The sequence below is a fragment of the Rhodamnia argentea genome, chromosome 9 (genome assembly GCF_020921035.1).
Source record: "Rhodamnia argentea isolate NSW1041297 chromosome 9, ASM2092103v1, whole genome shotgun sequence".
NCBI classification, from domain to species: Eukaryota; Viridiplantae; Streptophyta; class Magnoliopsida; order Myrtales; family Myrtaceae; genus Rhodamnia; species Rhodamnia argentea.
In genome coordinates, this window is record NC_063158.1 from 15,024,980 (window position 1) to 15,313,337 (window position 288,358).

Sequence of the window (288,358 nt, forward strand, 5' to 3'; positions counted from 1 at the left end):
CCGAAGCACTCGGGGTCCGTTCGAAGCTCCTTCGCCGGCATCGTCACTGGCGACACTTCCATGACTTCCTATTTCTAGTCCAATCACAGTTCGTGACCGGCAATCGCACTTTACCTTCATATGCTCTTCTCTCAGCTATTCTTCGAGGAATAAAAAAAAGGCGGAGAAGTCTAATTAAGATTTATGTGAAATCGTCTCTGATTAATGATTTACTAATGATCTGTACTCATTTTGACGCTGTTGTTATAGCTTGGATTGGAATAGATGCTTCAATGTGTCAGTTGGATCTCTTGTCTGAATTGATCACCCCATGTTTGATGAAATGCCTGAATCGGATCAGCATGAATATAGCTTCGAATCTGACTGAGTTCATCTTATCTGCTTGAGTGATTCACTGTACTAGTTGTGTAGGTTGCATAAATCTAATTGATATGAACCTTTGATTCTTTACCGATAACCTTGGCCTTGATACTGTTTTCAATCTGCGAAGTTAGCTGATACTGTTGATGTACTAAATTAAAAGAACTTGTTGATTGCTGCTGACTCATTTATTAGGAGTAGATTGAGGTGAGCAATTATTTCCTTTGCGTGAAAGAATGAATTCTTGTGATTAGCGAGAATGATAGCGCACGCCATTTTACCGTGTTCTGTAATTTGTGTGTATCCATGGCGGTCGGGGAGTGGACTCCAAAAGATGAAAAAGAAAAGAAAAAAAAAATGGATTTGCTGGAGTTGACACTCTCGGCTTTCTGGAGCTTTTCCTCATGAAACCGATGGAAAACAAAGATGGAATGGTGGCAGATTGCTTACAATCTAATTGCAGTCATGAGCCAAATCGTGGATCGAATTTTTGTTGTGCAGTGGTGTTTCTCTGTTAAAACCACTTGAAAACTAACCTACCTGAATGCTCACGCGCTAGTCAATGTTAATATGGACGTCATCCCTCAAGGGGACACCAAAGATCAGCTTGGACAAGCACGAATGGACAAGGAGTGGACTGATTGCACGCTGTTCAGACCGAAGAGCGGTCAGGAGAACCTGACCAGGGATCTGGACTCCACGCCGCGGGCGTTCGATAACCTGACTTCCTATTTCTAGTCCAATCACAGTTCGTGACTGGCAATCGCGCTTTACCTTCATATGCTCTGCTCTCAGCTATTCTTGGAGGAACAAAAAAAAAAAAAGGTGGAGAAGTCTAATTAAGACTTATGTGCTGATTAATGATTTACTGATGCTCTGAACTCATTTTGACGCTGTTGTGATAGCTTGGATTGGAATAGATGCTTCAATGTTGCAGTTAGATCTCTTCTCTGAATTGATCGCCCCATGTTTGATGAAATGCCTGGATCGGATCAGCATGAACATAGCTTCGAATCTGACTGAGTTCATCTTGTCTGCTTAAATGGTTCACTGTACTAGTTGTGTTGGTTGCACAAATCTAATTGATATGAACCTTTGAGTCATTACCGATAACCACGGCCTTGATACGGTTTTCAACGCTTTATGTAATCATCTCGATTCTGCGAAGTTAGGTGAAAGTGTTGATGTACTCGATTAAAAGACTTGTTGATTGCTGCTGACTCATTCATTAGGAGTATATTGAAGCGAGAATGATAGCGCACGCCAGTTTACCGTGTTCTGTACTTTGTGTGTATCCATGGTGGCCAGGGAGTGGACTCCGAAAGATGAAAAAGAAAAAAAAAAAAAACTGGATTTGCTGGAGTTGACACTCTCGTTGGAAAACAAAGATGGAATGGTGGCAGATTGCTTTTTCACGATTGATCTTAAGAATTGTCAATTTGCGGCTTGTGAAATGTTGAATGGCAGCTCATTTCCTTTATTCTGATCATGCAGGTCATGGTTTTTCTTTTTCGAAAGTGCGGTCACAGTCATTATCCCACACTAGGGCACAGCATAAACTGCGCGGACATCGCTCCGATTCGGCAAACTTCAAAATTAGGTGGAATCTCTTTAAAGAGAAGAAAGGTATCTTGTTCCTTTATTGCAAACCCTGTGAACATCCCTTGTTTAAACCTAGCTGGACCTGCGAATGTCTATTCAACGAACCTGTCGGTGATCATCCCTAATATTGGGACAAGGCATGTAAAAAAAAGCGAAGGGAATAAAGATGATGTTACTTGTTTTGAAATGAAGAAAAAAGAGAGAGCACACCCGCGGTATAAGGAGTAAATGCCAGGTAAAAGTAAAAGGGTTCGTAAAAGCAAAATAAAGCAATAAAGTACATTGTATTTTTCCCTCCACCTCGAGTGTCTGCCATTTGAAACGGTTAAAAATAACCGAATAGTGACATCCGTAATAAATATGATAGATGATCACCGATCTTAACCTGAGCATGTGAGTCCTTCTTTGAGTCTACTTTGATCTTTAGAGGAAGATCCCCGTTTCAAAAAGAACCAAGCCTAGCCGCCATCAACAATTTTTGGCAAGACCAGTTTTATCCAGGATGATTTGAGCGTTGTCCTCAATAAATGGCAGAAACTTTGACTCTTGACTTGTAGCATGAAAACCCACGGGGACCCCGTTTATTTCTCTCCTAAACTAACCCCACATTACAACCTTGAGACAAAGACCCCTCCAAGGAATTTTTCCTAAATTGAGCAATTATTGTAAAACGAGTTATTCTTTTATTTTTAGAGTTTTTTTTTTCGACATTCACGGATTTTTTCGGAGGGCACTGGCTGAGTTCATGAAGGAGGAGATACACGGAGAGACGTCACAAGGAAGATTCAAGGCAAATGAGAGAAAAATCATATAAATTTCTCTAGGAAAACCTTGGTCTCCAATTGTCTTCATCTATATCAATCGTTACGTAACCGTCGTCATTGCTGTTCTCATATGTGTCCACATCCACGACTTAAGCTCTGTGTTTCCTCCATTGCCGCGAGGTGAAGGCATTTTCGAAATTATGAAAGCTTAGTGAGGACAAAGTTAGAATGAAAAATATGGGGAAAAGTACACTTTTAGTATCAAAAGTTGTGTACATAGATCACTTTGAACCAAAAATTTCAATTGGATCACTTTAGTGCCAAGTCGGAGACAAAAAGATCACTTTGGTGCCTTAGGTGAAATTTTTTGACCAAAATTGCCACGAGTTATTAGTAATTAATTTTTTAATATAAAATAACAATTAAAAATAATAATAAGTCCACGCGGGCTGCCACGTGGACTTTTACACTTCAAAATAAATTAAAATAAATCAAATTCAAATTTAAAAATTAACTAATTTTAATAAGTTTAAAATTTAACAAAAAAACCTTTTAAAAAAAAAAGAGGACAAACCATAGCATGTGGCGAGCCGCCGCCCCTGCCATCCGAATAGATCACCCATTGTTTGATGAAATGCCCGAATCGGATCAGCATGAATATAGCTTCGAATTTGACCGAGTTCATCTTGTCCGCTTGAATGATTCACTGTACTAGCTGTGTGGGTTGCATGAATCTAATTGATATGAACATTTGAGTCATTACCGATAACCTCGGCCTTGACACGATTTTCAATGCTTTATGTAATAATCTCGAGTCTGCGAAGTTAGCTGAAAGTGCCGATGTACTGAATTAAAAGTAAGTGTTCATAGCTGCTGGCGCGTTCATTAGGAGTAGATTGAGGTGAAGAAATATGTGTTTTGTGCATAAGAATGAATTATTGGGATGGCAGAGAATGATAGTAGCTCGTGTATTCGGGATCAATAGGGCAGTTAGATTCTTAGGATCAATAGTAGCTCCTCTCTCTCTCTCTCTCTCTCTCTCTCTCTCTCTCTCTCTCTCTCTCTCTCTCTCTCTCTCTCTCTCTCTCTCTCTCCAGCCGGCCACCAAGCCCGGCGAAGCTCGCTCCCGGCGAAGCCAACCTCACCTTTGGCCGATCACCGGGCTCTGCGGCCTCTTGAAGGAGGAAGAAGAAAAAGAGAAAGAAAAGAAAAAAAAAGAATAATTAATTAATTAATTAAAAAGTTAGAAGAAAATAATTAGTTTTGTTCCTAACATGGGGTGACGCGGTACGACAAGTAAGCCAAAACTATTCGTCAACGAATTTCTCAAGATGGGACTACCAAAAAAGAAACTATATTAACCGTGAAGGAACCATTGTTGCTGCTGTTCAAGATTAGAAAATCTTCACCACTCCAATCGGAGAGTGGAAACATTGAGCAAATCCTCATCAATATGCATTGGGGTAGGATACCTATTAGGTTTGCAAGGTTCCATTGGTTGTTGCAACGAAACCACGAACAATGCAGTCGAGGTCTTGAGTTGTAGTAGATGGAAGAGTCTAGCGGATCGGTGGACCAACCTCATCACCCTAATTAACCACTACTCAGTGAACCAACCTCATCAATATGGATTGGGGTACGATAGCTATTTGGTTTGCAAAGTGTTAACACCAAAATAATAACAAGTACCGAATGGATGTCATTGTCAATATGTCCTGAAGTCGGTAAATCAAAAGCAACAAATGACTTTCCGAAATTTGGTAGGTTGGTCGTAATATGCCGAAAGTTGCAAGAACCCGATATTCGGGCAAGTGGGCAGCAAGGTCATCAAGTCCAAGATTCGGTAAGTGGTCATGATTCGGTAACTTCCCGAAAATCGCAGAAGGTCAATGATGGAGGGTTGCAGGCATAAAGAGGGCCATGGAATAGCTAGGTTAGCCACGTCAATGGGAAGTTATAAGTAGGAAACGAAAGTAATGGGCACAAACAGATCATGCGAGATTATTCAAAAAAATTGTTATGTCGACCAGAATTCGCCTTACACCTATGGAAGCAGTAGGTCAGAGATCCGATATCGATTACCAACAATAGCAAGATTTTTTTAGAGAACAATTTTGCGAGAAAAAGACGACAGGAGCTTTGAATGGAGAAAGAGAGATGGACATGAAAATGTTTATCGTTCATTCATTTTTTCAAGCAATATAAGCGGTCGCTTTAAGAAAAATATTTTTCAAATCATTCATTTATTAAACGGAGCCTCAAGCTACAATGAGATGGCACAAAGGATAACAAACTAGCAACAGATCTTATGGTAATGCTATTGCCCTTTTCATAGTTTCACTTGGTTTATCAATGCCTTCCTAAGCTTCCCATCCCAAAAATTTGCCAAGCTAACTAGACATACTTGTAAGTTCAAATTTGAAGTGAAGCGACCACAATCTGTTTGGCATATGAATTTCGAGCACCAAGACAATGGTGTACTAGTCAAGTTGTTTTAGGCCAAACTTACACGAAATATGATATTTTAATTTGATAACTAAAACAATACGAGGTAGAATTCTATTATGTCCCAAAATTCTACCCGTGATTAACTCCAAAATCAAATAACAATCATCTTATCCGATTAACTATTAATTTTTGAATTTGATCGGGTCGACTCGGCATGAACGTCCCGAACATAATCCGAACTTCATCATTAGAGGTAATGTCATGCAAATCCCCTTTATTTTCTTTCTGCTCATGATTGATCAGAAAACCTCCTCCGAACCACAAATCTTCAATTGATTCCATAAATCAAAATGATCAGTTGGAGGCGTGAAATGGGGCAATGTCCAACCAACGCAACCTCCCGAGTGCTGCATTTGCGGCTAAGTCGACCACTTCGAACTATACTAAAAACTTATTGCCTTTCTTTTTCATTTTAATTTCATATGCAAAGAAAACGCAGCCGTACCAATATTTTTGTGATCTCCTTACCATTAGATTGAGTGAAAATGAATTAAGGACGTAAGAAAAGGAATGTAGATTGAAAGATAGAAAATAATTAGAAAGAACAGTAGTTTTAAAATACACCAAAAGGAAATCAATTTGACTATTACTCTCTACTTACTTCATGATAAATAAATGAATTTAAAAATGGTTTTCTATAAATAAAAGCTTTTTTTTTTGCTTTAAGTTATTACCTAATAAAAATATTTCAGTATAAAAAAATTTATGTGTAAATATTTTCGCGAACGGTAGAAATAATTTCATTCATTTATTTTTATAATCGATATAATCGACTAATTGAAAAATTAAATTATTTATTTTCCACAAAAGAAAGGAAGTATTAATCTCGTAACTAGAGGCTTCTAGCCTCCACCACAACACCAGGATGGGCACCAAAAGGTCTTCTTCTTAATAGACAAATCTGTAAAAAACTATTTGGAACTCGCGCTTTGCGAAAAAAATTCCTTTGAGATATGCGCTCTTGAATGAAAATTCTGAGAGGAATTGTATAACGCGGTGACTCTCTACATTCCTTGTTTTCTAGAATACGCAATCTTTTTACCAACTAAATGTTTCTGTAGATTTCGATTTTGTTCTGGTGAGAGAAAGAAAATTGCAGATGCTACCTATCAATTTCTTCCAAAGAGAACATGTACTTTTGATCGGGAAACATTGTCTAAAAAATCTTAAATCAAATGAGTCTAAATCTTCCAATCGTGGTAATTCATTCCTAAATATTTTGAGATTTTTCCAATTTTGGTCATGTTGAGACCTGATTTTGGCCTTCCGAAATCAATATTTTCTTATAAAATATAAAAGCCTCGAAGTAGCGTGGGCGACAAAAAAAATAGAAAAAGTCAATAAATATGCAATGTATTTGAATATTATTATTAATTTACAAGTGTTGTTGTTATTATTATTGTTATTAGTATAAAAAATCTTATTACTAAAAAAAACAAATAAATAGATAATATAAAGAAGGTTGAAAAAAAAAACAAGGTATTCGGACGGGATCTGTTTTGCGCCCATCCCACGCGAGCCACGGGATCTGTTTCCCTTTCTTCCTTTTTCTTCTTCCACGCACGGCCCAGCCATCTCTCCCCTCAAACGCACGAGCACGACCGGAAACAGATCGCATTACTGTTGATATACATTTGTAAGGGAGAAAAACAAGTGGATAAATGATAAGAAACATCTGATAAATTAACCTAAATTACATAATGTCAATGAGCAACTCAAAACGAGAGTGAAAGATAAATACTAGTTGGTAAGTTAATCGGAATAAGGTCGGTACATCATTAAAATAAATATATCTTTGAAGAAGCGGAGCGCTTCAAGGCATGTGAGGATTTCGGTCTGCTCAGCAGATGCCTCGCGGATCTCCTCAGCAAAACCAGCAACCACTCTCCCGGCATCCCCCTGCGATACTTCCTGTGGCCGAGCCATCGAGGTTAATTTTTAGCCCTCCTTTGCTCGGCGGTTTCATTTTATTTGATGAACATAAAATGGACCAGATTTGCGTTAGCCAATGTCCTCCGGACCGGCGACAATCTCTCATTGATCCCTGTCCTCCTAACACGTGGCGACTCATCGCCGGCCAACCTCCTTATGACATCCGCCCATCAGGTCTGTCTTAACGGCCGCTTCGAGGTCGCACGACCCCTGCCTTTGCGCGGACAAGCGGTTATCACCACCTGCCCATCTTTCTCAATTTTAATGCACATTCGGACTGTATGTGAAACAAGGGCGAGTCATGGAAGAGGATTTAGTTGAGAGGGGCAGAATGGCAAAATAGGAACCCCCTTTCGTGGGGCAGATTGCCTTTCGAAACTGCCAGATTGCAAGTTTGGATCCTAAAATTTCTCTAAAAACTCTTTGCTAAGTTGCGTTTATTTAACCAAAATGAATGATTTACAAAAATATTTTCTTAAAAATAATTGCTTGGAATATTTTTATAAAACTATTTTCACTGCCGACAATAATTTACTTTGAACTATCAAGTTCAGAAAATAATTCTTCTGAGCATGCATATTAATAATCATTTCGAGAGTAAATATCATATTTGCTTTTAAAATTCTAAAACGGCATCCTGATAAAATTTTTATAAGGACTAAAATGAAATTAACATGTCACATGAGTAGAGAATGGAGGTGAAACAGAAGACATATTCTACACATGTTATGCCTAGATAATGGAGGCAAAGAAAAAGGACATATTATCTGATTACTAGAGAATAGAGGTAAATGTGTTCGAAAGGTTGCTATGTGGTGGGCAGATTAATCACGACATAAAAAAGATAATTGAGGTACGTTATGAAGAAAATGTTACAAGCTTTATCTATCAATGATTATAATTATCCATGCTTTCAAATCCATCATGCGTAAGACTGTTGTATAAGTTTATCTTTTCTTTTTCTTGTTTTTTTACACTGGCGATTTGTGATATAATAACCGTAAAAAGCCGTGAATTTCATGTTTTCTTGAAAGGACTAACGTGAATTAAATTGATTTTTGCCCTGTAGGTAACTTGATTGACCAAAAATTGGCTAGAAGCGAGTCGCTCATCAAAGAGCATTGTTATTCGCAGGTTACGATATATTCTTAAGATCCCTCCCTCCATAGCCATCTTATTGAACTTCCCCAAGACAATTGATCCGAATTTGCGAACGGCTCCATCCGCAACGCCATAACCGGATCATAAAAGGGCCACACGGACCACACCCCTGGTGCATATGATCTCTGCTAGAGAGCTTCACATGGACATATGTTATGTGCAAATGCTCCATCAAGGAGTAGTCTTCGTTTTGGCGGGACGACGCGGGCGGGATTCCCGGGAAGCCGGAATGAAGGCTGGAATGGAAATTGAGGAAGAGGAGCCGGGAAGGATGGCAAAGGGGTTAATAGTCCGGGAATCTGCGGAGGAGGGATCGCCTGCTCTGGTGATGGCTGGAGTGGGTTCGGCGGCGGGACGGGGTCCGGCCGAAACGGGTTGGCTGCCAAATTAGGAGGAACAAAGAGCTCCGGTTGACTCGTCTCTTTATCAAGTGGTGGGATGGGTTTTGAACTGCCGTCGCCCCGTTCTTCTTTTTTTGTTTTTTTGGAAGGTGTCCCGAAAACAGGGGGCAGATTTGGGAGCCCAGGAAAAGGAGAGAGTTGCCGTAGGAGTGGAAGCAGGGGATGCAGCGGGATCGAAGACACCCGGTTGGTCACCGGTGGACCACAAATTCTTGAAGAAATGGATCTCTCGATAATTTATAATTATGTGTTATTTGATTTTTATAACTCTCAATATGTTGTCAATCCCACCATAAATAAAAAGTTGTCACATAAGTATATTCCTTTTTTGGCGATTAGGTCCGCATTATTTGTGCCACATTATTTGACAGTACTAAGTTCCTTGTACCATTATACTTTGTTATAAATTAGAATTAAATCTTAGAGAATCGCTACACGTGTCTCATTTTTTTTTTTTTTGGTTTATTTTGACTTGTGGTAACGCCATTACTGCCTAGGATTCCTGGGAGTGGGATGTGAACTAAGTTTCAAGATCGTTTAATCAAGTCTTTGATTGCTATTTCAATAAGCTATCGCATCCTCGAGAAGAAGAAAAAAAATCTCGAAAACAACGTATGATTCAGACTTAAGCTCGGTTTGTTTCACGAAAAAAATAAATGATTTGAAAAATATTTTCCTAAAATTAATTGATTATATTGCTTAAAATAGTTAGTCGATGAGAATGTTTTCATCGCCGACAAAAGCTTATGTCTAAACGTCCTCATGGGTGCTAAAAATATTATTCGTTTAGTCAATGTTATAACCAATACAAACAATTATTTTTAAAAAAATACTTTTCAAATCATTCATTTTTCGCGAAACAAACAAAACCTTAACTGTGCTCTACTCTCCAGGCGTCTATACTAGAGACAGATGCTATACTGTAAAATTAAGTTCATAGCATATAGGAACATACCAAATAATATCTAACAAATGGAATCAGCTTTCCCATTCTTTCACTCTACGTGAACAGATCATGATGCACGTACCCTACAGAGAAAACGCAGCTTCAAAGACATAAAAGCCCAAGGAACACATTCAACCATATGTCGAGGGAACCGTCGGAAGAGAAACTCTCATGTGAAGAAAAAAATGATGCTTGGATTCTATTATGCAAATGCCAAAAGTGCACAGACAGACCTTGAGCAAACAATCAAACAAATGTGGGTTCTCTTATGTACATTTTGTTCAAGAAACATCTCCATAGAGCTCACAAAATGCCTCCAGAAGATGAAAAAAAGACCGACTCGGGGGGTGCCTACTGATCCTATGCCAACACCTTCAGCACCTCGTTAACAGGTGAGAAAAACGCCTACTGATCCTATACTAAGATCTTCAGTTAGAGGTTTAAGGGGGTAAAAGAAAAAATGGTGAACTAGATCTTCCACCAGTGAGGACTATTTCAAGCTGTTACTGATCTAAATGTGCTGAGGCCTGTCAAGAATCATTGTGATGCATCATTGCATTGACATCAGTGTGCGAACTCTCTTTTGGCGCTCTGCTTTTTTAGCGCCTGATGTCTTCTTAAGCCTCCTTAGGTCATTTATTACGAGTCTCTTGACCGTGTTGATCTCATTCAGAAGCTTCCTCGGGGGTGGGAGGAACTCTGACTCGCCAAGACGAGACTGGTTGATAATGTCGCGCAATATCTTCGGCACTTTGCCTACAGAATCCGGGCCAGGTTTTTCTGCAACTGCTGGACCAGGGTTTTATAGAGAAACGCCATGCTCGAGTGGAGCACGCGTGCGTGGATCAGAAGATTCATTGATGCTCAGTTCAGTGGTTGCCAGACTATCTGCTTGATGTCCTTCAGTTTCTAAGAGTCGAGCCCTTCTCCTTTCATGTGCCTGAATTTAAGAGAAGATATTAGACCAGCACCCACATAATGTACATAACTGTGCAGGATATGCATCCACAGAGCAGTCAAGCAAAAGTCCTGAAGTGGTATCAATTGCATAATGAAGTATAAACTGTGAAATCATGATCCAAAACGACGAGAAAGGACGCCATTGAAGAGAAAGAAAAGGACGATAAATTAGTGCAAACAGATGTAGAGTTGTGACTATGATATGCAGAGTTTAATTACTTCAAGCAACTGCAGAGAAAGAAGGGAACAAAGCCATGACATTGGTAATGAGCAGATCCCAAAAGTTTACCACGCTGATTGGTAATGGAAACCAAATAAACATTACCAAACACTTCACAGTTCTCATCAATCTTGCAACTCAACACAAGTGCTGCAACATTGAATTACGAGTGGCAAAGACGCTCATAGACGTATACGACGGCATTTCATTGCCAATTAGCCTAGATTCGCATAATGCTCTGCAGACATGGAGATAAATCGTCCAGAGTTTACATCAGACAGAGCCAAATTTATATGCTAATCCTATACAGAATGGAAGCAATAATCCCCTCAACTAGCTTGCTGACCGAATCAGTGATTAGTCTATCAATAGAACGAAACTAGACATGAAAAATTGAAGTGTAAAGCGCCACTCAACACCGGAAAACATGCAGGAGCCGTACTTAATTCTAGAAACTTTAATCAAAACCAGACACATTGATTTAGCAACTACTACTCTGAAGAGCATCGTTACCCTCCAAACAGATGTAATATCTGTCCTCGGGTACCAAGAAGGCAAAACACTGTTGTCTTGACGCCCCCCCGGCCTCTCCTCGTGTTACTGGCCAAGGGCGTATTCTCTATTCCCACCAACGGAGCCGCAAACATACTCCTACCAGGGGCGCTCGCATTTCTTGGAGTCCCCAAAACGCCCCTCCCAACTGCACCGCCACTGCCCAATCCCACCGGCGCCCGTGCTACCTCGACTCCAGCCGTTCGCGACGCCACCGTGGGTTCGAAGAGATTCGAACTCCACTCCGGTTCGTCTAAAAACACTCCGAGCATGCCCGCCACATCGACCGCTCTCACAAGCCTGCCTCTCGATGTCGGCGACATCACAAAGCTCCTTCTTTCGAGAGAACGAAACCCACACTATTAGAAGACAACCATTACATACAGAAATCCAATCTTAACGAAAAGCGAAAACCCAGTTTGGGTCGTCACATACCTTGAGAGAGATGGAACTTGAGAGGGGTCGAGGATGGCATTCGAGGAGGGTGGGGTTTTCGCTGAAGTGGGTGTCGATTCTGGAAAGTGAAATCAGAAGAAAGTTTCAGTCTTTTTCCAGTTTGAAGCTCCATCTAAATTGTCTTCGTTTCTGGGAATTAAAATTGAAAGTTCAAAATTTCGAGCCGTTTGCGAGCTTCTTCGAACTATAAAGAAGAAGAAGAAGAAGAAGAAGAAGTGGTTTCGAGTCTTGAAAAAGTTGCCACGACATCGCTCCGAAGACTCGTGCCCCGCGTGCTAACCCTGGAGGCATCGAACGAATTTGGTTCCCCAAATGACATGGCTCAATTTTCCTGTCCTTTCCTTCCACAAGAAATCGCCAAAAAAAAAAAAGCTAAATTTCGCATAGGGGTAATTAAGAGAAAAGGACATAACGGTCTTTTGGCGTTGGTCGATCGAGAACTTAAAAGAGTAATGTTTTAAATGGATTCGTTCGTATGTGATAATTCGGCACATGAAATACGACTTTTTTTTTTTCGCATAGAATATTTGGTCATTTGTCAAAAAGTTATTTTCAATTTTTGAACTGTCCCTACCGCCAGCTTGAGATCCGATTGGAGATTCAATTCCGTGTTGGGCCTATCCAAATTGACGATTACGACACAGTTGCTTCACATGGACCGGATGTTTGAAAAAAAAAGGAAAAAAAAAAAAACCGCTCCATCGCCGTTATTCTTCTCATTTTGCTTCCTCTATGGACAGTGAGGGTGAAATTGTGTTCTCCATGCATTCTCTCTCGCCTTCTCATTCTTCTTCTTCTTCTTCTTCTTCAATTTCGTCAAGATCTATCTATATCTCCTATCCTCCCAAAAGAAAATGCAGTTCTCCGGAACTTGCTACAATTCTTGAATGAGCTTCCTAGGGCTTCAAATCAATGTTAATTTTTGTTAGGCACTTGAGTATAGAAGTCGAACTTCTAGTATTACAAAAAAATCAAGTTCATTTGTGAGTATGGTCATTCTTTTGTCAAGATTCGATATTTAGTCTTTGGTCAATGAATTTCTAGTAATGTACAGCAACTAAGATATATATAAAAGCAGTTTTTTTTTGGGTCGACATGTATATAAACAGTGATTGTTTGTCACGCCTAGCTACGTAATATAAGCTGGTGAAGGAGTCAACAAGGCTCGAGCGTTCCACTTCATGAAAGTTTGCTAGTTAGGGTTTTTGTTTCCCTTTTGTCGATTGTGGTTCAACTCTCAAATTCCCCCCTTCCTAATACTGAATGCTTCCCCGACCGGGAGAATTGATGAACTCGGGGCTCGTTCGCTTGAGGATTGGCTGGATTGGGCGAACTCGCTTCTAGGCACAAAGTCGTTTGTCGTACTACATTTTAGAAGCAATGTTGATCATGTGCCTCCCATGGGTTAATTATTTTATATTAAGACACTAATGAGACTGAATCTATAAAATGATTGAATGCACGAGTGGACTTAAAGTTACGTTGAGAAAGTCCACGCTTGCCGGAGAGAAATTCGATACTTTATGGTATGACAAAACTATGACAAGAACATTGTTAATATTGACCACAATTCGTCTTACACCTATGGAAGCAGTAGGTCAAGGATCTGATATCGGTCAGCAACAGCAGCAAGATTATTTGAGAAGACAATTTTGCGGGAAAAAGACGATAGGAGCTTTGGATGGAGAAAGGGAGACTGGACATGAAAATTTTTGTCGTTTATCCAATTTTTGCAAGCGATATAAGCGGTAAGCTTTAAGAAAAAAATGTTCTTCAGATTATTCATTTTTCGAACGGAGCCTCAAGTTGCATTGGGATGGCACAAAGAATGACAAACCGGTAATGCATAAGAACAGGTACTTTTTATTGGGGAAACATTGTCTAAAAAATCTTAAACCTATTATACGGCGGCCAATTTAGTTTAAATCTTTCACTTATGGCAATTTAATTCTAAATATTTTGATGTTTTTTTAATTTACTCATGTTGAGACCTGGTTTTGGTCATTCGAAATCGATATTTTCTTATAAAATATAGAAGGCTCAAAGTAGCGCATGCAACAAAAAAAAAAGACAAAATCGATAAACATGCAATTTATATGAATAAATTAAGTTACAAGTTTTGTTGGTATTATTATTATTTTTTAGTATAAAAAATTTTATTATTAAAAAATAAATAAATAGATAATATAAAAAGTTCGAAAAAAAAAGTCGGACGGGATCGGTTTGCGCTCAGCCCACGCGAACCGGCCGGCCCTTTTCTGTTTTTCTTCCCTGGCCTTTTCTCTTCCTGTCCTTTCTCGGCCCAGCCAGTTTCCCTTTCCTCCTTCTTTTCTTTTGTGCACAGCCCGGCCCAATCGGCCATCTCTCCCTCTCTCCCTCACAAGCACGAGCATGACCGGAAACAGATCGCATAACTGTTGATATACATTTGTAAGGGAGAAAAACAAGTGGATAAATGATAAGAAACATCCGATAAATTAATATAAATTACATAATGTCAATAAGTAACTCAAAACGAGAGTGAAAAACAAATATCAGTTGGTAAGTTAATCGGAATAAGTCGGTACTTCATTAAAATAAATATATCTTTGCATTAATTTATTTTCCATCCTTACCGACACTTTAGATTACGTTAGCTACATTTCGGTGAGGGCGTGGAGGCCCTCACTCAGACGAGATGAGGGCGCGGAGGTCCTTGCCAACTAGGATTTTTTATATATATATATATATATATATATATATATATATATATATATATAAACAAAGAAGAAAATGAAAAAGATATAAAAAATTAAAAAAATTAAAATATTATTAAAAATGTTCCTTGATCATGCCATATAGGATGGCCAGCATCCGTATCAGCGATTTCCTGTCGAAATTGGTCGGATAAAATTAATTGGCACAAATGCAAAAAGTTTAGAACTCAATAGGCAAAAATGAAATGGTTATGACCGAACCGGCATAACCGTATCATGTTTAGGACTGTTTTGGTAACTTTCTAGAATGGCGATGGACGACTCATTGGGGTAAATTTTAGTTTAACGTGAGTTGCAATATTGGGAATGTGCAGTTTTATTTCTTATAATTGGTTAAGCAAAATGTACTAGCAAAAGAATAAATACGTGTCTTTCAAATATGGCAACCAAACAAAAGAAAAGTATCCACATATTCTTCATTTCCTTTGTACTAAACTTGGCCTTAGGGCAATCCTTGAACTGATGTGTGAAGCATTGAGGAATCTGTGTCCGATAGGACTAGCAGTGTCTTATTATGACATTTCTTGCATACAAAGCTAGGCATAAAGGGAGTAAAAGAAGGACATCAAAGTTAAGAGAGGGAGTTTCGAACAACTTTACGTTACTTTTTTTTTTTTTGTCTTGTCTTACTTTTGTCGGCCATTTAGCCTGAGATCTTTCTCATTTTGGGTGAGTATTACACACAGCAAGTTGCTTCAGGACGGCGATTTAGCAGAGATGTTTTCTTCTTCTTTTTTTGCTTTTCTCAAGAAGATTTTTTTTTTTGTTTCCTTTTTTATCAACAAAGCAGAAACTGAAAGGAGAAGAAAGAAATACAATAATGACTTCAAAAATCGAATTTTCTCTAATAATCGTCTAGTAATACCTGTCATCAGAAGTAGGCAAGCACCTAAATGATATAATCCGTACATGCGACTTTCATCGAATACGGCTTTTTCACGTAATTTTACATGTGTCTATCGGATGGAGTATGAAATTCCATTTATGCACTTGAAATCGATTATCATTTTTCCTTCCTTCCCTTTCTCGGATTGAAAATCCTGTATTCTATATATCCATGCGATTAAGTTATTAGATTTAGGAAATAGTGTAAAATAGGAAAAAAAAGTGCTTGGAATTAATGTTATTTGATTGGACCGGTTTTATAAAAAAGTGAAGGCATTTCAGCTTATCTGAATTTATGTTGACAAGATAAACAAAAGGAAAAAGGAAGAAAAAGATAAAACTATTCTAACTATAGGAAAGGTGAGTGGGAAGGGAACATAATCAATTGTACCTTTATGAAAGGTGGTCGGAGGCTCCACTGGAGATCCTATGATCTCCCTGCATTATGATGAGATGACTCTCTGTGCAAAACGGGGACCTATTTACCTTCCAATTTCTTAATTTTCATTCATACTTATCTCAGTTTTATTCCCTCTAATTCGTTTATAGTCCATGCATAGTAAAAGTATGGAAAAAGTCGATTCTTTACGTACTGGTGAATTAAAGACTATCGATATTCTTTACGCGATTTCCTTGAAAGTATGTGTTGATGTTGACGAGGCCACATTCTCCATTGAAAACATCGGGTCAGTCTTAGTAGCGGCAAAGGCCTAACGAAGGATCTCATGCCATCTTCAGGCGCACCCTCCACACACACAGAAGGAGAGAGAGAGAGAGAGATCTGTTCAGTAGAACAAATTTATGCTATGGCGAGCTCAGATGCAAGCACGTCGTCGGGAAGCGAGTACCAAGTGTTCCTAAGCTTTAGAAGACCCGACACTGGCGTCGGATTCACCGACTTTCTCTTCCACAGCTTGATCGACGCTGGAGTACATGTCTTTCGAGACGATGAAGAGCTCCGTGTTGGTGAAAGGATCGATGGATCGCTCCAACGAGCGATCGACAACTCCAAGATCTACATACCCGTCTTCTCTCGGACATATGCTTCGAGCCAATGGTGCCTTCGTGAGCTCGCGCAGATCGTGGCAAATACTTCCAAATCGGAAGGTAAAAAAGAGATCCTACCCATTTTCTTCGACGTGGAACCTGACGATGTTAAGCTGAAAACCCTTTTGTATCGCGATGCCATACTCAATTTGGAACGCGAGAAGAAGTTGAGCAATGAGCAAGTAGATGCATGGAGAGAGGCTCTCATGGAGGTTGATGCTATAAAGGGGTGGGAAGTGAAGAAGTACAAAGGGTAAGCTAATTACTTTCCAGATTGTTTCCTCATTTTTCCTTTTAACACTGGATCATAGAAATAAAGAATTCCAGTATGGTATAATAGCTATGCTACTATAGTATTACCAAATTGAAAAAAACTATGCTACATTAGTAGAAAAAAATGGGAAACTGCTTAGCGAGGTCATCCTGTGTAGTGGGTGAATGATGATATAATGGCTAGGTAGCTAAAATAGTATTAGATTGTGGACAGTGGGAGGAAAAAGAATGGGATAATGAAATGACATGTGCATTCCCATCTAATTATTTAATTTTGCAATACGTTAAACATTTCTCCTCTTGAGTACTCCATCTCCAACTTTTGTAATTGTCGGTCTAGCATAAATCCGGAAATATCAATTCCAACTGCATAAGTACTTATACATCTATTTTTCGCAAACGTTATCAATGTTATTCCAAGATTGCTAATCTCATGTTGGAACCAAGTCATACTCCGGGTGATGACATGGTGCACCCATTGTTAAATTGCATAAAAGTATGTTTGGTGTGACGTTAATGTCCAATATGCACTTTTGGAAGATCACTTCCAGATTAAAGGTCCCATTAGTTGTCCGAATATTTTGTAGCTTATCTGGTCTTTGAATAACATCATTTTTTTCCCTCGTTAAAATGGTTTTCCATTGTGGCAGCTACGGTGACGTGATTAAATTGATCGTTGAGGAGGTCGTGCAAAAGCTGAAGACAAAACATAGATCTGTGACTGAACATTTAGTTGGAATTGATGATCGAGTTGCAGCACTAACCGAATTGTTAGACGTCGGCTCTGACGGTGTGCGGCTCATTGGAATTCATGGCATGGGGGGTATCGGTAAAACGACTCTTGCCAAAGTTGTATTTAACCAGCTTTCTTCTAATTTTGGAAAGTGTTGTTGTTTCATGGAAGACGTTCGAGCGAAGTCATTAAGAACCGATGGCTTAATTGAGTTACAAAAGAAGTTATTGTCCCAAATCGGTCATCCTACGGAAACAAGAAGCATTGACGAAATTGATTATGGAACAAAGAGGATTGAAGAAGTACTTAGCAATAAAAAAGTCCTCATTGCACTCGATGATGTTGCTAACTTGGAGCAAGTAGAGAAATTAGTTGGAAGGAGTACTTTGAATTCAGGATCTAGAATATTGATTACAACTAGAAATAAAGATATTTTGCGGATCAATAGACCAAACTACCAAATCTCAGAATATGAAATGGAGGTGATGAGTAGTGATCATGCGCTCGAGCTTTTCAGTAGGCATGCATTTAATAGTGACTCCCAATCAGATGATTACAAGGATCTTTCGGGGAAAATCGTAGCTGCGATCGGGAGACTTCCATTGGCTCTTGAAGTAATTGGTTCGTTCCTCCGTGGTAAAGGGCAAGACATATGGAGAGAGACATCGGAGAAGTTAAGCAAAGCACCTCACGATGATGTTTTTGAAAAGTTGAAGATCAGCTATGATGCCTTAAGTTACCAGCAACAACAAATTTTCCTCGATATTGCATGCTTTTTCATTGGTGAGCCTACGACATATGCAATCTACATGTGGAAAGATTGTGATTTTTTCCCGGATGCTGGAGTTGGCGTCCTCATTAGCATGTCATTGGTAAAGATCGTGGAAAATACGTTTTGGATGCACGATCAACTCGGAGATCTTGGAAGAGAAATCGTTCATCGTCAAAATCCAATAAATCCTGAAGAGCGGAGTAGGATATGGATTGACAAGGAGGTCCTCGAAGCAATAAGAACAAAGGAGGTAACGTTCCTAAGAGAAAACTAATAGTTTCTCTTACCAAAAAATCCTCTATGCTGCACTAGGATACTGTTGTCTCTTTCTTCGTTTTCCTATTGTTACCATTTTCCTCTAAAACAAAATACTGGATATCCCTCATTTATTGCTCTCATTTGCAGATGAAGAACAACGTCCAAGCATTGACTCTTGACTTACGCAAAAGTGATAATAAGACAATCACAAGTGAGGAGATAGGAAGGTTTCAACATCTACGGTACCTCGGATTGAGTGGGGGAACCTTTCGCGGTAACTTAGCAATGAGCCTTACCAATATGAGCTGGATTTTTTGGAGTAGTCCTCCTCGTCGGTTGTTTTTCAAGCCAACCAATATGCGCTTAAATAATGTGGTAGTTCTTGAATTTTCACGCAATGCCTTCATAGATGATTCGAAACTACAGAGCTTAACCAAGGTGAGTAATTTGCTTCTTACTATTCTACTTTCTTTGAATGTAATATCTGACTATTCATCCATTGAATATCGTATTTATTTTGACAGAGGGCAAGAAAATTGAAAGTTCTTTCTCTTGAATATTGCCACAACATAAAGAGAATGCCGGACTTCTCCGGATGCCCGAATTTAGAGAGGCTTAATTTCAATGGATGTTCCAATTTAAGGAAACTTGATGGCTCTATTGGGACGTTGAATTCCTTGATTGAACCGAAGATTAGGTCGTGCTATTCTCTTGAAGATTTGCCCGAAGAAATCGGGAACCTAGTGAATCTGAAGCACTTCTCGGTCGAGGAGTGTCCAATGAAGAAACTACCAGATTCCATATGGAAGTTGAAATCATTATGTGAGTTGCACTTTCACAACCACGATACTAGAGTACGTTCGGCAAATTCATGGGAGATACCTAGTGCAGTAACGCTTGAGAATCTAGAAGTGCTTCGAATCCATAGTCACAATTTAAAAGGTCGACTTCCTTCGGCAATCGGAAATTTGCCCTTTCTAAGAGTCTTACGCTTGTTACGCACTTGCATCAATGAAGTTCCAGAGACAGTTAGTATGCTTCCTTGTCTGCAAACGCTCGAGCTAATAGATTGTGATGAGATTCAAGAGCTGCCGACGCTTCCTCCAAGTTTAAACAATCTACGAGTGTCATCTAAATCATTGCTGGTAGTCCCGCACCTCTCGAATCCGACTAATTTGGTTATGTTGGACCTTGATGGTGGCTCTTGTTGGAAACAGGGAGGTAAAATTTGCAATGGTGATTTAGTGGGAATGGGGAAGTTATCCAAACCGAACAAGTTGAAATTGCAACATCTCAATGTCCCTGCTCCGGCTGAGTTGGCTTCCCTTTCTCAGTTAAAGGAACTTTGTTTGTTTGGTTTGGACCTGCGAACGCTCACGCAACTTCCATCGTCTCTGTTAGAGTTACAGCTGTATAAACTCAATTCAACCGTCTCACTCTCATCCGGATTAGAAAACTTGTCAAGTTTACAGCTCATATCGTCTCAAGTGCAAGAAATTCAACTCAGCGGGCATCAACTTCACAACTTAACAGAGTTGATTTTGAGTGGCGGTTATTATCATACCTTGGAGAGACTCGGGCTATCAAACTTGAGGAAGCTCAAAATCGTCTGGGTATCAAATTGCCCAAAGCTTGTTGAGATCAAATTTGTTGGAGCGTTTGAATCATTAGACGATTTAAGTATCCAGGATTGTGAGTCCTTGGGAAGGTTAGGGTACGCGGGTGAAGCAGAGTCCATTGATGAATTGACTATGGAGGAAGGGAGACTAATTCTTCTGTCGAGGGTATTATGTAAGTTGAGAAGGTTCGAGCTTGCTTGTTGCCCAAAGATACTCCAAATTCAAGTACTCGGCACGTCAGAATTGTGGAAAGAATTTTGGGTAAGGGGTTGTCGTTCTTTGCAAAGTGTACGGGGTTTATCAAACTCAAAGAAGCTTGAGAAGTTACACATCTGGAACTGCGATGGTTTACGAGTTGTCGAGGGCCTTGACGAGTTAGAGGCTTTGAATGACTTGTTCATTCAGAATCGCCCATCATTGGAAAGGTGGATTGATGTATCAAATACCAAATTGCCAAATGATTGCCGCATCGAGATCCCCGACGTCAGCCACCGTAGATCTAAGACATATTTCGAAGGCACCGTTCAATCTTACAAGCGTTATAAGGTGAGTTAGAACCTTCTCCTTTCTTTATTTCTATGTCCCTTTTTCTCTCTCGATGGATGCGGCAACGATGGCCTAATTCTCCCCCCGTCCGCTTAGTCCCACCTCTATATCAACAATTTTTGTATAATTATCAATGTTTGATATTTCCGTGAAATTATCAGCCTAAATTAAAGTGAAGGGAACATTTTTAGGGAAAATCGAGGCTCTTGACACAAAAGGTCTACCTCTGTATGTAGATAAGTCGAAAGGCCAATTCACAATCTATGGACGAATGGGCGAGACGGAAATGGGTTTCCTTCTACTGCATGCCATTGTGGTCGCTCCATCATGAATGTTGAGTGCTTTCTTAAACTGCCCAATATTGAGATAAGATTGGTGATATGTAGGACTTCGGGTGAATACACACTAAAAGAATCGATGACTTACTAACACAGGTCATAAACATTTTCCTACGAGAGGCAGGCATTCCTGTAACAAAGTTTTACTTACGGTAGTAGATAAATTGGAATATTTTGCTTAAGTTTATTTTGATGGTAACTTTGGCACAAATGTTGGCATGAAACAGATGACATAATACAAAGAAGAGCAAACAATATTCGTCAGTTTTAGGAGATGTATCCATTAAAATTCGATCCGACTCCATAAGGAACATCTTTGCTTGCAAGTTATTTTCTGGAATCAAACCCATTTCTCGTTCTTGTGGAAGATTTGCACTTTGATTTCGTATGTTTATTTTTCTTTTTTTCTTTTTTTATTTCTTTAGCTGTTTATCATCGCAATAATGATAGGTGTCAAGAGGAAACATGAATCTGTCCATTTTTCGGGATCTCATTGCCTACAAAAAATTTGCATGTTGAATCTTCTTTATTTGTTATAGAATGGATGTAACTGGTGCTAAACTATTCTAATAGGAGTTGCATTGCCTCCTATTTGTCTGAATATGGCGATTATGATGTTGCTTGTCTTATTGTACATGGCATGAAGTTTGTATCTTAGGTACTTAATGCTGGGCATTAACATCATTGATCAAGTAGTATTCAAATCAAAACCAGGTCGATTGCCAGTCGTGAATTGTTTGCATTTGGTAGCACGAGAAATTGAACTCGTGTTGTACATAATCCGCATGCACGAATGTGTTCCTTAATCTTTAAGCACGCTCCGTGGAGTTTATACGGCTATCCAATATGACATTGCTTCGATTTGTTGATGTGGATTCTTTTTCGTACTTCGACCACAACTTCTTATACAATGTACCCTAACTCAGTATATCCTTTCTTGGAATCGAATATGTTTCTAATTTTAACAGGTTACTCATTTCTTGAATTTTTCTCGATATTGCTCGTGATTTTTTTCAGGAGTCACGCTTTCCTCGGACGTGTACGTGTTTTAGAAGCCTATAAGGTTTTGAAGACAGCTCATGTCACATGTAAGCATGCGCGGGAGTTCACCAAGTTTTGAAACCGGGATCAGTGACAGATTTCTTACTCCGCTCTGTGTGGCGATTCACATAAATCGTCTCTCAATCCACAAATTCCAGAAGCTTCTCTACCACTGGTGGACGCCGGAATCCACCATCTCCGATCACGAGCATTTACCGTCATTTGCCACCGGAGTTGCAGATCCACAGAACTGAGAACCATCCACACGGAACAGAAGCTGGAAGCTGGAACCATTCACCGGAGTTGCTGACTAATTTTCTGAGGCCAGTCCCGAGCAACCACCGTGACATCGCCAGTTGACCATTTCGAAGTCGCGCCCCGCCAATAACAGCTCGTGACAGAAGCACTCAGGGTCCGTTCGAAGCTCCTTCGCCGGTGAGTCGCGCCCCACCAATCAATTCGCTCTGTTTTCGGCTGATATTTCCGAAGCACTTGGGGTCCGTTCGAAGCTCCTTCGCCGGCATCGTCACTGGCGACACTTCCATGATTTCCTATTTCTAGTCCAATCACAGTTCGTGACTGGCAATTGCGCTTTACCTTCATATGCTCTGCTCTCAGCTATTCTTGGAGGAACAAAAAAAAAAGGCGGAGAAGTGTAATTAAGACTTATGTGAAATCGTCTCTGATTAATGATTTACTGATGCTCTGAACTCATTTTGACGCTGTTGTGATAGCTTGGATTGGAATAGACGCTTCAATGTTGCAGTTAGATCTCTTGTCTGAATTGATCACCCTATGTTTGATGAAATGCCTGGATCGGATCAGCATCAATATAGCTTCGAATCTGACTGAGTTCATCTTGTCTGCTTAAATGGTTCACTGTACTAGTTGTGTTGGTAGCGCAAATCTAATTGATATGAACCTTTGAGTCATTACCGATAACCACGGCCTTGATACGGTTTTCAACGCTTTATGTAATCATCTCGATTCTGCGAAGTTAGGTGAAAGTGTTGATGTACTCAATTAAAAGACTTGTTGATTGCTGCTGACTCATTCATTAGGAGTATATTGAGGCGAGAATGATAGCGCACGCCAGTTTACCGTGTTCTGTACTTTGTGTGTATCCATGGTGGCCAGGGAGTGGACTCCGAAAGATGAAAAAGAAAAAAAAAAAAACTGGATTTGCTGGAGTTGACACTCTCGTTGGAAAACAAAGATGGAATGGTGGCAGATTGCTTTTTCACGATTGATCTTAAGAATTGGTAATTTGCAGAAGCTTCTCTACCACTGAGTTGGCTTCCCTTTCTCAGTTAAAGGAACTTTGTTTGTCTGGTTTGGACTTGCGAACACTGGTGCAGCTTCCATCGTCTCTATTAAAGTTACAGGTGGCTAAGTTCAATTCAGCCGTGTCACTCTCATCCAGATTAGAAAACTTGTCAAGTTTAGAGCTCACATCGTCTCAAGTGCAAGAAATTCAACTCAGCGGTCTTCAACTTCACAATTTAACAGAGCTGATTCTAAGAGGCGGTGATTGTGAAACCTTGGAGAGACTCAAGCTATCAAACTTGACGAAGCTCAAAACCGTCGACGTGGCATATTGTGCAAAGCTATCAAATTTCACAATTCCTTTTTCTCTCTCGATGGATGCGGCAACGATGGCCTAATTATCGCCATGTCTGCTTAGTCCCATCTCTATATCAACAAATTTTGTATAATTATCAATGTTTGATATTTCCGCGAAATTATCAACCTAAGTTAAAGTGAAGGGAACATTTTTAGGGAAAATCGACACTCTTGACGCAAAGGTCTACCTCTATATGTAGATAAGTCGAAAGGCCAATTCACGATCTATGGACGAATGGGAGAGACGGAAATGGGTTTCCTTCTACTGCATGCCATTGTGGTCGCTCCATCATGAATGTTGAGTGCTTTCTTAAACTGCCCAATATTGAGATAAGATTGGTGATATGTAGGACTTTGGGTGAATACACACTAAAAGAATCAATGACTTACTAACACAGGTCGTAAACATTTTCCTACGAGAGGCGTTCCTATAACAAAGTTTTACTTACGGTAGTAAATAAATTGGAATATTTTGCTTCAGTTTATTTTGATGGTAACTTTGGCACAAATGTTGGTATGAAACAAATGACATAATACAAAGAAAAAGAAAAAAATATTCATTAGTTTTAGGAGATGTATCCATTAAAATTCGATCCGACTCCATAAGTAACATCTTTCCTTGCAGCTTATTTTCTGGAATCAAACCCATTTCTCGTTCTTGTGGAAGATTTGCACTTTGATTTCGTATGTTTATTTTTCATTTTTTTTAATTTCTTTAGCTGTTTATCATCGCAATAATGATAGGTGTCAAGAGGAAACATGAATCTGTCCATTTTTCGGGATCTCATTGCCTACAAAAAATTTGCACGTTGAATCTTCTTTATTTGTTATAGAATGGATGTAACTGGTGCTAAACTATTCTAATAGGAGTTGCACTGCCTCCTATTTGTCTGAATATGGCGATTATGCTATTGCTTGTCTTATTGTACATGGCAAGAAATTGAACTCGTCTTATTGCTGGGCATTAACATCATCGATCAAGTAGTATTCGAATCGAAACCAGGTCGGTTGCCGGTCGTGAATTATCTGCATTTGGTAGGATGAGAAATTGAACTCGTGTTGTACATAATCCGCATGCACGAATGTGTTCCTTAATCTTTAAGCACGCTTCGTGGAGTTTGTACGGCTATCCAATATGATATTGCTTCGGTTTTTTGATGTGGATTCTTTTTCGTACTTCGATCACAACTTCTTGCACTATGTACCCTATCTTAGTATATCATTGCTTCGGTGAGTCGCGCCCCACCGATCAATTCGCTCTGTTTTTGGCTGATATTTCCGAAGCACTCGGGGTCCGTTCGAAGCTCCTTCGCCGGCATCGTCACTGGCGACACTTCCATGACTTCCTATTTCTAGTCCAATCACAGTTCGTGACCGGCAATCGCACTTTACCTTCATATGCTCCTCTCAGCTATTCTTCGAGGAATAAAAAAAAGGCGGAGAAGTCTAATTAAGATTTATGTGAAATCGTCTCTGATTAATGATTTACTGATGATCTGTACTCATTTTGACGCCGTTGTTATAGCTTGGATTGGAATAGATGCTTCAATGTGTCAGTTGGATCTCTTGTCTGAATTGATCACCCCATGTTTGATGAAATGCCTGAATCGGATCAGCATGAATATAGCGTCGAATCTGACTGAGTTCATCTTATCTGCTTGAGTGATTCGCTGTACTAGTTGTGTAGGTTGCATAAATCTAATTGATATGAACCTTTGATTCTTTACCGATAACCTTGGCCTTGATACTGTTTTCAATCTGCGAAGTTAGCTGATACTGTTGATGTACTAAATTAAAAGAACTTGTTGATTGCTGCTGACTCATAGATTGAGGTGAGCAATTATTTCCTTTGCGTGAAAGAATGAATTCTTGTGATTAGCGAGAATGATAGCGCACGCCATTTTACCGTGTTCTGTAATTTGTGTGTATCCATGGCGGTTGGGGAGTGGACTCCCAAAGATGAAAAAGAAAAGAAAAGAAAAATGGATTTGCTGGAGTTGACACTCTCGGCTTTCTGGAGCTTTTCCTCGTGAAACCGATGGAAAACAAAGATGGAATGGTGGCAGATTGGTTTTTCAAGATTGATCTTAAGAATTGGTAATTTGCGGCTTGTGAAATGTTGAATGGCAGCTCATTTCCTTTATTCTGATCATGCAGGTCATGGTTTTTCTTTTTCGAAAGCGCGGTCACAATCATTATCCCCCATTAGGGCACAGCAGAAACTGTGCGGACATCGCTCTGATTCGGCAAACTTCAAAATTAGGTGGAATCTCTTTAAAGAGAAGAAAGGTATCTTGTTCCTCTATTGCAAACCCTGTGAACATCCATTGTTTAAACCTAGCTGGACCTGCGAATGTCTGTTCAATGAACTTGTCAGTGATCATCCCTAATATTGGGACAAGGCAAAAAAAAAAAAAAGCGAAGGGAATAAAGATGATGTTACTTGTTTTGAAAAGGAAGAAAAAAGAGAGAGCACACCCGTGGTATAAGGAGTAAATGCCAGGTAAAAGTAAAAGGGTCCGTAAAAGCAAAACAAAGCAACAAAGTACATTGTATTTTTCCCTCCACCTCGAGTGTCTGCCATTTGAAACGGTTAAAAATAACCGAATAGTGACATCCGTAATAAATATGATAGATGATCACCGATCTTAACCCGAGCATGTGAGTCCTTCTTTGAGTCTACTTTGATCTTTAGAGGAAGATCCCCGTTTCAAAAGAACCAAGGCTAGCCACCATCAACATTTTTTGGCAAGACCAGTTTTATCTAGGATGATTTGAGCGTTGTCCTCAATGAATGGCAGAAACTTCGACTCTTGACTTGTGGCATGAAAAACCCACGGTCTCCTAAACTAACCCGACGTTACAACCTTGAGACAAAGATCCCTTGAAGGGATTTTTCCTAAATTGAGCAATTACTGGGAAACAAGTGATTCTTGATTCGCACGAATTTAAGGAAGTTGAGGAGGGGTTTCTCCGAGAGCGAAATCTGTTTGAGCACTTTTGGTGCTCTCATTTTCCCTTTTGACGGTAGGGGTTCGACTAGGTTCACGAAGAACGAAATCTTTTATTTTTGGAGTTTTTTTTTTAAACATTCACGGACGTTTTCAGAGGGGCACTGACTAGATTCACGAAGGAGGAGATGCACATAGAGATGTCACAAAGAAGATTCAAGGCAAACGAGAGAGAAACCATATAAATTTCTCTAGGAAAATCTCGGTCTCCAATTGTCTTCATCTATATTGTTGTTCTAATATGCCTCCACATCCACGACTTAAGCTTTGTGTTTCCTCTATTCGCGTGAGATGAAGGCATCATCGAAATTATGAAAGTCTAGCGAGAACAAAGTTAGAAGGAAAAATATGTATTAGCATTCTGAAAATATTAAAGCCCATAGATAGTCCGGACCTGCTTTGGTCTAACAAACTTTAGATGACTTGGAAATTACAAAAAATTTTCCCAAAGATCACCCAAAAAAAAAAAAAATTTTCGCTTTACTTTTGTCGGCCATTTAGCCTGAGATTTTTCTCGTTGCCTTGCGATCTTAGAGGAGCAAGTACTGGGGGAGTGCTACACATACCAAGCTGCATCACGACGGCCTTTCAGCCAGAGAATTTTTTTCTTTTTTTTTTTTGCTGTTAATCATCATATGAATAAGTTTGCTAAGCTAATGCTAAGTGTGCACTGAAGTAAACGACTTAAAATAAGCTAAAAAAAGTACCATTCCCTTCCAAATATCGCTTATGACCGAAAAAATAGTACAATTATTACCTTAAAGTTTCGGTTTTCTCATAATAACCGTCTAAAAATCCCAGTCATCGGAAGTGGGCGAGCAGCTAAATCATATGATTGAATAATAGCTTGCGAGGATTAAAAAGTGAGAACGAAGAAAATGACCAAATTATTTATTTTCCGAGAGACTGGGAAGGAAATATAATCAATTCCGCTGGAGATCATATAATCTCACCGCACGGATGATGGCCTCTTTAAGTGGGAGAAACGAAATGGCTCGCTCTATGCAAAATTGGGACCATTTTATTATTCCTCAGGACTTACATCCTTTCAATTTGTATGCATAGGATGAATGAGTGACTGTACACATAGTCCTTGTTTTTCGATTAAAAAAAAAACATGGTGACTGAAATATTGATTTTCCCACCAACTCCTTAATTTTGGTTCGTGTCTTCCTTAATTTTATTCCCTTTAATTTGATTGCGGTTCATACTTACCAAAGTACCAAAAACATGTGGCAGTCCAGCTATACCTATTTCTTTTTCTTAATTTTATTACCTTTAATTCGATTGAAGTTCATACTAACCAAACTACTAAAATCATGTGGCAATCCAGCTATACCTAATATAAGCAATAGAAATTACAATTAATAGAAAACAGAGGAGGTGAGGCGAGCGAGACTAGATTTTTTTAATAGTAGCTCAAAATCGATTCCAAAATCGGTCTGGTTCACAAGTGCGTCTTCACTTGGAACTAGGAATCAGCCCTATTCCAATCAGTTCCTGAACTAGTTTGAATAGAAACTAGTTCCCGGACCTACCTTTTGATAGTCCGATCTAGTTTCTGGATAAATGGTCTCTCTCCCCACCCCACCCAACTCCCCCGCGGTGATGGGAACGGAAGTATGGACCTTCTCAAGCGGATTCAATTGGAGCATGTCGAGGTTCGGGTTCGGGTTAGGCTTTTCCAGACTTTCTAGATTTGAGTCCACCGAATGTTTTGATCGGACACTTCTTTATCGCATTTGTCTTGGACTTGAGTCCATTGTCATCGGGTTTATCATGACTGTCAATCATCCGGGCGAGCATGCATAGGGATCAGCAGCCACGATATGTTCGGATGCGCGCAAGACTTATCCATAGGAAGGGAAAAGTACACTAGAAGTGTCATAACTTTTGTACGGCGTTCACTTGAGTGTCATAACTTTCAAAACGTTCACTTAAGTGCCATAACTTTAAAAAATCGTTCACTTGAGTGCCATGTTGCTGTGGACGCCGAAAAAGCTGACGTGGCTCACCGGAAAGATGACGTGATATGCCGGAAAGCTGACGTGGCGCGCCGGAAAAGTTGCTGTAGCACTCAAGTAAACGATTTTGCTCCGACGTGGCACTCAAGAATCGTCCGCGGATATGAGAAACATTTCGAAGGCACCGTCCAATCTTACAAGCGTTATAAGGTGAGTTAGAACCTTCTCCTTTCTTTATTTCTATGTCCCTTTTTCTCTCTCGATGGATGCGGCAATGATGGCCTAATTCTCGCCTTGTCTGCTTAGTCCCACCTCCATATCATTAATAACATAGGAAAAATTTGATGCGTTAATATGATCTAGTATCGCTTGTCTACACAGCTTAGATCTGCCTTATGTATACATGTGGGCTTCCTTCATCTAGCTACTTATTCTAACTTGGTGAACTACAAAGACAGACTCGGTATCTTGTCGGACCAAAATGAAATGATCGGAAAGGACATCGATGGACATGAACTCAACTTATGAGGAAGATCATATACCACAAATTGCAGAAATTAAAAAGTCAACATGTGGCGGAACTGACTCCATAAGAAAATTACTAACACAGGTAGTAAACATTTTCCTACGAGAGGCGCTCCTGTAGTAAAGTTTACTTTCGGTGGTAAATAAATCGGAATATTTTGCTTAAGTTTATTTCGATGTTAACTTTGGCTTAAATGTTGGTATGAAACATATGACATAATACAAAGAAAAAACAAACAATATTCGTCCTTTTTAGGAGATGTATCCATTAAAATTCAACCTGGCTCCATAAGAAACATCTTGGCTCACGGCTTATTTTCTGGAATCAACCCATTTTTCGTTCTTGTGGAAGGTTTGCACTTTGATTTCGTATGTTTCTTTTCCTTTTTTTTTATTTCTTTTGCTGTTTATCATTGCCATAATGATAGGTGTTAAGAGGAAATAGCAATTTGTCCATTTCTCGGGATCTCATTGCCTGCAAAAAAAATGTGTTATGGGGTCAGATATCGAGCTTTGAATCTTCTTTTTTGTTAGGGAATGGATGTGGCGGGTGCTAAACTGATGTTGCATTGCCTCTCATTTGTCTGAATATGTATATATGATAGTGTACATGGCAATAAGTTTGTATCTTAGGTAGTTAATGCTGGGCATTAACATCACTGATCGATTAGTATTCAAATCGTGACCAGGTCGCTTGCCGGTCATGAATTGTCTGCATTTGGCACCACGATAAATTGAACTCGTGTTATACATAATCCGAATGTACAAATGTATTCCTTAATCTTTTAAGCATGTCCCATGGAGTTTATACAATGTACCCTATCTTAGTATATCCTTTCTAGGAATTGCATATGTTTTTAATTTTAACAGGTTATTCCTTTCTCGAATTTTTCTCGATATTGCTCGTGATTTTTTTCAGGAGTCACGCTCTCCTCGGACTTGTACGTGTTTTAGAAGCCTATAAAGTTTTGAAGACAGCTCATGTCACACGTTAGAATGCACGGGAGTTCACCAAGTTTTGAAAGCAGGATCAGTAACAGATTTGTTACTCTGCTCTGTGTGGCGATTCACATAGAGCAGAGTAAGAAATCGTCTCTCAATCCAAAAATTCCAGAAGCTTCTCTACTATCACTGATCGACGCCGGAATCCATCATCTCTGATGACGAGCATTTACCGTCACTTGCCATTGGAGTTGCAGATCCACAGAACCGAGAACCATCCACACAGAACACAAGCGGGAAGCTGGAACCATTCACCGGAGTTGCTGACTAATTTTCTGAGGCCGGTCCCGAGCAATCACCGAGACATCGCCAGTTCACTGCTTCGAAGTCACGCCCCACCAATCACAGCTCGGGACGGAAGCACTCAGGGTCCGTTTGAAGCTCCTTCGCCGGTGAGTCGAGCCCCACCAATCAATTCACTCTGTTTTTTGGCTGATAATTCCAACGCACTCGGGGTCCGTTCTAAGCTCCTTCACGTCATCGTCACTGGCGACACTTCCATGACTTCCTATTTCTAGTCCAATCACAGTTCGTGACTGGCAATCGCACTTTACCTTCATATGCTCTGCTCTCAACTATTCTTGGAGGAAAAAAAAAGGCGGAGTAAGTCTAATTAAGACTTATGTGAAATCGTCTCTGATTAATGATTTACTGATGATGTGAACTCATTTTGATGCTGTTGTGATAGCTTGGATTGGAATAGATGCTTCAATGTTGCAGTTAGATCTCTTGTCTGAATCAATCACCCCATGTTTGATGAAATGCCTAAATCGGATCAGAATTAATATAGCTTCGAATCTGACTTGAGTCCTTCTTGTCTGCTTAAATGGTTCACTGCACTAGTTGTGTTGGTTGCATAAATCTAATTGATATGAACCTTTGAGTCATTACCAATAACCACGGCCTTGATACAGTTTTCAACGCTCTATGTAATAATCTCGATTCTGCGAAGTTAGGTGAAAGTGCTGCTGTACTAAATTAAAAGACTTGTTGATTGCCGCTGACTCATTCATTAGGAGTAGATTGAGGTGAGGAATCATTTCCTTTGTGTGAAAGAATGAATTCTGGTGATTAGCGAGAATGATAGCGCACGCCAGTTTACCGTGTTCTGTACTTTCTGTGTATCCATGGTGGTCGGGGAGTGGACTCCGAAAGATGAAAAAGAACAAAAAAAAAAAAAAAAATGGATTTGCTGGAGTTGACGCTCTCGGCTATCTGGAGCTTTACCTCGTGAGACCAATGGAAAACAAAGATGGAATGGTGGCAGATTGGTTTTTCAAGATTGATCTTAAGAATTGGTAATTTGCAGCTTGTGAAATGTTGAATGGCAGCTCATTTCCTTTATTCTGATCATGCAAGTCACGGTTTTCTTTCTCGAAAGCGCGGTCACAGTCATTATACCACACTAGGGCACAGCAGAAACGTCACGGACATCGCTTTGATCCTGAAAACTTCAAAATTAGGTGGAATCTCTTTAAAGCGAAGAAAGTTATCTTGTTCATCTATTGCAAACCCTGTGAACATCCCTTGCTTAAGCCTAATTGGGCCTGCAAATGTCTATTCAACGTACCAGTCGATGATCATCCCTTTTACTAGGACAAGGTGTGTCAAAACAAGCGGAGGGAATAAAGATGATGTTACTTATTTTGAAAAGGAGGAAGAAAAGAGAGAGAAACCCGCGGTATAAAGAGTAAATGCTAGGTAAAAGTAAAAAGTTCCGTAAGAGCTAGGCTAAGCAATAAAGTACATTGTATTTTTCCATCCGCCTCCAGTGTCTGCCATTTGAAATAATTAAAAATCACCGAATAGTGATCTCCATTGGTTAATACGATAGATGATCACCGATCTTAACTCCTGTACGTGAGTTTCTGAGTCTACTTTGATCTTTAGAGGAAGATCCCCGTTTCAAAAAGAACCAAGCCTAGCCAAAATCAACACCTTTGGCAAGAGCAGTTTTATCTGGGATGATTTGAGCGCTGTCCTCATTAAATGGCAGACACTTTGACTCTTGACTTGTAGCATGAAAAGCCACATTACAACATTGAGACAAAGACCCCTCGAAGGAGTTTTTCCTAAATTGAGCAATGCTTGTGAAACAAGTGATTCTTGATTCGCACGAATCTAAGGAAGTTGAGGAGGGGTTTCTCCGAGAACGAAATCTGTTTGAGCACTTTTAGTGCTCTCATTTTCCCTTTTGGCCGAGGGGGTTCGAGGTACAATAGACAGGAAAAAAAAAAGGGGGGCCTCTCTTTTATTTTTGGAGTTGTTTTTTTTAAAACATTCACGGACATTTCCGGAGGGGCAATGACTGAGTTCAAGGGGAGACATCACAAGGACGATTCAAGGCAAACGAGAGAAAAATCATATGAATTTCCCTAGGAAAACCTCGGTCTTCAATTGTCTTCATCTATATATCAGTCGCTGCGTAATCGTTATCATTGCTGTTCTAATATGCATCCAAATCCACAACTTGAGCTCTGTGCTTCCTCCATTCGCGCGAGGTGAATGCATTTTCGATATTATGAAAGTTTATCGAGGACAAAGTTGAAAGGAAAAATATGTATTAACATTCCGAAAATATTAAAGCCCAAAGATATTCCGGACCTGCAATAAATGTGAAATACAATAAATTTTCCCAAAGATCTAAAAAAAGAAAAAAGAAAAAAATTTGTCAAATGGTGTGATTTTTGCTCAAAGTCTTTTGGAGACCCAAAGGTCTTTAATAAAGCGGTTGCAAAATACAGCCAAAGCGAGACATCAAAGTTAGTGGGAGTTTTCACCAACTTTACTTTTTTGCTGTACTTTTGTCGGCCATTTAGCCCAAGATTTTTCTCATTGCCTCATGATCTTAGACAAACCAAGCTGCATCGGGACAGCCATTTAGCCTGAGATTTTTCGTTCTTTCCTCTCTCTATTTCCCCCTCTTTTAATAATCATATGAATAAGTTTGCTAAGCCAATGCTAAGTGTGCACTTAAGTCTAAAGTAAATGACTTAAAATAAGCTCAAAAGTACATTCCCATCAAAATATCTCTCATGACTGAAAAAATAGTACAATTATTACCTTAAAGTTTCAATTTTCTCATAATAATTGTTAATAATCCCGGTCATCGGAAGTGGGCGAGCATCTAATATGCGCTTAAATAATGTGGATTGTTTGGAGTAATCCTCCTCGTCGGTTGTCTTTTAAGCCAGCCAATATGGGCTTAAATAATGTGGTGGTTCTTGAATTTTCAGACAATGCCTTCATAGATAATTCGAAACTACAGAGCTTAATCAAGGTGAGTAATTTGCTTCTTACTATTTTGTTTTCTTTGAATGTGATATTTGACTGTTCATCCATTGAATATTGTATTTATTTTGACAGATGGCAAGAAAATTGAAAGTTCTTTCTCTTGAATATTGCAACAACATAAAGAGAACGCCGAACTTCTCCGAATGCCAAAATTTAGAGAGGCTTAATTTCAGTGAATGTTCCAATTTAAGGAAACTTGATGGCTCTATTGGGAAGTTGAAGTCTTTGATTGACTTCAAGATTAGGTCTTGTCGTTCTCTTAAAAATTTGCCCTAAGAAATTGGGAACCTAGTGAATCTGAAGCACTTCTTGGTCGAGGAGTGTCTACTGAAGAAACTACCAGATTCCATATGGAAGTTGAAATCATTATGTGAGTTGCACTTTGACAATGGCAATATTAGAGTATGTTCGGCAAATTCATGGGAGATACCTAGTGCAGTAATGCTTGAGAATCTAGAAGAACTTTGAATCTATAGTCGCAATTTGAAAGGTCGACTTCCTCCGGCAATCGGAAGGTTCCCTTTCTAAGAGTCCTACGCTTGTCATCGACTCGCATCGGTGAAGTTCCGGAGACAGTTAGTATGCTTCCTCACCTGCAAACGCTTGAGTTAATAAATTGTGATGAGATTCAAGAGCTGCCGACGCTTCCCACAAGTTTAAACAATCTACGAGTGTCATCTAAATCATTGTGGGTCGTCCCGGATCTCTCGAATCTAACTAATTTAGTTCTATTTGACCTTGATGATGGCTCCGGTTGGAAATAGGGAGGTAAAATTTGCACTGGTGATTTAGTGGGAATGGGGAAGTTATCCAAATTGAACAAGTTGAAATTGGAACTTCTCGGTGTCCTTGCTCCGACCGAGTTGGCTTCCCTTTCTCAATAAAAGGAACTTTATTTGTCTGGTTTGGATCTGCGAACACTCATGCAACTTCCATCGTCACTGTTAAAGTTACGGGTGGATAAGTTCAATTCAACCGTCTCACTCTCATCCGGATTAGAAAACTTGTCAAGTTTAGTGCTCACATCGTCTCAAGGGCAAGAAATTAACCTCAACGGCCTTCAACTTCAAAATTTAGAAGAGTTAATTTTGGAAGGCAGTGAACCCCTCGAGAGACTCGGGCTATCAAAACTTGAGGAAGCTTAAAACCGTCAGTGCAGCAGCTTGCCCAAAGCTTGTTGAGATTCAATTTCCCAGTGCGTTTGAATCATTGGAAGGATTTTGCATCAGGCGGTGCAAGTCCTTGGGAAGGTTAGGGTACGCGGGTGCAGCAGAGTCTTCTAATGAGTTGATTATGGAGGAAGGGAGACTAATTCTTCTGTCCAGGGTATTATGTAAGTTGAGAATGTTCGAGCTTGGTCGTTGCCCAAAGATACTCCAAATTCAAGTACTCGGTACATCAGAATTGCAGAAAGACTTTTTGGCATTGGATTGTCGTTCTTTGCAAAGTGTTTGGGGTTTATCAAACTTACAGAAGCTTGAGAAGTTATACATCCGGGACTGCCATAGGCGACACGTTGTTGAGGGCCTTGACGAGTTAGAGGCTTTGAATCATTGGAAAGGTTGATTGATGTATCCAATACCAAATTGCCAAATGATTGCCGCATCAAGATCCCTCGGATCCCTCACCTGAGATCTAAGACATATTTCCGTGGCACCGTCCAATCTTACAAGCGTTACAAGGTGAGTTAGAACCTTCTACTTTCTTTTTTGCTATGTCCCTTTCTCTCTCGATGGATGCGGCAACGATGGCCTAATTCTCCCCCCGTCTGCTTAGTCCCACCTCTATATCAACAATTTTTGTATAATTATCAATGTTTAATATTTCCGTGAAATTATCAACCTAAATTAAAGTGAAGGGAACATTTTTAGTGAAAGTCGACGCTCTTGACACAAAGGTCTAGCTCTGTATGTAGATAAGTCAAAAGGCTAATTCGCGATCTATGGACGAATGGGCGAGACAGAAATGGGTTTCCTTCTACTGCATGCCATTGTGGTCGCTCAGTCACGAATAATAGTTTAGTTAGTCATTTTCTCGATCCATTTTGATATCGAGTGCTTTTGTAAATTGCCCAATATTGAGATAAGATTGGTGATATGGAGGACTTTGGGTGAATATATGTTAAATGATTCGATGACTTACCGACACAGGTCGTAAACATTATGCATTCTTGTAACAAAGTTTACTCACGGTGGTAAATAAATTGGAATATTTTGCTTAAGTTTATTGTGATGGTAACTTTGGCTCAAATGTTGGTAGGAAACATATGACAAAATACAAAGAAAAGCACACAATATTCGTCAGTTTTAGGAGTTGCATACATTAAAGTTCGATCTGACCCCGTAAGAAACGTCTTGGCTCGCAACTTATTTTCTGTAACCAAACCCATTTTCGTTCTTGTGGAAGATTTGCACTTTGATTTCTTATGTCTCCTTTTCTTTTTGGTTTCTTTAGCTGTTTATCATTACGATAACAATAGGTGTCAAGAGGAAATAGGAATTTGTCCATTTTTTGGGTTCTCATCGCCCGCAAAAAAAATGTGTTACGGGGTCAGATATCGAGCTTTGAATTTTCTTTATTTGTTAGGGAATGGATGGGGCGGATGCTAAACTATTCCATTATGGTGTTGCACTGCCTCCCATTTGTCTGAATATGTATATATGATATTGTGCATGGCAAGAAGTTTGTATCTTTGGAAGTTAATGCTGGCCATTAACATCACTGATCAAGTAGTGTTCGAATCGAAACCAGGTCGATATTGATTTTCTTTCAGGAGTCACGCTCTCATCGGACGCGGAGGTGTACGTGCTTTTAGAAGCCTATAAGGTTTTGAATACAGCTCATGTCACTTGTAAGCATGCACGGGAGTTCACCAAGTTTTTAAAGCCGGATCAGTAACGGATTTCTTACTCTGCTCTGTGTGGCGATTCACATGGAGCAGAGTAACGAATCGTCTCTCAATCCACAAATTCCAGAAGCTTGTCTACCACTGGTCGACGCCGGAATCCACCATCTCTGATCACGAGCATTTGCCAGTCACTTGCCACCGGAGATGCAGATCCACAGAACCGGGAACCATCCACACAGAACACAAGCTGGAAGCTGGAACCATTCACCGGAGTTGCTGACTAATTTTCTGAGGCCGGTCCCGAGCAACCACCGTGACATCGCCAGTTGACCGTTTCGAAGTCGCGCCCCACTAATCACAGCTCCTCATGGGAAAAAAAAATTAGAGCGAGCATTTCAGATAATAACGAAAAGAAAAAGGAAGAAAAGAACAAAATTCTTCTAGCTTTATCAAAAGAGGAGTCGGAAGGGAACACGATCAATTGTGACTTTATGAAAGGTGGTCGGGGGCTCCGCTGGGGATCCTAAAATCTCACTGCGTTATGATGAAATGACTCACTCTATGCCCAAAGGGGGACCAATTTTTCATTCCTCAATTCACAGGACCGGTGAATTAAAGAATACTAGCATTCCTTACGCAATTTCTTTGAAAGAGCGTGTCGACGTTGACGTTGACGTTGACGTTGACGCGGCCACATCCACCATTGAAAACATCGCTGAGTCTCAGTAATGGTCAAGGCCTGAAGGATCACACCCCATCTTTTGGCTCACCCAGACACCTCCACACACAGAGGGAGAGAGAGATCCGTTAAGCAGAACAAACTTATGCTATGGCGAGCTCAGATCCAAGTACGTCATCGGGAAGCGAGTACCAAGTGTTCCTAAGCTTCAGAGGACCCGACACTCGCGTCGGATTCACCGACTTCCTCTTCCACAGCTTGACCGATGCTGGAATATGCGTCTTTCGAGATGATGAAGAGCTCCATGTTGGTGAAAGGATCGATGGATCGCTCCAGCGAGCGATCAACAATTCCAGGATCTACATACCTATCTTCTCTCGGACCTACGCTTCGAGCCAATGGTGTCTCCGCGAGCTTGCGCAGATTGTGGCAAACACTTCCAAATCGGAAGGTAAAAAAGAGATCCTTCCTATTTTCTTCGATGTGGAGCCTGACGATGTTAAGCTAAAAACTCCATTGTATCGCGATGCCATATTCAATTTGGAACGCGAGAAGAAGTTGAGCAATGGGCAAGTAGATGCATGGAGAGAGGCTCTCATGGAGGTTGATGCTATAAAAGGGTGGGAAGTGAAGAAGTACAAAGGGTAAGCTCGCTGCTTTTCAAATGCCTGTTTCTCCAATTTTTCTTTACGCTTTATCATAGATGTAAAAACTTCCAGTATGATTGAGGTGGGACGTTTACCATTAGAGTTACTAAATGAATATAGCTATGCTTCATTAGTCAAAATATGTGAAACTGCTTCACAATGTCACCGTACATGATGGGCGAATAATGATACAGTAGCTAGGTAGCTTAACTATCTTGATTGCGGGCAGTGGGAAGTAAAAAAATGGGTTCATGAAATGCCATGCACATTTCTATCTTATTATTTAATATTGCAATAAGTTAAACACATCTCCTCTTGAATACATCCATTTTTTGGCAAACGTCCTTAACCTAATTCCAAGATTGCTAATCTCGTGTTGGAATCAAGTCATATTTCGGGTAACGAAATCGCGCACACATTGCCAAGTGCTTTAAAAATATTTTCCCATTAGTTGTCCGAATATTTTGTAGCTTATCTAGTGCTTGAATAACAGCCTCGCTTAAATGGTTTTCCATTATCGCAGCTACACCGATGTGATTAACTTAGTAGTTGAGGAGGTCGTGCAAAAGCTGAAGACAAAACATAGATTGGTTACTGGACATTTAGTTGGAATTGGTGACCGAGTTGCCGCAGTAACCGAATTGTTAGACGTCGACTCTTACAGTGTGCGGCTCATTGGAATTCATGGCATGGGGGGTATCGGTAAAACGACTCTCGCCAAAATCGTCTTCAACCAACTCTCTTCTCATTATGGAAAGTGTTGCTGTTTCCTTGAAGATGTTGGAGCGAATTCATTAAGAGCTGATGGTTTAGTTGAGTTGCAAAAAAAGTTATTATCCGAAATCGGTCATCCTAGAGTAGCAAGAAGCATTGACGGAATTGATTATGGGACAAAGAGAATTGGAGAAGTACTTAGCAATAAGAAAGTTCTCATTGTATTTGATGATGTTGCTAATAGTGATCAAGTGCTGAAATTAGTTGGAGGGAGTACTCTGCACCCAGGATCTCGAATATTGATTACAACTAGAAATAAAGATGTTATGCGAATCAATGGACCAAACTATCGAATCTTGGAATATGAAATGGACGTGATGAGTAGTGATCATGCGCTGGAGCTTTTCAGTAGTCATGCATTTAACGGAGACTCCCCGTTAGATGATTACAAGAATCTTTCAAGGAAAATCGTAGCTGCTACTGGGAGACTTCCGTTGGCCCTTGAAGTAATAGGTTCATTCCTCTTTGGCAAAAGGCAACAAATATGGAGAGAGACATTAGAGCAGTTAAGCAAAACACCTCCCGATGATGTTTTTGAAAAGTTGAAGATTAGCTATGATGCATTGAGTTATAAGCAACAACAAATTTTCCTCGATATTGCATGCTTTTTCATTGGTCAGCATACTATGCATGCAATTTACATGTGGAAAAATTGTGATTTTTTCCCAGATATTGGAGTTGATGTCCTTATTAGCATGTCATTGGTAAAGATTGTGGAAAATAAGTTTTGGATGCACGACCAACTTAGAGATTTTGGAAGAGAAATAGTTCGTCGTGAAAAACCAGGAAATCCTGGAGAGTGGAGTAGGATATGGACTGATGATGACGTCTTCAAAGCAATGAGAACAAAGGAGGTAATATACCTCAGGAGAAAACTAATAGTTTCTCTTACCAAAAAATCCTCTATGCTGCACAAGGATACTGTTCTCTTTCTTCGTTTTCCTCTAAAACAAAATACTGGATATCCCTCATTTATTGCTCTCATTTGCAGATGAAGAACAACGTCCAAGCATTGACTCTTGACTTACGCAAAAGTGATAATAAGACAATCACAAGTGAGGAGATAGGAAGGTTTCAACATCTACGGTACCTCGGATTGAGTGGGGGAACCTTTCGTGGTAACTTAGCAATGAGCCTTACCAATATGAGCTGGATTTTTTGGAGTAATCCTCCTCGTCGGTTGTTTTTCAAGCCAACCAATATGCGCTTAAATAATGTGGTAGTTCTTGAATTTTCACGCAATGCCTTCATAGATAATTCGAAACTACAGAGCTTAATCAAGGTGAGTAATTTGCTTCTTACTATTTTATTTTCTTTGAATGTAATATTTGACTGTTCATCCATTGAATATTGTATTTATTTTGACAGATGGCAAGAAAATTGAAAGTTCTTTCTCTTAATGGATGTCATGGCATAAAGAGAACGCCGGACTTCTCCGGATGCCCAAATTTAGAGAGGCTTAATTTTGAAGGATGTTCCAATTTAAGGAAACTTGATGGCTCTATTGGGATGTTGAAGTCTTTGATTGACTTGAAGATTAGAGCTTGCTGTTCTCTTGGAAATTTGCCTGAAGAAATCGGGAACCTAGTGAATCCGAAGCACTTCTTGGTCAAGGATTGTCCGGTGGAGAAACTACCAGATTCCATATGGAAGTTGAAATCATTATGTGAGTTGCACTTTGACAATGGCAATACTAGAGTACGTTCGGCAAATTCTTGGGAGTTACCTAGTGCAGTAATGCTTGAGAAACTAGAAGTGCTTCGAATCCGTAGTCACAATTTAAAAGGTCGACTTCCTTCGGCAATCGGAAATTTGCTCTTTCTAAGAGTCCTACGGTTGTTACACACTTGCATCGGTGAAGTTCCAGAGACAGTTAGTATGCTTCCTTGCCTGCAAACGCTTGAGCTAATAGATTGTGACGAGATTCAAGAGCTGCCGATGCTTCCCACAAGTTTAAACAATCTACGAGTGTCATCTAAATCATTGCGAGTAGTCCCGCACCTCTCGAATCTGACTAATTTGGTTATGTTGGACCTTGATGATGGCTCCCGTCGGAAACGGGGAGGTAAAATTTGCAATGGTGATTTAGTGGGAATGGGGAAGTTATCCAAACTGAACAAGTTGAAATTGGAACTTCTCAATGTCCTTGCTTCGGCTGAGTTAGCTTCCCTTTCTCAGTTAAACGAACTTTATTTGTCTGGTTTGGATATGCGAACGCTCACGCAACTTCCATCGTCTCTGTTAAAGTTACAGCTGGATAAGTTCAATTCAACCGTCTCACTCTCATCCAGATTAGAAAACTTGTCAAGTTTAGAGCTCACATCGTCTCAAGTGCAAGAAATTAACCTCAACGGCCTTCAACTTCAAAATTTAGAAGAGTTGATTTTGGAAGGCAGCGAACCCCTCGAGAGACTCGAGCTATCAAACTTGAGGAAGCTCAAAACCGTGAGAGTATCATATTGCCCAAAGCTTGTTGAGATCCAATTTGTTGGGGCGTTTGAATCATTGGAGAAATTTTCTATCTGGATGTGCAAGTCCTTGGGAAGATTAGGGTACGCAGGTGAAGCAGAGTCTGCTGATGAGTTGACTATAGAGGAAGGGAGACTAATTCTTCCGTCGAGGGTATTTTGTAAGTTGAGAATGTTCGAGCTTGGTGGTTGCCCAAAGATACTCCAAATTCAAGTACTCGGTACATCAGAATTGTGGAAAGAATTTTGGGTAGCGGATTGTCGTCTCTTGCATAGTGTTCAGGGTTTATCAAACTTAAAGAAGCTTAAGCGGTTAGACATCTGGGACTGCGATGGTCTACAGATTGTCGAGGGCCTTGACGAGTTAGAGGCTTTGAATCACTTGAACATTAATGACTGCTCATCATTGGAAACGTGGATTGATGTATCAACTACCAAATTGCCAAATGATTGCTGCATCGAGATCCCTCACATCCCTCACCGTAGATCTAAGACATATTTCGAAGGCTCCGTCCAATCTTACAAGCATTATAAGGTGAGTTAGAACCTTCTCCTTTCTTTATTTCTATGTCCCTTTTTCTCTCTCGATGGATGCGGCAACGATGGCCTAATTCTCGCCTTGTCTGCTTAGTCCCACCTCCATATCATTAATAACATAGGAAAAATTTGATGCGTTAATATGATCTAGTATCGCTTGTCTACACAGCTTAGATCTGCCTTATGTATACATGTGGGCTTCCTTCATCTAGCTACTTATTCTAACTTGGTGAACTACAAAGACAGACTCGGTATCTTTTCAGACCAAAATGAAATGATCGGAAAGGACATCGATGGACATGAACTCAACTTATGAGGAAGATCATATACCGCAAATTGCGGAAATTAAAAAGTCAACATGTGGTGGAACTGACTCCATAAGAAAATTACTAACACAGGTAGTAAACATTTTCCTACGAGAGGCACTCCTGTAATAAAGTTTACTTAAAAGTGTACTTATGGTGGTAAATAAATCAGAATATTTTGCTTAAGTTTATTTCGATGTTAACTTTGGCTCAAATGTTGGTATGAAACATATGACATAATACAAAGAAAAGCAAACAATATTCGTCAGTTTTAGGAGATGTATCCATTAAAATTCGATCTGACTCCATAAGGAACATCTTTGCTTGCAACTTATTTTCTGGAATCAAACCCATTTCTCGTTCTTGTGGAAGATTTGCACTTTGATTTCGTATGTTTATTTTTCATTTTTTTTATTTCTTTAGCTGTTTATCATCACAATAATGATTGGTGTCAAGAGGAAACATGAATCTGTCCATTTTTCGAGATCTCATTGCCTACAAAAAATTTGCACGTTGAATCTTCTTTATTTGTTATAGAATGGATGTAACTGGTGCTAAACTATTCTAATAGGAGTTGCATTGCCTCCTATTTGTCTGAATATGGCGATTATGATATTGCTTGTCTTATTGTACATGGCAAGAAGTCTGTATCTTAGGTACTTAATGCTGGGCATTAACATCATCGATCAAGTAGTATTCGAATCAAAACCAGGTCGATTGTCGGTCGTGAATTGTCTGCATTTGGTGGCACGAGAAATTGAACTCGTGTTGTACATAATCCGCATGCACGAATGTGTTCCTTAATCTTTAAGCACACTCCGTGGAGTTTATACGGCTATCCAATATGACATTGCTTCGGTTTGTTGATGTGGATTCTTTTTCGTACTTCGACTGCAACTTCTTATACAATGTACCCTATCTCAGTATATCCTTTCTTGGAATCGAATATGTTTCTAATTTTAACAGGTTACTCCTTTCTCGAATGTTTCTCGATATTTCTTGTGATTTTTTTTCAGGAGTCGCACTCTCATCGGACGTGGAGGTGTACGTGTTTTTAGAAGCCTATAAGGTTTCGAAGACAGCTCATGTCACATGTAAGCATGCACGGGAGTTCACCAAGTTTTGAAACCAGGATCAGTAGGAAATCGTCTCTCAATCCACAAATTCCAGAAGCTTCTCTACCACTGGTCGACGCCGGAATCCACCATCTCCGATCAGGAGCATTTACCAGTCACTTGCCACCGGAGATGCAGATTCACAGAACCGAGAACCATCCACACGGAACAAAAGCTGGAAGCTGGAACCATTCACCTGAGTTGCTGACTAATTTTCTGAGGCCGGTCCCAAGCAACCACCATGACATCGCCAGTTGACCATTTCGAAGTCGCGCCCCACCAATAACAGCTCGTGACGGAAGCACTCTTGGTCCGTTCGAAGCTCCTTCGCCAGCGTCGTCACTGGCGACACATCCATGACTTCCTATTTCTTGTCTAATCACAGTTTGTGACCGGCGATCGCACTTTACCTTCATATGCTCTGCTCTCAGCTATCCTTGGAGGAAAAAAAAGGCGGCGAAGTCTAATTAAGACTTATGTGAAATCGTCTCTGATTAATGATTTACTGATGATCTGAACTGATATTGATGCTGTTGTGGTAGCTTGGATTGGAATAGATGCTTCAATGTTGCAGTTGGATCTCTTGTCCGAATTGATCACCCCATGTTTGACGAAATGCCTGAATCGGATCAGCATGAATATAGCTTCGAATCTGACTGAGTTCATCCTGTCCGCTTGAATGATTCACTGTACTAGCTGTGTAGGTTGCATAAATCTAATTGATATGAACATTTGAGTCATTACCGGTAACCTCGGCCTTGACACGAGTTTCAATGCTTTATGTAATAATCTCGATTCTGCAAAGTTAGATGATACTGTTGATGTACTAAACTAAAAGAACTTGTTGATTGCTGCTGACTCATTTATTAGGAGTAGATTGAGGTGAGCAATTATCTCCTTTGCGTGAAAGAATGAATTCTTGTGATTAGCAAGAATGATAGCGCAGGCCATTTTACCGTGTTCTGTACTTTGTGTGTATCCATGGTGGTCGGGGAGTGGCTCCGAAAGACGGAAAAAAAAAAAAAAACTGGATTCGCTGGAGTTGACACTCTCGGCCATCTAATTTCAATGTTAAGATGGAAGTCATCCCTCAAGGGGGCACCAAAGATCCGCTTTGACAAGCACAAATGGAGAAGGAGTAGACTGATTGCACCCTGTTCAGACCGAAGAACGGTCAGGACAGTTAGTATTCAACGCCCATCCTGGTTTTGGTAATCTCCTGAAATATGCGTCGACCACCCTACAACCACAATGTAGCACCTCAGATTTTGCAAACCAGAGTGGCTCGATAGCGAATTAAAGAGAGGACTCCGCTAGAGGAATGGAGAAAAACAGAGGCAATCTGCCATGCGCAATGAGGGCTACCGGAGCCAAATCTAACCGAAGAAAAATAGATTGCTTCTAGTCCTTTTTTCATTTATCGAGTCTGCTTTAGCCATCCAAAAGAGAACTTTTAGGGCTTATTATAAGAAAGTTAAAAATTACCAAAACAGTCATAAACCTTTTGCAATGGTGTCAAGTTAGTCCTAAACTATCTTGTTTTTCAATTGAGTTCTAAGCCCTTTACATTTCTGTCATTTCAGTCCTAAATACCGGGATGCCGTACTATGACATTGTCCATGCGGCATTCATGTAATTTTGGGTTGAAGATTAAAGTTTGTTTATAAGCCTTGTGTTTCGATTCGTGCTACCTCAAACGTTGCTCACGCCAAGAAAATTGGTTTTTCAGGATTGATCTTAAGAATTGGTAATTTGCGGCTTGTGAAATGCTGAATGGCAGCTCATTTCCTTTATTCTGATCATGCAAGTCATGGTTTTCTTTTTTCGAAAGCGCGGTCATGGTCATTATCCCACACTAGGGCACAGCAAAAAATGCGCGGACATCGCTCCGATTCGGCGAACTTCAAAATTAGGTGGAATCTCTTTAAAGCGAAGAAAGGTATCTCGTTCCTTCATTGCAAACCCTGTGAACATCCGTTGTTTAAGCCTAATTGGGCCTGCGAATGTTTATTCAGCGAACCAGCCAGTGATCATCCCTATTACTAGGACAAGGCATGTCAAAACAAGCGAATGGAATAAAGATGATGTTACTTGTTTTGAAAAGGAGTAAAAAAAAAAAGAGAAAGAGAAACCCGTGGTCTATGGAGTAAATGCCAGGTAAAAGTAAAAGTTTCCGTAAAAGCCAAACTAAGCAAAGTAACATTTATTTTTCCCTCCGTCTCGGGTGTCTGTCATTTGAAATGATTTAAAATAGTGATATCCACTAGTTAATACGATAGATGATCACCAATATTAACTCGGGTGAGTTCTGACCTTGCTTTGTTTCTCTCCTAGACTAACCCCACATTACGACGGAATTTTTCCTAAATTGAGCAATTATTGTGAAACAAGTGATGCCCGATTCTCACGAATTTAGGGAAGATTCGAGGCCAAACGAAAGAAAAACCATATGAATTTCTCTAGGAAAACCTCGGTGTTCAATTGTCTACATCTATATATTAGTCGCTACGTAATCGTCATCATTGCTGTTCTAATATGCATCCACATCCACGACTTAAGCTCTGAGTTTCCTCTATTTGCGAGAGGTGAAGGCATTTTCGAAATTATGAAAGTTCAGCGAGGACAAAGTTAGAAGGAAAAATATGTATTAGCATTTCGGAAATATTAAAGCCCACGGATAGTCGGGACCTGCCTTGGTCTAAGAAACTTTAGATGACTTTGAAATTACAATTGATTTTCCCAAAGATCTCAAAGAAAAAAATAAATTTGTCAAATGGTATGAATTTGGCTCAAAAGTCTTTTAGAGACTTATGTTGCACGGACACGACATATGATACGCGACACGACACGACACGACAAGACATGACACGACACGCAAACACGTAATTTCTTAAAAAATAGAGAATTCTGATACGTTGAGACACACTGCATATTAAATATATATTTTTGTAATTTTTATGATTTCACAAGTAAATAAATAATAAAAAGGGCCTAGAATGAATTTACTCTGAAAATAATGATCCACCATTTATATCACAATGACAAATCCCATTTCCCTTCAATATAGAAATTAATAAAAATAATAATAAATACACTAAAAGAAGCCAAAATGTTATCCTTTCTTTTCTGCCCCCCAACCCCCTCCTTTCAGCTCACGATGGTCCTCCGGCCGAGTCCCTCTCAGTGGGCTTATTTTTATTGCTATCTTCATTTTTATAGATTCCATTTGTTTCATGGAAAATGTTATAATTATCAGAAAATATATTCCAAACATTTATTTTTGAGGAAAATAGCAATAATTGTCGGTGTTTGGCTGAAATATGAAAAAGATTAGGAAAATATTTTATGTTGTTTGGAGACAAATTTGATTTGATTTTCCTAAACGTGCATATATTATACGGACACTAGTGACTTGGCTATGAGCAACCGGGTCCCAGCCTCTACCTCAATAGACCCAACTCATGGGTCGAGGGATCTGGACAGGGGCACTAGGGACCTAAGCCAGCGCGACTTGAGCCCGGTGATCCTACTTCATAAATTTTTTTATATATGTTAATTAAATAGATATTGCAAACTTGCCCGAGGTGAACAGTAATCTAATTATATTGTCCGAGGCGACTGATCAGACAATTGTCTTCATTTATATTTTCGTTGGAGACCGAGGCATCCTGTCCAAAATATTTAACCAAGTCTTCTAATACTCCTGAAACAGCCCCCCCGCCCCCCCCTCCCAAAAAATAATAAATAATAAATAAATAAATAAATAAATAAAAGCAATCTCTTTTATTACTCTAAAATTAGACAAAACAGAAAAAAGATCGATGCTGAATCTGAATCCAGTAAGACTATGGCAAAAATTAAAAATTCTGGCTAATGATATAAAGGACTGTATAGGAATATTAGGGAGAGAATTCATGGGCCTTTCACTTGGCTAAAGGAGCTTTATTTGTCTGGTTTGGACCTGCGAACACTCGTGCAACTTCCATCGTCTCTGTGAAAGTTACAGCTGGATAAGTTCAATTCAACCATATCACTCTCATCCAGGTTAGAAAACTTGTCAAGTTTAGAGCTTACATGGCCTCAAGTGCAAGAAATTCAACTCAGTGGGCTTCAACTTCAAAATTTAACAGAGTTGATTCTGGGAGGCGGTGATTGTGAAACCCTGGAGAGACTCGAGCTATCAAACTTGAGGAAGCTCAAAACCGTCGAAGTAGGAGATTGCCCAAAGCTTGTTGAGATCCAATTTGTTGGGTCGTTTGAATCATTGGAGAAATTTTCTATCAGGGGTTGCGAGTCCTTGGGAAGGTTAGTGTACACGGGTGAAGCAGAGTCTGCTAATGAGTTGATTATGGGGGAAGGGAGACTAATTCTTCTGTCCAGTGTATTATGTAAGTTGAGAACATTCGAGCTTTCTCGTTGCCCAAAGATACTCCAAATTCAAGTACTCGGGACATCAGAATTGTGGAAAGAATTTTTGGTATGGCGTTGTCGTTCTTTGCAAAGTGTTCGGGGTTTATCAAACTTAAAGAAGCTTAAGCAGTTATACATCTGGGGCTGCGATGGTCTACAGGTTGTCGAGGGCCTTGACGAGTTAGAGGCTTTGAATGACTTGTACATTCGTAACTGCCCATCATTGGAAAGGTGGATTGATGTATCAATTACCAAATTGCCAAATGATTGCCGCGTCATCATCTACCGCGGATATAAGAAACATTTCGAAGGCACCGTCCAATCTTACAAGCGTTATAAGGTGAGTTAGAACCTTCTCCTTTCTTTATTTCTATGTCCCTTTTTCTCTCTCGATGGATGCGGCAACGATGGCCTAATTCTCCCCCTGTCTGCTTGTTCCCACCTCTATATCAACAATTTTTGTATAATTATCAATGTTTAATATTTCCGTGAAATTATCAACCTAAATTAAAGTGAAGGGAACATTTTTAGGGAAAATCGAGGCTCTTGACACAAGAGGTCTACCTCTGTATGTAGATAAGTCGAAAGGCCAATTCACAATCTATGGACGAATGTTTACAACTTGTGTTTAGTTAGTCATTTTCTTAATCCATTTTAATCCGCATGCACGAATGTGTTCCTTAATCTTTAAGCACGCCCCGTGGAGTTTATACGGCTATCCAATATGACATTGCTTCGGTTTTTTCATGTAGATTCTTTTTCGTACTTCAACCGCAACTTCTTATACAATGTGGGAATCAAATATGTTTCTAATTTTAACAGGTTACTCCTTTCTCGAATTTTTCTCGATATTGCTTGTGATTTTTTTCAGGAGTCACGCTCTCATCGGACGTGGACAAGTGCGTTTTTTTAGAAGCCTGTAAGGTTTTGAAGACAGCTCATGTCACATGTAAGCATGCACGGGAGTTCACCAAGTTTTGAAAGCAGGATCAGTAACAGATTTCTTACTCTGCTCTATGTGGCCATTCACATAGAGCAGAGTTAGAAATCGTCTCTCAATCCACAAATTCCAGAAGCTTCTCTACCACTGATCGACGCCGGAATCCACCATCTCCGATCGCAAGCATTTACTGTCACTTGCCACCGGAGTTGCAGATCCACAGAACCCAGAACCATCCACACAGAACACAAGCTGGAAGCTGGAACCGCTCACCGGAGTTGCTGACTAATTTTCTGAGGCCGGTCCCCGAGCAACCACCGTGACATTGCCAGTTCACCGTTTCAAAGTCGTGCCCCAACAATCACTGCTCGTGAATGAAGCACTCAGGGTCCGTTCGAAGCTCCTTCGCTGGTGAGTTGCGCCCCACCAATCAATTCACTCTGTTTTTTGGCTGATATTTCCGAAGCACTCAGGGTCCATTCGAAGCTCCTTCGCCGGCATCGTCACTGGCGACACTTCCATGACTTTCTATTTCTAGTCCAATCACAGTTCGTGACCGGCAAGCGCACTTGACCTTAATATGCTCTGCCCTCAACTATTCTTGGAGGGAAAAAAAAGGCGGAGAAGTCTAGTTAAGACTTCTGTGAAATCGTCTCTGATTAATGATTTACTGATGATTTGAACTCATTTTGATGCTGTTGTGATAGCTTGGATTGGAATAGATGCTTCAATGTTGCAGTTGGATCTCTTGTCTGAATTGATCACCCCATGTTTGATGAAATGCCTGAATCGGATCAGCATGAATATAGCTTCGAATCTGACAGAGTTCATCTTATCTGCTTGAGTGATTCACTGCACCAGTTGTGTAGGCTGCATAAATCTAATTGATATGAACATTTGAGTCATTACCGATAACCTTGGCCTTGATACTGTTTTCAATGCTTTATGTAATAATCTCGATTCTGCAAAGTTAACTGATACTGTTGACGTACTAAATTAAAAGAACTTGTTGATTGCTGCTGACTCATTTATTAGGAGTAGATTGAGGTGAGCAATTAATTCCTTTGCATGAAAGAATGAATTCTTGTGATTAGCGAGAAAGACAGCGCGCGCCATTTACCGAGTTCTGTAGTGTGTATCCATGGTGGTCGGGGAGTGGACTCCGAAAGATGAAAAATAAAAGAAAAAAAGAAAAGACTGGATTTGCTGGGGTTGACACTATCGGCTATCATGAGCCAAATCGTGGATCGAATTTTTGTTGTGCAGTGGTGTTTCTATGTTAAAACCCTTGAAAACTAACCTACCTGAATGCTCACGCGCTATTCAATGTCAATGTGGACGTCATCCCTCAAGGGGACACCAAAGATCAGCTTGGACAAGCACGAATGGACAAGAAGTGGACTGATTGCACACTGTTCAGACCGACGAGCAGTCAGGACAGTTAGTATTCAACGTCCATCCGGGTTTGGTAATCTCCTGAAAGATGCGTCGATCACCCTAGAACAAACACAACGTAGCACCTCATTTTCAGCAAACCAGAGTAGCTAGCTGGCGAATTAAATATTTAGCTAAAATGAGTCCTGTCTCATCCCTTCTTTTCCTCCTCCTACAGACGGCCATAGCCGTGGAGCTCCGGCCCAGTTACTACGCTGAGACGCGCCTGAGAGCCGAAGCCATGGTGAGGGAGGTGATGAAGAAGGCCCTGATCAGAGAGCCCCGGAGCGTCGCCTTCGTCATGCGCTTACAGTTCCACGACTGCTTCGTCAACGTAAGCAGCGAACCATGGATCTCTTTGCTTCTGAATCGTCTCATCTTCTCACACTTTTGTGAAGGTTGAATCTGAATTGGTGTCGTATTCTGAATTTTTTTTTTTTTGGGTTACCAAAAGGGCTGTGATGGGTCTCTGCTTCTGGACGACACGCCCACCATGGTCGGAGAGAAAGTGGCTCTGTCCAACATCAACTCGCTGCGGTCGTTCGAGGTCATCAACAAGCCAAGGATGGGTTAGAGAAGGCCTGCCCCGGCGCCGTCTCCTGCGCCGACGTCGTCGTCATGGCCGCTCAAGACGCGGTCGCCCTGGTCAGTGAATCTGTTGGGATTTTGGTCTCCAAATCCCATAAGAAGATAAATGAGAAATGAAGGATGGAGCAAAATCCGAACAAACATGTTTGTCTAATTTTTTCTTTGAATAAACATGTTCTTTTGGAAGATGTCTATCCGATTTCGTGACTCTTCATTCTATTGGAAGATGTCTATTCGATTTCTTGATTTCTTGACTCTTCATTCTGTTGGAAGATGTCTATTCGATTTCTTGACTCTTCATTCTATTGGAAGATGTTCATTCGGTTTTGTAACTCTTCATTTGTTTGAAAGAGAACTGTTAGGATTAGTGACTCTTCATTCTTAACCTCTATTTCGTGACTCTTCGCACCGTTGTCTATAAATAAAGCATTGACCGTCGCATTAGATACTACTGTCATTTTTGTCATTCATACTTCATTATTCATCAATTGTGCGATTATTCTACAAAGTGCGTTCGAAGGTTTTTTCTGAAGAAGTATCGCTTTAGAGGAAAAGGCGATCTGTTCTGTCCTGGGAAGCAATTGTCCAAGAACCTTGGGTACCGATTGAAGGGACAAATTTGTCTTAAGGACACAACGTCATTTTGTTGGGCTCGGATCACTCCTCTAAGTTCAGATTACTCATTTGTGTTTGGATTCAGGTTTGTCGACTAACATTATTCTACATATACGAACACTTATAAGCGACAACAATCATAAGACAAATTTTGATTTTCTGTGCTTGGTTTGTATAGTTTTTTTTTTTTGTAGCCATTCTGTTCTGGCGATTATTAATTAGGTTGAACTCCAATTTCGTTGCTTGGTTCCAGCTTTGGTCTCGTTAAGATTTTGAAAGCCTCCACCTTTCCCTGCACAATTGAGCCATTTTGGGGTTTTAGGTTGCATCGGATGCATTTGGAGAATTAAGAAACTATTCCTCGTTTTGTTCTTTGGCAATATTAGTTTAACACATTTGGAAATAGAGGATTTAGAGTTTATGCGCTAGAGCATGGGTATAAGCAATGAAGCAAGCGTCGATCGGTTCTCGATTAGCCCTTCAACGATCATGGGGTGAATGATTGCTTTTAGGATTCTATTCTATAAATCCTTGTCCCATCTACAACATAAAACCTTGCTTGTACTTTTGGCTAACTTCTATAGGTTGAGAGCCTTGGTGGCTCATGTGTTTTCTTAGTTGCATCCAAGAAATCCGCAAGGGACCCTAGCGATGGTGACTATAGTTGCTTTCTTGTTGAGACGGTACACCAACGTAAAACCAAGAACCGAAATGGTCTACCGGTGGTGGCAGAGCGCGACGATCACTGGGGAAATTTACTGTTCATATCAATTTTATATGTTTTATTTTGGGTGAAATTTTAAAATAATCACATAACCAGAAAGGGCTCATCGATACGAGCATTTAGACTAGTCGTTGATCGTAATAGGTAGCCTGACGGAGGCTCATGCGCCCCCACCGGCCGGTGGGACGACACGCGTGGGCCTCACGTACCTTTAAGGTGAAACTATGCAACGACGATTGACTTCAACAAGTCAAGTTCAAGAACTTCAAGTGATCATGCATGAAATTCATGCTAAAGGTATGGTTCTAAGTGAATCACTTTAAATGGTTGCTTTCATTGAAAAGTTACCAATGTCTTGAAAAGATTTCAAGAATTATCCGAAAGTGTTGGGGGGGAGGAATATTATGTATAACGGTAAGTCTCAACATATACGTCGAAGACGCGATACTGTAAGATAACTACTCTATAGTGGAATTATCACAATTGACAATGTGAAGTCAAAAGATAATGTTGCGGATCCAATAACAAAAGGCCTAACTAGAGAGATGGTTGTGAAAACATCAAGAGGAATGGGTTTAAGGCCTAAAATATAAGTCGTCATAGCGGAAACCCTACCTAGTTGATTGGAGATCCCAAGATCTAGGTTCAAAGGGACAACCAAGTTATGCAGGCGGTATAGAGTACTGTTAACTCTTACTCATTCCCTTATGAAGACAGTACTAATATATGGAGGTTAAGCGTAAGCTTTTAATGATTCTAAATCGGGTATGTGATATACCACATATTTAGAAATCACCTATGTGAGTGTGAAGTGAGGGCTGCTTCTGTGAGAATTTGAAAGACCGAATTCTCTAAAGCACTTATGAAACCAGGCGGTGTTCATGGCCAAAACGAACACAACAGTGAGAACCAACTTTGTTCGAGAGATAATTGTGTGATTTCTATTGTCTAGGCTTACACCAAAGGTCAACAGTTCAAGGATATCAAGTCTACTGATTGACCGAGTAAGTTCGATAGGTCTCACTAGGGAAAGTTCAAAGTCTCAAATTACTTATCCCGATGCAATCGTCTCTCATTGAATAATCGCACACTGCATCTCATGCATTTACGAAGAGTCATGATAACTGAACTTCTCATTCCTGTGGGGAATTGTTGGGACTTTGGTCTCCAAATCCTATAAGAAGATAAATGAGAAGTGAAGGATGGAGCAAAATCCGAACAAACATGTTTGTCTAATTTTTTCTTTGAATAAACATGTTCTTTTGGAAGATGTCTATTCGATTTTGTGACTCTTCATTCTATTGGAAGATGCCTATTCGATTTCGTGACTTTTCATTCTATTGGAATATGTCCATTCGGTTTCATAACTCTTCATTCATTTAAAAGAGAACTGTTCGGATTAGTGACTCTTCGTTCTTAACCTCTATTTCGTGACTCTTCGCATCGTTGTCTATAAATAAAGGATTGACCGTCGCATTAGATACTACTGCCATTTTCGTCATTCATACTTCATTATTTATCAATTGTGCGATTATTCTACAAAGTGCGTTCGAAGGTTTCCTCTAAAGAAGTACCTCTTTAGAGGAAAAGGCGATCCATTCTATCCTAGGAGGTAATTGTCCAAGAACCTTGGATACCGATTGAGGGGACAAATTTGTCTTAAGGACACAACGTCATTTCGTTGAGCTCGGATCATTCTTCTACATTCAGATTACTCATTTGTGTTTGGATTCAGGTTTGTCGATTAACATTATTCTACATATATGAACACTTATAGGCGACAACAGAATCTCTTCCCCTTTTTTCCAAACTCTGAATTTAAGTGGACACGAAAAAGATATTATAATGTGAGATGAAAGGGAAATGACATTGGCGAGATTAAATTATTCATTCTTTTTGATTTAGTGAAAATGGGGTCGGCGCTTTATTAACTGGACATGGAAAAAGATAGAATTTTTTCTGTAATTGGTGAAACTGTAGAATAATATTTTTGTGCAGTCTGGGCGATTGTGGCCACCAGATTTAGCAAAATGGTCCCTTCTTCTTTGCTCGGGTCCCGATTCCTGAGCAGGCATGCGATGGCCGGCCCCTCTGTTTCAGCCTTGCAAATATGACAACAATCAATTTCGTCGATTTAGTCCTAAGGGAGGACCTGGGGAAAAAGGGAACATTTAAAGCACTGTTCTTAGCTTAGGAACGGACAATTGAACTTTGATTCGAGTTGTAATGTAATGAGAAGCGTGATTTTAGACTGGCGGGCCGGATTGGGAAGTGAAGTTGGGGAGGAAGGACAGCCTGACAGCCATCTAGGAGGGCTCGGACAACATAATGCCAAGCCCGAGGGCCAATGCGAGCTCCCTCGTCAATCTATTTGCCAAGTACAATCTCTCCGTCAAGGACCTGGTGGCCCTTTCCTAGTCTCACTCTATCGAGCAGGGCCGGTGCTTCTTGATCATGTTCCGGCTCTACAATCAATTCAGGGACCGGCGGGTCAGACCCCGTGCTCGACCCGGGGTTCCGAGACAAGCTTTGCCCACGTGGCGGTGACGAGAACGTGACCGGGGATCTGGACTCCATGCCGCGGGGGTTCCATAACCTATACTTCAAAGGTCTTGGTGGCAGGTAGGGGGTTCCTGAATTCGGACAAGACGTTGTTCATGTTCCCGTGGACGAGGGCATACATGCGGAAGGTCAGCAGAGACCTGGACGAGTTCTTCAGAGCTTTCGTCGAGGGGGTGATAAAGATGGGGGATCTGGTGTCGGATTGGCCCAGCGAGATCAAGAGGAATTGTCGGGTGGTGAATAGCCGTCGGCTTGTGGAGGTCTTATTGGAATCTTGAGGTTTGATTATGCAAAGTTCATTACAATGACGAGAACATACTGTATAAAGATTTTAGCAGGGGATTAAGGAAATAGTTTGGCAAGCGTGGTCATGATCATTATCCCACACTTAGGCACAACAGAAACAGCGCAGACATCGCTCCAATTCGGCAAACTTCAAAATTAGGTGGAATCTATTTAAAGCGAAGAAAGATATCTCGTTCCTCTATTGCAAACCCTGCGAACATCCCTTGTTTAAAGCCTAATTGGGGGAAAAAGTACACTAGACGTGATATAACTTTTGTACGACGTTCACTTGAGTGTCATAACTTTCAAAACGTTCACTTAAGTGCTATAACTTTTAAAAATCGTTCACTTGAGTGCCATGTTGACTGGAGTCGGAAAAGCTGACATGGCACGCCACAAAAGTTACTGCAGCACGCAGGAAAAGTTACTGTAGCACGTTGGAAAGCCGACGTAGCATGCCGGACAAGTTACTGTAGCACTCAAGTGAACGATTTTGCTCTGACGTAGCACTCAAGTGAACGATTTTTGAAAGTTATGGCATTTAAGTGAACGTTTTGAAAGTTATGGCACTCAAATGAACGCCGTACACAAGTTATACCACTTCTAATGTACTTTTCCCCCTAATTGGGCCTGCGAAGTCTATTCAACAAACCAGTCGGTGATTATCCCTAATACTGGGACAAGGCATGTCAAAACAGGCGAAGGGAACGAAGACGATGTTACTTGTTTCGAAAAGGAGTAAAAAAAGAGAAAGGGAAACCTCGTGGTATAAGGAGTAACTGCCAGGTAAAAGTAAAAGGTTCCATAAAAGCTAGACTAAGCAATAAAGTACATTGTATTTTTCCTTCCGCCTCGGGTGTCTGCCATTTGAAACGATTAAAAATCACTGAATAATGATATCCATTAGTTAATACGATAGATAATCACCGACCTTAACTCGGGTATGTGAGTCTTTGAGTCTACTTTGATCTTTAGAGGAAGATCCCCATTTCAAAAGAACCAAGCCTAGCCAACATCAACAATTTTTGGCAAGACCAGTTTTATCCAGGATGATTTTTGCGTTGTCCTCAATAAATGGCAGAAACTTTGACTCTTGACTTGTAGGATGAAAACCCACGGGAGTTACAACCTTGAGACAAAGACCCCTCCAAGGAATTTTTCCTAAATTGAGCAATTATTGTAAAACAAGTTATTCTTTTATTTTTGGAGTTACTTTTTTTTTTTTTTTTACATTCACGGATGTTTTTAGACGGGCACTGACTGAGTTCATGAAGGAGGAGATACACAGAGAGACGTCACAAGGAAGATTCAACATGAGACAAAAATCATATAAATTTCTCTAGGAAAACCTAAGTCTCCAATTGTCTTCATCTATATTAATCGCTACGTAATCGTCGCCATTGCTGTTCTCATATGTGTCCACATCCACGACTTAAGCTCTGTGTTTCCTCTGTTTGCACAAGGTGAAGGCATTTTCGAAATTATGAAAGCTCAGCGAGGATAGAATTAGAATGAAAAATATGGAGAAAAGTACACTTTTAGTATCAAAAGTTATGTACGGAGATCACTTTGGTACCAAAAGTTTCAATCGGATCACTTTAATGCCAAGTCGTAGACAAAAAGGATCACTTTGGTGCCTCTAGCGAAATTTTTCAGCCAAAATTGCCACGTGTTATTAATAATTAATTTTTTAATATAAAATAACAATTAAAAATAATAATAAGTCAACGCGGGCTGCCACGTGGACTTTTACACTTCAAAATAAATCAAATTCAAATTTAAAAATTAACTAATTTTAATAAGTTTAAAATATAACAAAAAAAACCTTTAAAAAAAAGAGAGGACAAACCAAATCGGGTGGCGGGGGCTCGCCAATGCCGTCCCTACCATCGCCGGCAATGATTGGCAATGGAGGGGCACGGCCGGTGGGGGTCGTCGAGCCCCGGCTAGGGGCCGGCGACCCCCGTCTCGCGTAGGCGAGGGTCCGCGGGCCTTTGCCCAAATTTGGGTGAGGGTCGGCCGCCGGTGCTAGTGGCGGCACTAGGCCGGACCTTGGCAAGCGCCGACGACCTCGTCGGATCCGGGTAAGGGCTGGGACCCTCTCCCCGATTTGGGTGAGGGCTCGCTGGCCTCGCTTCTTGTCGGCGGGGGTCGCCGGCCCCCGGCTTGGTCTTGATGACCCTAGCTGGCCATACCCCACCCTCGCTGGCCATTACCGGCGACGGTGAGACGACGGCGACGGCGAGGGCTTGCAACCCTTGAGCTTCTCTGCAACTTCTTTTTTTTTTTTTTTTTGAGTTTTTTACTTTATTTTGTTAATTTTTTAATCAAAATTTTAAGTTTATTTTAAATAAAATTTGTATTTTTGATTTTTTTTCCAAATTTTAGATTTATTTATTTTTGTAAACTAATTATTTTTATTTTAAATAATTTTTTTTAAATTTTTCCTTTTTTAATTGCTGATTGGATTTCACCGGAGCCACGTCAGCATGAAATATTAGTAAAATAATACCACATTAGATTTTTGACAGATCAAATTGGACTTGGCACTAAAATGATTTTTTTTTCAAAAATTTGGCACTTAAATAATTCGAATGAAAAATTTGACACTAAAGTGATTTTCGTACATAACTTTTGGTACTAAAAGTGTACTTTTCCCAAAAATATGTATTAGCATTACGAAAATATTAAAAGCCCACAGATAGTTTGAACCTGCCTCGGTCTACTTTAGATGACTTTGAAATTACAATAAATTTTCTCAAAGATTTCCCAAAAAAAAAATTGCCAAAGCCAGGCATCAAGAGAGTAAAGAAGGACAACAAAGTTAGTGGGAATTTTGACCAACTTCACTTTCTTGCTTTACTTTTGTCGGCCATTTAGCCTAAAGATTTTTCCCATTGCCTTTTGATCTTTAGAGGAGCAAGTATAGGGTGAGTGTTACACATACCAAGCTGCATCAGGACGGCCATTTAGCCAGAGATCTTTTTTTTTTTTTTTTGCTGTTAATCATCATATGAATAAGTTTGCTAAGCTAATGCCAAGTGTGCGCTTAAATAGATGACTTAAAATAAGCTCAAAAGTACCATTCCCATCAAAATATCGCTTATGACCGAAAAAATAGTACAATTATTACCTTAAAGTTTCAATTTTCTCATAATAATTGTCTAATAATCCCAGTCATCGGAAGTGGGCAGGCACATAAATCATATGATTGAGTAATAGCTTGAGAGGATTAAAAGGGAAAAAAGGAAGGAAATGACCAACTTCTTCATTTTTTCGGAGAGTGGGAAGGGAATATAATCAATTCCGCTGGAGATCATATAATCTCACTAGTGAATGATGGCCTCTTTGAACGGGGGAAACGAAACTGCTCGTTCTGTGCAAAATTGGGACCAGTTTATTACCCCTCGGGACTTACATCCTTTCAATTTTTATGCAAAGGATGAATGAGTGATAGTCATTGTTTTTCGATTGAAAAAAACATGGTGACTCAAATATTGATTTTCCCTCCAACTCCTTAATTTTCGTTTGTGTTTTCCTTACTTTTATTACCTTTAAGTCAATTGCAGTTCATACTAACGAAAGTACTAAAATCATGTGGCAGTCCAGTGATACCTATTTCTTTTTCTTAATTTTATTACTTTTAATTCGATTGCAATTCATAATAACCAAAATACTAAAATCATGTGGTAGTCCAGTTATACCTAATATGAGTAATATAAATTACAATCCACCAAAAATAGAAGAGATGAGGCCAGCGAGACTAGATTTTTTTTTTTTTATAGTAGCTAAAAATCAGCTCCAAAATCAATGTTGTTCCGGGATGGGTCTTCACTTTGAACTAGGAATTGGCCCTATTCCAATTGGTTCCCGAAGTGGTTTGAATAGGAATCTCACTTGGAACTGGGAATTGGCTCGGTTCCAATCGGTTCTCGACCTGGTTTGAACGGGAATGGCTCCCGGACGTAATATTTGGTGGTTCGGTTTAGCTTTCGGGTAAATCCGATTCGGTTGCACACCCTCAAGGTGCGTTGGGCTTTTAAGCCCCCCACTGATGGGAACGGAAATATGGACCTTCTCAAGCAGATTCAATGGGAGCATCTCGTGGTTTGGGTTACGCTTTTCCTTACTTTTCCATTTGTGTAGATTGGAGTCCACCGGATGTTTTGATCGGGCACTCCTTTATCGCATTTATGTAGATTTGAGTCCACCGGCATCGGGTCTATCATGATCGTCAATCATACGGGCGAGCATGCGTAGGGATCAACAGCCACGATATGTTCGGATGCGAGCAAGACTTATCCATAGGCAAGAAAATTCTTTAGTTGGCCAGGACCAACGCAAGCCGTGTCCTAGATCGTCAATTGTGGAATTTAAGCCACTCCAATTTGTATCAGTCGTCACCCATAAATGTCCCAGGACTTTTCTATTTTGGTGAACCCCACTTAACTAAAAGGGAAAGAGGCTCGTGCGACTTTCCCTAGCATTTTCACAAGCACCTGTCTCCCACCAAAAGGACGAGGAACAGCACGCTGATGTCGGTCGACGCAGAGTAATAATTCTATAGTGTAAAGTAATTTCGGCACAAGGAATGATCGTATACTGTAACGGATTTCTCTTATTGGAACATCTAACTAAATCATTCGTGAAGAAAAGAAAAAAGATTGCTTCTTTAGGTTCCGTTTGTTTCACAAAAAATAAGTAATTTGAAAAATATTTTTCAAAAAATTTTATTTATTCATTTTTTAAGGGACATAAGTAATTATTTTTTAGAAAATATTTTTCAAATTGCTCATTTTCTGTGAAATAAATGGAGCCTTAGTTTCTTAGAGGAGGGATGCTTCTTTACATTTCCATGCAATTAAGTTATTAGATTTCCGAAGTAATGTAAAATTGGAAAAAAAAAAAGAGCGAGTATTTCAGATTATTTCAATATATGTTGAGAAGAATAACGAAAAGAAAAAGGAAGAAAAGGACAAAATTCTTCCAACTTTATCAAAAGAGGAGTCGGAAGGGAACACAATCAATTGTGACTTCATGAAAGGTCGTCGGGGGCTCCACTGGAGATCCTAAAATCTCACTGCATTACGATGAAATGACTCCCTCTATGCCAAAGGGGGATCGATTTTTCATTCCTCAATTCACAGGACCGGTGAATTAAAGAATACTAGCATTCCTTACGCAATTTCTTTGAAAGAACGTGTTGACGTTGACGTTGACGTTGACGATGACGTTCACGTTGACGCGGCCACATTCTCCATTGAAAACATCGGGTCAGTCTTTAGTAGTGGCGAAGGCCTAACAAAGGATCACATACCATCTTCAGGCGCACCCCAGACACACACACACACACAGGGAGAGAGAGATCCGTTAAGCAGAACAAATTTATGCTATGGCGAGCTCAGATGCAAGTACGTCGTCCGGAAGTGAGTACCAAGTGTTCCTAAGCTTTAGAGGACCCGACACTCGCGTCGGATTCACCGACTTCCTCTTCCATAGCTTGATCGACGCTGGAATATGCGTCTTTCGAGACGATGAAGAGCTCCGTGTCGGTGAAAGGATCGATGGATCGCTTCAGCGAGCGATCGAAAACTCCAAAATCTACATACCAGTCTTCTCTCAAAAATATGCTTCGAGCCAATGGTGCCTCCGTGAGCTCGTGCAAATCATGGAAAATACTTCCAAATCGGAAGGTAAAAAAGAGATCCTACCCATTTTCTTCGATGTGGAACCTGACGATGTTAAGCTGAAAACCCCTTTGTATCGCGAAACCATACTCAATTTGGAACGCGAGAAGAAGTTGAGCAATGAGCAAGTAGATGCATGGAGAGAGGCTCTCATGGAGGTTGATGCGATAAAAGGGTGGGAAGTGAAGAAGTACAAAGGGTAAGCTAATTACTTTCCAGATTGTTTCCTCATTTTTCCTTTTAACACTGGATCATAGATATAAAGAATTCCAGTATGGTATAATAGCTATGCTACTATAGTATTACCAAACTGAAAAAAACTATGCTACATTAGTAGAAAAAAATGGGAAACTGCTTAGCAAGGTCATCCTGTGTGGTGGGTGAATGATGATATAATGGCTAGGTAGCTAAAATCGTATTAGATTGTGGACAGTGGGAGGAAAAAGAATGGGATAATGAAATGACATGTGCATTCCCATCTAATTATTTAATCTTGCAATACGTTAAACATTTCTCCTCTTGAATACACCATCTCCAACTTATGTAATTGTCGGTCTAGCATAAATCCTGAAATATCAATTCCAACTGCATAAGTACTTATACATCTATTTTTCGCAAACGTTATCAATGTTATTCCAAGACTGCTAATCTCATGTTGGAATCAAGTCATACTCCGGGTTATGACATGGTGCACCCATTGTTAAATTGCATAAAAGTATGTTTGGTGTGACGTTAATGTCCAATATGCACTTTTGGATGATCACTTCCAGATTAAAGGTCCCATTAGTTGTCCGAATATTTTGTAGCTTATCTGGTGCTTGAATAACATCATTTTTTTCCCTCGTTAAAATGGTTTTCCATTGTGGCAGCTACGGTGACGTGATTAAATTGATCGTTGAGGAGGTCGTGCAAAAGCTGAAGACAAAACATAGATGCGTGACTGAACATTTAGTTGGAATTGATGATCGAGTTGCAGCACTAACCGAATTGTTAGACGTCGGCTCTGACGGTGTGCGGCTCATTGGAATTCATGGCATGGGGGGTATTGGTAAAACAACTCTAGCCAAAGTCGTATTTAACCAACTCTCTTCTAATTTTGGAAAGTATTGTTGTTTCATGGAAGATGTTCGAGCGAAGTCATTGAGAACCGATGGCTTAATTGAGTTACAAAAAAAGTTATTATCCCAAATCGGTCATCCTACGGAAACAAGAAGCATTGACGAAATTGATTATGGAACAAAGAGGATTGAAGACGTACTTAGCAACAAAAAAGTCCTCATTGTACTGGATGATGTTGCTAATTGTGAGCAAGTAGAGAAATTAGTTGGAAGGAGTACTTTGTATTCAGGATCTAGAATATTGATTACAACAAGAAATAAAGACGTTCTGCGAATCAGTAGACCAAACTACCAAATCTTGGAATATGAAATGGAGGTGATGAGTAGTGATCATGCGCTGGAGCTTTTCAATAGTCATGCATTTAACAGAGATTCCCCGTCAGATGATTACAAGAATCTTTCACGGAAAATCGTAGCTGCTACTGGGAGACTTCCGTTGGCCCTTGAAGTAATTGGTTCATTCCTCTTTGACAAAAGGCAACAAATATGGAGAGAGACACTAGAGCAGTTAAGCAAAACACCTCCCGATGATGTTTTTGAGAAGTTGAAGATTAGCTATGATGCATTGAGTTATGAGCAACAACAAATTTTCCTCGATATTGCATGCTTTTTCATTCGTCAGCATACTATGCATGCAATTTACATGTGGAAAGATTGTGATTTTTTCCCAGATATTGGAGTTGATGTCCTTATTAGCATGTCATTGGTAAAGATTGTGGAAAATAAGTTTTGGATGCACGACCAACTTAGAGATCTTGGAAGAGAAATAGTTCGTCGTGAAAAACCAGGAAATCCTGGAGAGTGGAGTAGGATATGGACTGATGATGACGTCTTCAAAGCAATGAGAACAAAGGAGGTAATATACCTCAGGAGAAAACCAAGAGTTTCACTTACTGGAAAATCCTCTATGCTGTACTAGGCTACTATTTTCTCTTTTTTCTTTTTCTTATTGTTACAATTTTCCTCTAAAACAAAATACTGAATATCCCTCATTTGTTGCTCTCATTTGCAGATGAAGAACAACGTCCAAGCACTGAATCTCGACTTACACAGAAGTGATCATAAGACTATCACAAGTGAAGAGATGGGAAGGTTTCAACATCTACGGTACCTCGGATTGAATAGGGGAACCTTCAGTGGTAACTTGGCGAAGAGCTTTACCAATTTAAGCTGGATTTTTTGGAGTGCTCCTCCTCGTCGGTTGTTTTTCAAGCCAACCAATATGCGCTTAAATAATGTGGGGGTTCTTGAATTTTCAGACAATGCCTTCATAGATAATTCGAAACTACAGAGTTTAATCAAGGTGAGTAACTTGGTTCTTACTATTTTATTTTCTTTGAATGTAATATCTGACTGTTCATCCATTGAATATTGTATTTATTTTGACAGATGGCAAAAAAATTGAAAGTTCTTTCTCTTAAAGGATGTCATGGCATAAATAGAATGCCGGACTTCTCCGGATGCCCAAATTTAGAGAGGCTTCATTTCGAAGAATGTTCCAATTTAAGGAAACTTGATGGCTCTATTGGGATGCTGAAGTCTTTGATTGACCTGAAGATTAGGTCTTGCCATTCTCTTGGAAATTTGCCCGAAGAAATCGGGAACCTAGTGAATCCGAAGCACTTCTCGGTCGAGGAGTGTCCAATGGAGAAACTACCGGATTCCCTATGGAAGTTGAAATCATTATGTGAGTTGCACTTTGACAATGGCAATACTAGAGTACGTTCGGCAAATTCATGGGAGATACCTAGTGCTATAGTGCTTGAGAATCTAGAAGTGCTTCAAATCCATAGTCCCAATTTAAAAGGTCGACTTCCTTCGGCAATCGGAAATTTTCCCTTTCTAAGAGTCCTACACTTGTTACGTACTTGCATCGGTGAAGTTCCACAGACAGTTAATATGCTTCCTCGCTTGCAAATGCTCGAGTTAATAGATTGTAATCAGATTCAAGAGCTGCCGACGCTTCCCACAAGTTTAAACTATCTACGAGTGTCATCTAAATCATTGCGGGTAGTCCCAGACCTCTTGAATCTGACTAATTTGGTTATGTTGGACCTTGATGATGGCTCTCGTCGGAAACAGGGAGATAAAATTTGCATCGGTGATTTAGGTGGAATGGGGAAGTTATCCAAACTAAACAAGTTGAAATTGGGACTTCTCAATGTCCCTGCTCCGGCTGAGTTGGCTTTCCTTTCTCGGTTAAAGGAACTTGATTTGTCTGGTTTGGATCTGCGAACACTCACGCAACTTCCATCATCTCTGTTAAAGTTACAGCTGGATAAGTTCAATTCAGCTGTGTCACTCTCATCCAGATTAGAAAACTTGTCAAATTTAGAGCTCACATCGTCTCAAGTGCAAGAAATTAACCTCAACGGCCTTCAACTTCAAAATTTAGAAGAGTTGATTTTGGAAGGTAGTGAACCCCTCGAGAGACTCGGGCTATCAAACTTGAGGAAGCTCAAAACCGTCGGGATATCAGCTTGCCCAAAGCTTGTTGAGATCCAATTTGTTGGAGCGTTTGAATCATTAGAGGAATTAAGTATCCAGGATTGCGAGTCCTTGGGAGGGATAGGCTACGCGGGTGAAGCGTAGTCTGCTGATAAGTTGACCATGGAGGAAGGGAGACTAATTCTTCCGTCGAGGGTATTATGTAAGTTGAGAAGGTTCAAGCTTGCTTGTTGCCCAAAGATACTCCAAATTCAAGTATTCGGTATATCAGAATTGTGGAAAGAATTTTCGGTATGGCGTTGTTGTTCTTTGCAAAGTGTTCGGGGTTTATCAAACTTAAAGAAGCTTGAGGTGTTACGCGTTGAGCACTGCGATGGTCTACAGGTTGTCGAGGGCCTTGACGAGTTAGAGGCTTTGAAAGGCTTGTGCATTGATGACAAATCATTAGAAAGGTGTATTGATGTATCAACTACCAAATTGCCAAATGATTGCGGCGTCATCATCCACCGCGGAAATTGGGCATATCTCTTTGGCAGCGTCCAATCTTACAAGCGTTATAAGGTGAGTTAGAACCTTCTCCTTTCTTTATTTCTATGTCCCTTTTTCTCTCTCGATGGATGCGGCAACGATGGCCTACTTCTCCCCCTGTCTGCTTAGTCCCACCTCTATATAATTAATAACATAGGGAAAATTTGATGCGTTAATAATATGGTCTAGTATCTCTTGTCTACGAAGCTTAGATCTGCCTTATGCGTACATGTAGGCTTCAGCTTCCTTCATCTAGCTACTTATTCTAACATGGTGAACTAGAAAGAGAGACTTGGGTATCTTATCGGACCAAAATGAAATGATCGAAAAGGCCATCAACTTTTGAGGTAGATCATATACCTCAAATTGTGGAAATTAAAAAGAAAACAGCGGTGGAACTGCTGGTAAAAAATTGAAAGACTTGTAACTTCTTCTAGCCAAAAAAAAAAGAGAGAGAGGAGAGAAGACTTTATCGTCAAGTGACTTATTGTAAATCAACAATTTTTTTTTCGGGGTCCATATGGGGCAAATAGTTTAGTTAATCATTTTCTTGATCCATTTTAATATCGAGTGCGTCCTTAAACTGCCCATTATTGAGATAAGATTGGAAATATGTAGGATTTTGAGTGAATATACACTAGAAGAATCGATGGCTTACTACCACAGGTCGTAAACATTTTCCTACGAGAGGCGTTCCTGTAACAAAGTTTACTTACAATGGTAAATAAATTGAAATATTTTGCTTAAGTTTATTTTGATGGTAACTTTGGCTCAAATGTTGGTATGAAACAAATGACATAATACAAAGAAAAAGAAAAAAATATTCGTCGGTTTTAGGAGATGTATCCATTAAAATTTGATCTAACTCCCTACAAAACTTCTTGGCTTGCGGCTTATTTTCTGGAATCAAACCCATTTCTCGTTCTTGTGAAAGATTTGCACTTTGATTTCGTATGTTTATTTTCCTTTTTCCTTTTTTATTTCTTTAGCTGTTTATCATCACAATAATGATAGGTGTCAAGAGGAAACATGAATCTGTCCATTTTTCGGGATCTCATTGCCTACAAAAAATTTGCACTTTGAATCTTCCTTATTTGTTATAGAATGGATGTGACTTGTGCTAAACTATTCTAATAGGAGTTGCATTGCCTCCTATTTGTCTGAATATGGCGATTGTGATGTTGCTTGTCTTATTGTACATGGCAAGAAGTTTGTATCTTAGGTACTTAATGCTGGGCATTAACATCATCGATCAAGTAGTATTCGAATTGAAACCAGGTCGGTTGCCGGTCGTGAATTGTCTGCATTTGGTAGCACGAGAAATTGAACTCGTGTTGTACATAATCCACATGCACGAATGTGTTCCTTAATCTTTAAGCACGCTCTGTAGAGTTTATACGGCTATCCAATATGACATTGCTTCAGTTTTTTTATATAGATTCTTTTTCGTACTTCGACTGCAACTTCTTATGCAATGTACACTATCTTAGTATATCTTTTCTAGGAATCGAATATGTTTCAGGAGTCACGCTCTCCTCGGACGTGTACGTGTTTTAGAAGCCTGTTAAGGTTTTGAAGACAGCTCATGTCACATGTAAGCATGCGCGGGAGTTCACCAAGTTTTGAAACCGGGATCAGTGACAGATTTCTTACTCCGCTCTGTGTGGCGATTCACATAGAGCAGAGTAAGAAATCGTCTCTCAATCCACAAATTCCAGAAGCTTCTCTACCACTGGTCGACGCCGGAATCCACCATCTCCGATCACGAGCATTTACCAGTCACTTGCCACCGGAGATGCAGATTCACAGAACCGAGAACCATCCACACGGAACACAAGCTGGAAGCGGGAACCATTCACCTGAGTTGCTGACTAATTTTCTGAGGCCGGTCCCGAGCAACCACCATGACATCGCCAGTTCACCATTTCGAAGTCGCGCCCCACCAATAACAGCTCGTGATGGAAGCACTCTTGGTCCGTTCTAAGCTCCTTCGCCGGCATTGTCACCGACGACACTTCCATGACTTTCTATTTCTAGTCCAATCACAGTTCGTGACCGGCAATCGCACTTTACCTTCATATGATCTGCCCTCAACTATTCTTGGAGGAAAAAAAAAAAGGCGGAGAAGTCTAGTTAAGACTTATGTGAAATCGTCTCTGATTAATGATATACTGATGATCTGAACTCATTTTGATGCTGTTGTGATAGCTTGGATTGGAATAGGTGCGTCAATGTTGCAGTTGGATCTCTTGTCTGGATTGATCACCCCATGTTTGATGAAATGCCTGAATGGGATCAGCATGAATATAGCTTCGAATCTGACCGAGTTCATCTTATCTGCTTGAGTGATTCACTGCACTAGTTGTGTAGGTTGCATAAATCTAATTGATATGAACATTTGAGTCATTACCGATAACCTTGACCTTGATACTGTTTTCAATGCCTTATGTAATAATCTCGATTCTGCAAAGTTAGCTGATACTGTTGATGTACTAAACTAAAAGAACTTGTTGTTGATTGCTGGTGACTCATTCATTAGGAGTAGATTGAGGTGGGGAATTATTTCCTTTGTGTGAAAGAATGAATTCTTTTGAAAAAGAAAAGAAAAGAAAAAAAGCTGGATTTGCTGGAGTTGACACTCTCCGCTATCTGGAGCTTTTCCTCGTGAAACCGATGGAAAACAAGGATGCAATTAGATTGCTTACAATCTAATTGCAGTCATGACCCAAATCGTGGATCGAATTTTTGCTGTGCAGTGTCATTTCTTGGTTAAAACCACTTGAAAACGAACCTACTTGAATGCTCACGCACTATGCAATGTTAAGATGGACGTCATCCCTCAAGGGTGTACCAAAGATCGGCTTGGAACATTGCTCCCTTGTTTAAGCCTAATTGGAACTGTGAATGTCTATTCAACGAACCAGTCAGTGATCATCCCTAATTTTGGAACAAGGCATGTCAAAAGAAGTGAGGGGAATTAAGATGATGTTACTTGTTTTTAAAAGGAGGAAAAAAGAGAGAGCAAACCCGTGGTATAAGGAGTAAATGCCAGGTAAAAGTAAAAGGGTCCGTAAAAGCAAAACAAAGCAATAAAGTACATTGTTTTTTTCCCTCCACCTCGAGTGTCTGCCATTTGAAACGATTAAAAATAACCGAATAGTGACATCCGTAATAAATATGATAGATGATCACCGATCTTAACCCGAGCATGTGAGTTTTTCTTTGAGTCTACTTTGATCTTTAGAGGAAGATCCCCGTTTCAAAAAGAACCAAGCCTAGCCACCATCAACAATTTTTTGGCAAGACCAGTTTAGTCATACTTCGGGTTATGACATGGTGCACAAAAGTATGTTTGGTGTGACGTTTATGTCGGATATGCACTCTTGGAAGATCAATTCCAGATTAAAGGTCCCATTAGTTGTCCGAAAATTTTGTAGCTTAGCTGGTGCTTGAATAACATCATTTTTTTCCTCGTTAAAATGGTTTTCCATTGTGGCAGCTACGGTGACGTGATTAAATTGATCGTTGAGGAGGTCGTGCAAAAGCTGAAGACAAAATATAGATTCGTGACTGAACATTTAGTTGGAATTGATGATCGAGTTGCAGCACTAACTGAACTGTTAGACATCGGCTCTAACAATGTGCGGCTCATTGGAATTCATGGCATGGGGGGTATCGGTAAAACAACTCTAGCCAAAGTGGTATTTAACCAACTCTCTTCTAATTTTGGAAAGATTTGTTGTTTCATGGAAGAAGTTCGAGCGAAGTCATTAAGAACTGATGGCTTAATTGAGTTACAAAAGAAGTTATTATCCAAAATCGGTCATCCTATGGAAACAAGAAGCATTGACGAAATTGATTATGGAACAAAGAGGGTTGAAGAAGTACTTACGAACAAAAAAGTCCTCATTGTACTTGATGATGTTGCTAATTATGAGCAAGTAGAGAAATTAGTTGGAAGGAGTACTTTGTATTCAAGATCTAGAATATTGATTACAACAAGAAATAAAGATATTCTGCGAATCAATAGACCAAACTACCAAATTTTAGAAAATGAAATGGAGGTGATGAGTAGTGATCATGCGCTAGAGCTTTTCAGTAGGCATGCATTTAATAGAGACTCTCAATCAAATGATTACAAGGATCTTTCGGGGAAAATCGTAGCTGCTCTTGGGAGACTTCCATTGGCTCTTGAAGTCATTGGTTCATTCCTCTTTGACAAAGGGGAACAAATGTGGAGAGAGACATTGGAGAAGTTAAGCAAAGCACCTCACGATGATGTTTTCGAAAAGCTGAAGATCGGTTATGATGCCTTAAGTTACTAGCAACAGCAAATTTTCCTCGATATTGCATGCTTTTTCATTGGTGAGCATATGATGTATGCAATCTACATGTGGAAAGATTGTGACTTTTTCCCCGATACAGGAGTTGATTTCCTCATTAGCATGTCGTTGGTAAAGATCGTGGAAAATGCGTTTTGGATGCACGATCAACTAAGAGATCTTGGAAGGGAAATCATTTGTCGAGAAAATCCAATAAGTCCTGGAGAGCGAAGTAGGATATGGATTGACAAGGAGGTCGTCATTGCAATGAAGACAAAGGAGGTAATATATCTCAGGAAAAAATTAATAGTTTGCCCATTAGAAAATCCTCTATCTTAGTATCTACACTGCACTAGGATACTGTTTTCCCTTTCCTCTTTTTCCATTTTAATCCTTTTCCTCCGAAAAATACTGAATGTCAGAAATTTCTTTGTCTCATTCGCAGGTGAAGAAGAACGTTCAAGCACTGAATGTTGACCTATACAAAAGTGATCTTAAGACTATTAGAAGTGAAGAGATTGAGAGGTTTGAACATTTAAGGTACCTCAAATTAAATTGGGGAACCTTCCATGGTAACTTAGCGAATAGTCTTACCAATTTAAGATGGATTTTCTGGAGTAATCCTCCTCATCGGTTGTTTTTTAAGCCAACCAATATGTGCTTAAATAATGTGGTAGTTATTGAATTTTCAGACAATGCGTTCATAGATAATTCGAAACTACAAAGCTTAATCAAGGTGACTAATTTGCTTCTTGCTATTCTATTTTCTTTGAATGAAATATTTGACTGTTTATCCATTGAATATTGTATTTATTTTGATAGATGGCAGGGAAATTGAAAGTTCTTTCTCTTAAAAGGTGTCATGGCATAAACAAAACGCCGGACTTCTCCGGATGCCCAAATTTAGAGAGGCTTAATTTCGAAAGATGTTCCAATTTAAGGAAACTTGATGGCTCTATTGGGATGTTCAAGTCTTTGATTGACCTGAAGATTAGAGCTTGCCGTTCTCTTGGAAATTTGCCCAATGAAATCGGGAACCTAGTGAATCTGAAGCACTTCTCGGTCGAGGAGTGTCCAGTGAAGAACCTACCGGATTCCATATGGAAGTTGAAATCATTATGTGAGTTGCACTTTGACAATGACTATATTACAGCACATTACGCAAATTCTTGGGAGTTACCTAGTGCTATAATGCTTCAGAAGAACCTAGAAGTGCTTCGAATCCGTAGTCCCAATTTAAAAGGTGGACTTCCTTCGGCAATTGGAAATTTGTCCTTTCTAAGAGTCCTATGCTTGTTATGCACTTGCATAAGTGAACTTCCAAAGACAGTTAGAATGCTTTCTCGCCCGCAAACGCTCGAGTTACTGAATTGTGATGAGATTCAAGAGCTGCCGACGCTTCCTCCAAGTTTAAACAATCTACGAGTGTCATCCGAATCATTGCAAGTAGTCCCAGCACCTCTCGAATCGACTAATTTGGTTCTGTTGGACCTTGATGATGGCTCTAGTTGGAAACAGGAAGGTAAAATTTGCAATGGTGATTTAGTGGGAATGGGGAAGTTATCCAAACTGAACAAGTTGAAATTGGAACTTCTCAATGTCCCCGCTTCGGCTGAGTTGGCTTCCCTTTCTCAGTTAAAGGAACTTTGTTTGTCTAGTTTGGACTTGCGAACACCGGTGCAGCTTCCATCGTCTCTATTAAAGTTACAGGTGGCTAAGTTCAATTCAGCCGTGTCACTCTCATCCAGATTAGAAAACTTGTCAAGTTTAGAGCTCACATCGTCCCAAGTGCAAGAAATTCAACTCAGCGGTCTTCAACTTCACAATTTAACGGAGCTGATTCTGAGAGGCGGTGATTGTGAAACCTTGGAGAGACTCAAGCTATCAAACTTGATGAAGCTCAAAACCGTCGACGTGGCATATTGTGCAAAGCTTGTTGAGATCCAATTTGTTGGGGCGTTTGAATCATTGGAGTTATTAAGTATCAAGAAGTGTGAGTCCTTTGGAGGGTTAGGGTACGCGGGTGAAGCAGAGTCTGCTGATGAGTTGACTATGGAGGAAGGGAGACTAATTCTTCCGTCAATGGTATTATGTAAGTTGCGATGGTTCCGTCTTGATCATTGCCCTAAGATACTCCAAATTCAAGTACTCGGTACATCGAATTGTGGAAAGAATTTTTTCGTAATGGATTGTCGTCTCTTGCAAAGTGTTCGGGGTTTATCAAACTTAAAGAAGCTTAAGCAGTTATACATCCGGGACTACGATGGTCTACAGGTTGTCGAGGGCCTTGACGAGTTAGAGGTACATTGATGACAGCTCATCATTGGAAAGGTGGATTGATGTATCAACTACCAAATTGCCAAATGATTGCCGCGTCATCGTCTACCGCGGATATAAGAAACATTTACATGGCACCATCCAATCTTGCAAGCGTTATAAGGTGAGTTAGAACCTTCTCCTTTCTTTATTTCTATGTCCCTTTTTCTCTCTTGATGGATGCGGCAACGATGGCCTAATTCTCCCCCCGTGCGCTTAGTCCCACCTCTATATCAACAAATTTTGTATAATTATCAATGTTTGATATTTCCGCGAAATTACCAACCTAAGTTAAAGTGAAGGGAACATTTTTAGGGAAAATCGACACTCTTGACGCAAAGGTCTACCTCTATATGTAGATAAGTCGAAAGTGAAGGGATTTATCGAAACCGAATCGGACGATCACATAGAGAATCAAGAAAAATTGAAAGACGCACGAGATTACCCAGGTTCACCCCAAGATTAGGGCTACGTCTTGCGAAGAGATTTCACTATGTTTTTCGGTTTACAGCCAAATCAACCCCTTAAAATAATAAAACCGAGCAAAATATATATGCTCCAAAAACGGGCTAAAAAACATAAAATCTCTTAATTCCACCATACGGGCCAACTTAAATAAAAGCCCAAACCCGTAGAGGTTTGGAACCCCCGTCGGGAGGCGCCGCCTCCGAACCCCCCCCCCAGGGACCGACCGGGCGGTGGGACACCCGTGTCGTGGGCGCTGGCCCCGAACCCCTGCATCCCGCACGTAGGGGTCACATGTCGTTGGGTAACACTTCGGTTTCCCTAAGCTCACATGGGCGTACCCGATGTGAGAAACAAGGGTCCCCGAAGTATTCGCCAACTCCAACAGAAAGGCCAATTCACGATCTATGGACGAATGGGAGAGACGGAAATGGGTTTCCTTCTACCGCATGCCATTGCGGTCGCTCCATCATGAATGTTGAGTGCTTTCTTAAACCGCCCAATATTGAGATAAGATTGGTGATATGTAGGACTTTGGGTGAATAAACACTAAAAGAATCAATGACTTACTAACATAGGTCGTAAACATTTTCCTACGAGAGGCGTTCCTGTAACAAAGTTTTACTTACGGTAGTAAATAAATTGGAATATTTTGCTTAAGTTTATTTTGATGGTAACTTTGGAACAAATATTGGTATGAAACATATGACATAATACAAAGAAAAAGCAAAAAATATTCGTTAGTTTTAGGAGATGTATCCATTAAAATTCGATCCGACTCCATAAGGAACATCTTTGGTTGCAGCTTATTTTCTGGAATCAAACCCATTTCTCGTTCTTGTGGAAGATTTGCACTTTGATTTCGTATGTTTATTTTTCATTTTTTTTTTATTTCTTTAGCTGTTTATCATCACAATAATGATAGGTGTCAAGAGGAAACATGAATCTGTCCATTTTTCAGGATCTCATTGCCTACAAAAAATTTGCACTTTGAATCTTCTTTATTTGTTATAGAATGGATGTGACTGGTGCTAAACTATTCTAATAGGAGTTGCATTGCCTCCTATTTGTCTGAATATGGCGATTATGATATTGCTTGTCGTATTGTACATGGCAAGAAGTTTGTATCTTAGGTACTTAATGCTGGGCATTAACACCATCGATCAAGTAGTATTCGAATCGAAACCAGGTCGGTTGTTGGTCGTGAATTGTCTTTTTCGTACTTCGACCGCAACTTCTTATACAATGTACCTATCTTAGTATATCATTTCTTGGAATCGAATATGTTTCTAATTTTAACAGGTTACTCGTTTCTCGAATTTTTCTCGATATGTCTTGTGATTTTTTTCAGGAGTCGCGCTCTCATCGGACGTGGAGGTATACGTGTTTTTAGAAGCCTATAAGGTTTCGAAGACAGCTCATGTCACATCTAAGCATGCACGGGAGTTCACCAAGTTTTGAAAGCAGGATCAGTAACAGATTTCTTACTCTGCTCTATGTGGCGATTCACATAGAGCAGAGTAAGAAATCGTCTCTCAATCCACAAATTCCAGAAGCTTCTCTACCACTGGTCGACGCCGGAATCCACCATCTCCGATCACGAGCATTTACCGTCATTTGCCACCGGAGTTGCAGATCCACAGAACCGAGAACCATCCACACGGAACAAAAGCTGGAAGCTGGAACCATTCACCGGAGTTGCTGACTAATTTTCTGAGGCCGGTCCCGAGCAACCACCATGAAATCGCCAGTTCACCATTTCGAAGTCGCGCCCCACCAATAACAGCTCGTGACGGAAGCACTCTTGGTCCGTTCGAAGCTCCTTCGCCAGCGTCGTCACTGGCGACACATCCATGACTTCCTATTTCTTGTCCAATCACAGTTTGTGACCGCGATCGTACTTTACCTTCATATGCTCTGCTCTCAGCTATCCTTGGAGGAAAAAAAAGGCGGAGAAGTCTAATTAAGACTTATGTGAAATCGTCTCTGATTAATGATTTACTGATGATCTGAACTCATATTGATGCTGTTGTGGTAGCTTGGATTGGAATAGATGCTTCAATGTTGCAGTTGGATCTCTTGTCCGAATTGATCACCCCATGTTTGACGAAATGCCTGAATCGGATCAGCATGAATATAGCTTCGAATCTGACTGAGTTCATCTTGTCCGCTTGAATGATTCACTGTACTAGTTGTGTTGGTTGCATAAATCTAATCGATATGAACATTTGAGTCATTACCGATAACCTCGGCCTTGACACGATTTTCAATGCTTTATGTAATAATCTCGATTCTGCAAAGGTAGCTGATACTGGTGATGTACTAAACTAAAAGAACTTGTTGTTGATTGCTGCGGACTCATTCATTAGGAGTAGATTGATGTGAGGAATCATTTCCTTTGTGTGAAAGAATGAATTCTGGTGATTACCGAGAATGATAGCGCACGCCAGTTTACCGTGTTCTGTACTTTGTGTGTATCCATGGTGGTCGGGGAGTGGCTCCGAAAGATGAAAAAAAAAAAAAAAAAAAAAACTGGATTCGCTGGAGTTGACACTGTCGGCCATCTAATTTCAATGTTAAGATGGAAGTCATCCCTCAAGGGGGCACCAAAGATCCGCTTTGACAAGCACGAATGGAGAAGGAGTAGACTGACTGCACCCTGTTCAGACCGAAGAACGGTCAGGACAGTTAGTATTCAACGCCCATCCTGGTTTTGGTAATCTCCTGAAATATGCGTCGACCACCGTACAACAACCACAATGTAGCACCTCAGATTTTGCAAACCAGAGTAGCTCGACAGCGAATTAAAGAGAGGACTCCGCTAGTGGAATGGAGAAAAACAGAGGCAATCTGCCATGGGCAATGAGGGCTACCGGAGGCAAATCTAACCGAAGAAAATTGGTTTTTCAAGATTGATCTTAAGAATTGGTAATTTGCGGCTTGTGAAATGTTGAATGGCGGCTCATTTCCTTTATTCTGATCATGCAAGCCATGGTTTTCTTTTTTCGAAAGCGCGGTCATGGTCATTAACTCATTATCCCACACTAGGGCACAGCAAAAAATGCGCGGACATCGCTCCGATTCGGCGAACTTGAAAATTAATGGTCATTAACTCATTATCTTGTTCCTTTATTGCAAACCCTGTGAACATCCCTTGTTTAAGCCTAATTGGGCCTGCGAATGTTTATTCAATGAACCAGTCTGTGATCATCCCTATTACTAGGACAAGGCATGTCAAAACAAGCAAATGGAATAAAGATGATGTTACTTGTTTTGAAAAGGAGTAAAAAAAAATAGAAAGAGAAACCCCGTGGTCTAAGGAGTAAACGCCAGGTAAAAGTAAAAGTTTCCGTAAAAGCCGGACTAAGCAATAAAAAACTTTTTATTTTTCCCTCCGCCTCGGGTGTTTGTCATTTGAAATGATTTAAAATAGTGATATCTACTAGTTAATACGACGGATGATCACCGATATTAACTCGGGTGAGTTCTGACCTTGCTTTGTTTCTCTCCTAGACTAACCCCACATTACGACGGAATTTTTCCTAAATTGAGCAATTATTGTGAAACAAGTGATGCCCGATTCTCACGAATTTAGGGCAGATTCGAGGCCAAACGAAAGAAAAACCATATGAATTTCTCTAGGAAAACCTCGGTGTTCAATTGTCTACATCTATATATTAGTCGCTACGTAATCGTCATCATTGCTGTTCTAATATGCATCCACATCCACGACTTAAGCTTTGTGTTTCCTCTAGTCGTGAGAGGTGAAGGCATTTTCGAAATTATGAAAGTTCAGCGAGGACAAAGTTAGAAGGAAAAATATGTATTAGCATTTCGGAAATATTTAAAGCCCACAGATAGTCCAGACCTGCCTTGGTCTAAGAAACTTTAGATGACTTTGAAATTACAATTGATTTTCCCAAAGATCTCAAAGAAAAAAATAAATTTGTCAAACGGTATGAATTTGGCTCAAAAGTCTTTTAGAGACTTATATTGCACGGACACGACATATGATACGCGACACGACACGACAAGACATGACACAACACGCAAACACGTAATTTCTTAAAAAATAGAGAATTCCGACACGTTGGGACACGCTGCATATTAAATATATATTTTTGTAATTTTTATGATTTCACAAGTAAATAAATAATAAAAAGGGCCTAGAATGAATTTACTCTGAAAATAATGATCCACCATTTATATCACAATGAAAAATCCCATTTCCCTTCAATATAGAAATTAATAATAAATAATAATAAATACACTAAAAGAAGCCAAAATGTTATCCTTTCTTTTCTGCCCCCCAACCCCCTCCTTTCAGCTCGCGATGGTCCTCCGGCCGAGTCCCTCGAGCTCGAGCTCGCCCACCTGCTGGACAATTGCCCCCACATCGAGACTCGAGCTCCGCGCCATGTTCGCCACCCTCCTGTGCAAACTCCTTGCGGCGACCACTCCTACATCTACCCCTGCCTCATCCCGCAGACCCAATCCTCCCTCACCAAGAAGCTCGGCAACGCAGTAAGCCTTTGCCTCTAAAAGAATGGAACTTTCCCAAATTACCGTCGCGCGTTGCTTTTATTGATCGCGTGTTGGAAGCGCGGATCGAGTGTCCGACCGTGTCCCAACGTGTCCATGTGTCGAACACCGACACGTGTCCGACACACGAAAAATGCCTTCTCGTGCGTCTCCGTGCAACATAGTTAGAGACCCAAAGGTCTTTAATAAAGTAGTTGCAAAATACGGCCAAAGCTAGGCATCGGTAAAGGACATCAAAAAGGTTCTTTACTTTTTTGCTTTACTTTTGTCGGTCATTTAGCCTGGGATTTTTCTGATTGCCTTGCGATCTTAGAGGAGCAATTATTGGGTGAGTGTTAAACATGCCAAGCTGCATCAGGACGACCATAGCCAGAGGTTTTTTTTTTTTTTTTTACCGTTAATCATCGTATGAATAAGTATGCTAAGCTAATGACAAGTGTGCACTTAAGTAAACGACTTAAAATAAGCTCAAAAAAATACCATTCCCATCCAAATATCGCTTATGACAAAAAAAATAGTACGATTATTACCTTAAAGTTTCAATTTTCTCATAATAATTGTCTAATAATCCCGATCATCGGAAGTGGGCGGGCACCTAAATCATATGATTGAGTAATAGCTTGAGAGGATTAAAAGGGAAAAAAGGAAGAAAATGACCAACTTCTTCATTTTCTGGGAGAGTGGGAAGGGAATATAATCAATTCCGCTGGAGATCATATAATCTCACTACATGGATGATGGCCTCTTTGAACGGAAGAAACGAAACCGCACGTTCTGTGCAAAATTGGGACTAGTTTATTATTCCTCAGGACTTACATCCTTTCAATTTTTATGCAAAGGATGAATGAGTGACTGTACACGGTCATTGTTTTTCGATTAAAAAAAAACATGGTGACTCAAATATTGATTTTCCCTCCAACTCCTTAATTTTTGTTCGTGTTTTCCTTAATTTTATTACCTTTAATTCAATTGAAGTTCATACTAACGAAAGTACTAAAATCATGTGGCGGTCCAACGATACCTATTTCTTTTTCTTAATTTTATTACCTTTACTTTGATTACAGTTCATACTAACCAAAATACTAAAATCATGTGGTAGTCCAGCTATACCTAATATGAGCAATATAAATTACAATCCACCAAAAATAGAGGAGGTGAGGCCAGCGAGACTAGGATTTTTTTTTCTTTTATAGTAGCTAAAAATTGGCTCCAGAATCGATGCAGATTCGGGATGGGCCTCCACTTGGAACTAAGAATTGGCCCTATTCCAATTGGTTCCCAAAGTGGTTTGAATAGGAATCTCACTTGGAACTGGGAATTGGCTCAATTCCAATCGGTTCCCGGACTGGTTTGAACGGGAATCGATTCCCGGATGTAATTTTTGGTGGTTCGGTTTAGCTTTTGGGTAAATCCGATTCGGTTGCACACCCTTAAGGCGCCCTGGGCTTTTAAGTGCCCCACCGATGGGAACGGAAATATGGACCTTCTCAAGCGGATTCAATGGGAGCATCTCGTGGTTTGGATTAGGCTTTTCCAAACTTTTCAATTTGTCTAGATTTGAGTCCACCGGATGTTTTGATCGGGCACTTCTTTATTGCATTTGTTTAGATTTGAGTCCACCGTCATCGGGTCTATCATGATCGTCAATCATACAGGCGAGCATGCGTAGGGATCAACAGCCACGATATGTTTGGATGCGAGCAAGACTTATCGATAGGCAAGAAAATTCTTCAGTTGGCCAGGGCCGACGCAAGCCGTGTCCTGGATCGTCAATTGTGGAATTTAAGCCACTCCAATTTGTCTCGGTCGTCACCCGTAAATGACGCAGGACTTTTCTATTTTGGTGAACCCCACTGAACTAAAAGGGAAAGAGGCTCGTGCGACTTTGCCTAGCATTTTCACAAGCACCTGTCTCCCACCAAAAGGACGAGGAACAGCACGCTGATGTCGGTCGACGCAGAGTAATAATTCTATAGTGTAAAGTAATTTTGGCACAAGGAATGATTGTATACTGTAACGGATTTCTCTTATTGGAACATCTAACTAAATCATTCGTGAAGAAAGGAAAAAAGATTGCTTCTTTAGGTTCCGTTTGTTTCACAAAAAATAAGTAATTTGAAAAATATTTTTCAAAAAATTTTATTTATTCATTTTTTAAGGGACATAAGTAATTATTTTTTAGAAAATATTTTTCAAATTGCTCATTTTCTGTGAAATAAATGGAGCCTTAGTTTCTTAGAGGAGGGATGCTTCTTTACATTTCCATGCAATTAAGTTATTAGATTTCCGAAGTAATGTAAAATTGGAAAAAAAAAAAAAAAGAGCGAGCATTTCAGATTATTTCAATATATGTTGAGAAGAATAACGAAAAGAAAAAGGCAGAAAAGGACAAAATTCTTCTAACTTTATCAAAAGAGGAGTCGGAAGGGAACACAATCAATTGTGACTTCATGAAAGGTCGTCGGGGGCTCCACTGGAGATCCTAAAATCTCACTGCATTACGATGAAATGACTCCCTCCATGCCAAAGGGGGATCGATTTTTCATTCCTCAATTCACGGGACCGGTGAATTAAAGAATACTAGCATTCCTTACCCAATTTCTTTGAAAGAACGTGTTGACGTTGACGTTGACGGTGACGCGGCCACATTCACCATTGAAAACACCGGTCAGTCTCAGTAATGGCTAAGGCCTGACGAAGGATCACATCCCAATCTTTGGCTCACCCAGACACCCCCACGCACAGAGGGAGAGAGAGATCCGTCAAGCTGAACAAATTTATGCTATGGCGAGCTCAGATGCAAGCACATCGTCGGAAAGCGAGTACCAAGTGTTCCTAAGCTTCAGAGGACCCGACACTCGCGTCGGATTCACCGACTTCCTCTTCCATAGCTTGACCGATGCTGGAATACGCGTCTTTCGAGACGATGAAGAGCTCCGTGTCGGTGAAAGGATCGATGGATCGCTCCAGCGAGCGATCGACAACTCCAAAATCTACCTACCGGTCTTCTCTCAAACATATGCTTCGAGCCAATGGTGCCTCCGTGAGCTTGTGCAAATCATGGAAAATACTTCCAAATCGGAAGGTAAAAAAGAGATCCTACCCATTTTCTTCGATGTGGAACCTGACGATGTTAAGCTGAAAACCCCTTTGTATCGCGAAACCATACTCAATTTGGAACGCGAGAAGAAGTTGAGCAATGAGCAAGTAGATGCATGGAGAGAGGCTCTCATGGAGGTTGATGCGATAAAAGGTTGGGAAGTGAAGAAGTACAAAGGGTAAGCTAATTGCTTTCCAGATTGTTTCCCCAGTTTTCCTTTTAACACTGGATCATAGATATAAAGAATTCCAGTATGGTATAATAGCTATGCTACTATAGTGTTACCAAACTGAAAAAAACTATGCAACATTAGTAGAAAAAAATGGGAAACTGCTTAGCAAGGTCATCCTGTGTGGTGGGTGAATGATGATATAATGGCTAGGTAGCTAAAATAGTATTAGATTGTGGACAGTGGGAGGAAGAAGAATGGGATAATGAAATGACATGTGCATTCCCATCTAATTGTTCAATCTTGCAATACGTTAAACATTTCTCCTCTTGAATACACCATCTCCAACTTATGTAATTGTCGGTCTAGCATAAATCCTGAAATATCAATTCCAACTGCATAAGTACTTATACATCTATTTTTCGCAAACGTTATCAATGTTATTCCAAGACTGCTAATCTCATGTTGGAATCAAGTCATACTCCGGGTTATGACATGGTGCACCCATTGTTAAATTGCATAAAAGTATGTTTGGTGTGACGTTAATGTCCAATATGCACTTTTGGATGATCACTTCCAGATTAAAGGTCCCATAAGTTGTCCGAATATTTTGTAGCTTATCTGGTGCTTGAATAACATCAATTTTTTCCCTCGTTAAAATGGTTTTCCATTGTGGCAGCTACGGTGACATGATTAAATTGATCGTTGAGGAGGTCGTGCAAAAGCTGAAGACAAAACATAGATGCGTGACTGAACATTTAGTTGGAATTGATGATCGAGTTGCAGCACTAACCGAATTGTTAGACGTCGGCTCTGACGGTGTGCAGCTCATTGGAATTCATGGCATGGGGGGTATCGGTAAAACAACTCTAGCCAAAGTCGTATTTAACCAACTCTCTTCTAATTTTGGAAAGTTTTGTTGTTTCATGGAAGATGTTCGAGCGAAGTCATTGAGAACCGATGGCTTAATTGAGTTACAAAAAAAGTTATTATCCCAAATCGGTCATCCTACGGAAACAAGAAGCATTGACGAAATTGATTATGGAACAAAGAGGATTGAAGACGTACTTAGCAACAAAAAAGTCCTCATTGTACTAGATGATGTTGCTAATTGTGAGCAAGTAGAGAAATTAGTTGGAAGGAGTACTTTGTATTCAGGATCTAGAATATTGATTACAACAAGAAATAAAGACGTTCTGCGAATCAGTAGACCAAACTACCAAATCTTGGAATATGAAATGGAGGTGATGAGTAGTGATCATGCGCTGGAGCTTTTCAATAGTCATGCATTTAACAGAGATTCCCTGTCAGATGATTACAAGAATCTTTCACGGAAAATCGTAGCTGCTACTGGGAGACTTCCGTTGGCCCTTGAAGTAATTGGTTCATTCCTCTTTGACAAAAGGCAACAAATATGGAGAGAGACACTAGAGCAGTTAAGCAAAACACCTCCCGATGATGTTTTTGAGAAGTTGAAGATTAGCTATGATGCATTGAGTTATGAACAACGACAAATTTTCCTCGATTTTGCATGCTTTTTCATTCGTCAGCATACTATGCATGCAATTTACATGTGGAAAGATTGTGATTTTTTCCCGGATATTGGAGTTGATGTCCTTATTAGCATGTCATTGGTAAAGATTGTGGAAAATAAGTTTTGGATGCACGACCAACTTAGAGATCTTGGAAGAGAAATAGTTCGTCGTGAAAAACCAGGAAATCCTGGAGAGTGGAGTAGGATATGGACTGATGATGACTGTCTTCAAAGCAATGAGAACAAAGGAGGTAATATACCTCAGGAGAAAACCAAGAGTTTCACTTACTGGAAAATCCTCTATGCTGCATTAGGCTACTATTTTCTCTTTCTTCTTTTTCTTATTGTTACAATTTTCCTCTAAAACAAAATACTGAATATCCCTCATTTGTTGCTTTCATTTGCAGATGAAGAACAACGTCCAAGCATTGAATCTCGACTTACGCAGAAGTGATCATAAGACTATCACTAGTGAAGAGATGGGAAGGTTTCAACATCTACGGTACCTCGGATTGAGTGGGGGAACCTTTCGTGGTAACTTAGCAATGAGCCTTACCAATATGAGCTGGATTTTTTGGAGTAATCCTCCTCGTCAATTGTTTTTCAAGCCAACCAATATGCGCTTAAATAATGTGGTGGTTCTTGAATTTTCAGACAATGCCTTCATAGATAATTCGAAACTACAGAGCTTAATCAAGGTGAGTAATTTGCTTCTTACTATTTTATTTTCTTTGAACGAAATATTTGACTGTTCATCCATTGAATATTGTATTTATTTTGACAGATGGCAAGAAAATTGAAAGTTCTTTCTCTTAAACGATGTCATGGCATAAACAGAACGCCGGACTTCTCCAAATGCCCAAATTTAGAGAGGCTTAATTTCGAAGAATGTTCCAATTTAAGGAAACTTGATGGCTCTATTGGGATGTTGAAGTCCTTGATTGAACTGAAGATTAGGTCTTGCCGTTCTCTTGGAAATTTGCCTGAAGAAATCGGGAACCTAGTGAATCTGAAGCACTTCTTAGTCGATGATTGTCCAGTGAAGAAACTACCAGATTCCATATGGAAGTTGAAATCATTATGTGAGTTGCACTTTGACAACGCCTATACTAGAGTACGTTCGGCAAATTCATGGGAGATACCTAGTGCTATAATGCTTCGGAATCTAGTAGTGCTTCGAATCCGTGATCGCAATTTAAAAGGTCGACTTCCTCCGGCAATCGGAAATTTGCCCTTTCTAAGAGTCCTATGCTTGTTATGTACTTGCATCGGTGAAGTTCCAGAGACAGTTAGTATGCTTCCTCGCCTGCAAAGGCTTGAGTTAATAAATTGTGATGAGATTCAAAAGCTGCCGACGCTTCCCACAAGTTTAAACAATCTACGAGTGTCATCTAAATCATTGCGGGTAGTCTCGGACCTCTCGAATCTGACTAATTTGGTTCTGTTGGACCTTGATGATGGCTCTCGTCGGAAACAGGGAGATAAAATTTGCACCGGTGATTTAGGGGGAATGGGGAAGTTATGCAAACTGAATGTGTTGAAATTGGGACTTCTCAATGTCCCTGCTCCGGCTGAGTTGGCTTCCCTTTCTCAGTTAAAGGAACTTGATTTGTTTGGTTTGGATCTGCGAACACTCACGCAACTTCCATCATCTCTGTTAAAGTTACAGCTGGATAAGTTCAATTCAGCCGTGTCACTCTCATCCGGATTAGAAAACTTGTCAAATTTAGAGCTCACATCGTCTCAAGTGCAAGAAATTAACCTCAACGGCCTTCAACTTCAAAATTTAGAAGAGTTGATTTTGGAAGGTAGTGAACCCCTCGAGAGACTCGGGCTATCAAACTTGAGGAAGCTCAAAACCGTCAGGGTATCGGCTTGCCCAAAGCTTGTTGAGATCCAATTTGTTGGGGCGTTTGAATCATTGGAGGTATTAAGTATCCAGGACTGCGAGTCCTTGGGAGGGTTAGGGTACGCGGGTGAAGAAGCAGAGTCTCGCGATGAGTTGACCATGGAGGAAGGGAGACTAATTCTTCCGTCGAGGGTATTATGTAAGTTGAGAAGGTTCAAGCTTGCTTGTTGCCCAAAGATACTCCAAATTCAAGTACTCGGTATATCGGAATTGTGGAAAGAATTTTGGGTATGGCGTTGTCGTTCTTTGCAAAGTGTTCGGGGTTTATCAAACTTAAAGAAGCTTGAGGTGTTACGCGTTGTGTCTTGCGATGGTCTACAGGTTGTCGAGGGCCTTGACGAGTTAGAGGCTTTGAAAGGCTTGTACATTGATGACAAATCATTAGAAAGGTGGATTGATGTATCAACTACCAAATTGCCAAATGATCGCCCCGTCATCATCCACCGCGGAAATTGGACATATTTCTTTGGCAGCGTCCAATCTTACAAGCGTTATAAGGTGAGTTAGAACCTTCTCCTTTCTTTATTTCTATGTCCCTTTTTCTCTCTCGATGGATGCGGCAACGATGGCCTACTTCTCCCCCTGTCCGCTTAGTCCCACCTCTATATAATTAATAACATAGGGAAAATTTGATGCGTTAATAATATGGTCTAGTATCGCTTGTCTACGAAGCTTAGATCTGCCTTATGCGCACATGTAGGCTTCAGCTTCCTTCATCTAGCTACTTATTCTAACATGGTGAACTAGAAAGAGAGACTTGGGTATCTTATCGGACCAAAATGAAATGATTGGAAAGGCCATCGACTTTTGAGGTAGATCATATACCTCAAATTGTGGAAATTAAAAAGAAAACAGCGGTGGAACTGCTGGTAAAAAATTGAAAGACTTGTAACTTCTTCTAGCCAAGAGAGAGAGAGAGAGAGAGAGAGAGAGAGAGAGAGAGAGAGAGAGAGAGAGAGAGAGAGAGGAGAGAAGACTTTATCATCAAGTGACTTATTGTAAATCAACAATTTTTTTTTCGGGGTCCATATGGGGCAAATAGTTTAGTTAATCATTTTCTTGATCCATTTTAATATCGAGTGTGTCGCGACCTAAAATTTAGGCTAACGGATTATCGGGTCAATTAAATCAACCAACCTAATTTGGACCCTCCCAAGTCCTACCGAATCGCAACTTAGGTTTATTCATGAAAAAATATTCAATTGGAGCCGCCACTAATCATTTACGGAAGGCTGATTAGAAACCTTAATAAAATAGAGGGAGAACTATTTTATTTCTGCGCACCAGAGAAAAATGGGTCGGGGGACTTGGTTACGCTAATTGAAAAATTAACGCCCTTTCGGTACCAATTTCATGAAAAAGCCTTTCCGATTGATTGATGTGAATTTGATGATTAATTGAAAAAATGTGACATGATGACCATATATTATGCGCACAGATGATGATTTTTTTTTGGTATTTTCGGTAATAAAAGAAAACATTCAAAAGCAATCAAAAATCTGAACAAAAATAAACAAAAATGCCCATAATATACCTTTTAGTTTCCGATTTTTTGAAAATCCTCTCATTCCCAAAGATCCGGGTTAGAGCGAGATTTTATCCGCTACATCCTCGAGGATTCGAACCAGTATGCGGATATGTGTATAGAAAAACAACATCCCTTCTCGCCAAAGGGCAGAACACGAATTTCTATACTAAATCACATCCCATTCCACGAGATCGTGGCTAAGGCGTGTGATTTATTTTTTCCGACGGGTCTAGGCAATAGGGGAGCATATATTATGGGCATGTTTGTTTAAAATTGTGCAAATTTTATAACAAGTCAAAAACAAACAGCACGACAAAAATAAAATGAAAATGAGTCAATTTGTTTTGGAATTTCGAAAATATGAGAGGGGTTGCCGAAAATATTCAAGTGGGGTCCACCTTTCCTCGTCCAAAATCCAAGTTTCAATTTGAGAAAATTATCTTTAAGATTTGAAAATTGATTTTAGATAATTCCCAAAAAAAAATGGATATATATCCAAACCCAATCAGACATTATCTATAAATCAAACATTATCAGGAAATCCACAAGATAAGTCCATTCGATCGGATAGAGTAAGTCAACCAACTCAATGATAACGATATAACAATTCAAAGCAAATATTATCCAAGACAGAGATCAGATATTATCTAATTCAGTTAATCCTCAAAAATTCGAATAATTAGCTTATTCAAGTAAACCTCATCCATGGCACTGAATATCCACAAGAGATAAAATCATCCAACCAACTTCACGTATTAGAGATAATCATCGAGATCAAGAAGCCTATCCCTCGGGGTTAGATATTATCCAATTAAGAAGCTCTCAAATTAGATATTATCTAACTTAGCTCAATTATTATCCATAACATGCGAGTATTAATGGGAAATCTTAGGATAATGCAATTCAACCAATTCAAGAGCAAGATCAAAGGAGGCTCATCCATTAGCATATCAAACTCCGCCAAGAGAGCATGTGAGCTGAAAATCCAAATGATTTATTACCCTAAGAAAAGATACTTCCCAATCAAAATAAATCAATTCTTAAGGATGCATGTGAGATTCAACCAATTCATGAACAAGCTAAATTTCTTAGGGAAAAATCGGGACTTTGTATAACAAACGGGTGATTTTCAGTTTAGCCATTATTTGATAAGAAAAGGTTTGAACTTTTCAGTTTAATTGCTAAATCAATGTGTTCAAAGAGATCTAAGAACAACCATGCAAGTTACCAAATTAACAAGCACAGATTAGCAATTAAAAGTTGAGAACTTTTACCTTTTCCAAGCTAAAAATTCTGCACATGCGCACTTGCTGGAATTTTCGTCCAAAACTGTGCCGTTTGAGCTTGATTTACCACGAGGATATACCTGAATAATCTTAAAAAGTGCAGAAAAATTCTGCACTGAATTGTAGACAAACTCGGGGTGGACAGCAGCTAGCTCAGGGAACTGCTCTTGCGGATTGGTGGCTGTTCGGGGATGCCAATAGTGCTTGGAAGTGGTCGGCAATTTGCCGAGGTTACGCTAGAATTTCACATGCAAGAACTGGAACAATGTGGTTGATGTTGGTGGATCGGCAACGATGGGTTAGTGGACCGATGCATCCGGCAAGGCTGCAAAATATGAAACTTTTAGTAAAAGCAAATAACTAAATTGATGAGAGCCTTGAGCATGTCCACGGTGCTTAAAAAATTTGTCAAATCTCAATCAATTGCAGCTTGCATTAGCCTCCAAATATCACCGCATGGAGTCCCTTGAGAACTTGCCAAAGTATGATTATGTAGGACTCTTCCCCAACGGGTTCTTTTCTAAAAAGACGCCACTGTTTGTCTTCTTCCTCTTGACGTTTCCTGCACATTGAACCCTCGAGGAAAACGTGAAAAGAAACAAACAAATAAAAAGATCAAAGAGCAAGATGTTGATGAATGATTCCCTTTTCTTCCTCTTGTTAGAGTGCCTTTTGTGGACCGATTATATGCTCCCGGGGAAGGATCCTTTTGGCCGTTTCGCCATCGATCAGCATGGTGCTTCGCCGAGATTGATTGTTTGTGATAGACCATGGGCTGCGTCGCCATCAACGAGGGTGTTCGGAGCGATGTTCCACTAAGACTTGCTCCTAGGATTGTCGGACAAGGCTCAAGTAACCTGCAAAACAGAGAGCTTGGATATGCAAGGCTGCTACAGAGACGATTGATGGTGAAAATCTCGGACCATGGCTCCTTGTTGAAGCGGTGGCGATAAAACCTTCTGTGCAATGAGATTTTCAATTCTGCAAGTACAGATCTCCTCCCTCTCTCTCTCCCACCTTTGGACGTATTTTACAATTGATTGGCCTCTCAATATGCCGTGTACTTCAATTGAATTCCCCCCTTTCATTGACATTACATAATAAAGATCAAAAGAAAAACCTTTCTGAGAGGGTTTGCACAATTAATAATCAAAGTACAAGAAAACAAACGAAGAAAGGAAAACTTCTCCTCATGTGTGCCTTTCTTGGGCGTTTCTGCATGGACTCTTCTTTTGTCTCCATGTGATTTTTTTTAATCCCAGCTCCCACTTCCTTTGTTCTTTCAATGAATCTTCTCCTTTGGCCTTGTTTCCTTCTCTGAGCATCAGGGAATTCTTCACGAGTTGTCCTGTGAGAAAATTCCCCAGTGGCCGTGAATCCTCGATCTCCTCTGATCTCCCTTTTGTGCCATGTGGTGAGTTTTTTCATATGGCCTCAACGTGAAACTCTTTGAATGGTGATCTGTGTGGATGAACAAAAAGGAATCTCAAACTGTGAGTGGTAGTGGGATTTAACAAACATGAAGGTATAATAACACAGAAAGAGAAATCTGAGACAAGAGCACTCCCTTTTGATCCTCAATCTCCACGACCTCCACTTTCTTTTCTTGAAGAATGTTTATGGTCTCCTCAATGTGGCCCTGCATACGCGAACCGGAAGAAGAAGATGACTCTTTTTCTCTCCACCCTTCTCACGTTGCTTTCCATCTGAAGAATCCCCACAAGTGGCCTTGTATTGAAATTTTGTGGCCCCTTCAACCCTAAGCCATAACGAGGTATTTATAAACTAATATGACTCGTTAATGACCGTAGGATTAAATTTCTGATCTTCAAGAGTCCGATCCCATTAAAATTCCTCACAAACTGGACTATCATGGGCCATTCGAATTTCATCCTCTTGCGGGCTTGATCGCACACTCTCGGACCCAAATTGGGCTTTATGAATAATAGACATTAAATTAAAAGCCTTTACAAACTAAATGGACTTGAACAAATTAAATTGAGCTTGAAGTGGGCCCAAATAGCTCACAAAAATTCTGCACACCCAATTGTGAGTTTAGACGAAAATCTTAGACTCGGTTCGGTCCGGCCGCCTGTTGAAATTAAGCTCAATAACTTACCTCTGACATGATTGACAAAAAATAAATATGCAATGCATGAGAAATTATTTTTTGTGAGAACTATAACTAATTCTTATTTTATGCTTAAATAAATGATCTACTAAAAATCAAAATTTAGGTGTCAACAGAGTGCGTACTTAAACCGCCCATTATTGAGATAAGATTGGAAATATGTAGGATTTTGAGTGAATATACACTAGAAGAATCGATGGCTTACTACCACAGGTCGTAGACATTTTCCTACGAGAGGCGTTCCTGTAACAAAGTTTACTTACAATGGTAAATAAATTGAAATATTTTGCTTAAGTTTATTTTGATGGTAACTTTGGCTCAAATGTTGGTATGAAACAAATGACATAATACAAAGAAAAAGAAAAAAATATTCGTCAATTTTAGGAGATGTATCCATTAAAATTTGATTTGACTCCCTAAGAAACTTCTTGGCTTGCGGCTTATTTTTCGGAATCAAACCCATTTCTCGTTCTTGTGAAAGATTTGTACTTTGATTTCGTATGTTTATTTTCCTTTTTCCTTTTTTATTTCTTTAGCTGTTTATCATCACAATAATGATAGGTGTCAAGAGGAAACGGGAATCTGTCCATTTTTCGGGATCTCATTGCCTACAAAAAATTTGCACTTTGAATCTTCCTTATTTGTTATAGAATGGATGTAACTTGTGATAAACTATTCGAATAGGAGTTGCATTGCCTCCTATTTGTCTGAATATGGCGATTATGATGTTGCTTGTCTTATTGTACATGGCAAGAAGTTTGTATCTTAGGTACTTAATGCTGGGCATTAACATCATTGATCAAGTAGTATTCGAATTGAAACCAGGTCGGTTGCCGGTCGTGAATTGTCTGCATTTGGTAGCACGAGAAATTGAACTCGTGTTGTACATAATCTGCATGCACGAATGTGTTCCTTAATCTTTAAGCACGCTCCGTGGAGTTTATACGGCTATCCAATATGACATTGCATCAGTTTTTTTTATATAGATTCTTTTTCGTACTTCGATCGCAACTTCTTATGCAATGTACACTATCTTAGTTTATCTTTTCTAGGAATCGAATATGTTTCAGGAGTCACGCTCCCCTCGGACGTGTACGTGTTTTAGAAGCCTATAAGGTTTTGAAGACAGCTCATGTCACATGTAAGCATGCGCGGGTGTTCACCAAGTTTTGAAACCGGGATCAGTGACAGATTTCTTACTCCGCTCTGTGTGGCGATTCACATAGACCAGAGTAAGAAATCGTCTCTCAATCCACAAATTCCAGAAGCTTCTCTACCACTGGTCGACGCCGGAATCCACCATCTCCGATCACGAGCATTTACCGTCATTTGCCACCGGAGTTGCAGATCCACAGAACTGAGAACCATCCACACGGAGTTGCTGACTAATTTTCTGAGGCCCGTCCCGAGCAACCACCGTGACATCGCCAGTGGACCGTTTCGAAGTCGCGCCCTACCAATAACAGCTCGTGACAGAAGCACTCAGGGTCCGTTCGAAGCTCCTTCGCCGGCATCGTCACTGGCGACACTTCCATGACTTCCTATTTCTAGTCCAATCACAGTTCGTGACCGGCAATCGCACTTTACCTTCATATGCTCTTCTCTCAGCTATTCTTCTAGGAAAAAAAAAGGCGGAGAAGTCTAATTAAGATTTATGTGAAATCGTCTCTGATTAATGATTTACTGATGATCTGTACTCATTTTGACGCTGTTGTTATAGCTTGGATTGGAATAGATGCTTCAATGTGTCAGTTGGATCTCTTGTCTGAATTGATCACCCCATGTTTGATGAAATGCCTGAATCGGATCAGCATGAATATAGCATCGAATCTGACTGAGTTCATCTTATCTGCTTGAGTGATTCACTGTACTAGTTGTGTAGGTTGCATAAATCTAATTGATATGAACCTTTGATTCTTTACCGATAACCTTGGCCTTGATACTGTTTTCAATCTGCGAAGTTAGCTGATACTGTTGATGTACTAAATTAAAAGAACTTGTTGATTGCTGCTGACTCATAGATTGAGGTGAGCAATTATTTCCTTTGCGTGAAAGAATGAATTCTTGTGATTAGCGAGAATGATAGCGCACGCCATTTTACCGTGTTCTGTAATTTGTGTGTATCCATGGCGGTCGGGGAGTGGACTCCAAAAGATGAAAAAGAAAAGAAAAGAAAAATGGATTTGCTGGAGTTGACACTCTCGGCTTTCTGGAGCTTTTCCTCGTGAAACCGATGGAAAACAAAGATGGAATTTTTGCACCGTCCAATCTTACAAGCGTTATAAGGTGAGTTAGAACCTTCTCCTTTCTTTATTTCTATGTCCCTTTTTCTCTCTCGATGGATGCGGTAACGATGGCCTAATTCTCGCCTTGTCTGCTTAGTCCCACCTCCATATCATTAATAACATAGGAAAAATTTGATGCGTTAATATGATCTAGTATCGCTTGTCTACACAGCTTAGATCTGCCTTATGTATACATGTGGGCTTCCTTCATCTAGCTACTTATTCTAACTTGGTGAACTACAAAGACAGACTCGGTATCTTGTCGGACCAAAATGCAATGATCGGAAAGGACATCGATGGACATGAACTCAACTTATGAGGAAGATCATATACCACAAATTGCAGAAATTAAAAAGTCAACATGTGGCGGAACTGACTCCATAAGAAAATTACTAACACAGGTAGTAAACATTTTCCTACGAGAGGCGCTCCTGTAGTAAAGTTTACTTTCGGTGGTAAATAAATCGGAATATTTTGCTTAAGTTTATTTCGATGTTAACTTTGGCTTAAATGTTGGTATGAAACATATGACATAATACAAAGAAAAAGCAAACAATATTCGTCCTTTTTAGGAGATGTATCCATTAACATTCGACCTGACTCCATAAGAAACATTTTGGCTCACGGCTTATTTTCTGGAATCAACCCATTTTTCGTTCTTGTGGAAGGTTTGCACTTTGATTTCGTATGTTTCTTTTCCCTTTTTTTTTATTTCTTTTGCTGTTTATCATTGCCATAATGATAGGTGTTAAGAGGAAATAGCAATTTGTCCATTTCTCGGGATCTCATTGCCTGCAAAAAAATGTGTTATGGGGTCAGATATCGATCTTTGAATCTTCTTTTTTGTTAGGGAATGGATGTGGCGGGTGCTAAACTGATGTTGCATTGCCTCTCATTTGTCTGAATATGTATATATGATACTGTACATGGCAATAAGTTTTTATCTTAGGTAGTTAATGCTGGGCATTAACATCACTGATTGATTAGTATTCAAATCGTAACCAGGTCACTTGCCGGTCGTGAATTGTCTGCATTTGGCACCACGAGAAATTGAACTCGTGTTATACATAATCCGAATGTACAAATGTATTCCTTAATCTTTTAAGCATGTCCCGTGGAGTTTATACAATGTACCCTATCTTAGTATATCCTTTCTAGGAATTGCATATGTTTTTAATTTTAACAGGTTACTCCTTTCTTGAATTTTTCTCGATATTGCTCGTGATTTTTTTCAGGAGTCACGCTGCCCTCGGACTTGTACGTGTTTTAGAAGCCTGTAAGGTTTTGAAGACAGCTCATGTCACATGTTAGAATGCACAGGAGTTCACCAAGTTTTGAAAGCAGGATCAGTAACAGATTTGTTACTCTGCTCTGTGTGGCGATTCACATAGAGCAGAGTAAGAAATCGTCTCTCAATCCAAAAATTCCGGAAGCTTCTCTACTACCACTGATCGACGCTGGAATCCACCATCTCTGATGACGAGCATTTATCGTCACTTGCCACCGGAGTTGCAGATCCACAGAACCCAGAACCATCCACACAGAACACAAGCGGGAAGCTGGAACCATTCACCGGAGTTGCTGACTTATTTTCTGAGGCCGGTCCCGAGCAATCACCGAGACATCGCCAGTTCACTGCTTCGAAGTCACGCCCCACCAATCACAGCTCGTGACGGAAGCACTCAGGGTCCGTTTGAAGCTCCTTCGCCAGTGAGTCGAGCCCCACCAACCAATTCACTCTGTTTTTTGGCTGATAATCCAACGCACTCGGGGTCCGTTCTAAGCTCCTTCACTGGCATCGCCACTGGCGGCACTTCCATGACTTCCTATTTCTAGTCCAATCACGGTTCGTGACTGGCAATCGCACTTTACCTTCATATGCTCTGCTCTCAACTATTCTTGGATGAAAAAAAAAAGGCGGAGTAAGTCTAATTAAGACTTATGTGAAATCGTGTCTGATTAATGATTTACTGACGATCTGAGCTCATTTTGATGCTGTTGTGATAGCTTGGATTGGAATAGATGCTTCAATGTTGCAGTTAGATCTCTTGTCTGAATCAATCACCCCATGTTTGATGAAATGCCTAAATCGGATCAGAATTAATACAGCTTCGAATCTGACTGAGTCCTTCTTGTCTGCTTAAATGGTTCACTGCACTAGTTGTGTTGGTTGCATAAATCTAATTGATATGAACCTTTGAGTCATTACCGATAACCACGGCCTTGATACGGTTTTCAATGCTCTATGTAATAATCTCGATTCTGCGAAGTTAGGTGAAAGTGCTGATGTACTAAATTAAAAGACTTGTTGATTGCTGCTGACTCATTCATTAGGAGTAGATTGAGGTGAGGAATCATTTCCTTTGTGTGAAAGAATGAATTCTTGCGCTTAGCGAGAATGATAGCGCACGCCAGTTTACCATGTTCTGTACTTTGCGTGTATCCATGGTGGTCGGGGAGTGGACTCCGAAAGATGGAAAAAATAAATAAATAAATAAATAACTGGATTTGCTGGAGTTGACACTCTCGGCTATCTGGAGCTTTTCCTCGTGAGACCAATGGAAAACAAAGATGGAATGGTGGCAGATTGGTTTTTCAAGATTGATCTTAAGAATTGGTAATTTGCGGCTTGTGAAATGTTTAATGGCAGCTCATTTCCTTTATTCTGATCATGCAAGTCACGGTTTTCTTTCTCGAAAGCGCGGTCACAGTCATTATCCCACAATAGGGCACAGCAGAAAACTTCAAAATTAGGTGGAATCTCTTTAAAGCGAAGAAAGTTATCTTGTTCATCTATTGCAAACCCTGGGAACATCCCTTGCTTAAGCCTAATTGGGCCTGCAAATGTCTATTCAACGTACCAGTCGATGACTGAGTTCACAGAGAGATGTCACAAGGACGATTCAAGGCAAACGAGAGAAAAACCATATAAATTTCCCTAGGAAAACCTCGCTCTTCAATTGTCTTCATCTATATGCTACGTAATCGTTATCATTGCTGTTCTAATATGCATCCAAATCCACAACTTGAGCTCTGTGTTTCCTCCATTCACGCAAGGCGAAGGCATTTTCGATATTATGAAAGTTTATCGAGGACAAAGTTGAAAGGAAAAATATGTATTAGCATTCCAAAAATATTAAAGCCCAAAGATATTCCGGACTTGCATTAAATGTGAAATTACAATAAATTTTCCCAATGATCTAAAAAAAAGAAAGAAAAAAACTTGTCAAATGGTGTGATTTTTGCTCAAAGTCTTTTGGAGACCCGAAGGTCTTTAATAAAGCGGTTGCAAAATACAGCCAAAGCGAGACATCAAAGTTAGTGGGAGTTTTCACCAACCTTACTTTTTTTGTTTTACTTTTGTCGGCCATTTAGCCCAAAATTTTTCTCATTGCCTCATGAACTTAGACAAACCAAGCTGCATCGGGACAGCCATTTAGCCTGAGATTTTTCGTTCTTTCCTCTCTCTTTTTCCCCCTCTTTTAATAATCATATGAATAAGTTTGCTAAGCTAATGCTAAGTGTGCACTTAAGTCTTAAGTAAATGACTTAAAATAAGCTCAAAAGTACATTCCCATCAAAATATCTCTCATGACTGAAAAAATAGTACAAGTATTACCTTAAAGTTTCAATTTTCTCATAATAATTGTTAATAATCCTGGTCATCGGAAGTGGGCGGGCATCTAAAATGCGCTTAAATAATGTGGATTGTTTGGAGTAATCCTCCTCGTCGGTTGTTTTTTAAGCCAGCCAATATGCGCTTAAATAATGTGGTGGTTCTTGAATTTTTAGACAATGCCTTCATAGATAATTCGAAACTACATAGCTTAATCAAGGTGAGTAATTTGCTTCTTACTATTTTATTTTCTTTGAATGTGATATTTGACTATTCATCCATTGAATATTGTATTTATTTTGACAAATGGCATGAAAATTGAAAGTTCTTTCTCTTGAATATTGCAACAACATAAAGAGAACGCCGGACTTCTCTGAATGCCAAAATTTAGAGAGGCTTAATTTCAGTGAATGTTCCAATTTAAGGAAACTTGATGGCTCTATTGGGAAGTTGAAGTCTTTGATTGACTTGAAGATTAGGTCTTGCCATTCTCTTAAAAATTTACCCGAAGAAATTGGGAACCTAGTGAATCTGAAGCACTTCTTGGTCGAGGAGTGTCCAGTGAAGAAACTACCAGATTTCATATGGAAGTTGAAATCATTATGTGAGTTGCACTTTGACACTGGCAATATTAGAGTACGTTCGGCAAATTCTTGGGAGTTACCTAGTGCTATAATGCTTCGGAATATAGAAGTGCTTTGAATTTGTAGTCCCAATTTAAAAGGTCGACTTCCTTCGGCAATCGGAAATTTGCCCTTTCTAAGAGTCCTACGATTGTCAAGCACTTGCATCAGTGAAGTTCCAGAGAGAGTTAGTATGCTTCCTTGCCCGTGCAAACGCTTGAGTTAACAGATTGTGATGAGATTCAAAAGCTGCCGACGCTTCCCACAAGTTTAAACAATCTACGAATGTCATCTAAATCATTGTGGGTCGTCCCAAATCTCTCGAATCTGACTAATTTAGTTCTATTGGACCTTGATGATGGCTCTAGTTGGAAACGGGGAGGTAAAATTTGCACTAGTGATTTAGTGGGAATGGGGAAGTTATCCAAACTGAACAAGTTGAGATTGGAACTTCTCAATGTCCTTGCTCCGACCGAGTTGGCTTCCCTTTCTTAGTTAAAGGAACTTTATTTGTCTGGTTTGGATCTGCGAACACTCATGCAACTTCCATCGTCACCGTTATAGTTACAGGTGGATAAGTTCAATTCATCCGTCTCACTCTCATCCAGATTAGAAAACATGTCAAGTTTAGAGCTCACATCATCTCAAGTGCAAGAAATTCAACTTAGCGGGCTTCAACTTCAAAATTTAACAGAGTTGATTCCGGAAGGCGGTGATTGTGATACCCTGGAGAGACTCGGGCTATCGAACTTGAGGAAGCTCAAAACCGTCGAAGTATCATATTGCCCAAAGCTTGTTGAGATCCAATTTGTCGGGTCGTTTGAATCATTGGAGGTATTAAATATCCAGGAGTGCTAGTCCTTGGGAAGGTTAGGGTATGCGGGTGCAGCAGAGTCTTCTAATGAGTTGATTATGGAGGAAGGGAGACTAATTCTTCTGTCCACGGTATTATGTCAGTTGAGAATGTTCGAGCTTGGTCGTTGCCCAAAGATACTCCAAATTCAAGTACTCGGTACGTCAGAATTGCAGAAAGACTTTTTGGTGTTGCATTGCCGTTCTTTCAAAGTGTTTGGGGTTTATTAAACTTACAGAAGCTTGAGAAGTTATACATCGGGGAGTGCCATAGGCGACAGGTTGTTGAGGGCCTTGACGAGTTAGAGGCTTTGAATCATTGGAAAGGTTGATTGACGTATCCAATACTAAATTGCCAAATGATTGCCGCATCAAAATCCCTTACAACCTTCTCCTTTCTTTTTTGTTATGTCCCTTTTTCCCTCCCCTTTTTCTCTCTCGATGGATGCGGCAACGATGGCCTAATTCTCCCCCCGTCCGCTTAGTCCCACCTCTATATCAACAATTTTTGTATAATTATCAACGTTTAATATTTCCGTGAAATTATCAACCTAAATTAAAGTGAAGGGAACATTTTTAGGGAAAATTGACTCTTTTGACACAAAGGTCTACCTCTGTATGTAGATAAGTCGAAAGGCTAATTCGCGATCTATGGACGAATGGGTGAGACGGAAATGGGTTTCACTTCTACTGCATGCCATTGCGGTCACTCCCGTCATGAATAATAGTTTAGTTAGTCATTTTCTCGATCCATTTTGATATCGAGTGCTTTCTTAAATTGCCCAATATTGAGATAAGATTGGTGATATGTAGGACCTTGGGTCAATATACATTCAAAGAATCGATGACTTACTAACACCGGTCGTAAACATTTTTCTACGAGAGGCAGTCCTGTAACAAATATCGAGTTTTGAATCTTCTTTATTTGTTAGGGAATCGATGGGGCGGATGCTAAACTATTCCATTATGGTGTTGCACTGTCTCCCATTTGTCTGAATATGTATATATGATATTGTACAATGGCAAGAAGTTTGTATCTTAGGAAGTTAATGCTGGGCATTAACATCACTGATCAAGTAGTGTTCGAATTGAAACTAGGTCGATATTGATTTTTTTTCAGGAGTCACGCTATCATCGGACGCGGAGGTGTGTGTGCTTTTAGAAGCCTATAAGGTTTTGAAGACAGCTCATGTCACTTGTAAGCATGCACGGGAGTTCACCAAGTTTTCAAAGCCGGATCAGTGAAGGGTTTCTTACTCTGATCAAGTAGTGTTCGAATCGAAACTTGGTCGATATTGATTTTTTTTCAGGAGTCACGCTATCATCGGACGCGGAGGTGTGTGTGCTTTTAGAAGCCTATAAGGTTTTGAAGACAGCTCATGTCACTTGTAAGCATGCACGGGAGCTCACCAAGTTTTCAAAGCCGGATCAGTGAAGGGTTTCTTACTCTGCTCTGCGGGGCGATTCACATGGAGCAGACTAAGAAATCGTCTCTCAATCCACAAATACCAGAAGCTTCTCTACCACTGGTCGATGCCGGAATCCACCATCTCCAATCACGAGCATGCCAGTCACTTGCCACCGGAGATGCAGATCCACAGAACCGAGAACCATCCACACAGAACACAAGCTGGAAGCGGGAACCATTCACCGGAGTTGCTGACTAATTTTCTGAGGCCGGTCCCGAGCAACCACCGTGACATCGCCAGTTGACCCTTTCGAAGTCGCGCCCCACTAATCACAGCTCCTCATGGAAAAAAAAAGAAAAAAGAGCGAGCATTTCAGATAATAACGAAAAGAAAAAGGAAGAAAAGAACAAAATTCTTCTAACTTTATCAAAAGAGGAGTCGGAAGGGAACACAATCAATTGTGACTTTATGAAAGGTGGTCGGGGGCTCCACTGGGGATCCTAAAATCTCACTGCGTTATGATGAAATGACTCACTCTATGCCAAAGGGGGACCAATTTTTCATTCCTCAATTCACAGGACCGGTGAATTAAAGAATACTAGCATTCCCTACGCAATTTCTTTAAAAAGAACCTGTTGACGTTGACGTTGCGTTGACGTTGACGTTGACGCGGCCACATTCTCCATTGAAAACATCGGGTCAGTCTTAGTAGTGACGAAGGCTTAACAAAAGATCACATCCCATCTTCAGGCGCACCCCAGACACACACACACACACACACACAGAGGGAGAGATCCGTTAAGCAGAACAGATTTATGCTATGGCGAGCTCAGATGCAAGTACATCGTCCGGAAGAGAGTACCAAGTGTTCCTAAGCTTTAGAGGACCCGACACTCGCGTTGGATTCACCGACTTCCTCTTCCATAGCTTGACCGACGCTGGAATATGCGTCTTTCGAGACAATGAAGAGCTTCGTGTCGGTGAAAGGATCGATGGATCGCTCCAGCGAGCGATCAATAATTCCAGGATCTACATACCTATCTTCTCTCGGACCTACACTTCGAGCCAATGGTGTCTCCGCGAGCTTGCGCAGATTGTGGCAAACACTTCCAAATCGGAAGGGAAAAAAGAGATCCTTCCTATTTTCTTCGATGTGGAGCCTGACGATGTTAAGCTGAAAACTCCACTGTATCGCGATGCCATATTCAATTTGGAATGCGAGAAGAAGTTGAGCAATGGGCAAGCAGATGCATGGAGAGAGGCTCTCATGGAGGTTGATGCTATAAAAGGGTGGGAAGTGAAGAAATACAAAGGGTAAGCTCGCCGCTTTTCAAATGCCTGTTTCTCCGATTTTTCTTTACACTTTATCATAGATGTAAAAACTTCCAGTATGATTGAGGTGGGACTTTTACCTTTAGAGTTACTAAATGAATATAGCTATGCTACATTAGTCAAAATATGTGAAACTGCTTCACAATGTCACCGTATATGATGGGCAAATAATGATACAGTAGCTAGGTAGCTTAACTATATCTTGATTGCGGGCAGTGGGAAGAAAAAGAATGGGTTAATTAAATGCCATGCACATTTCTATCTTATTATTTAATATTGCAATAAGTTAAACACATCTCCTCTTGAATACATCCATTTTTTGGCAAACGTCCTTAACGTAATTCCAAGATTGCTAATCTCGTGTTGGAATCAAGTCATATTTCGGGTAACAAAATCGCGCACACATTGCCAAGTGCTTTAAAAATATTTTCACATTAGTTGTCCGAATATTTTGTAGCTTATCTAGTGCTTGAATAACAGCCTCGCTTAAATGGTTTTTCATTATCGCAGCTACACCGATGTGATTAACTTAGTAGTTGAGGAGGTCGTGCAAAAGCTGAAGACAAAACATAGATTGGTTACTGGACATTTAGTTGGAATTGATGACCGAGTTGCCACAGTAACCGAATTGTTAGACGTCAACTCTTACAGTGTGCGGCTCATTGGAATTCATGGCATGGGGGGTATCGGTAAAACGACTCTCGCCAAAATCGTTTTCAACCAACTCTCTTCTCATTATGGAGAGTGCTGCTGTTTCCTTGAAGATGTTGGAGCGAACTCATTAAGAACTGATGGCTTAGTTGAGTTGCAAAAAAAGTTATTATCTGAAATCGGTCATCCTGGAGTAGCAAGAAGCATTGACGGAATTGATTATGGGACAAAGAGAATTGGAGAAGTACTTAGCAATAAGAAAGTCCTCATTGTATTTGATGATGTTGCTAATAGTGATCAAGTGCTGAAATTAGTTGGAGGGAGTACTCTGCACCCAGCATCTCGAATATTGATTACAACTAGAAATAAAGATGTTTTGCGAATCAATGGACCAAACTATCGAATCTTTGAATACGAAATGCAGGTGATGAGTAGTGATCATGCGCTGGAGCTTTTCGGTAGTCATGCATTTAACAGAGACTCCCCGTCGGATGGTTACAAGAATCTTTCACGGAAAATCGTAGCTGCTCTTGGGAGACTTCCGTTAGCCCTTGAAGTAATTGGTTCATTCCTCTTTGGCAAAAGGGAACAAATATGGAGAGAGACATTAGAGCGATTACGCAAAACACCTCCCGATGATGTTTTTAAAAAGTTGAAGATTAGCTATGATGCATTGAGTTATGAGCAACAACAAATTTTTCTCGATATTGCATGCTTTTTCATTGGTTAGCATACTATGCATGCAATTTACATGTGGAAAGATTGTGATTTTTTCCCGGATATTGGAGTTGATGTCCTTTTTAGCATGTCATTGGTAAAGATTGTGGAAAATAAGTTTTGGATGCACGACCAACTTAGAGATCTTGGAAGAGAAATAGTTCGTCGTGAAAAACCAGGAAATCCTGGAGAGTGGAGTAGAATATGGACAGATGATGACGTCTTCAAAGCAATGAGAACAAAGGAGGTAATATACCGAAGGAGAAAACCAAGAGTTTCACTTACTGGAAAATCCTCTATGCTTCACTAGGCTATTATTTTCTCTTTCTTCTTTTTCTTATTGTTACAATTTTCCTCTAAAACAAAATACTGAATATCCCTCATTTGTTGCTCTCATTTGCAGATGAAGAACAACGTCCAAGCATTGAATCTCGACTTACACAGAAGTGATCATAAGACTATCACAAGTGAAGAGATGGGAAGGTTTCAACATCTACGGTACCTCGGATTGAATAGGGGAACCTTTCGTGGTAACTTAGCAATGAGCCTTACCAATATGAGCTGGATTTTTTGGAGTAATCCTCCTCGTCGGTTGTTTTTCGAGCCAACCAATATGCGCTTAAATAATGCGGTGGTTCTTGAATTTTCAGACAATGCCTTCATAGATAATTCGAAACTACAGAGCTTAATCAAGGTGTGTAATTTGCTTCTTATTATTTTATTTTCTTTGAAAGTAATATTTGACTGTTCATCCATTGAATATTATATTTATTTTGACAGATGGCAAGAAAATTGAAAGTTCTTTCTCTTAAAGGATGTCATGGCATAAACAGAACTCCAGACTTTTCCGGATGCCCAAATTTAGAGAGGCTTAATTTCGAAAAATGTTCCAATTTAAGGAAACTTGATGGCTCTATTGGGAAGTTGAAGTCCTTGATTGAACTGAAGATTAGGTCTTGCTATTCTCTTGAAGATTTGCCCGAAGAAATCAGGAACCTAGTGAATCTGAAGCACTTCTCGGTCGAGGAGTGTCCGGTAAAGAAACTACCAGATTCCATATGGAGGTTGAAATCATTATGTGAGTTACACTTTGGCAATGACTATACTAGAGTACGTTTGGCAAATTCTTGGGAGTCACCTAGTGCAGTAATGCTTGAGAATCTAGAAGTGCTTCGAATCCGTAGTCGCAATTTAAAAGGTCGACTTCCTTTGGCAATCGGAATGCTTCCTTGCCTGCAAACGCTTGAGCTAATAGATTGTGATGAGATACAAGAGCTGCCGATGCTTCCTCCAAGTTTAAACAATCTACGAGTATCATCTATATCATTGCGGGTGGTCCCGGATCTCTCGAATCTGACTAATTTAGTTTTGTTGGACCTTGATGATGGCTCTCGTCGGGAAGAGGGAGGTAAAATTTGCTTTGGTGATTTAGGGGGAATGGGGAAGTTATCCAAACTGAACGTATTGAAATTGAATCTTCTCAATGTCCCTGCTCCCACCGAGTTGGTCTCCCTTTCTCTGTTAAAGGAACTTCGTTTGTCTGGTTTGGACTCGCGAACACCGGTGCAGCTTCCATCGTCTCCGTTAAAGTTATGGCTGGGTAAGTTCAATTCAGCTATGTCACTCTCTTCCGGATTAGAAAACTTGTCAAGTTTAGAGCTCACATCGTCTCAAGTGCAAGAAATTCAACTCAGCGGGGTTCAACTTCACAATTTAACAGACTTGATTTTGAGAGGCGGTGATTGTGAAGCCCTGGAGAGACTCGGGCTATCGAACTTGAGGAAGCTCAAAGCCGTCGGGGTATCAAAATGCCCAAAGCTTGTTGAGATCCAATTTGTCGGGTTGTTTGAATCATTGGAGGAATTTTCTATCAGCGATTGCGAGTCCTTGGGAAGATTAGCGTACGCGGTTGATGCAGAGTCCGCTAATGAGTTGATTATGGAGGAAGGGAGACTAATTCTTCCGTCCAGGGTATTATGTAAGTTGAGAAGGTTCCAGCTTTTTTGTTGCCCAAAGATACTCCAAATTCAAGTACTCGGTACATCAGAATTGCAGAAAGTATTTTCCGTACAGTGTTGTCGTTCTTTGCAAAGTGTTTGGGGTTTATCAAACTTACAGAAGCTTGGGCAGTTATACATCGCGGACTGCCATAGGCTGCAGGTTGTTGAGGGCCTTGACGAGTTAGAGGCTTTAAAGTACTTGTACATTGGTGACTGCCCATCATTGGAAAGGTTGATTGATCTATCAACTACCAAATTGCCAAATGATTGCCACGTCATCATCTACCGCAGATATAAGGAACATTTCCGCGGCACCGTCCAATCTTACAAGCGTTATAAGGTGAGTTAGAACCTTCTCCTTTCTTTATTTCTATGTCCGTTTTTCTCTCTCGATGGATGCGGCAACGATGGCCTAATTCTCCCCGTCCGCTTAGTCCCACCTCTATATCAACAATTTTTGTATAATTATCAATGTTTAATATTTCCGTGAAATTATCAACCTAAATTAAAGTGAAGGGAACATTTTTAGGGAAAGTCGACGCTCTTGACACAAAGGTCTACCTCTGTATGTAGATAAGTTGAAAGGCTAATTCGCTATCTATGGACGAATGTTTACAACTTGTGTTTAGTTAGTCATTTTCTTAATCCATTTTAATATCGAGTGCTTTCTTAAATTGCCCATTTTTGAGATAAGATTGGTGATATGTAGGACTTTGGGTTAATGCACACTAAAAGAAATCAATGACTTACTAACACCGGTTGTAACCATTTTCCTACGAGAGGCGTTCCTTAAACAAAGTTTACTTACAGCGGTAAATACATTGGAATATTTTGCTTAAGATTATTTTGATGGTAACTTTGGCACAAATGTTGGTGTGAAACATATGACATAATACAAAGAAAAAGCAAACAATATTCATCAGTTTTGGGAGATGAATACATTACAATTCGATTTGACTCCATAAGAAACTTCTTGGCCTGCAGCTTATTTTATGGAATCAAACCCATTTCTCATTCTTGTGGAAGATTTGCACTTTGATTTCGTATGTTTATTTTTTCTTTTTTCTTTCTTTTAATTTCTTTAGCTATTTATCATCACAATAATGATAGGTGTCAAGAGGAAACGGGAATCTGTCCATTTTTCGGGATCTTATTGCCTACAAAAAATGTGTCATCTTTGAATCTTCTTTATTTGTTATAGAATGGATGTGACTGGTGCTAAACTATTCTAATAGGAGTTGCATTGCCTCCTATTTGTCTGAATATGGTGACGCGGTATTTGTCTTCCAGGCCTGCCTTTTTCTGCTAATATTATACTGCTTGTCTTATTGTACATGGCAAGAAGTTTGTATCTTAGGTACTTAGTGCTGGGCATTAACATCATTGATCAAGTAGTATTCAAATCGATACCAGGTCGGTTGCCGGTCATGAATTGTCTGCAATTGGTAGCACGAGAAATTGAACTCGTGTTACACATAATCCGCATGCACGAATGTGTTCCTTAATCTTGAAGTACGCCCCGTAGAGTTTATACGGCTATCTAATATGACATTGCTTCGGTTTTTCATGTAGATTATTTTTCGTACTTCGACCGCAACTTCTTATACAATGTACCCTATCTTAGTATATCCTTCCTAGGAATCAAATATATTTCTAATTTTAACAGGTTACTCCTTTGTCGAATTTTTCTCGATATTGCTTGTGATTTTTTTCAGGAGTCACGCTCTCTTTGGACGTGGACAAGTGCCCTTTTCAGAAGCCTGTAAGGTTTTGAAGACAGCTCATGTCACATGTAAGCATGCATGGGGAGTTCAGCAAGTTTTGAAAGCAGGATCAGTAACAGATTTCTTACTCTGCTCTATGTGGCGATCCACACAGAGCGGAGTAAGAAATCGTCTCTCAATCCACAAATTCCAGAAGCTTCTCTACCACTGGTCGACGCCGGAATCTACCATCTCCGATCACGAGCATTTACCGTCATTTGCCACCGGAGTTGCAGATCCACAGAACTGGGAACCATCCACACGGAACACAAGCTGGAAGCTGAACCATTCACCGGAGTTGCTGACTAATTTTCTGAGGCCAGTCCCGAGCAACCACCGTGACATCGCCAGTTGACCGTTTCGAAGTCGCGCCCCACCAATAACAGCTCGTGACAGAAGCACTCAGGGTCCGTTCGAAGCTCCTTCGCCGGTGAGTCGCGCCCCACCAATCAATTCGCTCTGTTTTTGGCTGATATTTCCGAAGCACTCGGGTTCCGTTCGAAGCTCCTTTGCCGGCATCGTCACTGGCGACACTTCCATGACTTCCTATTTCTAGTCCAATCACAGTTCGTGACCGGCAATCGCACTTTACCTTCATATGATCTGCCCTCAACTATTCTTGGAGGGAAAAAAAAAAGGCGGAGAAGTCTAATTAAGACTTATGTGAAATCGTCTCTGATTAATGATTTACTGATGATCTGAACTCATTTTGATGCTGTTGTGATTGCTTGGATTGGAATAGGTGCTTCAATGTTGCAGTTGGGTCTCTTGTCCGAATTGATCACCCCATGTTTGACGAAATGCCTGAATCGGATCAGCATGAATATAGCTTCGAATCTGACTGAGTTCATCTTGTCCGCTTGAATGATTCACTGTACTAGCTGTGTAGGTTGCATAAATCTAATTGATATGAACATTTGAGTCATTACCGATAACCTCGGCCTTGACACGATTTTCAATGCTTTGTGTAATAATCTCGATTCTGCAAAGTTAGATGATACTGTTGATGTACTAAACTAAAAGAACTTGTTGATTGCTGCTGACTCATTCATTAGGAGTAGAATGAAAGTCATCCCTCAAGGGGGCACCAAAGATCCGCTTTGACAAGCACAAATGGAGAAGGAGTAGACTGATTGCACCCTGTTCAGACCGAAGAATGGTCAGGACAGTTAGTATTCAACGCCCATCCTGGTTTTGGTAATCTCCTGAAATATGCGTCGACCACCCTACAACAACCACAATGTAGCAACTCAGATTTTGCAAACCAGAGTGGCTCGATAGCGAATTAAAGAGAGGACTCCGCTAGAGGAATGGAGAAAAACAGAGGCAATCTGCCATGCGCAATGAGGGCTACCGGAGGCAAAATCTAACCGAAGAAAAATAGATTGCTTCTAGTCCTTTTTTCATTTGTCGAGTGTACTTTATCCATCCAAAAGAGGGCTTTTAGGGCTTATTATAAGAAAGTTAAAAATTATCAAAACAGTCATAAACCTTTTGCAATGGTGTCAAATTAGTCCTAAACTATTTGATTTTTCAATTGAGTTCTAAGCCTTTTACATTTCTGTCATTTCAGTCCTAAATACCGGGATGTCGTACTGTGAGGATGTCCATGCGGCATTCGTGTAATTTTGAGTTGAAGATTAAAGTTTGTTTATGAGCCTTGTGTTTCGATTCCTGCTACCTCGTTGGTTGCTCACGCCAAGAAAATTGGTTTTTCAAGATTGATCTTAAGAATTGGTAATTTGCGGCTTGTGAAATGTTGAATGGCGGCTCATTTCCTTTATTCTGATCATGCAAGTCATGGTTTTCTTTTTTCGAAAGCGCGGTCATGGTCGTTATCCCACAGTAGGGCACAGCAAAAAATGCGCGGACATCGCTCCGATTCGGCAAACTTCAAAATTAGGTGGAATCTCTTTAAAGCGAAGAAAGGTATCTCGTTCCTTTATTGCAAACCCTGTGAACATCCATTGTTTAAGCCTAATTGGGCCTACGAATGTTTTATTTAACGAACCAGTTAGTGATCATCCCTATTATTGGGACAAGGCATGTCAAAACAAGCGAATGGAATAAAGATGATGTTACTAGTTTTGAAAAGGAATAAAAAAAAAATAGAAAGAGAAACCCGTGGTCTAAGGAGTAAATGCCAGGTAAAAGTAAAAGGTTCCGTAAAAGTCGGACTAAGCAATAAAGTAACTTTTATTTTTCCCTCCGTCTCGGGTGTCTGTCATTTGAAATGATTTAAAATAGTGATATCGGTTAATACGATAGATGATCACCGATATTAACTCGGGTGAGTTCCGAGCTTGCTTTGTTTCTCTCCTAGACTAACCCCACATTACAACGGAATTTTTCCTAAATTGAGCAATTATTGTGAAACAAGTGATGCCCGATTCTCACGAATTTAAGGAAGATTCGAGGCCAAACGAAATAAAACCATAGAAATTTCTATAGGAAAACCTCGGTGTTCAATTGTCTTCATCTATACATTAGTCGCTACATAACCGTCATCATTGCTGTTCTAATATGCGTCCACATCCACGACTTAAGCTCTGTGTTTCCTCTATTCGCGAGAGGTGAAGGCATTTTCGAAATTATGAAAGTTCAGCGAGGACAGAGTTAGAAGGAAAAATATGTATTAGCATTCCGGAAATATTAAAGCCCATAGATATTCCGGACCTACCTTGGTCTAAGAAACTTTAGATGACTTTGAAATTACAATACATTTTCCCAAAGATCTAAAAAAAAGAAAATTGTCAAATGGTATGAATTTTGCTCAAAAGTCTTTTAGAGGCCTACGTTGCACGGACATGACACACGATATGTGACACGACACGACACGTCAACACATAATTTCTTAAAAAATAGAGAATTTCGACACGTTGGAACACGCTGCATATTAAATATATGTTTTTATCATTTTTATGATTACACATGCCAAGTTGCATCAGGACGGTCATTTAGCCAGAGGTTTTTTTTTTTTTTTTTACTGTTAATCATCATATGAAAAGGTTTGATAAGCTAATGACAAGTGTGCACTTAAGTAAACGACTTAAAATAAGCTAAAAAAAATACCATTCCCATCCAAATATCGCTTATGAACGAAAAAATAATACGATTATTACCTTAAAGTTTCAATTTTCTCATAATAATTGTCTAATAATCCAGGTCATCGGAAGTGGGCGGGCACCTAAATTATATGATTGAGTAATAGCTTGAGAGGATTAAAAACGAAAGAAAGGAAGAAAATGACCAAATTATTCATATTCAACCCCAAAACGCCAAAAAAACCAGAACGAGCACGGCAAAACTTTCCTCAAAAGACGAACAGTTTTTGTCCGCATTTTTACCAAAACCAGACAATCTTGTTGCTCTTTTGCTCTGTAATTTTTCTCTACAAGAGAAAGTGGGATCGCCGCTTTAGAAAAACTCGCACAAACCACAGCAAAGATCTGGTAAGAGAAAAGACAGGACAATGCTAAACTGGGGAATTAAAACTTATGAAGTTCCTCTTTTTTTGGGGGGTTTTCAAAGTTTGAAATTTTTCACAATTTTCTTGTCTCGCTCACTCCTTCGTCTGTTGCTCGACCAAGGCCAACCAAGATCAGAGGGTGTTCCTCTCCATGTCTCGCTGAGACTCTCTCTCTCTCTCTCTCTCTCTCCTGTTCTTTTTCCACTGTACATCCATCGGCCAAAATTATTTGTTTTTTAACTCTACTTAAAAAAAAAAAAAAAGGAAAAAACGGAGGTCCAGTTTTTTCCATTTTCCATTTTCTCCAAGCCCCACCAAACTAAGAATCCCTCCTCCTCCTTTGGCTTCAGTCACTCGATCTTCCCGATCCCGATTCGCTTCACGACAGCGTTCCTTATATCGGCCGCCGCATGGATTGGATGATGGCCTCTTTAAACAGGAGAAACGAAGCGGTTCGCTCTGTGCAAAATTGGGACCATTTTATTATTCCTCAGGACTTACATCCTTTCAATTTTTATGCAAAGGATGAATGAGTGACTGTAAACATAGTCCTTGTTTTTCGATTAAAAAAAAACATGGTGACTCAAATATTGATTTTCCCTCCAACTGCTTAATTTTCATTCGTGTTTTCCTTAATTTTATTACCTTTAATTCAATTGCAGTTCATACTAACGAAAGTACTAAAATCATGTGGTGGTCCAGCGATACCTATTTCTTTTCTTAATTTTATTACCTTTAATTCGATTGCAATTCATACTAACCAAGATACTAAAATCATGTGGTAGTCTAGCTATACCTAATATGAGCAATATAAATTACAATACACAAAAAATAGAGGAGGTGAGGCCAGCGGGAGTAGGATTTTTTTTTTTTATATATAGTAGCTAAAAATTGGCTCCAAAATCGATACGGTTCCGGGATGGGTCTTCACTTGGAACTAAGAATTGGCCCTGTTCCAATTGGTTCCTGAACTGGTTTGAATAGGAATCTCACTTGGAATCGAGAATTGGCTCGGTTCCTATCGGTTCCCGGACTGGTTTGAACGGGAATCGATTCCCGGATGTAATTTTTGGTGGTTCGGTTTAGCTTTTGGGTAAATCCGATTCGGTTGCACACCCTTAAGGCGCCCTGGGCTTTTAAGTGCCCCACCGATGGGAACGGAAATATGGACCTTCTCAAGCGGATTCAATGGGAGCATCTCGTGGTTTGGATTAGGCTTTTCCAAACTTTTCAATTTGTCTAGATTTGAGTCCACCGGATGTTTTGATCGGGCACTTCTTTATTGCATTTGTTTAGATTTGAGTCCACCGTCATCGGGTCTATCATGATCGTCAATCATACAGGCGAGCATGCGTAGGGATCAACAGCCACGATATGTTTGGATGCGAGCAAGACTTATCGATAGGCAAGAAAATTCTTCAGTTGGCCAGGGCCGACGCAAGCCGTGTCCTGGATCGTCAATTGTGGAATTTAAGCCACTCCAATTTGTCTCGGTCGTCACCCGTAAATGACGCAGGACTTTTCTATTTTGGTGAACCCCACTGAACTAAAAGGGAAAGAGGCTCGTGCGACTTTGCCTAGCATTTTCACAAGCACCTGTCTCCCACCAAAAGGACGAGGAACAGCACGCTGATGTCGGTCGACGCAGAGTAATAATTCTATAGTGTAAAGTAATTTTGGCACAAGGAATGATTGTATACTGTAACGGATTTCTCTTATTGGAACATCTAACTAAATCATTCGTGAAGAAAGGAAAATTAAGCGATTTGAAAAATATTTTTCAAAAAAAATTATTTATTTATTTTTTAAGCGACATAAATAATTACTTTTTAGAAAATATTTTTCAAATTGCTCATTTTCTATGAAATAAACGGAGCCTTAGTTTGGTAGAGGAGGGATGCTTCTTTACATTTCCATGCAATTAAGTTATTAGATTTCCGAAGTAATGTAAAATGAAAAAAAAAAAAAAAAAGAGCGAGCATTTCAGATTATTTCAATATATGTTGAGAAGAATAACAAAAAGAAGAAGGAAGAAAGGGACAAAATTCTTCTAACTTTATCAAAAGAGGAGTCGGAAGGGAACACAATCAATTGTGACTTTATCAAAAGAGGAGTCGGGGGCTCCACTGGAGATCCTAAAATCTCGCTGCATTATGATGAAATGACTTACTCTATGCCAAAGGGGGACCAATTTTTCATTCCTCAATTCACAGGACCGGTGAATTAAAGAATACCAGCATTCCTTACGCAATTTCTTTGAAAGAACGTGTCGACGTCGACGTCGACGTTGACGCGGCCACATTCACCATTGAAAACACCGGTCAGTCTCAGTAATGGCTAAGGCCTGACGAAGGATCACATCCCAATCTTTGGCTCACCCAGACACCCCCACACACAGAGGGAGAGAGAGATCCGTTACGCAGAACAAACTTATGCTATGGCGACCTCAGATGCAAGCACGTCGTCGGCAAGCGAGTACCAAGTGTTCCTAAGCTTCAGAGGACCTGACACTCGCGTCGGATTCACCGACTTCCTCTTCCATAGCTTGAACGATGCTGGAATACGCGTCTTTCGAGATGATGAAGAGCTCCGTGTCGGTGAAAGGATCGATAGATCGCTTCAGGGAGCGATCGACAACTCCAAAATTTACATACCCGTCTTCTCTCGGACATATGCTTCGAGCCAATGGTGCCTCCGCGAGCTCGCGCAGATCATGGCAAACACTTCCAAATCGGAAGGTAAAAAAGAGATCCTACCCATTTTCTTCGATGTGGAACCTGACGATGTTAAGCTGAAAACCCCTTTGTATCGCGATGCCATACTCAATTTGGAACGCGAGAAGAAGTTGAGCAATGAGCAAGTAGATGCATGGAGAGAGGCTCTCATGGAGGTTGATGCGATAAAAGGGTGGGAAGTGAAGAAGTACAAAGGGTAAGCTAATTGCTTTCCAGATTGTTTCCCCAGTTTTCCTTGGATCATAGATATAAAGAATTCCAGTATGGTATAATAGCTATGCTACTATAGTATTACCAAACTGAAAAAAACTATGCTACATTAGTAGAAAAAAATGGGAAACTGCTTAGCGAGGTCATCCTGTGTAGTGGGTGAATGATGATATAATGGCTAGGTAGCTAAAATAGTATTAGATTGTGGACAGTGGGAGGAAAAAGAATGGGATAATGAAATGACATGTGCATTCCCATCTAATTATTTAATCTTGCAATACGTTAAACATTTCTCCTCTTGAGTACACCATCTCCAACTTATGTAATTGTCGGTCTAGCATAAATCCTGAAATATCAATTCCAACTGCATAAGTACTGATACATCTATTTTTCGCAAACGTTATCAATGTTATTCCAAGATTGCTAATCACATGTTGGAATCAAGTCATACTCCGGGTGATGACATGGTGCACCCATTGTTAAATTGCATAAAAGTATGTTTGGTGTGACGTTAATGTCCAATATGCACTTTTGGAAGATCACTTCCAGATTAAAGGTCCCATTAGTTGTCCGAATATTTTGTAGCTTATCTGGTGCTTGAATAACATCATATTTTTCCCTCATTAAAATGGTTTTCCATTGTGGCAGCTACGGTGACGTGATTAAATTGATCGTTGAGGAGGTCGTTCAAAAGCTGAAGACAAAACATAGATCGGTGACTGAACATTTAGTTGGAATTGATGATCGAGTTGCAGCACTAACCGAATTGTTAGACGTCAGCTCCGAGGGTGTGCGACTCATTGGAATTCATGGCATGGGGGGTATCGGTAAAACGACTCTTGCCAAAGTCGTATTTAACCAGCTTTCTTCTAATTTTGGAAAGTGTTGTTGTTTCATGGAAGATGTTCGAGCAAAGTCATTAAGAACCGATGGCTTAATTGAGTTACAAAAGAAGTTATTATCCCAAATCGGTCATCCTATGGAAACAAGAAGCATTGATGAAATTGATTATGGAACAAAGAGGATTGAAGACGTACTTAGCAACAAAAAAGTCCTCATTGTACTGGATGATGTTGCTAATTGTGAGCAAGTAGAGAAATTAGTTGGAAGGAGTACTTTGAATTCAGGATCTAGAATATTGATTACAACTAGAAATAAAGATGTTTTGCGAATCGATAGACCAAACTATCGAATGTTAGAATATGAAATGGAGGTGATGAGTAGTGATCATGCGCTGGAGCTTTTCAGTAGGCATGCATTTAAAAGAGACTCCCCGTCAAATGGTTACAAAGATCTTTCGGGAAAAATGGTAGCCGCTACTGGGAGACTTCCGTTGGCTATTGAAGTAATTGGTTCGTTCCTCTTTGATAAAAGGCATCAAATATGGAAAGAGACGTTGGAGAAGTTAAGCAAAGCACCTCACGATGATGTTTTTGAAAAGTTGAAGATCAGTTATGATGCCTTAAGTTACCAGCAACAACAAATTTTCCTCGATATTGCGTGCTTTTTCATTGGTGAGCATACAACATATGCAATGTACATGTGGAAAGATTGTGATTTTTTCCCAGATGCTGGAGTTGATGTCCTCATTAGCATGTCATTGGTAAAGATTGTGGAAAATACATTTTGGATGCACGATCAACTCGGAGATCTTGGAAGAGAAATCGTTCATTGTGAAAATCCAATAAATCCTGAAGAGCGGAGTAGGATATGGATTGGCAAGGAGGTCCTCGAAGCAATAAGAACAAAGGAGGTAACGTACCTAAGAGAAAACTAATAGTTTCTCTTACCAAAAAATCCTCTATGCTGCACTAGGATACTGTTGTCTCTTTCTTCGTTTTCCTATTGTTACCATTTTCCTCTAAAACAAAATACTGAATATCCCTCATTTATTGCTCTCATTTGCAGATGAAGAACAACGTCCAAGCACTGACTCTTGACTTACGCAAAAGTGATAATAAGACTATCACAAGTGAGGAGATAGGAAGGTTTCAACATCTACGGTACCTCGGATTGAGTGGGGGAACCTTTCGTGGTAACTTAGCAATGAGCCTTACCAATATGAGCTGGATTTTTTGGAGTAATCCTCCTCGTCGGTTGTTTTTCAAGCCAAACAATATGCACTTAAATAATGTGGTAGTTCTTGAATTTTCACGCAATTCCTTCATAGATAATTCGAAACTACAGAGCTTAATCAAGGTGAGTAATTTGCTTCTTTCTATTTTATTTTCTTTGAATGAAATATCTGACTGTTCATCCATTGAATATCGCATTTATTTTGACAGATGGCAAGGAAATTGAAAGTTCTTTCTCTTAAAGAATGTCACAACATAAAGAGAATGCCGGACTTCTCTGGATGCCCGAATTTAGAGAGGCTTAATTTCGAAGGATGTTCCAATTTAAGGAAACTTGATGGCTCTATTGGGAAGTTGAAGTCCTTGATTGAACTGAAGATTAGGTCTTGCTATTCTCTTGAATATTTGCCCAAAGAAATTGGGGACCTAGTGAATCTGAAGCACCTCTCGGTCGAGGAGTGTGCAGTGAAGAAACTACCAGATTCCATATGGAGGTTGAAATCATTATGTGAGTTGCACTTTGACAACAGCTATACTAGAGTACGTTCGGCAAATTCATGGGAGATACCTAGTGCAGTAATGCTTGAGAATCTAGAAGTGCTTCAAATCCATAGTCACAATTTAAAAGGTCAACTTCCTCCGGCAATCGGAAATTTGCCTTTTCTAAGAGTCCTACGCTTGTTGAGCACTTGCATCGGTGAAGTTCCAGAGACAGTTAGTATGCTTCCTCGTCCGCAAACGCTTGAGTTAATAGATTGTCATGAGATTCAAGAGTTGCCGACGCTTCCCACAAGTTTAAACAATCTACGAGTGTCATCTAAATCATTGCGGGTAGTCCCAAACCTCTCGAATCTGACTAATTTGGTTCCGTTGGACCTTGATGATGGCTCTCGTTGGAAACAGGGAGGTAAAATTTGCACCGGTGATTTAGGGGGGATGGGGAAGTTATCCAAACTGAACAAGTTGAAATTGGAACTTCTCAACGTCCCCGCTCCGGCTGAGTTGGCTTCCCTTTCTCAATTAAAGGAACTTGATTTGTTTGGTTTGGATCTGCGAACGCTCACACAACTTCCATCATCTTTGTTAAAGTTACGGTTCGATAAGTTCAATTCAGCCGTGTCACTCTCATCCAGATTAGAGAACTTGTCAAGTTTAGTGCTCACATCGTCTCAAGTGCAAGAAATTCAACTCAGCGGGCTTCAACTTCACAATTTAGAAGAGTTGATTTTGGAATGCAGTGAACCCCTCGAGAGACTCGGGCTATCAAACTTGAGGAAGCTCAAAACCGTCCGGGTATTAGATTGCCCAAAGCTTGTTGAGATCCAATTTGTTGGGTCGTTTGAATCATTGGAGGAATTAGGTATCAAGAAGTGTAAGTCCTTGGGAGGGATAGGCTACGGGGGTGAAGCAGAGTCTCATGATGAGTTGGCTATGGAGGAAGGGAGACTAATTCTTCCGTCGAGGGTATTACGTAAGTTGGGACGGTTCAATCTTAGTGATTGCCCAAAGATACTCCAAATTCAAGTACTCGGTACATCAGAATTGTGGAAAGAATTTGGTCTATGGGATTGTCGTCTCTTGCACAGTGTTCGGGCTTTATCCAACTTAAAGAAGCTTAAGTGTTTGGGCATCTGGAAATGCGATGGTCTACAGGTTGTCGAGGGCCTTGACGAGTTAGAGGCTTTGAATGCCCTGTTCATTGATGACAGCCCATCATTGGAAAGGTGGATTGATGTATCAAATACCAAATTGCCAAATGATTGCCGCGTCATCATCTTCCGCGGAGATAAGATACATTTCAAAGGCACCGTCCAATCTTACAAGCGTTATAAGGTGAGTTAGAACCTTCTCCTTTCTTTATTTCTATGTCCCTTTTTCTCTCTCGATGGATGCGGCAACGATGGCCTAATTCTCCCCCCGTCCGCTTAGTCCCACCTCTATATCAACAATTTTTGTATAATTATCAATGTTTGATATTTTCGCCAAATTATCAACCTAAACTAAACTGAAGGGAACATTTTTAGGGAAAATCGACACTCTTGACGCAAAGGTCTACCTCTATATGTAGATAAGTGAAAAGGCCAATTCACAATCTATGGACGAATGGGTGAGACAGAAATGGGTTTCCTTCTACTGCATGCCCTTGTGGTCGCTCCATCACGAATGTTGAGTGCTTTCTTAAACTGCCCAATATTGAGATAAGATTGGTGATATGTAGGACTTTGGGTGAATACACACTAAAAGAATCGATGACTTATTAACACAGGTCGTAAACATTTTCCTACGAGAGGCATTCCTGTAACAAAGTTTTACTTACGGTAGTAAATAAATTGGAATATTTTGCTTAAGTTTATTTTGATGGTAACTTTGGCACAAATGTTGGTATGAAACATATGACATAACACAAAGAAAAGCAAACAATATTCGTCAGTTTTAGGAGATGTATCCATTAAAATTCGATCTGACTCCATAAGGAACATCTTTGCTTGCAACTTATTTTCTGGAATCAAACCCATTTCTCGTTCTTGTGGAAGATTTGCACTTTGATTTCGTATGTTTATTTTTCATTTTTTTTGTTTCTTTAGCTGTTTATCATCACAATAATGATAGGTGTCAAGAGGAAACATGAATCTGTCCATTTTTCGGGATCTCATTGCCTACAAAAAATTTGCACTTTGAATCTTCTTTATTTGTTATAGAATGGATGTAACTGGTGCTAAACTATTCTAATAGGAGTTGCATTGCCTCCAATTTGTCTGAATATGGTGATTATGATATTGCTTGTCTTATTGTACATGGCAAGAAGTCTGTATCTTAGGTACTTAATGCTGGGCATTAACATCATCGATCAAGTAGTATTCGAATCGAAACTAGGTCGGTTGCCGGTCGTGAATTGTCTGCATTTGGTAGCACGAGAAATTGAACTCGTGTTGTACATAATCCGCATGCACGAATGTGTTTCTTAATCTTTAAGCACGCTCCGTGGAGTTTATACGGCTATCCAATATGACATTGCTTCGGTTTGTTGATGTGGATTCTTTTTCGTACTTCGACTGCAACTTCTTATACAATGTACCCTATCTCAGTATATCCTTTCTTGGAATCGAATATGTTTCTAATTTTAACAGGTTACTCCTTTCTCGAATGTTTCTCGATATTTCTTGTGATTTTTTTCAGGAGTCGCGCTCTCATCGGACGTGGAGGTGTACGTGTTTTTAGAAGCCTATAAGGTTTCGAAGACAGCTCATGTCACATGTAAGCATGCACGGGAGTTCACCAAGTTTTGAAACCAGGATCAGTAAGAAATCGCCTCTCAATCCACAAATTCCAGAAGCTTCTCTACCACTGGTCGACGCCGGAATCCACCATCTCCGATCACGAGCATTTACCGTCATTTGCCACCGGAGTTGCAGATCCACAGAACGGAGAACCATCCACACGGAACAAAAGCTGGAAGCTGGAACCATTCACCGGAGTTGCTGACTAATTTTCTGAGGCCGGTCCCGAGCAACCACCATGACATAGCCAGTTCACCATTTCGAAGTCGCGCCCCACCAATAACAGCTCGTGACGGAAGCGCTCTTGGTCCGTTCGAAGCTCCTTCGCCAGCGTCGTCACTGGCGACACATCCATGACTTCCTATTTCTTGTCCAATCACAGTTTGTGACCGGCGATCGCACTTTACCTTCATATGCTCTGCTCTCAGCTATCCTTGGAGGAAAAAAAAGGCGGAGAAGTCTAATTAAGACTTATGTGAAATCGTCTCTGATTAATGATTTACTGATGATCTGAACTCATATTGATGCTGTTGTGGTAGCTTGGATAGGAATAGATGTTTCAATGTTGCAGTTGGATCTCTTGTCCGAATTGATCACCCCATGTTTGACGAAATGCCTGAATCGGATCAGCATGAATGTAGCTTCGAATCTGACTGAGTTCATCTTGTCCGCTTGAATGATTCACTGTACTAGCTGTGTAGGTTGCATAAATCTAATTGATATGAACATTTGAGTCATTACCGATAACCTCGGCCTTGACACGAGTTTCAATGCTTTATGTAATAATCTCGATTCTGCAAAGTTAGATGATACTGTTGATGTACTAAACTAAAAGAACTTGTTGATTGCTGCTGACTCATTTATTAGGAGTAGATTGAGGTGAGCAATTATCTCCTTTGCGTGAAAGAATGAATTCTTGTGATTAGCAAGAATGATAGCGCAGGCCATTTTACCGTGTTCTGTACTTTGTGTGTATCCATGGTGGTCGGGGAGTGGCTCCGAAAGACGGAAAAAAAAAAAAACTGGATTCGCTGGAGTTGACACTCTCGGCCATCTAATTTCAATGTTAAGATGGAAGTCATCCCTCAAGGGTACACCAAAGATCCGCCTTGACAAGCACAAATGGAGAAGGAGTAGACTGAGTGCACCCTGTTCAGACCGAAGAACGGTAAGGGAAGTTAGTATTTAACGCCCATCCTGGTTTTGGTAATCTCTTGAAATATGCGTCGACCACCCTAGAACAACCACAATGTAGCACCTCAGATTTTGCAAACCAGAGTGGCTCGATAGCGAATTAAAGAGAGGACTCCGCTAGAGGAATGGAGAAAAACAGAGGCAATCTGCCATGCGCAATGAGGGCTACCGGAGGCAAATCTAACAGAAGAAAAATAGATTGCTTCTAGTCCTTTTTCATTTGTCGAGTGTACTTTATCCATCCAAAAGAGGGCTTTTAGGGCTTATTATAAGAAAGTTAGAAATTACCAAAACAATCATAAACCCTTTGCAATGGTGTCAAGTTAGTCCTAAACTATTTGATTTTTCAATTGAGTTCTAAGCCCTTTACATTTCTGTCATTTCAGTCCTAAATACCGGGATGTCATACTGTGAGGATGTCCATGCGGCATTCGTGTAATTTTGAGTTGAAGATTAAAGTTTGTTTATGAGCCTTGTGTTTCGATTCGTGCTACCTCGATCGTTGCTCACGCCAAGAAAATTGGTTTTTCAAGATTGATCTTAAGAATTGGTAATTTGCGGCTTGTGAAATGTTGAATGGCGGCTCATTTCCTTTATTCTGATCATGCAAGTCATGGTTTTCTTTTTTCGAAAGCGCGGTCATGGTCATTATCCCACACTAGGGCACAGCAAAAAATGCGCGGACATCGCTCCGATTCGGCGTACTTCAAAATTAGGTGGAATCTCTCTAAAGCGAAGAAAGGTATCTCGTTCCTTCATTGCAAACCCTGTGAACATCCCTTGTTTAAGCCTAATTGGGCCTACGAATGTTTTATTCAACGAACCAGTCGGTGATCATCCCTATTACTGGAACAAGCCATGTCAAAACAAGCGAATGGAATAAAGATGGTGTCACTTGTTTTGAAAAGGAGTAAAAAAAAAAAATAGAAAGAGAAACCCGTGGTCTAAGGAGTAAATGCCAGGTAGAAGTAAAAGGTTCCGTAAAAGCCAGACTAAGCAATAAAGTAACTTTTATTTTTCCCTCCGTCTCGGGTATCTGTCATTTGAAATGATTTAAAATAGTGATATCCACTAGTTAATACGATAGATGATCACCATATTAACTCGGGTGAGTTCTGACCTTGCTTTGTTTCTCTCCCCGACGAACCCCACATTACGACGGAATTTTTCCTAAATTGAGCAATTATTGTGAAACAAGTGATGCCCGATTCTCACGAATTTAAGGAAGATTCGAGGCCAAACGAAAGAAAAACCACATAAATTTCTCTAGGAAAACCTCGGTGTTCAATTGTCTTCATCTATATATATCGGTCGCTATGTAATCGTCATCATTGCTGTTCTAATATGCATCCACATCCACGACTTAAGCTCTGTGTTTCCTCTATTTGCGAGAGGTGAAGGCATTTTCGAAATTATGAAAGTTCAGCGAGGACAAATTTAGAAGGAAAAATATGTATTAGCATTTCGGAAATATTAAAGCCCACCGATAGTCCAGACCTGCCTTGGTCTAAGAAACTTTAGATGACTTTGAAATTACAATTGATTTCCCCAAAGATCTCAAAGAAAAAAACAAATTTGTCAAATGGTATGAATTTGGCTCAAAAGTCTTTTAGAGACTTATGTTGCACGGACACGACATATGATACGCGACACGACACGACAAGACATGACATAACACGCAAACACGTAATTTCTTAAAAAATAGAGAATTCCGACAACATGCTGCATATTAAATATATATTTTTGTAATTTTTATGATTTCACAAGTAAATAAATAATAAAAAGGGCCTAGAATGAATTTACTCTGAAAATAATGATTCACCATTTATATCACAATGAAAAATCCCATTTCCTTTCAATATAGAAATTAATAAAAAAAATTAATAAAAACATTAAAAGAAGCCAAAATGTTATCCTTTCTTTTCCACCCCACTCCTTTCAGCTCGCGGTGGTCCTCTGGCCGAGTCCCTCTCCCTCGAGCTCGCCCACCTGCTGGACAATTGCCCCCACATCGAGACCCGAGCTCCGCACCATGTTCGCCACCCTCCTCCGCAAGCTCCTCGCCGGCGACCACTCCTACATCTAGCCCTGCCTCATCCCGCAGACCCAATCCTCCCTCACCAAGAAGCTTTGCAACACGGTAAGCTTTTGGCCCTAAAAGACTGGAACTTTCCCAAATTACCCCCCGGACACGCGAGTCCCAACATGTCGCTTTCGTTGACCGAGTGTCGGACATGCGTTGACTGTGTGTCAGAGCGTGTCCGATCGTGTTTCAATATGTCCGGCACGTGTCGAACACCGACACATGTCCAACACGCGAAAAATGCCTTCTCCGGCGTGTCCGTGCAAAATAGTTAGAGACCCAAAGGTCTTTAATATGTAGTTGCAAAATACAGCCAAAGCTAGGCATCAGTAAAGGACATCAAAAAAGTTCTTTACTGTTTTTTTTTTTTTTACTTTTGTCGGTCATTTAGCCTGAGATTTTTCTGATTGCCTTGCGATCTTAGAGGAGCAATTATTGGGTGAGTGTTACACATGCCAAGCTGCATCAGGACGGCCATAGCCAGAGGGTTTTTTTTTTTTTTTTTACTGTTAATCGTCGTATGAATAAGTTTGCTAAGCTAATGACAAGTGTGCACTTAAGTAGACGACTTAAAATAAGCTAAAAAAAAAATACCATTCCCATCCAAATATCGCTTATGACCGAAAAAATAGTATGATTATTACCTTAAAGTTTCAATTTTCTCATAATAATTGTCTAATAATCCTGGTCATCGGAAGTGGGCGGGCACCTAAAATCATATGATTGAGTAATAGCTTGAGAGGATTAAAAGGGAAAAAAGGATGAAAATGACCAACTTCTTCATTTTTTGGGAGAGTAGGAAGGGAATATAATCAATTCCGCTGGAGATCATATAATCTCACTACATGGATGATGGCCTCTTTGAACGGGAGAAACGAAAGTCCCCGTCCTGTGCAAAATTGGGACCAGTTTATTATCCCTCGGGACTTACGTCCTTTCAATTTTTATGCAAAGGATGAATGAGTGATTGTACATGTGACATCTTGTATTCCGACTCACTTTCGAAGTTCAAAATGAATGAAATGTCTTATTGATGTATTTCAGTCGAATCTCGCTCGGAATTGATCCCTCTTGAGAAGACTAATCAAATGGGAATGGCTGCCTAGCAAAATCAAGTACGTGAACCTAAGAGCTTGATCTTGGACTGACTCTTTGGCCATAAAAATTGTCGAGGGAATATTTTGGACCAATATAGGCCGATCCTAGAATAGTTAAGGAACGATTTGGGTAATACCCTATGCTTGGATCACGGGTGATTTCGTTTGACCTCGTATAGGTTTCGAATGTCCCTAAATCATTTTCTAGCGATCGTGTCCATCGGGACTAGTGATTGACCCTCGCGATTACGTGACAACCAAAGTCGCCGGGGCTCGAGTAATTCTTAAACGTGGTATTAATCATGGGTCGATACGCGTAACTCCTAAAAGCCACCCGTTAGTTTGAGATACGCTGAAATTTCAATTAATCGAGATTGATAGCTAATCGGACTTCGAAATTTGACATCGGACCTTCAGGGGTTCCAATAATTAAATTTTGGACTTTACCTCATCCGGAGTACGATTACTTCGCGGTTCACCCTAAAGTGTTCGGAACAATAAAATTTGGATTAGAAATGGAAAAAAAACCCACTTACCCTTGGAAAATATCCATTTCTTCACTTTGGCCGAAGGGCATTTCGGTCAAATGCCCTAGTGGCCGAAATTTGACTAGTCCTTGATGATGGAAATTACCAATTTGCCCTTCTTGACTTTCAAGACCAAAATATCCACCCCAAAAAATATCTTAACCTTTATTAATCAATTTTTTGGTCATCTTCTTCATAATTGCAAGAAGCTTTCTCTCACTACTCTCTCTCTACCTCACTTGGCTGAATTTCCACCACCCCCATCACCATCGAAAATTTCTCAAGCCATCACCGGTTTCGCCTTGAACCACCGGAGCCGAGCTACCACCGTGAGCTATTCGGAGTCGCCGGAGCATCGTGGGTTAAAGCCGACCGAGAGAGGACCGCTTGAGCCGCCGTTGGATCAAATTTTCTCTCAACGTTTTCACCGAGAAAAGTGCTAGATCTTGAGGTAAGATAGTTTCTAAACTTGGATTAGGTAACTAGGATGCTAAGGGAGCTTAGATTGAGTAGATTTAGTGAAAAATTTGTGGGATTGTGTTCTTGATACATGGTGGCCGAAAATGGGAGAAGGAAGAGAGAGAAAATTGTGTTCTTGAAGTGAATAGTAGCCCATGATGGAATTTGGATGGCCAAGATTGAAAGTGACTTTATCGAGATTGATCGTACGATTGATATTAAATCATGCTTTAATTGGATGGCCTAGATTGCATCTTGCTTTATGAAGATAGATCATGTGGTGGAGATTAAATGTACGTTAGAATATTTAAATCGTACGGTCCCGATTAATTGTCACATTAGTATAATTTAATTGGATGGTACGTATTAATTGTACGTTAGTATAATTTTGATCGTACGGTAATTATTAATTACTACGTTAGCATAGTTTTGATCATATGGCGTACATTAATTTTTGTGGTAGTATAAATTAATCGTGTGGTCCGATTGACCGATGGCTTGAGTGTGCTTTAATCGGGCGGTCCCGATTTATCAATTATCTAACGTGAGTGAATCACGTGGTACCGGTTGAATATTTCTTCGGTATAATTAAATCGAGTGGTCTCGATTGAGCGGTTGAGAATATTAGAAAAATTGTGTGGTCCCGATCTTTTATTTGAGAAAATTGGTGAGATCGTATGGTCTCAATTTACTAATCGGGAAATTTAGCAAGATCATGTGATGAAGATGGATCGATCGGGAGGTTTATATGAGACCGTGTGGTATATCAAGAAGCGATTGAGGAATTATTGTTATTATATAGTCTTTATGAGGAATAATCGAGCGGAAGTGCGGAATTTTACCTTGAGACGTTATGACGCGGGGTTTATATTTATAAGACCATATTTTACCCTGAGGCGTTAAACGTGGAGTTCTGTTATTATTTTATCTTGAGGCGTTAAACACATGATATTGACTCGAGGCGTTATTACGCGGATCTGGACTATATAATGGCCTGAAGTGTTATTACGCGGGTCTGTCCATTTATATGATAGTTTGATGCGTTAAACGCGGGCATTGGAGTAACGTGAAATTTTATATGATAGCCTGATGCGTTAAACGCGGGCATTGGAGTAACGTGAAATTTTATATGATAGCCTGAAGCGTCGAACGCGGGCATTGGAGTAACGTGGAATTTTTATGAAGGTACAGCAAGTTGGGAGAAAGAATGATGTGTATTCTAGAATTTATTTGTTGAATTATTGATTGATTGGAGGAATTGTTGAGAATTGCTCACTTAGGTTGTGTTCTGAGGCACTAGCCCCCCCGATCTAGGATTAGGAACTTTCTTATCGAGATTTATTCTCACCCCGTCGTGGGTTATCCTTTTTCAGACCCTCCGCCTCGACAATGAATGACCCACCTTAGAGATTCGGAATCCCCCGGGATATGGAGACAGTGGTGACGAAGTATCCAGTAGGGGTTGATAAGGTTTATTATAGGCACGTTACGACTATCCGGATGGACGTAGGGGAGCTTTTCGGGAAGGTCCACACGTACGTGGCGTGGACGTATTGCCACGAGGATATGTTGGTGGGTCCGCTGAGGGGTTTTGATATTCTCTACGATGGAGTTGGGGAATGGGACCCCACTAATGCTGCACCTCCGGACAGCGTAGTGGTGCACCCTAATGTGAGTCCTGAAGGCTTGGAGCCCAACCCGGAGGTTTTGGTGCCAGAAGAGGATGGGGAGATTATAGAGCCATCTGATGCAGAGTCGCCACCCGAGGTTAATGAAGATGAGGAGGCAGCTGTAGATTCTATAACTGATGATAGCAAGGATGGGGCCTAGTGTAGTTGGCCTCTTAGCTTTTGTTGAGGGTTTTCTTTTTTGGAAGTATAGTAGGCTTCGACCACTTGAACTTTTTTGTAGTACGTGGTCATAAGCTTATACAGTAGCCTCTGAAGCTTTAGGTTTGACTTACGTAAAGAATATGTGTATATGTATATAAGTTTGCTTTTACCGTCCCAAGTCATCGTGATGTTATTTGTTTATGTATGGGGAATGGTTTTTGCTTTCGCGCAAATTTGTTGGCCTTTGGATCCGGGAGAACCGTACGTAAGCGTGGCCGGATGGGATGTCGACGAGCTCGCGGGGTTCGGGTTGTGATAGTACACATAGTCATTTTTTTTATTAAAAAAAATGGTGACTCAAATATTGATTTTCCGTCCAACTCCTTAATTTTTGTTCGTGTTTTCCTTAATTTTATTACCTTTAATTCAATTAAAGTTCATACTAACGAAAGTACTAAAATCATGTGGCGGTCCAATGATACCTATTTCTTTTTCTTAATTTTATTACCTTTAATTCGATTACAGTTCATACTAACCAAAATACTAAAATCAAGTGGTAGTCTAGCTATACCTAATATGAGCAATATAAATTACAATCCACCAAAAATAGAGGAGGTGAGGCCAGCGAGACTAGGATTTTTTTTCTTTTATAGTAGCTAAAAATCGGCTCTAAAATCAATGCAGTTCCGGGATGGGTCTTCACTTGGAACTAGGAATTAGCCCTATTCCAATTGGTTCTCGAAGTGGTTTGACTAGGAATCTCACTTGGAACCGGGAATTAGCTCAATTCCAATCGGTTCTCGGACCGGTTTGAAAGGGAATCGGTTCCCGGACGTAATTTTTGGTGGTTCGGTTTAGCTTTTGGGTAAATCCGATTCGGTTGCACACTCCTAAGGCGCACTGGGCTTTTAAGCACCCCACCGATGGGAACGGAAATATGGACCTTCTCAAGCGGATTTGATGGGAGCATCTCGTGGTTTGGGTTAGGCTTTTCCAAACTTTTCCATTTGTCTAGATTTGAGTCCACCAGACGTTTTGATCGAGCACTTCTGGGAAAAGTACACTAGAAGTGTCATAACTTTTGTACGGCGTTTACTTGAGTGCCATAACTTTTAAAACGTTCACTTAAGTGCTACAACTTTTAAAAATCATTTACTTGAGTGCCATGTTAACATGGCGGTCGGAAAAGCTGACGTGACGGTCGGGAAAGTTACTATAGAAGCCGGAAAAGTTATTGTAGTCGCCGGAAAGATGACGTGGCACATTGAAAAGCTGACATGGCACGCCGAAAAAGTTCTTGTAGCACTCAAGTGAACGATTTTGCTCCGACGTAGCGCTCAAGTGAACAATTTTTGAAAGTTATGGCACTCGAGTGAACGCCTTACACAAGTTATGATACTTTTAGTGTACTTTTTCAGCACTTCTTTATCGTATTTGTGTATATTTGAGTCCACCGGCATCGGGTCTATCATGACTGTCAATCATACGGGCGAGCATGCGTAGGGATCAACAGCCATGATATGTTCGGATGCGTGCAAGACTTATCCATAGGCAAGTAAAGTCTTCAGTTGGCCACAACCGATGCAAGCCGTGTCCTGGATCGTCAATTGTGGAATTTAAGACACTCCAAATTTGTCTTGGTCGTCACTCGTAAATGTCGCAGGACTTTTCTATTTTGGTGAACCCCACTTAACTAAAAGGGAAAGAGGCTCGTGTGACTTTGCCTAGCATTTTCACAAGCACCTGTCTCCCACCAAAAGGACGAGGAACAGCACGCTGATGTCGGTCGAGGCAGAGTAATGATTCTATAGTGTACAGTAATTTCGGCACAAGGGATGATTGTATACTGTAACGGATTTCTCTTATTGGAACATCTAACTAAATCATTCATGAAGAAAGGAAAAAAGATTACTTCTTTAGATTCCGTTTGTTTCACGAAAAATAAGCAATTTGAAAAATGCTTTTAAAAAACATTATTTATTCATTTTTTAAGCGACATAAGTAATTACCTTTTAGAAACTATTTTTCAAACTGCTCATTTTCTGTAAAATAAACGGAGCCTTAGTTTGGCAGAGGAGGGATGCTTCTTTACATTTCCGTGCAATTAAGTTACTAGATTTCTGAAGTAATGTAAAATGGAAAAAGAAAAAAAAAGAGCGAGCATTTCCTTTTCCGAAGAAGGAAGAAAAGGACAAAATTCTTCCAACTTTATCAAAAGAGGAGTCGGGAGGGAACACAATCAATTGTGACTTCATGAAAGGTCGTCGGGGGCTCCACTGGAGATCCTAGAATCTCACTGCATTATGATGAAATGACTCACTCTATGCCAAAGGGGGACCAATTTTTCATTCCTCAATTCACAGGACCGGTGAATTAAAGAATACCAGCATTCCTTACGCAATTTCTTTGAAAGAACGTGTTGACGTTGATAATATGATCTAGTATCGCTTGTCTACGTAGCTTAGATCTGCCTTATGCGTACATGTAGGCTTCCGCTTCCTTCATCTAGCTTCTTATTCTAACATGGTGAACTAGAAAGAGAGACTCGGTATCTTATCGGACCAAAATGAAATGATCGGAAAGGCCATCGACTTATGAATAGATCATATACCGCAAATTGCGGAAATTAAAAAGCAAACAACGGCGGAACTGCTGGTAAAAAATTGAAAGACTTGCAACTTGTTCTAGCCAAAAAAGAAAAAAAAAAAAGAGAAGAGAAGACTTTATCATCAAGTGACTTATTGTAAATCATCAATTTTTTTTCGGGGTCCATACGGAGCAAATAGTTGAGTTAATCATTTTCTTGATCCATTTTAATATCGAGTGCTTCCTTAAACTACCCACTATTGAGATAAGACTGGAAATATGTAGGATTTTGAGTGAATATACACAAGAAGAATCGATGGCTTACTACGACAGGTCGTAAACATTTTCCTACGAGAAGCGTTCCCGTAACAAAGTTTACCGGTGGTAAATAAATTGGAATAATTTGCTTAAGTTTATTTTGATGGTAACTTTGGGTCAAATGTTGGTATGAAACAAATGACATAATACAAAGAAAAACCAAAAAATATTCGTCAGTTTTAGGAGATGCATACATTAAAATTCGATCGGACTCCATAAGAAACGTCTTGGCTTGCAGCTTAGGGCGCACATGGTAACACTTCTCTACCAAAAATCAACTTCTGACTAGAAGTTGATTTCTCTACTTCTCCTCAAAAGCAGAAGTTGATTTTTCTACTACTATTGCGGATTGACTTATAATTAAAGAAATTCGTTTGGTAACGATTGAAATTTCTACTTTTGAAACATTATTAACAAAATCTTTGGCTGCGGTGGTCAACAAGCGGCGGTGGTCGGCGGTTGGAGGGCGGCGGTTGGTGAGCGATGGCGGAGGAAGGCAGCGGTGGTCGAAAGTCGAGCAGCGGCAGCGGGCGTGCGGGTGGGCGGCGGCGGCGGTCGGCGGAGGCGGATGTGGTCCAAGAAGTGATTTTGGAGCCGAGAAGTTGGACCATAAGTGAAAATTTTTTACTTCTTAAAATTGGCAAAAAAATCTTATGAGTAGTGACAAATCCTACTACAAGTGAAAAATCATACCATAAGTCAATTTTTTTACCAAACGGATTTCCACTTCGAAAATGTTTTTACCAAACGGATTTCTCTGTCAGATTGACTTACGGCAGAGAAATTGAGAAGTAGAAGTGTTATCATGCGCACCCTTATTTTCTGGAAATCGAACCCATTTTTGGTTCTCGTGGAAGATTTGCACTTTGATTTCGTATGTTTCTTTTTCTTCTTTTTGTTTTTTGGCTGTTTATCATTCCAATAAAGGCAGGTGTCAAGAGGAAATAGGAATTTGGCCATTTTTCGGGATCTCAGTGCTTGCAAAAAATGTGTTACGGGGTCAGCTATCGTCTTTTAATCTTCTTGTTTGCCAGGGAATGGATGTGGTGGGTGCTAAACTACTCTATTATGTGCTGCATTGCCTCCCATTTGTCTAAATATGGCGATATGATATTGTTTGTCTTATTGTACATGGCAAGAAGTTTGTATCTTAGGCACTTAATGCTGGGCATTAACATCATTGATCGAGTAGTTTAGAATCGAAATCAGGTCGGTTGCCGGTCGTGAATTGTCCGCATTGGGTAGCATGAGAAATTGAACTCGCGTTATCCACAGCACAAATGTGTTCCTTAATCTTTAAGTACGCTCCGTGGTGTTTATACGATTTTCCAATAAAACATTGCTTCTCATCTTTGATGCATATTATTTTTCGTACTTCGACCGCAACTTAGACAATGTACCCTATCTTAGTATATCCTTTCTCGAATTTTTCTCGATATTGCTTGTGATATTTTTCAGAAGTCACGCTCTCATCGGGTGTGGAGGAAGTTTATATATAATGTATTTTGAAGACAGCTCGTGCCACATGTGAGCATGCACCGCAGTTCAGCTAGTTTTGAAAGCAGGATCAAGTAAGAAATCGTCTCTCAATCCACAAATTCCAGAAGCTTCTCTACCACTGTTCGACGCCAGAATCCACCATCTCCGATCACGCCGGCGTCGTCACTGGCGACACATCCATGACTTCCTATTTCTTGTCCAATCACAGTTTGTGACCGATGATCGCACTTTACCTTCATATGCTCTGGTCTCAGCTATTCTTGGAGGAAAAAGAAAAAAAAGGCAGAGAAGTCTAATTAAGACTTATGCGAAATCGTCCCTGATTAATGATTTACTGATGATCCGAACTCATTTTGATGCTGTTGTGATAGCTCGGATTGGAATAGATGCTTCAATATTGCAGTTAGATCTCTTGTCTGAATTGATCACCCCATGTTTGACGAAATGCCTGAATCGGATCAGCATGAATATAGCTTCAAATCTGACTGAGTTCATCTTGTCTGCTTGAATGATTCACTGAACTAGCTGTGTAGGTTGCATAAATCTAATCGATATGAACCTTTGAGTCATTGCCGATAACCTCGTCCTTGATGCGGCTTTCAATGCTTCATGTAATAATGTCGATTCTGCTTAGTCAGCTGAAAGTGTTGATGAACTAAATTAAAAGAACTTGTTGATTGCTGCTGACTCATTCATTAGGAGTAGATTGAGGTGCGGAATTATTTCCTTTGTGTGAAAGAATGAATTCTTGTGATTAGCGAGGATGACAGGGCACGCCAATTTACCCTGTTCTGTACCTTGTGTGTGTTCATGGTGGTTGGGGAGTGGACTCCGAAAGACGAAAAAAAAAAAAAAAACTGGATTTGTTGGAGTTGACATTCTCGGCCAACTGGAGCTTTTCCTCGTGAAACCGATGGAAAACAAAGATGGAATGGTGGCAGATTGCTTACAATCTAATTGCAGTCATGAGCCAAATCGTGGACCTACCTGAATGCTCCCGGGCTTTTCAATGTCATCCCTCAAGTGGATACCAAAGATCGGCTTGGACAAGCACGAATGGACAAGGAGCGGACTGATTGTACGCTGCTCAGACCGAAGAGAGGTCAGGACAGTATTCACACGAATCTAAGGAAGTTGAGGAGGGGTTTTTCCGACAACGAAATCTGTTTGAGCACTTTTGGTGCTCTCATTTTCCCTTTTGGCGGAGGGGTTTCGAGGCAGTAGACAGAAAAAAAAAAGAAAAAGAAAAAGGGCCTCTCTTTTATTTTTGGAGTTTTTTTTTTTTTAACATTCATGGACGTTTTCGGAGGGGCAATGACTGAGTTCACGGGGAGACGTCACAAGGACGATTGAAGGCAAACGAGAGAAAAATCATATAAATTTCCCTAGGAAAACCTCGGTCTTCAATTTTCTTCATCTATATGCTACGTAATTGTTATCATTGCTGTTCTAATATTCATCGAAATCCATGACTTGAGCTCTGTGTTTCCTCTATTCACGCGAGGTGAAGGCATTTTCGATATTTGTCGCGACCTAAAAATTAATTTAGGTTAATGGATTATTAGGTTAATTTGGTGAATTAACTAACCTAATACGGACTCTCCCAAGCCCTACCAATTCGCAACTTAGGTTTGATTTTTTTTAGGAGCCGCCACTAATCTTTTTTTGGTAGGTAGATTAGATACCTAAATAAAGTACGGGAGAATACTTTATTTTCTGCTAACCAAAGAAATTGAGTTCGGGGACTTGGTTACGTTAATTAAAAATTAACGTCCTTTCGATACCATATTTCATGAAAATGCCTTTTCTTGATTGATGATGCGAATTGAATGTTTTTTTTTTTTTTCGTTTTCCCTTTTATTATTTTTTTTTGTTTTTTCGAATTTCTTTTAAGCTTGAATTTGAACAAAGTTAAACAAAAATGCCCATAATATACCTTAATTTCCGAATTTCCGATAAATCTTCTCATTTCCGAAGATTCGGGCCAGAGCGAGATTCTATCCGCTACATTCTCGAAAATTTGAGCCAGTATGCGGATAAGTATATAGAAATACAACATCCCTTCTCGCCAAAGGGCGGAATACGAATTTCTATATTTAAATCATCATCCCATCCCATAAGATCATGGGTGTGGCGTGTGATTTAATTTTCCGACGGGACTAGGCACCAAGGAGCATACATTATAGGCAATTTTGTTTAAAGATATGCAAATATTTATTGAATTTTCGAAAATCCTTAGGGGATTCCGGATTTTTCAAGGGCATATGGCCCTATCCGCAAGGGATTGCATATCTTCTAAACTTAGGAAAGATTATCTCTTGAGATTTGGAATGAATTTTTTAGACAATTTCCCAGATTTTAAAGATATGTTTGAAATTTTCAATCGGGATGCGATCTTATCCAAAATATTCAGATTTTCGAAAAAATTCAGATCCAACCATTCGAAGATTATCCATAAGATACACCAAATATTTTTTTCCTAAAGAATCCGAAAATATGCTCAAGATATACGCAAATCTTAAAGAAATTCTTGCTCAAAATATGTGCAATTCTGAAAATCATGAGACAATATCAGATATTTCCTTTAAAACATTATCTTGCCTTATCTGTCAAATCTCGATCTAGTTTTTTATGAATAGGATTATGTCACGGAAATTTCACAAGATTAGGATCAATTCCAATTTAATCTGTGAACATATCGGATTTGATCGAGATCACTCCAAATAGGCAACTCACTCACGAATTTCGAAAAAAATATGCATAACATCTCACTAATTATCTTGCCCAAGTATAAAGTTATCTAGTCAATTTTGCCAAAGCAACTTCAAATGAGCAAATTCATGATAATCTGAGCATCAATCCAAGACCCACGAACATTCACATGACCACCAACAAATATGTATGCTTATCTCAAAAATCACGAAGGAAACATGAAGAGAGTTTAAACATGCTTGGTTTCTAATGGGGAATCCGACAAAAGCTAAATTTCTCAGAAAAAGGATTTTTTTAGCACCAAAACCTAACACCAAGCTAAGCAAACGACATTGATAACGATAATATGATAGTATTCAAAATTAGAACCATCGTTACCTGATTCGTCAGATTGTGCGTCTCCGAAGCAAAGATCAACTCGCGGATAGGGAGTTCGTTGACGAACAGGAGATGAATCAACAATTAATCAGCCCTGAACGGTGAGTGTTTTGCACGAGAAGGTGTGGTTGACGGCTCCAAACAACAAGACAAAAAACTGCACTAATTAGTTAGCAAAAGACGTCCAAAACAGGCTGTTTTGGACTGAGAACACCTCTGGACAGCAAGCAATGATCGCCTGGACAGCAGCGAAATTTGGACCAAACGGCAGTGAATTCAATCTCGGAGTAGCTATGATTCTAAGCACCAAATAGTAGCTAACTGGACCTTCGAACAGCAAAAAAAAGCACCGATTATCAATGAAAAACTGCCTGGAGAGCAACAGTTTTGGGACGGTTCCTTCCCCTTTTTTTCTTCTTCCTTTGAACTGTGGACAGAAAAAGAGAGAAGGTTCGTATCCTTCTGATTGTTGTGCAAGGTCCCTCCTCCTCTGGCCGTCTCTCTCTATGTACTCCTCTTTTACGTGAGTATTCAAAAATTTTCTGAATCAAAGGCCCCCCTAAACCCTAGGCATAACTGTGTATTTATAGAACAAAGGGTTGCGCGCAAGCGTAGAGTTTACCGATGACCGTTCGATTCATAAACTCTTATTAGATATCGATCGTCGGATTAAAAATTCTGACTTTTGAGGAGTCCTATTTATTAAAAATAACTAGAATTTTCGTCCAAATGAAGACTCCCACAAGTTGGACCAAAATCCTAGGCTTTTGTGGGCTCATTTTGTCATTCCGGACCCAATTGGACCTTAACTAATCAAATGGATAATTAATTTAGGCCTTTTTGCAATTTTAAGAGCTCAAACGGGCTGTTTTAAGTCCAAAATTATGATGAAAAATTTGGCATCCCCTCTGGGCCTCATTGGAAATTTTCAAACTAGTCTGGTCCAACCGCCTAGCAAATTAAGCTCAATTGACCCGACATCCGACCCTAAATGCCATAACATGCTTTTGATTGACGGAAAATAAATGTGCTAGGCATGATAAAATTATTTTTCTGAGAACCACTACTAATTCTCATTTTTATGAAATGATAAATGAAAATTAAAATTTAGGTGTCAACAATATTATGAAAGTTTATCGAGGACAAAGTTGGAAGGAAAAATATGTATTAGCATTCCAAAAATATTAAAGCCCAAAGATATTCAGGACCTGCAATGAATGTGAAATTACAATAAATTTTCCCAAAGATGTAAAAAATAAAAATAAAAATTTGTCAAATGGTGTGATTTTTGCTCAAAGTCTTTTAGAGACCCAAAGGTCTTTAATAAAGCGGTTGCAAAATACAGCCAAAACGAGACATCAAAGTTAGTGGGAGTTTTCACCAACTTTACTTTTTTTGTTTTACTTTTGTCGGCCATTTAGCCCAAGATTTTTCTCATTGCCTCATGATCTTAGACAAACCAAGCTGCATCGGGACAGCCATTTAGCCTGAGATTTTTCGTTCTTTCCCTCTCTCTTTTCCCCCTCTTTTAATAATCATATAAATAAGTTTGCTAAGCCAATGCTAAGTGTGCACTTAAGTCTAAAGTAAATGACTTAAAATAAGCTCAAAAGTACATTCCCATCACAATATCTCTCATGACTGAAAAAATAGTACAATTATTACCTTAAAGTTTCAATTTTCTCATAATAATTGTTAATAATCCCGGTCATCGGAAGTGGGCGAGCATCTAATATGCGCTTAAATAATGTGGATTGTTTGGAGTAATCCTCCTCGTCGGTTGTCTTTTAAGCCAGCCAATATGGGCCTAAATAATGTGATGGTTCTTGAATTTTCAGACAATGCCTTCATAGATAATTCGAAACTACAAAGCTTAATCAAGGTGAGTAATTTGCTTCTTACTATTTTATTTTCTTTGAATGTGATATTTGACTGTTCATCCATTAAATATTGTATTTATTTTGACAGATGGCAAGAAAATTGAAAGTTCTTTCTCTTGAATATTGCAACAACATAACGAGAACGCCGGACTTCTTTGAATGCCAAAATTTAGAGAGGCTTAATTTCAGTGAGTGTTCCAATTTAAGGAAACTTGATGGCTCTATTGGGAAGTTGAAGTCTTTGATTGACTTGAAGATTAGGTCTTGCCGTTCTCTTAAAAATTTGCCCGAAGAAATTGGGAACCTAGTGAATCTGAAGCACTTCTTGGTCGAGGAGTGTCCAATGAAGAAACTACCGGATTCCATATGGAAGTTGAAATCACTATGTGAGTTGCACTTTGACAATGGCAATATTAGAGTACGTTCGGCAAATTCATCGGAGATACCTAGTGCAGTAATGCTTGAGAATCTAGAGAACTTCGAATCTATAGTTGCAATTTGAAAGGTCGACTTCCTCCGGCAATCAGAAGGTTGCCCTTTCTAAGAGTCCTACGCTTGTCATCAACTCGCATAAGTGAAATTCCAGAGACAGTTAGTACGCTTCCTCACTTGCAAACGCTTGAGTTAATAGATTGTGATGAGATTCAAGAGCTGCCGACGCTTCCCACAAGTTTAAACAATCTACGAGTGTCATCTAAATCATTGTGGGTCGTCCCGGATCTCTCGAATCCGACTAATTTAGTTCTATTTGACCTTGATGATGGCTCTGGTTGGAAATAGGGAGGTAAAATTTGCACCGGTGATTTAGTGGGAATGGGGAAGTTATCCAAACTGAACAAGTTGAAATTGGAACTTCTCAATGTCCTTGCTCCGACCGAGTTGGCTTCCCTTTCTCGGTTAAAGGAACTTTATTTGTCTGGTTTGGATCTGCGAACGCTCATGCAACTTCCATCGTCACCGTTAAAGTTACAGGTGGACAAGTTCAATTGAATCGTCTCACTCTCATCTAGATTAGAAAACTTGTCAAGTTTAGTGCTCACATCGTCTCAAGGGCAAGAAATTAACCTCAATGGCCTTCAACTTCAAAATTTAGAAGAGTTAATTTTGGAAGGCAGTGAACCCCTCGAGAGACTCGTGCTATCAAAACTTGAGGAAGCTCAAAACCGTCAGTGCAGCAGCTGGCCCAAAGCTTGTTGAGATTCGATTTGCCAGGGCGTTTGAATCATTGGAAGGATTTTGTATCAGCCGGTGCGAGTCCTTGGGAAGGTTAGGGTACGTGGGTGCAGCGGAGTCTGCTAATGAGTTGATTATGGAGGAAGGGAGACTAATTCTTCTGTCTTATTATGTAAGTTGAGAATGTTCGAGCTTGGTCGTTGCCCAAAGATACTCCAAATTCAAGTACTCGGTACATCAGAATTGCAGGAAGACTTTTTGGTATTGGATTGTCGTTCTTTGCAAAGTGTTTGGGGTTTATCAATCCTACAGAAGCTTGAGAAGTTATACATCTGGGACTGCCATAGGCGACAGGTTGTTGAGGGCCTTGACGAGTTAGAGGCTTTGAATCATTGGAAAGGTTGATTGATGTATCCAATACCAAATTGCCAAATGATTGCCGCATCAAGATCCCTCACATCCCTCACCGCAGATCTAAGACATATTTCCGCGGCAGCGTCCAATCTTACAAGCGTTATAAGGTGAGTTACAACCTTCTCCTTTCTTTTTTGCTATGTCCCTTTTTTCCTCCCCTTTTTCTCTCTCGATGGATGCGGCAACGATGGCCTAATTCTCCCCGTCTGCTTAGTCCCACCTCTATATCAACAATTTTTGTATAATTATCAACGTTTATTATTTCCGTGAAATTATCAACCTAAATTAAAGTGAAGAGGACATTTTTAGGGAGAATTGACGCTCTTGACACAAAGGTCTACCTCTGTATGTAGATAAGTCGAAAGGCTAATTCGCGATCTATGGATGAATGGGTGAGACGGAAATGGGTTTCACTTCTACTGCATGCCATTGTGGTCGCTCCGTCACGTATAATAGTTTAGTTAGTCATTTTCTCGATCCTTTTTGATATCGAGTGCTTTCTTAAATTGCCCAATATTGAGATAAGATTGGTGATATGTAGGACTTTGGGTTAATATGCATTAAATGAATCGATGACTGACTGACACAGGTCGTAAACATTAGGTGTTCTTGTAACAAAGTTTACTCACGGTGGTAAATAAATTGGAATATTTTGCTTAAGTTTATTTTGATGGTAACTTTGGCTCAAATGTTGGTATCAAACATATGACAAAATACAAAGAAAAGCAAACAATATTAGTCAATTTTAGGAGTTATATACATTAAAGTTCGATCTGACCCCATAAGAAACGTCTTGGCTTGCAGCTTATTTTCTGTAACCAAACCCATTTTCGTTCTTGTGGAAGATTTGCACTTTGATTTCTTATGTCTCCTTTTCTTTTTGGTTTCTTTAGCTGTTTATCATTAGGATAACGATAGGTGTCAAGAGGAAATAGGAATTTGTCCATTTTTCGGGATCTCATCGCCCGCAAAAAAAATGTGTTACGGGGTCAGATATCGAGCTTTGAATTTTCTTTATTTGTTAGGGAATGGATGGGGCGGATGCTAAACTATTCCATTATGGTGTGGTACTGCCTCCCATTTGTCTGAATATGTATATATGATATTGTACATGGCAAGAAGTTTGTATTTTGGAAGTTAATGCTGGGCATTAACATCACTGATCAAGTAGTGTTCGAATCGAAACCAGGTCTATATTGATTTTCTTTCAGTAGTCACGCTCTCATCGGACGCGGAGGTGTACGTGCTTTTAGAAGCCTATAAGGTTTTGAAGACAGCTCATGTCACTTGTAAGCATGCACGGGAGTTCACCAAGTTTTTAAAGCCGGATCAGTAACGGATTTCTTACTCTGCTCTGTGTGGCGATTCACATGGAGCAGAGTAAGAAATCGTCTCTCAATCCACAAATTCCAGAAGCTTCTCTACCACTGGTCGAAGCCGGAATCCACCATCTCCGATCACGAGCATTTGCCGGTCACTTGCCACCGGAGATGCAGATCCACAGAACCGAGAACCATCCACACAGAACACAAGTTGGAAGCTGGAACCATTCACCGGAGTTGCTGACTAATTTTCTGAGGCCGGTCCCGAGCAACCACCGTGACATCGCCAGTTGACCGTTTCGAAGTCGCGCCCCACTAATCACAGCTCCTCATGGAAAAAAAAAAAAAAAAGCGAGCATTTCAGATAATAACGAAAAGAAAAAGGAAGAAAAGAACAAAATTCACAGGACCGGTGAATTAAAGAATATTAATATTCCAGCTTTATCAAAAGAGGAGTCGGAAGGGAACACAATCAATTGTGACTTTATGATGAAATGACTCACTCTATGCCCAAGGGGGACCAATTTTTCATTCCTCAATTCACAGGACCGGTGAATTAAAGAATATCAATATTCCTTACGCAATTTCTTTGAAAGAACGTGTCGACGTTGACGTTGACGTTGACGTTGACGCTGACGCGGCCACATTCACCATTGAAAACATCGCTGAGTCTCAGTAATGGCCAAGGCCTGAAGGATCACATCCCATCTTTTGGCTCACCCAGACACCCCCACACAGAGGGAGAGAGAGATCCATTAAGCAGAACAAACTTATGCTATGGCGAGCTCAGATCCAAGTACGTCGTCGGGAAGTGAGTACCAAGTGTTCCTAAGCTTCAGAGGACCCGACACTCGCGTCGGTCTTACCGACTTCCTCTTCCACAGCTTAACCGATGCTGGAATATGCGTCTTTCGAGATGATGAAGAGCTCGATGTTGGTGAAAGGATCGATGGATCGCTCCAGCGAGCGATCGACAATTCCAGGATCTACATACCTATCTTCTCTCGGACCTATGCTTCGAGCCAATGGTGTCTCCGCGAGCTTGCGCAGATTGTGGCAAACACTTCCAAATCGGAAGGTAAAAAAGAAATCCTTCCTATTTTCGTCGACGTGGAGCCTGACGATGTTAAGCTAAAAACTCCATTATATCGCGATGCCATATTCAATTTGGAACGCGAGAAGAAGTTGAGCAATGGGCAAGTAGATGCATGGAGAGAGGCTCTCATGGAGGTTGATGCTATAAAAGGGTGGGAAGTGAAGAAGTACAAAGGGTAAGCTCGCTGCTTTTCAAATGCCTGTTTCTCCAATTTTTCTTTACGCTTTATCATAGATGTAAAAACTTCCAGTATGATTGACGTGGGACTTTTACCATTAGAGTTACTAAATGAATATAGCTATGCTACATTAGTCAAAATATGTGAAACTGCTTCACAATGTCACCGTACATGATGGGCGAATAATGATACAGTAGCTAGGTAGCTTAACTAATTTGATTGCGGGCAGTGGGAAGGAAAAAATGGGTTAATGAAATGCCATGCACATAGATTATTTAATATTGCAATAAGTTAAACACATCTCCACTTGAATACATCCATTTTTTGGCAAACGTCCTTAACCTAATTCCAAGATTGCTAATCTCGTGTTGGAATCAAGTAATATTTCGGGTAACGAAATCGCGCACACATTGCCAAGTGCTTTAAAAATATTTTCCCATTAGTTGTCCGAATATTTTGTAGCTTATCTAGTGCTTGAATAACAGCCTCACTTAAATGGTTTTTCATTATCGCAGCTACACCGATGTGATTAACTTAGTAGTTGAGGAGGTCGTGCAAAAGCTGAAGACAAAACATAGATTGGTTACTGGACATTTAGTTGGAATTGATGACCGAGTTGCCGTAAGAATCGAATTGTTAGACCTCGACTCTTACAGTGTGCGGCTCATTGGAATTCATGGCATGGGGGGTATCGGTAAAACGACTCTCGCCAAGATCGTCTTCAACCAACTCTCTTCTCATTATGGAAAGTGTTGTTGTTTCCTTGAAGATGTTGGAGTGAACTCATTAAGAACTGATGGCTTAGTTGAGTTGCAAAAAAAGTTATTATCCGAAATTGGTCATCCTGGAGTAGCAAGACGCATTGACGGAATTGATTATGGGGCAAAGAGAATTGGAGAAGTACTTAGCAATAAGAAAGCCCTCATTGTATTTGATGATGTTGCTAATAGTGATCAAGTGCTGAAATTAGTTGGAGGGAGTACTCTACATCCAGGATCTCGAATATTGATTACAACTAGAAATAAAGATGTTCTACGAATCAATGGACCAAACTATCGAATCTTGGAATATGAAATGGAGGTGATGAGTAGTGATCATGCGCTGGAGCTTTTCAGTAGGCATGCATTTAAAAGAGACTCCCCGTCAAACGGTTACAAGGATCTTTCGGGAAAAATGGTAGCCGCTGCTGGGAGACTTCCGTTGGCTGTTGAAGTAATTGGTTCGTTCCTCTTTGATAAAAGGCAACAAATATGGAAAGAGACGTTGGAGAAGTTAAGCAAAGCACCTCACGATGATGTTTTTGAAAAGTTGAAGATCGGTTATGATGCCTTAAGTTACCAGCAACAACAAATTTTCCTCGATATTGCATGCTTTTTCATTGGTGAGCATACGACATATACAATTTACATGTGGAAAGATTGTGATTTTTTCCCGGATGCTAGAGTTGATGTCCTTATTAGCATGTCATTGGTAAAGATTGTGGAAAATACATTTTGGATGCACGATCAACTCGGAGATCTTGGAAGAGAAATCGTTCATCGTGAAAATCCAATAAATCCTGAAGAGCGGAGTAGGATATGGACTGATGATGACGTCTTCAAAGCAATGAGAACAAAGGAGGTAATACACCTCAGGAGAAAACTAATAGTTTCTCTTACCAAAAAATCCTCTATGCTGCAGTAGGATAATGTTGTCTCTTTCTTCGTCTTCCTATTGTTACCATTTTCCTCTAAAACAAAATACTGGATATCCCTCATTTATTGCTCTCATTTGCAGATGAAGAAGAACGTCCAAGCATTGACTCTTGACTTACGCAAAAGTGATAATAAGACTATCACAAGTGAGGAGATAGGAAGGTTTCAACATCTACGGTACCTCGGATTGAGTGGGGGAACCTTTCGTGGTAACTTAGCAATGAGCCTTACCAATATGAGCTGGATTTTTTGGAGTAATCCTCCTCGTCGGTTGTTTTTCAAGCCAACCAATATGCGCTTAAATAATGTGGTAGTTCTTGAATTTTCACGCAATGCCTTCATAGATAATTCGAAACTACAGAGCTTAATCAAGGTGAGTAATTTGCTTCTTACTATTTTATTTTCTTTGAATGTGATATTTGACTGTTCATCCATTGAATATTGTATTTATTTTGACAGATGGCAAGAAAATTGAAAGTTCTTTCTCTTGAATATTGCCACAACATAAAGAGAACGCCGGACTTCTCTGGATGCCCGAATTTAGAGAGGCTTAATTTCGAAGGATGTTCCAAATTAAGGAAACTTGACGGCTCTATTGGGATGCTGAAGTCTTTGATTGACTTGAAGATTAGGTCTTGCCGTTCCCTCGGAAATTTGCCTGAAGAAATCGGGAACCTAGTGAATCTGAAGCACTTCTCTGTCCGGGGGTGTCCGGTGAAGAAACTACCGGATTTCATATGGAGGTTGAAATCATTATGTAAGTTGCACTTTGACAACTGCCATTCTAGAGTATGTTCGGCAAATTCATGGGAGATACCTAGTGCAATAATGCTTGAGAATCTAGAAGAACTTCGAATCTATAGTCACAGTTTGAAAGGTACTTCCTCCGGCAATCGGAAATTTGCTCTTTCTAAGAGTCCTACACTTGTCATGCACTTGCATCGTTGAAGTTCCAGAGACAATTAGTATGCTTCCTTGTCTGCAAACACTTGAGTTAATAGATTGTGATGAGATTCAAGAGCTGCCGATGCTTCCTCCAAGTTTAAACAATCTACGAGTGTCGTCTAAATCATTGCGAGTAGTCCCGGACCTCTTGAATCCGACTAATTTGGTTCCGTTGGACCTTGATGATGGCTCTCGTCGGAAACATGGAGGTAAAATTTGCAATGGTGATTTAGTGGGAATGGGGAAGTTATCCAAACTTAACAAGTTGAAATTGGAACTTCTCAATGTCCGTGCTCCGGCTGAGTTAGCTTCCCTTTCTCGCTTAAAGGAACTTTATTTGTCTAGTTTGGATCTGCGAACGCTCACGCAACTTCCATCGTCTCTGTTAAAGTTACAGCTGGATAAGTTCAATTCAACCATCTCACTCTCATCCAGATTAGAAAACTTGTCAAGTTTAGAGCTCACATCGTCTCAAGTGCAAGAAATTAACCTCAACGGCCTTCAACTTCAAAATTTAGAAGGGTTGATTTTGGGAGGCAGTGAACCCCTCGAGAGACTCGGGCTATCAAACTTGAGGAAGCTCAAAACCGTTAGGGTATCAGATTGCCCAAAGCTTGTTGAGATCCAATTTGTTGGGGCGTTTGAATCATTGGAGGTATTAAGTATCCAGGACTGCGAGTCCTTGGGAGGGTTAGGGTACGCGGGTGAAGAAGCAGAGTTTGCTGATGAGTTGACCATGGAGGAAGGGAGACTAATTCTTCCATCGAGGGTATTATGTAAGTTGAGAACATTCGAGCTTTCTCGTTGCCCAAAGATACTCCAAATTCAAGTACTCGGTACATCGGAATCGTGGAAAGAATTTCGGGTAACGGATTGTCGTCTCTTGCACAGTGTTCGGGGTTTATCAAACTTAAAGAGGCTTGAGGGGTTATACATCCGGGACTGCGATGGTCCGCAGGTAGTCGAGGGCCTTGATGAGTTAGAGGCTTTCAATGTCCTGTGCATTGGGAACAACCCATCGTTGGAAAGGTTGATTGATGTATCAAATACCAAATTGCCAAATGATTGCCATGTCATCATCTTACGCGGAGATAAGATACATTTCAAAGGCACCGTCCAATCTTACAAGCGTTATAAGGTGAGTTAGAACCTTCTCCTTTCTTTATTTCTATGTCCCTTTTTCTCTCTCGATGGATGCGGCAACGATGGCCTACTTCTCCCCCGTCTCGCTTCTTCCCACCTCTATATCATTAATAACATAAGAAAAATTTGATGCGTTAATAATATGATCTAGTATCGCTTGTCTATGTAGCTTAGATCCGCCTTATGCGTACATGTAGGCTTCCACTTCCTTCATCTAGCTACTTATTCTAACATGGTGAACTAGAAAGAGAGACTCGGGTATCTTATCGGACCAAAATGAAATGATCGGAAAGGCCATCGACTTATGAGGTAGATCATATACCTCAAATTGCGGAAATTAAAAAGCAAACAGCGGCGGAACTGCTGGTAAAAAATTAAAAGACTTGTAACTTCTTCTAGCCAAAAAAAAAAAAAAAAGAGAGAAGAGAAGACTTTATCGTCAAGTGACTTATTGTAAATCAACAATTTTTTTTCGGGGTCCATATGGGGCAAATAGTTTAGTTAATCATTTTCTTGATCCATTTTAATATCGAGTGCGTCCTTAAACTGCCCATTATTGAGATAAGATTGGAAATATGTAGGATTTTGAGTGAATATACATTAGAAGAATCGATGGATTACTACCACAGGTCGTAAACATTTTCCTACGAGAGGCGTTCCAGTAACAAAGTTTACTTACAGTGGTAAATAAATTGGAATATTTTGCTTAAGTTTATTTTGATGGTAACTTTGGCTCAAATGTTGGTATGAAACAAATGACATAATACAAAGAAAAAGAAAAAAATATTCGTCAGTTTTAGGAGATGTATGCATTAAAATTTGATCCGACTCCCTAAGAAACTTCTTGGCTTGCGGCTTATTTTCTGGAATCAAACTCATTTCTTGTTCTTGTGAAATATTTGCACTTTGATTTCGTATGTTTATTTTCCTTTTTGCTTGTTTATTTCTTTAGCTGTTTATCATCACAATAATGATAGGTGTCAAGAGGAAACATGAATTTGTCCATTTTTTGGGATCTCATTGCCTACAAAAAATTTGCACGTTGAATTTTCTTTATTTGTTATAGAATGGATGTAACTGGTGCTAAACTATTCTAATAGGAGTTGCATTGCCTACAAAAAATTTGCACGTTGAATCTTCTTTATTTGTTATAGAATGGATGTAACTGGTGCTAAACTATTCTAATAGGAGTTGCATTGCCTCCTGTTTGTCTGAATATGGCGATTATGATATTGCTTGTCTTATTGTACATGGCAAGAAGTATGTATCTTAGGTACTTAATGATGGGCATTAACATCATCGACCAAGTAGTATTCGAATCGAAACCGGATCGATTGCCGGTCGTGAATTGTCTGTATTTGGTAGCACGAGAAATTGAACTCGTGTTATACATAATCCGCATGCACGAATGTGTTCTGTAATCTTTAAGCACGCTCCGTAAAGTTTATACGGCTATCCAATATGACATTGCTTCGGTTTTTTTATGTGGATTCTTTTTCGTACTTCGACCGCAACTTCTTATACAATGTACCCTATCTTAGTATATCCTTTCTTGGAATCGAATATGTTTCTAATTTTAACAGGTTACTCCTTTCTCGAATTTTTCTCGACATCGCTTGTGATTTTTTTCAGGAGTCACGCTTTCATCGGACGTGTTCTGGAACAAGGCATGTCAAAACAAGCGAATGGAACAAAGATGATGTTACTAGTATTGAAAAGGAGTAAAAAAAAGAGAAAGAGAAACCCGTGGTCTAAGGAGTAAATGCCAGGTAAAAGTAAAAGGTTCCGTAAAAGCCGGACTAAGCAATAAAGTAACTTTTATTTTTCCCTCCGCCATGGGTATCTCATTTGAAATGATTTAAAATTGTGATATCCACTAGTTAATACGATAGATGATCACCGATATTAACTCGGGTGAGTTTCGAGCTTGCTTTGTTTCTCTCCTCGACTAGCCCCACACGACAACGGAATTTTTTCTAAATTGAGCAATACACAGAGAGATGTGACAAGGAAGATTCGAGGCCAAACGAAAGAAAAACCATATGAATTTCTCTAGGAAAACCTCGGTGTTCAATTGTCTTCATCTATATATTAGTCGCTACGTAATCATCATCATTGCTGTTCTAATATGCATCCACATCCACGACTTAAGCTCTGTGTTTCCTCTATTCATGAGAGGTGAAGGCATTTTCGAAATTGTGAAAGTTCGGAGAGGAAAAAGTTAGAAGGAAAAATATGTATTAGCATTTCGGAAATATTAAAGCCCACAGATGGTCTGGACCTGCCTTGGTCTAAGAAACTTTAGATGACTTTGAAATTATAATAGATTTTCCCAAAGATCTCAAAAAAAAAAAAAAAAAAAACTGGAACTTTCGTTGACCTGCCTCGCATGTCGCTTTCGTTGACCGCATGTCGGAAGCGCGGATATGTGTTGATCGCGTGTTGTAGAGTGTCCGACCGTGTCCCAACGTGTCCACATGTCGAACACCGACACATGTCCGACACGCGAAAAATGCCTTCTCCTGTCTGTCCGTGCAGCATGGTTAGAGACCCAAAGACCTTTAATAAAGTAGTTGCAAAATACAGCCAAAGCCAGGCATCAGTAAAGGACATCAAAAAAGTTCTTTACTTTTTTGCTTTACTTTTGTCGGTCATTTAGCATGAGATTTTTCTGATTGCCTTACGATCTTAGAGGAGCAATTATTGGGTGAGTGTTACACATGCCAAGCTGCATCAGGACGGCCATTTAGCCAGAGCTTTTTTTTTTTTTTTTACTGTTAATCGTCATATGAATAAGTTTGCTAAGCTAATGACTAGTGTGCACTTAAGCAAACGACCTAAAATAAGCTAAAAAAAAATATCGTTCCCATCAAAATATCGCTTATGACTGAAAAATAGCACAATTATTACCTTAAAGTTTCAATTTTCTCATAATAATTGTCTAATAATCCCGGTCATCGGAAGTGGGCGGGCACCTAAATCATATGATTGAGTAATAGCTTGAGAGGATTAAAAGGGAGAAAAAGGAAGAAAATGACCAACTTCTTCATTTTTTGGGAGAGTGGGAAGGGAATATAATCAATTCCGCTGGAGATCATATAATCTCACTACATGGATGAGGGCCTCTTTGAACGGGAGAAACGAAACTGCTCGTTCCGTGCAAAATTGGGACCAGTTTATTATCCCTCAGGACTTACATCCTTTCAATTTTTATGCAAAGGATGAATGAGTGATTGTACACATAGTCATTGTTTTTCGATTAAAAAAAAAACATGGTGACTCAAATATTGATTTTCCGTCCAACTCCCTAATTTTGGTTCGTGTTTTCCTTAATTTTATTACCTTTAATTCAATTGAAGTTCATACTAACGAAAGTACTAAAATCATATGGCGGTCCATCGATACCTGTTTCTTTTTCTTAATTTTATTACCTTTAATTCGATTGCAATTCATACTAACCAAAATACTAAAATCATGTGGTAGTCCAACTATACATAATATGAGTAATATAAATTACAATCCACCAAAAATAGAGGAGGTGAGGCCAGCGAGACTAGGATTTTTTTTTTCTTTTATAGTAGCTAAAAATCGGCTCCAAAATCGATGCAGTTCCGGGATGGGTCTTCACTTGGAACTAGGAATTGGCCCCATTCCAATTGGTTCCCAAAGTGGTTTGAATAGGAGTCTCACTTGGAACTGGGAATTGGCTCAATTCCAATCGGTTCCCGGACTGGTTTGAACGGGAATCGGTTCCCGAACGTAATTTTGGTGGTTCGATTTAGCTTTTGGGTAAATTCGATTCGGTTGCACACCCCTAAGGCACGTTGGGCTTTTAAGCGCCCCACCGATGGGAACGGAAATATGGACCTTCTCAAGAAGATTCAATGGGAGCATCTCGTGGTTTGGGTTAGGCTTTTCCAGACTTTTCCATTTGTCTAGATTTGAGTCCACTGGATGTTTTGATCGGCACTTCTTTATCGCATTTGTGTAGATTTGAGTCCACCGGCATCGGGTCTATAATGACTGTCAATCATACAGGCGAGCATGCGTAGGGATCAACAGCCACGATATGTCCAGATGCGTGCAAGACTTATCCATAGGCAAGTAAAGTCTTTAGTTGGCCAGGACCGATGCTAGCCATGTCCTAGATCGTCAATTGTGGAATTTAAGCCACTCCAATTTGTCTCGGTCGTCACCCGTAAATGTCGCAGGACTTTTCGATTTTGGTGAACCCCACTTAACTAAAAGGGAAAGAGGCTCGTGCGACTTTGCCTAGCATTTTCACAAGCACTTGTCTCCCACCAAAAGGACGAGGAACAGCACGCTGATGTCGGTCGACGCAAAGTAATAATTCTATAGTGTAAAGTAATTTTGGCACAAGGAATGATTGTATACTGTAACGGATTTCTCTTATTGGAACATCTAACTAAATCATTCGTGAAGAAAGGAAAAAAGATTGCTTCTTTAGGTTCCGTTTGTTTCACGAAAAATAAGCAATTTAAAAAATATTTTTCAAAAAAAATTATTTATTCATTTTTAAGCGACATAAGTAATTACTGGTTAGAAAATATTTTTCAAATTGTTCATTTTCTGTGAAATAAACGGAGCCTTAGTTTGGTAGAGGAGGGATGCTTCTTCACATTTCCATGCAATTAAGTTATTAGATTTCCGAAGTAATGTAAAATTGGAAAAAGAAAAAGAAAAAGAAAAGAGCGAGCATTTCAGATTATTTCAATATATGTTGAGAAGAATAACGAAAAGAAAAAGGAAGAAAAGGACAAAATTCTTCTAACTTTATCAAATGAGGAGTCGGAGGGGAACACAATCAATTGTGACTTTATCAAAAGAGGAGTCGGGGGCTCCACTGGAGATCCTCAAATCTCGCCGCATGATGATGAAATGGCTCACTCTATGCCAAGGGGGGACCAATTTTTCATTCCCCAATTCACAGGACCGGTGAATTAAAAAATATTAATATTCCTTACGCAATTTCTTTGAAAGAACGTGTCGACGTTGACGTTGACATTGACGTTGACGCGGCCACATTCACCATTGAAAACATAGCTGAGTCTCAGTAATGGCCAAGGCCTGAAGGATCACATCCCATCTTTTGGCTCACCCAGACACCCCCACCCAGAGGGAGAGAGAGATCCGTTAAGCAGAACAAACTTACGCTATGGCGAGCTCAGATCCAAGTACGTCGTCGGGAAGCGAGTACCAAGTGTTCCTAAGCTTCAGAGGACCCGACACTCGCGTTGGATTCACCGACTTCCTCTTCCACAGCTTGACCGATGCTGGAATATGCGTCTTTCGAGATGATGAAGAGCTCCATGTTGGTGAAAGGATCGATGGATCGCTCCAGCAAGCGATCGACAACTCCAAGATCTACATACCCGTCTTCTCTCGGACATATGCTTCGAGCCAATGGTGCCTTCGTGAGCTCGTGCAGATCATGGCAAATACTTCCAAATCGGAAGGTAAAAAAGAGATCCTACCCATTTTCTTCGACGTGGAACCTGACGATGTTAAGCTGAAAACCCCTTTGTATCGCGATGCCATACTCAATTTGGAACGGGAGAAGAAGTTGAGCAATGAGCAAGTAGATGCATGGAGAGAGGTTCTCATGAAGGTTGATGCTATAAAGGGGTGGGAAGTGAAGAAGTACAAAGGGTAAGCTAATTGCTTTCCAGATTGTTTCCCCAATTTTCCTTTAACACTGGATCATAGATATAAAGAATTCCAGTATGGTATAATAGCTATGCTACTATAGTATTACCAAATTGAAAAAAACTATGTTACATTAGTAGAAAAAAATGGGAAACTGCTTAGCAAGGTTATCCTGTGTGGTGAGTGAATGATGATATAATGGCTAGGTAGCTAAAATCGTATTAGATTGTGGACAGTGGGAGGAAGAAGAATGGGATAATGAAATGACATGTGCATTCCCATCTAATTGTTCAATCTTGCAATACGTTAAACATTTCTCCTCTTGAATACACCATCTCCAACTTAAGTAATTGTCGGTCTAGCATAAATCCTGACATATCAATTCCAACTGCATAAATACTTATACATCTATTTTTCGCAAACGTTGTCAACGTTATTCCAAGATTTCTAATCTCATGTTGGAATCAAGTCATACTCCGGGTTATGACATGGTGCACCCATTGTTAAATTGCATAAAAGTATGTTTGGTGTGACGTTAATGTCCAATATGCACTTTTGGAAGATCACTTCCAGATTAAAGGTCCCATTAGTTGTCCGAATATTTTGTAGCTTATCTGGTGCTTGCATAACATCATTTTTTCCCCTCGTTAAAATGGTTTCCCATTGTGGCAGCCATGGTGACGTGATTAAATTGATCGTTGAAGAGGTCGTGCAAAAGCTGAAGACAAAACATAGATCCGTGACAGAACATTTAGTTGGAATTGATGATCGAGTTGCAACACTAACCGAATTGTTAGATGTCGGCTCTGACGGTGTGCGGCTCGTTGGAATTCATGGCATGGGGGGTATTGGTAAAACGACTCTTGCCAAAGTTGTATTTAACCAGCTTTCTTCTAATTTTGGAAAGTGTTGTTGTTTCATGGAAGACGTTCGAGCGAAGTCATTAAGAACCGATGGCTTAATTGAGTTACAAAAGAAGTTATTGTCCCAAATCGGTCATGGTACGGCAACAAGAAGCATTGACGAAATTGATTATGGAACAAAGAGGATTGAAGAAGTACTTAGCAATAAAAAAGTCCTCATTGCACTCGATGATGTTGCTAACTTGGAGCAAGTAGAGAAATTAGTTGGAAGGAGTACTTTGAATTCGGGGATCTAGAATATTGATTACAACTAGAAATAAAGATGTTTCGCGAATCGATAGACCAAACTATCGAATCTCGGAATATGAAATGGAGGTGATGAGTAGTGATCATGCGCTCGAGCTTCTCAAGAGGGCATGCATTTAATAGTGACTCCCCGTCGGATGATTACAAGGATCTTTCAAGGAAAATCGTAGCTGCGACCGGGAGACTTCCGTTGGCTCTTGAAGTAATTGGTTCGTTCCTCCGTGGTAAAGGGCAAGACATGTGGAGAGAGACATCGGAGAAGTTAAGCAACGCACCTCGCGATGATGTTTTTGAAAAGTTGAAGATCAGCTATGATGCCTTAAGTTACCGGCAACAACAAATTTTCCTCGATATTGCATGCTTTTTCATTGGTGAGCCTACGACATATGCAATCTACATGTGGAAAGATTGTGATTTTTTCCTAGATGCTGGAGTTGGCGTCCTCATTAGCATGTCATTGGTAAAGATCGTGGAAAATACGTTTTGGATGCACGATCAACTCGGAGATCTTGGAAGAGAAATCGTTCATCGTCAAAATCCAATAAATCCTGAAGAGCGGAGTAGGATATGGATTGACAACGAGGTCCTCGAAGCAATAAGAACAAAGGAGGTAACGTTCCTAAGAGAAAACTAATAGTTTCTCTTACCAAAAAATCCTCTGTGCTGCACTAGGATACTGTTGTCTCTTTCTTCGTTTTCCTATTGTTACCATTTTCCTCTAAAACAAAATACTGGATATCCCTCATTTATTGCTCTCATTTGCAGATGAAGAAGAACGTCCAAGCATTGACTCTTGACTTACGCAAAAGTGATAATAAGACAATCACAAGTGAGGAGATAGGAAGGTTTCAACATCTACGGTACCTCGGATTGAGTGGGGGAACCTTTCGCGGTAACTTAGCAAAGAGCCTTACCAATATGAGATGGATTTTTTGGAGTAGTCCTCCTCGTCAATTGTTTTTCAAGCCAACCAATATGCACTTAAATAATGTGGTGGTTCTTGAATTTTCAAGCAATGCCTTCATAGATGATTCGAAACTACAGAGCTTAACCAAGGTGAGTAATTTGCTTCTTACTATTCCACTTTCTTTGAATGTAATATCCGATTGTTCATCCATTGAATATCGTATTTATTTTGACAGAGGGCAAGAAAATTGAAAGTTCTTTCTCTTGAATATTGCCACAACATAAAGGGAATGCCGGACTTCTCCGGATGCCCGAATTTAGAGAGGCTTAATTTCAATGGATGTTCCAATTTAAGGAAACTTGATGGCTCTATTGGGATGTTGAAGTCTTTGATTCACCTAAAGATTAGAGCTTGCCGTTCTCTTGAATATTTGCCCGAAGAAATCGAGAACCTAGTGAAGCTGGAGCACTTCTCGGTCGAGGAGTGTCTAGTGAAGAAACTACCAGATTCCATATGGAGGTTGAAATCATTATGTGAGTTGCACTTTGACAACAACTATCCTAGAATACGTTGGGCAAATTCATGGGAGATACCTAGTGTAGTAATGCTTGAGAAACTAGAAGTGCTTCGAATCTATAGCCCCAATTTGAAAGGTCGACTCCCTCTAGCGATCGGAAATTTTCCCTCTCTAAGAGTCCTACGCTTGTCGCGAACTCGCATCGGTGAAGTTCCGCAGACAGTTAGTATGCTTCCTCGCCCGCAAACGCTTGAGTTAATAAATTGTAATGAGATTCAAGAGCTGCCGATGCTTCCCACAAGTTTAAGCAATATACAAGTGTCATCTAAATCATTGCGGGTAGTCTCGGACATCTCGAATCCGACTAATTTGGTTCCGTTGGACGTTGATGATGGCTCTCGTTGGAAAGAGGGAGGTAAAATTTGCACCGGTGATTTAGGGGGAATGGGAAAGTTATCCAAATTGAACAAGTTGAAATTGGAACTTCTCAATGTCCCCGCTCCGACCGAGTTGGCTTCCCTTTCTCAGTTAAAGGAACTTTATTTGTCTGGTTTGGATCTGCGAATGCTCACGCAACTTCCATCATCTTTGCTAGAGTTACAGTTGGATAAGTTCAATTCAGCCGTGTCACTCTCATCTAGATTAGAGAACTTGTCAAGTTTAGAGCTCACATCGTCTCAAGTGCAAGAAATTCGACTCGGCGGGCTTCAACTTTGTAACTTAACACGGTTGATTTTGGGAGGCAGTGAACCCCTCGAGAGACTTGAGCTATCAAACTTGAGGAAGCTAAAAACCGTCGGGGTATCAGCTTGCCCAAAGCTTGTTGAGATCCAATTTGTTGGGGCGTTTGAATCATTGGAGGAATTAAGTATCGAGAACTGCGAGTCCTTGGGAGGGTTAGGGTACGCGGGTGAAGCGTAGTCTGCTGGTGAGTTGACCATGGAGGAAGGGAGACTAATTCTTCCGTCGAGGGTATTATGTAAGTTGAAATGGTTCTATCTTAGTTATTGCCCAAAGATACTCCAAATTCAAGTACTCGGTACATCAGAATTGTGGAAAGAATTTTGGGTAACGAATTGTGAAACCCTGGAGAGACTCGGGCTATCAAACTTGAGGAAGCTCAAAACAGTCAAGGTTTTAGATTGCCCAAAGCTTGTTGAGATCCAATTTGTTGGGGCGTTTGAATCATTGGAGGTATTAAGCATCGAGAAGTGTGAGTCCTTGGGAGGGTTAGGGTACGCGGGTGAAGCAGAGTCCGCTGGTGAGTTGACCATGGAGGAAGGGAGACTAATTCTTCCGTCGAGGGTATTTTGTAAGTTGAGAATGTTCGAGCTTGGTGGTTGCCCAAAGATACTCCAAATTCAAGTACTCGGTACATCAGAATTGTGGAAAGAATTTTGGGTAACGGATTGTCGTCTCTTGCACAGTGTTCGGGGTTTATCAAACTTAAAGAAGCTTGAGCTGTTGGGCATCTGGAACTGCGATGGTCTACCGGTTGTTGAGGGCCTTGACGAGTTAGAGGCTTTGAAGGTCTTGTACGTTGATGACAGCCCATCAAATACCAAATTGCCAAATGATTGCCGCATCGAGATCCCTCACATTCCTCACCGTAGATCTAAGACATATTTCGAAGGCACCGTCCAATCTTACAAGCGTTATAAGGTGAGTTAGAACCTTCTCCTTTCTTTATTTCTATGTCCCTTTTTCTCTCTCGATGGATGCGGCAACGATGGCCTACTTCTTTCCCTGTCTGCTTATTCCCACCTCTATATCATTAATAACATAGGCGTACATGTAGGCTTCCGCTTCCTTCATCTAGCTACTTATTCTAACATGGTGAACTAGAAAGAGAGACTCGGGTATCTTATCGGACCAAAATGAAATGATTAGAAAGGCCATCGACTTATGAGGTAGATCATATACCTCAAATTGCGGAAATTAAAAAGCAAACAGCGGTGGAACTGCTGGTAAAAAATTGAAAGACTTGTAACTTCTTCTAGCAAAAAAAAAAAAAAAAGAGAGAGAGAAGAGAAGACTTTATCGTCAAGTGACTTATTGTAAATCAACAAATTTTTTTTTTCGGGGTCCATATGGAGCAAATAGTTTAGTTAATCATTTTCTTGATCCATTTTAATATCGAGTGCGCCCTTAAACTGCCCATTATTGAGATAAGATTGGAAATATGTAGGATTTTGAGTGAATATACAGTAGAAGAATCGATGGCTTACTATCACAGGTTGTAAACATTTTCCTACGAGAGGCGTTCTCGTAACAAAGTTTACTTATAGTGGTAAATAAATTGGAATATTTTGCTTAAGTTTATTTTGATGGTAACTTTGGCGCAAATGTTGGTATGAAACATATGACACAATACAAAGAAAAAGCAAAAAAATATTCGTCAGTTTTAGGAGATGTATCCATTAAAATTCGATCTAACTCCATAAGAAACTTCTTGGCTTGCGGCTTATTTTCTAGAATCAAACCCATTTCTCGTTCTTGTGGAAGATTTGCACTTTGATTTCCTATGTTTATTTTTCTTTTTCTTTTTTTATTTCTTTAGCTATTTATCATCACAATAATGATAGGTGTCAAGAGGAAACAGGAATCTGTCCATTTTTCGGGATCACATTGCCTACAAAAACTGTGTCATCTTTGAATCTCCTTTATTTGTTATAGAATGGATGTCACTGGTGCTAAACTATTCTAATAGGAGTTGCATTGCCTCCTATTTGTCTGAATATGGCGATTATGATATTGCTTGTCTTATTGTACATGGCAAGAAGTCTGTATCTTAGGTACTTAATGCTAGGCATTAACATCATCGATCAAGTATTATTTGAATTGAAACCAGGTCGATTGCCGGTCGTGAATTGTCTGCATTTGGTAGCACGAGAAATTGAACTCATGTTGTACATAATCCGCATGCACGGATGTGTTCCTTAATCTTTAAGCACTCTCCGTGGAGTTTATACGGCTATCCAATATGACATTGCTTCGGTTTGTTGATGTGGATTCTTTTTCTAGGAATCGAATATGTTTCTAATTTTAACAGGTTACTCATTTCTTGAATTTTTCTCGATATTGCTCGTGATTTTTTTCAGGAGTCACGCTCTCCTCGGACGTGTACGTGTTTTAGAAGCCTATAAGGTTTTGAAGACAGCTAATTTCACATATAAGCATGCACGGGAGTTCACCAAGTTTTGAAACCAGGATCAGTAACAGTTCGCCGGTGAGTCGCCCCCCACCAATCAATTCGCTCTGTTTTTGGCTGATATTTCCGAAGCACTCGGGGTCCGTTCGAAGCTCCTTCGCCGGCATCGTCACTGGCGACACTTCCATGACCGGCAATCGCATTTTACCTTCATATGCTCTTCTCTCAGCTATTCTTCGAGGAATAAAAAAAAGGCGGAGAAGTCTAATTAAGATTTATGTGAAATCGTCTCTGATTAATGATTTACTGATGATCCGTACTCATTTTGACGCTGTTGTTATAGCTTGGATTGGAATAGATGCTTCAATGTGTCAGTTGGATCTCTTGTCTGAATTGATCACCCCATGTTTGATGAAATGCCTGAATCGGATCAGCATGAATATAGCGTCGAATCTGACTGAGTTCATCTTATCTGCTTGAGTGATTCACTGTACTAGTTGTGTAGGTTGCATAAATCTAAATGATACGAACCTTTGATTCTTTACCGATAACCTTGGCCTTGATACTGTTTTCAATCTGCGAAGTTAGCTGATACTGTTGATGTACTAAATTAAAAGAACTTGTTGATTGCTGCTGACTCATAGATTGAGGTGAGCAATTATTTGCTTTGCGTGAAAGAATGAATTCTTGTGATTAGCGAGAATGATAGCGCACGCCATTTTACCGTGTTCTGTAATTTGTGTGTATCCATGGCGGTCGGGGAGTGGACTCCAAAAGATGAAAAAGAAAAAAAAAAATGGATTTGCTGGAGTTGACACTCTCGGCTTTCTGGAGCTTTTCCTCGCGAAACCGATGGAAAACAAAGATGGAATGGTGGCAGATTGCTTACAATCTAATTGCAGTCATGAGCCAAATCGTGGATCGAATTTTTGTTGTGCAGTGGTGTTTCTATGTTAAAACCCCTTGAAAACTAACCTACCTGAATGCTCACGCGCTATTCAATGTTAATATGGACGTCATCCCTCAAGGGGACACCAAAGATCAGCTTGGACAAGCACGAATGGACAAGGAGTGGACTGATTGCACACTGTTCAGACCGAAGAATTGGTAATTTGCGGCTTGTGAAATGTTGAATGGCAGCTCATTTCCTTTATTCTGATCATGCAGATCATGGTTTTTCTTTTTCGAAAGCGCGGTCACAGTCATTATCCCACACTAGGGCACAGCAGAAACTGCGCGGACATCGCTCCGATTCGGCAAACTTCAAAATTAGGTGGAATCTCTTTAAAGAGAAGAAAGGTATCTTGTTCCTCTATTGCAAACCCTGTGAACATCCCTTGTTTAAACCTAGCTGGACCTGCAAATGTCTGTTCAACGAACCTGTCAGTGATCATCCCTAATATTGGGACAAGGCATGTCAAAAAAAGCGAAGGGAATAAAGATGATGTTACTTGTTTTGAAAAGGAAGAAAAAAGAGAGAGCACACCCGTGGTATAAGGAGTAAATGCCAGGTAAAAAGTAAAAGGGTCCGTAAAAGCAAAACAAAGCAATAAAGTACATTGTATTTTTCGCTCCACCTCGAGTGTCCGCCATTTGAAACGATTAAAAATAACCGAATAGTGATATCCGTAATAAATATGATAGATGATCACCGATCTTAACTTGCGTATGTGAGTCTTTCTTTGAGTCTACTTTGATCTTTAGAGGAAGATCCCCGTTTCAAAAGAACCAAGCCTAGCCACCATCAACAATTTTTGGCAAGACCAGTTTTATCTGGGATGATTTGAGCGTTGTCCTCAATAAATGGCTGAAACTTTGACTCTTGACTTGTAGCATGAATACCCACGGGGACCCCGTTTATTTCTCTCCTAAACTAACCCCACATTACAACCTTGAGACAAAGACCCCTCCAAGGAATTTTTCCTAAATTGAGCAATTATTGTAAAACGAGTTATTCTTTTATTTTTGGAGTTTTTCTTTTTTCGACATTCACGGATTTTTTCGGAGGGCACTGATTGAGTTCATGAAGGAGGAGATACACGGAGAGACGTCACAAGGAAGATTCAAGGCAAATGAGAGAAAAATCATATAAATTTCTCTAGGAAATCCTCGGTCTCCAATTGTCTTCATCTATATCAATCGTTACGTAATCATCATCATTGTTGTTCTCATATGTGTCCACATCCACGACTTAAGCTCTGTGTTTCCTCTATTGGCGCGAGGTGAAGGCATTTTCGAAATTATGAAAGCTCGGTGAGGACAAAGTTAGAATGAAAAATATAGGGAAAAGTACACTTTTAGTACCAAAAGTTATGTACGGAGATCACTTTGGTGCCAAAAATTTTAATTGGATCACTTTAGTGCCAAGTCGGAGACAAAAAGATCACTTTGGTGTCTTAGGCGAAATTTTTTGGCCAAAATTGCCATGAGTTATTAATAATTAATTTTTTAATATAAAATAACAATTAAAAATAATAATAAGTCCATGCGGGCTGCCACGTGGACTTTTACACTTCAAAATAAATTAAAATAAATCAAATTCAAATTTAAAAATTAACTAATTTTAATAAGTTTAAAATTTAACAAAAAAACCTTTAAAAAAAAAAAGAGGACAAACCATATCATGTGGCGAGCCGCCGCCCCTACCATCTAAATAGATCACCCCCTGTTTGATGAAATGCCTGAATCGGATCAGCATGAATATAGCTTCGAATTTGACTGAGTTCATCTAGTCCGCTTGAATGATTCACTGTACTAGCTGTGTAGGTTGCATAAATCTAATTGATATGAACATTTGAGTCATCACCGATAACCTCGGCCTTGACACGATTTTCAATGCTTTATGTAATAATCTCGACTTTGCGGGGTTAGCTGAAAGTGCCGATGTACTGAATTAAAAGTAAATGTTCATAGCTGCTGGCGCGTTCATTAGGAGTAGATTGAGGTGAAGAAATATGTGTTTTGTGCGTAAGAATGAATTATTGGGATGGCCGAGAATGATAGTAGCTCGTGTATTCTGGATCAATAGGGCAGTTAGATTCTTAGGATCAATAGTAGCTCCTCTCTCTCTCTCTCTCCAGCCGGCCATCAAGCCCGGCGAAGCTCGCTCCCGGCGAAGCCAGCCTTGCCTTTGGCCGATCGCCGGGCTCTGCGGCCAGCTGGAGGAGGAAGAAGAAAAGGAGAAAGAAAAGAAAAAAAAAGAAAAATTAATTAATTAATTAACTAATTAAAAAGTTAGAAGAAAATAATTAGTTTTGTTCCTAACATGGGGTGACGCGGTACGACAAGTAAGCCAAAACTGTTCATCAAACGAATTTCTCAAGATGGGACTACCAAAAAAGAAACACTGTTTGGAGGCGCAGGACAACATAAGTTTGTATGAATCGTTTGTCATGTGATTTTCTGTCCGCATGCCTAATCCACACAAGAGAAACAAGAGCTTCCTATGATTGAAGCACCACATACAAGCACGCGTCCTCAAAAGCTGAAACATGAGTCAATGACCTGCCTCATCAATCATCATAGGATTGACACTGCAATTAGGTTATTCTCTTCTCATCATGTGAAGAGCCCCCCTTAAAGATACAAGTTGAGGAGATAATTCGACTAAAATTGCAAATTCCGGATATGATCCGGGAACTGCAGAACAATGGACAGCCAAAGACCGCACATTCCGTGAGCATCGACTCACGATCACAAGTCCCCAAGAGTTTCGGGCGTTGAAATGGTACAACCATCTCATCTTCTCTATACCTTCAATCTGAATTCTCGCTGTAAAGAAGCTAACAAGTTCTGCGGTCCGACCATCGCCATCCTAAACTTCTTATTCCCTCCTCCAAGATTGTTTCTTCTCCGCTCCAAGTCCTTCAGAGCATTTTCTCTCTGATTAGTAGCCAATGAAACTTTACTAGCAGACTCGGCAGTCAAATTTTCCTTGCAGATGGCCATTTCTCTTCCCAGGTCACCATCCTTATCACATAACAAAACTAGAATGTTAACGAGAATCAACTGAGACATCCGATTAATTGCTCAGTTAAAGTTCTGATTGGCACTGCCTTTGAAAGTTCGATGGAAAGCAAGAATAGCGCTCTTAGCTTCCTATTCGAAAAGTTCTGATAGACACCGTACATAGGTTTTGCAAAATTCATAAATAACTCAGCTATGAGTTTCGGATTGGCCTATTTTTCCAGTAAATCATTATTCAGCAGCACAATCAGACATGCCATAGTGTCAAAGAAAGCAATGTCCTAGCATCAAGATGGAAGATAAAACAACCAGTACATTGTGTACATTGTGTTCAAGAAACAGTGTACACATAAGACTGTGGGTTCTCTTATGTTTATTGTGTTCAGACAGACCTTGAGCAAACAATCAAACAAATGTGGGTTCTCTTATGTACATTGTGTTCAAGAAACATCTCCATAGAGCTCACAAAAATGTCTCCAGAAGATGAAGAAAAGACCGACTCAGGGGGTGCCTACTGATCCTATGCCAACACCTTCAGCAACTCGTTAATGGGTGAGAAAAACGCCTACTGATCCTATACCAAGATCTTAAGTTAGAGGTTTAAAGGGGTAAAAGAAAAAATGGTGAACTAGATCTTCCACCAATGAGGACTATTTCAAGCTGTTATTGATCTAAATGTGCTAAGGCCTGTCAAGAATCATCGTGATGCATCATCGCATCGACATCAGTGTGCGAACTCTCTTTTGGCGCTCTGCTTTTTTAGTGTTCGATGTCCTCTTAAGCCTCCTTAGCTCATTCATTACCAGTCTTTTGACCGTGTCGATTTCATGCATAAGCTTCCTCTGGGGTGGGAGGAACTCTGACTCGCCAACACGAGACTGGTTGATAATGTTGCGCAATATCTTCGGCACTTTGCCTACAGAAAGCGGGCCAGGTTTTTCTGCAACTGCTGGACCAGGGTTTTATAGAGAAACGCCATGCTTGAGTGGAGCACGCGTGCGTGGATCAGAAGATTCATTGATGCTCAGCTCAGCGATTGCCGGACTATCTGCTTGACGTCCTTCAGTTTCTAAAAGCCGAGCCCTTCTCCTTTCATACGCCTGAATTTAAGTGAAGACATTAGACCAGCACCCACATAAGTGTACATAATTGTGCAGGATATGCATCTACAGAGCGGTCAAGCAAAAGTCCTGAAGTGGTATCAATTGCATAATGAGGTATAAACTGTGAAATCATGATCCGGAATGACGAGAAAGGACGCCATTGAAGAGAAATAAAAGGACGATAAATTAGCGCAAACAGATGTAGAGTTGTGACTATGATATGCAGAGTTTAATTACTTCAAGCAACAGCAGAGAAAGAAGGGAACAAAGCCATAACATTGGTAATGGGCAGATCCAAAAAGTTTACCACGCTGATTGGTAATGGAAACCAAATAAACATGACCAAACACTTCACAACTACTCAGTTCTCACCACTCTAGCAACTCGACACAAGTGCTGCAACATTGAATTACGAGTGGCAAAGACGCTCATAGACATATAAGATGGCATTTCATTGCCAATTAACCTGGATTTGCATAATGCTCTGCAGACGTGGAGATAAATCGTCCAGAGTTTGGATCAGACCGAGCCAAATTTAAATGCTAATCCTATACCGAATTTAAGCAATAATCCCCTCAACTAGCTTGCTGATCGAATCCGTGATTAGTCTATCAATAGAACGAAACTAGACATGAAAAATTGAAGTGCAAAGCGCCACTCAACACTGGAAAACATGCACCAGTCGTACTTAATTCTAGAAACTTTAATCAAAACCAGACACATTGATTTAGCAATTACTACTCTGAAGAGCATCGTTACCCTCCAAACAGATGTAATATCTGTCCTTAAGGCAAAACAGTTTCACTCTTTATCTTAACCCAGGCAGTGAAATCTGCTAAATGAGGAAGTGAACCGAGCAAGACCGAAGAAGAAGAAGGCGGGGTCGTGATATGCCTTGAGAGAGATGCAACTTGAGAGGGGTCGAGGATGGAATTCGAGGAGGGTTTTTGCTGAAGTGGGTTTCGATTCTGGACGGTGAAATCGGAAGAAAGTTTCAATCTTTTTCCAGTTTGGAGCTCCATCTAAACTGTCTTCGTTTCTGGGAATTAAAATTGACAGTTCAAAATTTCGAGCCGTTTGCGAGCTTCTTCGAACTATAAAAAAAAAAAAAAAAAAAGAAGTGGTTTCGAGTCTTGAAGAAGTTGCCACAACATTGCTCCGAAGACTTCTGCCGCGCGCCCTGGAGGTAGACATGGCAAAATGAAACCGTGGGCCCGAAACCGACCCGGAACAGGCCTGTTGACCGGACCCACGGTTCCATAATTATCGGAACCAGCGGTTCCGAGGCAGTTCAGACCCTTTTTTTTTATTTTAAAAAAGGGGAGTCTCGGGGGGAAAGAGTCGTTGGGTTCGAGAACCGACGATTCCGAATCCGAATCGGAACCGGCCTCTTCAAGGGCTGGTTTCGGCTCCACCTTTTCATGGAATCGGAACCGGTGGTTCGGCCGAACCGGCCATGTCTACCTGGAGGCATCGAAAATGACATGGCTCAATTTTGTTGTCCTTTCCTTCCACAAGAAATCGCAAAAAAAAAATAAAATTAAAAAAGCTAAATTTCGCATAAGGGTAATTAAGAGAAACGGACATAACGGTCTTTTTCCGTTGGCCGATCGAGAACTTAAAAGAGTAATGTTTTAAATGGATTCGTTCGCATGTGATATTCGGCACATGAAATCCGACGTTTTTTTTTTTTCGCATAGAATATTTGGTCATTTGTCAAAAAGTTATTTTCAATTTTTGAACTTCCCCTACGGCGAGCTTGAGATCCGATTGGAGATTCAATTTCGTGTTGGGCCTATCCAAATTGACGATTACGACACAGTTGCTTCACATGGATCGGATGTTTGAAAAAGAAAGGAAAAAAAAAAAACCGCTCCATCGCCGTTGTTCTTCTCATTTTGCTTCCTCTATGGACAATGAGCGTGAAATTGTGTTCTCCATGCATTCTCTCTCGCCTTCTCATTCTTCTTCTTTCTTCTTCAATTTCGTCAAGATCTATCTATATCTCCCATCCTCCCAAAAGAAAATGCAATTCTCCGGAACTTGCTACTAACTCTTGAATGAGCTTCCTACGGCTTCAAATCAATGTTAATTTTTGTTAGGCACTTGAGTATAGAAGTCGAACTTCTAGTGTTACAAAAAAATCAAGTTCATTTGTGAGTATGGTCATGCTTTTGTCAAGATTCGATATTTAGTCTTTGGTCGATGATTTCTAGTAATGTACAGCTACTGAGATATATACAGCAGTTTTTTTTTTTTTGGGTCGACATATATATAAACAGTGATTGTTTGTCACGCCTAGCTACGTAATATAAGCTGGTGAAGGAGTCAACAAAGCTCGAGCGTTCCACTTCAGGAAAGTTTGCTAGCTAGGGTTTTTGTTTCCCTTTTGTCGATTGTGGTTCAACTCTCAAATTCCTCCCTTCCTAATACCGAATGCTTCCTTGACCGGGAGAATTGATGAACTCGGGGCTCGGTTGCCTGAGGATTGGCTGGATTGGGCGAACTCGCATCTAGGCACAAAGTCGTTTGTCGTACTACATTTTAGAAGCAATGTTGATCACGTGCCTACATGGGCTAATTATTTTATATTAAGACACTAATGAGACTGAATCTATAAAATGATTGAATGCACGAGTGGACTTAAAGTTACGTTGAGAAAGTCCACACTTGCGCCGGAGAGAAATTCGATACTTTATCGTATGACAAAACTATGATAAGAACATTGTTCATATTGACCAGAATTCGTCTTGCACCTATGGAAGCGGTAGGTCAGGGATCTGATATCCGTCAGCAACAGCAGCAAGATTATTTGAGGAAACAATTTTGTGGGAAAAAGACGATAGGAGCTTTGGATGGAGAAAGGGAGACTGGACATGAAAATTTTGGTCGTTTATCCATTTTTGCAAGCGATATAAGTGGTAAGCTTTAAGAAAAAATGTTCTTCAGATTATTCATTTTTCGAACGGAGCCTCAAGCTGCATTGGGATGGAACAAAGAATGACAAACTGGTAATGCATAAGAATAGGTACTTTTTATCGGGGAGACATTGTCTAAAAAATCCTAAACCTATTATACGGCGGCTAATTTAGTTTAAATCTTTCACTTATGGCAATTTAATTCTAAATATTTTGATTTTTTTTTAATTTACTCATGTTGAGACCTGATTTTGGCCGTCTCAAATCCATATTTTCTTATAAAATATAGAAGGCTCAAAGTAGCGCAGGCAACAAAAAAAAAAAAAGACAAAATCGATAAACATGCAATTTATATGAATAAATTAAGTTACAAGTTTTGTTGGTATTATTATTATTTCTTAGTATAAAAAATTTTATTATTAAAAAATAAATAAATAGATAATATAAAAAGTTCGAAAAAAAAAGTCGGACGGGATCGGTTTGCGCTCAGCCCACGCGAACCGGCCGGCCCTTTTCTGTTTTTCTTCCCTGGCCTTTTCCCTTTCCTCCTTCTTTTCTTTTGTGCACAGCCCGGCCCAATCGGCCATCTCTCCCTCTCTCCCTCACAAGCACGAGCATGACCGGAAACAGATCGCATAACTGTTGATATACATTTGTAAGGGAGAAAAACAAGTGGATAAATGATAAGAAACATCTGATAAATTAACCTAAATTACATAATGTCAATAAGTAACTCAAAACGAGAGTGAAAGATAAATACTAGTTGGTAAGTTAATCGGAATAAGGTCGGTAAGTCATTAAAATAAATATATCTTTGAATTAATTTTATTTTCCATTCTTACCGACGCTTTAGATTACGTCAGCTACATTTCGGTGAGGGCGCGGAGGTCCTTGACAACCATATATAAAAAAACCAAAGAAGAAAATGAAAAAGATATAAAAAATAAAAAATTAAAACATTATTAAAAATTTTCCGCGATCGTATCATATAGGATGGCCGGCGTCCATATCAGCGATTTCCTGCCAAAATTGGCTGGATAAAATTAATTGGCACAAATGCAAAAAAGTTTAGAACTCAATAGGCAAAAAAGAAATGGTTATGACTGAATTGGCATAAGCGTATCATGTTTAGGACTGTTTTGGTAACTTTCTAGAATGGCGACGGATGACTCATTGGGATAAATTTTAGTTTAACGTGAGTTGCAATATTGGGAATGTGCAGTTTTATTTCTTATAATTGATTAAGCAAAATGTACTAGCAAAAGAATAAATACGTGTCTTTCAAATGTGGCAACCAAACAAAAGAAAAGTATCCACATATTCTTCATTTCCTTTGTACTAAACTTGGCCTTAGGGCAATCCTTGAACTGATATGTGAAGCGTTGAGGAATCTGTGTCCGACAGGATTAGCGGTGTCTTATTATGACGTTTCTTGCATACAAAGCTAGTGAGTGCCATTTGGGCCCGTGGGCCCGGAACCGGCCCGGAACCGGCCCGTTGACCGGCCCGGAACCGGCCCGTTGACCGGGCCCACGGTTCCGAACCACAAAAAAAAAAAAAAGATGGTGGGCCCGGGGCAGAGAGCCGTTGGGCTCTGCGCCTGAGCAGGCCCCTCCCTCCCTCCCCCCCCGCGCCCGCTTTGGGCCGTTGGCAACGGCTCTTTGGCCGTTGCTTTTCATTTTTTTTTTAAAAAAAAAATAATAAAAAAAAATGATTCTTGCCTATAAATACATATGCTTCCCCTTTCATTTTTGTTACAAATTCTCCGAACAATCTCTCGAATTCTCTACGAAATCCTCTCAAATCGCTCAAATTCTCCCAATTCTCTCAATCCCGATCAATTCTCTCAAAAAATGGCAAGTGGAAGCAGAAATGCTGACAAGGGCAAGATGGCTATGGGAGATTCCGACTATCCCTTTCATGAATACGATCCTCGTAAGTATGCAAGTTGGGAAGACGACGACGATAATATCAACTATGTCCCGATTCCGAACGTCGAGCACATCCCAACACAAGAAAGTCTTCATCCTCCCACCGGTGTCGAAGAAACGTCAACGGCAAATGAGCCGGAACGGAAGGGCCGAGATAATACATCGGACTTGTGGCTACACTTCGACAAGGTACGTGATGAAGTCGAAGGTAAGTATAATATAAAATGTAAATATTGTTCGCAAACTTATAAATTCACGAAAGGAGACGGCTACGGAACATTCCGTCGGCATTTGACGAAAAAACATCCAACGCAAGCGGGGATCGACAATACGCAACAACAAATTTCCGGGTACGCCACTTCTAAGCCTCATCCTTTATTTCGTTTCACTGAAGCACTTTATAAACAAACATTAGGTGAATATGTTGCCCTTGATCATGCTCCGTTTAATACTTGGTGAAAATTTTAATATGAAATATTTGATAAATACTGCGTTGGTTCCATAGCGCCAACTATTCCAAAAAATACTCTTAAACGCGAAGTTTTTCATCTTTATAAAAAAGGAAAAAAATCTTTAGGAAAATTTTTTGCGGAATTCAATGGACGTGTGCATATAGGTAGCGATATTTGGAGTGATCCTTGGCAAATTCATTGTTATATGGGTGTCACGTGGCATTGGATAGATGACAATTGGATGATTCAAAAAGACTTATTGCATTCCGAGTTTTTGATGAAAGCCATTCGGCTCATAATATTTATAGAATAATTAGGCAAGTTTTAGAAGAATATAATTTAATAAATAAAGTATTTTCAATTGGTTTTGATAATGCCGCCGCAAATACCGCTTCTATTCCCGAATTAGAAAATATTTGCAAACCCACTTTTGGCGGACAATTTTTTCACATTAGATGTGCTTGTCATGTTTTAAATTTATGTGTACAAAATGGTTTACGAACTCTTGACACTTCTCTCGCCCCAATAAAAAGTGCAATTAAATTTTTATGGAGTCGTCCCCAATGTATGAAATCATGGGGAAAATTTTGTAAACAAAATGGGAGAAGGCCAAGAAGATTTCCAAAAGATATTCCGACTCGTTGGAATTCTACGTACGAGTTGCTTCGGCAAACTTTTGAATATAAAGATTTATTATGTATGTTTATTTCACAAAATATTCCCGAAATTACTTTACTTCCTCAACATTGGGACGTTTGCAAGAAAATTTTAGATATTTTGAAAATTTTTAATGATGCTACTAAGACTTTATCTGGTATTTATTATCCTACAACGCATTTATTTTTAATAGAGTGTGTTAATATTAGTAGTGTTTTTAGTGAATATGAAAAAGATACCGAATTAGGTCAAACTATTTTAGTAATGCGAGAAAAATGGTTGCATTATTATTTGCAAATTCCTCTTGTCTATTTAGTTGGTATTGTTTTTTATCCACGTATTAAATTAGACGGTTTACAAAATTATTTGAATGTGTATTATCATGATTGTTTACATTTGGATGATTCAATAGATATTTTAAATATATTATGACATGTTAAAGAATCTATAGTAGCATTATATGGAGAATTTTGTAGTAGATATGGTTTAAGTGATTCCGGATCTTTACAATCTACTGCCTCACGTAGCGAAGGTGGTAGTTCACTTAGTAGAGGGTATAATATGCTTAAGAGTAGGCAAAAAAAAAAAAAAGGGGCAACAGGTAATATTTCTGAATTAGAAAAATATTTAACCACTCAATTTGAGTTTCGTGATGCAGAACATAGTACAGATTTCGAAATCCTGAAGTGGTGGAAGAGTCACCAAATCGAGTATCCAGTTCTCGCCCTCATCGCTCGTCAAATATTAGCAACCCCTTCTTCAACGGTTGCAGTTGAACAAGCATTTAGTTCTGGAGGATTAATTTTGGACTCTCGCCGTTCAAGATTAAGCCCGAACTCTGTGGAAGCTCAAGCTTGTGTCGGCGATTGGACGAGGGCGAAATATCGACACCAAGAGTTAGATCGTGAACATGAATTTTTTAGCGATGATGTTGGAGATACCACCGCCACGGGTACCACAACGGGTAGCGACGATTGACGATGAGGTAAGTTGGGGTTCTCAAAGGTAAAAAGAACTACATGGGCTTTGATTCTTCTATCCCCAAGAAGATATGTAGGTCGCTTAATGATAATTCATTAAGTTCAAGCCCATTCCTTTTTTTTTTTTTTCCCATATTTTATTACAATGTACAATTTAATTGTATTTTATAATTTATAATTTATTATATTTATTTTATTATTTATTATTTTAAAAATTATTATTAAAAATGAATCGGAATGAACCGGCGGTTCCGAACCGGAACCGGAACCGGCCCGGGAACCGGCCCGGAACCGCCATTTTTCACGGCCGGTTCCGGTTCCACCTTTTCGTGGAACCGGAACCGCCGGTTCCTGAACCGGAACCGGCGGTTCCACCGAACCGGCCGCGTCTATACAAAGCTAGGCATAAAGGGAGTAAAAGAAGGACATCAAAGTTAAGAGAGGGAGTTTCGAACAACTTTACTTTACCTTTTTTTTTTTTTTGGTATTGTCTTACTTTTGTCGGCCATTTAGCCTGAGATTTTTCTCATGGCCTTATGATCTTAGAGGAGCAAGTATTGGGTGAGTATTAAGCAGAGCAAGTTGCATCAGGACGGCGATTTAGCAGAGATGTTTTCTTCTTCTTTTTTTGCTTTTCTCAAGAAGATTTTTTTTTTTTTTTTGGTTTCCTTTTTGATCAACAAAGCAACCGTAACTGAAAGGAGAAGAAAGAAATACAATAATAACTTCAAAAATCGAATTTTCTCTAATAATCGTCTAGTAATACCTGTCATCAAAAGTAGGCAAGCACCTAAATGATATAATCCGTACATGCGACTTTCATCGAATACGGCTTTTTCACGTAATTTGACATGTGTCTATCGGATCGAGTATGAAATTCCGTTTACTCACTTGAAATCGATTATCATTTTTCCTTCCTTCCCTTTCTAGGATTGAAAGTCCTGTATTCTATATATCCATGCGATTAAATAGGAAAAAAAAGTGCTTGGAATCAATGTTATTTGGTTGGACCGGTTTTATAAAAAAAAAAAGTGAATGCATTTCAGCTTATCTGAATTTATGTTGACAAGATAAACAAAAGGAAAAAGGAAGAAAAAGATAAAACTATTCTAACTATAGGAAAGGAGAGTGGGAAGGGAACATAATCAATTGTGACTTTATGAAAGTTGGTCGGAGGCTCCACTGCAGATCCTATAATCTCACTGCATTATGATGAGATGACTCTCTGTGCAAAAGGGGGACCTATTTACCTTCCAATTTCTTAATTTTCATTCATACTTATCTCAGTTTTATTCCCTCTAATTCGTTTATAGTCCATGCATAGTAAAAGTATGGAAAAAGTCGATTCTTTACGTACTGGTGAATTAAAGACTATCGATATTCTTTACGCGATTTCTTTGAAAGTATGTGTTGATGTTGACGCGGCCACATTCTCCATTGAAAACATCGGGTCAGTCCTAGTAGTGGCAAATTACTTTGTCTCGTGCCATCTTCAGGCGCACCCTCCACACACACGGAAGGAGAGAGAGAGAGAGAGAGATCTGTTCAGTGGAATAAATTTATGCCATGGCGAGCTCAGATGCAAGCACGTCGTCGGGAAGCGAGTACCAAGTGTTCCTAAGCTTTAGAGGACCCGACACTCGCGTCGGATTCACCGACTTCCTCTTCCACAGCTTGATCGACGCTGGAGTATGTGTCTTTCGAGATGATGAAGAGCTCCGTGTCGGCGAAAGGATCGATGGATCGCTCCAGCGAGCGATTGACAACTCCAGGATCTACATACCTGTCTTCTCTCGGACCTACGCTTCGAGCCAATGGTGCCTCCGCGAGCTCACGCAAATCGTGGCAAATACTTCCAAATCGGAAGGTAAAAAAGAGATCCTACCTATTTTCTTCGATGTGGAACCTGACGATGTTAAGCTGAAAACTCCTTTGTATCGCAATGCCATACTAAATTTGGAGCGCGAGAAGAAGTTGAGCAATGAGCAAGTAGATGCATGGAGAGAGGCTCTCATGGAGGTTGATGCTATAAAGGGGTGGGAAGTGAAGAAGTACAAAGGGTAAGCTAATTGCTTTCCAGATTGTTTCCCCAATTTCCTTTTCACACTGGACCATAGATATAAAGAATGCCAGTCTGGTATAATAGCTATGTTACTATATTATTACCAAATTGAAAAAACTATGCTACATTAGTAGAAAAAAATGGGAAACTGCTTAGCAAGGTCATCCTGTGTAGTGGGTGAATGATGATATAATGGCTAGGTAGCTAAAATAATATTAGATTGTGGACAGTGGGAGGAAAAAGAATGGGATAATGAAATGAAATGTACATTCCCATCTAATTATTTAATCTTGCAATACGTTAAACATTTCTCCTCTTGAATACACCATGTCCAACTTATGTAATTGTCGGTCTAACATAAATCCTAAAATATCAATTCCAACTGCATAAACACTTACACATCTATTTTTCGCAAACGTTATCAACGTTATTCCAAGATTGCTAATCTCATGTTGGAATCAAGTCATACTCCAGGTTATGACATGGTGCACCCATTGTTAAATTGCATAAAAGTATGTTTGGTGCGACGTTAATGTCCAATATGCACTTTTGGAAGATCACTTCTAGATTAAAGGTCCCATTAGTTGTCCGAATATTTTGTAGCTTATCTGGTGCTTGAATAACATCATTTTTTCCCCTTGTTAAAATGGTTTTCCATTGTGGCAGCTACGGTGACGTGATTAAATTGATCGTTGAAGAGGTCGTGCAAAAGCTGAAGACAAAGCATAGATCCGTGACAGAACATTTAGTTGGAATTGATGATCGAGTTGCAACACTAACCGAATTGTTAGACGTCGGCTCTGACGGTGTGCGGCTCGTTGGAATTCATGACATGGGGGGTATCGGTAAAACGACTCTTGCCAAAGTTGTATTTAACCAGCTTTCTTCTAATTTTGGAAAGTGTTGTTGTTTCATGGAAGACGTTCGAGCGAAGTCATTAAGAACCGATGGCTTAATTGAGTTACAAAAGAAGTTATTGTCCCAAATCGGTCATGGTACGGCAACAAGAGGCATTGACGAAATTGATTATGGAACAAAGAGGATTGAAGAAGTACTTAGCAATAAAAAAGTCCTCATTGCACTCGATGATGTTGCTAACTTGGAGCAAGTAGAGAAATTAGTTGGAAGGAGTACTTTGAATTCAGGATCTAGAATATTGATTACAACTAGAAATAAAGATGTTCTGCGAATCGATAGACCAAACTATCGAATCTCGGACTATGAAATGGAGGTGATGAGTAGTGATCATGCGCTGGAGCTTTTCAGTAGGCATGCATTTAATAGTGACTCCCCGTCGGATGATTACAAGGATCTTTCAAGGAAAATCGTAGCTGCGACCGGGAGACTTCCGTTGGCTCTTGAAGTAATTGGTTCGTTCCTCCGTGGTAAAGGGCAAGACATATGGAGAGGGACATCGGAGAAGTTAAGCAACGCACCTCACGATGATGTTTTTGAAAAGTTGAAGATCAGCTATGATGCCTTAAGTTACCGGCAACAACAAATTTTCCTCGATATTGCATGCTTTTTCATTGGTGAGCCTACGACATATGCAATCTACATGTGGAAAGATTGTGATTTTTTCCTAGATGATGAAGTTGGCGTCCTCATTAGCATGTCATTGGTAAAGATCGTGGAAAATACATTTTGGGTGCACGATCAACTCGGAGATCTTGGAAGAGAAATCGTTCATCGTCAAAATCCAATAAATCCTGAAGAGCGGAGTAGGATATGGATTGACAAGGAGGTCCTCGAAGCAATAAGAACGAAGGAGGTAACGTTCCTAAGAGAAAACTAATAGTTTCTCTTACCAACAAATCCTCTATGCTGCACTAGGATACTGTTGTCTCTTTCTTCGTTTTCCTATTGTTACCATTTTCCTCTAAAACAAAATACTGGATATCCCTCATTTACTGCTCTCATTTGCAGATGAAGAAGAACGTCCAAGCATTGACTCTTGACTTACGCAAAAGTGATAATAAGACAATCACAAGTGAGGAGATAGGAAGGCTTCAACATCTACGGTACCTCGGATTGAGTGGGGGAACCTTTCGTGGTAACTTAGCAATGAGCCTTACCAATATGAGCTGGATTTTTTGGAGTAATCCTCCTCGTCGGTTGTTTTTCAAGCCAACCAATATGCACTTAAATAATGTGGTGGTTCTTGAATTTTCAGACAATGCTTTCATAGATGATTCGAAACTACAGAGCTTAATCAAGGTGAGTAATTTGCTTCTTACTATTTTATTTTCTTTGAATGTAATATTTGACTGTTCATCCATTGAATATTGTATTTATTTTGACAGAGGGCAATAAAATTGAAAGTTCTTTCTCTTGAATATTGCCACAACATAAAGAGAACACCAGACTTCTCCGGATGCCCGAATTTAGAGAGGCTTAATTTCAATGGATGTTCCAATTTAAGGAAACTTCATGGCTCTATTGGGATGTTGAAGTCTTTGATTCACCTAAAGATTAGAGCTTGCCGTTCTCTTGAATATTTGCCCGAAGAAATCGGGAACCTAGTGAATCTAAAGCACTTCTCGGTCGAGGAGTGTCCAGTGAAGAAACTACCAGATTCCATATGGAGGTTGAAATCATTATGTGAGTTGCACTTTGACAACAGCTATCCTATAATACGTTGGGCAAATTCATGGGAGATACCTAGTGTAGCAATGCTTGAGAATCTACAAGTGCTTCGAATCTTTAGTCCCAATTTTAAAGGTCGACTCCCTTTGGCGATAGGAAATTTGCCCTCTCTAAGAGTCCTACGCTTGTCGCAAACTCGCATCGGTGAAGTTCCAGAGACGGTTAGTATGCTTCCTTGCCTGCAAACGCTTGAGTTAATAGATTGTCATGAGATTCAAGAGCTGCCGGTGGTTCCCACAAGTTTAAGCAATATACAAGTGTCATCTAAATCATTGCGGGTAGTCTCGGACATCTCGAATCTGACTAATTTGGTTACGTTGGACCTTGATGATGGCTCTCGTTGGAAAGAGGGAGGTAAAATTTGCATTGGTGATTTAGGGGGAATGGGGAAGTTATCCAAATTGAACAAGTTGAAATTGGAACTTCTCAATGTCCCTGCTCCGACCGAGTTGGCTTCCCTTTCTCGATTAAAGGAACTTGATTTGTCTGGTTTGGATCTGCGAACGCTCACGCAACTTCCATCATCTTTGCTAGAGTTACAGCTGGATAAGTTCAATTCAGCCGTGTCACTCTCATCCAGATTAGAGAACTTGTCAAGTTTAAAGCTCACATCGTCTCAAGTGCAAGAAATTCAACTCAGCGGGCTTCAACTTTGTAACTTAACACAGTTGATTTTGGGAGGCGATGAACCCCTCGAGAGACTTGAGCTATCAAACTTGAGGAAGCTAAAAACCGTCGGGGTATCAGCTTGCCCAAAGCTTGTTGAGATCCAATTTGTTGGGGCGTTTGAATCATTGGAGGAATTAAGTATCAAGAACTGCGAGTCCTTGGGAGGGTTAGGGTACGCGGGTGAAGCAGAGTCTGCTGATGAGTTGACCATGGAGGAAGGGAGACTAATTCTTCCGTCGAGGGTATTATGTAAGTTGAGATCGTTTCGTCTTTATCGTTGCCCAAAGATACTCCAAATTCAAGTACTCGGTACATCAGAATCGTGGAAAGAATTTCGGGTAAAGGATTGTGAAACCCTCGAGAGACTCGGGCTATCAAACTTGAGGAAGCTCAAAACCGTCGGGGTTTCAGCTTGCCCAAAGCTTGTTGAGATCCAATTTGTTGGGGCGTTTGAATCATTGGAGGAATTAAGTATCAAGAACTGCGAGTCCTTGGGAGGGTTAGGGTACGCGGGTGAAGCAGAGTCTGCTGATGAGTTGACCATGGAGGAAGGGAGACTAATTCTTCCGTCGAGGGTATTATGTAAGTTGAGATGGTTCCATCTTGATCATTGCCCAAAGATTCTCCAAATTCAAGTACTCGGTACATCAGAATTGTGGGAAGAATTTTGGGTAGCAGATTGTCGTCTCTTGCACAGTGTTCGGGGTTTATCAAACTTAAAGAAGCTTGAGAAGTTGGGCATCCGGAACTGCGATGGTCCGCAGGTAGTCGAGGGCCTTGACGAGTTAGAGGCTTTGAATGAGTTGAACATTGATGACTGCCTACCATTGGAGAGGTGGATTGATGTATCAACTACGAAATTGCCAAATGATTGCCGCGTCATCAGCTACCGCGGAGATAAGAGACATTTCGACGGCAGCGTCCAATCTTACAAGCGTAATAAGGTGAGTTAGAACCTTCTCCTTTCTTTATTTCTATGTCCCTTTTTCTCTCTCGATGGATGCGGCAACGATGGCCTACTTCTCCCCCGGTCTGCTTAGTCCCACCTCTATATCAACAATTTTTGTATAATTATCAATGTTTAATATTTCTGTGAAATTATCAACCTAAATTAAAGTGAAGGGAACATTTTAAGGGAAAATCGATGCTCTTGACACAAAGGTCTACCTCTGTATGGAGATAAGTCGAAAGGCTAATTCGCGATCTATGGACGAATGTTTACAACTTGTGTTTAGTTAGTAATTTTCTTAATCCATTTTAATATCGAGTGCTTTCTTAAATTGCCCATTATTGAGATAAGATTGGTGATACATAGGACTTTGGGTGAATACACACTAAAAGAATCGATGACTTACTAACACAGGTCGTAAATATTTTCCTACGAGAGGCATTCCTGTAACAAAGTTTTACTTACGGTGGTAAATAAATTGGAATATTTTGCTTAAGTTTATTTTGATGGTAACTTTGGCACAAATGTTGGTATGAAACATATGACATAATACAAAGAAAAGCAAACATTATTCGTCAGTTTTAGGAGATGTATCCATTAAAATTTGATCAGACTCCCTAAGAAACTTCTTGGCTTGCGGCTTATTTTCTGGAATCAAACCCATTTCTCGTTCTTGTGAAAGATTTGCACTTTGATTTCGTATGTTTATTTTCCTTTTCATTTTTTATTTCTTTAGCTGTTTATCATCACAATAATGATAGGTGTCAAGAGGAAACAGGAATCTGTCCATGTTTCGGGATTTCATTGCCTACAAAATATTTGCACTTTGAATCTTCCTTATTTGTTATAGAATGGATGTGACTTGTGCTAAACTATTCTAATAGGAGTTGTGTTGCCTCCTATTTGTCTGAATATGGCGATTATGATGTTGCTTGTCTTATTGTACAAGGCAAGAAGTTTGTATCTTAGGTACTTAATGCTAGGCATTAACATCATTGATCAAGTAGTATTCGAAGTGAAACCAGATCGGTTGCCGGTCGTGAATTGTCTGCATTTGGTAGCATGAGAAATTGAACTCGTGCTATACATATTCCGCATGCACGAATATGTTCCTTAATCTTTAAGCACGCTTCAGTTTGTTGATGTGGATTCTTTTTCGTACTTCGACCGCAACTTCTTATACCCTATCTGAGTATATCCTTTATTGGAATCGAATATGTTTCTAATTTTAACAGGTTACTCCTTTCTCGAATTTTTCTCGATATTTCTTGTGAGTTTTTTCAGGAGTCACGCTTTCATCGGACGTGTCCGTGTTTTTTAAGCCTATAAGGTTTTGAAGACAGCTCATGTCACATGTAAGCATGCACGGGAGTTCACCAAGTTTTGAAAGCAGGATCAGTAACAGATTTCTTACTCTGCTCTTTGTGGCGATTCACATAGAGCAGAGTAAGAAATCGTCTCTCAATCCACAAATTCCAGAAGCTTCTCTACCACTGGTCGACGCCGGAATCCACCATCTCCAATCACGAGCATTTACCGTCATTTGCCACCGGAGTTGCAGATCCACAGAACCGAGAACCATCCACACGGAACAAAAGCTGGAAGCTGGAACCATTCACCGGAGTTGCTGACTAATTTTCTGAGGCCGGTCCGGAGCAACCACCATGACATCGCCAGTTCACCATTTCGAAGTCGCGCCCCACCAATAACAGCTCGTGACGGAAGCGCTCTTGGTCCGTTCGAAGCTCCTTCGCCAGCGTCGTCACTGGCGACACATCCATGACTTCCTATTTCTTGTCCAATCACAGTTTGTGACCGGCGATCGCACTTTACCTTCATATGCTCTGCTCTCAGCTATCCTTGGAGGAAAAAAAAAAGGCGGAGAAGTCTAATTAAGACTTATGTGAAATCGTCTCTGATTAATGATTTACTGATGATCTGAACTGATATTGATGCTGTTGTGGTAGCTTGGATTGGAATAGATGCTTCAATGTTGCAGTTGGATCTCTTGTCCGAATTGATCACCCCATGTTTGACGAAATGCCTGAATCGGATCAGCATGAATGTAGCTTCGAATCTGACTGAGTTCATCTTGTTCGCTTGAATGATTCACTGTACTAGCTGTGTAGGTTGCATAAATCTAATTGATATGAACATTTGAGTCATTACCGATAACCTCGGCCTTGACACGATTTTCAATGCTTTATGTAATAATCTCGATTCTGCAAAGTTAGATGATACTGTTGATGTACTAAACTAAAAGAACTTGTTGATTGCTGCTAACTCATTCATTAGGAGTAGATTGAGGTGGGGAATTATTTCCTTTGTGTGAAAGAATGAATTCTTGTGATTAGTGAGAATGATAGCGCAGGCCATTTTACCGTGTTCTGTACTTTGTGTGTATCCATGGTGGTCGGGGAGTGGCTCCGAAAGACGAAAAAAAAAAGAAAACTGGATTCGCTGGAGTTGACACTCTCGGCCATCTAATTTCAATGTTAAGATGGAAGTCATCCCTCAAGGGTACACCAAAGATCCGCTTTGACAAGCACAAATGGAGAAGGAGTGGACTGATTGCACCCTGTTCAGACCGAAGAAGAACGGTCAGGACAGTTAGTATTCAACGCCCATCCTGGTTTTGGTAATCTCCTGAAATATGCGTCGACCAGCCTACAACAACCACAATGTAGCACCTCAGATTTTGCAAACCAGAGTGGCTCGATAGCGAATTAAAGAGAGGACTCCGCTAGAGTAATGGAGAAAAACAGAGGCAATCTGCCATGCGCAATGAGGGCTACCGGAGGCAAATCTAACCGAAGAAAAATAGATTGCTTGTAGTCCTTTTTCATTTGTCGAGTGTACTTTTTCCATCCAAAAGAGGGCTTTTAGGGCTTATTATAAAAAGGTTGAAAATTACCAAAACAATCATAAACCTTTTGCAATGGTATCAAATTAGTCCTAAACTATCTTGTTTTTCAATTGAGTTCTAAGCTTTTTACATTTCTGCCATTTCAGTCCTAAATACCGGGATGTCGTACTGTGAGGATGTCCATGCAGCATTCGTGTAATTTTGGGTTGAGGATTAAAGCTTGTTTATAAGCCTTGTGTTTTGATTCGTGCTACCTTGATCGTTGCTCACGCCTAGAAAATTGGTTTTTCAAGATTGATCTAAGAATTGGTAATTTGCGGCTTGTGAAATGTTGAATGGCAGCTCATTTCCTTTATTCTGATCATGCAAGTCATGGTTTTCTTTTTTCGAAAGCGCGGTCATGGTCATTATCCCACACTAGGGCACTGCAAAAAATGCGCGGACATCGCTCCGATTCGGCGAACTTCAAAATTAGGTGGAATCTCTTTAAAGCGAAGAAAGGTATCTCGTTCCTTTATTGCAAACCCTGTGAACATCCCTTGTTTAAGCCTAATTGGGCCTGCGAATGTTTGTTCAACGAACCGGTCGGTGATCATCCCTATTCTTGGGATGAGGCATGTCAAAACAAGCGAATGGAATAAAGATGATGTTACTTGTTTTGAAAAGGAGTAAAAAAAAAAAGAGAAAGAGAAACCCGTGGTCTATGGAGTAAATGCCAGGTAAAAGTAAAAGTTTCCGTAAAAGCCAAACTAAGCAATTTTGGGTGTGTTTGGGACCACTTTAGGTAAATGCAAAGTCATTTTCCCAAGGATATTTGAGCGAAGGTGTATTTGGTGAAAGCTAATGGTGTTTGGATAACCCATTTTCATGTATATTTTGCAAAGCAACTTTGAAATAATAAAATAAAAAATAAACTGAAGGCAAGCATGGCGGGGGAAGCACGGAGGCAGCCAATTGTTGGCCAGTGGCGACGGCCAACCACGCGAAGCCACAGAGCTTGTTGCAACTCCTGTCGAAGCTCGGCGAAGCCCGGACGATGAAGGTCAAAGAAGTTTTGCGAAGCCCAGGCGACGAAGGTCGGAGAAGTTTCGCGAAACCCATCGCCGACATCACGACCCCGTGCGAGGGCCATCGGGGTAGATCAACCTTAAGGGATGAGATGGCGGGGTCACGCGACCTTAGGTGAGGCGATGCCGCGGATGCGCCACGCCAAGTTAGGCGACGCCGGGGATGCGCGACGCCAAGTGAGGGACGCCAAGGTCGCGGATCTACGGTCAAAGAACCAGATCTGGGTCGCTTGATCTCGATCTCGACCTCAACTCACAGCAAATCGGACAAAGACAACAGCTCCGGCTAAGATAGCGGCTTGACGGCCACCGTGACCCTCGATCTCAACCCAAGTTTTGGGCGTTGGGAAGAATGACCTCGCCTTGAATGAGAACCAAGTGAGCGAACGACGCTTGGGCATTGGGAAGAGATGAATGATTTTTTAGGGCAAAAGTGGAACAAATAATAATCTGTGGGGGCAATTTGGGAAAAAAAATCAATACTTACCTTGAAACCAACCTTCCGAAAATGCTCAAAGTCCAAGGTAGGTCTCCACCCGCTTTGGGCTTTCAGCTTTGGTTAATGGTAGCATTTTTCTAAAGTGGCCCAAAAACAATTGCCAAACACCTGAACTTTTACTCAAGGAACTTTAGAGGTCTAAAGTCCCTTGGGAAAGCTCTTCCCAAACGCACCCAAAAGTAACTTTTATTTTTCCCTCTGTCTCGGGTGTCTGTCATTTGAAATGATTTAAAATAGTGATATCCACTAGTTAATACGATAGATGATCACCAATATTAACTCGGGTGAGTTCTGACCTTGCTTTGTTTCTCTCCTAGACTAACCCCACATTACGACGGAATTTTTCCTAAATTGAGCAATTATTGTGAAACAAGTGATGCCCGATTCTCACGAATTTAGGGAAGATTCGAGGCCAAACGAAAGAAAAACATATGAATTTCTCTAGGAAAACCTCGGTGTTCAATTGTCTACATCTATATATTAGTCGCTACGTAATCGTCATCATTGCTGTTCTAATATGCATCCACATCCACGACTTAAGCTCCGAGTTTCCTCTATTTGCGAGAGGTGAAGGCATTTTCGAAATTATGAAAGTTCAGCGAGGACAAAGTTAGAAGGGAAAATATGTATTAGCATTTCGGAAATATTAAAGCCCACAGATAGTCGGGACCTGCCTTGGTCTAAGAAACTTTAGATGACTTTGAAATTACAATTGATTTTCCCAAAGATCTCAAAGAAAAAAAAATAAATTTGTCAAATGGTATGAATTTGGCTCAAAAGTCTTTTAGAGACTTATGTTGCACGGACACGACATATGATACGCGACACGACACGACACAACAAGACATGACACCACAACAAACACGTAATTTCTTAAAAAATAGAGAATTCCGACACGTTGGGACACGCTGCATATTAAATATATATTTTTGTAATTTTTATGATTTCACAAGTAAATAAATAATAAAAAGGGCCTAGAATGAATTTACTCTGAAAATAATGATCCACCATTTATATCACAATGAAAAATCCCATTTCCCTTCAATATAGAAATTAATAAATAATAATAATAAAAACATTAAAAGAAGCCAAAATGTTATCCTTTCTTTTCCGCCCCCACTCCTTTCAGCTCGCGGTGGTCCTCCGGCCGAGTCCCTCTCCCTTGAGCTCGCCCACCTGCTGGACAATTGCCCCCACGTCGAGACCCCGAGCTCCGCGCCATGTTCGCCACCCTCCGCAAGCTCCTCGCCGGCGACCACTCCTACATCTAGCCCTGTCTCATCCCGCAGACCCAATCCTCCCTCACCAAGAAGCTCTGCGACACGGTAAGATTTTGGCCCTAAAAGACTGGAACTTCCCCAAATTACCCCCCGAACACGCGAGTCCCAACATGTCGCTTTCGTTGACCGAGTGTCGGACACGCGTTGACCGTGTGTCAGAGCGTATCCGATCGTGTTTCAATGTGTCCAGCATGTGTCGAACACCGACACATGTCCAACACGCGAAAAATGCCTTCTCCGGCGTGTCCGTGCAAAATAGTTAGAGACCCAAAGGTCTTTAATAAAATAGTTGCAAAATACAGCCAAAGCTAGGCATCAGTAAAGGACATCAAAAAAGTTCTTTACTTTTTTGCTTTACTTTTGTCGGTCATTTAGCCTGAGATTTTTCTGATTGCCTTGCGATCTTAGAGGAGCAATTATTGGGTGAGTGTTACACATGCCAAGCTGCATAGGACGACCACAGCCAGAGGTTTTTTTTTTTTTTTACTGTTAATCATCGTATGAATAAGTTTGCTAAGCTAATGACAAGTGTGCACTTAAGTAAACGACTTAAAATAAGCTCAAAAAAATACTATTCCCATCCAACTATCGCTTATGACCAAAAAAATAGTACGATTATTACCTTAAAGTTTCACTTTTCTCATAATAATTGTCTAATAATTCCGATCATCGGAAGTGGGCGGGCACCTAAATCATATGATTGAGTAATAGCTTGAGAGGATTAAAAGGGAAAAAAGGAAGAAAATGACCAACTTCTTCATTTTCTGGGAGAGTGGGAAGGGAATATAATCAATTCCGCTGGAGATCATATAATCTCACTACATGGATGATGGCCTCTTTGCACGGGAGAAACGAAAGCGCTTGTTCCGTGCAAAATTGAGACCAGTTTATTATTCCTCGGGACTTACATCCTTTCAATTTTTATGCAAAGGATGAATGAGTGATTGTACACATAGTCATTGTTTTTCGATTAAAAAAAAACATGGTGACTCAAATATTGATTTTCCCTCCAACTCCTTAATTTTCATTCGCGTTTTCCTTAATTTTATTACCTTTAATTCAATTACAATTCATACTAACGAAAGTACTAAAATCATGTGGCGGTCCAACGATGCCTATTTCTTTTTCTTAATGTTATTACCTTTAATTCGATTACAATTCATACTAACCAAAATACTAAAATCATGTGGTAGTCCAGCTATACCTAATATGAGCAATATAAATTACAATCCACCAAAAATTGAGGAGGTGAGGCCAGCGAGACTAGGATTTTTTTTTCTTTTATAGTAGCTAAAAATTGGCTCCAGAATCGATGCAGTTCCGAGATGGGCCTCCACTTGGAACTAAGAATTGGCCCCATTCCAATTGGTTCCCAAAGTGGTTTGAATAGGAATCTCACTTGGAACTGGGAATTGGCTCAATTCCAGTCGGTTCCCAGACTGGTTTGAACGGGAATCAATTCACGGACATAATTTTTGGTGGTTCGGTTTAGCTTTTGGGTAAATCTGATTCGGTTGCACATTCCTAAGACGCGCTGGGCTTTCAAGCACCCCACCGATGGGAACGGAAATATGGACCTTCTCAAGCGGATTCAATGGGAGCATCTCGTGGTTTGGGTTAGGTTTTTCCAAACTTTTCCATTTGTCTAGATTTGAGTCCACCGGATGTTTTAATCGAGCACTTCTTTATCGCATTTGTGTAGATTTGAGTCCACCGTCATCGGGTCTATCATGACCGTCAATCATACAGGCGAGCATGCGTAGGGATCAATAGCCACGATATGTTTGGATGCGAGCAAGACTTATCCATAGGCAAGAAAATTCTTCAGTTGGCCAGGGCCGACGCAAGCTGTGTCCTGGATCGTCAATTGTGGAATTTAAGCCACTCCAATTTTACCCATTTCGTATGGTCCCCACCAATTCTCCTAGCATTTTTACCAAAAGGACGAGGAACAGTATGTTAATGTCGGTCAATGCAGAGTAATAATTCTATAGTGTAAAGTAATTTCGGCACAAGGAATGATTGTATACTATAACGGATTTCTCTTATTGGATCTCTGTTAGACGCTCCCAATAGTGTTGGTTTGCAGCTGAACTGTGTTGTTTCTCTATTGTGTTTCTATGGAAACGAATAAAATGTGACTTAAAAAAAAAAAAAAGAACTTACGTATTCATATTTTGGAAAAATATCTATTTTTGGCCTAATTCTTTGGCTAGGCTTACCTTTCAAACACTAGATGGGTGACTAATATCCCTATCTTTGCAAACTTCTTATATACTCTCCTACTCTCTCAAAATGAAAGACGCATTATTTATTTCAGCGGCTTGCTATTACATGTATGGATTGGAACCTCACGGACATGCTTGGTGTGATTATGGAAGGATGATCTTCACGATCACGAGCAATCATCGTTCATTGAGTTCAAGCAGAATTCGGATTTGCCTATTCATTAGTTCAACGTGGATCCTTCTCGATAAAGAAATGCTGGCCGAGTGCGCTATTTTCCCCCGTTACGTTCTCCATTTGAGGTCATTCTGTTGCAAGTTTCTTCCACTTCAGCATCAAATGCTTCCGGACATGTTGCTTGTTACAGCATCGAGCAATGGACAGTTTGGCGCTCTTGGATTTGTTATTACTCTAATTGGTTCTTCGATCATTTCTCTGCAAGGGGCATGGCGAATAAGTGTTCTCCCAATCGTATGTGATCATCGTTTGACATTTCAAGCTCCAAATAGAACTTCGATTACGTGACGGCTCCCTGACATTTTCAGATGCGTGCAAGACTTATCCATAGGCAAGAAAATTCTGCAAGAAAATTCTTCAGTTGGCCAGGACCGACGCAAGCCGTGTCCTGGATCGTCAATTGTGGAATTTAAGCCACTCCAATTTGTCTCGGTCGTCACCCATAAATGTTGTAGGACTTTTCTATTTTGGTGAACCCCACTTTAACTAAAAGGGAAAGAGGCTCGTGCGACTTTGCTTAGCATTTTCGCAAGCACCTGTCTCCCACCAAAAGAACGAGGAACAACACACTGATGTCGGTCGACGCAGAGTAATAATTCTGTAGTGTAAAGTAATTTCGGCACAAGGAATAATTGTCTACTGTAACGGATTTCTCTTATTGGAACATCTAACTAAATCATTCGTGAAGAAAGGAAAAAAGATTGCTTCTTTAGGTTCCGTTTGTTTCACGAAAAATAAGCAATTTAAAAAATATTTTCAAAAAAAAATTATTTATTCATTTTTTAAGCGACATAAGTAATTACTTTTTAGAAAATATTTTTCAAATTGCTCATTTTCTGTGAAATAAACGGGGCCTTAGTTTGGTAGAGGAGGGATGCTTCTTTACATTTCCGTGCAATTAAGTTATTAGATTTCCGAAGTAATGTAAAATTGGAAAAAAAAAAGAAAAAAAAAGAAAAGAGCGAGCATTTCAGATTATTTCAATATATGTTGAGAAGAATAACGAAAAGAAAAAGAAAGAAAAGGACAAAATTTTTCTAACTTTATCAAAAGAGGAGTCGGGAAGGGAACACAATCAATTGTGACTTTATCAAAAGAGGAGTCGGGGGCTCCACTGGAGATCCTAAAATCTCGCTGCGTTACGATGAAATGACTCACTCTATGCCCAAGGGGGACCAATTTTTCATTCCTCAAGTCACAGGACCGGTGAATTAAAGAATACCAGCATTCCTTACGCAATTTCTTTGAAAGAACGTGCCGACGTTGACGTTGACGTTGACGCGGCCACATTCACCATTAAAAACATGGGTCAGTCTCAGTAATGGCTAAGGCCTGACGAAGGATCACATCCCAATCTTTGGCTCACCCAGACACCCCCACACACAGAGGGAGAGAGAGATCTGTTCAGTAGAACAAATTTATGCTATGGAGAGCTCAGATGCAGGCACGTCGTCGGGAAGCGAGTACCAAGTGTTCCTAAGCTTTAGAGGACCCGACACTCGCTTCGGATTCACCGACGTCCTCTTCCATAACTTGAACGACGCTGGAATACGCATCTTTCGAGACGATGAAGAGCTCCGTGTCGGTGAAAGGATCGATGGATCGCTCCAGCGAGCGATCGACAACTCCAAAATCTACATACCGGTCTTCTCTCAAACATATGCTTCGAGCCAATGGTGCCTCCGTGAGCTCGCGCAAATCATGGCAAATACTTCCAAATCGGAAGGTAAAAAAGAGATCCTACCCATTTTCTTCGATGTGGAACCTGACGATGTTAAGCTGAAAACCCCTTTGTATCGCGATGCCATACTCAATTTGGAACGCGAGAAGAAGTTGAGCAATGAGCAAGTAGATGCATGGAGAGAGGCTCTCATGGAGGTTGATGCGATAAAAGGGTGGGAAGTGAAGAAGTACAAAGGGTAAGCTAATTGCTTCCCAGATTGTTTCCCCAGTTTTCCTTTTAATACTGAATCATAGATATAAAGAATTCCAGTATGGTATAATAGCTATGCTACTATAGTATTACCAAATTAAAGAAACTATGCTACATTAGTAGAAAAAAATGGGAAACTGCTTAGCAAGGTCATCCTGTGTAGTGGGTGAATGATGATATAATGGCTAGGTAGCTAAAATAGTATTAGATTGTGGACAGTGGGAGGAAAAAGAATGGGATAATGAAATGACATGTGCATTCCCATCTAATTATTTAATCTTGCAATACGTTAAAAATTTCTCCTCTTGAATACACCATCTCCAACTTATGTAATTGTCGGTCTAGCATAAATCCTGAAATATCAATTCCAACTGCGTAAGTACTTATACATCTATTTTTCGCAAACGTTATCAATGTTATTCCAAGATTGCTAATCTCATGTTGGAATCAAGTCATACTCCGGGTTAAATTGCATAAAAGTATGTTTGGTGTGACGTTAATGTCCAATATGCACTTTTGGAAGATCACTTCCAGATTAAAGGTCCCATTAGTTGTCCGAATATTTTGTAGCGCATCTGGTGCTTGAATAACATCATTTTTTCCCCTCGTTAAAATGGTTTTCCATTGTGGCAGCTACGGTGACGTGATTAAATTGATCGTTGAGGAGGTCGTGCAAAAGCTGAAGACAAAACATAGATCCGTGACTGAACATTTAGTTGGAATTGATGATCGAGTTGCAGCACTAACCGAATTGTTAGACGTCGGCTTTGACGGTGTGCGGCTCATTGGAATTCATGGCATGGGGGGTATCGGTAAAACAACTCTTGCCAAAGTTGTATTTAACCAGCTTTCTTCTAATTTTGGAAAGTGTTGTTGTTTCATGGAAGACGTTCGAGCGAAGTCATTAAGAACCGATGGCTTAATTGAGTTACAAAAGAAGTTATTGTCCCAAATCGGTCATCCTACGGAAACAAGAAGCATTGACGAAATTGATTATGGAACAAAGAGGATTGAAGAAGCCCTTAGCAATAAAAAAGTCCTCATTGCACTCGATGATGTTGCTAACTTGGAGCAAGTAGAGAAATTAGTTGGAAGGAGTACTTTGAATTCAGGATCTAGAATATTGATTACAACTAGAAATAAAGATATTTTGCGGATCAATAGACCAAACTACCAAATCTCAGAATATGAAATGGAGGTGATGAGTAGTGATCATGCGCTCGAGCTTTTCAGTAGGCATGCATTTAATAGTGACTCCCCATCGGATGATTACAAGGATCTTTCAGGGAAAATCGTAGCTGCGATCGGGAGACTTCCATTGGCTCTTGAAGTAATTGGTTCGTTCCTCCGTGGTAAAGGGCAAGACATATGGAGAGAGACATCGGAGAAGTTAAGCAAAGCACCTCACGATGATGTTTTTGAAAAGTTGAAGATCAGCTATGATGCCTTAAGTTACCAGCAACAACAAATTTTCCTCGATATTGCATGCTTTTTCATTGGTGAGCCTACGACATATGCAATCTACATGTGGAAAGATTGTGATTTTTTCCCGGATCTTGGAGTTGGCGTCCTCATTAGCATGTCATTGGTAAAGATCGTGGAAAATACGTTTTGGATGCACGATCAACTCAGAGATCTTGGAAGAGAAATCGTTCATCGTCAAAATCCAATAAATCCTAAAGAGCGGAGTAGGATATGGATTGACAAGGAGGTCCTCGAAGCAATAAGAACAAAGGAGGTAACGTTCCTAAGAGAAAACTAATAGTTTCTCTTACCAAAAAATCCTCTATGCTGCACTAGGATACTGTTGTCTCTTTCTTCGTTTTCCTATTGTTACCATTTTCCTCTAAAACAAAATACTGGATATCCCTCATTTATTGCTCTCATTTGCAGATGAAGAACAACGTCCAAGCATTGACTCTTGACTTACGCAAAAGTGATAATAAGACAATCACAAGTGAGGAGATAGGAAGGTTTCAACATCTACGGTACCTCGGATTGAGTGGGGGAACCTTTCGTGGTAACTTAGCAATGAGCCTTACCAATATGAGCTGGATTTTTTGGAGTAATCCTCCTCGTCAGTTGTTTTTCAAGCCAACCAATATGCACTTAAATAATGTGGTGGTTCTTGAATTTTCAGACAATGCCTTCATAGATGATTCGAAACTACAGAGCTTAATCAAGGTGAGTAATTTGCTTCTTACTATTTTATTTTCTTTGAATGTAATATTTGACTGTTCATCCATTGAATATTGTATTTATTTTGACAGAGGGCAAGAAAATTGAAAGTTCTTTCTCTTGAATATTGCCACAACATAAAGAGAACGCGGGACTTCTCCGGATGCCCGAATTTAGAGAGGCTTAATTTCAATGGATGTTCCAATTTAAGGAAACTTGATGGCTCTATTGGGATGTTGAAGTCTTTGATTGACCTGAAGATTAGGTATTGCCATTCTCTTGAAGATTTGCCCGAAGAAATCGGGAACCTAGTGAATCTGAAGCACTTCTCGGTCGAGGAGTGTCTAGTGAAGAAACTACCAAATTCCATATGGAGGTTGAAATCATTATGTGAGTTGCACTTTGACGGCATTACCAGAGCACATTCGGCTAATTCTTGGGAGTTGCCTAGTGCTATAATGCTTCGGAATCTAGAAGTGCTTCGAATCTGTAATCCCAATTTGAAAGGTCGACTTCCTTCGGCAATTGGAAATTTGCCCTTCCTAAGAGTCCTACACTTGTCACACACTTGCATCGGTGAAGTTCCAGAGACAGTTAGTATGCTTCCTTGTCTGCAAACGCTTGAGCTAATAGATTGTGATGAGATTCAAGAGGTGCCGACGCTTCCTCCAAGTTTAAACAATCTACGAGTGTCATCTGAATCATTGCGGGTAGTCCCGGACCTCTCGAATCCGACTAATTTGGTTATGTTGGACCTTGATGATTGCTCTCGTCGGAAACAGGGAGGTAAAATTTGCACCGGTGATTTAGTGGGAATAGGGAAGTTATCCAAACTAAACAAGTTGAAATTGGAACTTCTCAATGTCCCCGCTCCGGCTGAGTTGGCTTCCCTTTCTCGATTAAAGGAACTTGATTTGTTTGGTTTGGATCTGCGAACGCTCACGCAACTTCCATCGTCTCTATTAAAGTTACAGCTGGATAAGTTCAATTCAACCATCTCACTCTCATCCGGATTAGAAAACTTGTCAAGTTTAGTGCTCACATCGTTTCAAGTGCAAGAAATTAACCTCAACGGCCTTCAACTTCAAAATTTAGAAGAGTTGATTTTGGAAGGCGGTGAACCCCTCGAGAGACTCGGGCTATCAAACTTGAGGAAGCTCAAAACCGTCGGGGTAGGAGCTTGCCCAAAGCTTGCTGAGATCCAATTTGTTGGGGCGTTTGGATCATTGGAGGAATTTTCTGTCTCGGCTTGCGCGTCCTTGGGAAGGTTAGGGTACGCGGGTGAAGCAGAGTCTAGTAATGAGTTGACTATGGAGGAAGGGAGACTAATTCTTCTGTCCAGGGTATTATGTAAGTTGAGAGAGTTCAAGCTTTTTTGTTGCCCAAAGATACTCCAAATTCAAGTACTCGGTACATCAGAATTGTGGAAAGAATTTTGGGTAATAGATTGTCGTCTCTTGCACAGTGTTCGGGGTTTATCAAACTTAAAGAAGCTTGAGAAGTTGGGCATCCGGGAGTGCAATGGTCTACAGGTTGTCGAGGGCCTTGACGAGTTAGAGGCTTTGAAGGACTTGCGCATTGATGACAGCCCATCATGGGAAAGGTGGATATCAACTACCAAATTGCCAAATGATTGCCGCGTCGCCATCCTAAGTGGATATGGGATACATTTCGTAGGCAGCGTCCAATCTTACAAGCGTTATAAGGTGAGTTAGAACCTTCTCCTTTCTTTATTTCTATGTCCCTTTTTCTCTCTCGATGGATGCGGCAACGATGGTCTAATTCTCCCCCCGTCCGCTTAGTCCCACCTCTATATCAACAATTTTTGTATAATTATCAATGTTTGATATTTTCGCCAAATTGTCAACCTAAACTAAACTGAAGGGAACATTTTTAGGGAAAATCAACACTCTTGACGCAAAGGTCTACCTCTATATGTAGATAAGTCAAAAGGCCAATTCGCGATCTATGGACGAATGTTTACAACTTGTGTTTAGTTAGTCATTTTCTTAATCCATTTTAATATCTAGTGCTTTCTTAAACTACCCATTATTGAGATAAGATTGGTGATATGTAGGACTTTGGGTGAATGCACACTAAAAGAAATCAATGACTTACTAACACAGGTCGTAACCATTTTCCTACGAGAGGCGTTCCTTAAACAAAGTTTACTTACAGCAATAAATAAATTGGAATATTTTGCTTAAGATTATTTTGATGGTAACTTTGGCTCAAATGTCGGTGTGAAACATATGACATAATACAAAGAAAAACCAAACAATATTCGTCAGTTTTGGGAGATGAATACATTACAATTCGATTTGACTCCATAAGAAACTTCTTGGCCTGCAGCTTATTTTCTGGAATCAAACCCATTTCTCGTTCTTGTGGAAGATTTGCACTTTGATTTCGTATGTTTATTTTTCTTTTTTTCCTTTTTTAATTTCTTGAGCTGTTTATCATCACAATAGTGATAGGTGTCAAGAGGAAACAAGAATCTGTCCATTTTTCGGGATCTTATTGCCTACAAAAAATGTGTCACGGGATCAGATATCGATCTTTGAATCTTCTTTATTTGTTATGGAATGGATGTGACTGGTGCTAAACTATTCTAATAGGAGTTGCATTGCCTCCCAATTGTCTGAATATGGCGATTATGATGTTGCTTGTCTTATTGTACATGGCAAGAAGTTTGTATCTTAGGTACTTAATGCTAGGCATTAACATCATTGATCAAGTAGTATTCGAATTGAAACCAGATCGGTTGCCGGTCGTGAATTGTCTGCATTTGGTAGCATGAGAAATTGAACTCGTGTCGTGTATATTCCGCATGCACGAATGTGTTCCTTAATCTTTAAGCACGCTTCGGTTTGTTGATGTGGATTCTTTTTCGTACTTCGACCGCAACTTCTTATACAATATACCCTATCTGAGTATATCCTTTATTGGAATCGAATATGTTTCTAATTTTAACAGGTTACTCCTTTCTCGAATTTTTCTCGATATTTCTTGTGATTTTTTTCAGGAGTCACGCTTTTATCGGACGTGTACGTGTTTTAGAAGCCTATAAGGTTTTGAAGACAGCTCATGTCACATGTAAGCATGCACGGGAGTTCACCAAGTTTTGAAAGCAGGATCAGTAACAGATTTCTTACTCTGCTCTTTGTGGCGATTCACATAGAGCAGAGTAACAAATCGTCTCTCAATCCACAAATTCCAGAAGCTTCTCTACCACTGGTCGACGCCGGAATCCACCATCTCCGATCACGAGCATTTACCGTCATTTGCCACCGGAGTTGCAGATCCACAGAACCAAGAACCATTCACCGGAGTTGCTGACTAATTTTCTGAGGCCGGTCCCGAGCAACCACCATGACATCGCCAGTTCACCATTTCGAAGTCGCGCCACACCAATAACAGCTCGTGACGGAAGCACTCTTGGTCCGTTCGAAGCTCCTTCGCCAGCGTCGTCACTGGCGACACATCCATGACTTCCTATTCTTGTCCAATCACAGTTTGTGACCGGCGATCGCACTTTACCTTCATATGCTCTGCTCTCAGCTATCCTTGGAGGAAAAAAAAGGCGGAGAAGTCTAATTAAGACTTATGTGAAATCGTCTCTGATTAATGATTTACTGATTATCTGAACTCATATTGATGCTGTTGTGGTAGCTTGGATTGGAATAGATGCTTCAATGTTGCAGTTGGATCTCTTGTCCGAATTGATCACCCCATGTTTGACGAAATGCCTGAATCGGATCAGCATGAATATAGCTTCGAATCTGACTGAGTTCATCTTGTCCGCTTGAATGATTCACTGTACTAGCTGTGTAGGTTGCATAAATCTAATTGATATGAACATTTGAGTCATTACCGGTAACCTCGGCCTTGACACGATTTTCAATGCTTTATGTAATAATCTCGATTCTGCAAAGTTAGCTGATACTGTTGATGTACTAAACTAAAAGAACTTGTTGATTGCTGCTGACTCATTTATTAGGAGTAGATTGAGGTGAGCAATTATTTCCTTTGCGTGAAAGAATGAATTCTTGTGATTAGCGAGAATGATAGCGCAGGCCATTTTACTGTGTTCTGTACTTTGTGTGTATCCATGGTGGTCGGGGAGTGGCTCCGAAAGACGAAAAAAAAAAAAAAACTGGATTCGCTGGAGTTGACACTCTCGGCCATCTAATTTCAATGTTAAGATGGAAGTCATCCCTCAAGGGGGCACCGAAGATCCGCTTTGACAAGCACGAATGGAGAAGGAGTAGACTGATTGCACCCTGTTCAGACCGAAGAACGGTCAGGACAGTTAGTATTCAACGCCCATCCTGTTTTTGGTAATCTCCTGAAATATGCGTCGAGTCTGCTTTATCCATCCAAAAGAGGGCTTCTAGGGCTTATTATAAGAAAGTTGAAAATTACCAAAATAGTCATAAGCATTTTGCAAAGGTGTCAAATTAGTCCTAAACTATCTTGTTTTTCAATTGAGTTCTAAGCCCTTTACATTTCTGCCATTTCAGTCCTAAATACCGGGATGTCGTACTGTGAGGATGTCCATGTGGAATTCGTGTAATTTTGGGTTGAAGATTAAAGTTTGTTTATGAGCCTTGTGTTTCGATTCATGCTACCTCGATCGTTGCTCATGCCAAGAAAATTGGTTTTTCAGGATTGATCTTAAGAATTGGTAATTTGCGGCTTGTGAAATGTTGAATGGCAGCTCATTTCCTTTATTCTGATCATGCAAGTCATGGTTTTCTTTTTTCGAAAGCGCGGTCATGGTCATTATCCCACACTAGGGCACAGCAAAAAATGCGCGGACATTGCTCTGATTCGGCGAACTTCAAAATTAGGTGGAATCTCTTTAAAGCGAAGAAAGGTATCTCGTTCCTTTATTGCAAACCCTGTGAACATCCCTTGTTTAAGCCTAATTGGGCCTACAAATGTTTTATTCAACGAACCAGTCGGTGATCATCCCTATTACTGGAACAAGGCATGTCAAAACAAGCGAATGGAACAAAGATGATGTTACTAGTATTGAAAAGGAGTAAAAAAAATAGAAAGAGAAACCCGTGGTCTAAGGAGTAAATGCCAGGTAAAAGTAAAAGGTTCCGTAAAAGCCGGACTAAGCAATAAAGTAACTTTTATTTTTCCCTCCGCCTCGGGTGTCTGTCATTTGAAATGATTTAAAATTGTGATATCCACTAGTTAATACGATAGATGATCACCGATATTAACTCGGGTGAGTTCTAAGCTTGCTTTGTTTCTCTCCTCGACTAGCCCCACATTACGACAGAATTTTTCCTAAATTGAGCAATACACAGAGAGATGTGACAAGGAAGATTCGAGGCCAAACGAAAGAAAAATCATATAAATTTCTCTAGGAAAACCTCGGTGTTCAATTGTCTTCATCTATATATTAGTCGCTACGTAATCGTCATCATTGCTGTTCTAATATGCATCCACATCCACGACTTAAGCTCTGTGTTTCCTCTATTCGCGAGAGGTGAAGGCATTTTCGAAATTATGAAAGTTCAAAGAGGAAAAAGTTAGAAGGAAAAATATGTATTAGCATTTCGGAAATATTAAAGCCCACAGATGGTCTGGACCTGCCTTGGTCTAAGAAACTTTAGATGACTTTGAAATTATAATAGATTTTCCCAAAGATCTCAAAAAAAAAAAAAAAAAAAAACTGGGACTTCCCCAAATTACCCTCGCATGTTGCTTTCGTTGACTGCATGTCGGAAGCGCAAATATGTGTTGATCGCGTGTCGGAGAGTGTCCGACCGTGTCCCAACGTGTCCACGTGTCGAACACCGACACGCGAAAAATGCCTTCTCCTGCCTGTCCGTGCAACATAGTTAGAGACCCAAAGACCTTTAATAAAGTAGTTGCAAAATACAGCCAAAGCCAGGCATCAGTAAAGGACATAAAAAAGGTACTTTACTTTTTTGCTTTACTTTTGTCGGTCATTTAGCATGAGATTTTTCTGATTGCCTTACGATCTTAGAGAAGCAATTATTGGGTGAGTGTTACACATGCCAAGCTGCATCAGGACGGCCATAGCCAGAGCTTTTTTTTTTTTTTTTAACTGTTAATCGTCGTATGAATAAGTTTGCTAAGCTAATGACAAGTGTGCACTTAAGTAAACGACCTAAAATAAGCTAAAAAAAATACCATTCCCATCCAAATATCGCTTATGACCGAAAAAATAATACAATTATTACCTTAAAGTTTCAATTTTCTCATAATAATTGTCTAATAATCCTGGTCATCGGAATTGGGCGGGCACCTAAATCATATGATTGAGTAATAGCTTGAGAGGATTAAAAGGGAAAAAAGGAAGAAAATGACCAACTTCTTCATTTTTTTGGGAGAGTGGGAAGGGAATATAATCAATTCCACTGGAGATCATACAATCTCACTACGTGGATGATGGCCTCTTTGAACGGGAGAAACGAAACTGCTCGTTCTCGGGACTTACATCCTTTCAATTTTTATGCAAAGGATGAATGAGTGACTGTACACACAGTCATTGTTTTTCGATTAAAAAAAAACATGGTGACTCAAATATTGATTTTCCGTCCAACTCCTTAATTTTTGTTCGTGTTTTCCTTAATTTTATTACTTTTAGTTCAATTGAAGTTCATACTAACGAAAGTACTAAAATCCTGTGGTGGTCCAACGATACCTATTTCTTTTTCTTAATTTTATTGCCTTTAATTCGATTGCAATTCATACTAACCAAAATACTAAAATCATGTGGTAGTCCAACTATACCCGATATGAGCAATATATATTATAATCCACCAAAAATAGAGGAGGTGAGACCAGTGAGACTAGGAATTTTTTTTTTTATAGTAGCTAAAAATTGGCTCCAAAATCGATGCGGTTCCGGGATGGGTCTTCAAAGGGAACTAGGAATTGGCCCTATTCCAACTGGTTCCCGAACTGGTTTGAATAGGAATCTCACTTGGAACTGGGAATTGGCTCAGGTCCAATCGGTTCATGGACTAGTTTGAATGGGAATCGGTTACCGGACGTAATTTTTGGTGGTTCGGTTTAACGTTCGGGTAAATCCGATCCCGTTGCACACCCCTAAGGCACGCTGGGCTTTTAAGCGCCCCACCGATGGGAACGGAAATATGGACCTTCTCAAGTGGATTCAATGGGAGCATCTCGTGGTTTGGGTTAGGCTTTTCCAAACTTTTCCATTTGTCTAGATTTGAGTCCACCGGATGTTTTGATCGAGCACTTCTTTATCGCATTTGTGTAGATTTGAGTCCACCGGCATCAGGTCTATCATGACTATCAATCATACGGGCGAGCATGCGTAGGGATCAGCAGCCACGATATGTTCGGATGCGTGCAAGACTTATCCATCGGCAAGTAAAGTCTTCAGTTGGCCAGGACCGATGCAAGCCGTGTCCTGGATCGTCAATTGTGGAATTTAAGCCACTCCAATTTGTCTCGGTTGTCACCCGTAAATGTCGCAGGACTTTTCTAATTTGGTGAACCCCACTTAACTAAAAGGGAAAGAAACTCGTGCGACTTTGCCTAGCATTTTCACAAGCACCTGTCTCCCACCAAAAGGACGAGGAACAGCACCCTGATGTCGGTCGACGTAGAGTAATAATTCTGTAGTGTAAAGTAATTTCGGCATAAGGAATGATTATATACTGTAACGGATTTCTCTTATTGGAACATCTAACTAAATCATTCGTGAAGAAAGGAAAAAAGATTACTTCTTTAGGTTCCGTTTGTTTTATGAAAAATAATCAATTTAAAAAATATTTTTCAAAAAAAATATTTATTCATTTTTTAAGCGACATAAGTAATTACTTTTTAGAAACAATTTTTTAAACTACTCATTTTCTATGAAATAAACGGAGCCTTAGTTTGGTAGAGGAGGGATGCTTCTTTACATTTCCGTGCAATTAAGTTATTAGATTTCCGAAGTAATGTAAAATGGAAAAAGAAAAAAAAGAGCGAGCATTTCATATTATTTCAATATATGTTGAGAAGAATAACGAAAAGACAAAGGAAGAAAAGGACAAAATTCTTCTAACTTTATCAAAAGAGGGGTCGGAAGGGAACACAATCAATTGTGACTTCACAAAGGTCGTCCGGGGCTCCACTGGAGATCCTAAAATCTCACTGCATTATGATGAAATGGCTCCCTCTATGCCAAAGGGGGATCAATTCACAGGACCGGTGAATTAAAGAATACTAGCATTCCTTACGCAATTTCTTTGAAAGAACGTGTTGACGTAGATAATATGATCTAGTATCGCTTGTCTACATAGCTTAGATCTGCCTTATGCGTACATGTAGGCTTCCGCTTCCTTCATCTAGCTACTTATTCTAACATGATGAACTAGAAAGAGAGACTTGGTATCTTATCGGCCCAAAATGAAATGATCGGAAAGGCCATCGACTTATGAATAGATCATTTACCGCAAATTGCGGAAATTAAAAAGCAAACAGCGGCGGAACTGCTGGTAAAAAATTGAAAGACTTATAACTTGTTCTAGCCAAAAAAAAAAAAAAAAAGAGAGAGAGAAGAGAAGACTTTATCGTCAAGTGACTTATTGTAAATCAACAATTTTTTTTCGGGGTCCATACGGAGCAAATAGTTTAGTTAATCATTTTCTTGATCCATTTTAATATCGAGTGCTTCCTTAAACTGCCCATTATTGAGATAAGATTGGAAATATGTAGGATTTTGAGTGAATATACACAAGAAGAATCGATGGCTTACTACGACAGGTCGTAAACATTTTCATACGAGAAGCGTTCCCGTAACAAAGTTTACCGGTGGTAAATAAATTGGAATATTTTGCTTAAGTTTATTTTGATGGTAACTTTGGCTCAAATGTTGGTATGAAACAGATGACATAATACAAAGAAAAACCAAAAAATATTCGTCAGTTTTAGGAGATGCATACATTAAAATTCGATCTGACTCCATAAGAAACGTCTTGGCTTGCAGCTGTTGGCGGTCCGCCCTTTGATTTCGTATGTTTCTTTTTCTTCCTTTTTTTTTTTTTTTGGCTGTTTATCATTCTGATAAAGATAGGTGTCAAGAGGAAATAGGAATTTGGCCATTTTTCGGGATCTCATTGCTTGCAAAAAATGTGTTACGGGGTCAGCTATCGATCTTTTAATCTTCTTGTTTGTCATGGAATGGATGTGGTGGGTGCTAAACTACTCTATTATGTGCTATTGCCTCCCATTTGTCTAAAAATGGAGATATGATATTGTTTGTCTTATTGTACATGGCAAGAAGTTTGTATCTTAGGCACTTAATGCTGGGCATTAACATCATTGATCTACTAGTTTAGAATCGAAATCAGGTCGGTTGCTGGTCGTGAATTGTCCGCATTTGGTAGCCCGAGAAATTGAACTCTCGCTATCCATAGCACAAATGTGTTCCCTAATCTTTAAGTACGCTCCGTGGTGTTTATACGATTATCCAATAAAACATTGCTTCTCATCTTTGATGCAGATTATTTTTCGTACTTCGACCGCAACTTATACAATGTACCCTATCTTAGTATATCCTTTCTCGAATTTTTCTCGATTTTGCTTGTGATATTTTTCAGCAGTCACGCTCTCATCGGGTGTGGAGGAAGTTTATATATATTTTGAAGACAGCTCGTGCCACATGTGAGCATGCACCGCAGTTCCGCTAGTGTTGAAAGCAGGATCAAGTGAGAAATCGTCTCAATCCACAAATTCCAGAAGCTTCTCTACCACTGTTCGACGCCAGAGTCCACCATCTCCGATCACGCCGGCGTCGTCACTGGCGACACATCCATGACTTCCTATTTCTTGTCCAATCACAGTTTGTGACCGGTGATCGCACTTTACCCTCATATGCTCTGGTCTCAGCTATTCTTGGAGGAAAAAGAAAAAAAAGGCGGAGAAGTCTAATTAAGACGTATGCGAAATCGTCCCTGATTAATGATTTACTGATGATCCGAACTCATTTTGATGCTGTTGTGATAGCTTGGATTGGAATAGATGCTTCAATATTGCAGTTAGATCTCCTGTCTGAATTGATCACCCCATGTTTGACGAAATGCCTGAATCGGATCAGCATGAATATAGCTTCGAATCTGACTGAGTTCATCTTGTCTGCTTGAATGATTCACTGAACTAGCTGTGTAGGTCGCATAAATCTAATTGATATGAACCTTTGAGTCATTGCCGATAACCTCGTCCTTGATACGGTTTTCAATGCTTCATGTAATAATGTCGATTCAGCTTAGTCAGCTGAAAGTGTTGATGTACTAAATTAAAAGAACTTGTTGATTGCTGCTGACTCATTCATTAGGAGTAGATTGAGGTGAGGAATTATTTCCTTTGTGTGAAAGAATGAATTCTTGTGATTAGCGAGGATGACAGGGCACGCCAATTTACCCTGTTCTGTACCTTGTGTGTGTCCATGGTGGTTGGGGAGTGGACTCCGAAAGACCAAAAAAAAAAACAAAAACCTGGATTTGTTGGAGTTGACATTCTCGGCCAACTGGAGTTTTTCCTCGTGAAACCAATGGAAAACAAAGATGGAATGGTGGCAGATTGCTTACAATCTAATTGCAGTCATGACCCAAATCATCGATCGAATTTTTGTTGTGCAGTGTTATTTCTATGTTAAAAACTACTTGGAAGCGAACCTACCTGAATGCTCCCGGGCTTTTCAATGCCATCCCTCAAGTGGATACCAAAGATCGGCTTGGACAAGCACGAATGGACAAGGAGCGGACTGATTGTACACTGCTCAGACCGAAGAGAGGTCAGGACAGTTAGTATTCACACGAATCTAAGGAAGTTGAGGAGGGGTTTCTCCGACAATGAAATCTGTTTGAGCACTTTTGGTGCTCTCATTTTCCCTTTTGGCGGAGGGGTTTCGAGGCACAGTAGACAGAAAAAAGAAAAAAGGGCCTCTCTTTTATTTTTGGAGTTTTTTTTTTTTTTTTAACATTCATGGACGTTTTCGGAGGGGCACTGACTGAGTTCACGGGACACGTCACAAGGACGATTCAAGGCAAACGAGAGAAAAATCATATAAATTTCCCTAGGAAGACCTCGGTCTTCAATTGTCTTCATCTATATGCTACGTAATTGTTATCATTGCTGTTCTAATATGCATCAAAATCCACGACTTGAGCTCTGTGTTTCCTCTATTCACGCGAGGTGAAGGCATTTTCGATATTATGAAAGTTTATCGAGGACAAAGTTGGAAGGAAAAATATGTATTAGCATTCCAAAAATATTAAAGCCCAAAGATAATCCAGACCTGCAATAAATGTGAAATTACAATAAATTTTCCCAAAGATCTCTAAAAAAAGAAAAAAAATTGTCAAATGGTGTGATTTTTGCTCAAAGTCTTTTAGAGACCCCCGTCTGCTTAGCCCTACCTCTATATCAACAATTTTTGTATAATTACCAATGTATAATATTTCCATGAAATTATCAACCTAAATTAAAGTGAAGGGAACATTTTTCGGGAAAATCGACGCTCTTGACACAAAGGTCTGCCTCTGTATGTAGATAAGTCGAAAGGCTAATTCGCGATCTATGGACGAATGGGTGAGACAGAAATGGGTTTCCCTCTACGGCATGCCATTGTGGTCGCTCCGTCACGAATAATAGTTTAGTTAGTCATTTTCTCGATCCATTTTGATATCGAGTGCTTTCTTAAATTGCCCAATATTGAGATAAGATTGGTGATATGTAGGACTTTGGGTGAATATACGTTAAATGAATCGATGACTTACTGACACAAGTCGTAAACATTAGGCGTTCTTGTAACAAAGTTTACTCACGGTGGTAAATAAATTGGAATATTTTGCTTAAGTTTATTGTGATGGTAACTTTGGCTCAAATGTTGGTATGAAACATATGACAAAATACAAAGAAAAGCAAACAATATTCGTCACTTTTAGGAGTTGTATATATTAAAGTTCGATCTGACCCCATAAGAAACGTCTTGGCTCGCAGCTTATTTTCTGTAACCAAACCCATTTTCGTTCTTGCGGAAGATTTGCACTTTGATTTCTTATGTCTCCTTTTCTTTTTGGTTTCTTTAGCTGTTTATCATTACGATAACGATAGGTGTCAAGAGGAAATAGGAATTTGTCCATTTTTTGGGATCTCATTGCCCGAAAAAAAAAATGTGTTACGGGGTCAGATATCGAGCTTTGAATTTTCTTTATTTGTTAGGGAATGGATGGGGCGGATGCTAAACTATTCCATTATGGTGTTGCACTGCCTCCCATTTGTCTGAATATGTATATATGATATTGTACATGGCAAGAAGTTTGTATCTTAGGAAGTTAATGCTGGGCATTAACATCACTGATCAATTAGTGTTCGAATCGAAACCAGGTCGATATTGATTTTCTTTCAGGAGTCACGCTCTCATCGGACGCGGAGGTGTACGTGCTTTTAGAAGCCTATAAGGTTTTGAAGACAGCTCATGTCACATGTAAGCATGCACGGGAGTTCACCAAGTTTTTAAAGCCGGCTCAGTAACGGATTTCTTACTCTGCTCTGTGTGGCGATTCACATGGAGCAGAGTAAGAAATCGTCTCTCAATCCACAAATTCCAGAAGCTTCTCTACCACTGGTCGAAGCCGGAATCCACCATCTCCGATCACGAGCATTTGCCGGTCACTTGCCACCGGAGATGCAGATCCACAGAACCGAGAACCATCCACACAGAACACAAGCTGGAAGCTGGAACCATTCACCGGAGTTGCTGACTAATTTTCTGAGGCCGGTCCCGAGCAACCACCGTGACATCGCCAGTTGACCGTTTCGAAGTCGCGCCCCACTAATCACAGCTCCTCATGGGAAAAAAAAGAAAAGAAGAGCGAGCATTTCAGATAATAACGAAAAGAAAAAGGAAGAAAAGAACAAAATTCTTCTAACTTTATCAAAAGAGGAGTCGGAAGGGAACACAATCAATTGTGACTTTATGAAAGGTGGTCGGGGGCTCCGCTGGGGATCCTAAAATCTCACTGCGTTATGCTGAAATGACTCACGCTGTGCCCAAGGGGGACCAATTTTTCATTCCTCAATTCACAGGACCGGTGAATTAAAGAATATTAATATTCCTTACGCAATTTCTTTGAAAGAACGTGTCGACGTCGACGTCGACGTTGACGTGGACGTTGACGCGGCCACATTCACCATTGAAAACATCGCTGAGTCTCAGTAATGGCCAAGGCCTGAAGGATCACATCCCATCTTTTGGCTCACCCAGACACCCCCACATAGAGGGAGAGAGAGATCCGTTAAGCAGAACAAACTTACGCTATGGCGAGCTCAGATCCAAGTACGTCGTCGGGAAGCGAGTACCAAGTGTTCCTAAGCTTCAGAGGACCCGACACTCGCGTCGGATTCACCGATTTCCTCTTCCACAGCTTGACCGATGCTGGAATATGCATCTTTCGAGATGATGAAGAGCTCCATGTTGGTGAAAGGATCGATGGATCACTCCAGCGAGCGATCGACAATTCCAGGATCTACATACCTATCTTCTCTCGGACCTATGCTTCGAGCCAATGGTGTCTCTGCGAGCTTGCGCAGATTGTGGCAAACACTTCCAAATCGGAAGGTAAAAAAGAGATCCTTCCTATTTTCATCGACGTGGAGCCTGACGATGTTAAGCTGAAAACTCCATTATATCGCGATGCCATATTCAATTTGGAACGCGAGAAGAAGTTGAGCAATGGGCAAGTAGATGCATGGAGAGAGGCTCTCAAGGAGGTTGATGCTATAAAAGGGTGGGAAGTGAAGAAGTACAAAGGGTAAGCTCGCTGCTTTTCAAATGCCTGTTTCTCCAATTTTTCTTTACGCTTTATCATAGATGTAAAAACTTCCAGTATTATTGAGGTGGGACTTTTACCATTAGAGTTACTAAATGAATATAGCTATGCTACATTAGTCAAAATATGTGAAACTGCTTCACAATGTCACCGTACATGATGGGCGAATAATGATGCAGTAGCTAGGTAGCTTAACTATCTTGATTGCGGGCAGTGGGAAGAAAAAGAAGGGGTTAATGAAATGCCATGCACATTTCTATCTTATTATTTAATATTGCAATAAGTTGAACACATCTCCTCTTGAATACATCCATTTTTTGGCAAACGTCCCTAACGTAATTCCAAGATTTGCTAATCTCGTGTTGGAATCAAGTCATATTTCGGGTAACGAAATCGCGCACACAAATATTTTCCCATTAGTTATCCGGATATTTTGTAGCTTATCTAGTGCTTGAATAACAGCCTCACTTAAATGGTTTGTCATTATCGCAGCTACACCGATGTGATTAACTTAGTAGTTGAGGAGGTCGGGCAAAGGCTGAAGACAAAACATAGATTGGTTACTGGACATTTAGTTGGAATTGATGACCGAGTTGTTGCAGTAACCGAATTGTTAGACGTCGACTCTTACAGTGTGCGGGTCATTGGAATTCATGGCATGGGGGGTATCGGTAAAACGACTCTCGCCAAAATCGTCTTCAACCAACTCTCTTCTCATTATGGAAAGTGCTGTTGTTTCCTTGAAGATGTTGGAGCGAACTCATTAAGAACTGATGGCTTAGTTGAGTTGCAAAAAAAGTTATTATCCGAAATCGGTCATCCTGGAGTAGCAAGAAGCATTGACGCAATTGATTATGGGACAAAGAGAATTGGAGAAGTACTTAGCAATAAGAAAGTCCTCATTGTATTTGATGATGTTGCTAACAGTGATCAAGTGCTGAAATTAGTTGGAGGGAATACTCTGCACCCAGGATCTCGAATATTGATTACAACTAGAAATAAAGATGTTTCGCGAATCAATGGACCAAACTATCGAATCTTGGAATATGAAATGGAGGTGATGAGTAGTGATCATGCGCTGGAGCTTTTCAGTAGTCATGCATTTAATAGAGACTCCCCGTCAGATGATTACAAGAATCTTTCGGGGAATATCGTAGCTGCTATCGGGAGACTTCCGTTGGCTGTTGAAGTAATTGGTTCGTTCCTCTTTGGCAAAAGGGAAGAAATATGGAGAGAGACATTAGAGCAGTTAAGCAAAACACCTCGCGATGATGTTTTTGAAAAGTTGAAGATTAGCTATGATGCATTGAGTTATGAACAACGACAAATTTTCCTCGATATTGCATGCTTTTTCATTGGTCAGCATACTATGCATGCAATTTACATGTGGAAAGATTGTGATTTTTTCCCGGATATTGGAGTTGATGTCCTTATTAGCATGTCATTGGTAAAGATTGTGGAAAATAGGTTTTGGATGCACGACCAACTTCGAGATCTTGGAAGAGAAATAGTTCGTCATGAAAAACCAGGAAATCCTGGAGAGTGGAGTAGGATATGGACTGATGATGACGTCTTCAAAGCAATGAGAACAAAGGAGGTAATATACCTCAGGAGAAAACCTAGAGTTTCACTTACTGGAAAATCCTCTATGCTGCACTAGGCTACTATTTTCTCTTTCTTCTTTTTCTTATTGTTACAATTTTCCTTTAAAACAAAATACTGAATATCCCTCATTTCTTGCTTTCATTTGCAGATGAAGAACAACGTCCAAGCATTGACTCTTGACTTACGCAAAAGTGATAATAAGACTATCACAAGTGAGGAGATAGGAAGGTTTCAACATCTACGGTACCTCGGATTGAGTGGGGGAACCTTTCGTGGTAACTTAGCAATGAGCCTTACCAATATGAGCTGGATTTTTTGGAGTAATCCTCCCCGCCGGTTGTTTTTCAAGCCAACCAATATGCACTTAAATAATGTGGTGGTTCTTGAATTTTCAAACAATGACTTCATAGATAATTCGAAACTACAGAGCTTAATCAAGGTGAGTAATTTGCTTCTTACTATTTTATTTTCTTTGAATGTAATATTTGACTGTTCATCCATTGAATATTGTATTTATTTTGACAGATGGCAAGAAAATTGAAAGTTCTTTCTCTTGAATATTGCCAAAACATAAAGAGAACGCCGGACTTCTCCGGATGCCCAAATTTAGAGAGGCTTAATTTCAATGGATGTTACAATTTAAGGAAACTTCATGGCTCTATTGGGAAGTTGAGGTCTTTGATTGACTTGAAGATTAGGTCTTGCTATTCTCTTGAAAATTTGCCCGAAGAAATTGGGAACCTAGTGAATCGGAAGCACTTCTTGGTCGAGGAGTGTCCAGTGAAGAAACTACCAAATTCCATATGGAAGTTGAAATCATTATGTGAGTTGCACTTTGACAACGGCTATACTAGAATATGTTCGGCAAATTCATGGGAGATACCTAGTGTAGTAATGCTTGAGAATCTAGAAGTGCTTCGAATCTATAGTCGCAATTTGAAAGGTCGACTCCCTCCGGCAATCAGAAATTTGCCCTTTCTAAGAGTCCTACGCTTGTCGCAAACTCGCATAAGTGAAGTTCCAGAGATAGTTAGTATGCTTCCTTGCCTGCAAACGCTTGAGTTAATAGATTGTGACGAGATTCAAGAGCTACCGATGCTTCCCACAAGTTTAAACAATCTACAAGTGTCATCTAAATCATTGCGGGTAGTCCCGCACCTTTCGAATCCGACTAATTTGGTTCTATTGGACGTTGATGATGGCTCTCATTGGAAACAGGAAGGTAAAATTTGCATTGGCGATTTAGTGGGAATGGGGAAGTTATCCAAACCGAACAAGTTGCAATTGAAACTTCTCAATGTCCCCGCTCCGGCTGAGTTGGCTTCCCTTTCTCTGTTAAAGGAACTTTGTTTGTCGGGTTTGGACCCGCAAACACCGGTACGCCTTCCATCGTCTCTGTTAAAGTTGCGGGTGGATAAGTTCAATTCGGTCGTGTCACTCTCATCCGGATTAGAAAACTTGTCAAGTTTAGAGCTCACACCGTCCCAAGTGCAAGAAATTCAACTCGGCGGGCTTCAACTTCACAATTTAACAGAGCTGATTCCGAAAGGCGATAATTGTGATACCCTGGAGACACTCGGGCTATCAAACTTGACGAAGCTCAAAACCGTCATGGTAACAGCTTGCCCAAAGCTTGTTGAGATCCAATTTGTTGGGGCGTTTGAATCATTGGAGGAACTTTCTTTCCGGTGGTGCGAGTCCTTGGGAAGGTTAGGGTACGCGGGTGAAGCAGAGTCCGGCGATGAGTTGACTATGGAGGAAGGGAGACTAATTCTTCCGTCGAGGGTATTTTGTAAGTTGAGAAGGTTCGAGCTTCTTTGTTGCCCAAAGATACTCCAAATTCAAGTACTCGGTACATCAGAATTGTGGAAAAATTTTTTGGTATGGGATTGTCGTTCTTTGCACAGTGTTCGGGGTTTATCAAACTTAAAGAAGCTTGAGGAGTTACGCGTTGGGCACGGCGATGGTCTACAGGTTGTCGAGGGCCTTGACGAGTTAGAGGCTTTGAAGTACTTGTGCATTGGGGACCCATCATTGGAAAGGTGGATTGATGAATCAACTACCAAATTGCCAAATGATTGCCGCGTCTACATCTACCGCGGATATAAGGAACATTTCGAAGGCACCGTCCAATCTTACAAGCGTTATAAGGTGAGTTAGAACCTTCTCCTTTCTTTATTTCTATGTCCCTTTTTCTCTCTCGATGGATGCGGCAACGATGGCCTAATTCTCCCCCTGTCCGCTTATTCCCACCTCCGTATCAACAATTTTTGTATAATTATCAATGTTTGATATTTTCGCCAAATTATCAACCTAAACTAAACTGAAGGGAACATTTTTAGGGAAAATCGACACTCTTGACGCAAAGGTCTACCTCTATATGTAGATAAGTCAAAAGGCCAATTCACAATCTATGGACGAATGGGCGAGACGGAAATGGGTTTCCTTCTATCGCATGCCATTGTGGTCGCTCCATCATGAATGTTGAGTGCTTTCTTAAACTGCCCAATATTGAGATAAGATTGGTGATATGTAGAACTTTGGGTGAATACACACTAAAAGAATCGATGACTTACTAACACAAGTCGTAAACATTTTCCTACGAGAGGCATTCCTGTAACAAAGTTTTACTTACGGTAGTAAATAAATTGGAATATTTTGCTTAAGTTTATTTTGATGGTAACTTTGGCACAAATGTTGGTATGAAACATATGACATAATACAAAGAAAAGCAAACAATATTTGTGAGTTTTAGGACATGTATCCATTAAAATTCGATCTAACTCCATAAGCAACTTCTTGGCTTGCAGCTTATTTTCCGGAATCAAACCCATTTCTCGTTCTTGTGGAAGATTTGCACTTTGATTTCGTATGTTTATTTTTCAGTTTTTTTTTAATTTCTTTAGCTGTTTATCATCACAATAACGATAGGTGTCAAAAGGAAACAGGAATCTGTCCATTTTTCGCGATCTCATTGCCTACAAAAAATTTGCACTTTGAATCTTCTTTATTTGTTATAGAATGGATGTAACTGGTGCTAAACTATATATTCTAATAGGAGTTGCATTGCCTCCTATTTGTCTGAATATGGCGATTATGATATTGCTTGTCTTATTGTACATGGCAAGAAGTCTGTATCTTAGGTACTTAATGCTGGGCATTAACATCATCGATCAAGTAGTATTCGAATCAAAACCAGGTCGATTGCCGGTTGTGAATTGTCTGCATTTGGTAGCACGAGAAATTGAACTTGTGTTGTACATAATCCGCATGCACGAATGTGTTCCTTAATCTTTAAGCACGCTCCGTGGAGTTTATACGGCTATCCAATATGACATTGCTTCGGTTTGTTGATGTGGATTCTTTTTCGTACTTCGACCGCAACTTCTTATACAATGTACCCTATCTTAGTATATCCTATCTTGGAATCGAATATCTTTCTCGAATGTTTCTCGATATTTCTTGTGATTTTTTTTCAGGAGTCGCGCTCTCATCGGACGTGTTTTTAGAAGCCTATAAGGTTTCGAAGACAGCTCATGTCACATGTAAGCATGCACGGGAGTTCACCAAGTTTTGAAACCAGGATCAGTAACAGTTCGCCGGTGAGTCACATAGAGCAAAGTAAGAAATCGTCTCTCAATCCACAAATTCCAGAAGCTTCTCTACCACTGGTCGACGCCGGAATCCACCATCTCCAATCACGAGCATTTACCGTCATTTGCCACCGGAGTTGCAGATCCACAGAACCGAGAACCATCCACACGGAACAAAAGCTGGAAGCTGGAACCATTCACCGGAGTTGCTGACTAATTTTCTGAGGCCGGTCCCGAGCAACCACCATGACATCGCCAGTTCACCATTTCGAAGTCGCGCCCCACCAATAACAGCTCGTGACGGAAGCACTCTTGGTCCGTTCGAAGCTCCTTCGCCAGCGTCGTCACTGGCGACACATCCATGACTTCCTATTTCTTGTCCAATCACAGTTTGTGACCGGCGATCGCACTTTACCTTCATATACTCTGCTCTCAGCTATCCTTGGAGGAAAAAAAAGGCGGAGAAGTCTAATTAAGACTTATGTGAAATCGTCTCTGATTAATGATTTACTGATGGTCTGAACTCATATTGATGCTGTTGTGGTAGCTTGGATTGGAATAGATGCTTCAATGTTGCAGTTGGATCTCTTGTCCGAATTGATCACCCCATGTTTGACGAAATGCCTGAATCGGATCAGCATGAATATAGCTTCGAATCTGACTGAGTTCATCTTGTCCGCTTGAATGATTCACTGTACTAGCTGTGTAGGTTGCATAAATCTAATTGATATGAACATTTGAGTCATTACCGGTAACCTCGGCCTTGACACGATTTTCAATGCTTTATGTAATAATCTCGATTCTGCAAAGTTAGATGATACTGTTGATGTACTAAACTAAAAGAACTTGTTGATTGCTGCTGACTCATTTATTAGGAGTAGATTGAGGTGAGCAACTATTTCCTTTGCGTGAAAGAATGAATTCTTTTGATTAGCGAGAATGATAGCGCACGCCAGTTTACCGTGTTCTGTACTTTGTGTGTATCCATGGTGGTCGGGGAGTGGCTCCGAAAGACGAAAAAAAGAAAAAAAAAAACTGGATTTGCTGGAGTTGACACTCTCGGCCATCTAATTTCAATGTTAAGATGGAAGTCATCCCTCAAGGGTACACCAAAGATCCGCTTTGACAAGCACGAATGGAGAAGGAGTGGACTGATTGCACCCTGTTCAGACCGAAGAACGGTCAGGACAGTTAGTATTCAACGCCCATCCTGGTTTTGGTAATCTCCTGAAATATGCGTCGACCACCCTAGAACAACCACAATGTAGCACCTCAGATTTTGCAAACCAGAGTGGCTCGATAGCGAATTAAAGAGAGGACTCCGCTAGAGGAATGGAGAAAAACAGAGGCAATCTGGCATGCGCAATGAGGGCTACCGGAGGCAAATCTAACCGAAGAAAAATAGATTGCTTCTAGTTCTTTTTCATTTGTCGAGTGTACTTTATCCATTCAAAAGAGGGCTTGCAGGGCTTATTATAAGAAAGCTGAAAATTACCAAAACATTCATGAACCTTTTGCAATGGTGTCAAGTTAGTCCTAAACTATTTTGTTTTTCAATTGAGTTTTAAGCCTTTTACATTTCTGCCATTTCAGTGCTAGATACCGGGATGTAGTACTGTGAGGATGTCCATGCGGCATTCGTGTAATTTTGGGTTGAAGATTAAGGTTTGTTTATGAGCCTTGTGTTTCAATTCGTGCTACCTCGATCGTTGCTCATGCCAAGAAAATTGGTTTTTCAAGATTGATCTTAAGAATTGGTAATTTGATTACAATTTATACTAACCAAAATACTCAAATCATGTGGTAGTCTAGCTATACCTAATATGAGCAATATAAATTACAATCCACCAAAAATAGAGGAGGTGAGGCTAGCGAGACTAGGAAATTTTTTTTTTTAATAGTAGCTGAAAATCGGCTCCAAAATTGATGCAATTCCCATATGGGTCGTCACTTGGAACTAGGAATTGGCCCTATTCCAATTGGTTCCCGAAGTGGTTTGAACAGGAATCTCACTTGGAACCGGGAATTGGCTCAGGTCCAATCGGTTCCCGGACGTAATTTTTGGTGGTTCGGTCTAGTTTTCGGGTAAAATCAGATTCAGTTGCACATCTCTAAGGCTCACTGGGCTTTTAAGCCCCCCTCTGATGGGAACGGAAATATGGACCTTCTCAAGCAGATTCAATTGGAGCATCTCGTGGTTTGGGTTAGGCTTTTCCAAACTTTTCCATTTGTCTAGATTTGAGTCCACCGGATGTTTTGATCGGGCACTTCTTTATCGCATTTGTGTAGATATGAGTCCACCGTCGTCGGGTCTATCATGTCCGTCAACCATACGGGCGAGTATGCGTAGGGATCAACAGCCACTATATGTTCGGATGCGAGCAAGACTTATCCATAGGCAAGAAAATTCTTCAGCTGGCCAGGACCGATGTAAGCTGTGTCCTGGATTGTCAATTGTGGAATTTAAGCCACTCCAATTTGCCTCGGTCGTCGCCCGTAAATGTCGCGTGAATTTTCTAATTTGGTGAAACCCACTTAACTAAAAGGGAAAGAGACTCGTTCGACTTTGCCTAACATTTTCACAAGCACCTGTCTCCCACCAAAAGGACGAGGAACAGTACGTTGATGTCGGTCGATGCAGGGAAATAATTTTGTAGTGTAAAGTAATTTCGGTACAACGAATGATTGCAGACTGTAACGGATTTCTCTTATTGGAATGTCTAACTAAATCATTCGTTAGGAAAAGAAGAAAGATTACTTCTCTAGACTCCGTTTATTTTACGAAAAATAAGCGATTTGAAAAATATTTTTCAACAAAATTTATTTATTTATTTTTTAAACGACATAAGAGATTATTTTTGAAAAATATCACTCATTTTCTGTGAAATAAACGGAGTCTTAGTTTGGCAGAATAGAGATGCTTCTTTAAACATCCATGCAGTTAAGTCATTAGATTTCTGAAATAATGTAAAAAAAACTAAAGAGAGAGCTAACAATTGTTGTAATTTGATTGAACCGGTTTCAAAAAAGTGCCAGCATTTCAGGTTATTTCAATATATGTCGAGAAGACAAACGAAAAGAAAAATAAAGAAAAGGACAAAATTATTCCAACTTTATCAAAGGACAAAATAATCAATTGTGACTTTATGAAAGGTGGTCGGGGGCTCCACTGGGGATCCTAAAATCTCACTGCGTTACGATGAAATGACTCAAAGGGGGACCAATTTTTCATTCCTCAATTCACAGGACCGGTGAATTAAAGAACATTAATATTCCTTTCGCAATTTCTTTGAAAGAACGTGTTGACGTTGACGTTGATGCGGCCACATTCTCCATTGAAAACATCGGTCAGTCTAAGTAATGGCTCTTGTCAGTGAATCTGTTGGGACTTTGGTCTCCAAATCCCATAAGAAGATAAATGAGAAGTGAAGGATGGAGCAAAATCCGAACAAACATGTTTGTCTAATTTTTTCTTTGAATAAACATGTTCTTTTGGAAGATGTCTATCCGATTTTGTGACGCTTCATTCTATTGGAAGATTTCTATTTGATTTCGTGACTCTTCATTCTATTGGAAGATGTTCATTCGGTTTTGTAACTCTTCATTTGTTTGAAAGAGAACTGTTAGGATTAGTGACTCTTCGTTCTTAACCTCTATTTCGTGACTCTTCGCATCGTCGTCCATAAATAAAGCATTGACCGTCGCATTAGATACTACTGTCATTTTCGTCATTCATACTTCATTATTAATCAATTGTGCGATTATTCTACAAAGTGCGTTCAAAGGTTTCTTCTAAAGAAGTACCGCTTTAGAGGAAAAGGCAATCCATTCTATTCTGGGAGGCAATTGTCCAATAACCTTGGGTATCGATTGAGGGGACAAATTTTTCTTAAGTACACAACGTCATTTCATTGGGCTCGGATCATTCCTCTAAATTCAGATTACTCATTTCTGTTTGGATTCAGGTTTCTCGATTAACATTATTCTACATATACGAACACTTATAAGCGACAACAATCTTAAGACAAATTTTGATTTTCTGTGCTTGGTTCGTATAGTTTTTTTTTTTTCTGTACCCATTCTCTTCTGGTGAGTATTACTTAGGTTGAACTCCAATTTCGTTGCTTGGTTCCGGCTTTGGTCTCATTGAGATTTTGAAAACCTCCACCTTTCCCTGCACAATTGAGCCATTATGGGGTTTTAGGTTGCATCGGATGCATTTGGAGAATTAAGAAACTATTCCTCGTTCTGTTCTTTGGCAATATTAGTTTAACACATCCGGAAATAGAGGATTTAGAGTTTTTGCGCTAGAGCATGGATATAAGCAATGAAGCAAGCGTCGATCGGTTCTCGATTAGCCCTTCAACGATCATGGGGCGAATGATTGCTTTTAGGATTCTATTCTATAAATCCTTGTCCCATCTACAACATAAAACCTTGCTTGTACTGTTGGCTAACTTCTATAGGCTTAGAGCCTTCTTGGCTCATGTGTTTTCTTAGTTGCATCCAAGAAATCCGCAAGGGACCCTAGCGATGGTGACTATAGTTGCTTTCTTGTTGAGACGGTACGCCAACGTAAAAGCAAGAGCCGAAATGGCCTACTGGTGGTGGCAGAGCGCGACGATCACCGGGGAAATTTACTGTTCATATCAATTTTGTATGTTTTATTTTGGGTGAAATTTTAAAATAATCACATAGCCGTAAAGGGCTCATCGATACGAGCATTTAGACTAGTCGTTGATCGTGATAGGTCGCCTGACGGAGGCTCATGCGCCCCCATTGGCTGGTGGGACGGCACGCGTGGGCCTCACGCACCTTTAGGGCGAAACTATGCAACGACAATTGACTTCAACAAGTCAAGTTCAGGAACTTCAAGTGATCATGCATGAAATTCATGCTAAAGGTATGGTTCTAAGCGAATCACTTTAAATGGTTGCTTTCATTGAAAAGTTACTAATGTCTTGGAAAGATTTCAAGAATTATCCGAAAGTGTGGGGGTGAGGAATATTATGTATAACGGTAAGTCTCAACATACACGTCGAAGATGCGATACTATAAGATAACTACTCTAAAGTGGAATTATCACAATTGACAATGTGAAGTCAAAAGATAATGTTGCGGATCCATTAACAAAATGTCTAACTAGAGAGATGGTTGTGAAAACATCAAGAGGAATGGGTTTAAGGCCCAAAATATAAGTCGTCATAGCGGAAACCCTACCTAGTTGACTGGAGATCCCAAGATCTAGGTTCAAAGGGACAACCAAGTTATGCAGCCGGTGTAGAGTACTGTTAACTCTTACCGATTCCCGTATGAAGACAGTACTAATATATGGAGGTTAAGCGTAAGCTTTTAATGATTCTGAATCGAATATGCGATATACCACATATTTAGAAATCACCTATGTGAGTGTGAAGTGAGGGCCACTTCTGTGAGAATTTGAAAGGCCGAATTCTCTAAAGTAATTATGAAACCAGGCAGTGTTCATGGCCAAAACGAAGACAACAGTGAGAACCAACTTTGTTCGAGAGATAATTGTGTGATTTCTATTGTCTAGGCTTACACCAAAGGTCAACAGTTCAAGGACATCAAGTCTGCTGATTGACCGAGTAAGTCCGATAAGTCTCACTAGGGAAAGTTCAAAGTCTCAAATTACTTCTCCCGATGCAATCGTCTCTCATTGAATAATCGCACACCGCATCTCATGCATCTACGAAGAGTCATGATAACTGAACTTCTCATTCATGTGGGGGATTGTTGGGACTTTGGTCTCCAAATCCCATAAGAAGATAAATGAGAAGTGAAGAATGGAGCAAAATCCGAACTAACATGTTTGTCTAATTTTTTCTTTGAATAAACATGTTCTTTTGGAAGATGTCTATTCGATTTCGTGACTCTTCATTCTATTGGAAGATGTCTATTCGATTTCGTGACTTTTTATTCTATTGGAAGATGTCCATTCGGTTTCATAACTCTTCATTCGTTTGAAAAAGAACTGTTCGAATTAGTGACTCTTCGTTCTTAGTCTCTATTTCGTGACTCTTCGCATCGTTGTCTATAAATAAAGCATTGACCGTCGCATTAGATACTACTGCCATTTACGTCATTCATACTTGATTATTTATCAATTGTGCGATTATTCTACAAAATGCGTTAGAAGGTTTCCTCTGAAGAAGTACCTCTTCGGAGGAAAAGGCGATCCATACTATCCTGGGAGGTAATTGTCCAAGAACTTTGGATACCGATTGAGGGGACAAATTTGTCTTAAGGACACAACGCCATTTCATTGGGCTCGGATCATTCCTCTACATTCAGATTACTCATTTATGTTTGGATTTAGGTTTGTCGATTAACATTCTCCTACATATATGAACACTTATAGGCGACAACAGAATCTCTTCCTCTTTTTTCCAAACTCTGAATTTAAGTGGACACGAAAAAGAAATTATAATGTGAGATGAAAGGGAAATGACAATGGCGAGATTAAATTATTCGTTCTTTTTTATTTGGTGAAAATGGGGTTGGCGCTTTATTAACAGGACATGGAAAAAGATAGACTTTTTTATGTAATAGGTGAAACTGTAGAATAATATTTTTTGTGCAGTCTGGGCGGTTGTGGCCACCAGATTTAGCAAAATGGTCCCTTCTTCTTTGCTCGGGTCCCGATTCCTGAGCAGGCATGCGATGGCCGGCCCCTCTGTTTCAGCCCTGCAAATACGACAACAATCAATTTCGCGGATTTAGTCCTAAGGTAGGACCAGGGGAAAAAGGGAACATTTAAAGCACTGTTCTTAGCTTAGGAACGGACAATTGAACTTTGATACGAGTTGTAATGTAATGAGAAGTGTGATTTTAGACCGGCGGGCCGGATTGGGAAGTGAAGCTGGGGAGGAAGGACAGCCTGACAGCCATCTAGGAGGGCTCGGACAACATAATGCTAAGCCCGAGGGCCAACGCGAGCTCCCTCGTCAATCTATTTGCCAAGTACAATCTCTCCGTCAAGGACCTGGTGGCCCTTTTCGGGTCTCACTCCATCGGGCAGGGCCGGTGCTTCTCGATCGTGTTCCGGCTTTACAATCAATCCGGGGACCGGCGGGCGAGACCCGCGCTCAACCCGGGGTTCCGAGACAAGCTTTGCCCACGTGGCGGTGACGAGAACGTGACCGGGGATCTGGACTCCACGCCGCAGGGGTTCGATAACCTGTGCTTCAAAGGTCTTGGTGGCAGGTAGGGGGTTCCTGAATTCGGACCAGACGTTGTTCACGTTCCCGTGGACGAGGGCATACATGTGGAAGGTGAGCAGAGACCTGGACGAGTTATTCAGGGCTTTCGTCGAAGGGATGATAAAGATGGGGGATCTGGTGTCGGATTGGCCCGGCGAAATCAAGAGGAATTGTCGGGTGGTGAATAGCCGCCGGCCTGTGGAGGCCTTGTTGGAATCTTGAGGTTTTGATTGTGCAAAGTTCATTACAATGACGAGAACATATTGTATAAAGATTTGAGCAGGGGATTAAGGAAACAGTTTGGCAAGCGCGGTCATGATTATTATCCCACACTAGGGCACAGCAGAAACAGTGCGGACATAGCTCCGATTCGGCAAACTTCAAAATTAGGTGGAATCTATTTAAAGCGAAGAAAGATATCTCGTTCCTCTATTGCAAACCTTGTGAACATCCCTTGTTTAAAGCCTAATTGGGCCTGCGAATGTCTATTCAACGAACCAGTCAGTGATCATCCCTAATACTGGGACAAGGCATGTCGAAACAAGCGAAGGGAATGAAGACGATGTTACTTGTTTTGAAAAGGAGGAAAAAAACAGAAAGAGAAACCCCGTGGTCTAAGGAGTAAATGCCAGGTAAAAGTAAAAGGTTCCGTAAAAGCTAGACTAAGCAGTAAAGTACATTGTATTTTTCCTTCCGCCTCGGGTATCTGCCATTTGAAAAGATTAAAAATCACCGAATAATGATATCCATTAGTTAATACAATAGATAATCACCGACCTTAACTCGAGTATGTGAGTCTTTGAGTCTACTTTGATCTTTAGAGGAAGATCCCCGTTTCAAAAGAACCAAGCCTAGCCAACATCAACAATTTTTGGCAAGACCAGTTTTATCCAGGATGATTTTTGCGTTGTCCTCAATAAATGCCAGAAACTTTGACTCTTGACTTGTAGCATGAAAATCCACGGGAGTTACAACCTTGAGACAAAGACCCCTCCAAGGAATTTTTCATAAATTGAGCAATTATTGTAAAACAAGTTATTCTTTTATATTTGGAGTTATTTTTTTTTTACATTCACGAATGTTTTCGGAGGGGCACTGACTGAGTTCACGAAGGAGGAGATACACATAGAGACGTCACAAGGAAGATTCAAGGCAAATGAGAGAAAAATCATATAAATTTCTCTAGGAAAACCTCGGTCTCCAATTTTCTTCATCTATATTAATCGCTACGTAATCGTCGCCATTGCTGTTCTCATATGTGTCCACATCCACGACTTAGGCTCTGTGTTTCCTCTATTTGCGCGAGGTGAAGGCATTTTTGAAATTATGAAAGCTCAGCGAGGACAAAATTAGAATGAAAAATATGGGGAAAAGTATACTTTTAGTGTCAAAAGTTATGTACGGAGATCACTTTGGTGCCAAAAGTTTCAATCGGATCACTTTAGTGCCAAATCGTAGACAAAAGGATCACTTTGGTGCCTCCAACGAAATATTTCGGCCAAAATTGCCACGTGTTATTAATAATTAATTTTTTAATATAAAATAACAATTAAAAATAATAATAAGTCAACGCGGGCTACCACGTGGACTTTTACACTTCAAAATAATTCAAATTCAAATTTAAAAATTAACTAATTTTAATAAGTTTAAAATATAACAAAACAAAACCTTTAACAAAAGAGAGAGAACAAACCATATCAGGTGGGGAGGGCTTTCACAAGCCCTCGCCACCGCCGTCCCTACCATCACCGGCAATGATTGGTGGTGAAGGGGCATGGCCAGCAGGGGTCGTTGACCCCCGGCCAGGGGCCGGCGACCCCCGTCTACAAGCAGTGAGGGTTTGTAGGCCCTCGCCCGGATCCGGGCAAGGGTTAGCCGCCGGTGCTAGTGGCGGCCCTAGGCCAAACCTTGGCGAGGGCCAACGACCCTGGCCGGATCCGGGTAAGGGCCGCGACCCTCTCCCCGATCTAGGCTCGGGCTCGCAGGCCTCACCCATCGTCGGTGAGGGTCGCCGGCCCCCGGCCGGGGCTCGCCGACCCCAGGTGGCCGCGCCCCACCCTCACCGGCTATTACCGATGACGATGGGACGACGACGACGGCGAGGGCTTGCAGCCCTTGAGCTTCTTTGCAACTTATTTTTCTTTTTTTTGGGTTTTTTACTTTATTTTGTTAATTTTTTAATCAAAATTTTCAGTTTATTTTAAATAAATTTGTATTTTTTTAATTTTTTTCCAAAATTTAGATTTTTTATTTATTTTTGTAAACTAATTATTTTTATTTTAAATATTTTTTTAAAATTTTACCTTTTTTAATTGCTGACTGGATTTTACCTGAGCCACGTCAACATGAAACATTAGTAAAATAATACCACATTAAATTTTTGATGGACCCAATTGGACTTGGCACTAAAATAATATTTTTTTCAAAAACTTTTTTACCTTATTTTGTATGGTAACACTCTCTGGAAAGTGTTTCTGTCCCAAAAGTGTTCCCATAACACTTTCGGAACAGAAACGCGTATGGTTGAAAAATGTTCCAAAAGTGTTCCGGAGAACATTTTTGAAGCCAAAAAAAGAAACAAAAAAAACTTGTTTCTGGGTTTTGGAACACTTTTTAGAAACAACTCAAGGGCGAGCTCGTGCAAGCCACCGTCGGTCGAACGTCGCCGGCCACCATTATTGCCGCCCGCTGCGGTCGCCGCCGCTAGTTTTAGATCCTTCCTTTTGGTGAAAAAGTATTTTTTTTATACTTGCCAAACGCGTTTCTGTTCTTAGAAATCGTAGTCGGGAACAGAAACACAAAAAAATGTTTCTGTTCCAAATGTGTTCCCAGGAACAGGAACATTACCATACAAACCCTAAATGATTTGAATGAAAATTTTAACACTAAAGTGATCTCCGTACACAACTTTTGGCACTAAAAGTGTACTTTTTCCAAAAATATATATTGGCATTACGAAAATATTAAAGCCCACGGATAGTCCGGACCTGCCTTAGTCTACTTTAGATGACTTTGAAATTACAATAAATTTTCTCAAAGATTTCCCAAAAAAAAAAAAAAATTGCCGAATGGTATGATTTTTGCTCAAAGTACAGCCAAAGCCAGGCATCAAGAGAGTAAAGAAGGACATCAAAGTTAGTGGGAGTTTTGACCAACTTCACTTTTTTGCTTTACTCTTGTCGGTCATTTAGCATGAGATTTTTCTGATTACCTTACGATCTTAGAGGAGCAATTATTGGGTGAGTGTTACACATGCCAAGCTGCATCAGGACGGCCATTTAGCCAGAGCTTTTTTTTTTTTTTTACTGTTAATCGTCGTATGAATAAGTTTGCTAAGCTAATGACTAGTGTGCACTTAAGTAAACGACCTAAAATAAGCTAAAAAAAAATATCATTCCCATCAAAATATCGCTTATGACCGAAAAAATAGCACAATTATTACCTTAAAGTTTCAATTTTCTCATAATAATTGTCTAATAATCCCGGTCATCGGAAGTGGGCGGGCACCTAAATCATATGATTGAGTAATAGCTTGAGAGGATTAAAAGGGAGAAAAAGGAAGAAAATGACCAACTTCTTCATTTTTTGGGAGAGTGGGAAGGGAATATAATCAATTCTGCTGGAGATCATATAATCTCACTACATGGATGATGACCTCTTTGCACGGCAGAAATGAAACCGCTCATTCCGTGCAAAATTGAGACCAGTTTATTATTCCTCGGGACTTACATCCTTTCAATTTTTATGCAAAGGATGAATGAGTGACTGTACACATAGTCATTGTTTTTCGATTAAAAAAAAACATGGTGACTCAAATATTGATTTTCCCTCCAACTCCTTAATTTTCGTTTGTGTTTTCCTTACTTTTATTACCTTTAATTCAATTGCAGTTCATACTAACGAAAGTACTAAAATCATGTGGCGGTCCAACGATGCCTATTTCTTTTTCTTAATTTTATTACCTTTAATTCGATTGCAATTCATAATAACCAAAATACTAAAATCATGTGGTAGTCCAACTATACCTAATATGAGCAATATAAATTACAATCCACCAAAAATAGAGGAGATGAGGCCAGCGAGACCGGGATTTTTTTTATGGCAGCTAAAAATCGGCTCCAAAATCGATGCGGTTCCGGGATGGGTCTTCACTCGTAACTAGGAATTGGCCCTATTCCAATTGGTTCCCGAACCGGTTTGAATAGGAATCTCACTCAGAACCGGGAATTGGCTCGGTTCCAACCGGTTCCCGGACTGGTTTGAACGGGAATTAGTTTTCGGACGTAAATTTTGGTGGTTCGGTTTAGCTTTCGGGTAAATCCGATTCGGTTGCACACCCTAAGGTGCGCTGGGCTTTTAAGCCCCCCACCGATGGGAACAGAAATATGGACCTTCTCAAGTGGATTCAATTGGAGCATCTCGTGGTTTGGGTTAGGCTTTTCCAAACTTTTCAATTTGTCTAGATTTGAGTCCACTGGATGTTTTGATCAGGCACTCCTTTATCGCATTTGTGTAGATTTGAGTCCACCAGCATTGGGTCTGTCATGACCGTCAATCATACGGGCGAGCATGCGTAGGGATCAACAGCCACAATATGTTCGGATGCGAGCAAGACTTATCCATAGGCAAGAAAATTCTTCAGTTGGCCAGGTCCGACGCAAGCCGTGTCCTAGATCGTTAATTGTGGAATTTAAGCCACTCCAATTTGTCTTGGTCGTCACCCGTAATTGTCGCAGGACTTTTCTATTTTGGTGAACTCCACTTAACTAAAAGGGAAAGAGGCTCGTGCGACTTTGCCTAGCATTTTCACAAGCACCTGTCTCCCACCAAAAGGACGAGGAACAGCACGCTGATGTCGGTCGACGCAGAGTAATAATTCTGTAGTGTAAAGTAAATTCGGCACAGGAAATGATTGTATACTGTAACGGATTTCTCTTATTGGAACATCTAACTAAATCATTCGTGAAGAAAGGAAAAAAGATTGCTTCTTTACGTTCCGTTTGTTTCACGAAAAATAAGCAATTTAAAAAATATTTAAAAAAAATTATTTATTCATTTTTTAAGCGACATAAGTAATTACTGGTTAGAAAATATTTTTCAAATTGCTCATTTTCTGTGAAATAAACGGAGCCTTAGTTTGGTAGAGGATGGATGCTTCTTTACATTTCCATGCAATTAAGTTATCAGGTTTCCGAAGTAATGTAAAATTGGAAAAAAAAAAGGAAAGAAAAGAGCGAGCATTTCAGATTATTTCAATATATGTTGAGAAGAATAACGAAAAGAAAAAGGAAGAAAAGGACAAAATTCTTCTAACTTTATCAAAAGAGGAATCGGAAGGGAACACAATCAATTGTGACTTTATCAAAAGAAGAGCCGGGGGCTCCACTGGAGATCCTAAAATCTCGCTGCATTATGATGAAATGACTCACTCTATGCCAAAGGGGGACCAATTTTTCATTCCTCAATTCACAGGACCCGTGAATTAAAGAATACCAGCATTCCTTACGCAATTTCTTTGAAAGAACGTGTCGACGTTGACGCTGACGTTGACGTTGAAGTTGACGTTGACGCGGCCACATTCTTCATTGAAAACATCGGTTAGTCTCAGTAATGGCTAAGGCCTGACGAAGGATCACATCCCAATTTTTGGCTCACCCAGACACCCCCACACACACAGGGAGAGAGAGATCCGTTAAGCAGAACAAACTTATGCTATGGCGAGCTCAGATGCAAGTACGTCGTCCGGAAGCGAGTACCAAGTGTTCCTAAGCTTCAGAGGACCCGACACTCGCGTCGGATTCACCGACTTCCTCTTCCACAGCTTGACCGACGCTGGAATATGCGTCTTTCGAGATGATGAAGAGCTTTGTGTCGGTGAAAGGATCGATGGATCGCTCCAGCGAGCGATCGACAACTCCAGGATCTACATACCTGTCTTCTCTCGGACCTACGCTTCAAGCCAATGGTGCCTCCGAGAGCTCGCGCAGATCGTGGCAAACACTTCCAAATCGGAAGGTAAAAAAGCGATCCTTCCTATCTTCTTCGACGTGGAGCCTGACGATGTTAAGCTAAAAACTCCACTGTATCGCGATGCCATATTCAATTTGGAACGCGAGAAGAAGTTGAGCAATGGGCAAGTAGATGCATGGAGAGAGGCTCTCATGGAGGTTGATGCTATAAAAGGGTGGGAAGTGAAGAAGTACAAAGGGTAAGCTCGCTGCTTTTCAAATGCCTGTTTCTCTAATTTTTCTTTGCACTTTATCATAGATGTAAAAACTTCCAGTATGATTGAGACTGCTTCACAATGTCACCGTACATGATGGGCGAATAATGATACACTAGCTAGGTAGCCCAACTATCTTGATTGGGGGCAGTGGGAAGAAAAAGAATGGGTTAATTAAATGCCATGCACATTTCTATCTTATTATTTAATATTGCAATAAGTTAAACACATGTCCTCTTGAATACATCCATTTTTTGGCAAACGTCCTTAACCTAATTCCAAGATTGCTAATCTCGTGTTGGAATCAAGTCATATTTCGGGTAACGAAATCGCGCACACATTGCCAAGTGCTTTAAAAATATTTTCCCATTAGTTGTCCGAATATTTTGTAGCTTACCTAGTGCTTGAATAATAGCCTCACTTAAATGGTTTTTCATTATCGCAGCTACACCGATGTGATTAACTTAGTAGTTGAGGTGGTCGTGCAAAAGCTGAAGACAAAACATAGATTGGTTACTAGACATTTAGTTGGAATTGTTGACCGAGTTGCCGCAAGAACCGAATTGTTAGACGTCGACTCTTACAGTGTGCGGCTCATTGGAATTCATGGCATGGGGGGTATCGGAAAAACGACTCTCGCCAAAATCGTCTTCAACCAACTCTCTTCTCATTATGGAAAGTGCTGCTGTTTCCTTGAAGATGTTGGAGCGAACTCATTAAGAACTGATGGCTTAGTTGAGTTGCAAAAAAAGTTATTATCCGAAATCGGTCATCCTGGAGTAGCAAGAAGCATTGACGCAATTGATTATGGGACAAAGAGAATTGGAGAAGTACTTAGCAATAAGAAAGTCCTCATTGTATTTGATGATGTTGCTAACAGTGATCAAGTGCTGAAATTAGTTGGAGGGAATACTCTGCACCCGGGATCTCGAATATTGATTACAACTAGAAATAAAGATGTTCTGCAAATCAATGGACCAAACTATCGAATCTTGGAATATGAAATGAAGGTGATGCGTAGTGATCATGCGCTGGAGCTTTTCAGTAGTCATGCATTTAACGTAGACCCTCCGTCGGATGATTACAAGGATCTTTCGGGAAAAATCGTAGATGCTACTGGGAGACTTCCATTGGCTCTTGAAGTAATCGGTTCATTCCTCTTTCACAAAAGGCAACAAATCTGGAGAGAGACATTAGAGAAGTTAAGGAAAGCACCTCACGATGATGTTTTTGAAAAGTTGAAGATCGGTTATGATGCATTGAGTTATGAACAACGACAAATTTTCCTCGATATTGCATGCTTTTTCATTGGTCAGCATACTATGTATGCAATTTACATGTGGAAAGATTGTGATTTTTTCCCGGATATTGGAGTTGATGTCCTTATTAGCATGTCATTGGTAAAGATTGTGGAAAATAAGTTTTGGATGCATGACCAACTTAGAGATTTTGGAAGAGAAATAGTTCGTCGTGAAAACCCGGGAAATCCTGGAGAGTGGAGTAGGATATGGACCGATGATGACGTCTTCAAAGCAATGAGAACAAAGGAGGTAATATACCTCAGGAGAAAACCAAGAGTTTCACTTACTGGAAAATCCTCTATGCTGCACTAGGCTACTATTTTCCCTTTCTTCTTTTTCTTATTGTTACCAGTTTCCTCTAAAACAAAATACTGAATATCCCTCATTTGTTGCTCTCATTTGCAGATGAAGAACAACGTCCAAGCATTGAATCTCAACTTATACAGAAGTGATCATAAGAGTATCACAAGTGAAGAGATAGGAAGGTTTCAACATGTACGGTACCTCAAATTGAGTGGGGGAAACTGCAGTGGTAACTTAGCAAAGAGCCTTACCAATATGAGCTGGATTTTTTTGAGTAATCCTCCTCGTCGGTTGTTTTCTAAGCCAACCAATATGTGCTTAAATAATGTGGCAGTTCTTGAATTTTCACGCAATGCCTTCATCGATAATTCGAAACTACAGAGCTTAATCAAGGTGAGTAATTTGCTTCTTACTATTCTATTTTCTTTGAATGAAATATTTGATTGTTCATCCATTGAATATTGTATTTATTTTGACAGATGGCAAGAAAATTGAAAGTTCTTTCTCTTGAATATTGCTACAACATAAAGAGAACGCCGGACTTCTCCGGATGCCCGAATTTAGAGAGGCTTAATTTCAATGGATGTTCCGATTTAAGGAAACTTCATGTCTCTATTGGGATGTTGAAGTCTTTGATTGACCTGAAGATTACGAATTGCCCTTCTCTTGAATATTTGCCCGAAGAAATTGGGAACCTAGTGAATCTGAAGCACTTCTCGGTTGAGGAGTGTCCGGTGAAGAAACTACCAGATTCCATATGGTGGTTGAAATCATTATGTGAGTTGCACTTTGACAACGGCTGTACTAGAGTATGTTCGGCAAATTCATGGGAGATACCTAGTGTAGTAATGCTTGAGAATCTAGAAGTGCTTCGAATACGCAATCCCAATTTAAAAGGTCGACTTCCTTCGGCAATCGGAAATTTGCCCTTTCTAAGAGTCCTACGCTTGTTAGGCACTTGTATCGTTGAAGGTCCAGGGACGGTTTATCCGGTTCCCCTTTCTCGCTTAAGGAAACTTGATTCGTCTGGTTTGGATCTGCGAATGCTCACGCAACTTCCATCATCTCTGTTAAAGTCACCGCTGGATAAGTTCAATTCAGCCGTGTCACTCTCATCCAGATTAGAAAACTTGTCAAGTTTAGAGCTCACATCATCTCAAGTGCAAGAAATTCAACTTGGCGGGCTTCAACTTCTAAATTTAGAAGAGTTGATTTTGACAGGCGGTTATTGTGATACCTTGGAGAGACTTAGGCTATCAAACTTGAGGAAGCTCAAAACCGTCAAGGTATCAGATTGCCCAAAGCTTGTTGAGATCCAATTTGTTGGAGCGTTTGAATCATTGGAGGAATTTTCTGTCTCGAGGTGTGAGTCCTTGGGAAGGTTAGGGTACGTGGGTGAAGCAGAGTACGCTAATGAGTTGATTATGGAGGACGGGAGACTAATTCTTCCGTCAAGGGTATTATGTAAGTTGAGAAGTTTTCGTCTTGATCATTGCCCAAAGATACTCCAAATTCAAGTACTCGGTACATCAGAATTGTGGAAAGAATTTCGGGTAACGGATTGTCGTCTATTGCACAGTGTTCGGGGTTTATCAAACTTAAAGAAGCTTGAGAAGTTACGCGTTGAGCACTGCGATGGTCTGCAAGTAGTCGAGGGCCTTGACGAGTTAGAGGCTTTGAAGGACTTGTACATTGATGATCGCCCATCATTGATCCCCGCTCCAGCTAAGTTGGCTTCCCTTTCTCTGTTAAAGGAACTTCGTTTGTCGGGTTTGGACCCGCGAACACCGGTGCATCTTCCATCGTCTTTGTTAAAGTTAAAGCTAGATAAGTTCATTTCAACCGTCTCACTCTCATACAGATTAGAAAAATTGTCAAGTTTAGTGCTCACATCGTTTCAAGGGCAAGAAATTAACCTCAACGGCCTTCAACTTCAAAATTTAGAAGAGTTGATTTTGGAAGGCGGTGAACCCCTCGAGAGACTCGGGCTATCAAACTTGAGGAAGCTCAAAACCGTCGGGGTATCAGATTGCCCAAAGCTTGTTGAGATCCAATTTGTTGGGTCGTTTGAATCATTGGAGGAATTAAGTATCAAGAAGTGTAAGTCCTTGGGAGGGATAGGCTACGGGGGTGAAGCGTAGTCTGCTGATGAGTTGGCTATGGAGGAAGGGAGACTAATTCTTCCGTCGAGGGTATTACGTAAGTTGGGACGGTTCTATCTTAGTGATTGCCCAAAGATACTCCAAATTCAAGTACTCGGTACATCAGAATTGTGGAAAGAATTTGGTCTATGGCGTTGTCGTTCTTTGCACGGTGTTCGGGGTTTATCAAACTTAAAGAAGCTTAAGCAGTTATACATCCGGGGCTGCGATGGTCTGCAGGTAGTCGAGGGCCTTGACGAGTTAGAGGCTTTGAAGCACTTGTGCATTCGTAATCGCCCATCATTGGAAAGGTGGATTGATGTATCAACTACCAAATTGCCAAATGATTGTCACGTCATCATCTACCGCGGATATAAGGAACATTTCATAGGCACCGTCCAATCTTACAAGCGTTATAAGGTGAGTTAGAACCTTCTCCTTTCTTTATTTCTATGTCCCTTTTTCTCTCTCGATGCATGCGGCAACGATGGCCTAATCCTCCCCCCGTCCGCTTAGTCCCACCTCTATATCAACAATTTTTGTATAATTATCAATGTTTAATATTTCTGTGAAATTATCAACCTAAATTAAAGTGAAGGGAACATTTTAAGGGAAAATCGATGCTCTTGACACAAAGGTTTACCTCTGTATGGAGATAAGTCCAAAGGCTAATTCGCGATCTATGGACGAATGGGCGAGACGGAAATGGGTTTCCTTCTACTGCATGCCATTGTGGTATGTAGGACTTTGGGTGAATACACTAAAAGAATCGATGACTTACTAACACGAGTCGTAAACATTTTCCTACGAGAGGCATTCCAGTAACAAAGTTTTACTTACAGTAGTAAATAAATTGGAATATTTTGCTTAAGTTTATTTTGATGGTAACTTTGGCACAAATGTTGGTATGAAACATATGACATAATACAAAGAAAAGCAAACAATATTCGTCAGTTTTAGGAGATGTGTCCATTAAAATTCGATCTAACTCCATAAGCAACTTCTTGGCTTGCAGCTCATTTTCTGGAATCAAAACCATTTCTCGTTCTTGTGGAAGATTTGCACTTTGATTTCGTATGTTTATTTTTCATTTTTTTTTATTTAGCTGTTTATCATCACAATAATGATAGGTGTCAAGAGGAAACATGAATCTGTCCATTTTTCGGGATCTCATTGCCTACAAAAACTATGTAATCTTTGAATCTCCTTTATTTGTTATAGAATGGATGTCACTGGTGCTAAACTATTCTAATAGGAGTTGCATTGCCTCCTATTTGTCTGAATATGGCGATTATGATATTGCTTGTCTTATTGTACATGGCAAGAAGTCTGTATCTTAGGTACTTAATGCTAGGCATTAACATCATCGATCAAGTATTATTTGAATTGAAACCGGGTCGATTGCCGGTCGTGAATTGTCTGCAATTGGTAGCACGAGAAATTGAACTCATGTTGTACATAATCCGCATGCACGTATGTGTTCCTTAATCTTTAAGCACGCTCCGTGGAGTTTATACGGCTATCCAATATGACATTGCTTCGGTTTTTTGATGTGGATTCTTTTTCGTAATTCGACTGCAACTTCTTATACATGTACCCTATCTTAGTATACCCTTTCTTGGAATCGAAGATGTTTCTAATTTTAACAGGTTATTCCTTTCTCGAATTTTTCTCGATATTTCTTGTGATTTTTTTCAGGAGTCACGCTTTCATCGGACGTGTACGTGTTTTAGAGTCACGCTATCATGTCACATGTTTTGAAAGCAGGATCAGTAACAGTTCGCCGGTGAGTCGCCCCCCACCAATCAATTCGCTCTGTTTTTGGCTGATATTTCCGAAGCATTCGGGTTCCGTTCGAAGCTCCTTCGCCGGCATCGTCACTGGCGACACTTCCATGACTTCCTATTTCTAGTCCAATCACAGTTCGTGACCGGCAATCTCTTCTCTCAGCTATTCTTCGAGGAATAAAAAAATGGCGGAGAAGTCTAATTAAGATTTATGTGAAATCGTCTCTGATTAATGATTTACTGATGATCTGTACTCATTTTGACGCTGTTGTTATAGCTTGGATTGGAATAGATGCTTCAATGTGTCAGTTGGATCTCTTGTCTGAATTGATCACCCCATGTTTGATGAAATGCCTGAATCGGATCAGCATGAATATAGCGTCGAATCTGACTGAGTTCATCTTATCTGCTTGAGTGATTCGCTGTACTAGTTGTGTAGGTTGCATAAATCTAATTGATATGAACCTTTGATTCTTTACCGATAACCTTGGCCTTGATACTGTTTTCAATCTGCGAAGTTAGCTGATACTGTTGATGTACTAAATTAAAAGAACTTGTTGATTGCTGCTGACTCATAGATTGAGGTGAGCAATTATTTCCTTTGCGTGAAAGAATGAATTCTTGTGATTAGCGAGAATGATAGCGCACGCCATTTTACCGTGTTCTGTAATTTGTGTGTATCCATGGCGGTTGGGGAGTGGACTCCCAAAGATGAAAAAGAAAAGAAAAGAAAAATGGATTTGCTGGAGTTGACACTCTCGGCTTTCTGGAGCTTTTCCTCGTGAAACCGATGGAAAACAAAGATGGAATGGTGGCAGATTGGTTTTTCAAGATTGATCTTAAGAATTGGTAATTTGCGGCTTGTGAAATGTTGAATGGCAGCTCATTTCCTTTATTCTGATCATGCAGGTCATGGTTTTTCTTTTTCGAAAGCGCGGTCACAATCATTATCCCCCATTAGGGCACAGCAGAAACTGTGCGGACATCGCTCTGATTCGGCAAACTTCAAAATTAGGTGGAATCTCTTTAAAGAGAAGAAAGGTATCTTGTTCCTCTATTGCAAACCCTGTGAACATCCATTGTTTAAACCTAGCTGGACCTGCGAATGTCTGTTCAATGAACTTGTCAGTGATCATCCCTAATATTGGGACAAGGCATGTAAAAAAAAAAGCGAAGGGAATAAAGATGATGTTACTTGTTTTGAAAAGGAAGAAAAAAGAGAGAGCACACCCGTGGTATAAGGAGTAAATGCCAGGTAAAAGTAAAAGGGTCCGTAAAAGCAAAACAAAGCAACAAAGTACATTGTATTTTTCCCTCCACCTCGAGTGTCTGCCATTTGAAACGGTTAAAAATAACCGAATAGTGACATCCGTAATAAATATGATAGATGATCACCGATCTTAACCCGAGCATGTGAGTCCTTCTTTGAGTCTACTTTGATCTTTAGAGGAAGATCCCCGTTTCAAAAGAACCAAGGCTAGCCACCATCAACATTTTTTGGCAAGACCAGTTTTATCTAGGATGATTTGAGCGTTGTCCTCAATGAATGGCAGAAACTTCGACTCTTGACTTGTGGCATGAAAAACCCACGGTCTCCTAAACTAACCCGACGTTACAACCTTGAGACAAAGATCCCTTGAAGGGATTTTTCCTAAATTGAGCAATTACTGGGAAACAAGTGATTCTTGATTCGCACGAATTTAAGGAAGTTGAGGAGGGGTTTCTCCGAGAGCGAAATCTGTTTGAGCACTTTTGGTGCTCTCATTTTCCCTTTTGACGGTAGGGGTTCGACTAGGTTCACGAAGAACGAAATCTTTTATTTTTGGAGTTTTTTTTTTTAAACATTCACGGACGTTTTCAGAGGGGCACTGACTAGATTCACGAAGGAGGAGATGCACATAGAGATGTCACAAAGAAGATTCAAGGCAAACGAGAGAGAAACCATATAAATTTCTCTAGGAAAATCTCGGTCTCCAATTGTCTTCATCTATATTGTTGTTCTAATATGCCTCCACATCCACGACTTAAGCTTTGTGTTTCCTCTATTCGCGTGAGATGAAGGCATCATCGAAATTATGAAAGTCCAGCGAGAACAAAGTTAGAAGGAAAAATATGTATTAGCATTCTGAAAATATTAAAGCCCATAGATAGTCCGGACCTGCTTTGGTCTAAGAAACTTTAGATGACTTGGAAATTACAAAAAATTTTCCCAAAGATCACCCAAAAAAAAAAAAAAATCGCTTTACTTTTGTCGGCCATTTAGCCTGAGATTTTTCTCGTTGCCTTGCGATCTTAGAGGAGCAAGTACTGGGGGAGTGCTACACATACCAAGCTGCATCACGACGGCCTTTTAGCCAGAGAATTTTTTCTTTTTTTTTTTTTTGCTGTTAATCATCATATGAATAAGTTTGCTAAGCTAATGCTAAGTGTGCACTGAAGTAAACGACTTAAAATAAGCTAAAAAAAGTACCATTCCCTTCCAAATATCGCTTATGACCGAAAAAATAGTACAATTATTACCTTAAAGTTTCAGTTTTCTCATAATAACCATCTAAAAATCCCAGTCATCGGAAGTGGGCAAGCAGCTAAATCATATGATTGAATAATAGCTTGCGAGGATTAAAAAGTGAAAACGAAGAAAATGACCAAATTACTTATTTTCTGAGAGATCGGGAAGGGAATATAATCAATTCCGCTGGAGATCATATAATCTCACCGCACGGATGATGGCCTCTTTAAGTGGGAGAAACGAAACGGCTCGCTCTGTGCAAAATTGGGACCATTTTATTATTCCTCAGGACTTACATCCTTTCAATTTGTATGCATAGGATGAATGAGTGACTGTACACACAGTCCTTGTTTTTCGATTAAAAAAAAACATGGTGACTGAAATATTGATTTTCCCACCAACTCCTTAATTTTGGTTCGTGTCTTCCTTAATTTTATTCCCTTTAATTTGATTGCGGTTCATACTCACCAAAGTACCAAAAACATGTGGCAGTCCAGCTATACCTATTTCTTTTTCTTAATTTTATTACCTTTAATTCGATTGAAGTTCATACTAACCAAACTACTAAAATCATGTGGCAGTCCAGCTATACCTAATATAAGCAATAGAAATTACAATTAATAGAAAACAGAGGAGGTGAGGCGAGCGAGACTAGATTTTTTTAATAGTAGCTCAAAATCGATTCCAAAATGGGTCTGGTTCACAAGTGCGTCTTCACTTGGAACTAGGAATCAGCCCTATTCCAATCGGTTCCTGAACTAGTTTGAATAGAAACTGGTTCCCGGACCTACCTTTTGATAGTCCGATCTAGTTTCTGGATAAATGGTCTCTCTCCCCACCCCACCCAACTCCCCTGCGGTGATGGGAACGGAAGTATGGACCTTCTCAAGCGGATTCAATTGGAGCATGTCGAGGTTCGGGTTCGGGTTAGGCTTTTCCAGACTTTCTAGATTTGAGTCCACCGAATGTTTTGATCGGACACTTCTTTATCGCATTTGTCTTGGACTTGAGTCCATTGTCATCGGGTTTATCATGACCGTCAATCATCCGGGCGAGCATGCATAGGGATCAGCAGCCACGATATGTTCGGATGCGCGCAAGACTTATCCATAGGAAGGGAAAAGTACACTAGAAGTATCATAACTTTTGTACGGCGTTCACTTGAGTGTCATAACTTTCAAAACGTTCACTTAAGTGCCATAACTTTAAAAAATCGTTCACTTGAGTTCCATGTTGATGTGGACGCCGAAAAAGCTGACGTGGCTCACCGGAAAGATGACGTGATATGCCGGAAAGCTGACGAGGCGCGCCGGAAAAGTTGCTGTAGCACTCAAGTAAACGATTTTGCTCCGACGTAGCACTCAAGAATCGTCCGCGGATATGAGAAACATTTCGAAGGCACCGTCCAATCTTACAAGCGTTATAAGGTGAGTTAGAACCTTCTCCTTTCTTTATTTCTATGTCCCTTTTTCTCTCTCGATGGATGCGGCAACGATGGCCTAATTCTCGCCTTGTCTGCTTAGTCCCACCTCCATATCATTAATAACATAGGAAAATTGTGATGCGTTAATATGATCTAGTATCGCTTGTCTACACAGCTTAGATCTGCCTGATGTATACATGTGGGCTTCCTTCATCTAGCTACTTATTCTAACTTGGTGAACTGCAAAGACAGACTCGGTATCTTGTCGGACCAAAATGAAATGATCGGAAAGGACATCGATGGACATGAACTCAACTTATGAGGAAGATCATATACCACAAATTGCAGAAATTAAAAAGTCAACATGTGGCGGAACTGACTCCATAAGAAAATTACTAACACAGGTAGTAAACATTTTCCTACGAGAGGCGCTCCTGTAGTAAAGTTTACTTTCGGTGGTAAATAAATCGGAATATTTTGCTTAAGTTTATTTCGATGTTAACTTTGGCTTAAATGTTGGTATGAAACATATGACATAATACAAAGAAAAAGCAAACAATATTCGTCCTTTTTAGGAGATGTATACATTAAAATTCGACCTGACTCCATAAGAAACATCTTGGCTCACGGCTTATTTTCTGGAATCAACCCATTTTTCGTTCTTGTGGAAGGTTTGCACTTTGATTTCGTATGTTTCTTTTCCTTTTTTTTATTTTTATTTCTTTTGCTGTTTATCATTGCCATAATGATAGGTGTCAAGAGGAAATAGCAATTTGTCCATTTCTCGGGATCTCATTGCCTGCAAAAAAAATGTGTTATTGGGTCAGATATCGAGCTTTGAACCTTCTTTTTTGTTAGGGAATGGATGTGGCGGGTGCTAAACTGATGTTGCATTGCCTCTCATTTGTCTGAATATGTATATATGATACTGTACATGGCAAGAAGTTTGTATCTTAGGTAGTTAATGCTGGGCATTAACATCACTGATCGATTAGTATTCAAATCGTAACCAGGTCACTTGCCGGTCGTGAATTGTCTGCATTTGGCACCACGAGAAATTGAACTCGTGTTATACATAATCCGAATGTACAAATGTATTCCTTAATCTTTTAAGCATGTCCCGTGGAGTTTATATAATGTACCCTATCTTAGTATATCCTTTCTAGGAATTGCATATGTTTTTAATTTTAACAGGTTACTCCTTTCTCGAATTTTTCTCGATATTGCTCGTGATTTTTTTCAGGAGTCACGCTCTCCTCGGATTTGTACGTGTTTTAGAAGCCTATAAGGTTTTGAAGACAGCTCATGTCACATGTTAGAATGCACGGGAGTTCAGCAAGTTTTGAAACCAGGATCAGTAACAGATTTCTTACTCTGCTCTGTGTGGCGATTCACATAGAGCAGAGTAAGAAATCGTCTCTCAATCCAAAAATTCCAGAAGCATCTCTACCACTGATCGATGCCGGAATCCACCATCTCTGATGACGAGCATTTACCGTCACTTGCCACCGGAGTTGCAGATCCACAGAACCGAGAACCATCCACACAGAACACAAGCGGGAAGCTGGAACCATTCACCGGAGTTGCTGACTAATTTTCTGAGGCCGGTCCCGAGCAATCACCGAGACATCGCCAGTTCACTGCTTCGAAGTCACGCCCCACCAATCACAGCTCGGGACGGAAGCACTCAGGGTCCGTTTGAAGCTCCTTCGCCGGTGAGTCGAGCCCCACCAATCAATTCACTCTGTTTTTTGGCTGATAATTCCAACGCACTCGGGGTCCGTTCTAAGCTCCTTCACGTCATCGTCACTGGCGACACTTCCATGACTTCCTATTTCTAGTCCAATCACAGTTCGTGACTGGCAATCGCACTTTACCTTCATATGCTCTGCTCTCAACTATTCTTGGAGGAAAAAAAAAGGCGGAGTAAGTCTAATTAAGACTTATGTGAAATCGTCTCTGATTAATGATTTACTGATGATGTGAACTCATTTTGATGCTGTTGTGATAGCTTGGATTGGAATAGATGCTTCAATGTTGCAGTTAGATCTCTTGTCTGAATCAATCACCCCATGTTTGATGAAATGCCTAAATCGGATCAGAATTAATATAGCTTCGAATCTGACTGAGTCCTTCTTGTCTGCTTAAATGGTTCACTGCACTAGTTGTGTTGGTTGCATAAATCTAATTGATATGAACCTTTGAGTCATTACCAATAACCACGGCCTTGATACAGTTTTCAACGCTCTATGTAATAATCTCGATTCTGCGAAGTTAGGTGAAAGTGCTGCTGTACTAAATTAAAAGACTTGTTGATTGCCGCTGACTCATTCATTAGGAGTAGATTGAGGTGAGGAATCATTTCCTTTGTGTGAAAGAATGAATTCTGGTGATTAGCGAGAATGATAGCGCACGCCAGTTTACCGTGTTCTGTACTTTCTGTGTATCCATGGTGGTCGGGGAGTGGACTCCGAAAGATGAAAAAGAACAAAAAAAAAAAAAAAATGGATTTGCTGGAGTTGACGCTCTCGGCTATCTGGAGCTTTACCTCGTGAGACCAATGGAAAACAAAGATGGAATGGTGGCAGATTGCCTTTTCACGATTGATCTTAAGAATTGGTAATTTGCAGCTTGTGAAATGTTGAATGGCAGCTCATTTCCTTTATTCTGATCATGCAAGTCACGGTTTTCTTTCTCGAAAGCGCGGTCACAGTCATTATACCACACTAGGGCACGGCAGAAACGTCACGGACATCGCTTCGATCCTGAAAACTTCAAAATTAGGTGGAATCTCTTTAAAGCGAAGAAAGTTATCTTGTTCATCTATTGCAAACCCTGTGAACATCCCTTGCTTAAGCCTAATTGGGCCTGCAAATGTCTATTCATCGTACCAGTCGATGATCATCCCTTTTACTAGGACAAGGTGTGTCAAAACAAGCGGAGGGAATAAAGATGATGTTACTTATTTTGAAAAGGAGGAAGAAAAGAGAGAGAAACCCGCGGTATAAAGAGTAAATGCCAGGTAAAAGTAAAAAGTTCCGTAAGAGCCAGGCTAAGCAATAAAGTACATTGTATTTTTCCATCCGCCTCTTGTGTCTGCCATTTGAAACAATTAAAAATCACCGAATAGTGATCTCCATTGGTTAATACGATAGATGATCACCGATCTTAACTCCTGTACGTGAGTCTCTGAGTCTACTTTGATCCTTAGAGGAAGATCCCCGTTTCAAAAAGAACCAAGCCTAGCCAAAATCAACACCTTTGGCAAGACCAGTTTTATCTGGGATGATTTGAGCGCTGTCGTCATTAAATGGCAGAGACTTTGACTCTTGACTTGTAGCATGAAAAGCCACATTACAACATTGAGACAAAGACCCCTCGAAGGAGTTTTTCCTAAATTGAGCAATGCTTGTGAAACAAGTGATTCTTGATTCACACGAATCTAAGGAAATTGAGGAGGGGTTTCTCCGAGAACGAAATCTGTTTGAGCACTTTTGGCGCTCTCATTTTCCCTTTTGGCGGAGGGGGTTCGAGGCACAATAGACAAGGAAAAAAAAAAAGAAAATAGGGCATCTCTTTTATTTTTGGAGGTTTTTTTTTTAAACAATCACGGACATTTTCGGAGGGGCAATGACTGAGTTCAAGGGGAGACGTCACAAGGACGATTCAAGGCAAACGAGAGAAAAATCATATGAATTTCCCTAGGAAAACCTCGGTCTTCGATTGTCTTCATCTATATATCAGTCGCTGCGTAATCGTTATCATTGCTGTTCTAATATGCATCCAAATCCACAACTTGAGCTCCGTGTTTCCTCCATTAGCGTGAGGTGAAGGCATTTTCGATGTTATGAAAGTTTATCGAGCACAAAGTTGAAAGGAAAAATATGTATTAGCATTCCGAAAATATTAAAGCCCAAAGATATTCCGGACCTGCAATAAATGTGAAATTACAACAAATTTTCCCAAAGATCTAAAAAGAAAAAAAGAAAAAAATTGGTCAAATGGTGTGATTTTTGCTCAAAGTCTTTTAGAGACTCAAAGGTCTTTAATAAAGTTGTTGCAAAATACAGCCAAAGCCAGACATCAAAGTTAGTGGGAGTTTTCACTAGCTTTACTTTTGTCGGCCATAGCCCAAGATTTTTCTCATTGCCGCATGATCTTAGAGGAGCAAGTATTGGGTGAGTGTAACACGCACCAACCTGCATCGGGACGGCCATTTAGCCTGAGATTTTTCGTTCTTTCCTCTCTTTTTTTCCCCCTCTTTTAATAATCATATGAATAAGTTTGCTAAGTTAATGCTAAGTGTGCACTTAAGTAAATGACTTAAAATAAGCTCAAAAGCACCATTACCATCAAAATATCTCTTATGACCGAAAAAATAGTACAATTATTACCTTAACGTTTCAATTTTCTCATAGTAATTGTTCATAATCCCGGTCATTGGAAGTGGGCGAGCATCTAAATCATACGATTGAATAATACATTGGGAGGATTAAAAAGGAAAAAAAAAGAGGAAGAAAATGACCAAATTATTCATTTTCCGGGAGAGTGGGAAGGGAATATCATCAATTCCGCTGGAGATCATATAATCTCACCGCATGGATTGGATGATGGCCTCTTTAAACAGAAGAAAGGAAACGGCTCGCTCCGTGCAAAATTGAGACCATTTTATTATTCCTCGGGACTTACATCCTTCCAATTTTTATGCACAGGATGAGTGAGTGACTGTACATGTAGTCCTTGTTTTTCGGAAAAAAAAAAAACATGGTGACTCAAATATTGATTTTCCCTCCAACTCCTCAATTTTCGTTCGTGTTTTCCTTAATTTTATTATCTTTAATTCGATTGCAGTTCATACTAACCATAGTTCTAAAATTATGTGGCAGTCCAACTATACTTAATATGAGTAATAGAAATTACAATCCACCGATAACGGAAGAGGTGAGGCGAGCGAGACTAGGGTTTTGTTGATAGTAGCTAAAAATTGGTTCCAAAATTAGTTCGGTTCTCTAGTGGGTCTTCATTTGGAACTAGGAATCAGCCATGTGCCAATCGGTTTGAATAGAAACCGGTTCCCGGACCTATCTTTTGGTGGTCCGGTCCAATTTCCGAGTAAATCTGATTCGGTTGCATACCCTAAGAGCGCACTAGGCTTTTAAGCCATCCCACCGATGGGAACAGAAGTTTGGACCTTCTCAAACGGATTCAATTGGAGCATCTCGCGGTTTGGGTTAGGCTTTTCCAAACTCTCCCATTTATCTAGATTTTGAGCACACCGAATGTTTTTGATCATGCACTTCTTTATCGCATTTGTGTTAGACTTGAGTCTACCGTCATCGGGTTTATCATGATCGTCGATCATATGGGCGAGTATGCGTAGGGATCAACAGCCATGGCATGTTCGGATGCGGGCAAGACTTATCCATAGGAAAGAAAATTCTTCAGCTGGCCAGGACCGATGCAAGCCGTGTCCTGGAACGTCAATTGTGGAATTTAAGCCACTCGAATTTGCCTCCGTCGTCGCCCGTAAATGTCACGCCACTTTTCTATTTCGGTGAACCGCACTTAACTAAATGTGAAAGAGACGCTCGTGCGATTTTGAATAGTCCGAGCATGCATTTCTCTCCGTAGCTTTGATTAGCCGCCACCATCACACTAGTCTCACGATTTTTTACCCATTTCGTGTGGTCCCCACCAATTCTCTTAGCATTTTTACCAAAAGGACTAGGAACAGTACGCTAATGTCGGTCGCTGCAGAGTAATAATCATATAGTGTAAAGTAATTTCGGTGCAACACACGATTGCATACTGTAACGGATTTCTCTTATTGGAACATCTAACTAAATCATTCGTTAAGAAAAGAAAAAAAAATTGCCTCTTTAGTTTGGCAGACTGCTCGTTCCCAAAGAAGTTTGCTGGGATCAATCGCAGTTTTCAATATATGTTGAGAAGATAAACAAAAAGAAGAAGGAAGAAAAGGACAAAATTCTTTTGAACTTTAGTTCAATATGCAATTATGACTTTATGAAAGGTTGTGTTAGGTGATTCTCTAAATAATCGTTTGAAATATTTTTATTAAACTATTTCACTACCGACAACAATATATTTTTAACTATCAAGTTCAGAAAATAATTCTTCTGAGCATGCATATTAATAATCATTTCGAGAGTAAATATCGTATTTGCTTTTACAAGTCTAAAACGGCATCCCGGTAAATTTCTTTTAAGGATTAAAATGAAATTAACATTTAACATGAGTAGAGAATGGAGGTGAAACAAAAGACATATTCTATACATGTTATGCCTAGATAATGGAGGCACCGAAAAAGGACAAATTATCCGATGACTAGAGAGAATAGAGGTAAATGTGTTGGAAAGGTTGTCATGTGGTGGGTCACATTAATCACGACATACAAAAGATAATTAAGGTACGTTATGAAGAAAATGTAAAAGTCCTTGATTGCTATTTCAATAAGCTATTGCATCCTCAAGAAGGAAAAAAAATTCTCGAAAACAACATGTGGTTCAAATTTAAGCTCTACTTGTTTCGCGAAAAAATGACTGATTTAGAAAATATTTTCCTAAAATTAATCGATTGTATCTCTTAAAATAGTTAGGCAATAGAATGTTTTCATTACTGACATCATTGCTAACAAAAGCTTATGTCCAAACGTTTTCACGGGTGATAAAACTATTATTCGTTTAGTCAAGGTTATAACCAATACACACAATCATTTTTAAGAAAGTACTTTTCGAATCTTTCATTTTTCTCGAAATAAATAGAAGCTTAACTATGCTCTACTCTCTAGACGTCTATACCAGAGACAGATGCTATTCTGGAAAATTAAGTTCAGAGCATATAGGAACATACCAAATGAAATCTAACAAATGGAATCAGCATTCCCATTCTTTCAGTCTACGTGAACAGATCATGATGCACGTACAATACAGAGAAAACGCAGCTTCAAAGACATAAAAGCCCGAGGAACATCCATTCATATTGAGGAAGACATTCAACCATATATTGAGGGAACTGTCGGAACAGAACTCTCATGTGAAGAAAAATGATGCTTGGATTCTATTATGCAAATGCCAAAAGTGCACAGACAGACCTTGAGCAAACAATCAAACAAATGTGGGTTCTCTTATGTACATTGTGTTCAAGAAACATCTCCATAGAGCTCACAAAATGCCTCCAGAAGACGAAAAAAAGACCAACTCGGGGGGTGCCTACTGATCCTCTGCCAACACCTTCAGCACCTCATTAACGGGTGAGAAAAACGCCTACTGATCCCATACCAAGATCGCGGCTGCCGGACTATCTGCTTGACGTCCTTCAGTTTCTAAAAGCCGAGCCCTTCTCCTTTCATATGCCTGAATTCAAGAGAAGATATTAGACCAGCACCCACATAAGTGTACACAATTGTGCAGGATATGCATCCACAGAGCGGTCAAGCAAAAGTCCTGAAGTGGTATCAATTGCATAATGAGGTATAAACTGTGAAATCGTGATCCGGAACGACGAGAAAGGACGCCATTGAAGAGAAATAAAAGGACGATAAATTAGTGCAAACAGATGTAGAGTCGTGACTATGATATGCAGAGTTTAATTACTTCAAGCCACAGCAGAGAAAGAAGGGAACAAAGCCATAACATTGGTAATGAGCAGATCCAAAAAGTTTACCAAGCTGATGGGTAATGGAAACCAAATAAACATTACAAAACACTTCACAACCACTCAGTTCTCACCAATCTAGCAACTCGACACAAGTGCTGCAACATTGAATTACGAGTGACAAAGACGCTCATAGACGTATACGATGGCATTTCATTGCCAATTAGCCTAGATTTGCATAATGCTCTGCAGACATGGAGATAAATCGTCCAGAGTTTAGATCAGACCGAGCCAAATTTATATGCTAATCCTATACCGAATGTAAGCAATAATCCCCTCAACTAGCTTGCTGATCGAATCCGTGATTAGTCTATCAATAGAACGAAACTAGACATGAAAAATTGAAGTGTAAAGCGCCACTCAACACCGGAAAACATGCACGAGCCGTACTTAATTCTAGAAACTTTACTCAAAACCAGACACATTGATTTAGCAATTACTACTCTGAAGAGCATCGTTACCCTCCAAACAGATGTAATATCTGTCCTCGGGTACCAAGAAGGCTAAACACTATTGTCTTGACGCCCCCCGGCCTCTCCTTGTGCTGCCGGCTGAGGGCGTCGTATTCTCTATTCCTACGAACGGAGCCGCAAACATACTCCTACCAAAAAGGTCCCTCCCAACTGCACCACCACTGCCCAATCCCACCGGCGCCCGTGCTACCACGACTCCAGCCGTTCGTGATGCCACCATGGGTTCGAAGAGATTCGAACTCCACTCCGGTTCGTCTAAAAGACTATGGAGGAGTTGCTTGCATTTTGAATGTCCTATAGTAGCAATTTTCTATGTAGTTCCACCACATTTTGCTCTGCAAGTGTTCGGGGCACGTGGACTCGTGCTGGTGATGTGGTGGATAGAAATAAATTGCATATTATAAACTGCATAAGGACTTCTTTTTATAGGGTATAGTGTGAGTGTTACTGTTTGACTTAGTCCAAGACTAAGTCAAGGCAATGTAAATTTAAAGTGTGTTGTCTTGGTTTTTTGGCTAGGCACAAAATCGTTTGTTGTAATACATTTTAGAAGCAATGTTGATCACGTGCCTCGCATGGGCTAATTATTTTATATTAAGACACTCATGAGACTAAATCTATAAAATGATCGAATGTACTAGTGGACTTAAGTTACGTGGAGACTACGCTTGCACCGGAAAGAAATTTGATAATTTATGGTGTAACAAAACTATGATAAGACCATCTTTAATATTGACCAGAATCCGTCTTACATCTATGGAAGCAGTATGTCAGAGATCTGCTATCAATTAGCAACAACAGCGAGATTATTTGAGAAAACAATTTTGCAACAAAAAGGCGAAGCTTTGGATGGAGAAAGGGAGACGGACAAGAAAATATTATCATTCATTTTTACAAGTGATATAAACGGTAGTTTTAAGAAAAATGTTTTTCAAATCATTTATCATGGAGCCTTAAGCTGCATTGGAATGGCACAAAGGATGACAAATTGGTATCACATCTTATGGTGATGCTATTGCCCTTTTTCATAGTTTCGCTTTGTTTATCAATGCCTTTCTAAGCTTCGCATCCCAAAAATTTGCCAAGCTAACTAGACACACTTGTAAGTTCAAATTTGAAGTTAAGCGACCACAATCTATTTGGTATATGAATTTCGAGCACCAAAACAATGGTGTACTAGTTAAGTTGCTTTAGGCCAAACTTACACGAAATATGATAATTTAATTTGATAACTAAAACAATATGAGCTAGCATTCTATTATCCCAAAATTCCACCCCTGATTAACTCCAAAATCAAATAAAAATCATCTTATCCAATTAATTATTAATTTTTGAATTGGATCGGATCGACTCAGCATGAACGCCCCAAACATTATCCGAACTCCATCATTGGAGGTAATGTCATGCTAAATCCCCTTTACTTTCTTTCTGCTCATGATTGATCAGAAAACCTACTCCGAACCACAAATCTTCAATTGATTCCGTAGATCAAAATGATCAGTTGGGGGCATGAAATGGGGCAATGTCCAACCAACGCAGCCTCCCAAGTGCTGCATTTGCCGCTAAGTCGACCACTACGAACTATACTCAAAACTTATTGCTTTTTTTTTCATTTTAATTTCATATGCAAAGAAAAGGCAGCCGTTCCAAAATTTTTGTGCTCTCCTTACCATTAGCTTGAGTGAAAATGAATTAAGGACGTAAGAAAAGGAATGTAGATTGAAAGATAGAAAATAATTTGAAATAACAGTAGTTTCAGAATGCACCAAAAGGAAATCGATTTGACTATTATGCTCTGCTTATTTCGTGAAAAATAAATGACTTTAAAAAGAGTTTTCTATAAATAATAGCTTTTTTCGCTTGAAGTTATTACCTAATAAAAAAAATTTTAGTATAAAAAAAATTTATGTGTAAATATTTCCGTGGACAATAGAAATAATTTCGTTCATTTATTTTTATAATTGATATAAGCGATTAATTAAAAAAATTAAATTATTTATTTTTCGTAAAGAAAAGGAAAGTATAACCTCGCAACTATATAGGCCTCTAGCCTCCACCGCAACACCAGGATGTGTGCCAAAAGATCTTCTTCAATAGTTAGCCCTGTAAAAAACTATTTGGTGTATTTTGTCTAAAAAAACCCTAAACCTATTACATGGTAGCCAACTTAGTATAAACCTTTTAATTGTGCCAATTTAGTGATAAATATTTTGAGATTTTTTCAATTTAGTCATGTTAACACCTGATTTTAGCCGTTCGAAATCGATATTTTCTTATAAAATATAGAAAGCTCAAAATAGCGTAGGCAACAAAAAAAATAGACAAAATAGATAAATATGCAATTTCTTTGAATATTATTATTAAGTTATAAGTGTTGTCGTTATTATTATTGTTATTAGTATAAAGAATTTTTTTTATTGAAAAATAATAAATAGATAATATAAAAAGGTCCAAAAAAATTGAGTATTCTTTTTCCTCCCTTTCTTGGTAGGATTGAAAATCTTATATTTTGCATATCCATACGATTAAATTCTTAAATTTCCGTAATAATGTGAAGTAGAAAAAAAAAAGTGCTTTGAATTATTATTATTTGATTGGACTAGTTCTGAAAAAGCGAAGACACTTCGAATTGTTTAAATACATAGGCCGAGAAGATAAATAAAAAAGAGAAAAAGGAAGAAAAGGACAAAATCATTCTAGCTTTGTGAAAGGTGCGTGGGAAGGGAGAATAATCAATTCTAACTTTATGAAAGGTGGCGGGTGGCACATCAAATAATTATTTTCCTTCCAATGCCGTAATTTTAGTCATATTTATCTCAATTTTATTCCCTTTATTTCGTTTATAGTCCAGGCAAACCGAAGTACGAAAAGTATGAAAAATTCGATTCTTTACGCACCATTGAATTAAAGAATATCAATGTTCTTTAAATAATTTCCTCTAAAGAAATGGCAAAGGCCTCACGAAGGATCACATCCCTTCTTTAGGCGCATCCCAGATGCTTTTTTTTTTTTGGTTATTGAAAAAAAATGAATTAGGATTGAATTGACACAATTGTAATAGGTTTATGACTTTTTTGGTAATTTTCCCGAATGGTGACGGGTGGCTTACTAGGGTAAACTTCAGTTAAATGTGAGTTGCAATATTGGGAATGTGCAGTTTTATTTCTTATAATTAATTAAGCAAAATGTACTAGCAAAAGAATAAATACGTCTTTCAAATGTGGCAATCAAACATAAGAAAAGTATCCAATGATGTTTCTTGCATACAAAGCTAGGCATAAAGGGAGTAAAGGCGGACATCAAAGTTAAGAGAGGGAGATTCCACCAACTTTACTTTTGTTGTCTCACTTTTGTCGGCCATTTAGCCTGAGATTTTTTCTCATTGCCTTATGATCTTATTATGTCGTTTTTTTTTTTTTTTTTGGCTGATTAAATAGGAGAAGGTCGTGATTTCATCATTGCGAAATTATTCTGCGCCCTCCGGAGAGAAAGTTCTTCAAGAAGACAATTTTTTATTTATTTATTTCCTTTTCCATCAGCAAAGCAACCCTAACTGAAACGAGAGAAAAGAAATAAAATAATGACTTCAAAAATGGAGTTTTCTCTAATAATTGTCTAATAAGCCATCAGAAGTAGGCAAGCACCTAAATGATACATTCGTACATGCGACTTTCATCGAATACGGCTTTTCATTTAATTGGACACGTATCTATCGGATCGAGCATGAAATTCTGTTTACTCACTTAAAATCGAGTATCATTTTTCCTTCCTTCATTTCTTTCTAGGATTGAAAATACTGTATTCTACATATCCATACGATTAAGTTATTAGATTTCAGAAGCAATGTAAAATAGAAAAAAAAAAAAAAGGTGCTTGGAATCAATGTTATTTGATTGGACCGGCTCTATAAAAAAGAGAAGGCATTTCAGCTTATTTGAATTTATGTTGAGAAGATAAACAAAAAGAAAAAGGAATAAAAGGACAAAATTCTTCTAGCTTTATCAAAAGGGGAGTCGGAAGGGAATACAATCAATTATGACCTTATGAAAGGTAGTCGGGGGCCCCACTGGAGATCCTACAATCACGCTGCGTTACGATGAGATGACTCTCTGTGCAAAAGGGAGACCTATTTACCTTCCAATTTCTTAATTTTTATTCGTACTTATCTCAGTTTTATTCCCTCTAATTCGTTTATAGTCCATGCACAGTAAAAGTATGGAAAAAGTCGATTCTTTACGTACTGGTGAATTAAAAACTATCAATATTCTTTACGCGATTTCTTTGAAAGTATCTGTTGATGTTGACGCGGCCACATTCTCCATTGAAAACATCGGGTCAGTCTTAGTAGTGGCGAAGGCCTAACAAAGGATCACATCCCATCTTCAGGCGCACCTCAGACACACACACACACACACAGGGAGAGAGAGATCCGTTAAGCAGAACAAATTTATGCTATGGCGAGCTCAGATGCAAGTACGTCGTCCGGAAGCGAGTACCAAGTGTTCCTAAGCTTTAGAGGACCCGACACTCGCGTCGGATTCACCGACTTCCTCTTCCACAGCTTGATCGACGCTGGAATACGCGTCTTTCGAGATGATGAAGAGCTCCGTGTCGGTGAAAGGATCGATGGATCGCTCCAGCGAGCGATCGACAACTCCAGGATCTACATACCTGTCTTCTCTCGGACATATGCTTCGAGCCAATGGTGCCTCCACGAGCTCGCGCAAATCGTGGCAAATACTTCCAAATCGGAAGGTAAAAAAGAGATCCTACCTATTTTCTTCAATGTGGAACCTGACGATGTTAAGCTGAAAACTCCTTTGTATCGCGATGCCATACTAAATTTGGAGCGTGAGAAGAAGTTGAGCAATGAGCAAGTAGATGCATGGAGAGTGGCTCTCATGGAGGTTGATGCTATAAAGGGGTGGGAAGTGAAGAAGTACAAAGGGTAAGCTAATTGCTTTCCAGATTGTTTCCCCAATTTCCTTTTCACACTGGATCATAGATATAAAGAATTCCAGTCTGGTATAATAGCTATGCTACTATATTATTATCAAATTGAAAAAACTATGCTACATTAGTAGAAAAAAATGGGAAACTGCTTAGCAAGGTCATCCTGTGTAGTGGGTGAATGATGATATAATTAATGGCTAGGTAGCTAAAATAATATTAGATTGTGGACAGTGGGAGGAAAAAGAATGGGATAATGAAATGAAATCTACATTCCCATCTAATTATTTAATCTTGCAATACGTTAAACATTTCTCATCTTGAATACACCATGTCCAACTTATGTAATTGTCGGTCTAACATAAATCCTGAAATATCAATTCCAACTGCATAAACACTTATACATCTATTTTTCGCAAATGTTATCAACGTTATTCCAAGATTGCTAATCTCATGTTGGAATCAAGTCATACTCCAAGTTATGACATGGTGCACCCATTGTTAAATTGCATAAAAGTATGTTTGGTGCGACGTTAATGTCCAATATGCACTTTTGGATGATCACTTCCAGATTAAAGGTCCCATTAGTTGTCCGAATATTTTGTAGCTTATCTGGTGCTTGAATAACATCATTTTTTCCCCTCGTTAAAATGGTTTTCCATTGTGGCAGCTACGGTGACGTGATTAAATTGATCGTTGAGGAGGTCGTGCAAAAGCTGAAGACAAAGCATAGATCCGTGACTGAACATTTAGTTGGAATTGATGATCGAGTTGCAGCACTAACCGAATTGTTAGACGTCGGCTCTGGCGGTGTGCGGCTCGTTGGAATTCATGGCATGGGGGGTATCGGTAAAACGACTCTTGCCAAAGTCGTATTTAACCAGCTCTCTTCTAATTTTGGAAAGTTTTGTTGTTTCGTGGAAGATGTTCGAGCGAAGTCATTAAGAACCGATGGCTTAATTGAGTTACAAAAGAAGTTGTTATCCCAAATCGGTCATCCTACGGAAACAAGAAGCATTGATGAAATTGATTATGGAACAAAGAGGATTGAAGAAGTACTTAGCAACAAAAAAGTCCTCATTGTACTTGATGATGTTGGTAATTGTGAGCAAGTAGAGAAATTAGTTGGAAGGAGTACTTTGAAATCAGGATCTAGAATAGTGATTACAACAAGAAATAAAGATGTTCTGCGAATCAATAGACCGAACTACCAAATCTTAGAATATGAAATGGAGGTGATGAGTAGTGATCATGCGCTCGAGCTTTTCAGTAGGCATGCATTTAATAGAGACTCTCCGTCAGATGATTACAAGGATCTTTCGGGGAAAATCGTAGCTGCTATCGGGAGATCGCCGTTGGCTCTTGAAGTCATTGGCTCATTCCTCTTTGACAAAAGGCAACAAATCTGGAGAGAGACATTGGAGAAGTTAAGCAAAGCACCTCACGATGATGTTTTCGAAAAGCTGAAGATCGGTTATGATGCCTTAAGTTACCAGCAACAACAAATTTTCCTCGATATTGCATGCTTTTTCATTGGTGAGCGTATGATGTATGCAATCTACATGTGGAAAGATTGTGACTTTTTCCCGGATACGGGAGTTGATTTCCTCATTAGCATGTCATTGGTAAAGATCATGGAAAATACGTTTTGGATGCACGATCAACTCGGAGATCTTGGAAGGGAAATCGTTTGTCGAGAAAATCCAACAAGTCCTGGAGAGCGGAGTAGGATATGGATTGACAAGGAGGTCGTCATTGCAATGAGGACAAAGGAGGTAATATATCTCAGGAAAAAATTAATAGTTTCCCTATTAGAAAATCCTCTATCTTAGTATCTACACTGCACTAGGATACTGTTTTCCCTTTCCTCTTTTTCCGTTGTAATCCTTTTCCTCTGAAACCAAATACTGAATATCTGAAATTTCTTTCTCTCATTCGCAGGTGAAGAAGAACGTTCAAGCACTGAATGTTGACCTATGCAAAAGTGATATTAAGACTATTAGAAGTGAAGAGATTGAAAGGTTTGAACATTTAAGGTACCTCAAATTAAATTGGGGAACCTTCCATGGTAACTTAGCGAATAGTCTTGGCAATTTAAGATGGATTGTTTGGAGTAATCCTCCTCGTCGGTTGTTTTTTAAGCCAACCAATATGCGCTTAAATAATGTGGTAGTTCTTGAATTTTCAGACAATGCCTTCATAGATAATTCGAAACTACAGAGCTTAATCAAGGTGAGCAATTCGCTTCTTACTATTCTATTTTCTTTGAATGAAATATCTGATTGTTCATCCATTGAATATCGCATTTATTTTGACAGATGGCAAGGAAATTGAAAGTTCTTTCTCTTAAAGAATGTCACAACATAAAGAGAATGCCGGACTTCTCTGGATGCCCAAATTTAGAGAGGCTTAGTTTCGAAGGATGTTCCAATTTAAGGAAACTTGATGGCTCTATTGGGATGTTGAAGTCTTTGATTGAATTGAAGATTAGGTCTTGCCATTCTCTTGTAGATTTGCCTGAAGAAATCGGGAACCTAGTGAATTTGAAGCATTTCTCGGTCGAGGAGTGTCCGGTGAAGAAACTACCAGATTCCATATGGAGGTTGAAATCATTATGTGAGTTGCACTTTGACAACGGCTATACCAGAGTACGTTTGGCAAATTCATGGGAGATACCTAGTGCAGTAATGCTTGAGAATCTAGAAGTGCTTCAAATCCGTAGTCGCAATTTAAAAGGTCGACTTCCTTCGGCAATCGGAAATTTGCCCTTTCTAAGAGTCCTACGCTTGTTACACACTTGCATCGGTGAAGTTCCAGAGACAGTTAATAGGCTTCCTTGCATGCAAACACTTGAGTTAATAGATTGTGATGAGATTCAAGAGCTGCCGGCGCTTCCCACAAGTTTAAACAATCTACGAGTGTCATCTAAATCATTGCGGGTAGTCCCGGACCTCTCGAATCCGACTAATTTGGTTCCGTTGGACCTTGATGATGGCTCTCGTAAAAAACAGGGAGGTAAAATTTGCACCGGTGATTTAGTGGGAATGGGGAAGTTATCCAAACCGAACAAGTTGAAATTGGAACTTCTCAATGTCCCTGCTCCGGCTGAGTTGGCTTCCCTTTCTCGGTTAAAGGAACTTTATTTGTTTGGTTTGGACCTGCGAATGCCGACGCAACTTCCATCGTCTCTGTTAAAGTTAGAGCTGGATAAGTTCAATTCAACCGTCTCACTCTCGTCCGGATTAGAAAACTTGTCAAGTTTAGAGCTTAGATCGTCTCAAGTGCAAGAAATTCAACTCAGCGGGCATCAACTTCACAACTTAACAGAGTTGATTTTGAGAGGCGATTATTGTGATACCTTGGAGAGACTCGGGCTATCAAACTTGAGGAAGCTCAAAACCGTCGGGGTATCAGATTGCCCAAAGCTTGTTGAGATCCAATTTGTTGGGGCGTTTGAATCATTGGAGGAATTTTCTGTCTCGAGGTGCGAGTCCTTGGGAGGGTTCGAGTGCGCGGGTGAAGCAGAGTCCGCTAATGAGTTGACCATGGAGGAAGGGAGAATAATTCTTCCGTCCCGGGTATTATGTAAGTTGAGACGGTTCCGTCTTGATCATTGCCCAAAGATACTCCAAATTCAAGTACTCGGTACATCAGAATTGTGGGAAGAATTTTGGGTATGGCAATGGGCATCCGAAACTGCGATGTTCTACGGGTTGTCGAGGGCCTTGACGAGTTAGAGGCTTTGAATGTCTTGTACATTGATGATAGCCCATCATTGGAAAGGTGGATTGATGTATCAACTACCAAATTGCCAAATGATTGCCGTGTCATCATCTACCACGGATATAAGAAACATTTCAAAGGCACCGTCCAATCTTACAAGCGTTATAAGGTGAGTTAGAACCTTCTCCTTTCTTTTTTTCTATGTCCCTTTTTACCTCCCCCTTTTCTCTCTCGATGGATGCGGCAACGATGGCCTCCCCGTCCGCTTAGTCCCACCTCTATATCAACAATTTTTGTACTGACTTACCAATTTTTATTGCCACGGAACCGGCGGTTCCGGTTCCTAAAAAAGGTGGAACAGGAACCGCCGGTTCCTAGGCCCAATAACTCTTTTTCTCGGGTCTTCTCCCTTTGTTTTTTTTTTTTTTTAAACCGGGTCGGAACCTGCCCTTGAAGGCCGGTTCCGGTTCCGGGTCATAACCGTGGGCCCGGTCAACGGGCCGGTTCTGGGCCCCGGTTCAATATTGGCCATGTCTAGTTTGATATTTCCATGAAATTATCAACCTAAATTAAAAGTGAAGGGAACACTTTTAGGGAAAATCGAGGCTCTTGACACAAAAGGTCTACCTCGGTATGTAGATAAGCCGAGACGGAAATGGGTTTCCTTCTATCGCATGCCATTGTGGTCGCTCCATCATGAATGTTGAGTGCTCTCTTAAACTGCTCAATATTGAGATAAGATTGGTGATATGTAGGACTTTGGGTGAATACACACTAAAAGAATCGATGACTTACTAACACGAGTCGTAAACATTTTCCTACGAGAGGCATTCCAGTAACAAAGTTTTACTTACGGTAGTAAATAAATTGGAATATTTTGCTTAAGTTTATTTTGATGGTAACTTTGGCACAAATGTTGGTATGAAACATATGACATAATACAAAGAAAAGCAAACAATATTCGTCGGTTTTAGGATATGTATCCATTAAAATTCGATTTGACTCCATAAGGAACATCTTTGCTTGCAGCTTATTTTATGGAATCAAACCCATTTCTCATTCTTGTGGAAGATTTGCACTTTGATTTCATATGTTTATTTTTCTTTCTTTTCATTTCTTTAGTTGTTTATCATCACAATAATGATAGGTGTCAAGAGGAAACAGGAATCTGTCCATTTTTTGAGATCTCATTGCCTAAAAAAAAAATGTGTCACGGGGTCAGATACCGATCTTTAAATCTTCTTTATTTGTTATAGAATGGATGTGACTGGTGCTAAACTATTCTAATAGGAGTTGCATTGCCTCCTATTTGTCTGAATATGGCGATGGGGTATTTGTTATCCAGGCCTGCCATTTTCTGCTAATATTATATTGCTTGTCTTATTGTACATGGCAAGAAGTTTGTATCTTAGGTACTTAGTGCTGGGCACTAACATCATTGATCAAGTAGTATTCGAATCGAAACCAAGTCGGTTGCCGGTCCTAAATTGTCTGCAATTGGTAGCACGAGAAATTGAACTCGTGTTACACATAATCCGCATGCGCGAATGTGTTCCTTAATCTTTAAGCACGCTCCGTGGAGTTTATACGGCTATCCAATATGACATTGCTTCAGTTTTTTGATATAGATTCTTTTTCGTACTTCGACCGCAACTTCTTATGCAATGTACACTATCTTAGTATATCTTTTCTAGGAATCGAATATGTTTCAGGAGTCACGCTCTCCTCGGACGTGTACGTGTTTTAGAAGCCTATAAGGTTTTGAAGACAGCTCATGTCACATGTAAGCATGCGCGGGAGTTCACCAAGTTTTGAAACCGGGATCAGTGACAGATTTTTTACTCCGCTCTGTGTGGCGATTCACATAGAGCAGAGTAAGAAATCGTCTCTCAATCCACAAATTCCAGAAGCTTCTCTACCACTGGTCGACGCCGGAATCCACCATCTCCGATCACGAGCATTTACCAGTCACTTGTCACCGGAGATGCAGATTCACTGAACCGAGAACCATCCACACGGAACACAAGCTGGAAGCTGGAACCATTCACCTGAGTTGCTGACTAATTTTCTGAGGCCGGTCCCGAGCAACCACCGTGACATCGCCAGTTCAACATTTCGAAGTCGCGCCCCACCAATAACAGCTCGTGATGGAAGCACTCAGGGTCCGTTCGAAGCTCCTTCGCCGGTGAGTCGCACCCCACCAATCAATTCGCTCTGTTTTTGGCTGATATTTCCGAAGCACTCGGGGTCCGTTCGAAGCTCCTTCGCCGGCATCGTCACTGGCGACACTTCCATGACTTCCTATTTCTAGTCCAATCACAGTTCGTGACCGGCAATCGCATTTTACCTTCATATGCTCTTCTCTCAGCTATTCTTCGAGGAATAAAAAAAAGGCGGAGAAGTCTAATTAAGATTTATGTGAAATCGTCTCTGATTAATGATTTACTGATGATCCGTACTCATTTTGACGCTGTTGTTATAGCTTGGATTGGAATAGATGCTTCAATGTGTCAGTTGGATCTCTTGTCTAAATTGATCACCCCATGTTTGATGAAATGCCTGAATCGGATCAGCATGAATATAGCGTCGAATCTGACTGAGTTCATCTTATCTGCTTGAGTGATTCACTGTACTAGTTGTGTAGGTTGCATAAATCTAATTGATATGAACCTTTGATTCTTTACCGATAACCTTGGCCTTGATACTGTTTTCAATCTGCGAAGTTAGCTGATACTGTTGATGTACTAAATTAAAAGAACTTGTTGATTGCTGCTGACTCATAGATTGAGGAGAGCAATTATTTCCTTTGCGTGAAAGAATGAATTCTTGTGATTAGCGAGAATGATAGCGCACGCCATTTTACCGTGTTCTGTAATTTGTGTGTATCCATGGCGGTCGGGGAGTGGACTCCAAAAGATGAAAAAGAAAAGAAAAAAAAAATGGATTTGCTGGAGTTGACACTCTCGGCTTTCTGGAGCTTTTCCTCGTGAAACCGATGGAAAACAAAGATGGAATGGTGGCAGATTGCCTTTTCACGATTGATCTTAAGAATTGGTAATTTGCGGCTTGTGAAATGTTGAATGGCAGCTCATTTCCTTTATTCTGATCATGCAATAAAGTAACTTTTATTTTTCCCTCCGCCTCGGGTGTATGTCATTTGAAATGATTTAAAATAGTGATATCCACTAGTTAATACGATAGATGATCACCGATATTAACTCGGGTGAGCTCTAAGCTTGCTTTGTTTCTCTCCTAGACTAGCCCCACACTACAACGGAATTTTTCCTAAATTGAGCGATACACAGAGAGATGTGACAAGGAAGATTCAAGGCCAAACGAAAGAAAAACCATATAAATTTCTCTAGGAAAACCTCGGTGTTCAATTGTCTTCATCTATATATCGGTCGCTACGTAATCATCATCATTGCGGTTCTAATATGCATCCACACCCACGACTTAAGCTATGTGTTTCCTCTATTCGCGAGAGGTGAAGGCATTTTTGAAATTATGAAAGTTCAGCGAGGACAAAGTTAGAAGGAAAAATATGTATTAGCATTTCGGAAATATTAAAGCCCACGGATAGTCCGGACCTGCCTTGGTCTAAGAAACTTTAGATGACTTTGAAATTACAATTGATTTTCCCAAAGATCTCAAAGAAAAAAATAAATTTGTCAAATGGTATGAATTTTGCTCAAAAGTCTTTTAGAGACTTATGTTGCACGGACACGACATATGATACGCGACACGACACGACAAGACATGACACAACACGCAAACACGTAATTTCTTAAAAAATAGAGAATTCCGACACGTTGGGACACGCTGCATATTAAATATATATTTTTGTAATTTTTATGATTTCACAAGTAAATAAATAATAAAAAGGGCCTAGAATGAATTTACTCTGAAAATAATGATCCACCATTTATATCACAATGACAAATCCCATTTCCCTTCAATATGGAAATTAATAAAAATAATAATAAATACACTAAAAGAAGCCAAAATGTTATCCTTTCTTTTCTGCCCCCCAACCCCCTCCTTTCAGCTCACGATGGTCCTCCGGCCGAGTCCCTCTCCCTCGAGCTCGCCCACCTGCTGGACAATTGCCCCCACGTCGAGACCCGAGCTCCGCGCCATGTTCGCCACCCTCTTGCGCAAGCTCCTTGCGGCGACCACTCCTACATCTACCCCTGCCTCATCCCTCAGACCCAATCCTCCCTCACCAAGAAGCTCGGCAACACGGTAAGCTTTTGCCTCTAAAAGAATGGAACTTTCCCAAATTACCGTCGCGTGTTGCTTTCATTGATCGCGTGTTGGAAGCGCGGATATACGTTGACCGCGTATCGGAGAGTGTCCGACCGTGTCCCAACATGTCCACGTGTCGAACACCGACACGTGTCCGACACACGAAAAATGCCTTCTCGTGCGTCTCCGTGCAACATAGTTAGAGACCCAAAGGTCTTTAATAAAGTAGTTGCAAAATACGGCCAAAGCTAGGCATGAGTAAAGGACATCAAAAAGGTTCTTTACTTTTTTGCTTTACTTTTGTCGGTCATTTAGCCTGGGATTTTTCTGATTGCCTTGCGATCTTAGAGGAGCAATTATTGGGTGAGTGTTAAACATGCCAAGCTGCATCAGGACGGCCATAGCCAGAGGTTTTTTTTTTTTTTACTGTTAATCATCGTATGAATAAGTTTGCTAAGCTAATGACAAGTGTGCACTTAAGTAAACGACTTAAAATAAGCTCAAAAAAATATCATTCCCATCCAAATACCACTTATGACCGAAAAAAATAGTACAATTATTACCTTAAAGTTTCAATTTTCTCATAATAATTGCCTAATAATCCGGGTCATCGGAAGTGGGCGGGCATCTAAATCATATGATTCAGTAATAGCTTGAGAGGATTAAAAGGGAAAAAAGGAGGAAAATGACCAACTTCTTCGTTTTTTGGGAGAGTGGGAAGGGAATATAATCAATTCTGCTGAAGATCATATAATCTCACTACATGGATGATGGCCTCTTTGAACGGAAGAGACGAAACCGCACGATCTGTGCAAAATTGGGACTAGTTTATTATTCCTCGGGACTTACATCCTTTCAATTTTTATGCAAAGGATGAATGAGTGACTGTACACAGTCATTGTTTTTCGATTAAAAAAAAAAACATGGTGACTCAAATATTGATTTTCCGTCCAACTCCTTAATTTTTGTTCGTGTTTTCCTTAATTTTATTACCTTTAATTCAATTGAAGTTCATACTAACGAAAGTACTAAAATCATGTGGCGGTCCAACGATACCTATTTCTTTTTCTTAATGTTATTACCTTTAATTCAATTACAATTCATACTAACCAAAATACTAAAATCATGTGGGAGTCCGGCTATATCTAATATGAGCAATATAAATTACAATCCACCAAAAATAGAGGAGGTGAGGCCTGTGAGACCGGGATTTTTGTTTTTTATGGCAGCTAAAAATCGGCTCCAAAATCGATGCAGTTCAGGGATAGGTCTTCACTTGGAACTAGGAATTGGCCCTATTCCAATTGGTTCCTAAACAGGTTTGAATAGGAATCTCACTCGGAACTGGGAATTGGCTCGGTTCCAACCGGTTCCCGGACTGGTTTGAATGGGAATTAGTTTCCGGACGTAAATTTTGGTGGTTCGGTTTAGCTTTCGGGTAAATCCGATTCGGTTGCACACCCTAAGGTGCGCTGGGCTTTTAAGCCCCCCATCGATGGGAACGGAAATATGGACCTTCTCAAGTGGATTCATTTGGAGCATCTCGTGGTTTGGGTTAGGCTTTTCCAAACTTTTCAATTTGTCTAGATTTGAGTCCACCGGATGTTTTGATCGGGCACTCCTTTATCGCATTTGTGTAGATTTGAGTCCACCGTCATCGGGTCTATCATGACCGTCAATCATACGGGCGAGCATGCGTAGGGATCAACAGCCACGATATGTTCGGATGCGAGCAAGACTTATCCATAGGCAAGAAAATTCTTCAATTGGCCAGGTTCAACGCAAGCCGTGTCCTAGATTGTCAATTGTGGAATTTAAGCCACTCCAATTTGTCTCGGTCGTCACCCGTAAATGTCGCAGGAATTTTCTATTTTGGTGAACCCCACTTTAACTAAAAGGGAAAGAGGCTCGTGCGACTTTGCCTAGCATTTTCACAAGCACCTGTCTCCCACCAAAAGGACGAGGAACACCACGCTGATGTCGGTCGACGCAGAGTAATAATTCTGTAGTGCAAAGTAATTTCGGCACAAGGAATGATTGTATATTGTAACGGATTTCTCTTATTGGAACATCTAACTAAATCATTCGTGAAGAAAAGCAAAAAGATTACTTCTTTAGGTTCCATTTGTTTCACGAAAAATAAGCAATTTGAAAATATTTTTTTTTAAATTATTTATTCATTTTTTAAGCGACATAAGTAATTACTGTTTAGAAAATATTTTTCAAATTGCTCAATTTTTTATGAAATAAACGGAGCCTTAGTTTGGTAGAGGAGGGATGCTTCTTTACATTTCCGTGCAATTAAGTTATTAGATTTCCGAAGTAATGTAAAATTGGAAAAAAAGGAAAAGAAAAAAGCGAGCGTTTCAGATTATTTCAATATATGTTGAGAAGAATAACGAAACGAAAAAGGAAGAAAAGGACAAAATTCTTCTAACTTTATCAAAAGAGGAGTCGGAAGGGAACACAATCAATTGTGACTTTATCAAAAGAGGAGTCGGGGGCTCCACTGGAGATCCTAAAATCTCGCCGCATTATGATGAAATGGCAAGGGGGACCAATTTTTCATTCCCCAATTCACAGGACCGGTGAATTAAAAAATATTAATATTCCATACGCAATTTCTTTGAAAGAACGTGTCCACGTTGACATTGACGTTGACGCGGTCACATTCACCATTGAAAACATAGCTGAGTCTCAGTAATGGCCAAGGCCTGAAGGATCACATCCCATCTTTTGGCTCACCCAGACACCCCCACCCAGAGGGAGAGAGAGATCCGTTAAGCAGAACAAACTTACGCTACGGCGAGCTCAGATCCAAGTACGTCGTCGGGAAGCGAGTACCAAGTGTTCCTAAGCTTCAGAGGACCCGACACTCGCGTCGGATTCACCGACTTCCTCTTCCACAGCTTGACCGATGCTGGAATATGCGTCTTTCGAGATGATGAAGAGCTCCATGTTGGTGAAAGGATCGATGGATCGCTCCAGCGAGCGATCGACAACTCCAAGATCTACATACCCGTCTTCTCTCGGACATATGCTTCGAGCCAATGGTGCCTTCGTGAGCTCGCGCAGATCATGGCAAATACTTCCAAATCGGAAGGTAAAAAAGAGATCCTACCCATTTTCTTCGACGTGGAACCTAACGATGTTAAGCTGAAAACCCCTTTGTATCGCGATGCCATACTCAATTTGGAACGGGAGAAGAAGTTGAGCAATGAGCAAGTAGAGGCATGGAGAGAGGTTCTCATGAAGGTTGATGCTATAAAGGGATGGGAAGTGAAGAAGTACAAAGGGTAAGCTAATTGCTTTCCAGATTGTTTCCCCAATTTTCCTTTAACACTGGATCATAGATATAAAGAATTCCAGTATGGTATAATAGCTATGCTACTATAGTATTACCAAATTGAAAAAAACTATGTTACATTAGTAGAAAAAAATGGGAAACTGCTTAGCAAGGTTATCCTGTGTGGTGGGTGAATGATGATATAATGGCTAGGTAGCTAAAATCGTATTAGATTGTGGACAGTGGGAGGAAGAAGAATGGGATAATGAAATGACATGTGCATTCCCATCTAATTGTTCAATCTTGCAATACGTTAAACATTTCTCCTCTTGAATACACCATGTCCAACTTAAGTAATTGTCGGTCTAGCATAAATCCTGACATATCAATTCCAACTGCATAAATACTTATACATCTATTTTTCGCAAACGTTATCAACGTTATTCCAAGATTTCTAATCTCATGTTGGAATCAAGTCATACTCCGGGTTATGACATGGTGCGCCCATTGTTAAATTGCATAAAAGTATGTTTGGTGTGACGTTAATGTCCAATATGCACTTTTGGAAGATCACTTCCAGATTAAAGGTCCCATTAGTTGTCCGAATATTTTGTAGCTTATCTGGTGCTTGAATAACATCATTTTTTCCCCTCGTTAAAATGGTTTTCCATTGTGGCAGCTACGGTGACGTGATTAAATTGATCGTTGAGGAGGTCGTGCAAAAGATGAAGACAAAACATAGATCCGTGACTGAACATTTAGTTGGAATTGATGATCGAGTTGCAGCACTAACCGAATTGTTAGACGTCAGCTCCGACGGTGTGCGGCTCGTTGGAATTCATGGCATGGGGGGTATCGGTAAAACGACTCTTGCCAAAGTCGTATTTAACCAGCTTTCTTCTAATTTTGGAAAGTGTTGTTGTTTCATGGAAGACGTTCGAGCGAAGTCATTAAGAACCGATGGCTTAATTGAGTTACAAAAGAAGTTATTGTCCCAAATCGGTCATCCTACGGCAACAAGAAGCATTGACGAAATTGATTATGGAACAAAGAGGATTGAAGAAGTACTTAGCAATAAAAAAGTCCTCATTGCACTCGATGATGTTGCTAACTTGGAGCAAGTAGAGAAATTAGTTGGAAGGAGTACTTTGAATTCAGGATCTAGAATATTGATTACAACTAGAAATAAAGATGTTCTGCGAATCGATAGACCAAACTATCGAATCTCAGAATATGAAATGGAGGTGATGAGTAGTGCTCATGCGCTCGAGCTTCTCAGTAGGCATGCATTTAATAGTGACTCCCCGTCAGATGATTACAAGGATCTTTCAAGGAAAATCGTAGCTGCGATCGGGAGACTTCCATTGGCTCTTGAAGTAATTGGTTCGTTCCTCCGTGGTAAAGGGCAAGACATATGGAGAGAGACATCGGAGAAGTTAAGCAACGCACCTCGCAATGATGTTTTTGAAAAGTTGAAGATCAGCTATGATGCCTTAAGTTACCGGCAACAACAAATTTTCCTCGATATTGCATGCTTTTTCATTGGTGAGCCTACGACATATGCAATCTACATGTGGAAAGATTGTGATTTTTTCCTAGATGCTGGAGTTGGCGTCCTCATTAGCATGTCATTGGTAAAGATCGTGGAAAATACGTTTTGGATGCATGATCAACTCAGAGATCTTGGAAGAGAAATCATTCATCGTCAAAATCCAATAAATCCTGAAGAGCGGAGTAGGATATGGATTGACAAGGAGGTCCTCGAAGCAATAAGAACAAAGGAGGTAACGTTCCTAAGAGAAAACTAATAGTTTCTCTTACCAAAAAATCCTCTATGCTGCACTAGGATACTGTTGTCTCTTTCTTCGTTTTCCTATTGTTACCATTTTCCTCTAAAACAAAATACTGGATATCCCTCATTTATTGCTCTCATTTGCAGATGAAGAAGAACGTCCAAGCATTGACTCTTGACTTACGCAAAAGTGATAATAAGACAATCACAAGTGAGGAGATAGGAAGGTTTCAACATCTACGGTACCTTAGATTGAGTGGGGGAACCTTTCGCGGTAACTTAGCAATGAGCCTTACCAATATGAGCTGGATTTTTTGGAGTAGTCCTCCTCGTCGGTTGTTTTTCAAGCCAACCAATATGCGCTTAAATAATGTGGTAGTTCTTGAATTTTCACGCAATGCCTTCATAGATGATTCGAAACTACAGAGCTTAACCAAGGTGAGTAATTTGCTTCTTACTATTCTACTTTCTTTGAATGTAATATCCGACTATTCATCCATTGAATATCGTATTTATTTTGACAGAGGGCAAGAAAATTGAAAGTTCTTTCTCTTGAATATTGCCACAACATAAAGAGAATGCCGGACTTCTCCGGATGCCCGAATTTAGAGAGGCTTAATTTCAATGGATGTTCCAATTTAAGGAAACTTGATGGCTCTATTGGGATGTTGAAGTCTTTGATTCACCTAAAGATTAGAGGTTGCCGTTCTCTTGAATATTTGCCCGAAGAAATCGAGAACCTAGTGAAGCTGGAGCACTTCTCGGTCGAGGAGTGTCCAGTGAAGAAACTACCAGATTCCATATGGAGGTTGAAATCATTATGTGAGTTGCACTTTGACAACAGCTATCCTAGAATACGTTGGGCAAATTCATGGGAGATACCTAGTGTACTAATGCTTGAGAAACTAGAAGTGCTTCGAATCTATAGTCCCAATTTGAAAGGTCGACTCCCTCGGGCGATCGGAAATTTTCCCTCTCTAAGAGTCCTACGGTTGTCGCGAACTCGCATCGGTGAAGTTCCGGAGACAGTTAGTATGCTTCCTCGCCTGCAAACGCTTGAGTTAATAAATTGTAATGAGATTCAAGAGCTGCCGATGCTTCCCACAAGTTTAAGCAATATACAAGTGTCATCTAAATCATTGCGGGTAGTCTCGTACATCTCGAATCCGACTAATTTGGTTCCGTTGGACCTTGATGATGGCTCTCGTTGGAAAGAGGGAGGTAAAATTTGCACTGGTGATTTAGGGGGAATGGGGAAGTTATCCAAATTGAACAAGTTGAAATTGGAACTTCTCAATGTCCCCGCTCCGACCGAGTTGGCTTCCCTTTCTCGGTTAAAGGAACTTTATTTGTCTGGTTTGGATCTGCGAACGCTCACGCAACTTCCATCATCTTTGCTAGAGTTACAGCTGGATAAGTTCAATTCAGCCGTGTCACTCTCATCCAGATTAGAGAACTTGTCAAGTTTAGAGCTCACATCGTCTCAAGTGCAAGAAATTCGACTCAGCGGGCTTCAACTTTGTAACTTAACACGGTTGATTTTGGGAGGCGGTGAACCCCTCGAGAGACTTGAGCTATCAAACTTGAGGAAGCTAAAAACCGTCGAGGTATCAGCTTGCCCAAAGCTTGTTGAGATCCAATTTGTTGGGGCATTTGAATCATTGGAGGAATTAAGTATCGAGAACTGCGAGTCCTTGGGAGGGTTAGGGTACGCGGGTGAAGCGTAGTCTGCTGGTGAGTTGACCATGGAGGAAGGGAGACTAATTCTTCCGTCGAGGGTATTATGTAAGTTGAGATGGTTCTATCTTAGTTATTGCCCAAAGATACTCCAAATTCAAGTACTCGGTACATCAGAATTGTGGAAAGAATTTTGGGTAACGAATTGTGAAACCCTGGAGAGACTCGGGCTATCAAACTTGAGGAAGCTCAAAACCGTCGGGGTTTTAGATTGCCCAAAGCTTGTTGAGATCCAATTTGTTGGGGCGTTTGAATCATTGGAGGTATTAAGCATCGAGAAGTGCGAGTCCTTGGGAGGGTTAGGGTACGCGGGTGAAGCAGAGTCTGCTGGTGAGTTGACCATGGAGGAAGGGAGACTAATTCTTCCGTCGAGGGTATTTTGTAAGTTGAGAATGTTCGAGCTTGGTTGTTGCCCAAAGATACTCCAAATTCAAGTACTCGGTACATCAGAATTGTGGAAAGAATTTTGGGTAACGGATTGTCGTCTCTTGCACAGTGTTCGGGGTTTATCAAACTTAAAGAAGCTTGAGCTGTTGGGCATCCGCAGCTGCGATGGTCTACCGGTTGTTGAGGGCCTTGACGAGTTAGAGGCTTTGAAGGTCTTGTACGTTGATGACAGCCCATCATTGGAAAGGTGGATTGATGTATCAAATACCAAATTGCCAAATGATTGCCGCATCGAGATCCCTCACATTCCTCACCGTAGATCTAAGACATATTTCGAAGGCACCGTCCAATCTTACAAGCGTTATAAGGTCGGTTAGAACCTTCTCCTTTCTTTATTTCTATGTCCCTTTTTCTCTCTCGATGGATGCGGCAACGATGGCCTACTTCTTTCCCTGTCCGCTTATTCCCACCTCTATATCATTAATAACATAGGCGTACATGTAGGCTTCCGCTTCCTTCATCTAGCTACTTATTCTAACATGGTGAACTAGAAAGAGAGACTCGGGTATCTTGTCGGACCAAAATGAAATGATCATATACCTCAAATTGCGGAAATTAAAAAGCAAACAGCGGTGGAACTGCTGATAAAAAATTGAAAGACTTGTAACTTCTTCTAGCCAAAAAAAAAAAAAAAAAAAGAGAGAGGGAAGAAAAGACTTTATCGTCAAGTGACTTATTGTAAATCAACAAATTTTTTTTTTTCGGGGTCCATATGGAGCAAATAGTTTAGTTAATCATTTTCTTGATCCATTTTAATATCGAGTGCGTCTTTAAACTGCCCATTATTGAGATAAGATTGGAAATATGTAGGATTTTAGGTGAATATACAGTAGAAGAATCGATGGCTTACTATCATAGGTCGTAAACATTTTCCTACGAGAGGCGTTCCTGTAACAAAGTTTACTTATAGTGGTAAATAAATTGGAATATTTTGCTTAAGTTTATTTTGATGGTAACTTTGGCGCAAATGTTGGTATGAAACATATGACATAATACAAAGAAAAAGCAAAAAATATTCATCGGTTTTAGGAGATGTATCCATTAAAATTCAATCTGACTCCATAAGAAACTTCTTGGCTTGCAGCTTATTTTCCGGAATCAAACCCATTTCTCGTTCTTGTGGAAGATTTGCACTTTGATTTCCTATCTTTATTTTTCTTTTTTTCTTTTTTTATTTCTTTAGCTATTTATCATCACAATAATGATAGGTGTCAAGAGGAAACAGGAATCTGTCCATTTTTCGGGATCTCATTGCCTACAAAAACTGTGTCATCTTTGAATCTCCTTTATTTGTTATAGAATGGATGTAACTGGTGCTAAACTATTCTAATAGGAGTTGCATTGCCTCCTATTTGTCTGAATATGGCGATTATGATATTGCTTGTCTTATTGTACATGGCAAGAAGTCTGTATCGTAGGTACTTAATGCTAGGCATTAACATCATTGATCAAGTATTATTCGAATCGAAACCAGGTCGATTGCCGGTCGTGAATTGTCTGCATTTGGTAGCACGAGAAATTGAACTCGTGTTGTACATAATCTGCATGCACGAATGTGTTCCTTAATCTTTAAGTACGCCCCGTGGAGTTTATATGGCTATCCAATATGACATTGCTTTGGTTTGTTGATGTAGATTCGTTTTCGTACTTCGACCGCAACTTCTTATACAATGTACTCTATCTTAGTATATCCTTCCTAGGAATCAAATATGTTTCTAATTTTAACAGGTTACTCCTTTCTCGAATTTTTCTCGATATTGCTTGTGATTTTTTTCAGGAGTCACGCTCTCATCGGACGTGTACGTGTTTTTAGCAGCCTATAAGGTATTGAAGACAGCTCATGTCACATGTAAGCATGCACGGGAGTTCACCAAGTTTTGAAACCAGGATCAGTAACAGTTCGCCGGTGAGTCGCCCCCCACCAATCAATTCGCTCTGTTTTTGGCTGATATTTCCGAAGCACTCGGGGTCCGTTCGAAGCTCCTTCGCCGGCATCGTCACTGGCGACACTTCCATGACTTCCTATTTCTAGTCCAATCACAGTTCGTGACCGGCAATCGCATTTTACCTTCATATGCTCTTCTCTCAGCTATTCTTCGAGGAATAAAAAAAAGGCGGAGAAGTCTAATTAAGATTTATGTGTAATCGTCTCTGATTAATGATTTACTGATGATCCGTACTCACTTTGACGCTGTTGTTATAGCTTGGATTGGAATAGATGCTTCAATGTGTCAGTTGGATCTCTTGTCTGAATTGATCACCCCATGTTTGATGAAATGCCTGAATCGGATCAGCATGAATATAGCGTCGAATCTGACTGAGTTCATCTTATCTGCTCGAGTGATTCACTGTACTAGTTGTGTAGGTTGCATAAATCTAATTGATATGAACCTTTGATTCTTTACCGATAACCTTGGCCTTGATACTGTTTTCAATCTGCGAAGTTAGCTGATACTGTTGATGTACTAAATTAAAAGAACTTGTTGATTGCTGCTGACTCATAGATTGAGGTGAGCAATTATTTCCTTTGCGTGAAAGAATGAATTCTTGTGATTAGCGAGAATGATAGCGCACGCCATTTTACCGTGTTCTGTAATTTGTGTGTATCCATGGCGGTCGGGGAGTGAACTCCAAAAGATGAAAAAGAAAAGAAAAGAAAAATGGATTTGCTGGAGTTGACACTCTCGGCTTTCTGGAGCTTTTCCTCGTGAAACCGATGGAAAACAAAGATGGAATGGTGGCAGATTGGTTTTTCAAGATTGATCTTAAGAATTGGTAATTTGCGGCTTGTGAAATGTTGAATGGCAGCTCATTTCCTTTATTCTGATCATGCAGGTCATGGTTTTTCTTTTTCGAAAGCGCGGTCACAATCATTATCCCACACTAGGGCACAGCAGAAACTGTGCGGACATCGCTCCGATTCGGCAAACATCAAAATTAGGTGGAATCTCTTTAAAGATAAGAAAGTTATTTTGTTCCTCTATTGCAAACCCTGTGAACATCCCTTGTTTAAACCTAGCTGGACCTGCGAATGTCTGTTCAACGAACCTGTCGGTGATCATCCCTAATATTGGGACAAGGCATGTCAAAAAAAGCGAAGGGAATAAAGATGATGTTACTTGTTTTGAAAAGGAAGAAAAAAGAGAGAGCACACCCGTGGTATAAGGAGTAAATGCCAGGTAAAAGTAAAAGGGTCCGTAAAAGCAAAACAAAGCAATAAAGTACATTGTATTTTTCCCTCCACCTCGAGTGTCTGCCATTTGAAACGATTAAAAATAACCGAATAGTGATATCCGTAATAAATATGATAGATGATCACCGATGTTAACCCGAGCAAGTGAGTCTTTCTTTGAGTCTACTTTGATCTTTAGAGGAAGATCCCCGTTTCAAAAAGAACCAAGCCTAGCCACCATCAACAATTTTTGGCAAGACCAGTTTTATCTAGGATGATTTGAGCGTTTTCCTCAATAAATGGCAGAAACTTTTGACTCTTGACTTGTAGCATGAAAACCCACGGGAGTTACAACCTTGAGACAAAGACCCCTCCAAGGAATTTTTCCTAAATTGAGCAATTATTGTAAAACGTGTTATTCTTTTATTTTTGGAGTTTTTTTTTTTGACATTCACGGATTTTTTCGGAGGGCACTGACTGAGTTCATGAAGGAGGAGATACACGGAGAGACGTCACAAGGAAGATTCAAGGCAAATGAGGGAAAAATCATATAAATGTCTTCATCTATATCAATCGCTACGTAATCGTCGTCATTGCTGTTCTCATATGTGTCCACATCCACGACTTAAGCTCTATGTTTCCTCTATTGGCGCGAGGTGAAGGCATTTTCGAAATTATGAAAGCTCGGTGAGGACAAAGTTAGAATGAAAAATATGGCGAAAAGTACACTTTTAGTACCAAAAGTTGTGTACAGAGATCACTTTGGTGCCAAAAATTTCAATTGGATCACTTTAGTGCCAAGTCGGAGACAAAAAGATCACTTTGGTGCCTTAGGCGAAATTTTTTGGCCAAAATTGCCACGTGTTATTAATAATTAATTTTTTAATATAAAATAACAATTAAAAATAATAATAAGTCCACGCGGGCTGCCACGTGGACTTTTACACTTCAAAATAAATTAAAATAAATCAAATTCAAATTTAAAAATTAACTAATTTTAATAAGTTTAAAATTTAACAAAAAAACCTTTTAAAAAAAAAAGAGGACAAACCATATCATGTGGCGAGCCGCCGCCCCTACCATCCGAATAGATCACCCCCTATTTGATGAAATGCCTAAATCGGATCAGCATGAATATAGCTTCGAATTTGACTGAGTTCATCTTGTCCGCTTGAATGATTCACTGTACTAGCTGTGTAGGTTGCATTAATCTAATTGATATGAACATTTGAGTCATTACCGATAACCTCGGCCTTGACACGATTTTCAATGCTTTATGTAATAATCTCGACTCTGCGAAATTAGCTGAAAGTGCCGATGTACTGAATTAAAAGTAAATGTTCATAGCTGCTGGCGCGTTCATTAGGAGTAGATTGAGGTGAAGAAATATGTGTTTTGTGCGTAAGAATGAATTATTGGGATGGCAGAGAATGATAGTAGCTCGTGTATTCAGGATCAATAGGGCAGTTAGATTCTTAGGATCAATAGTAGCTCCTCTCTCTCTCTCTCTCTCTCTCTCTCTCTCTCTCTCTCTCTCCAGCCAGCCACCAAGCCCGGCGAAGCTCTCTCCCGGCGAGGCCAGCCTTGCCTTTGGCCGATCGCAGGGCGCTGCGGCTAGCTGGAGGAGGAAGAAGAAAAAGAGAAAAAAAAAGAAAAAAAGAAAAAATAATTAACTAATTAAAAATTAGAAGAAAATAATTAGTTGTGTTCCTAACATGGGGTGACGCGGTACGACAAGTAAGCCAAAACTGTTCATCAAACGAATTTCTCAAGATGGGACTACCAAAAAAGAAACACTGTTTGGAGGCGCAGGACAACATAAGTTTGTATGAATCGTTTGTCATGTGATTTTCTGTCCGCATGCCTAATCCACACAAGAGAAACAAGAGCTTCCTATGATTGAAGCACCACATACAAGCACGCGTCCTCAAAAGCTGAAACATGAGTCAATGACCTGCCTCATCAATCATCATAGGATTGATACTGCAATTAGATTATTCTCTTCTCATCATGTGAAGAGCCCCCCTTAAAGATACAAGTTGAGGAGATAATTCGACTAAAATTGCAAATTCCGGATATGATTCGGGAACTGCAGAACAATGGACAGCCAAAGACCGTACATTCCGTGAGCATCGACTCACGATCACAAGTCCCGAAGAGATTCGGGCGCTGAAATGGTACAACCATCTCATCTCCTCTATACCTTCAATTTGAATTCTCGCTATAAAGAAGCTAACAAGTTCTGCGGTCCGACCAACGCCATCCTAAACTTCTTATTCCCTCCTCCAAGATTGTTTCTTCTCCGCTCCAAGTCCTTCAGAGCATTTTCTCTTTGATTAGTAGCCAATGAAACTTTACTGGCAGACTCGGCAGTCAAATTTTCCTTGCAGACGGCCATTTCTCTTCCCAGGTCACCATCCTTATCACATAACAAAACTAGAATGTTAACGAGAATGAACTAAGACATCCGATTAATTGCTTAGTTAAAAATTCTGATCGGCACCGCCTTCGAAAGTTCCATGGAAAGCAAGAATAGCGCTCTTAGCTTCCTATTCGAAAAGTTCTGATAGACACCGCACATAGGTTCTGCAGAACAATGGACAGCCAAAGACCGCACATTCCGTGAGCATCGACTCACGATCACAAGTCCCCAAGAGATTCGGGCGCTAAAATGGTACAACCATCTCATCTTCTCTATACCTTCAATTTGAATTCTCGCTATAAAGAAGCTAACAAGTTCTGCGGTCCGACCAACGCCATCCTAAACTTCTTATTCCCTCCTCCAAGATTGTTTCTTCTCCGCTCCAAGTCCTTCAGAGCATTTTCTCTTTGATTAGTAGCCAATGAAACTTTACTGGCAGACTCGGCAGTCAAATTTTCCTTGCAGACGGCCATTTCTCTTCCCAGGTCACCATCCTTATCACATAACAAAACTAGAATGTTAACGAGAATCAACTAAGACATCCGATTAATTGCTCAGTTAAAAATTCTGATCGGCACCGCCTTCGAAAGTTCCATGGAAAGCAAGAATAGCGCTCTTAGCTTCCTATTCGAAAAGTTCTGATAGACACCGCACATAGGTTTTGCAAAATTCATAAATAACTCAGTTATGAGTGTCGGATTGACCTATTTTTCCAGTAAATCATTATTCAGCAGCACAATCAGACATGCCATAGTGTCAAAGAAAGCAATGTCCTAGCATCAAGATGGAAGATAAAACAACCAGTACGAAGTGATAACTCAATACTATTGACTTGACATCTGCCTTGTACGCCAAGTCGTAGGCAAAGCTCCTCCATGTTCACTTTAAGTTGATGGTGGCTTCGATGCCAGTGCTACAACTGTTTCAATTAATTTTTTCACCTGCAGAATTGACAGAACCTCCGCATGAACATCTTTGCAATTTACAACTGACTCGATCAGTGCTTTAGGATCTCTTGAAAAAAGAAACTTCAGGTCAGTGGCGTTACTGCTAATACTTAAATTGATTGCAGAATGAAATTCTTGAGCTAGGGTTTCCCCTTTTTGGAGTTTTGGCTGTTGTCCGGAAAAGGTTGATGTGTTAATTCTAGCATTCACATGTTAGCATGCCTGTTTTTTCTAGTGTGAAGTTGAGAGTGAGAAACTCGAAATGGAGGTAGAAGAAACTTTCAGGTAGTAACTTATGCCAAATGGCCTTTGCATACTTACAATCACTGAGTACATGCATAATTGTTTTCAAAGAGTGTGGGCACGTCGTGCAACAAGAATTCGTTGGGAGTTTATATCGAAATCTCGCATCATTAGTGAGCAGACGTTGATGAGATACCAACCACAAGAAACTTTTAATACTTTGTGGCCCATCCCATTTCCACACTAGACTCCAAAGTCTATTAGTAGGCATTGGTTTGAGTCGGTGCAATTAATTCATAAGCTTCTTTAACTAGGAAGGAACCACTGTTGCTGCTGCTCAAGATTAGAAAATCTTCACCACTACAATCAGAGGGTGGGTACATTGAGCAAATACTCATCAATGTGGATTGGGGGAGGATACCTATTAGGTTTGCAAGGTTCCTTTGGTTGTTGCAATCGAAATCATGAACAACGCGGTCGAGGTCTTGAGTTGTAGTAGATGGAAGAGTCCAGTGGATTAGTGGACCAACCTCATCAACCTCATTATCTATCTAGAATTTAACCGTTCGCCCATTAACCACTACTCATCTCATACCCTTTAAGACATCACTACAAACATCGCTAAGATGTATCCCGAAAGCTATCCTTTATATGTAGCGTATAATCACCAAGATCTACTGTTTCATGTATCAATTTATAAGAAGAATTCCATTTTTATACCAAAGCTTCCTTTTAGACTGTGGAAAGCACACGTCAAATCCCGGCACATTATTTTCCCATTACCCTCTTCTATTGCCCTGCCGGGGCAATTCTCAAATTTCATATTTATCAATGAAAATGTTTTGGACTTTAGCACCAGTGGCAATTGGAGCATCTCGTGGTTTGGGTTTGGCATTTTCCAAACTACCCACCCCTAGAATGTTTTGATCGTGCACTTCTTGATCGCAGTAGGCGATTCGTGTTCCCGAAAAGTCGATTAGATCTCTTAATTTCTTTACGCCATAGTGGATTTTCCAAATCCTTTCGATGATCAGTGCCACGTGCTGTCGGCATGTTTATACGATTACGGCAAAGGCAGAACAAAGTGGCCACGACATAATTGGCATCCTCTCAACATGGCTGTTCGATGATGCTGCATCCGGAATTGGCAAATTGTCAAATATTTAGAACTTAATTGGTCAAATTGAAAGATTACAGAATTACAATAGATTTATGATCAAATTAACGAAATTGTAATAGGAATATGACTTCTTCTTTTTTTGTAATTCCCCCTAGTCTAGACACATGCCCGAGGAACCCTGTGAAACAGCAGATATAATATACTTGTTTAGGCTTGAGTCCCCCCTTGATTGAGTCAATCATAGTCGTCAATCATACGGTCGACACGTGTGGTTCCCACATGATCAACGGCCACGATATCTTTGGATCCGTGCAAAAACTTATCCATAGGAGAGAAAATCCTTCAGCTGGCCTGGACCGACGCAAGAAGCCGTGTCCTGGATTGGCAAACGCAAAGTTTCACCGACTCTCCTAGCACAATCATGGAAATTTTTTTTTTTTTTTTTTTTTTGGGTGTCAGAAAAACGCACCACTTTATTTATCCACAAGAGTTCTTAGACAAGAGGCTCACAAAAGGGGCGTAGGCACAAAGCAAGTTCCATAAAGTTGGAGGAGGCCTAGCTAGCAAGAGGAAGGAAGGGAATTAGCCCAATGGGCCCTTGCTATCCAATCTGCAACTTGGTTCTGGGCTCTTCCGTAGTGGGCCTACGAAATCATCTTGAGATTTGCTAGTTGGGCCCGGGCATCTAGTATTAAGGCTTCAATCTCCCATTGCACGCGGCTATCTTCCTGCAGAGCTTGGGTCAAACTGAGACGGTCGGTCTCCAAGTACAAGTCTTCGGTCCTTCTAGATCTGAAGTGTCAAAAAGGGCAGCCACCAGCGCGTATGCTTCGACCAGAATCGGCGACGATGCTTTGGACTTTTCGTGCGAACCCAACGAGCAACGTACCCGAGGCGCCACGGAGGATACCGACGATCGATCCTTCTGTCCATCCTGCACCGAAGGAACCGTCTATGTTTATTTTCAAGGCTGGGTTAGCCGGTGGGCACCAACAGGACGGTGAGGTGGCTGGATTCGACCCAGGATTTGAGCCTTTCGCATTCCATCTTTTAAACCATGGAATTTATGCCACTGGATTTTGTCCCCGTCGCCGCTCGACGCTCGTAGATTCACGAGACTTTTCTAATTTGGTGAACCCCCCGTAACTAAAAGTGAAACAGACTCGTGCGACTTTGAATGGTCCGGTCCAAGCATGCATTTCTGTCCATAGCTTTGAATTTGATTAGCCGCCATCGTAGTAGTCCGGGTCCCACGATTTTTTTTTATCCAACACCCACCAATTCTCCAAGCATTTTCACAAACACCTCTCTCCCACCAAAAGGACGAGGAACAGTACGGTAATGTCTGTCGATGCAAAGTAATCATTTTACTACTTAGAGAAAAGTTTAAACTAATTTCGGTAAAACAAATGATTGCAGACTATAATAGGGATTAACTTTTTGGAGCGACCGCCACTCATCAACAGCATTTAGTTAAATCACTCGTTAAGAAAAGAAAAAAGATTGCCTCTTCAGTTTGGCAAGAACGTCTAAGACCGAGCAGATGATGAAAGGCAGCATCTTTTTAGCTGTGTGAGGCATCATCTTGAGCTGATGGGGGATCAAATGGAGAAGAGGATGAATTTGTCCTTTTCTTTTCTGTCAAATATCAAGGGAAAACACACGTATTTTGATTATATTAAACAAGAAATATTTACACCATTTTAAAATATAAAACAATTCATCTTTGATATCGTTTAAACTGGCTAGTTCGATCGGTCCGATTCCTTATACGGAACCGAGAACTAAATTGATCATTCATGATTAATAGTTTTTGAAAGCGGGAGTCGGACCCTTGCCAAAAATAAAAAATAAAAAGCTGGGAATCAGACCAATTTTCACGGATATCACCCAAAATTGACCGGTCGATTCTCGATCCAACTCGGACCGGTGCTCACCCCCTAACCTATGGTATTGACTGACATTACTTTATGTGTCTTTATGATTTGGGACTTACATATATATTCATCTTTTTGTGTCTAGATTCCATTTTTATTGCTACATCGACATCGTAATTTTTTCTTTTTGATAACGCAATGTTACTTGGAGCGAAAGGATTTTCTATTTAAAGTTGAATAGTTGAATATAGAGGAAGAACATAATGACCAGAAACTCGTACTACTGTTTGCATTAATATAAAAAGTTTCCTATTAAAATTGCACTGACCGACCCATAAGGAACCACCTATTTCCAATAATACAAGAAAATTACCAAAATGTTCCAAAACCTATTGCACATACATCACTCCTAAACCTTTAATTTGTGTCAACTTAGCCCTAAATACTTTAACGTTTTGCCAATTAAGTCAATTAAATTAATTTTAACCGAAAATCGCTGATGTAAACTTCGGTCATACTACGTGACACGATGGGCACTAACACGGGGCAATTTTTTAAATTTTTAAGACAGAATTCAAATTCTTTTTATAATTTATTTTTTCTTCTAAGCTCGGCGATGGGCCTAGCTGGCTCTCGCCGGCCACTAGGGGAGGGTCGTGGCCCTCACCCGGATCTAGTAAGAGCCACGAAGCCCTCATCAATCACAGGCAAGGGTCACGGCCCTCGTCTATACTTGGCAAGAGGCGCGACACCTTCGTAGGCCATGGGCAAGGGTTGTGGCCCTCGTCCAATGGCCGTCTAGGTAGGGGTCATGACCTTTGCTCACCGCCGGCGAGGGCTGGGCCCGTTCCTTTCAACTTGGGATGGCCCACTAGTCGGCGAGGGTTAGCCTGCCCTCTCCTACGTCAAGAGTCGCAAAAAAGGGAAGGAATAGAAGAAAAATAAAAAATAAAATAAAATAAAAAATAAAATTAAAGAATCATAAAATACAAAAAAAAATAAAAATTTATAAAAAAAAAAATTATCCATGTCAGCGTTAGCCGTCCTATGTCATTTAAGAATAAATTGGCCGAATTAAAAAATTTTGGACCGAATTGGTCAAATTTAAAGGTTTAAGACTGAATTGACACAAATATAATAAATTTATTTTTGTTCATTTTTCCAATTGTACAATATGCCTTATCCTATTTTCATAGCGAACAATGTGTGTCAAAAGTAACTAGAAGAGAGGTGGAGAATTACCCACGTAATCAATCCAATAGACATTTCATTAAATGTCTTGTGAACTCTACCTCTCATAGTACCCCCATGCATATATCTTCAAAGCCTCCCAAGCGTTTTCACCCAGAAAAATCTAACTGTTTATTCACGTGCCAACATTTTCATTTTATGAAAGTTCAAGTGTTTCAAAGTTTAGAAAATGATAAAAGCATTTGAGCTGCGAGATTTGATGTGGTAAGATGTATTCCGGGAGGTATTCTTCGTGTGTAACGTATAATCACCGAGATCTACTGTTTCATGTGTCAACTTATAATAAGGATTGCATTTTTATGCCAAAGGTTCCTTTTAAACTGTGGAAAGTAGTAGTTCAAATGAAATGCCAGCACAATTTTTTTCCCATTACCCTCTTCAGTTGCCCTTCTGGCCAATTCTATCATTTCCATATTATCGGCAACAAAGATGTTGTCGAGCGCACAAGGGTGAGTATGATTCGGTTGGGTGGGTGGTTTCGGACCTAGAAACCGAAAGCTATTATATTATAATCGGTTTCTAGTTTTTGGAACTTGGAAACCTACCATTTTTGTCATGGAGCCTGTTTTGAAACCTAGCCTATTTTTTTGATCCAGTTCGGGGGTCAACCCGAGAATCTTTTTTATTTTGTTTATTTTTCTGATTTCATTTTTTTGAGCAAAATAATGTAAGTAACAATGAAACGTTTCAAAGTATAAAAAGAAAACTCACTATCCGTCAAAAGCAACAATCCCTAATATGAGTAATGAAAATTAAAATCCATAAAAAACAGAGGGGATGAGGCAAGCGAGACTAGGATTTTTTTTTTTAAAACAGTAGCTAAAAATTGATTCCAAAATCGGTCCGATTCCCGAGTGGGTCTTCACTTGGAATCGAGAATCTTCCCGATTCCAACTTGTTCCCGGATCGGTTTAAACACAAATCAATTCCCGAACCTACTTTTCGGGTGGCTCGGTTCGATTTCCAAGTAAACTTGATCCGATTGCACCCCCTATGGCACACTAGGCTTTTAAGCCCCCCATTGGTGGGAATGGAAGTATGGACCTTCTCAAGCGGATTCAATTGGAGCACCTCTTGGTTTGGGTTAGGCTTTTCCAAACTTTCCCTACAATGTTTTGATCGTGCAACTCTTTATCGCATTAGGTAATTCGCCTTCCTACAAAGTCAATTAGATTTTCTAATTATCTATGCGGTATAGTGTTTCTGAGATCCTTTCAATGATCAGTGTTGCGAGTCCTTGACCTGTTTGTATGATTACAGTAGACGCAAAAACAAGGTGGCCACGGCATAATTAGTGCCCTCTCAACATTGCTCTTCAGTGATGCAGTCGATGATCCCTTCCAAGTTCCAACAAACAAATTCAAGATGTTTGTCGTGCTTCCATTGCATCAAAGCAAGGCGTAATCCAGACACATGCCCTTCATGATGATCCATGGAGGGTCCTCAAAAACTTGAGTTCCGGAGGAACCCTACCAAACTGCCTACATACTTGTCTAGACTTGAGCCCACCGTCCTAGGGTCTATCGTGGCCGCGTTATCGTCACAATGAAGAGGCCTTGCAGCGGTGAGATCAAGTCATAACATCTGAACATCAAACCCCATTTCTTTGTTAAACTTAAAACACTAGTCTTTCCGATCAACAGTCACGATATGTTCGGATCCGTGCAAGACTTATTCATAAGACCGACGCAAGCCGTGTCCTGAATCGGTGCACACGCAAAAGTTCACCGACTCCCCTCGGCCGATTGTGGAATTTAAGCCACTCGAATTTGTCTCCGTCGTCGCCCCGTAAATGTCACGTGAGTTTTCTATTTTGGTGAACCGCACTTAACTAAAAGTGAAAGAGACACTCGTGCGACTTTGAATAGTCCGAGCATGCGTTTCTGTCCATAGCTTTGATTAGCCGCCATCATAGTAGTCCGGGTCCCACGAATTTTTCCCCATTCCGTGTGGTCCATCCATCCAATACCCACCAATTCTCCAAAGCATTTTCACAAGCACCTTGCCTCCCACCAAAAGGACGAGGAACAGTACGCTAACGTCGGTCGGTGCAGAGTAATAGTTCTCTAGTATAAAAGTAATTTCGGTACAACAAATGATTGCAGACCGTAGCGGATTCTCTAATTCAAATGTTTAATTAAATCATTCGTTAAGAAAAGAGAAAAGATTGCCTCTTTAGTTGGGCAGAGTAGGGATGCTCTGCTCGTTCCTGAAGAAGTCGCTGGGATCAACCGCGGTTTTCACTTTGACCAACCTCTGGAAATTGTCATTGAAGTACTTGCCCCCGTAGACCTCCCCTTCTTCGTAGCTGTTCTTGCCATTGGTGGTGGTCCCAATGTCCAGGTCTCTGTAGTTCAGGAATGCGCTCCTTGGGTTCTTCGACACGAACGCAGTCGTGTAACTGTACAGCCTCCTGATTTGCGCCAAGTAGTTCTTCTCCAGTTCCGGGTCGTCCTCGCTCCAGTTGATGGAGTACTGGATCTTGTACAGATTCCCTGCCCGGTGCGGGAACGGGGTCGCCGACGCCGGGATCTCGCTCATCCGCCCTCCGTACGGATTGAACACGAGCCCCACTTTCCCCAGTTCGATCATCTTCTTCCAGAGCCAATCGAGATTAGCCTTCGAGATCGGAGTTTGGACGTAGTCCGATTTCCTCTTGAGGTAGTTGGCGGCATAGTCTCGGCTCAGCAAGGTCTCCAGGGCCGGGAGGGGGCCGCTGTCGAAGCCGTCCCACCAGAGAACCGACTCGATCCAACTCAACTCGATGCAGTTCTCTTTCTTTAACCCCATTTCGGGCAACTCCTTGTCGGTAATTGCCAGGAGCTGATCTGAATTTCCTAGGAACAAAGTAACCACCGAGACCCTCAAAGTTTTCTGTCCCTTTTGGGTCTTGGAAGTGACTGGCTGCAGCAGAAGCCTCATGAATAGGCCGGGGTCGGTGGTCGGAGCCACGAATTGCCATTTGTACACGAGATCCGTCGCATTCTGATCGAGCGTCTTCTCGACCCGAAAGACCGTGACCTTCTCCGGCACCGGGACTAACTTAATCTGATAAGCCAGAATGACTCCGAAGCTCGCCCCGCCTCCCCCGTTGATCGCCCAGAACAAATCCTCTCCCATGGCTTTTCTATCGAGAATCCGCCCCTCGGCGTCCACAATCCTCGCGTCAATTATGTTGTCGACCGACAGGCCGTACTTCCGCAGCATGTTGCCGTACCCGCCGCCGCTCAAGTGGCCTCCAACGCCGACCGTGCCACAAACACCGGCGGGGAAGCCGTGGACATTGCTCTTCTCGGAAATCCGGTAGTACAACTCTCCTAGAGTCGCGCCGGCCTGGACCCACGCGGTCTCCCCCTGGATGTCCACGTCGATCGACCGGAGGTTGAACATGTCGAGGATGAAGAAGTCATCTTCGGAGACGTACGATATGCCCTCGTAGTCGTGGCCGCCGCTGCGGAGCTTGAGGTGGACGCCGAGGTCCTTGGAGCACAGGACGGCGGCCTGCACGTGGGACTCCCGGGTGGGCGTCACGATGACGAGCGGCTTCGGGGTGGACGACGAGTTGAAGCGGAGGTTACGGATGTAGGACACGAGTACGCCGGCGAAGGAGGAGTTGTCCCGCGAGTAGACGATGCCGGAGACGTGGTCGGACGGCTGAGTGCGGCGGGTGAAGCACTGGAGGAAGGCGTCGTACGCCGAGTCCGAGGCGGCGCATGAAGGGGAGAGGCGGAGAGAGAGGAGGACGAAGAGGAGGAGAGCGAAGAGGGAAGGAAGAGAGGCGAATGGTTTCATTCCTGCGTTATCTCTTCTCTAAAAACTTCCTTTCTGTTCGTGCGGTTTGGGGGATGGAGGGAGGGTCTCTGTCTTATATATATTTGGCCTTTTCGGGAGCCTAACTTCTGCGAGGAAAGTTCAAAGGAAGAATCTTTATTTGCAATTTGGCCCCTCATCAGTGCAATATTGTCTAAATTTGTTCACCCAATAGCCTTAATGGCAATAAAAATCCTCACCTTTCTTTTCCATTTTTCAATTTCATGCCTACCTCTTTAGCCTTTAGGTTATGGAAGTTAATCCTTCATGTCCAATTTAGCTCCCTGCTAAAACATATAGGTTAATTACCCTTTTGTCTTTTTTAGCATTATGTATTTATGAGGTTTCTATTAACTATTGAGGCCACATTTCCTTCGAGAAAACTTAGTTTTTATATTTTATATACCAAACGAATCTATGCGACATCGTGTGATGTTCACCTCCTCGCCCCTTTTTTTTTTTTTTTCCTATCTTTCTATTTTATCCCTATCGGTTTAGGCTACGAAATGAACCGATCATATCTAATCTGTCCCCCTCGAAAGCAAAAAAGATGACTTACCCTTTTGCCTATTTGAGCATTATGTACTTACAAAATTCCTCTTAAGGCAACCTAGTTTCTTTTTTTTTTTTCACTTTTTGTGCGCCGAACTAATTCAAAATATTATCTAAGTAAAAATTGCTGATATAAAGCCACATAAATAACCTCCGATTTGACAGATGAAAAATGAGGAAAAAAAAAGGGAGTGAGATATAATCACACAAAAAACAAACATAAGCTAGGGGCAAAATCGAAATTCAAGGGCGAATCTCTCGTAATATATTCCCTCTCGGGTATGGTGCTAAAGGATCTGGGATAATTTCACACAAATTTGAAAGGTCGGGCATTATTACAATAAGATTAAAACGTCGGGATAAAATTAAAAATACTCGAAAAGGTTGAGATTTATTTTGTCATTTTTACCTCCGGTGTGTTGGAAACTTCTTTTTTAAGGTAAAGAATAAATAAAAATAAATAAATAATTCTCGCTTGACGTGCGATCCTGCGGGGCCTACTTCGAATCTTGATAAATTTAATTAAGGAACAGATTAAGAAAACAGAAGCACGTGTTGGGTGTTCAGTTGCAGAATCTAAGGTAAATCTTTGCATTTTCTGCTGGCAGTACATATTTCAGCGCTGAGGAAGAATGCGTTTCGGTTTTGTTATCTTGTTCATAACGGTGGGCGGATGGGCTTGCCACGCTAAAGTATTAGTCAAATAAATTGACTGATTTGATGGGGCGACAAACATCTTGCCACAGTGGTTAATTTTGGTGACTTCTCCATATTTGCCATAAGGTACCATAGTCTAGTCTGAATTTACTCTATGTTAATATTGGGTCGGTACATTTTGGCTTTTTTATTTAATTCAAAACTTTGGAATATTTCGTAACGCCCGGATGTTTGACAAAAAAAAAATTCACACATAATCTTTTCAAATTTAAGTAATAATTTATAATCCGACGGAAAAGTGAAAAAAAAAAAAAAGGTTTTGCCACTTTTGCTTAAATGTAAACAGAACCTTGGACCTATTTTTCTCCGGAGAAAAAGTCTCCAATTTCGGAAGGTCAAATGCCAAGAAAGTTCAGCTGGAGATATTTCTCCAGATTCAATTATCGTACATGTGCCTTTCTATTCATTTGAGGACACGCTAAACATGAGAACACGCCAAAAAAAAAAAAAAAAAATTTGTAATTCTCATGAATCTAGAAAAAGGCGAAAAGAGGAAAACAAAAAAGGAATAACAAAAGACATCTCGTTAGACAATGGTTCGAACATGCGCTTGTCTCGACCTTTCTCCTAAGGGTTAATTTGACGAAAATCTCAATTTAGTTTATAAGTGATAAATTTATTTCAAATTAATTTTTTTAATCGCCGAAAATTTTAAACTGATACATTTATGATAAATTTATTATCCGTTATTTTGTATTAAATTGGGTTACTATTAGGAAAAATGAAAAAATGTTATATCCGAGAGAAATGGAGGGTAAAAATCTCAAATTGATATACCCATTAAGCGCAACGTGTCATCCGACTTAGTAATTTGATGATAAAATTTAACCGGAATTAAGGGAGGATAAATTTATCACAAGTGTAGAGCTTCGGGCTATTTGGTAATAAAAAAAATAGTTTGGGTTATCACATGTGTACAATTTGCATTTTTCATTTTATTAACCCTTCTCCTAATGACGAGGATCAAATGAGGTGAGACCTCAGATTTTTCATTTTGTGCGATGGAGGAAATGGAGCATCGACAGCAATTTCAAAGCTCTTAAATTGATTGGTGAAGTATGTAGAAAAAAAAAAGACATTTGAGATTTATGTGTACGAGTTTTTCTATGTGGGCTTACATGAATTGAAATTGTTATTTACCATTTCAAGGAATGATCTAATAAAGTAAAATATAAAGATTTTTAATCGATTTTATATGCGCTGTAGTGTGGGTCGAGTTAAGCTTGACCAAGAATGAGAGGGCCTGCAGCCGAAAAGCTTTATAAATAGGCTCAAGTCCTTCTTTTAACCCTCTTATGTAGAAATAAGAATGCACCTTTTTGTTTTGATAGTGGTTATCTCTCTGGTCATCATTCCAAAAGGGAATAGAGAGGAAGCGCTAGAGTTCGTTGTCGTTCCGCACAAAGTCTCGATGAATTCCAAATCAGGTATGTATCAATCCCTTTCCTCTAATGTGTAGTGTGTTTCTCATTCCAATTTTGACAAAATTGGGCGTGACACATTCATGGCTTACATTTGGTACTAGAGCCGCCTAAGCATGCTTATGGAATTTTCATTCAATGAAAACTATTTTAGGTTACATATTTAGATTCGTCTCCTCAATACGAGAAAAATGAATGACCACACGCCTTCGATGGACGCTGAAAATGGCCTCACGTGTGGACACACTACACGTGGAGAGGGTGAGCGATCATCACAATGAGACGTTACTATTTTGGTCCATTTTGGGTGTTTTTATTCGATGACATTTAGTTTTGATCACATAGTTGAATAGATCTTGTTGTAATGATCATTTGAAGTGGTCGTATGTCGCCGTAGGCTGCTAGATGGCGGCGCATGCTTCGACAATGTGTATGGATACGTCGACCATGCGCATAAGGCTCCAAGCAACGTGACCGTTGACAGTTCTCAATGTGTTAAGCTGATGTCATCTTCAACAAGGGTCGACCCAACCCGATCTGAGGTTGATCGGGTTGACACAAACCGAACATTAATCCAACTCGGTTGACCGTTGATTGATCAAACCAGTTGGACCGGTTGGGAGTTAGACCAGCGAACTAGTCGGACCCGTTTTTCAAACTGGACAAGGGGCCTCGCATGTGTACTGTAAGTGGAGTGAGTGGCCCTCGTGCACCAAGCCTTTAGTTGGCACGTGAGGCGTCCGATCGGAGCATGGTCAACTCCGACGTGATCGTACGGTCCTATTGTATATTTTGGTATATTCATATTACATGTTTGAAGCTTTTAAGTTTGGAAAAATGCTTAAGGAACCCTATATACGTGTATTATTAAGGGTATTTTGGCAGTTTTTTATTATATTTCCATATGGTTTCGAAAATAATGATTCTATCTCACATGTTTATGACCACATACAGAATTTATAGAGCCAATTCATTGATATGTATCAACTAATGGAGCAATGCAATTGAAATCGCTTGTCATTTTAGTGACCAATTACCACCGTCTTCAAGTCTAAAATTAGAATACATAATAGATGTGAGGCATAAGGTTTATATCCTTGATATGAGAGATCTTCAATGATCCAATTGGGTAGTGACCACATTTGGTTGGTTTTGAGAAATATCTATATCATATTATGATAGTATGTTTCTTGTTCTAATGCGTGATCATATTCTCAAAAAAATTGATTGTATATTGGTTCATATAGGGATGCATAAACAACATTTTCTTGAAAATTGACCGATCCTAGTAGTTCATAAACCCAAAGGTGGTGAGTTCACCAAGATTGAAAAATATTGCATGTCATGTATTCTATCAAAATATGATTACATGATGATGCATGTAGGGTGGGTAAAAGGACATTTCAAGTGTCAATCTTTATGTATGACGCTCACTTTGATATCAATATTTTTTTATTAGCATTATTAAGTATAAAATTATGTGAATGTCCTTATTTATTGCAATTCGGTCGCTACATCATGTGAACACAACTTCCCACTGAGTCAAAGTTTGATCAGTATCTCGAACACAACCTCTCGACGATTTATATCTTGAGTATTTACCGCCGCTTATGAAGAAACATCGTGACTCCTAGCATGTCAAGCCCGCAATGACAAGTCGGTCAATCTCGGATCCCAAATTCTGGGTGAATTGGTTGCTATATATAGTTGACAAAAATTGCAGCGGATTGGGGACCTTTATAATTACATTCAAAGGGTTATTTATGTCGATTTCTATCCTCCAATTTTTTTATCAATAAAAAGGGCTTATTTGTAAGAGATTCGGATCGCTTAATATTGGGATTTCTGTGACATGCCTGACTTTACTCAAATTAGGCCATCCAAATGAAAATGGATGGCCTGATTTGAGCCACGTTTGGGATTTAAAATTTTTCAAATCTCAAAAAAATTCCCGCCTATATTTTTTCCCTATCTTTCAACATATAACGAGGCTCAAATCAGGCTGGCTATTTTTATTTGAATAGCCTGATTTGAGTAATGTTATGCATATCACGGAAATTTTAATGTTAGGCGATCGAAATCCATTTGCAAGCAAAGAAATCTTACAACAGTAAATAATCCAAAAGTCTGTTTTTTTTGCAACATTTTGTCAGAATTGCCAACTTCAGGAATTTTGTTCAAATTTGATGTGGCATCATCTTTCAAGGATTCAATGAATCATATTCATATGCCTCCGCATCATGAGAAATGTAGCAACCATTAACTACAACTCAAATGGGTATTCCAATTCAATCAATTGAAATTTATGGAGGGCCATGATTATTTTAAACCATTCTTTCTAATTGATGAGTTACATACAAGGACAACACTTACATCTGGAGTTAGCTAAGTTTTCCTCTGGGTAACTTCATAACTCGTAATGCAACCAGTCGGGGATATGATCGGAGAGATAGAGTAAAATATCGCCTATTCATAAATGTTTTATAGATAAACTAACTAGCTCCTTGAATCTCATCCATTGATAAATTTCTAGGTTGCAAGGCGACTTCTTAACGACGCAAAAGTTGTGATTTTAAGAGACAAACTAATTGTCTCAATTTAATCGCTATGCCTTGGTATATCGCGAAATGACATTACTTTTTTATTTAAAAAATCACTCGATCCTTTTCAATAACTTAATTCTTGAACATGTGAATCCATTTCAACTCGAAAAGATTTCCATCATAATCAAGAGCAATAAAAAACAACCATAGTACTTGTGTAAACATGTTTTATGGGTCAAAGTCGACATGTTGGAGCTGACCGACGTGTAGAGCTGGGTAAAATTGTCTGTGCTTGGAAAAGTCATCTCACGACGTAATGATAACAAGACGACATATAATACAAAAGGGACGTCGGGCACATTGGATTTCGACTAGAAGCCAATTGTTTGTTAAACATCCACGAAAATTAAGGACCCAAAGAAACGACAAAAAATAATTGATCTAATAATAAAGGAATCACCTATTTTTCACGAGATTTCGATTTAGGTCATTAGCAAACCTATAAACGGTTCATGTTGTGTCATTTATTTGTAACATACTGCGTATTAAAAAACCACATGATTGCTGACATTTGGAAAAAATTATCAAAAAAGTCCTAAACTTTTTGCATTTTTACCGATTCAGTCCTAAATCTTTTGTTGATTTAGTCCTAAATAATTTTGCATTATGTCAATTCAGTCTTATTGATAGGAAATCGCTGATATAGACGCCGACTGTCCTATATGGCATCACCGGCGCCGACGTGAATAATTTTTAATATCATTTAATTATTTTTCAAAATTTTTATTACTTTTTTATTTTTCCTTTTTTTTCCTTCTGATTTTCAGTTCTCTTTGTGAGCGGCCGGCGAGGGTCATTGGACTAAATCGATAAATGTTAAAGGTTTAAAATTAGATTGATAAAAGTGCAAAAGCTTTGACAATTTTGCCGCTAACATTTTGATAGAGCTATAGTGACGGCTCCGCTAACTTCGGATGTGCCAAGGTGACTACAATTCAAACCGGAAGCTTCGTTCTGACCAAAAAAAACAAAACTGGAAGCTTCGTAGCAAGTGTGAAACCTTGCATATTATTTTTATTTTTTTAAAATTTCTTTAAAATATTTTTTTATTATTAAAAAAATATTATTTATATTTTACTTTGGCAGTCGAAGAAGGCGGCCCAGCGACCTGCAGTGGGCGTTGGTGGGCGGCGACGGCAAAAGCATGATTGAGAGAAAAATTGTGTGTTAATAACGTTAAAAGGGTATAAATTTTTAATCGTTATCAAATGAATTTTTTTTTTCAGAAGTAAAAATTTTATCCCATTATTAAACGTTTTTTTGTCCGATTAGAAATTCAATTTTTTGCAATTGCAGAAGTGCTCGCATTTTGCGGGTCAAGGTCAACCGTCAACTGTCAACGTGGGGATTTTCTTTCCTTTCGTTTTTTCTTTTTATCCTTTTTGTTGAGCTTAATGTCAGGGTTGAGTGTCAATTTTGGCTGTTTGGTCAAACGAACATAAAAGAAGTAATAAATTTTCCCTGTCAATGACGTCATTGGATGCGCATGGACTGACGCTGGGCACGACCTAAGCTACGACATTTGGGCCTAATTTTCTGTAACTTCAACTTTCTAGACGCTTACGACAAAAAAAAAAAAAAAACTTTCTAGACGCCGACCAATAAAAAAAAAAAATTCTAGACGGCACATGTTAACTTTTTCCTTTAAAAATAATATATATCAGGGACTCTACCTTTGCCACTCGTGTTCGGTCAACTTTTGCGACAAGCGCAAACAGGCTGAGGATGGACCGTCCTCATAGAGAGATTTAAGAATGACGTGGAGCCGTGGGGAATGCTAAAAAAATAACAGGAATTTATGATGCGCAAGTAATAATGCGCCATTATATTCTGATCATCATTATCAAAATTCTTGCAACGTTATCACAAATGTTATAATGGATGAGACAATTTATATCAATTTCAAGTTAGTTGCGTGGTATTCAGATTTCTCCCAACATACTCATATCCTTGTAGAAGTCTTGTTCTCTGAGAATGAACATTTACCCAAAAAAGGAAATGTATATTGATTTGTTTAGAAGGAGAAATTACAATATGAGTCCAAACTTTATTTTAATTTGTCGTCGATTAATATTGCATCTTAGAACTTATTTTATAACCCAATTGACTACTTAAAATTGAAAATTCCACTCTTAGGGATATTAAGCTTGCTCTAATTAGGAGTGACCTAAAAGATTCTATGAATAAAAATATTGTGTCATCTGAAAACCGAGAAAATGCACCAATTGATTCATCCAATAGAAATACTGTTGTTGGTAGTTAGAGTACTATCAATTATGATTTACCAATAATGATGACTCTTCCATGTTCGGCACGATTTTAACAATATCCAGTCATGAATTTCCTACTATTATCGAAGAAGTTTTATTCCCCTTTTTTTTTTTTTTTTTTTTTGATGACCCGGGGAACCCCCGCACGGCCGGCAGCCAGGGGTAAACCCCTGGGGGTAACACGTGCTAGCCACCACACACGTGCCACCGGGTAAGTCACCCTGCGACGCCTCTGGGATTTGAACACTCGACCTTTTGCGAGAGGAAGAGTGCGCAAGCCGGCTGCGCCACCCGGGTGGGTGGTGTTTTATTCCCCTTTTGTCTGTGCAAATTATCAATACTTAAATTGAGTGCTTAATTGGACCACATTTTTTTTTTTGAGTGCTTAAATTTGCAACACTTATTTTTCAATTTTATCAAATAGACCCTTAGTCAGATAGTATAACGTCAAGATCACCCCGATTAAAGATTGCGAAGTGGACAGGAAGAAGATAATTTGGTTACTACCACGTTTGGAGTGGTGATTTTGCTATGAAACTCTTTTTTTTTTTTTATCCTAGATACTTTTGGACAAAAATTAATCCTCATGCTCTGTGAGAGTTCCAGGAAAAATTGCATAGATTCTAAAAGGTTCATGGTCTATCTCACCTTGGCTTCCGTTCTGACCTCTTTTGTTCCTCCCTTTTCTTCTTGGCTTCCTTCTTCTTCTTATCTTGTTTCAACCAATATTGGAACCCTCGATCCATCAACAATGCTCTCGTGCCCGGCTGCATGATCGATGCCACTTCTCCGTTCGTACATTCTCCTCGTCGATCCTTGATCACAAATTTTGCCCTTTGATTCTCCATTCCACGATCGCACCCCATCAATGGCCACTCCGTTGAACTCAAGTTATCACTATGGAGCGTGACTGCATCGTCACCACTTGTCTGTCCACGTTGCCATTCTATCACCATAACAGTCGCAAGCGTTCTCTTCCAGGAACACTTGCTTCCTCTAGTTCAACTTGGACATTCGCACTTTGATCATTTGCAACTCGCTTCCTCTTCTTCAACTCGACGGTGGCTTGGTTACTCCCATTAATCTCTTCCTCACATTGGGCCGGCTGCCTTCTTGCTTCAAATGCGACATTGACCGCCTCATACAACTCCGACCTATAGAACTCGGCTAGCGACTGAGTGAATAGGGGCTTCAATGGAGAAGTTGTTTTGCGTGAAGATTGAATCTGGAGATTCTAAATCTCTCGCTCGTTCCATCAAACCGGCAAGTAGGGATTCTCTTGACTTCTCAGGGAAGAACCACCTATTCGACGGTGAGTATTATTCCTTCATCTCTCCATTTGGTGATGAAGCGTATGGAAAATTGGAGGAATGGGGACATTTTTCTCAGAAAATCTTCCTCTTAGATACGTTATATGGGTTTATGTGGCTTTGCAAATAGCGGAACGCCAAACTTTTCAAAGCCTTTTTCTTTTTGAAAATTCGTTCCCTATTTGTTTCATATAATTCAAGAAAACTTGACACTTTACACATAATTAGATGCTAGTGCACTTTCTTGAGCAGGTATTGGAAGTACATGAAATGGATATAATACATGTAGCTTGCAACGCTATTTTCACTCCCGTTCTGGCTAATACACTCCTTTTTTCTTGTTAACTTACCCAAATACCCTTCTCTCTTTTCAATTTATTATTTCTTTTTTTTTTTATGTGGTTAATCTATAAAACTGCCTTTATGTCTGTCATCTCTCTCATTAATTTCACAGTACAAATATTCCATTACACTCGTCAATATACCAATTTACCATATCTCATTATCTTTTCAGTTTTAATTTTGTTACAGTTTTCGCGTTAGCCATAACAATTTCTTACCTTTCTTCTTCTTCTTCTTCTTCTTTTCAATTTTACTAAAAGAAAATGTGCCTGCATCCTTTCCAAACAATTGTTATCTGCCGATTCTTCCACACCCATTACATTTCAATGTTTCCTTCTTGTTTGTCTTTTGGTACAAATTTATGAGAATTTAGTCAAAGATTGAATATTGTGATCTATGTATGCATTGTGCACAATTTACTCAAAGCTTATCTTCTTAGTTGTCCTTAAGTTATTTTTTGAATAATAGTTTCCTAGTAAAGAAAATGCACAGCTCATTAAGAAAATAATTTGATTTTTTTTTGTTACAAACACAATAATTGATTCCAAACGGAAAAAGAAAAGAAAAAAACCAAAAAAAGAAGGCAAGTATTAGTCTTCAATCAAGAGTGGACCCCAAATTTAACCTCAATAGATGTTGTTTGAGAGGAGTATGATAGTGTCATCTCTAGCAAAATTGAAACAAAAGAAAAGGAAGAAAAAAAGGTAAGGAAAAAATTCTTGAATCAAGAATGGGACCCATTAGGGATAATTTAGTCAATTCAATGTAAAAAGGGGTGTCATGAGCCAATAAGAGAGTGGAAATAGCATGTACTTGTGTAGCCGCGGCGGCGGCTTTTAGATTGACGGCAAAAGAGGAATTGCCAAATTGGAGAGAGCAGTTACTTAATTATATTTGTTTTTTTCTACTAAACACATAATGATTTCTCAACTGTTTACTTTATTGAAATGTACTATGGTCATTTTTCCTAAAAGTTTGCTTCATGGTGGAGTATAGATAGCACTGGGTCTTCGCTTCATACAATTATTTCTTTGGAATAATCTACTTTATACATATGTTTGGGATATGGTATATTCCATTGTAAACCATGTTGACTAGTTCAATATTTTGTACGATTAACAAATATATAAGAGTCGTCCATTTACTTTTATGCAATTTAGCAAGTACCCAAGTTTGTATAAGAAAATGCTTTATATGCCATTTCAAGTAATCAAAAAGGTAGTAAAGGTGTGATCCAGCTTTGTCCCACGTAATGTGCCCTAAACATCTTTATGATGTCATTCCACGTAATTAAAAAGATAGTAACTGGGCGAGGCCATCGCAAACGTATGGCCTTGCCGGTCAAAATGAAAGATTAAGAAAGAAAGAAAGCAATAATAAAAAAAAAAAAAATTGTAAAACTTGTCCATGCCAGTACCAACAATGTCAAGTAGGACGGTTGACGTTTGCGTCAGCGATTTTCGATCAAAATTGGCTAAAATGACTTAATTGAAAAAATTGTGAGAATGTTTAAGGCTAAATTGACACTTAAAGGTTTGCGACGGAACAATTGCAATAGGCTTATGACTTTTTTTGGTACTTTTTCCCATAACTTGGACATAAATTCCTACTACATTTAAAATTGTGGTCTCGACATTCAACTTGTTGTGTTGTATGATTACATCATTGAGATTCTAGAGATAAGGAGCCTATCATCATTCGGATTAGTATCTTTCAAGATACCAAGATAAATCCAAACTATACCCGTTGTTACTGTTTCGTAAGAATTTCTGCCATGACGAAATATCTTTCCCTGAAAATCGTTCTTTGACTTTTAATTGAAGAGGACAGGTCCTTGAGCCAACTCCGAACAAGAAATATCACAGGCAAATAAACAACCACCACTTCAATCGGAACGAAAATGTACAGACACAAATCGTGTTAGAATTTATCGATGACATGCTTTGGTAATACGTACTCGATAAAGTAACCAAACGTTAACCAACTATGTCGGAATTTAATCAATGATGTAGCTTGAGAACGCGTTAGTACTATGCCGGAATTTAATCGATAACACAATAGGCACACACCGGAATTTAATTAGCAATGTGAATCTAAAAGCTATGAAATATGAAAGTGCGATACAGGAAAGTAAAGATAAAGTAAATTTTGTTTGATTTGTGCACGGGAAGAGAGGGGGACTCTGTTATGCATGACTGAAGATATTTACAACGATCTTATGGTAACTGCCTTCTAATGATTTTTAGCACCTTTATCTCTTCGTGTAACCTCCATCAATTGCCTTCATGCTCCTATAACACGAGTCAACATAAAAACATCGCCAAAATAGAAAAGTCAAAAAAAGGGGAGAAAGGTATATGTGTGATTTATGCAGATGACAAATTGAACGAATTAAAGCAGGTTGACAGAAGCAACATTACTGTGTGGATAGCAAAAGAGCAACAAGGGTGACAAAAGCAACAAAGAACAGTTGATATCAGCAACGAAACAGGGGGAGCAAAATGAGGCTTGTCCTCGCACTCGCTCGTTCTAATTTGGTTCTACTAGTTTTAACTCTCTCTTGTCAGATTGGTTTCAAAATCCTCATACCATTTTTATTTACGATCATCTTTAGTTCACTTTAGAAACAATATTTTCAACTCTTATCACACGCTATTTCTATCGTCCCTACTAACTCACTAGAGACCACATTGATTGCTTGCGCCTACACCGGTCTCTTAAGTTTTCAAAAAGCAATAGACAACTTTTCAATTTCAAATCTTCCATTCACTTATGTTCATTGCATCTTCATATTAAATAATTTTGTCATTATCGGAAAGGGGATTATTGGAAAAACACCTTAGGATTTTAATGTTGATAAAATTATCTTGCACGAATTTTTATTTGATAGAAGCAAGTGTTGTTTCTGTTCGGATATCTATTGATGACTCAACACCATTGAATTTTCTCTGACGTTGTGTAAAAGAACTTGAAAGACTGGAGGACCATAAGGATGAACAAGAAAAGCTTATGGAAGCTAAACCATTGTCGTGACCTAAATTTTCACTTAGGCTAATGAATTATTAAGTTAATTATCTAATTAATCTAACTTGGACTCTCCCAAACCCATATCAAATCACAACTTAGGTTTAATCCTTGGATAGGGTACATCCAACATATGGAAACACTTCACGAAGGAATATTTAGGCGAAAATAAGTATCGGGTAAAATGTAAATATTGTGAGACAACATACAGTTTTACAGGTGAAGGCGGCTATAGAATATTTAAATGGTATATGAGGTCAAAACATGCAATGCAAGCAAGGATCGACATCAGCCAACAACAAATTTTCGAGTACGCCAATTCTAACACTCTTCTTTTATTTCGTTACAATGAAAAATTTTATGATGAAACGTTAGCTCAATATGCTACCATTGATCGGTTACTGTTTAATGTTGGTGAAAATTTTGGTTTAAATTTTTTTATAAACATTATATGTACTCCGTAAGCAAAACTCGTTTTGAGAAATACTCTTAAATAGGAAATTTTTGGGCTTTATAAAAAAGGGAAAAAAAAAGATTTGAAAAATCTTTTTATGAATTTTAATGGACGTATGCATATAAGTAGCGACATTTGGAGTGATCCTTGGCAAACTCATTCTTATATGAGTATCACATGTCATTGGATAGGTGACGATTAAAACGTTTAAAAAAGAGTTATTGCATTTCGAGTTTTTGATGATAGACATATGGCCAATAATATTTATAGAGTAATTAGACAAGTTTTAGAAGAATATAATTTTATTAATAAATTTTTTTCAGTTGATTTTGCTAATGCCGCAGTAAATACCGCTTTCATTCCTAATTTAGAAAAGATTTGTAAACCCGCTTTTGGTGGATAATTTTTTTCACATTAGATGTGTTTGCCATGTTTTAAATTTATGTGTACAAGATGGTTTATGAACTCTTCATACTTTTGTCAGCCTAATAAAGAAATCAATTCAATTTTTATGGAAACATCCCCAAATTATGAAAGAATGGGGTAGATTTTGTAAAGTAAATAAAAGAACACGAAAAAATTTTTCAAAAGATATTTCGACTCGTTAGAATTCTATCTATGAGTTGCTTAATTAATCTTTTGATTATAAAGATTTATTATGTGTATTTATTTCAAATAATATTTTCGAAATAAATTATTCCTACAAGATTGGGATATTTGCAAAAAAGAATTTAGATTTTTTAAAAGTTTTTAACAATGCAACTTATAGTTTATCTGGTGATTATTATTCTACTATGCATTTATTTTTAATAGAGTGTGTTAATATTATTGGTGTTTTTGAAGAATATGAAAAAGATAATCAATTAGCTCTGACTATTATAGCAATGTGAGGAAAATGATTGCTTTATTATATTGAAATTCCTTTTATTTATTTGGTTGGTTTTATTTTTTATCCACGTATGAAATTAGATGGTTTAGGTGATTATATGAATAGCTATCATGAATGTTTACATTTGAATGAAATAGTAAATGTTAGAATTATACAAGCAGCGATTAAAGACGCAATATAGAATTGTATAGTGAATTTTGTGGTACATATGGTTTAAGTGATAGTGGATCTTCCCAACTTAGTGACGTATAAAGCGGGAAGAACAGTAGAATTAGTAGAGGGTACAAAATGCTGATAAGTAGGTAAAAAAGATAAAAGAGAGCAATAGTTAATATTTCCGAAATAGAAACCTATTTAATCATTTCTTTTGAGTTTGGTGAATCTCGAAGGCAGAGATTTTTCAATTCTAGAGTGGTGAAGAGGCATTCAACTCAATTCCCAACCCTTGCTCTTATTGCAAAACAGATTTTAACAACCCCTTATTCAACAGTTGCGGTTGAACAATCATTTAGTGCTGGAGGATTAATTTTGGACGATCAACGTTCGAGATTACATCCGGATTCGGTAGAGGCTCAAGTTTGTCTCGATGATTGGACAAAGGTTCAATTTCGACAATAAGAAATGGATTGCAACACAGAAGCCGAATTCTTCGATGATGATGATGGAAATACCACCGTCACAACTACCGGAATGGGTAGCAACGATTGGCGATGAGGTAAATTGGGGTTATCAAAGATAAAAGAACTACATGTGCTTTGATTCTTTTATCCTCAAGAAGATATATAGGCGCTTAATGATAATTCATTAAGTTCAAGCCCCTTTCCCTCCCTTTTTCCCCCTCCAAATTTGATTATAATGTACAATTTGATGATAATTTATATTTAATAATTTATGATTTTTTATTTCATAATTTATTATTAAAAATTAAATATGAAAATCGGAACCGGAACCAACCCTTGTACCGGCCCAAAACCGCTTGTTCGGGGGTGGCCACGAATCGGAACCGGCCGATTCCGAACCGTGGCAACCTCTAGTTGGTATAGTAGAATGAATCAACCAAGATCTCACCATGCTATTGCAACGTACCCATAATGGATAATCAGAAGAGATTGAAACATGACGCGATAAAGACCCATCAACAAAACACATTTTACTTTTCGCCTCGAGGGCCATGAGCATGGCACGATGCCATATTGGATAATTGTCTTTATCTAAAGGGGGAGAGACTATAAGAGCATTCGGATGGTCACTCGAGTGAAGAAAATATGGAGAAGTTACATCGATTGTGCGAGAGACAATAGAAGTGTTTTGATCGGCCATTAAGAAAAAACTACACCGGGATCAATATTTGCCTTGATGCTATGAGCAATAACAACGAGAATGGCACATAATCGAATTCCCAATATATTCCGATACAAAAAATTACGTACATATTTATACACAATTCACAACTATACTTCCTAAATTTACTCCTGTATTTTACATAAGTACAAAAAAATAATTGAATACGACAACCCATCGGATAAAGATGCAATCGTGACATATTATCACGATCACGACAACAATCAAATCACGATAAGACTTTGGGAAGGAAATTGGCTAGAGAGGAGAGCAAATTAGTTGCGCCAATGGTGGGGATCCATCTTTCCTAGTCACTAACGACCTCTAGCCGTAGTCCATCGTAGTCCGAGCCGTGAATCAGCCTGGTCTCCCCTCATCCCTTGCTTACTCTGTTCGGACCGAGAGGCTCACCAAGATAAGACCTTAGTGTGTGAGTGACATAAAATTGATTTTTGTATTTGAGCACGTTTGTCGCAATTTCTGGATTTGGTTATTGATGGCCTTGATTCATTGTAGGTGCTGAGAAAGGAGAATGAAGACTAAAGACAAAAGGAAATCAACATTATTTATAGTGGGCTATCCTTGGGTAAGCGCCAAGAGTAAATGTTTTTACAAAGAAAAGAAAGGCCATTGTCGTGAAGTTTCAACATTGTCGGAGAGATGTGCTTGAAGAAGCCTTCTCCTCCATTAAACGATATTATTGAAGCATGAAACAAGGCACATGATGTTGAAGTCTTTGAAGGGTTTACCACGTAAAGCTATTGTTGTGTTCAACTACATTTATTGGAATGCTTTCTGATGGATGCTTAATACAACACTGGTCCTCATGAACTTATATACTAGCAGAATACCTATGTTAATGAAGACAACGTTCCACACTCTTACAATCCCTTCTGACAACTACAACAAAAAGGTCAAAAAGTAACCAATTTTGGTTCCAACACTTAGTTCCTCGATCTAGCAAGCTTTCCTAGAGTTGGCATGATAGTTTGAACGTGATGGAGTGTGTTTATGCTGTGGTTGTTGATCAGTTTGATTTGGTTTGTCTTAGCCAAGTCTTAGAAGATATTTTTGAGTATGCACCTTACCTGTTTGATTAGGTGTATCAGCAAGCCCTTGAGACAAATTGTGGTCTATTTTTCGCCTATTGTTGCTTGTCTTGATTTGTGTTATTGTTGCATTAGCTATTTGACTTGTTGTTGTGGTCATTTGTGGTTGATTGAGCTTCGGTGAGCTTTGGTCGTGCAAGGCAGAGCAAGGAACGTCATCAAGAGGCCCGGCAAGTCTTCGCTGAGTTGTCGCCGTCGATTGAGGGCACCCCAAGGTTTGCAAGAGACAGGTGAAGCTGGTCGGTGTCTTAGCCGAGGTAGGTGATGGCCGGCGAGACGAAATAGATCCCGATGACAACTCACACACCAATTCCTCTTTTGAAACAGGTTGGTCGGGTTTGTGGAGCAAATCGGGTTGACACGACGTCTTTTTGGGAGTGGTCGGTGTAAGCGGGACCCTCATATGACTTCATTCAAGCGGAGTCGGGTCGGTTGTCAGATTCGGGTTGGAGTAGGATTCGGAACCCCGAGACAAAATGATGACGTCTCAAGCTGATGTGTAGAGTCGCTAGACAATGTTATTTAGGCCATTGGGCTATGACATCCGTCTCAAGCCGGTTCTCGGGTTAGGTCCACAGACACCTTGGCTACACGACGTCGTTTTCTCATAACGGAATGGAGACATTTCTGATCCAAGCGGAATGGTGTCATTTTGTGAATCAGAGGGGCGATGTCATTTTTTCTTCTTTTTTGTTTTGTTTTTGCCAATAAAAAATCAGAAAAATATTTTAAAAATAAAAAATTCTAAAATTTTAATAAAAATGAAAAAATTTGGAAAATTAGAAAATTATTTTTAATGCATTTTTAGCGTAATTTGTAGTTTTAGGCTCCTATTTGATGGTGGTGGTCAATCGATGTCCAATTCGTTCTGATTTATGTACATTCGATCGCTTTTCGGGTTTGCTATTTTGGAGTTGTAACTTATATCGATTGGTTTGCATGTCTACATTTCAGTCAATAGTTAGCTGCTTTTCATAACTTGAGTGTTTATTTACAAGACTGCATTTCGATAAAATTGGCTGTTAATAGCTTTTCTAATTTTAAGTTAAGGCTTAAGCTAGTTGTGAAAAGAGAGAACGTAATAATTTTTATTGATAAAACTCCATGTATATATACACAATAAACCCTAGATAACCAAAAAACCATTCTATTCCTTTTATATCTCTAACACCCCCTCTCAAGCTGGAGCATAAATATCAATTATGCCCAGCTTGTTACAAATATATTCTATCCTCCCGTTACCCAAAAGTTTAGTAAAAATATCTACAAGTTGTTCACTAGTCCCAACATAACTAGGAAGAATCATTCCACTTTGAAGCTTCTCTCGAATAAAATGACAATAAACCTCGATGTGTTTTGTTCTCTCATGAAACACGGGATTGGAAGCTATATGTATTGTTGCCTTGTTATCACACCATAGAACCATAGGAGCCGAAGTTTTAAGGCTTAATTCAGTCAGAAGCTACTACCGAATCCACATTAATTCACATGTCACTTGTGCCATGGCTCTATGTTCTGACTCAGGATCGGAACGAGCAACAACACTTTGTTTCTTACTTTTCCATGACACTAGATTTCCTCCAACCAACGTACAATAGCTGATAGTTGATCTTCTATCATCCGAAGATCCTGCCCAATTAGCATTAGAGAATCCTTCAACTCTCTTATGACCATGATTTTGATAAACAATTCCTTTCCCTAGAGCCTTCTTTAAGTATCTCAAAATTCGAATAACTGCAGCCTAGTGAGATGTACGAGGGAAAGACGTAAACCGACTTATCACACTAACTGGAAAGGCAATGTCTAGTCGAGTAAGCGTGAGATAATTCATCTTACCTACCAATTTTCTATATCTCTTAGGATTATCAAAAATTTCTCCCGCATCGGCTACCAGTTAACTCCCTATTCCATAGGTGAATCAAGAGGTTTTGACCCCAACATACATGTCTTAGTGAGTAAATCTAGGGTATACTTCCCTTGTGATAGGACAATACTTTTCTTTGATTGTGTCACCTCAATTCCTAGGAAATACTTCAACTTTCCTAAGTCTTTGGTCTGAAACTATTGCTAGAGATAGATTTTTGATTCGGATATACCAGTCAAGTCATCTCCTACAATGATAATCATCAACATATACCATCAAGAAAATCCTGTCCCTCCCCGATTGTTTATAAAAGAAAGAATGATCATTTTCACATCTAGACAATCCAAATATGGGTAAAACTTGGGAGAATCTTCCAAACCATGCTCGTGGAGATTGCTTCAAGCCATACAATGACTTCTTTAGCTTACAAACCAATCCACCATACTCCCCTTGAGCAACAAATCCGGGAGGCTGCTCTATATACACCTCCTCATCAAGAGTACCATGCAAGAAAGTATTCTTTACATCAAGATGAAACAAGGACCAGTTATATGTGACAGCAAGAGAGATCAAAATACGAATAGATGTAAGCTTTACAATAGGAGAAGAAGTATCCGGATAGTCAACCCCAAACACCTGAGCATACCCTTTCGCAACAAGTCTCGTTTTTAGGCGAGTAAGAGAACTATCGGGATTGACTTTCACAGTATACATCCAACGACAACCAATAGTAGTTTTGCCTGATGGAAGAGGCATCAAGTCCCAATTTCATTAACTTGTAACGCCTTTAATTCTTCTTCTATAGCTGTCCTCCACCCGGGGCTTTGTGATGCGTCGGCTACGGACTTGGGGATAGGATATTGATCAATAGTGGATAAAAGGATCGAAAAGAAGAAGACACAGAAGTGTATGAGACAAAGTTTGCAATTGAGTGTTGAGTGTAAGCACGTATACCTTTACGGTGAGCAACAGGAAGATCAAGATAAGATATTACTTGAAGATCAACTAAAGGTAGATTTGGAGCTGAAGATGACGTAGTAGTGATGTGAGCATTAAGGGGATCAGTAGCTGCTCGAGAATGCCGAGCATAAACTTGAAGAGGAGAAGATTCTTGTGCAGATGGTGAAATAGTTAGAGCAAATGACTAAATAATAGTCACATGTAAATCTTCATCCATATCGAAACTAGTGATTGGAACTTCATGGCAAGGAGTAGACTCAAAGAATGAAACATTAGCAGTTATAAAGTATTTCCTCAAGGTTGGGGAATAACAACAATAGCCTTTTTGAGTACGAGAATAGCCCAAAAACATACATTTAATGGCCCTGGGATCAAGTTTTGATACTCCGGGTCGATGATCACGAACAAAACACACACAACCAAAAGTACGGGGTGGTAAGGAAAATAAAGGCTGATTAGGAAACAAAGTGGAGAAAGGAACACCTCCTCGTAAAACAGAAGAAGGCATACGATTAATAAGATAGCAATCGGTAAGAACAACATCAAACCAAAGGTCTTAGGAACTTTCATCTCAAATAACATGGACCTGGTGACTTCTAATAAATGTCTATTCTTCCTTTCAAATGCACCATTTTGTTGAGTCAGAACAAGACGATTCATGAATCATACCACCTTGAGTCATAAAGTTAGAAAAAGGTGAAGAAAAGTACTTTTTAGCATTATTAGAATGCAAAACTTTGACATGCACATCAAACTGACTATAAATTTCAGAAATGAAGGCTCGAAATATAGAAAACAATTCTAAACAACTTTTCGTTAAATATAACCAAGTAAATCTGCAATAATCATCGATAAAAGTAACAAAGTATCTAAAACCCAAATTGAAAACCAAATGACGAGGACCCCAAATATATGAATGAACTAATGAAAAAGGAGATACCGCTCTTTTATTGACTCGAGGCGGGTAATTGACACGATGCAATTTGCCAAGTTGGCAAGATTCACACTCTAAACTAGAAAGAGATTGAAAACTAGAATCCAATTTCTGAAGACTCTGTAGCAAAGGATGTTCAAGACGACAATGAATCTGATGTAGAGAAGCAATACCGAGGCAAGCAATGGAAGGAGCATCTTCAAGCACATACGGTCCCCCCGTCTCTCGTCCTCTACCAATTTTGTTCTTCGTAGCCGGATCCTGAAAAATATAAGAATCGAGGTAAAAAGTCATTGAACACTGAAATTGTTTGGTTAATCTACTAAATGACATGAGATTGAAAGGAAATTTTGGAATATAAAGTACCGAGGATAATGATAAAGAAGGGGTTGGATGAACTGTTCCAACTCCCCGAACTTGAGAAATGAAACATTAGGTAAAGTAACAATGGATGATGATAAAGTAAGAGAGGAAAATATACTTGAAAGACCTAACATATGATCGGATGCCCCGAATCAATGGCCCAAGGGCGAGAATTAGTTGAAATGCATGTTATAGCATTACCTGTCGGACTAAAGTAGCAAGTGGAAGTAGGCTGTGAAACCCGAGACCGGTTGTATCGTACATATTCCTCATCAAACATAACCACTACATTACCTTGGGAAGACTGTGCTAGGGATAAAGAATCATTACCGGATGCGGCATTTGCAAACTGCCGTTGTTGTCCTAGTCTATCATGTAACTTGTAGCAAAATATCTGAATATGACCAGGTTTTCCACAATAATGACAAGTCCGAATAGTCCCTAAGCTTTTAGTACAAGTTTGGGACTATCCATAAAGATGTCTTTATCCTTGACCTCTTCCTATTCCCGTGCTTCAACCACCACGGCCACCATGACCATTATATCCTCTACGATTTCCTTCATCACCCCTACCTCCACTAGTTCGATATTGAGAGACAAGAGCTAAACTATCAACCACAGCTGTGGTGCTCTAAGAAGGACCACGAGATACCCGAAGAACTTGAGCATATGTATCCCCGAGTGATGCAATCGTCTCTCCTCCAAGAATCCGAGATCGAACGGAATCATAGGCCGGATTAAGACCAACTACAAAATTCATTATAGCCAATTGTTCTCTTGGAAGTCGCATTTGTTCAGCATTAGAAGAAATAGGAAGAAGAGCATTCAAGTCTTCATACATTCTATTAAAATCAGCAAAATATTGATCAATGGAACGGCCCTTGATTTTAGATCGATGAAACTCCCGTGATAGTTCATATATCCTCGAAATATAATTCTGGCGAGAATATAATACATATAAATACTCCCACAATTCATTGATTGTATAAATGTGAGTTATCAAGTCTACAATATTACTCTCCATAGAGTTCAAAAGCTGACCCATAAGACGTGCATCAATAACATCCCAACTTGCATCATTAGCAGGCTTAGTTTCGATCAAGTGTGTATGCTGATTTCTACTTGTCAAGACGAACTTAACAATCTTCTTCCATTGGTGAAAGTTGGTAATACCCTTAAGTTTCTTATCGGTAATTCGAGAAAACGAAGAGGAAATTGCCTCAATCGTCATTGTATCACTCTTCCGAGGATCAGCCATTGTAATGGATGACCACTTTATATCAACACCAACAACTCCACGAAATCAGCAAATTCCTCATAGAATGTCACAACCACAAAAAGCCTCAAAATATCATTCACAGAATCCACATTAACAAGAGACCACCAACAGAAGCTAGGATTCTAGAAGAAAAAAAATTCGCAACCAACCGCACGAATCACCACATTCTCAACAACAAATTAGCACCAATACAAAAACATTGTACGCAATACTATTCTACCCTCTTTAAACACACTAGCATCGCACCTAACCGGAGTACATACTTACCGCATAGGACCTTCAAATAGAACCATCAGGGGAGATTGAGCCTTGATCAACAATGTCGGGCGACCACAATAAGAGGTTGCACCTCCACCCGCGAGGTCAGAAGATGCTGGAGATGGGTCGCCTAGCTCGAATGACTTCAAGCGATGCTTGAAATAGGGTAATCCGGCCCGAGCGACTTGTGCGACGTTAGGCAAGGGGACGCCGGGCCAGGGCGACGCATGACGGAGGGTCTCTAAGCCTGGACGACATCGGGAAGAGGGTCGCCGGCCCTAGGCGACACCGGGAAGAGGGTCGCCGGCCCCGGTAGGTGTTGGATCCGGTGTCTTATGTGGAGTCCGGTGTTTAATCCGGTGTCGTATGTGGGTATTCTGATGTCAGAAGGAGTCATATGTGGAGAAGATT

At 39.9% G+C, this 288,358-nt stretch overlaps 12 protein-coding genes, 3 long non-coding RNA genes and 7 pseudogenes across 16 annotated transcripts; 17 read left to right on the forward strand and 5 right to left on the reverse strand.

The window, feature by feature from the left end:
- Positions 1-10,224: 10,224 nt before the first annotated feature.
- On the reverse strand, positions 10,225-156,587 carry LOC115733118 (annotated as a pseudogene).
- Positions 16,224-48,531, forward strand: LOC115732618 (disease resistance protein L6-like). Its single transcript, XM_048285187.1, has 6 exons — positions 16,224-16,803; positions 17,474-18,578; positions 18,734-19,024; positions 19,111-20,751; positions 22,107-22,152; positions 48,372-48,531. Exons 1-5 carry the CDS (start codon positions 16,229-16,231, stop codon positions 22,149-22,151), a joined length of 3,657 nt encoding a protein of 1,218 aa, XP_048141144.1. The 5' UTR covers positions 16,224-16,228; the 3' UTR covers position 22,152; positions 48,372-48,531.
- On the forward strand, positions 37,171-66,606 carry LOC125316451 (TMV resistance protein N-like). Its single transcript, XM_048284783.1, has 10 exons — positions 37,171-37,720; positions 38,247-39,351; positions 39,489-39,779; positions 39,866-41,500; positions 42,824-42,843; positions 42,877-42,909; positions 42,949-43,046; positions 48,598-48,603; positions 66,034-66,234; positions 66,470-66,606. The coding sequence occupies exons 1-10, from the start codon at positions 37,227-37,229 to the stop codon at positions 66,604-66,606; spliced, it is 4,020 nt and encodes a 1,339-aa protein (XP_048140740.1). The 5' UTR covers positions 37,171-37,226.
- On the forward strand, positions 49,846-54,473 carry LOC115732405 (annotated as a pseudogene).
- LOC125316555 (disease resistance protein L6-like) lies at positions 59,795-62,434 on the forward strand. Its single transcript, XM_048285186.1, has 2 exons — positions 59,795-60,366; positions 62,298-62,434. Exons 1-2 carry the CDS (start codon positions 59,873-59,875, stop codon positions 62,299-62,301), a joined length of 498 nt encoding a protein of 165 aa, XP_048141143.1. The 5' UTR covers positions 59,795-59,872; the 3' UTR covers positions 62,302-62,434.
- LOC115733252 (disease resistance protein L6-like) lies at positions 67,741-70,893 on the forward strand. Its single transcript, XM_048284785.1, has 4 exons — positions 67,741-67,959; positions 68,722-68,865; positions 69,029-69,319; positions 69,406-70,893. The coding sequence occupies exons 1-4, from the start codon at positions 67,741-67,743 to the stop codon at positions 70,891-70,893; spliced, it is 2,142 nt and encodes a 713-aa protein (XP_048140742.1).
- Positions 78,656-96,184, forward strand: LOC125316452 (annotated as a pseudogene).
- On the forward strand, positions 97,092-103,656 carry LOC115733173 (annotated as a pseudogene).
- Positions 108,718-132,722, forward strand: LOC125316453 (TMV resistance protein N-like). The gene is made up of 6 exons (XM_048284786.1): positions 108,718-109,211; positions 109,874-110,978; positions 111,134-111,424; positions 111,511-112,634; positions 132,357-132,489; positions 132,630-132,722. The coding sequence occupies exons 1-6, from the start codon at positions 108,718-108,720 to the stop codon at positions 132,720-132,722; spliced, it is 3,240 nt and encodes a 1,079-aa protein (XP_048140743.1).
- LOC125316454 (TMV resistance protein N-like) lies at positions 134,831-139,113 on the forward strand. Its single transcript, XM_048284787.1, has 6 exons — positions 134,831-135,324; positions 135,843-136,947; positions 137,104-137,230; positions 137,336-137,394; positions 137,481-137,898; positions 137,972-139,113. The coding sequence occupies exons 1-6, from the start codon at positions 134,831-134,833 to the stop codon at positions 139,111-139,113; spliced, it is 3,345 nt and encodes a 1,114-aa protein (XP_048140744.1).
- Positions 144,239-170,458, forward strand: LOC125316551 (annotated as a pseudogene).
- Positions 164,040-198,742, forward strand: LOC125316550 (disease resistance protein L6-like). The gene is made up of 6 exons (XM_048285181.1): positions 164,040-164,070; positions 171,931-171,941; positions 178,440-178,947; positions 195,470-196,574; positions 196,731-197,021; positions 197,108-198,742. The coding sequence occupies exons 3-6, from the start codon at positions 178,454-178,456 to the stop codon at positions 198,740-198,742; spliced, it is 3,525 nt and encodes a 1,174-aa protein (XP_048141138.1). The 5' UTR covers positions 164,040-164,070; positions 171,931-171,941; positions 178,440-178,453.
- Positions 164,094-168,857, forward strand: LOC125316552 (TMV resistance protein N-like). The gene is made up of 6 exons (XM_048285183.1): positions 164,094-164,587; positions 165,256-165,459; positions 165,595-166,360; positions 166,516-166,806; positions 166,893-167,919; positions 168,253-168,857. The coding sequence occupies exons 1-6, from the start codon at positions 164,094-164,096 to the stop codon at positions 168,855-168,857; spliced, it is 3,387 nt and encodes a 1,128-aa protein (XP_048141140.1).
- Positions 178,388-195,281, forward strand: LOC125316554 (disease resistance protein L6-like). 2 transcript variants are annotated; one of them, XM_048285185.1, is made up of 2 exons: positions 178,388-178,430; positions 194,435-195,281. In XM_048285185.1, the coding sequence occupies exon 2, from the start codon at positions 194,466-194,468 to the stop codon at positions 194,961-194,963; it is 498 nt and encodes a 165-aa protein (XP_048141142.1). In that variant the 5' UTR covers positions 178,388-178,430; positions 194,435-194,465; the 3' UTR covers positions 194,964-195,281. The 2 variants fall into 2 exon arrangements, with proteins under 2 accessions (XP_048141142.1, XP_048141141.1); XM_048285184.1 differs by having other exon boundaries at positions 178,393-178,426; positions 194,433-195,281.
- Positions 184,650-192,968, reverse strand: LOC125316558. The gene is made up of 3 exons (XR_007199687.1): positions 192,958-192,968; positions 191,008-191,013; positions 184,650-185,166 (listed from the first exon to the last, which is right to left on the reverse strand). It is a non-coding gene; the product is annotated as an uncharacterized LOC125316558 (long non-coding RNA).
- Positions 198,743-202,807: 4,065 nt separating the features above from the next.
- On the reverse strand, positions 202,808-203,097 carry LOC125316557. Its single transcript, XR_007199686.1, has 2 exons — positions 203,068-203,097; positions 202,808-202,937 (listed from the first exon to the last, which is right to left on the reverse strand). It is a non-coding gene; the product is annotated as an uncharacterized LOC125316557 (long non-coding RNA).
- A 3,757-nt stretch (positions 203,098-206,854) lies between these two features.
- LOC115732640 lies at positions 206,855-207,620 on the forward strand (annotated as a pseudogene).
- A 5,432-nt stretch (positions 207,621-213,052) lies between these two features.
- On the forward strand, positions 213,053-217,882 carry LOC125316455 (annotated as a pseudogene).
- A 1,272-nt stretch (positions 217,883-219,154) lies between these two features.
- LOC125316556 lies at positions 219,155-225,177 on the reverse strand. Its single transcript, XR_007199685.1, has 3 exons — positions 224,765-225,177; positions 224,677-224,683; positions 219,155-219,309 (listed from the first exon to the last, which is right to left on the reverse strand). It is a non-coding gene; the product is annotated as an uncharacterized LOC125316556 (long non-coding RNA).
- A 10,389-nt stretch (positions 225,178-235,566) lies between these two features.
- LOC115756041 (TMV resistance protein N-like) lies at positions 235,567-241,873 on the forward strand. Its single transcript, XM_048285182.1, is given in 7 exon segments — positions 235,567-236,180; positions 236,853-237,957; positions 238,124-238,414; positions 238,501-239,857; positions 239,860-240,074; positions 241,618-241,663; positions 241,779-241,873. Coding segments are annotated over 6 exon segments (3,507 nt in total). The 5' UTR covers positions 235,567-235,686; the 3' UTR covers position 241,663; positions 241,779-241,873.
- Positions 241,874-244,529: 2,656 nt separating this feature from the next.
- Positions 244,530-253,228, forward strand: LOC125316456 (disease resistance protein L6-like). The gene is made up of 8 exons (XM_048284789.1): positions 244,530-244,563; positions 246,939-247,449; positions 248,119-248,322; positions 248,458-249,223; positions 249,379-249,669; positions 249,756-250,947; positions 251,272-251,723; positions 253,193-253,228. The coding sequence occupies exons 1-8, from the start codon at positions 244,530-244,532 to the stop codon at positions 253,226-253,228; spliced, it is 3,486 nt and encodes a 1,161-aa protein (XP_048140746.1).
- Positions 253,229-264,386: 11,158 nt separating this feature from the next.
- On the reverse strand, positions 264,387-266,286 carry LOC115756022 (berberine bridge enzyme-like 19). Its single transcript, XM_030695697.2, has one exon. It carries the CDS (start codon positions 266,237-266,239, stop codon positions 264,623-264,625), a length of 1,617 nt encoding a protein of 538 aa, XP_030551557.1. The 5' UTR covers positions 266,240-266,286; the 3' UTR covers positions 264,387-264,622.
- Between the last annotated feature and the right edge of the window lie 22,072 nt (positions 266,287-288,358).

What these genes read in the sequence shown, in the direction of transcription:
- LOC115732618 (XM_048285187.1), top strand. Translation starts at nt 16,229, where the DNA reads ATGCCATCTTCAGGCGCACCCTCCACACACACAGAAGGAGAGAGAGAG. An exon ending in GAAGTGAAGAAGTACAAAGG is followed by an intron (nt 16,804 to 17,473) that starts GTAAGCTAATTA and finishes CCATTGTGGCAG; the next exon opens with CTACGGTGACGTGATTAAAT. An exon ending in AATCTTACAAGCGTTATAAG is followed by an intron (nt 20,752 to 22,106) that starts GTGAGTTAGAAC and finishes GATTTTTTTCAG; the next exon opens with GAGTCACGCTTTCCTCGGAC.
- LOC125316451 (XM_048284783.1), top strand. Translation starts at nt 37,227, where the DNA reads ATGGCGAGCTCAGATCCAAGTACGTCATCGGGAAGCGAGTACCAAGTG. An exon ending in GAAGTGAAGAAGTACAAAGG is followed by an intron (nt 37,721 to 38,246) that starts GTAAGCTCGCTG and finishes CCATTATCGCAG; the next exon opens with CTACACCGATGTGATTAACT. An exon ending in AACTACAGAGCTTAATCAAG is followed by an intron (nt 39,780 to 39,865) that starts GTGAGTAATTTG and finishes TTATTTTGACAG; the next exon opens with ATGGCAAGAAAATTGAAAGT.
- LOC125316555 (XM_048285186.1), top strand. Translation starts at nt 59,873, where the DNA reads ATGGCGAGCTCAGATGCAAGTACGTCGTCCGGAAGTGAGTACCAAGTG.
- LOC115733252 (XM_048284785.1), top strand. Translation starts at nt 67,741, where the DNA reads ATGGTTTTCCATTGTGGCAGCTACGGTGACGTGATTAAATTGATCGTT. An exon ending in GTAAAACAACTCTAGCCAAA is followed by an intron (nt 67,960 to 68,721) that starts GTGGTATTTAAC and finishes TCGTTGGTAAAG; the next exon opens with ATCGTGGAAAATGCGTTTTG. An exon ending in AACTACAAAGCTTAATCAAG is followed by an intron (nt 69,320 to 69,405) that starts GTGACTAATTTG and finishes TTATTTTGATAG; the next exon opens with ATGGCAGGGAAATTGAAAGT.
- LOC125316453 (XM_048284786.1), top strand. Translation starts at nt 108,718, where the DNA reads ATGGCGACCTCAGATGCAAGCACGTCGTCGGCAAGCGAGTACCAAGTG. An exon ending in GAAGTGAAGAAGTACAAAGG is followed by an intron (nt 109,212 to 109,873) that starts GTAAGCTAATTG and finishes CCATTGTGGCAG; the next exon opens with CTACGGTGACGTGATTAAAT. An exon ending in AACTACAGAGCTTAATCAAG is followed by an intron (nt 111,425 to 111,510) that starts GTGAGTAATTTG and finishes TTATTTTGACAG; the next exon opens with ATGGCAAGGAAATTGAAAGT.
- LOC125316454 (XM_048284787.1), top strand. Translation starts at nt 134,831, where the DNA reads ATGGCGAGCTCAGATCCAAGTACGTCGTCGGGAAGTGAGTACCAAGTG. An exon ending in GAAGTGAAGAAGTACAAAGG is followed by an intron (nt 135,325 to 135,842) that starts GTAAGCTCGCTG and finishes TCATTATCGCAG; the next exon opens with CTACACCGATGTGATTAACT. An exon ending in AACTACAGAGCTTAATCAAG is followed by an intron (nt 137,395 to 137,480) that starts GTGAGTAATTTG and finishes TTATTTTGACAG; the next exon opens with ATGGCAAGAAAATTGAAAGT.
- LOC125316552 (XM_048285183.1), top strand. Translation starts at nt 164,094, where the DNA reads ATGGCGAGCTCAGATGCAAGCACGTCGTCGGGAAGCGAGTACCAAGTG. An exon ending in ACGACTCTTGCCAAAGTTGT is followed by an intron (nt 165,460 to 165,594) that starts ATTTAACCAGCT and finishes TGGTACGGCAAC; the next exon opens with AAGAGGCATTGACGAAATTG. An exon ending in AAGCAATAAGAACGAAGGAG is followed by an intron (nt 166,361 to 166,515) that starts GTAACGTTCCTA and finishes TCTCATTTGCAG; the next exon opens with ATGAAGAAGAACGTCCAAGC.
- LOC125316550 (XM_048285181.1), top strand. Translation starts at nt 178,454, where the DNA reads ATGGAGAGCTCAGATGCAGGCACGTCGTCGGGAAGCGAGTACCAAGTG. An exon ending in GAAGTGAAGAAGTACAAAGG is followed by an intron (nt 178,948 to 195,469) that starts GTAAGCTAATTG and finishes TCATTATCGCAG; the next exon opens with CTACACCGATGTGATTAACT. An exon ending in AAGCAATGAGAACAAAGGAG is followed by an intron (nt 196,575 to 196,730) that starts GTAATATACCTC and finishes TTTCATTTGCAG; the next exon opens with ATGAAGAACAACGTCCAAGC.
- LOC125316554 (XM_048285185.1), top strand. Translation starts at nt 194,466, where the DNA reads ATGGCGAGCTCAGATCCAAGTACGTCGTCGGGAAGCGAGTACCAAGTG.
- LOC125316456 (XM_048284789.1), top strand. Translation starts at nt 244,530, where the DNA reads ATGCCAAGCTGCATCAGGACGGCCATAGCCAGAG. An exon ending in GAAGTGAAGAAGTACAAAGG is followed by an intron (nt 247,450 to 248,118) that starts GTAAGCTAATTG and finishes CCATTGTGGCAG; the next exon opens with CTACGGTGACGTGATTAAAT. An exon ending in AAGCAATAAGAACAAAGGAG is followed by an intron (nt 249,224 to 249,378) that starts GTAACGTTCCTA and finishes TCTCATTTGCAG; the next exon opens with ATGAAGAAGAACGTCCAAGC.
- LOC115756022 (XM_030695697.2), bottom strand. Translation starts at nt 266,239, where the DNA reads ATGAAACCATTCGCCTCTCTTCCTTCCCTCTTCGCTCTCCTCCTCTTC.